This window comes from Eublepharis macularius, chromosome 17 (genome assembly GCF_028583425.1).
Source record: "Eublepharis macularius isolate TG4126 chromosome 17, MPM_Emac_v1.0, whole genome shotgun sequence".
Classification (NCBI taxonomy): Eukaryota; Metazoa; Chordata; class Lepidosauria; order Squamata; family Eublepharidae; genus Eublepharis; species Eublepharis macularius.
The window spans coordinates 27828726-28054295 of NC_072806.1; the positions used below are offsets into that span (position 1 = coordinate 27828726).

General features: G+C 47.4%; 7 protein-coding genes across 8 annotated transcripts; 4 read left to right on the forward strand and 3 right to left on the reverse strand.

The window, feature by feature from the left end:
* Nucleotides 1–74036: 74036 nt before the first annotated feature.
* On the forward strand, nt 74037–80104 carry TMEM199 (transmembrane protein 199). Its single transcript, XM_055001843.1, has 6 exons — nt 74037–74256; nt 75432–75505; nt 75740–75829; nt 76429–76471; nt 79054–79166; nt 79486–80104. The coding sequence occupies exons 1-6, from the start codon at nt 74037–74039 to the stop codon at nt 79579–79581; spliced, it is 636 nt and encodes a 211-aa protein (XP_054857818.1). The 3' UTR covers nt 79582–80104.
* A 2118-nt stretch (nt 80105–82222) lies between these two features.
* Nucleotides 82223–83125, reverse strand: SEBOX (SEBOX homeobox). The gene is made up of 3 exons (XM_055001980.1): nt 83041–83125; nt 82757–82944; nt 82223–82666 (listed from the first exon to the last, which is right to left on the reverse strand). Exons 1-3 carry the CDS (start codon nt 83123–83125, stop codon nt 82298–82300), a joined length of 642 nt encoding a protein of 213 aa, XP_054857955.1. The 3' UTR covers nt 82223–82297.
* A 2394-nt stretch (nt 83126–85519) lies between these two features.
* VTN (vitronectin) lies at nt 85520–92605 on the reverse strand. The gene is made up of 8 exons (XM_055002072.1): nt 92471–92605; nt 91711–91830; nt 90211–90495; nt 89584–89723; nt 88782–88938; nt 87630–87782; nt 86872–87168; nt 85520–85698 (listed from the first exon to the last, which is right to left on the reverse strand). The coding sequence occupies exons 1-8, from the start codon at nt 92529–92531 to the stop codon at nt 85583–85585; spliced, it is 1329 nt and encodes a 442-aa protein (XP_054858047.1). The 5' UTR covers nt 92532–92605; the 3' UTR covers nt 85520–85582.
* Nucleotides 92606–95820: 3215 nt separating this feature from the next.
* Nucleotides 95821–118060, forward strand: SARM1 (sterile alpha and TIR motif containing 1). Its single transcript, XM_055002071.1, has 9 exons — nt 95821–96260; nt 105035–105653; nt 107578–107790; nt 109804–109895; nt 111022–111257; nt 114333–114435; nt 114793–114982; nt 116991–117112; nt 117931–118060. Exons 1-9 carry the CDS (start codon nt 95821–95823, stop codon nt 118058–118060), a joined length of 2145 nt encoding a protein of 714 aa, XP_054858046.1.
* A 2847-nt stretch (nt 118061–120907) lies between these two features.
* On the reverse strand, nt 120908–128197 carry SLC46A1 (solute carrier family 46 member 1). Of its 2 annotated transcripts, XM_055001903.1 has the most exons (5): nt 127929–128197; nt 125410–126262; nt 123744–123827; nt 122962–123118; nt 121841–122035 (listed from the first exon to the last, which is right to left on the reverse strand). In XM_055001903.1, the coding sequence occupies exons 1-5, from the start codon at nt 128178–128180 to the stop codon at nt 121954–121956; spliced, it is 1428 nt and encodes a 475-aa protein (XP_054857878.1). In that variant the 5' UTR covers nt 128181–128197; the 3' UTR covers nt 121841–121953. The 2 variants fall into 2 exon arrangements, with proteins under 2 accessions (XP_054857877.1, XP_054857878.1); XM_055001902.1 differs by lacking the exon at nt 122962–123118 and having other exon boundaries at nt 120908–122035.
* Nucleotides 128198–138601: 10404 nt separating this feature from the next.
* Nucleotides 138602–158089, forward strand: SLC13A2 (solute carrier family 13 member 2). Its single transcript, XM_055001293.1, has 12 exons — nt 138602–138755; nt 143246–143374; nt 144139–144275; nt 148057–148265; nt 149898–150081; nt 150580–150702; nt 151029–151247; nt 153495–153598; nt 153773–153894; nt 154420–154581; nt 155080–155217; nt 157431–158089. Exons 1-12 carry the CDS (start codon nt 138654–138656, stop codon nt 157563–157565), a joined length of 1764 nt encoding a protein of 587 aa, XP_054857268.1. The 5' UTR covers nt 138602–138653; the 3' UTR covers nt 157566–158089.
* Nucleotides 158090–174662: 16573 nt separating this feature from the next.
* On the forward strand, nt 174663–225184 carry FOXN1 (forkhead box N1). Its single transcript, XM_055001625.1, has 9 exons — nt 174663–174712; nt 194730–194870; nt 196568–197059; nt 197938–198045; nt 202170–202297; nt 206136–206232; nt 214350–214557; nt 216120–216623; nt 223932–225184. The coding sequence occupies exons 2-9, from the start codon at nt 194751–194753 to the stop codon at nt 224180–224182; spliced, it is 1908 nt and encodes a 635-aa protein (XP_054857600.1). The 5' UTR covers nt 174663–174712; nt 194730–194750; the 3' UTR covers nt 224183–225184.
* Nucleotides 225185–225570: the final 386 nt, after the last annotated feature.

Below are 225570 nucleotides of genomic sequence, written 5' to 3' on the forward strand. Positions count from 1 at the left end.
GGAGGGCTGAGAGCCAGGTGAGGTGTGGAGGGGAAAGGCAGGTAGGGAGGCAATGGGGTTTTCGGGAGGGGTCAGAGGCAGGTGGGGTGTGGAAAGGAAAGGCAGGGAGGGAGGCAATGGGGGTTTGGATCGGAGAGCGGAGTGCCGTGGCTCCAGAGGCTTTGCAGGGCGGTGGCACTCCACTCACGCCGCCTTTCCCCGGGCCCAAGGAGAGTGGAAAACTGCTGCCCTGCGAGGCCCCAGGAACCGTGTGCACTGCTCTCCTCGAACCCGGGTCGAGACACCACAAGAGGAGCACCGCAGCCATGCAAGGCCCTGGGTCTTTGCAGAGTGGCGTGTCCGGCTCCGGCAGGGCTGACATGGCAGCGGGTGCTTTGCCCTCGTCCTGTCCCTGCCGAAAGCAGCGCGGCGCGGTTCTGGCAGGGGTCAGAGGGCAGCAGGCTTTTCTCCTGCCACAGCTCCCCTGAGGCTTTCTGACACGCCGCCCTTGCTGCCCTTCCTGCGCCACCGCAGGAAGGGCTGAGAGGGGCACCGCTGTGGTGCAAGGGCTGAGCAGAGTGCTGCTGCCGTGCAAAGCCCTGGATCTTTGCAGAGTGGCACACCTGGCTCCGGCAGGGCTGACGTGGCAGCGAGCACTTCGCCCTCGCCCTGTCACCCCGTCCCTTCCAAAAGCGGTGCGGCTTGGCTCCAGCATGGATCAAAGGGTGGCGGGCTTCTCTCCGGCCGTTGCTCCCCCAGGGCTTGCCGACGCGCCGCCCTTCCCGTGCCGCTGCCACCGCCCTCCAAACGGGCTACGAAACCTGCGGCATCGAGCGGCACCCTCCAGAAGCGGCCTGCCTGGTGCACTTACTGGTGCATCGGAAACCTGCTAAGGGAATTATAAAGTAGGACTAGCAACAAAGCCCGTTGTGGGGGGAAAAAACCAACAGGCTCTAGAAAGGGCAGGGCAGGCGGGGCAGGCATTTCCTCTTCCGCCCTGTGCTGCGCCCCCTTCGCAGTCGCACGGTGCCCGCTCAGAGTTCAACAAGGGGAGATTCTGCGCATGGATTTGGAGCGACGCGCGTTCTCGGCCTGGGGCAGCGCAGGCAGCAAGAGCTTCGAAGTGGGCGGGACAGGGTAACAGCCGGAACGAGACGGAACAGGCCGGAACGGGCACAAAAGAAATGCCAGTGCCACAAAAAAGAGGGGGATGTGTTAGAGACACTCCAGAACAATATTTTAGAAATGAAAACTCCGGACTGCCCCGCTTTTATTAACCCGTTCCATGCCAAAAAGCTCCCGGAACAGTACAAAACAGCCCGGAACGGGCACTAACGAAATGCCAATGCCACAAAAAACAGTGGGATGTGTTAGAGACACTCCAGAACAATATTTTAGAAATGAAAACTCTAGACTGGCACCCTTTAATTAACCCATTCCATGCCAAAAAGCTCCCAGAACAGCACAAAACAGCCCGGAACGGGCACTAAAGAAATGCCAGTGCCACAAAAAACAGTGGGATATGTTAGAGACACTCCAGAGCAATATTTTAGAAATGAAAACTTTGGACTGGCACCCTTCAATTAACCCTTTCCATGACAAAAAGCTCCCGGAACAGCACAAAACAGCCCGGAACGGGCACTAAAGAAATGCCAGTGCCACAAAAACCAGTGGGATGTGTTAGAGACACTCCAGAGCAATATTTTAGAAATGAAAACTCTAGACTAGCACCCTTCAATTAACCCTTTCCATGCCAAAAAGCTCCCGGAACAGCACAAAACAGCCCGGAACGGGCACTGAAGAAACGCCAGTGCTACAAAAAACAGTGGGATGTGTTAGAGACACTCCAGAACATCATCTTCAAGGCCTGTCCATTATCTTCAAGGCCTCCTGGAGGACTGGGGATGTGCCACAAGATTGGAGAAGAGCGAATGTTATCCCAATCTTTAAGAAAGGGAGGAAGGATGACCCGGGAAACTACAGGCCAGTCAGTCTGACTTCTGTTGCTGGGAAGATATTAGAACAGATTTTAAGGGGATCAATCTGTAAGCATCTGAAGGACCGCTCAGTGATCCAGGGAAGTCAGCATGGTTTTGTTCCTAACAGATCCTGCCAGACCAACCTGGTTTCCTTCTTTGATCGAGTGACCAGCTTGCTGGATCGGGGGAACTCTGTTGATGTGATTTATCTGGATTTCAGTAAAGCTTTTGATAAGGTCCCCCATGACATTCTGATGGGCAAACTGGAAGACTGTGGAGTAGACTATAGGACAGTTCGGTGGATAGGGAACTGGTTGGAGGACCGCACTCAAAGAGTGGTGGTCAACGGCGTTTCATCAGATTGGAGGGAGGTGTCGAGTGGGGTGCCACAGGGCTCGGTTTTGGGCCCGGTACTTTTCAATATTTTTATCAATGATCTGGATGAAGGAGTGGAAGGGCTGCTCATTAAATTTGCTGATGACACCAAAGTGGGAGGGGTAGCAAACACCCAAGAAGATAGAATTAAAATTCAACAAGACCTGAATACTCTGGAGAAGTGGGCAGCTGTGAATAGGATGCAATTCAACAAAGACAAGTGCACAGTATTACATCTGGGCCACAAAAATGAGAAGCACAAATACTGGATGGGGGATACACTTCTGGGCAGTAGTATATGTGAAAGGGATCTTGGGGTAAGAGTGGACTGTAAACTGAATATGAGCAGTCAGTGTGATGCGGTGGCAAAAAAGGCTAATTCAATCCTGGGTTGTATCAAAGGGGCCATAGCATCGAAATCGCAGGAGGTCATAGCCCCTCTCTATACTGCCTTGGTCAGGCCGCACCTGGAGTACTGTGTGCAGTTCTGGAGGCCTCACTTCAAAAAGGATGTGGACAAAATCGAGGGGGTGCAGAGGAGAGTGATGAGGGTGATCAGGGGTCCGGAGACTGAGCCCTAAGAGGAAAGGCTGAGGGCCTTGGGAATGTTTAGTTTGGAGAAAAGGAGGTTGAGGGGGGACATGACTGCTCTCTTTAAATATTTGAAAGGCTGTCATTTGGAGGAGGGCAGGGAGCTGTTCCAGTTGGCAGCAGAGGGTAGGACGCGAAGCAATGGGCTAAAACTACAAAGGTACCAACTGGATATTAGGAAAAACTTTTTCACCATCAGAGTAGTTCAAAAGTGGAATCAGCTGCCTAGGGAGGTGGTGAGCTCCCCCTCACTGGCAGTTTTCAAGAAGAGGCTGGATGAATACTTGTCAAAGATGCTTTAGGCTGATCCTGCACTGGGCAGAGGGTTGGACTAGATGGTCTGTATGGCCCCTTCCAACTCTATGATTCTATGATTCTATGAGAAATGAAAACTCTGGACTGCCCTGCTTTTATTAACCCGTTCCATGCCAAAAAGCTCCTGGAACAGCACAAAACAGCCCGGAACGGGCACTAAAGAAACGCCAGTGCCACAAAAAAACAGTGGGATGTGTTAGAGACACTCCAGAACAATATTTTAGAAATGAAAACTCTGGACTGCCCCGCTTTTATTAACCCGTTCCATGCCAAAAAGCTCCTGGAACAGCACAAAACAGCCCGGAACGGGCACTAAAGAAACGCCAGTGCCACAAAAAACAGTGGGATGTGTTAGAGACAGTCCAGAACAATATTTTAGAAATGAAAACTCTGGACTGCCCCGCTTTTATTAACCCGTTACATGCCAAAAAGCTCCCGGAACAGCACAAAACAGCCTGGAACGGGCACTAAAGAAACACCAGTGCCACAAAAAACAGTGGGATGTGTTAGAGACACTCCAGAACAATATTTTAGAAATGAAAACTCTGGACTGGCACCCTTCAATTAACCCTTTTTATGCCAATATGCTCACGGAACAACACAAAACAGACTGCAGTTTTCTGCAGACTCGGGACTGAAAGCACACCCAGACCATGTTTTTCGCTTCCCTCCACCCCAACAATTATCTGTTGGTAGCCTGGGACTTAGCCTCAGGTGAAGAGGAGTTACCTGGCTGGATGCTCCAAGTAACAATAAAAAAATATGTCCTATTTTTTCAGTTATTTATTTGTTTATTTATTTGAAAAAAAAATTAAGAGATGTCCGATTAATATATATAATAAACCAAAAAAAGGAATCCACTTTAAGGATTGCTTCCCATAGACCAATTCAGTTAGAGGGTCAAAATGAAGGTGAGTGCAAAAATGATGCGAAGGGTGTGTGTGTTTGTACAGTGAACAGTGGATTAATGTGAACAAAATCAGTGATGCAAAAATTCGTGACAGCTTGGTTGGAAAGCTGCATGAAGTATTGGTATCTGAAGAGGGTTTTGACTAAAGCGTCAGCAGGTGCTTGGAGAGACGGTTCAAGCATACAGGAGGGAACAGCAGAGCTGATTTGAAGAGAAGGAGACTGGGTAAGGTTGCAACCTCCAGATAGAGCCTGGAGTTCTCCTGGAATTACAGCTGATCTCCAGATAAGAGAGATCAACTCCCCTGGAATAGCTGCTTTGGAGGGACGACTCTATGACATTATATGCCACCGAGGTTCCTTTCCTTCCTAAACCACACCATCCTCTGATATTACCCCTAAATCTGCTGGCACAAGCAGGAGTCAGCAACTGAGGCTGAGTATGGTGAAGCAGCAAATATCATACTCTAGAATGTAACAGATAAAGGGCTTCTAAGCAAGATCAGGTTTGCCATTATGGCCTCTAGGAGAAAATTTCCTATAGGATGGTGGTCTGGGGAACCACTTGTCTGCACACAACACACACACGTCATGCCCACCCGCTCCCAATCTTGAGTAATGAACTCAGTAGCATAATGCACAGCTAGGGTATGTTATAGTAGGAACTATGGTCTCTAGCCATGGCTGAGCTAGAAGAGTGAGTGTGTAGCTCTTTGTCTGGGATGCACATGCCGGGTCTACTATCCCACACAGCACATACACAACATGCACGTCAGTGCCCAGGCAGCCAGGAGGGCCAATAAGGCTGGCTAGGCAAGAATCAGCCAGTGGTCTAGTGGTGGAGAAAAGCCTGGTGCTGCAGATGCTGCCTATCCTCCTCACTTGGCTTGCCTTTGCCTCAGTTGCCCCATCAGTGATCCCTCTTGATCAGAGACACCAGCCACAGATGACCAATGATGAGGCAAGTGAGGCAAAGACGAGCCGAGGGAGACAGGCAGCAATAGTCCTTGGCTTCACTGTGGTGCTGCCTCCTGCTTGTACTTGCATATTAGCCCATTATCTGTTGGATCTCCTCCAGATGAGGCAGTGTTGATGGAAGAGGGATGGGACCAATGGTGAAGAACCATTTTCCATGGATTCTTTGGCAACCCTGTCCACCCCTGTTGCCACGTGATAAAGATGATCCATTTCAGTCTGATTGTTGCCCTCATCATGGCAGACTAAGATCATTTGTTGCCCTGATGAATGCCCTACACTGATCCTCTTATTTGGAAACTGCATCCTTGTTTGTTTTCCTGTACTTCTTAGTGCCTTTTGATATCGTTGACAATGCCATCCTGTGACAGCACAGCATTCATATTTGCTAATGCTGTGACCTGGAACCAGGTATTTGGGACACAGGGAAGTTTATATCCCAAACATCTGTCTGCCATGCAGCCACAAAGAGGTAGGTAGATAACATGCACAAATGATGTCTTCTTCACCCACTGGTTTGTAAAGTGTGGGTTGGTGAACCCCAAAAAATGGAGCCAGGGCATCCATTGTAGATGTCAGCACTCAAAAGGCAAGGATTGGTGGGGGGGGTTTACCTCCCCCTGTCACATATGTGGAAGAGAACAGCTTCTCACATATGTGAAGGACAAAGGCTTTACATTCAGTAGACAAATGGCAGCTTTCTCCCTCCCTCCTCGACGGTATCTGAAGACAGCCCTGATCAGGTGAGCAAAGCTGCTGTGGTGGAACATAGAGGAAGAGGTTGTCCTACCAATATGCCAGGCCAAGGCCATCTCACAGTCAAGACTTTGAACTGAGTTTGATAACTGATGGCGGAGGCGGGGGGCGTCGGGGGGAGCGGTGCAGCCGCAACCCCCGGGGACCCGGCTGTCCTCGTCCTGGGCATGGGCATGGGCATGGGCATGGGCATGGGCAATTTTATTTTTGGCAACCTCTTCTACATGCAAAACTTTTTTGGTACAAAGTTGTAATGTTATAAAATGGTAAAAATTTCATAAAATTGTAATTTTACTAACAATCCAACTCAAATAAGTTTATAGACAATTCAAACAGTATTGCTTTTATAATCATATTAGGCATAAATATTAAACATAACTTTTAAACATTAAGTAAAAAGTATTAAACACTCAGTAGAGATGGGTTGAAGGTTTTATCTTAAATCCTGAGCAGCTTGAAACCTTCAAGTGAGAACTGAAAACATGTTTCTCTGTTTTAGAGAAACTGCTTTTCAGTACAAAATAAACGGGATGTATGTTTTTGTTGCACTCTCCCAACCAGGAGACAGACTCCTCCTAAGAGTTTAATGGCTTCTTTCATTAACAAACGCTAGTCGTTTTCATTACGTGAGGTATCAAAATATAAATGTTTATTTAAATAAAACAGAAAAATAGAACAGATGAACGCAACAAGAATTAAGTTTCCCAACATTTCTTAATGAAATCTAACTCAGTCAGATTAACGATGAAATGCGTTCAAGTTACCGTAGCACATATTACAAGGGTAAGTTTCCTGCCTAGATCTTCATGAGATTTCTTTTGGCCAAAACCCTGATCTGCTATTTGGATTACCATTTTTATATATTATCTTATGCAGAAATCTAAGATCTTTTCATATGATAACAAAGATAAATATCAAACCAATCATAATTTAATTCTTTTTTACTATTTCCAATCATGTGACATTTTACCTAGCCAAAAGTACCACTATGCCCAGCTGTAAGATAAGAGATATGGACAGTAAAAGTGACAAGAAAAGTTACATGACCAGATCATCCTTGGTCTCTGCTAACAATTACAGAACATGTATCTGATACTGTTCACTATTTTTAATTGGCTGTCAAAGATAAAGAAGCACCAGTTATACACCATACTAGAAAAAGAACTACAGTGATGTTCATACAGTGTTATTTAGAATGCATATGTTTCACTAAGTATGTGTTCTAAACCATAATCAGCAGTCTACTGGTTTGAATCCCACTACTGACATGAGTTCAGTAGGTGGCCTTGGGACAGCCACTCCTCTCAGCCCCAGCTCCATTGTGGGGATAAGAATAACACTAACTTGTTCACTGCTCTGGGTGAGGCACTAATATGTGTAGAAGAGCGGTATATAAGCACGGTTATTATTATTATTTATATTTCCATGACACCATCCCTTGACATGTGAAATTAAGTATTTTGATAAATATGAAAGTGATACCAAATATAAATGCATTGCATAATGTGTGAGTGTACATATACAAACTTTAAAAATTGTATTGGATAATACCGCAAAGCATGATTACTGAGAAAGCTGCTTTCACTGCTTTCAGTGTGGAGAGCTGCTTGTAGATCAAAACAACCTGACGAGCTGTCTTCATGCAGAGTGTGCTTGATTCTCTTGGCTTTCAATTCTGCTTTCGTTCAACATGGGTAAATCGATGTGTCAGCAGTAAACATTTGTATCACTCCTCTCTGAATGACCTTTTAAATTTTACTGCCTATCGTGTCAAAGCAATTAAAATTAACAATACAGTTACTAAGCTGCTAAGATCAATTAATGGCTCTTAGGCTTTATCTATTGATCTAGTGACATCTTCAAAACCCACTGGTAACAGACTATACATACTTCTCTTCTATCCACAATATATACACAAGGATTAATTACATATTCTTATCTTCTAAATTACATATTTAAATGACATTCTTATCTCCTAAATTAATTAGTCCAACTCTTACATCAAGGATGGGTGACAAGTTGTGGACAGGCTACGCTTGGACCGAATGTACACTGAGAATAAATGACATCAAACAAATTGGAAACTAAATAAATCACTTTTATTTAACAAATAAATTTCTTCTGAAGTCTCTTTAGAAATTAAACAATAGAAACAAACTATGTGGCATTCCTCAAATCCACGTGTAGGATGCTATGGAAGTGGTACTTAGAGGGAAATTAATCTCCGTTGCCTCCTGTCATGAAGAGCAAAAAGAAAACATTAGAAATGAAATGATATCTAGAATAAGAAAACTAGAAGATGAACACAAAAAAGGCCACCCAATCTATAAACTTGCTTGCATGAAAATTAGAGGAAAAAACCTCCTCACATTCTATACAAGCTATTAAAGGCACCCAGGAAAAACTCAAACTAATTCTGTAAAATTAGCCGATGTATTTGCTGAATACTACCAAACCATTTGTACATCAGACAATCCTGACACTAATCATATTTTAAATTATTTATCATCACAGGAAATTTGGAAAAAAACCTCACAAGAACATAAACAATATCTGGACCAACCAGTCACAACAGAAGATGTTACAGTCACTAACAAATCCTTGAAAAAAATAACAAAGCTTCAGACAGGGATGGATTCCCTGCCAATTTTTTACAAAAAAATACATTCACCTACTTTCAACTCCACTAACTGCCACGTGCAACTCTGTTATGTTAGGAGGTAGCATCCCTCTATCTTGGTCAGAGGCTGAAATAGTAGTTACTCCAAAAAAGGACAACCATATTACAAATACTAAATCTTCTCAACCAATACCCTTCCTGAATGAAGACCAAAAGATCTTTACAAGCATATTTGCCAAAACATTGTCTAAATTTAAATAACCAACTACATTCACCTTGACCAGACAATACACGTAACACTTTAACTATAATTAATTTCTGTGAAGCATACAAAGCCCCTGCATTACTTCTGGCCTTTGATATAGAGAAGGCGTTTGATTAAGTGGAAATACCATATCTAAAACTTTTACTTCAAAAAATGGGTTTTGGTGACCAATTTTAAAATGCCATTAATGCTCTTTATCTTTCTCCAAAAGCTACAGTTAGGACTAACAATGTACATTCAATAGATATACATATAGCAAGGGGAACTAGACAAGGCTGTCCCCTTTCCCCATTTCTGTTTGCCATAACTATAGACAGGGCCAATGCTACCATTAGACCAACTAGGCAGCCGCCTTGGGCACAGACCTCAAGAGGGGCATAGTTTTAAACAGATTACTTTCTTGAAAAAAATGCAACTGAGAAAACCTATTGAGCACCCCCTAAATGGTCCTGTCCACAGACATCAAGCAGCTCAAAAGCTCACCGTAACTTTTTTAATTATTTATTTATTTGATGTATACCCTGCCCTCCCCACAGATGGGCTAACGGTGGCTAACAACATTAAAAAATACATTAAAATCACAGAAACATAAAATCAATATATTGTCGAAGGCTTTCACGGCCGGAGAACGATGGTTGTTGCGGGTTTTCCGGGCTGTATTGCCGTGGTCTTAGTATTGTAGTTCCTGATGTTTCGCCAGCAGCTGTGGCTGGCATCTTCAGAGGTGTAGCACCAAAAGACAGAGATCTCTCAGTGAGACGTCAGGAACTACAATACCAAGACCACGGCAATACAGCCCGGAAAACCCACAACAACCATAAAATCAATAATTTTTTATAAAAAATAATTAAAATGGTCCAGGAGCAGGCTATTTAAACAAATATTGGGAGTCCGTATACAGGCATGGCAGATGGCTGAGGGCAGCTCCGGAAGAAATGGTGGTCTTAGATGGAAGAAGAAGGACACTCGCTGGCACTCAGCCAAAGGCCCAGCAGAACATCTCTGTTTTACAAGCCCTGCAAAACTGTAACAGGTCCCACAGGGCCCAGATCTCCAGCAGGAGAGCATTCCACCAGGCCAGGGCCAGGGCAGAAAAAGCCCTCGCCCTGGTTGAGGCCAGATGGATGTCCTTTGGGCCAGGGACCACCAGGAGTTGCTTGTCTGCAGAGTGCAACACCCTGCAGGGGACGTAATGGAAGAGGCAGTTCGGCAGGTATGAAGGTCCCAGTCCATGAAGGGCTTTAAATACCAAGGTTAACACCTTGAACCAGATCTGGAATTCCACTGGAAGCCAGTGCAGCTGGCACAGCACATGATGAATGTGTGCTTGGATGGGCGTTCCGGTAAGGATGCGTGCCGCTGCATTCTGGATCAGCTGTAACTTCTGGGTCAGACCCAAGGGCAGTCCAGGATAGAGTGAGTTGCAGTAGTCTAGCCTGGAGGTGACCGTTGCATGGATTACTGTGGCCAGGTCCTGTGGTGAAAGATAGGGCGCCAGTTGCCTGCCCTGTCGAAGATGAAAAAAGGCAGACCTGGCAACAGTCATGACCTGGGCCTCCATTGAAAGTGTAGCATCCAAGGTCACACCCAGACTCCTCACCATCAGGGAAGGTTTCAATTGTACTCGATCAACAGCTGGGAGCTGGTTCCCAGCTCGATTGCCCCATGATCCAGACACAGAACCTCTGTCTTCAGGGGATTCAATTTCAGGCGACTCTGATGTAACCATACCGTCACAGCCTTAAGACCCTTGACCAAGGAATCCAAAGCAAGATCGGACTGGCCATCTGTAATGATTCCAAGTAAATGTGTGCACGTATCTTTAAATGCTTGGTGAGATAGGTGAAGAGTGGGGGGTGAAGGAGATGGATGAGTGAGTGATATGAGTCAGGCTATGGCATTCCATACTTGATAGTCTGTTTCACTCCCTTCTGCAAGAAGACGAGGTCTTTTGATTTCAAAAGGTTTATTGTGAAAGACAGCATTCAAGCCCAGATGTGCATATTCCAGGATTAGAGATCCTGGCCGAGCAAATCGTTGCTAGGAATGAATCATAGAGCAAAGGTTGTTACATTTCACACTCCCGGAGCCCAGCCTCCCCCCCCCCCAAGTTCATACAGCAAAACTTCTCAGTGGTGCGCTGAGCTGGCCAAGGTCGAAACAGCAGATAAGACAGGATCCTTTCCCATGGAATCGGCTCCTTGCTGGTGTTGCCTGGAGGGAAAGAAGTCTAAACACTACACGATTAAATATGGCGTTACTTAGGTTAAAACAGTTTCTGACAATATGATTGGTTGAGGACTGAGAGGGTGGGTGGAGTGAATGCAGTTTGAGACGGAGAGTAGAGAGAAAATTTTTAGTCAGAAGAAAGCAGGCTGCGTGCTGCCTGAATATGTTGAAGTGTTTATGAGAGAAATATAACCTGTGTGGAACCTGAACTGAGCATGTTTGTGAAAGGACACTCAGTCAGGGAAAGAGAGGAGAAAAAAGAGGGGAACGGTCCAAAACAGCAAAAAAAAGAGACGTAAAAAACGAGTCAACAGACCGTATAGAACAGCTTCAATTGTATTTGTGATAGAGGCACAAACAGCCTTGGGCAAAGAAAACGAAGGGAGAGTGCCCGGATGTTCACGGCTGCTCTCAACAGCAATTAAGCGAGGACAAAACAACAAAGGGAGAGTACTCAAATTTCTCAGCTACTCCCAAATAAAGCGCCCCGACTTGGCGGCTGCTTTCAACAGGAATTAGGTAAGGAGAACAGAAACAAAGGGAGAGCACTGGGGTTTCTCGGCTACTCCCGACGGGAAAATGGCAATGGGCTTGCCAGGCTATACTTTATCCCGTTTCGCACAAAATTAAGCTTCTTCAGCAGCCAAAATCATAAATTCCTGAAAACACACAAAAAACACAATGCTTTACATAGTGAGCCTCAATTAAACAGTAAGAATATAACAACATCTTGAAATTATTTTGTGTACATATTTACCATTACAGCATGTGATTCTACATAACAAATAAAAGTTGCTGGCCGGCAGACAGGAAATAAACGTTTCTTCTCAGTTTCAAAACAGCTGTAGTTTCTCCCATCCATCTGCAAGCCCTAGTACGTGGGTGTAACTTAAATAGAACGCCCAGCATACCTAATAGAGACAGCCCCAACAAATTAAAGGGCACATAGCACCAATGCACAAAACTTAATGAAGAAGTTGGACAGGAACCAAAAATCAACAAAGCCAGTGAAAGGTCCCATCATGCCAAAAATGGAGAAAAATCTATCTCCTGATTGAGACCACTGGGTGCCACAGTCCTAAGATTAAAAATCCATTTGGCTTCCAAACGAAGGAGAGTTTTACGATCTACATTGCTCCTGGGGTTCTTTGGGAGATAGTGGCATTTGGAGATCAGTTGTAATTTGTGGGGATCTCCAGGAGGGTTGACAACCACAGAGTCATCAAGCCAGGCAGCCTTAGCATGGACCTGCCTGCTGCCAGAACTGCCACTGTCTCCCAAAGAACCCCAGGAGCAGCGAAGGCTGAGGGTAAGGGCAGAGTCATGGGCCAAGCACAGGAGCGCATGCCTGGCAGCCCACAGCCTTCCCCCTGCTAAGGAAATGTCAGGAGAGCCAGTACAGGATCTGATCTACTCCTCCTGAGTAGCAGAGATAAGCCAGCTTGGAGAAAGAAGCTTAATGAACCCAGCCTCACCTGTAGGAGAAACTCCCTTTATAAGGCCGCAGCTAGCATGGGATTAGCTAGTCAGAATTGTGGCATTCTCGACTTGGCTGTTGGTGAGCTCTTAGGCTCTGGCTGCCTGAGCCTTGGTGGGTCACAGTCTTTGATTTTGGAATCTGTTACTTGACCATGGAGTTTGACCTGAGAATCTTTGTTGTTGGCCCTGGTGTCGTCAGAACTTGCCTCCAACCTAGTGAGCATGATATTTTTAATCCGTTTCTATTTGTTGGTCTCCATTATACTCTTAGATTATGTTGCTGCTGTTTCTTTGGGTTTGTCATGAAAATATGGTTTAGAGCAAATTATACTAAGTGATACATGTGTATTCTAATGAACTTTGTTTTAGAATTTCATTAGGCTGTCTTGTTTTTGGGCATAAATTGAGCCAAATGTGTAAGTTTGGTTTTCTATAGTGCCTTTAATAAATATGAATCTGCCTTTTGGATCTCTTAGTGTATTTTTACATTGGAAGGGTAAATACTTTTACTTTACCCTTTCAACATAAATTTTAAATTTCCGGCATGGGAGAGATGGAGCTCTTTCAATGTGCTATCATTCTCTTCAACACTGACACCACACCCTCCGCTTTTCTCCATTTCTCAGCTTCTTCTGGTGGTAGCTAGGATATTTCACCCCATGAAGTAGGCTCAGGTATTTCTGCTGTTCTTAGTGCAGAGGTAGTCAAGTCAAGTTTATTATTACAGTCTGCGACCAGTACATATAAAACCATTTGCAAATCAGTTTAAAAGCCGTTGAGACTGGAAACCGGGGAAGAACGATGAATAAATGTAAGAGTAAAAAAATAAGATCATCACAAATTAGTTGTTTAAGCTGCCTTATGTGATTTACGTTGCTTGTAGACCTGGGCACAGAATCTTGCTACTTGACATGGTGTCTGGTGATTCTGATCAGACAAAAGATAATCAAGTTTGATTTTATTTGAACTTCCAGGGAATCTTTCTACTAATAGACTAATGGTTTCCGCTCTAATTTTACTATGACTTGGGCAGTTGAAGAAGATGTGCTTCATTGAGTCAGTTTCTCTTAGGGGATAGGAGCAAAGCCTAAGAGAGTAATGGACAGCTTTAAACTTTCCTTCCAGAACGGCAGAGGGTAGAGTTGAACTTCTAGCTAAAGCAAATGCCCTTCTGGAGTTACTGGATTCAAGAAAGTAAAAATAGGCTGCAGGAGCGGCAATATATTTAGTAGTATCTGAAGAAATAAAACCTGGTGCTCTAAGAAAATGTTTGTCTTTCAGTGTCTGTCACTCTCTGCTTAATGAGTGATTTTTCTCGGTCTAACCCCATGACTAGCAAACTTTGAGGGGAAAGACCCAATTTTCCCAGGGATTTCAGAGTTGTCTTTTGCCAATTAGATTGAAATTTGTCTTGGAATAACAGAGGGAGCAGACGTTGCGGGTTTAGACACCCTGACAGCCATTTGAAAATTGAAAGGATGGTGATTCTGGCCTCTACCCTTAACATTCCTGTTTCCAGTCTAACCCATGAGTTAGGCATGCATTTGGGCACTTGTAATAGGGCTCTAAGGAATTTGGACTGCACTCTCTCAAGTTGAGAGAAAGAGGAGGATGGCAGCCCTAAGAATGATCCGTATACTAATTGGGCCAATGGTTTGGCTTTAAACAATCTGAGCGCAGCCAGTACATACTGCCCCCCTTGTGATCGATAGAATTTCAGTATACCGTGTGCTGTTTTTTCTCCCACATCAGCAATGAAGCTGCTATGTGTTGTTTTGGTACCTGAGGCTTGCAAAACTATACCCAAATATTTGAAGCTGGTAAGTTGTTCTAACTGATGCCCCTGAAGCTCCCATCGTCTGGTCTTTGGATTTTTACCAAAAGCCAGGATCTTAGTTTTTTGGTGATTAGTTAGAAGGTGTTCAGTATCACAGAATTGGGAGAATTTTTTTAGGGCTCGTTTCAGCACTATGGGGGTCCTAGAAAGTAATACAGCATCATCTGCATAGAGCAGTATGTGAATGTGCCTATTTGCTAATTTGGGAGGATGCAATCCAGGGGCATTCAAACGGTTTACCAAATTGTTGATGTAGAAGATAAACAGAAAGGGGGCTAGAAGGCACACCTGCCTGTATGTTTGAATGGGGTCAGTCAAATGCCCAATTCGGCTGCACCTTACTCAAGGCAGTTTGCTTGTGCATAGCCCCCAAAAGGGACATCAGTTGCCTATCAATAGAGGAGGCCTGCAGTTTCCTCCAAAGTCTATTTCTAGAGACTGTGTCAAAAGCTGCTTTTAAATCAACAAATGCCCGGTAAAGTGATGCTTGGTTTTCTGTAGCGTATTTCTCTACAAGGTGTTGCATTACTAGGCAGTGATCTATTGTTGACCTGCCAGCTCTAAACCCAGCTTGCTCATCAGCAATTATTGCCTCCTGTTCTAGCCAGATTTCTTCAGCAGATGTTTTGTAGACAACTTGCTTACAATGCTTAGTAAGCTGATTGGTCTATAATTGGATGGATCCTCCTTCTTTCCCTTCTTATGGAAGGGGACTACTATAGCCATTCCCCAATCATTGGGGATGTAGCCGGTTTCATCAATATAAGTAAATGGGGAGGCTAGGAAAGTTTCCCACCAGTCCTTATTTGTTTTTAGTAATTCTGGAGATATTCCATCAAGCCCAGGGGCTTTTGCATTCTTTAACTGGCTAATATAAGCTTTTACCTCTTCGGCATGAACTGGGGGGCATTTGGCCAGATTTTCTATTGTTAGGGCAGGAGGGGGTTGAATAGGATCATCATACATTTTTTGGAAAAAAGAAGTCCATTTATCTGGGGGGGATAGAGGAAGCCAAGGGGGAGGCGGCTGTGGAGGCGCGGTTTGACACTAGTTTCCAGAACACCACTGTTTTTTTGCTCGTAGCTGCTTCAATTATATTGGCCCACAGTTTTCTGGTACGTTCTTTCTTATAGCGGGCAACCAGTGATTTATATTTCTTTTTAAAAAATGAAAGAGAACGATATGCATCTTGTCTGGTCTTTTCATCAGCTCTCAGTGCTAACTTATAGGCATAGATTAAAGCATTTTTAGCACAAATACAGCTCTGATCAAACCCAGGTTTAGATGACAAATTGGTCTTGACCAGTTTTCCCTCTCGAGCACCTACCAAAAGTGGCCTTAAGGATTGGATGAGGTCATCATAACTCTTTAAAGGATTTTCAGATTTTGAGGAAACCTTAAAAGCTTGGCGATATAGTTGTAGGTTCTAGTGCAGAGGTATTTTTCCCTGCACTTGTTCCTCTGCAGCAAGTATGCTCTGCGCGTTGCTACAGCAGAATTTCCCTACTTTCCTCCCTTTTATTGCAGCCATGAAGCTGACTTTCTGCCCATTTCTTTCCAGACACAGCAGAATAGTTGTGAAGATTTTAGTGTTTTCCACTCTGCCTCTTCTCTTGGTGTTGCTGGGATAGAGTTTGCTCTATGAAGTGGTTTTTTTCTTAGCTCTGGAGGCAGTTTCCCACCTTTTCCCTTTTGTTTTCCTTCTCACTTCTTGCTTGGCTTCCTCAAGTTGCTGAAAAGTTTCTTTTTGTAGCATTGGTGTAGCAGGGTTCAGTGTTCCCAAGAATTGAGACTAGACAGAATCTTCAGGAAGGAATGATGTTTATTGCCGGCAGAGCTCAGCATGACTAGTGCCACAAAGAACTGAGCTCCCGATTCATTCACAGTTCCTCATTTTATACATACAGCATATAGACACATCACATGGTGTTGGTGTCAGGTAAGCTAAGCTCATTTTAGCTAGAATGTATCTGTTTTCCCATCTAACCGCGAGGCACTTCAACTGACATTTTAGATGAACATGTCTACATTGCTTCCGCTTTTACTTTGAATGCAGGCTATTTTAGAGGGGTAGCATTGGAGGGGTTTCTTGGTCTACCCCCAGCTCCCCTTACTTGCTCTTCTACAGGCCCTTCCACTCTCTCTCCTCCTCTAGGCAGTGAGGGAGCATATGGTGGTGCGGGCACCTCTTCTTCTTGGGTTTGTTGAACAGGCTTAGACTTCGGCTGGAGCCTAGCTTCTAGAGGGGCAGTGGGGCAGGCAGTATCTCGCTTTACTGGCACCACCGGGTAGATGCCTCCCTTTGGTGGTTGCCTTCTTGACTATGGATTCATCCTCCTTCCTTTCCCTAGGGCCATAAGCTGCACCTCCTTCTTCCTAGCCCGGTACCCCGGCCAGTTCTTAACCCAGGGAGGGGGATTCAAACAAGTATCAAACCATGACTGTGCATATATAATCTGATCATCATGTTACTTAAGAGTAAAGTGATAAACATTTAGGGCAGTTGTTTCGTCAAAAGTCCCTTCCTTTGGCCAGCCTAAATCAAATGTAGGCCAGAAAATTTCCAACAGCTCAGGGGTTGGATTCTCCCCTGACTGGACCCATCCTCCATACACCTCCTGGAAATGTTTCAACATCAATTTCAAGGGGGTTGTTTCTGGGGATGAGCATGAACCACCCATTATCAACACAGAGCCCAGACAAGACAAGACAGTCTAGGGATTAATAACAGTGAGAAAGCAGTAAGGGGTCTGCTTCTCACGAGGCCCTACGCACTCGCTTCTCGTCTTTGACAACCTGACGAAGTCGCCCAGCCAGGAAATGCGTCTCGGATATTCACACACCAATCGCCCTAGGCATTCCATCCATGTCATTCACATGACAAGTTTCCATCCCAGTTCCTACAAGCACCAGCGGGTTCAGTTGAGTCCCTCTGACTCACTTACTTGGGCTGTGCTAGGGGGTGATCAAGCCCCTCTTCGCTCCAAAGTGGAACGGTAACCCCAATTACTCCATACTCATATGTCCCGGGACTTTCCTGGATCACTCGTTCCTGATTCCGTCACCGGGTCGTTGACGCCCCAGTGGCGCACCGCTGACACCCGAGGAAGGCAGGGCCTGCTCCTGAAAAACTCAGGGGGCGCCCACAGGTCCACTACCAGTCTAGAACCAGCAGCCACGGACTGGGGGTCAAGGGGGTACCCCAAGGGTCCCTTCAATCCCGGAAGAACGAGCCCCCCAAAATGTAGCAGGGTTCAGTGTTCCCAAGAATTGAGACTAGACAGAATCTTCAGGAAGGAATGATGTTTATTGCCGGCAGAGCTCAGCATGACTAGTGCCACAAAGAACTGAGCTCCCGATTCATTCACAGTTCCTCATTTTATACATACAGCATATAGACACATCACATGGTGTTGGTGTCAGGTAAGCTAAGCTCATTTTAGCTAGAATGTACCTGTTTTCCCATCTAACCGCGAGGCACTTCAACTGACATTTTAGATGAACATGTCTACATTGCTTCCGCTTTTACTTTGAATGCAGGCTATTTTAGATAAGCATGTCTACATAGCTTCCTCTTTCACTTTGAATGCAGGCTACTGTAAAATGTGAGAACAAAGTTTATTTTTCATTATAATCATTCAGTATTAATGGCACTCAGCATTTGCAATCTATTAGTAATTAAACAATTGGTATTTCCTTCAGCTACATTGGAAGCTATTTCTCCACCTTTTTCCTAGCTGGCACAACAGACTGTCTTCCACTCCCACCCCCTTCTCATGTTTGCTGTGAGACAATGAGAGAGAGAATTATGTTGTACTTGAAAAGGAGATACTTTTGTCTGCAGTTACTTAGTTAGTTTGCTGTCTTCTTTTTAGCTGGCTCTCTGGAGAGCTAAAAAGGAGTAGTTTCAGTAAGGATTGTTCCTCTCAAGTTGACTGAGACTTCTGAGATAATTTTGAGTCTCCTAGACTATTTTGAGATGCAGCAATGACTGGCAGTGTTATCTGAAAGCAGGATGATATAACTCATAAGGTTTGCCTTTTTTGAGAGTTAATGATCTCATATTGCCTATACAAAGCCATACCATACTGCTGTTATTCAAAGAACAATATACACGAATCGCTAGCATCTTTTTCACCTTAATAATTACTTCAACCGGTCCACTTTGTTGGGGGAAAAGGTTAAAAAATAGCTTTTCTTCAGAGGTGCAATGGATCTTGAATCAATAGAGAGTCAGCACACGAGTTTAGCTTTTAAAATCATTTACTTCTAAAGGAAAAAAGGTTAACAGGATTGCCTACCAAATAACAAATGCCTAGAGCTACATTCTCACTACTGGTTACAAACAAAGAGCTGGGATAACTGAATGGAGAATCTTCTTCTCCCTCTGTCTTCTTGACCCTGAAAGAAAATCACCTGACCTGTTGACCAATAACAGTTTACAAACACTCAAGTTTTCTGGGCTTGCAGATTATTGGCTTTGAGCCAGGTTCCCCTTCCAGGTCAATCTAAACAATAGCATGGTAGGTAAACACATTAACCCCATAATGAGTGAATCTCAGACCTTGCAACACACATATATTCCAACACATTTATGGTACAGGTTTCTCATATTTGTTTTACATATTGGGAAATGTCTTGTTGAGGTAGTGGTGCTCATTCGAGTCTTTCTCCATCAGGCTGCTCCCTTTGCCAAAGATTGCTGGCATTGATTGTGTGGGCCTGGTGTGGGATGCCGAGGAGAGTATAGCCATCTGTCTGGTGTACCGATTGCCCAGCGCACCAGCAGATGCTGTGCCTGGCCTGTTAGAGGCGGTGGCTGGCTGGGCCTTGGAGTACCCCAGGCTTCTGGTCTTAGGGGACATCAGTGTCCATGCTGATGATGCTACCTTCTCACAGGCCATGGACATGATAGCCTCCATGGCAGCATTAGGACTCTCCCAGTTTGTATCAATGCCCACACATCGAGCAAGACACACACAGGATTTGATCTTTGGGTTCGGGATACAGGTGGATCTGGATGAAGCTATAGCAGTGCCATGGTCAGACCACCTCATCCTGAGGGCTTGTCTGGGCACCATGACCCCCTCCTGCTTGGGCGATGAGCTGATTTATGCTCACCCGTGGAGTCAAATGGATCCAATTGAATTGCAGAACGCTCTGCAGGATCCGATGCCCCCTGGTGGCTCATTGGATGAGCTGATAGAGGACTGGAATGTCCGTTTCTCTGAAGCTATTGATGAGATCGCTCCCCATCACTCTCTCCGCCCCCGAACTAGAGTAGCTCCTTGGTATACTGATGAGCTACGACAAATCAAATGGGAGCTGAGATGGCTAGAGCGAGTGTGGCGGCGACTCCATGATGAAATGACAAGAACATCTTATAGGACGTTTATGAAGGCCTATGAGATGGCACTGAAAGCTGCAAAGAGAGACTACTATGCAGCTTCCACTGCGTCCACTAGTTCTTGCCCAGCACAACTTTCCAGAGTGATTTGGTCTTTAACGTCCCTCACACATGGGACAAATAAAAATGTAAATTCGGTAATAAGCTGTGAGGCTTTTGGAGACTATTTTGCGAATAATATCTTGTCACTCCGCTGGGATCTGTCCACCACAGTTGATGCAGTATGTGTACTGGAAGGCCCGTTGGTCGTCCTCAGGGTTGATATTAGATCAGTTCAGGCCACTCTCCCAGGAGGAGGTGGGCAGGGTCCTTCATGCTGTGAAACCTACCATGAGCTCACTGGACCCATGCCCATCATGGCTGGTGAAAAGTGGTGGTGATGGGATTTGGGCACCGTTAGCTGACATCATTAATCTTTCTCTGAGTTATGGGTTTTTTACAGACTCACTGAAAGAGGCAGTGGTGCGGTCCTTCTTAAAGAAACCATCAGTGGATCCTGCTGATCCAGCCAATTATCGCCCAGTTTCGAATATTCTGTTCCTGGGTAAGGTAATTGAGAGGGCGGTAGCGGAACAGCTGCAGGTATACCTGGGTGATGCCTCTATCCTGGATCCATTCCAGTCCAGCTTCAGGCCTGGCCATGGTACAGAGACGGCTCTGGTTGCCCTCACAGATGATCTGCGGCGACACCTGGACCAGAGTGGGTCGGCACTGCTGATACTTTTAGATCTTACAGCAGCATTTGACATGGTCAGTCATAATCTTCTGACCCATTCCCTTGCCAATGTGGGGATTCGTGGAACAGCCCTGCAGTGGCTGAACTCCTTCCTTCACAATCTAGGACAGAGGGTGGCACTCAGGGAACAGATGTCTGCTTACCATTCTTTGGTATGTGGCATCCCTCAGGGGGCGATTCTTTCCCCGATGCTATTTAACATCTACATGTGCCCCCTTGCCCCGTTAGCCCACAGCTTTGGGCTAGGTTGTCACTGGTATGCGGATGACACTCAGCTCTATCTGCTGATGGATGGTGTTATGACCTTTACTTTCTTTAGGGTATATTTTTCTTTTAATCTATCCCTTAACCCTCTGGGTAGTCTGCTGCCACCCGGAATATTTTATTCCAAGATATTTTATTTAAATTTTCCCTTTGGTAACGTTCCTAAGCATCAGGCTCCTTCATGGTTCTATGTGGTCCTGACGATAAGAATGGGATATAGCAATGACAGCTACATTGGGATATAGCAAAACAAAAATAAACTTTTATTTAGTCGAGAAGCGTATCGGTTTCATAAACGTAGTTCTCGGTTCTTAAAGTTACTTCATTTACTCTCATTCACAGAGCTGGCCTCTTTCCCTGACTGAGTGTCCTTTCACAAACATGCTCAGTTCAGGTTCCACACAGGTTATATTTCTCTCATAAACACTTCAACATATTCAGGCAGCACGCAGCCTGCTTTCTTCTGACTAAAAATTTTCTCTCTACTCTCCGTCTCAAACTGCATTCACTCCACCCACCCTCTCAGTCCTCAACCAATCATATTGTCAGAAACTGTTTTAACCTAAGTAACGCCATATTTAATCGTGTAGTGTTTAGACTTCTTTCCCTCCAGGCAACACCTGCAAGGAGCTGATTCCATGGGAAAGGATCCTGTCTTATCTGCTGTTTCGACCTTGGCCAGCTCAGTGTACCTCTGAGAGTGTTTTGCTGTATGAACTTGGTGGGGGAGGCTGGGCTCCGGGAGTGTGAAATGTAACAACCTTTGCTCTATGATTCATTCCTAGCAACGATTTGCTCGGCCAGGATCTCTAATCCTGGAATATGCACGTCTGGGCTTGAATGCTATCTTTCACAATAAACCTTTTGAAATCAAAAGACCTTGTCTTCTTGCAGAAGGGAGTGAAACAGACTATCAAGTATGGAATGCCATAGCCTGACACATATCACTCACTCATCCCTCTCCTTCACCCCCCACTCTTCACCTATCTCATCAAGCATTTAAAGATACATGCACACATTTACTTGGAATCGTTACAGATGGCCAGTCTGATCTTGCTTTGGATACCTTGGTCAAGGGTCTTGAGGCTGTGACGGTATGGTTACATCAGAGTCACCTGAAATTGAATCCCCTGAAGACAGAGGTTCTGTGTCTGGATCATAGGGCAATCGAGCTGGGAACCGGCTCCCAGCTGTTGATGGGGTACAATTGAAACCTTCCCTGTTGGTGAGGAGTCTGGGTGTGACCTTGGATGCTACACTTTCAATGGAGGCCCAGGTCATGACTGTTGCCAGGTCTGCCTTTTTTCATCTTCGACGGGGCAGGCAACTGGCGCCCTATCTTTCACCACAGGACCTGGCCACAGTAATCCATGCAATGGTCACCTCCCGGCTAGACTATTGCAACTCACTCTATCCTGGACTGCCCTTGGGTCTGACCCGGAAGTTACAGCTGATCTAGAATGCAGCGGCATGTGTCCTTACTGGAACGCCCATCCAAGCGCACATTCATCATGTGCTGTGCCAGCTGCACTGGGTTCCAGTGGAGTTCCAGATCCGGTTCAAGGTGCTAACCTTGGTATTTAAAGCCCTTCATGGACTGGGACCTCCATACCTGCAGGACCGCCTCTTCCATTACGTCCCCTGCAGGGTGTTGCACTCTGCAGACAAGCAACTCCTGGTGGTCCCTGGCCCAAAGGACATCCATCTGGCCTCAATCAGGGCGAGGGCTTTTTCTGCCCTGGCCCTGGCCTGGTGGAATGCTCTCCCGCTGGAGATCTGGGCCCTGTGGGACCTGTTACAGTTTTGCAGGGCTTGTAAAACGGAGATGTACTGCTGGGCCTTTGGCTGAGTGCCAGCGAGTGTCCTTCTTCTTCCATCTAAGACCACCATTTCTTCCGGAGCTGCCCTCAGCCATCTGCCATGCCTGTATACGGACTCCCAATATTTGTTTAAATAGCCTGCTCCTGAACCATTCTAATCATTTTTAAATAAATATTTATTTTATGTTTCTGTGATTTTAATGTATTTTTTAATGTTGTTAGCCACCCTTAGCCCATCTGTGGGGAGGGCAGGGTATACATCAAATAAATAAATAATTAAAAAAGTTACGGTGAGCTTTTGAGCTGCTTGATGTCTGTGGACAGGACCATTTAGGGGGTGCTCAATAGGTTTTCTTAGTTGCATTTTTTTCAAGAAAGTAATCTGTATAAAACTATGCCCCTCTTGAGGTCTGTGCCCAAGGCGGCTGCCTAGTTGGTCTAATGGTAGCACCGGCCCTGTCTATAGTTATGGCAAACAGAAATGGGGAAAGGGGACAGCCTTGTCTAGTTCCCCTTGCTATATGTATATCTATTGAATGTATATTGTTAGTCCTAACTGTAGCTTTTGGAGAAAGATAAAGAGCATTAATGGCATTTTAGAATTGGTCGCGAAAACCCATTTTTTGAAGTAAAAGTTTTAGATATGGTATTTCCACTTAACCAAATGCCTTCTCTATATCAAAGGCCAGAAGTAATGCAGGGGTTTTGTATGCTTCACAGAAATTAATTATAGTTAAAGTGTTACGTGTATTGTCTGGTCAAGGTGAATGTAGTTGGTTATTTAAATTTAGACAATGTTTTGGCAAATATGCTTGTAATGATCTTTTGGTCTTCATTCAGGAAGGGTATTGGTTGAGAAGATTTAGTATTTGTAATATGGTTGTCCTTTTTTGGAGTAACTACTATTTCAGCCTCTGACCAAGATAGAGGGATGCTACCTCCTAACATAACAGAGTTGCACGTGGCAGTTAGTGGAGTTGAAAGTAGGTGAATGTATTTTTTTGTAAAAATTTGACAGGGAATCCATCCCTGTCTGAAGCTTTGTTATTTTTTTCAAGGATTTGATAGTGACTGTAACATCTTCTGTTGTGACTGGTTGGTCCAGATATTGTTTATGTTCTTGTGAGGTTTTTTCCAAATTTCCTGTGATGATAAATAATTTAAAATATGATTAGTGTCAGGATTGTCTGATGTACAAATGGTTTGGTAGTATTCAGCAAACACATCGGCTAATTTTACAGAATTAGTTTGAGTTTTTCCTGGGTGCCTTTAATAGCTTGTATAGAATGTGAGGAGGTTTTTTCCTCTAATTTTCATGCAAGCAAGTTTATAGATTGGGTGGCCTTTTTTGTGTTCATCTTCTAGTTTTCTTATTCTAGATATCATTTCATTTCTAATGTTTTCTTTTTGCTCTTCATGACAGGAGGCAACGGAGATTAATTTCCCTCTAAGTACCACTTCCATAGCATCCTACACGTGGATTTGAGGAATGCCACATAGTTTGTTTCTATTGTTTAATTTCTAAAGAGACTTCAGAAGAAATTTATTTGTTAAATAAAAGTGATTTATTTAGTTTCCAATTTGTTTGATGTCATTTATTCTCAGTGTACATTCTGTCCAAGCATAGACTGTCCACAACTTGTCACCCATCCTTGATGTAAGAGTTTGACTAATTCATTTAGGAGATAAGAATATGTCATTTAAATATGTAATTTAGAAGATAAGAATATGTAATCAATCCTTGTGTATATATTGTGGATAGAAGAGAAGTATGTATAGCCTGTTACCAGTGGGTTTTGAAGATGTCACTAGATCAATAGATAAAGCCTAAGAGCCATTAATTGATCTTAGCAGCTTAGTAACTGTATTGTTAATTTTAATTGCTTTGACACGATAGGCAGTAAAATTTAAAAGGTCATTCAGAGGGGGGCGGAGCGATCCTGCTGAAAATGGCAGGCGCTCCCTTCTAGAGCTCCAAGCCCGACCCCCACACACAGCGATTATACAGCCTCTCAAACTCCCCAAAAAACATGGGAAAAACAGGGGTGGGCAAAACAACCCCCCCCCCTATCACAATCTGCTTCTGTTAAAAGCTACTTTACAGCAGAAGACTCAAAAACAGCCGAAGAAACTTCAGCCGGTAAGGACAATAAAATGGCGGACGCGAGGCACGAGTACCTAACGAAGCAAGACCTTTCCACTTCATTAAAAACCCTAGAAAACAACATTACCTCGGCAATTTCAGCGACCCTGGCTGAAAAAGTAAACAATAGCCTTGAACCCATCTCTAAGCAACTTAAAGAAATCCAGGACTCAATCTTAGCAGTAACACAGACTGCTGAGAAAGCTATGGAACTAGGGCTGTCTCTCCAAGAAGAAACAAAACAGATGTTAATAGTGGAGGACCTACTTTCTGCAAAAATATTGGATCTTGAAACGAAACTGAAAGTGAAGAATTTGAAGATTAGGGGTCTCCCTGAAAAGGAAGAAGCTAATGTGGACCTTGCTATTTTTATTTCTACGTGGCTGGCAGAAATACTTCAGCTTGAGGACGGAGTGACACCAAGCATTGATTTAGCATACAGAATGGGCTCATATGCTTCAGCCAAAGATCGACCTCCCAGAGACATTCTAGTTACTTTTAGAGACTTTAGAACTAAGGAAAGAATTCTGCAGGAGACCCGCAGAAAAGGACACCTGCCTTATAAGAATGGAGAAATTCAAATATTTCAAGATTTACCAGCTGAAATATTAAAGATGCGCCGGGATATGAAACCAGTCACAAGTGCCCTGTCAAAAGCCAATATTCGCTATAGATGGGCAGGTCCCACAGCCAAACTCTCTGTGCTCCACAATGGAACTGTCATCTATGCTAAAGACACAGAAGAAGGCCAAATCCTACTGGAAACGATGAACTTAACAGCTGCATCTGAGCCCAGCATTAAACCACAAGCAAAGGATACGAAAATCCCTAAAATAATGAACAGATGGCAGAGAATTCCTAAGAAGACATGAGAGAAAAATATGGAAGTTAACCCCTCCTTATTGACTTTAAGAAGGGGGGTACTATCACTTTATACTTTGATCAGTCGTTGTTGTGTGGTGGGCTGTGAGTCTAAGGAGCTCAGAAGACCCCTACTGTTTGGTGTCACCCTCCAGGCATAGAGGTTATGCCCTCTACTTGTTCATCCTTTAGTGAAGGGGTGAATCCAGGAGGACAAGTATTTTATTGTCAACAATGTTATATTTTCTTTCTTCTTATTACTATTTATTTTCTATCTTTCCTAGATATGTCTAACAGCAACCCTTTACTCTTCAAGGGTGACACAAATTGAGAAGATAGTCGTAGGGAAAGGAAAGAGATAGGTGAAATGGAAAAAAGAAGTAACTGTGTAAATAGTTTTGCTTTAGTGGTAAAAGGAAGTTATGGTAGATGGATAGCAGTTTTTGGGAGTTGGGTTACTTATATGTTGTTCTTTGCCAGGTCGTCACACTCTCCGAATAGACTCTCTATGATTGGGACAAAAATTGAAGAACTTTCTTTAGGTTTTGAAAGGCATTATCTTATTAGTATTCCTGAAACCCTCTTATGCAGTTTTGTCTGTAAAGGCTCTATTATACTAACACTGCATGTTATACACCCAATGTGACAATGGCGCAACAAAATTATAAAATTATTTCAGTTAACTGCAGGGGGCTTAATAATAAGATAAAAGCCAAAAGAGTAGCTTCAGCTATGACTAAGTTGAGACCTTCTATTCTTTTTCTGCAAGAAACACATCTAAGAGAATCAGCCTCACCTGCATTGTATTCACGTTGGTTTGACCAACAATATCAAGCATGTGGCTCTTCTAAGTCACGAGGAGTGGCAATTTTGTTTTCTAAAAATGTACCATTTATTTTATCCGACACCCTAAGAGACCCTTTGGGTAGATTTCTATTTTTAAAAGGCCAGCTAGACCAAAAAATAATGACATTGGCAGTGGTATATGCACCAAACCAAAATCAGGTTTCATTTATAGAAAATACTCTAACTAACCTACAATCTTTTGCAGAAGGTGAAACGATTTTAGCTGGAGACTTTAATTATGTCATGGATTATGATACTGGCAAAACTCAAAAGAAGTGTGGGCATTATAAACAGAAAAAGGACCTTCTGACTTATCACAGCTAATGACTAGATTGGGATTTGTAGATATTTGGCGTCTTCACAATCCACAGGTAAGGGATTATACATATTTTTCTTCTATACACAATACTTATACAAGAATTGACTACATTTTTCTTTCCCCAAATTTGGTTAATCAGGCTATTTCACCCAGCATAGGTGATAAGGTGTGGACAGATCACGCATGGACAGAATGCATTCTTTCATTAGACAGTAATAAGCAGACAAGACTAAATTGGAAATTGAACACAACACTTTTATTCAATAAACAAATTTCTTTGGAAGTATCTTCAGAAATTAAGCAATATTTTGAAATAAATTCAAACTGTGAGGCCTCCCAGGTCCATATATGGGATGCTATGAAGGCAGTACTCTGGGGGAAAATTATATCCATAGCTACATACCACAAAAAACAAAAAGAGAAATTTAAAACTGAAACATTAACTAAAATTAAGAGATTAGAAGAGAGGCATAAAAAAACCTGCAGTAAACAAACATATAAACAATTGCAATTAGAAAGGAAAGTCCTGGAAAATTTAGAACTATCTCAAATTCAAAAACAGTTATTATTTACCAAGCAAAAGTACTGGGTAAGGTCTCCAAAATCTACAAAATTATTAGTGCAGAAAGTGAAAGAAAGAAATTTGTCCCACTTAATAAAAGCTATAAAGGACAAAAATGGAGACTATCACACCAAATCAGAAACTATCGCAAATATTTTTGCAGATTTCTACCAAACCCTTTACACTTCTGACAACCCCAAGTATAATGAGATCTTAAATTACTTGTCACGTAAAGATATTACTCAAAAAATCTCACAAGAGCATCAGTCAATTATGGAACAGCCTATCACATTACAAGAAGTCAAAAAGGTTATTCCCATCTCTTAAAAACAACAAGACTCCAGGCAAAGACGGCTTTCCAGCCGAATTCTATAAAAAATATATAGACTTGCTTTCAGCCCCGTTGGTAGATACATGTAATTGGGTTATGATGTCTGGCGCACTACCACCTTCCTGGAATGAAGCAGAAATTACAGTTATTCCCAAGAAAAATAAAGATCCATCAGACACCAAGTCATACAGGCCAATTTCCTTGCTAAATCAAGATCATAAAATTTTCACTTCCATTTTAGCTAACAGACTAGCCAGTTTCATTACCTCATATATTCATTCTGACCAGGCTGGCTTTATGCCATCTAGAAACCTGTTTGACAACATACGAAAAACTTTGAACCTAATAAATTTCTGTGATCAAAATAAAACTTCCGCCTTGCTCTTAGCTTTAGACATAGAGAAAGCCTTTGACAAAGTGGAAGTGTTATACCTTACGACTCTGCTGCACAAAATGGGCTTTGGAGAGCGTTTTTTACAAACTATTAAAGCACTCTACCTTTCACCTACAGCTACAATTAGAACTAACAATATACACTCACCTGCAATCCAGATATCAAGGGGGACTAGGCAAGGATGTCCACTTTCACCTATCTTATTTGCCGTTGCCATGGAACCCTTGGCTTTGGCTATAAGGACAAACTCAGAAATAAAAGGTATAACAATTGATAGTCAGGAATACAAGATCAGCTTATTTGCAGATGATTTAGTTTTGTATCTATCCAACCCCCAACAATCTTTATCAGCCATAGAAGCAAGTTTAGCTGAATTTAGACAGGTCTCAGGCCTTTCTGTAAATCAATCTAAGTCAGAGTTATTCCCTTTAAATTTACAACAGGAAGATATAGCATATATTAAACACAATCATAAATATAAATGGGTTAAAAAATCCTGGAGTTACTTAGGTATCAAGGTTCCTACAAAACTAAGTGAAATTTGGAGTCAAAACTTTGAAGAACTCTATGCTTCTATATCTAAAACTATGGCAAATTGGAGAAGAATTAATTTAACCTGGCTAGAAAAAATTAATCTAACCAAGGCTATAATCCTTCCCAAGATTCTATTTTTCTTTGGAGCCCTGCCAATCTATATCAAGCCTAAAGCTTTGGAAACCTGGCAAAAATTAATTAACTCATTCATTTGGGAAGGAAAAAAGCCTAGAATTAGACATTCTGTAATGTGAAGCCACACTTCACACGGGGGTCTGGGAGTGCCCGACATCAAATTGTACTATGATGCAACACATCTTACTTTTATATCACTTATGCTGGATCAAAATTTTCATTCAGATTGGAAAACCATAGAACATTCATTCACAACTCCCAAAAATTTACAAGAAACTATTTGGAACAAAGCAAACGAACGTCCACTGACTATCAAAAAAAATTTTTTTTACAAGCCACCCTGAAAGTCTGGGACAGAAATAGAACCAAATTAGCTCCCGCCATATCCCCCCTCTCTTGTTTCATGGGACAAAGCTGGTTTGAACCGGCTAGATCCCCAGAAACCTTTAACATCTGGAAAGTAGGCTCTCTGACCAGGCTGACAGACATATCAAAGAATGGAACACTTTTTTCCAAACATTCAATTGAAATGAAGCTCCAGAACAAGATACCATGGTTCCAATATTTTCAAATTAATCATTTATTTACTCAGCCTTTCATGAAAGAACCACTGAAACGCAAGAATACTGACTTTGAAAAATTTTTAATGCTTAGGAAAAATAACCATAAGGGGCTTCTTTCTAAAATTTACAAAATCTTACTTTCAATCTCCAGATTAAAACCATTTCCCTACCAAACAGCCTGGGAAAAAGATTGTAACATTAAATTTTCAGACCTACACTGGTCTAAAATCTGGAAAGCCTCGGTTATTAAGTCCAGGTCTATTAATATCAGGACACAAGCTATCAAACTTATAACGAGATGGTATATTACTCCGCAGAAACTTAATTTTTGCAACAAAAACATTCCTTCACAATGTTGGAAGCAGTGTGGTGGGGTTGGTTCTTTCTTTCACTGCTGGTGGACATGTAAAGCTATCCAAAAGTTCTGGAAAGAGGTGGTAGACAGTATTAAACAAATTACAGGACATGAAGTTCCACTTAAGCCTGAATTAATTTTATTAGATCTTTGGACAGATTGTGACATTCCAACAAGTTTGAAGGATCTTATTGCAGCTTTGCTATGTATAGCCAAAACAGCTATAGCCACTAAGTGGAAGAATCCTCAGCCTCCTTTACTTGCAACCTGGCACAGTAAAATATGGGATCACTTTTTTATGGAAAAAATATCCCACCAACTAAAACAAGCTGAATCGATTACAATGCAATCCAACTTTTGGGAGGAATGGCAACCAGTTTTGGAATATATGATAATGCATGAGATATACCCTGGTAAAAACTATCCCGTGGATTTTTTTAGTTTTTAACCAAACAAAGTTGGAATACTGTACAGAGCTTATATATGAGCACCTTGTCTTCAATAAGTGCCTGATAGACCAAGCAAAGGGCGGAAGGATATTATTAATTCACAATGAGTTGTAGTGACCTTGTTATTATTGTTACTATTGTTGTTGTTTCTGTTATTTCTTATTAGTGTTGTTTAATTGTTGTAAAAATTAAAAATTCTAAAAAATAAAAAGTTAAAAGGTCATTCAGAGAGGAGTGATACAAATGTTTACTGCTGATACATCGATTTACCCATGTTGAATGAAAGCAGAATTGAAAGCCAAGAGAATCAAGCACACTCTGCATGAAGACAGCTCGTCAGGTTGTTTTGATCTACAAGCAGCTCTCCACACTGAAAGCAGTGAAAGCAGCTTTCTCAGTAATCATGCTTTGCGGTATTATCCAATACAATTTTTAAAGTTTGTATATGTACACTCACACATTATGCAATGCATTTATATTTGGTATCACTTTCATATTTATCAAAATACATAATTTCACATGTCAAGGGATGGTGTCATGGAAATATAAATAATAATAATAACTATGCTTATATACCGCTCTTCTACACATATTAGTGCCTCACCCAGAGCAGTGAACAAGTTAGTGTTATTCTTATCCCCACAATTGAGCTGGGGCTGAGAGGAGTGGCTGACCCAAGGCCACCTACTGAGCTCATGTCAGTAGTGGGATTCAAACCAGTAGACTGCTTATTATGGTTTAGAACACATACTTAGTGAAACATATGCATTCTAAATAATGCTGTATGAACTTCACTGTAGTTCTTTTTCTAGTACGGTGTATAACTGATGCTTCTTTATCTTTGACAGCCAATTAAAAATAGTGAACAGTATCAGATAAATGTTCTGTAATTGTTAGCAGAGACCAAGGATGACCTGGTCATGTAACTTTTCCTGTCATTTTTACTATCCATATCTCTTACCTTGCAGCTGGGCATAGTGGTACTTTTGGCTAGGTAGAATGTCACATGATTGGAAATAGTAAAAAATAATTAAATTATGATTGGATATTTATCTATGTTATCATATGAAAAGATCTTAGATTTCCGCATAAGATAATATATAAAAATGGTAATCCAAATAGCAGATCAGGGTTTTGGCCAAAAGAAATCTCATGAAGATCTAGGCAGGAAACTTATCCTTGTAATATGTGCTACGGTAACTTGAATGCATTTCATCGTTTATCTGATTGAGTTAGATTTCATTAAAAAAATGTTAGGAAACTTAATTCTTGTGTTCATCTGTTCTATTTTTCTATGTTTTATTTAAATAATCATTTATATTTTGATACCTCACTTAATGAAAAAGACTAGCGTTTGTTAATGAAAGAAGCCATTAAACTCTTAGGAGAAGTCTGTCTCCTGGTTGGGAGAGTGTAACAAAAACATCCATCCTGTTTATTTTGTACTGACAAATAGTTTCTCTAAAACAGAGAAACGTGTTTTCAGTTCTCACTTGAAGGTTTCAAGCTGCACAAGATGTAAGATAAAACTACTGAGTATTTAATACTTTTTATTTAATGATTAAAAGTTATGTTTAATATTTATGCCTAATATGATTATAGAAGCAATACTGTTTGAATTATATATATACTTATTTGAGTTGGATTGTTAGTAAAATTACAATTTTATGAAATTTTTACCTTTTTATAACGTTACAACATTGTACCACAAAAGTTTTAAGTTTTGCATGAAGAGGTTGCCAAAAATAAACATCCCCATCCCCATCCCCATCCCCATCCCCATCCCCATCCCCATCCCCATCCCCATCCCCATCCCCATCCCCATCCCCAGGCGGGCGGCGGGCGGCGGGCGGCGGGCGGCGGGCGGCGGGCGGCGGGCGGCGGGCGGCGGGCGGCGGGCGGCGGGCGGCGGGCGGCGGGCGGCGGGCGGCGGGCGGCGGGCGGCGGGCGGCGGGCGGCGGGCGGCGGGCGGCGGGCGGCGGGCGGCGGGCGGCGGGCGGCGGGCGGCGGGCGGCGGGCGGCGGGCGGCGGGCGGCGGGCGGCGGGCGGCGGGCGGCGGGCGGCGGGCGGCGGGCGGCGGGCGGCGGGCGGCGGGCGGCGGGCGGCGGGCGGCGGGCGGCGGGCGGCGGGCGGCGGGCGGCGGGCGGCGGGCGGCGGGCGGCGAAGGCGAAGGCGAAGGCGAAGGCGAAGGCGAAGGCGAAGGCGAAGGCGAAGGCGAAGGCGAAGGCGAAGGCGAAGGCGAAGGCGAAGGCGAAGGCGAAGGCGAAGGCGAAGGCGAAGGCGAAGGCGAAGGCGAAGGCGAAGGCGAAGGCGAAGGCGAAGGCGAAGGCGAAGGCGAAGGCGAAGGCGAAGGCGAAGGCGAAGGCGAAGGCGAAGGCGAAGGCGAAGGCGAAGGCGAAGGCGAAGACGAAGACGAAGACGAAGACGAAGACGAAGACGAAGACGAAGACGAAGACGAAGACGAAGACGAAGACGAAGACGAAGACGAAGACGAAGACGAAGACGAAGACGAAGACGAAGACGAAGACGAAGACGAAGACGAAGACGAAGACGAAGACAAAGACAAAGACAAAGACAAAGACAAAGACAAAGACAAAGACAAAGACAAAGACAAAGACAAAGACAAAGACAAAGACAAAGACAAAGACAAAGACAAAGACAAAGACAAAGACAAAGACAAAGACAAAGACAAAGACAAAGACAAAGACAAAGACAAAGACAAAGACAAAGACAAAGACAAAGACAAAGACAAAGACAAAGACAAAGACAAAGACAAAGACAAAGACAAAGACAAAGACAAAGACAAAGACAAAGACAAAGACAAAGACAAAGACAAAGACAAAGACAAAGACAAAGACAAAGACAAAGACAAAGACAAAGACAAAGACAAAGACAAAGACAAAGACAAAGACAAAGACAAAGACAAAGACAAAGACAAAGACAAAGACAAAGACAAAGACAAAGACAAAGACAAAGACAAAGACAAAGACAAAGACAAAGACAAAGACAAAGACAAAGACAAAGACAAAGACAAAGACAAAGACAAAGACAAAGACAAAGACAAAGACAAAGACAAAGACAAAGACAAAGACAAAGACAAAGACAAAGACAAAGACAAAGACAAAGACAAAGACAAAGACAAAGACAAAGACAAAGACAAAGACAAAGACAAAGACAAAGACAAAGACAAAGACAAAGACAAAGACAAAGACAAAGACAAAGACAAAGACAAAGACAAAGACAAAGACAAAGACAAAGACAAAGACAAAGACAAAGACAAAGACAAAGACAAAGACAAAGACAAAGACAAAGACAAAGACAAAGACAAAGACAAAGACAAAGACAAAGACAAAGACAAAGACAAAGACAAAGACAAAGACAAAGACAAAGACAAAGACAAAGACAAAGACAAAGACAAAGACAAAGACAAAGACAAAGACAAAGACAAAGACAAAGACAAAGACAAAGACAAAGACAAAGACAAAGACAACCGGGCCCCCGGGGGTCGCGGCTGCGCCGCTCCCCCCGACGCCCCCCGCCCCGCCTGCGGCGGGCCGGGGGCCCCCGGGGGTCGCGGCTGCGCCGCTCCCCCCGACGCCCCCCGCCCCGCCTGCGGCGGGCCGGGGGCCCCCGGGGGTCGCGGCTGCGCCGCTCCCCCCGACGCCCCCCGCCCCGCCTGCGGCGGGCCGGGGGCCCCCGGGGGTCGCGGCTGCGCCGCTCCCCCCGACGCCCCCCGCCCCGCCTGCGGCGGGCCGGGGGCCCCCGGGGGTCGCGGCTGCGCCGCTCCCCCCGACGCCCCCCGCCCCGCCTGCGGCGGGCCGGGGGCCCCCGGGGGTCGCGGCTGCGCCGCTCCCCCCGACGCCCCCCGCCCCGCCTGCGGCGGGCCGGGGGCCCCCGGGGGTCGCGGCTGCGCCGCTCCCCCCGACGCCCCCCGCCCCGCCTGCGGCGGGCCGGGGGCCCCCGGGGGTCGCGGCTGCGCCGCTCCCCCCGACGCCCCCCGCCCCGCCTGCGGCGGGCCGGGGGCCCCCGGGGGTCGCGGCTGCGCCGCTCCCCCCGACGCCCCCCGCCCCGCCTGCGGCGGGCCGGGGGCCCCCGGGGGTCGCGGCTGCGCCGCTCCCCCCGACGCCCCCCGCCCCGCCTGCGGCGGGCCGGGGGCCCCCGGGGGTCGCGGCTCCCTGTTATTCCAGTCCCAGAGCCCTTCTGTCACACCCAGGGGCCGTCATTCCAGCATGGGTCCTGTCATTCCCGTCCCAGGGCCCTTCTGGCACACCCAGGGCCCGTCATTCCAGTCAGGGGCCTGTCATTCCAGTCTCCGAGCCCTTCTGGCACACCCAGGGCCCTTCATTCCAGCCAGGGGCCTGTCATTCCAGTCCCGGAGCCCTTCTGGCACACCCAGGGCCCTTCATTCCAGTCAGGGGCCTGTCATTCCAGTCCCGGAGCCCTTCTGGCATACCCAGGGCCCGTCATTCCAGGCAGGGGCCTGTCATTCCAGTCCCCGAGCCCTTCTGGCCCACCAAGGGGCCGTCCTTCCAGTCAGGGGCCTGTTATTCCAGTCCCAGAGCCGTTCTGGCCCACCCAGGGTCAGTCATTTCAGCACAGAGCCTGTCATTCCAGTCCCCGAGCCCTTCTGGCATACCCAGGGCCCGTCATTCCAGGCAGGGGCCTGTCATTCCAGTCCCCGAGCCCTTCTGGCACACCCAGGGGCCGTCATTCCAGCATGGGGCCTGTCATTCCAGTCCCAGGGCCCTTCTGGCACACCCAGGGCCCGTCATTCCAGTCAGGGGCCTGTCATTCCAGTCTCCGAGCCCTTCTGGCACACCCAGGGCCCTTCATTCCAGCCAGGGGCCTGTCATTCCAGTCCCGGAGCCCTTCTGGCACACCCAGGGCCCTTCATTCCAGTCAGGGGCCTGTCATTCCAGTCCCGGAGCCCTTCTGGCATACCCAGGGGTTGTCATTCCAGCATGGGGCCTGTCAATCCAGTCCCCAAGCCCTTCTGGCACACCCAGGTGTCGTCATTCCAGTCTGGGGCCTGTCATTCCAGTCCCAGAGCCCTTCTGGCACACCGAGGTCCCGTCATTCCAGTCAGGGGCCTGTCATTCCAGTCCCCGAGCCCTTCTGGCACACCCAGGGCCCGTCATTCCATTCAGGGGCCTGTCATTCCAGTCCCCGAGCCCTTCTGGCATACCCAGGGGCCGTCATTCCAGTCAGGGGCCTGTCATTCCAGTCCCCGAGCCCTTCTGGCACACCCAGGGGCCGTCATTCCAGCATGGGGCCTGTCATTCCAGTCCCAGGGCCCTTCTGGCACACCCAGGGCCCGTCATTCCAGTCAGGGGCCTGTCATTCCAGTCCCCGAGCCCTTCTGGCACACCCAGGGCCCTTCATTCCAGCCAGGGGCCTGTCATTTCAGTCCCGGAGCCCTTCTGGCACACCCAGGGCCCTTCATTCCAGTCAGGGGCCTGTCATTCCAGTCCCGGAGCCTTTCTGGCATACCCAGGGGTTTTCATTCCAGCATGGGGCCTGTCAATCCAGTCCCCAAGCCCTTCTGGCACACCCAGGTGTCGTCATTCCAGTCTGGGGCCTGTCATTCCAGTCCCAGAGCCCTTCTGGCACACCGAGGTCCCGTCATTCCAGTCAGGGGCCTGTCATTCCAGTCCCCGAGCCCTTCTGGCACACCCAGGGCCCGTCATTCCATTCAGGGGCCTGTCATTCCAGTCCCCGAGCCCTTCTGTCACACCCAGGGGCCGTTATTCCAGTCAGGGGCCTGTCATTCCAGTCTCAACACCCTTCTGGCACACCCAGGGGCCTTTATTCCAGTCAGGGGCCTGTCATTCCAGTCCCCGAGCCCTTCTGGCACACCCAGGGCCTGTCATTCCAGTCAGGCACCTATCATTCCAGTCTCAGCGCCCTTCTCGCACACCCAGGGGCCTTTATTCCAGTCAGGGCCTGTCATTCCAGTCCCAGAGCCCTTCTGGCACACCCAGGGGCCGTCATTCTAGCATGGGGCCTGTCAATCCAGTCCCCAATCCCTTCTGTCACACCCAGGGACCATCATTCCAGTCAGGGGCCTGTCATTCCAGTCTCAGAGCCCTTCTGGCACACCCAGGGGCCGTCATTCCAGTCAGGGGCCTGTCATTCCAGTCCCAGAGCCCTTCTGTCACACCCAGGGCCCGTCATTCCAGTCAGGGGCCTGTCATTCCAGTCCCAGAGCCCTTCCGGCACCCCCAGAGGCCGTCATTCCAGCATGCGGCCTGTCATTCCAGTCCCCGAGCCCTTCTGTCACACCCAGGGGCCGTCATTCCAGTAAGGGGCCTGTCATTCCAGTCCCAGAGCCCTTCTGGCACACCCACGGGCCGTCATTCCAGCATAGAGCCTGTCATTCCAGTCCCAGAGCCCATCTGTCACACTCAGGGATCGTCATTCCAGTCAGGGGCCTGTCATTCCAGTTCCAGAGCCCTTCTGGCCCACCCAGGGGCCGTCATTCCAGTCAGGGGCCTGTCATTCCAGTCCCCGAGCCCTTCTGTCACACCCAGGGCCCGTCATTTCTGTCACCGGCCTGTCATTCCAGTCCCTGAGCCCTTCTGTCACACCCAGGGGCCGTCATTCCAGCACAGAGCCTGTCATTCCAGTCCCAGAGCCCTTCTGGCACACCCAGGGGTTGTCATTCCAGCATGGGGCCTGTCATTCCAGTCCCAGAGCCCTTCTGGCACACCCAGGGCCCGTCATTCCAGTCTGGGGCCTGTCATTCCAGTCCCAGAGCCCTTCTGGCACACCCAGGGGCCGTTATTCCAGTCAGGGGCCTGTCATTCCAGTCCCAGAGCCCTTCTGGCACACCCAGGGGCCGTCATTCCAGCATGGGGCCTGTCAATCCCGTCCCAGAACAGGTTATCTGAGCCCAGATACTTTCCTTCAAAATCCATTCCACGTTTTCTTTGCACCTCTTTTTTTGCTCTAATGTGTTTCAATGGAGCCCATGCAAGTCAATGGGCATTCCAGTTTCCCATTATTTCCTATGGGCATTCAAGCCTCTCCCATTATTTCCTTTTTTTTTAATAATTTTTTTATTGGATTAGAATCATTTGATTTCACATTACAATCAATTCCCCCATTTCCCAATTTCTAACCCCCTCCCTTTCCCCCCCCCCTTTTTGTAGACTTCCAACAGTTTTCCAACCCTTTGTCCCTTTTCCCTTACTCATTTTAAATTCATCTATCTAACAAACATATACTTTCCCTTTGTTCTAAGCAATAATTCTTTAACTATTTTTAATACTCTGTACCCTATCTTTAAGTCCCTTCTTCCATATTAGACAAACAATTTGTCCCATTTTTCATAACTTCAAATATTTCTATAAACCATAAACCATATAAACCATACATTCATATAAGTCAACCAATTTAACTTATACTCTATATGTTACTTTTTCTGCATATCTTATCTTCATTCTACTTTAGTTATATTTAATTATATTATTATTATTATATTATTATTTTTGTTCTACTTTGATTATACCTCTATATAACTATCATCAAAAGTTATCAATCAATTTAACCCATATATATCTTCAGGTAGACTTATTCAATTTAGTACATTATACACTTTTTACCAAAAGTAATATTAGTTAGTCAGTCCTTATAATTAGTTATTTTTTATCAATATTCTATGTATTATTCTATATATAATAATCTAACAAAGTCACTGCTTAGAAATTCTCGTTTGCCTCTCCACCCCCCGGTAAAGTCACCCCCCCTCTGCATTTTATTATGTTTCAATAGTTCTCAAACTGCCACAGTTCTCCTCCCACCTCCCATTTCTTCACCAAATATTGTTTCAGCTTCTCCCAGTCTATGTTGAACTGTCCTGGGTCAAGGTTTCTCAATTTTCTTGTCATTTTGTCCATTTCCGCCATATACAGCAATTTGTAAATCCAATCCTCAATAGTTGGCACTTCTTGTACTTTCCATTTTTGCGCATACAAAAGTCTAGCCGCTGCTGTCATGTAAAATAACAATGTCCTGTGTTGAGCTGGAATGTCCTCCATTCCCAAGTTCAGTAGCAGGAGTTCTGGGTTCTTATTAATTTGAAATTGTAAAATCTCATCTATTACTCTTATTATTTCCCCCCAGTACTGCCTAGCTACCTCACACGTCCACCACATATGATACAGGGAACCCTCATGTTTTTTACATTTCCAGCATTTGTTAGAAGTATTCAAATTCCCTAGCGCAATCTTCTTTGGTGTCATGTACCAACGATAAATCATTTTGTAAATGTTCTCTTTAATATTAGTACACGTCGTAGTCTTCATTGTATTCTTCCACAAGTATTCCCATGCCTCCATTGTTATTTCTTTGTTGAAATTTATGGCCCACTTCACCATTTGTACTTTAACTATTTCATCTTCAGTATACCATTTCAGCAGTACTTGGTATACCTTGGAAAATTCCTTCTTGTCCTCTTTTAAAAGTGTCTGCTCTAGTTCCGAATTCTCTGTTCTTATGCCTCCCTTTGCACAGTCCGAATTGTAGAGATCTCTGATCTGTCCGTACTGAAACCAATCATAGTTTGGTGATAACTCGTCCTGTGTCTTTATTTTAAGTTTAGAAGATTCTATTTGGGTTATCTCCTTATACGTTAAACACTGTTGCTCAGTATCGACAGCTCTCGGATCTATTACCTCATATGGAACCACCCATAGGGGGGTTCCTTCTTGTAAATAGTCTCTGTACTTCTTCCAGGTTGCATATAGGCTTCTCCGTATGTAATGATGTAAAAACATAGAGTTCGCTTTTATTTTATCATACCATAGGTATGCATGCCATCCAAATATTTTTTTATATCCCTCTAGGGCCAATAATTTCTTATTCTTCAGCATCATCCAGTCTTTCAACCACACTAGGCAGATTGCATCGTAGTAAAGTCTTAGATTGGGCAGTTGCATTCCGCCTCTTTCCTTTGCATCTTGTAAAACTTTCATTTTCACTCGAGGCTTCTTGCCTGCCCAAACAAAATCTGATATTTTCCTCTGCCATTTTTCAAACTGCTTAGAGTCTCGGATAATTGGTATTGTCTGTAGCAAAAACATTACTCTTGGTAACACATTCATCTTAACTGCTGCAATCCTTCCCAACCATGACAAATTCAGTCTATTCCATTTAATCAGATCTTGCTCTATCTGAGTCCATAGTTTTTCATAATTATTTTTGAATAGATCTATGTTCTTTGCAGTCAGTTCAATTCCCAAATATTTCACTTTACTTATTACTTCACAGTCTGTTATTTCCATTAACAATTGTTGTTTTTGCTTAGTCATATTTTTACATAATATCTTTGACTTCTTTTTGTTAATATAAAAACCTGCCAAATCTCCAAACTCCTTAATCTTCTCTATCACTTTTGGCATGTTCTCCGTTGGGTCTTCTACAATTAACATTATATCGTCCGCAAATGCTCTGACCTTATAAGAAAAGTCCTTTATTTTTATTCCATGTGTCAGACTTGTGGATTATCTTGTTGGAAATTGATGTAGCAACGAAGGAATTGCTCTAGTATTTGATTAGTTTTTTCCGACTGCCTGTCAGTTTGCGGGTGGTGGCTTGAACTGATTCCTTGCTCAATATTCAACATCTGTAAAAGCTCCCGCCAGAAGTTGGCAACGAATTGTCCGCCGCGATCCGAAATCACCTTGGATGGAAAAGAATGTAATTTTACAATGTGTTTCAGGAAAAGATCTGCCAGTTTTCGAGCAGTGGGTATAGTGGTGCATGGAATAAAATGGGCTTGTTTAGAAAACAGATCCACCACCACTAAAATGCAATTATGTCCCTTGGATACTGGTAAATCAGTGATAAAGTCCATGGATATTATCTCCCAAGGTTTACTTGGCGTTTCTAAGGGTTGCAACAGACCCGGAGGTTTTCCCTTGCGGGTTTTGGCGCTGAGGCAAATGGGGCAGGAGGCTACGTATTGGGAAATGTCTTTGCGCATGCCCGGCCACCAGAATTGCCGTTGTATTAAATGTAGCGTTTTCAAATAACCATAGTGTCCTGCGGTGGGGGCATCATGACACCGCTGCAAAACCTCCTTCCGTAAACTGTCAGGTACATAAAAGCGGTTTCCTGATAACCAATCCCCCTGCGGGGATTGATTCAGTTTGTTTTTGGGCACTTTATCCCCCTCCTTTTCCACCTCAGCCTTAAGTTTCGATTTCCACTCTTGGTTGTGCGGAAGGGGCTGGGTTGTGCGGCTGCGTGTAGTTACCACACCTCCCAATTGCGTAGGTGAGAAGACTGTATCTATAGTCTCCTCCCGTTTGCTCTTATGTTGGGGCATGCGCGAAAGGGCGTCTGCAAGAAAGTTAGTTTTGCCCGGGAGGTAATTCAAAGTGAAATTGAATTTGGAGAAAAATTCGGCCCACCGCAACTGTTTGGCATTTAATCGGCGGGGACTTCGTAGGGCTTCCAAATTCTTGTGGTCTGTCCAAACTTCGAATGGGTGGTGCGCCCCCTCCAACCAATGCCGCCAATTCGTGAGGGCTGCCTTTACTGCAAAGGCTTCCTTCTCCCACACATTCCAATTTCTTTCTGCATCAGAAAATTTTCTCGATTGGAATGCACAAGGTCGAAGCTTCCCGTCCTCCCCCTTCTGCAATAACACTCCTCCAATCGCAGTATCGCTGGCGTCGACCTGCACTATGAAGGGGTAATTTTCATCGGGGTGGCGGAGAATGGGTTCTGTTATGAACTGCATTTTTAAGCGTTCAAAAGCTATTTGGCAATCGGGTGTCCATAGTAATTTGGAGCTGGGCTTTTTTGCTTGATCCCCTTTGTCTTTGGTTTTTAATAGTTCCGTCAGGGGAAGCGCGATCTCCGTGAAATTTGCAATGAATTCCCAGTAAAAGTTGGCAAATCCCAGGAAAGATTGCAGTTCTTTACGGGTAGTGGGAGTCTGCCATTCTTGGATCGCCTGTATTTTGGCGGGGTCCATTTTCAAACCATCTTGGGATATACAGTAACCAAGGTAGGTGAGTTCAGTTTTATGGAATTCACATTTAGACAGTTTAATAGGCAGTTTGTTAGTCATTAGGGTTGCCAGGACCTTTTTGACCAAATTTACATGGTCTTCCTCAGATTCTGAGTAAATTAACACATCATCAAGATACACCACCACTCCTTTATAAAGAAATTCATGTAGCACTTCATTTATCATGGACATGAATACAGACGGGGCTCCAGTTAATCCAAAAGGCATAACTAGGTATTCATATTGCCCGAGGGGTGTATTAAAAGCGGTTTTCCACTCGTCCCCGGCCCTGATACGAACATGGAAGTAAGCATCTTTCAGATCTAATTTTGTGAAGATCTTACCTTGGGCCACGACGTTGAGAAGATCTCGGACGAGTGGGATGGGGTAAGCGTTGTTGGTTGATACAGCATTAAGTCCTCTAAAGACTGTGCATAGTCGGAGTCCTCCGTCTTTTTTCTTTACAAAAAGTACTGGTGCCGCATGGGGACTATTGGCTGGAAGAATGAACCCTCTCTGGAGATTGATGTCAATGAATTTTCGGAGTTCTTCTCTCTCATGGAGACTCATGGGGTAGAGTCGGCCCTTTGGTAGTGAGGCTCCGGGTAAAATCTCCACCGCACAATCGGTCCGTCTGTGCGGAGGTAGGGTGTCGGCTTCCTTCTCGGAGAAGGCTGGGAGGTAAGTCCAATAACGCTCAGGTATCTGATTAATTTCCTCCTGGGTAAGGAGGGCTTTTTCGGTGTGAATCGGGTTGGCACCCCAATTTTGATTCCACCGATGGTTTTCGCAACTGGCGTGACTGAACGTGACGCTTCCTTCTGCCCAATTTATGTAGGGGTTGTGATTGCATAGCCACTTACTGCCCAGAATTAACGGGTATTTGGCTGTGGCACTGATGACAAAGGATCTCTTTTCCCAGTGTTGGCCCATACCCGTCACCACCGGGATTGTTTCAGTGGTGACGGGGTTCATATTGGTGCCATCCATTTGCTCGAAGATGACTGGGTTTATTAATTCCCGTACTGGTAATACCAGTCCATTAACTAGGGCTGGAGCAATGATATCTCTAGAGCAGCCTGAGTCAATCAGAGCTTGTACACGGACATGCATCTTTCTTTCAGAGTTTAACAAAGTCACTGGCATAAACAGTATGGACCCTTGTGGCCGGTCCCTCGTTGGGACGGACCGAGGGTGGATCTGCCGTTTGGGTCCCTTTACGACAGATCCATTTCGTTTCCTGACTGGGGACTCTCCGGATTCTCCTCTCCGGTTAAAGCTGTAGGGTCGTAGTCCATGAGTTCTTCCACCTCTAACCCTCTGTCGGGGACATTTCTTTGGGAAGTGCCACGACCCCTGCCCAATCTGGGAGCCGGTGTTGGGCGTTGCGGTGTGGGAAACGGAGCAGGGGTTGGACGCCTTAATTGGAGCGGAGGTCTTTGCACAGGCCGGTATGGACATTGCGCTGCGAAGTGACCACCTTGCCCACATTGCAAGCACAAACCTTGTTGCCATCTAGCATCTCTCGCTCCCCGGGTGGCGTATCCAGTTCCCCGTCCTCCCTTCTGCAAAGTTAGGGGCCGTCTCTGTCCTGATAGTTGTTGTTGTTCAACTAATCGGACTTCTAATATACGATTCTCCACTTCACAGGTTAGTTGAATCCACCCTAACAGCGTAGGGGGATTGTCTTGCATGAGAGCCCTGTCCAAATGTTTCGGGTTTAACCCCTGTTTGAACAGTATTATTTTAGTGGATTCTTCACATCTGGGGCATTTGGCGGCCAGCTGTCGGAATTTTGTAACATAGTCTCTGGCCGACATGCCGCCTTGCTTAATAGCTTGCAATTCAGTCCTGGCTCGGGTTTCCTCTAACGGGTCTTCGTATTGCGCCCGTAGAGCATCCACTAACACGTGTAAGGTATTAAGTTCTGGAGCCCCGACATTATACAGACCTACGTACCAGTCTGCCGCTCGACCTTGCAGCCTTGATCCAAGATGTTCAATCTGGCTGGCCTCGCTTCCGAACAGATGTCCCCATCGATTGAAAAACTGTACCACTTGTACAAGAAAAAATCCCAACTTGGAGGGGTCTCCGTCAAAAGTGGCTTCCAGCTTTACCCAGCCCATTGGGAGGTCCTGTCTCGGGGCTGGGGTGGCTGTGGGGTAATAATCCATCGGAATGGTCAGCTGCGTTTGCGGTGTGATAGGTGGCTGCTGGGGGGGGGTGGAGGTAGTTGGGGCCAAGGTTGTGGTTGCGGTAATGGTTGCCCGGGCCCCCCCGGCTGCGGCGGCAGTTGTGGAGCCGGTTGAACTGGCGGTGGTCTGATCGGTTGGGCTGGTGGAGGTATCACCGGTTGAGCTGGCGGTGGCCTTACCGGTTGGGTTGGGGGTGGCCGAACAGGATGGACTGGAGGTGGTCGCTGGGGTGCGGGTCGGAGCGGTCGAAGTGGGGGTGGCCTTACCAGTTGGCCTGGAGGTGGTATCACGGGTTGAGCTGGAGGCGGCCTTATCGGCTGGGTCGGTGGTAGCTGAGGTCGGAGCGGAGGGGGCCGCTGCGGTGTGGATCTGATCGGCGATGGACCGCGCGGGCTTGCCCCCCCCAGGTGTGGAAGTAGTCCTTGGGGTACAGGTTGTAGGGGTTGATTCCCCCCCCCGGGAGGTTGCCGCTCTGGAGTTTGTGTAGGTGCTTGTTGGGGAGTCTCCCCCCTTGGAGGAGCCGGCTGTTCCTCTTGCTGATCAGGTTGAATCCCTACCGGGGAGGTTGGAGGAGGAATTGCCGGAGTAGTTGATCCCGGTGGGCTTGGTGGCTCTCCTCCTCCTGTTCCTGGGACATCTACTGGAGCAACATCAGGGCAGGATTCCTCCTCCGAATCTGATGTGGACCCCTCGGAATCGTCTGGGCACAGGTCTTCAGATTTCCCCTCATCGCCTGTCCCATGTTCGTCCGCAGGTGTAGGTTGAATGGGGGCGGGCTCCCCCGGGTTGGAGATAACGCTTTGAAGGGTAGCTATTTGACGAGCCACTTCTTCGGGTGGTGGGCGATCTCCATTCCCCGCTACAAGTACTGAAAGTAGGTGTATGGCATGAGCTAGGCTTTCTTCCATATCTGCTAACCTAGCTTCTAGTAGCCGAACTCTACTTGGACCTTGCTGGTCCGTTAGTCTCTCACTCTGCGCCGACGAGTCTCCTGCAGTGGTTTCCACCGGGGTGCTCGGCCTCCAGGGTGGAGGGTCTCCTTGTTCGTCTTGCGACCTTGCTGCTAGAATTCCTTTGGCTAATCCAGTAACTGCGGAAATGCCGGAATCCACAGCCAATGTGCAACTTTGCACTTGGGCCCAACGTTGTTCGGTAATCTCTGGTTGCCCCGTCCACGGGGTGACTTCTGAGTAGTCCCAGCTTAGGACGCCACGACGGGACGTCTCCCATTCCATCTGTTCGGTCGTCCTGTTCCAAAATAGCCACGGTTGGCTGCTGGCTTGCTCAGGAACTGTTTCTAGGCTTCGCCGTCCGTCCATGGGTAACGGATGAAGCATCCCGCTAACCCTGCGTTCTCTCGTTTCCCGGGGTCTGGGTCCCCACTCTGAGGGTGTGGGTACTGAGAACAGTGGAACGGTGGCGGCCTTAGGCTTCTTACCCCCGCTGTCGAGATCAATGAGAGGGGGGGTGGTAGTTGAAGCTCCGTTCCCTGGCAGTGCAGGGCCTTGAGGTTGCAACTGTTGATCGCCGGGAGAAGCATACGGATCAAACAAAGGATCCCTGTCCGGGACTGCTTTGGATTCCGATGAGCCCGACGTAGACATGATTGGTAACAAAATGTCAGACTTGTGGCTAAATAATGTCTCTATTCCAGTAGTTCCTCTACAAGCAAACAAGAGTCCATTGTTTGAATAAGGAATCTTTACTGTAAATATAGTTCATTATAGTCCACTGGCCTGAATACAATATTCAGGCTGGTACAAGAGCATTGTTACCAATGAAGAGAAAAGCATAAGGTACAAAGTAACAGTTCCCAGCTGAACCAGCCTCCCCCCACAGTTCTCAAAACAACATCTTTCAGACTTGGGAAGCTGGAATCTCTCAAGGCCAATCTTGGGTGGAACGTTGTTAGACAAAACAATCTCTTTCGGTGAGAAGTCTGCTTGGGAACTTGGGCACCTGTGGAGAAAGCACTTAAACACTAGAAGCATTAGAAAATGGAGTCAGTACAGCTCATATACACACTGAACCTGACACCACGAATTTCTTCATCTTGTCGTATTTGTATCATCAGAATCTCCAATACCAAAATGAATAACAGCGGAGACAACGGGCAACCTTGTCTTGTTCCTTTACTTATAGTCAGTTTCTTAGTAGCCTCGTCATTCACCACAATTGCTGCATTCTGGTCTCTATAGATTTCTTTAATTGCTCTTGTGAATCTTTCTCCCATTTGTAGCTTTTCCATAGTGGCAAACATAAAGTCCCAGTTCAGGTTGTCAAATGCTTTTTCAGCATCAACAAAGAAGAAACCAACCTCTTTATCACAACGCTTATCATAATATTCAATAGCATTAATCACTGTCCTTAGATTATCTCTGATTTGTCTATCTGGCAAGAAGCCTGCTTGTTCCTCCTCAATAACTTCCGAAAGCCAGTAACTTCACTCTCTCCGCCAGTATCTTCGCAAAGATTTTATAGTCATTGTTAAGTAACGATATAGGTCTGTAATTTTTCACATTGGTCAGATCTTGGCCCTCTTTGGGGATCAATGATATGTTAGCTTCATTCCAGGTGTCTGGAATCCGTTGATCCTTTAAGACTCCATTGATCACCTCTTTTAGGAATGGTGCCAGTTCATTGGCCATTACCTTATAAAATTTAGCTGTAAGTCCATCTGGCCCTGGCGCCTTTCCCAGATTTGTTGACTGTATTGCCTTTCTTATTTCCTCATCCGTTACTTCGTTATTCAATCTATCTCTCCAAGCTTCCGAAATTACTGGGAGCCTCATTTTCTCCAAATATGTCGCTATTGATTCTTTGTTCACCTCTTTCTTATTATACAATTTAGCATAGAATTTATAAAAGGCTCTACTAATGGCTGTCTGTTCCAAATACGTTTTGTTATCTTCACAAATTTTATTTATTGTTTTCTTTTCCTTTCTCTTTTTCAGTTGCCATGCCAAATATTTCCCAGGTTTGTTTGCACCTTCAAACGTTTTTTGGTTCAATCTTTTAAGATTCCACTCCAATTCTTTGTTATTCATTGCTGTCAGCTGTTCTTGAAGTATTTTAATGTCTTGATAAATTTTCTTTTTCCCTGGTCTCTTCTTTAACTGTATTTCTTTGGCTTTTATTTTCTCCATAATCTCCTGTCTCTTCTCTTCTTTCTTTTTTCTGGCTCTACCATTTAAGTCCATTAGTATGCCCCTAATTACCGCCTTGTAGGTGTCCCAAACCTTGTTGGTTGGTACTTCTTTATTCATGTTGTATTGTATGAAGAACTTTGTCTCTCTTCTCAGCATCTCCATGTTCTCTCTCTCTTGTAACAAGTCCTCATTTATTCTCCATCCCTTCTTTTTGCTCCTTCTCCCCAATTTCCACATAATTGGATTATGATCCGAGCCTACCATCGGCATTATTTCCACCTCCTTAGTCCATAACGCTAAGTCTTTTGAGGCCCAGATCATGTCAATTCTCGATAGTGTAGAATGTCTTGCGGAGAAGAACGTGAATTGTCTACTTTTAGGGTTTTGTCTTCTCCATACATCTTCTAAGGTTTCCTGTTGTATCAATTCAAAAAAGAGCTTTGGTAACAGTCCTCTTTTCTTTTGTGCAGTTGGTGATTTTTTATCTAAGTCCAAATTTGTCACTCCATTGAAATCTCCAGCAAGAATTATCTGGTCATATGAAAGTTCATCTAGTTGCTTCCTCAAATCCTCAAAGAAGCTTTCTTTTGCTCCATTAGGTGCATAAATTCCGACTACCAGCACTCTCTTTAAATTCCATATACATTCCACTGCTATGAATCTGGCTTCCACATCTTTCATTACAAACTTTGGCTGCAGCTCCTCTTTTATATACAGCACCACTCCTCTTTTTTTCTTATTAGAGGCCGCTGCAAAATCATTACCCAATTTTTTCGATTTTAAATATTTTACGTCCTGTTTTCGAATATGGGTCTCTTGCAAACATATAATATCACATTTTTGTTTTAATAGCCAGTGGAAAATACTTTTTCTTTTATTCGGTGAATTAAGTCCATTTACATTCCAAGATAAGACTTTACACTCCATAATCATAATCTTGTTGCTGGTAAGTCCTTTTCATTGTCCCTTAAAAATCGCTCCATCTCTCGCTCAGATCTGATACACTTTTTGGCCCCTCCAAATTCAAAGGACACTCCTTCTGGTAATTCCCATCTATACCTGATTTTCATGTCCTTCAGAATCTGAATTAGCGCTTTGTATTTTTTCCTATCTAGTAACACCGATCTGGGTAATTCCTTCATAATGATAATCGTCTTGCCATCAATCTCCAATGGATCTTGAAACTGTTTAGTCACAATCTTCTCTTTCATATTTCGAGTTGTGAACTGCACAATCACGTCTCTTGGTAATTTCCTCTGGGTCGCAATTCTTGAATTTACACGATATACCACGTCCAGGATAGCCACAACTTCCTCCTCCTCCTTTCCCAGGTATTCAGCTAACACCTCAGTAATCTGTTCTTGCGCTGTCTTTCCTTCCACTTCCGGCAAGCCGCGAAATCTCAGCTGCTTCTCCATATGTTTACTTTCCGCAACCGCCATTCTTCCCCTCATCAGTCTCATCTCTGTTTGTTGCGTATCAGCTAGATTCTCCACCGCGCCTTCCACTACTTTGACTCTCTGCTGTGTTCCTTGCAATTCATTTTGCATTGTTTCCATACCTTTCTTCACTTCTGACAGCTCAGTTTTCACTGTCTGTTTAACCTCTTTGATCAGCTTCGGTTTCATGTCCTTAAGTTCTTTAATCACTTCTAAGAGTTTTTTGTCTAGATTTTCTATTGCCGATTGCCACTCTTTTTTCGACATCGTGGGGCTTGCTTTGGCTCGCTCCCACGAGTCCGCTCTCTTCCTTAACTCCATGGCGTAAAATTTAATGTCTTTTTAATTTAAATGTCCCGGTCTTCTTGCAAAAAAAAACTTTTAAAAAGTCCAAAATGTCGGGCGTCTTTTCTCTATGGTTCTTCTATGATCTTTGTAATCCAAAATGGCTTACTTCCACTTCCGCTGAAGCCGCGACTCTTCCCCTTTCAAAGATGGCGATTCCCTTCTTCCTGCCCTCCGGCAGGGGCCGCTTCTCTCCCCAACTCTATTGTTATTACGTACTTCCTGTTTCCCGACTTCCCACAGTAGCTCTCGCGATGGTAAAATTTTCTCACAGCTCCATAACCGCAAGTATTCAAAACAATAGTCCAATTTCTTTAATAACTTCTTTAAACTTAGTCTTTTTTCTAATACAACTCTTGCCGAGTCTTCCCCTCCTTGTAATTAGCCTGTTGCAGTTTGAAAATCTACTTTTATTCTTCTTTACTTTTAACAATCTGTCCCATATCAGAAGATAGTGATCTTTACCTTCTCATTCACTTTCCTTGGGTTGTAATCACTGTTTCAATCTTAGTTTCTCCTCTACTCTTCTTTCCCCTATTGAAGCTTGGGTACGTAGGTCTTATGCCAACCGCATTGGCCCCGAAACTGCCGCAGAGATCGTAGCCGACCTGTCACAGGGTGGGACCTCAAGGGTCGGGAGAGGGTCCGTTGCGCAGAACCCCCCCTCGCCCGAGATCGACGCGCCCTGAGGTCTTGAGCGTTCTTTGCCTGCTCTCCGCCTGAGAGCAGTCGGCTGCGGGCTGAATTGCCCCCGCCGGCCGCTTAAAACGGCAGTCCGGTCAGCTCCGCAAGTGGAGCTGCGTCAGACCTCCATAAATCCCAAACCGGAAGTCTCCCTCTCCCATTATTTCCAATGGGCAATCCTGTCATTCGTTTTAGTACATCCCTATATATGTACTATTTTGTATATTGATATTTATTACTTGCATATATTTATGTAGCACTTTGCACTTTGTGATGTATTTGAAACATATATATACACACACATTCTAGAATTTTTTGTTATTGTTCCCTTCTGCATTTTTGCTTTTGTGGTTCATCTGTTTTGAGGGTTGCTCTGGTTTCTAGGTAACAGTCTTTATGCTCTAGCTATTGATTATATTGTATTCACTTGCCTTGTGTAATCCCCCTTGGGCCTCAGTGAGAAAGATGAAATGATAATAATAATGACAACAATGCATCTTTAAAAGCATTTATCCCCTACAACATTGTCATGGGCTTCTAGCCTACTTCTGACCCCAATTTAAAGTACTGTATTTTACCTTTAACTGAACAAGTTTTGGGGCCCCTGGGGGGCATTTTATTGTAGGGGTAACAACATTCACCCGGCAGACATGTGGACTGTTTTTTTTTTTTTGAAAAATTTTTATTGGGTTAGAATCCATTATTTCCACATTTACATTCAATTTTCCCCAATTTTTTCATCTCTAACCCCCTCCCTTTCCCCCCCTTTTTGTTGACTTCCAACAGCTTTCCTACCCTTTGTCCCCTTTCCCTTACTTTTATTAGCTTCCTCTATCTAAAACAAATATATATTCTCCATTATTCTAAGCAGTACATCCTTAACTATTTTTAACATTGTATGCCCAAACTGTAAGTCTTTGTTTCCATCTTAGATAAACAATTTATCCCAATTTTTCAATTTCAGATATTTCTATATATATATCATAAACCATATAGATCATACATTCATTTATATCAAACAATTTGACTTATTCTCTATATATTACTCATTCTATCTTTTTATAATAGTTCTATATATCTCTCCTCACGTAGTCACTCAATTTGACCCATCTATATCTTCAGACATTCAGTTTGGTACAAAACTTATCAGAAAGAAAGAAAATATTGTTAGTTAATCAATCCTTATATTTAGTCCTTATAGTTAATTATTTTCTCTATGTTCTGTTTGTTAACCTATATATATCTATATATATGTCAATCTGTTAATCTGACTGTTTATTAATTCACATTTATCTCTTCTCCCCCCGGTAAAGTCTCCCCCCTCTACTTCAGTACTTCAGTAGTTCTCAAACTGCCACAGTTTTCCTCCCACCTCCCATTTCTTCTCCAGGTATTGTTTCAGCTTCTCCCAGTCTGTGTTGAACTGCCCTGAGTCCAGATCTCTCAGTTTTCTTGTCATCTTGTCCATTTCAGCCATATACAGCAATTTGTAAGTCCAATCTTCAATCGTTGGCACTTCTTGTACTTTCCATTTTTGCGCATACAAAAGTCTAGCTGCTGCTGTCATATAAAATATCAACGTCCTATGTTGGGCTGGAATTCCCTCCATTCCCAAGTTCAGTAGCAGGAGTTCTGGGTTCTTATTAATTTGAAATGGTAGAATTTCACTCATTTCTCTTATTATTTCCCCCCAGTACTGCCTAGCTACCTCACACGACCACCACATATGATAGAGGGAGCCCTCATGCTTCTTACATTTCCAGCATTTATTAGAAGTATTCAAATTCCCTAGCACAATCTTCTTTGGTGTCATGTACCAACGATAGATCATTTTGTAAATGTTCTCTTTGATATTAGTACATGTCGTTGTCTTCATTGTAGTTTTCCACAAGTATTCCCATGCCTCCATTGTTATTTCTTTATTAAAGTTTATAGCCCATTTCACCATTTGTGTTTTAACTATCTCATCCTCGGTATACCACTTCAACAGTACTTGGTATACCTTGGATATTCTTTTCTTATCTTCTTTAAGAAGGGTCTGCTCTAGTTCCGAATTCTCTATTCGTATACCTCCCTTTACAGAGTCCGAATTATATAAGTCTCTGATCTGTCTATACTGGAACCAGTCGTAGTTAGGTGATAGTTCCTCTTGTGTCTTTATTCTGAGTTTGGATGCTTCAGTTTTAGTTATTTCTTTGTACGTTAAACATTGTTGTTCATTGTCAACAGCTCTCGGGTCTATCACCTCATATGGAACCACCCACAAAGGGGTTCCTTCTTGTAGATAAATTCTGTACTTCTTCCAGATTATATATAGACTTCTCCGAACAAAGTGATGCAGGAACATCGAGTTGACCTTTACTTTGTCATGCCATAAATATGCATGCCATCCAAATATTTTTTTATATCCCTCTAGGGCTAATAGTTTCTTATTCTTTAATGTCATCCATTCTTTCAACCAAACTAGGCAGATTGCATCATGATAAAGTCTCAGATTGGGCAGTTGCATTCCGCCTCTTTCCTTTGCATCTTGTAAAACTTTCACTTTCACTCGAGGCTTCTTGCCTGCCCAAACAAAATCTGATATTTTCCTCTGCCATTTTTCAAATTGTTTGGAGTCTCTGATGATTGGTATTGTCTGTAGCAAAAACATTACTCTTGGTAACACATTCATCTTAACTGCTGCAATCCTGCCCAACCATGACAAATTCAATCTATTCCATTTAATCAAGTCTCTTTCTATCTGAGTCCATAGTTTTTCATAATTGTTTTTGAATAGATCTATGTTCTTTGCAGTTAATTCGACTCCCAAATATTTCACTTTACTTGTTACTTCACAATCCGTTGTTTCCATTAACAATTGTTGTTTCTGCTTAGTCATATTTTTGCATAATATCTTTGACTTCTTTTTGTTAATGAAGAAACCTGCCAAGTCTCCAAACTCCTTGATCTTATCTATCACTCTTGGCATGTTCTCCAATGGGTCTTCTACAATTAACATTATGTCATCCGCAAATGCTCTGACCTTATATGAATAGTCCTTTATTTTTATTCCACGAATTTCGTCATCTTGACGTATTTGTATCATCAGAATCTCCAATACTAAAATGAACAACAATGGAGATAACGGGCAACCTTGTCTTGTTCCTTTACTTATCGTCAATTTCTTAGTCAATTCATCATTCACCACGATTGCTGCAGTCTGGTCTCTATAAATTTCCTTAATTGCTCTGATGAATCTTTCTCCCAATTGTAGCTTTTCCATAGTGGCAAACATAAAGTCCCAGTTTAAATTGTCAAACGCTTTTTCAGCGTCTACAAAGAAGAAACCAACCTCTTTGTCACAACGCTTGTCATAATATTCAATAGCATTGATCACTGTCCTTAAATTATCTCTTATTTGTCTGTCTGGCAAAAAGCCTGCTTGTTCCTCCTCTATGACTTCCGAGAGCCACCCCTTCAATCTCTCCGCCAATATCTTCGCAAAAATTTTATAGTCATTATTGAGTAGCGATATAGGTCTATAGTTTTTCACATTAGTCAGGTCTTGGCCCTCTTTTGGGATCAATGATATATTCGCTTCACTCCAGGAATCTGGAATCCTTTGATCCCTTAAAACCCCATTCATCACCTCTTTTAGGAATGGTGCCAGTTCATTAGCCATTGTCTTATAGAATTTAGCCGTAAGTCCATCTGGCCCTGGCGCCTTTCCTAGATTTGCAGATTGTATTGCCTTACTTATTTCCTCGTCGGTTACTTCACTATTCAACTTATTTCTCCAAGCTTCCGAGATTTCTGGAAGTTTGGTTTTCTCCAAATATGACGCTATTGATTCTTTATTTACTTCTTTTTTATTATACAGCTTAGCGTAGAATTTATAAAAGGCTCTACTAATGGTAGTCTGCTCCAAATAAGTTTTGTTATCTTCGCAAATTTTATTTATTATTTTCTTTTCCCTTTTCTTCTTCAATTGCCATGCCAGGTACTTCCCAGGTTTATTAGCACCCTCAAACGCTTTTTGATTCAGTCTTTTAAGATTCCACTCCAATTCTTTGTTGCTCATTGCTGTTAGCTGTTCTTGAAGTATTTTAATTTCCTGGTATACCTTCTTTTTCCCTGGTCTCTTTTTTAGCTGTATTTCTTTGGCTTTTATTTTCTCCTCAATCTCTTGTCTTTTCTCCTCTTTCTTCTTTCTTGCTCTACCATTTAAGTCCATTAGTATGCCCCTTACAACCGCCTTGTAAGCATCCCAAACTTTATTGGTTGGTACTTCTTTGTTCACGTTGTATTGTATAAAAAACTTTGTCTCTCTTCTCAATATTTCCATATTCTCACTTTCCTGTAACAAGTCCTCATTTATTCTCCATGCTTTCCTTTTTCTCCTTTTTCCAAATTTCCACATAATTGGGTTGTGATCTGAGCCTACCATCGGCATTATTTCTACCTCCTTAGTCCATAATGCTAAGTCTTTTGAGGCCCAGATCATGTCAATTCTTGATAATGTAGAATGCCTTGCAGAATAGAAAGTAAACTGTCTGCTTTTAGGATATTCTCTCCTCCATACATCTTCAAGAGTCTCTTGTTGAATCAACTCAAAAAAAAGCTTTGGTAATAGTCCTCTTTTCTTTTGTGCCGTTGTAGTCTTTTTGTCTAGTTCCAAGTCTGTCACTCCATTGAAGTCTCCAGCAAGAATTATCTGGTCATATGCAAGATCATCTAAATGCTTCCTTAAATCCTCAAAGAAGCTTTCTTTTGCACCGTTAGGTGCATAAAGTCCGACTACCAACACTCTCTTTAAATTCCAAATACATTCCACTGCTACAAATCTAGCTTCCACATCTCTCATAACAAATTTTGGCTGTAGCTCCTCTTTTATGTACAACACCACTCCTCTTTTTTTCCTGTTGGAGGCCGCTACAAATTCTTTGCCCAGTTTTCCAGATTTTAAATATTTTACATTCTGTTTTCTAATATGGGTCTCTTGCAAACAAACAATGTCACATTTTTGTTTTAGTAGCCAGTGAAAAATATTTTTCCTCTTATTCGGTGAGTTTAGTCCATTTACATTCCAAGATAATACTTTACACTCCATACTCATGATCTTGTTGGTAAGTCTTTTTCATTGTCCTTAATAAATCGCTCCATCTCCCGCTCAGATCTGATGCGTTTTTTGGCCCCTCCAAACTCAAAGGACACTCCTTCCGGTAACTCCCATCTGTACCTGATTTTCATGTCCTTCAAAATCTGAATTAGCACTTTATATTTTTTCCGGTCCAGTAACACTGATCTGGGCAGTTCCTTCATTATAATAATCGTCTTGCCATCAATCTCCAATGGATCTTGAAACTGTTTTGTCACAATCCTCTCCTTCATATTTCGTGTTGTAAACTGCACAATCACATCTCTTGGTAGTTTCCTCTGGGTTGCTATTCTCGAATTCACACGGTATGCCACATCTAGGATAGCCACAACTTCCTCCTCCTCCTTCCCCAGGTACTCAGCCAACACCTCAGTCATCTGTTCTTGCGCTGACTTTCCTTCCACTTCTGGCAGGCCACGAAAACGTAGCTGCTTCTCCATATGTTTAGTTTCTGCAACTGACATTCTCCCCTTCACCAATCTCATCTCTGTTTGTTGCATGTCTGCTAAATTCTCCATCGCGTCTTCTACTGTTTTAACTCTCTGCTGCGTTCCTTGTAGTTCACTTCGTATTGTTTCCATACCTTTTTTCACTTCTGACAGCTCCGATTTTACTGTCTGTGTAACCTCTTTAACCTCTTTTATCAGCTCCAATTTCGTGTCCTTAAGTTCTTTAATCATATCTAAAAGTTTTTTGTCCAGGTTTTTATCCAGGTTTTCTATTGCCGATTGCCAATCTTTTTTTGACATCGTGGGGCTTGCTTTAGCTCGCTCCCACGAATCCGCTCTCTTCCTTAACTCCGTGGCGTAAAATTTAACGTTTTTCTATTTTAAATGTCCCGGTCTTCTTGTGAAAATTAAATTTTAAAGAGTCCAAAATGTCGGGCGTCTTTTCTCTATGGTTTCTCTATGATTTTGTAATCCAAGATGGCGTACTTCCTCTTCCGCTGAAGCCGCGACCCTTCCCCTTTCAAAAATGGCGATTCCCTACTTCCTGCCCTCCGGCAAGGGCCGCTTCTCTCCAGCCACTCTATTGTTATTACGCACTTCCTGTCTCCCGTCTTCCCACAGCAGATCTCGCGATGGTGTCTTTTTCTCACAGCTCCAAAGCCACAGGTATTCAAAACAATAGTCCAATTTCTTTAATAACTTCTTTAAACTTAGTCTCTTTTCAAATACAATTCCTGCCGAGTCTTCCCCTCCTTTTCACTAATCTGTTGCAGTTTAAAAATCTACTTTTTTTCCTCTCTGTTTTTATCAATCTGTCCCGTCTCAGAAGATAATGATCTTTACCTTCTCTTCACTTTTCTCGGGTTGTAATCGCTGTTTCGATTTTAAGTTCTCCTCTCAGCTTCTTCCCCCAATCGAAGCTTGGGTATGTAGGTCTTATGCCAGCCGCATTGGCCCCAAAACTGCCGCAGAGATTATAGCCGACCCGTCGCAAGGTGGGACCTCAAGGATCGGGAGGGGACCCGTTGTGTAGAGCCCCCCCTCGTCCGAGATCTAACTCACCCTAGGGTCTTGAGCGTTCTTTGCCTGCTCCCCGCCTGAGAGCAGTCGGCCGCGGGCTATTTTCACCCCGCCGGCCGGTTAAAACGGCAGTCCGGTCAGCTCCGCAAGTGGAGCTGCGTTAGACCTCCATGAATCCCAAACCGGAAGTCCCGACATGTGGATAGATATGTGACTGGAATTGAGTGCTGGGAACCCTGAGTGATTGGGAGTCGGGACCACAGCACTCGTGAACAGAGGGTGTTTAATACCCCCCAAAAAGAATTCTGGGAGTTGCTATTTGTCCTACTGTGGAAACTTACTTTTAACCCATCAGCACCCAGTGGAGCAAACTGTAAATCTCCAGGGTTATTCCAGCTCAGCAAAATGCACCTGTTCCAAATTGGGCCCCCACACTCCCGGGAATTGAGTTCCTGGCATAGAACTACAGGTGCACAGCTAATCCAAAGTGCTGTTGATACCCCTCCTGCTGCTACAAGGACTATTGCAAACTGTGAATTGACTCTTAAGAGGATGTGTGCTACAAGGCTCACTACCGTTACCAACTCTGTGTTGGGAAATTCCTGGAGTCCTGAGGGTGGATCCTCAGGAAGTTGGCTTTGTCAATTACTGTCTACTATTTTTTTTCATTTTCTTCCTGCCTTATAAGGGGCCTGTGTGTCTCATTTAACCCTAGAGAGATTTCATTAACTGCTGTCTTTCCTATTTACAAAGGGAGAATAGCATTCCCCCCTTCTCTTGATCTGAGCAACTTGGTACAACTTAAAATCCTGTTTTGCCCACAACACCATCTAAATTATTCCAATTTAGAGAACAGCCCTCTTAGTCCACCAGATTCTATTATAAGGTATTCTTAAACTTCTGTCAGGTAGTCGAGATCAATTGTGATTACAGGAGGACTTCGCGCGCGCCCCCATGGCAAGCTTTGGGGGGGTGCTAAAGTTTCTCCCTGTTACTGCTCTTTAGTTCAGGTGGATGGAGAAAATAGCTGCAGGACAGGTTTGAAACCCAGAAAATGGAAAGCAAAACAAATTTTGCCCAACCGCTTGGTTGTTCAGTTTGTGCGCATGCAAATGGCACACTCAACTTCCCCTCTGTGTGTGTTTGTGTACACACACACATACACACACACACACACACACACACAAAACATGTCTTTTCACACAGGTCATATTGTGAAAAGCAGACACACATTCCCAGTATTGGTTGTGTGATGTAAAAAACCCAAATAAAAAAATTTGTATCTGTTAAGGGGTTTTGTTTAGACATGGAGTTTTAGCCATGTTGGGTTCTTCTGAGGTGCATTATGGGAATGAGTCTCAGCTGCCTCTATCCCATTTGCCCTTTTACCTACTTTCTATTTCAATGTTCTTGTCTGGAAATTGCAGCGTAGGTAAAAGAGAAGTGAGACAAAGGAGTGTTATGAATTCAGAACACGACATGGCTCTGAAAATGCTTAGGCTATGACCTTGCCTTATCAGCTTTCCTTTTATCATCCTACAAATTGCCCCCCTCTGATCTTCCAAGAGATAACAAGAAGTACCAAGGAAGTGTTAAATGCCCTCCTTATGGTTTATGTGCCTTGCCAACTTTGTAGAAATTACTGACTTAAGCTTGTTTGTCTTTTGTAAACTATCCTGCTACTATAAACAATTTTGTTTGTATAAAAATGGATTCCTGCCTTGCAAGGTATGCACTTTGCCGGTTTTGTCTGAAGTGCGTCAGCTTGAGTTTTCTCTAATAAACTTTCTTCTTACTTTGGCCAGTTAGTTCTGCCTTGGTTTGATTGAGGTCCAGAGTCCTGATTGGGGCCTCCTTCTATTGGGACACTGGTGAGAATCCCCTCATAGTATCACATCCGTATATCTGCTGGTATGAAGCGCTGCGGTATCCACAAGATCACTCCCGCTTCTGTGGAGAGGGGTACCACAGATTTGCTTGCCTTGCAGCGTTGTTTTTCTGTGTGGCAATTTCTGCTTGCTCGAACTCCCCATGAGCAATCAGAGCAGCACAAATGCAGATAACATCAGTGTCGGGTATAAATATACTATGTGCAGTGCAAACACCAATATGCGCTGCCTGTGGTAGATTTATACATAACATTGACATGTTATCTACATTTGTGCTATATTCTCTACTTCAAACGCCTGTTTGATCAGAGGCGTCAATGGGACAAAATATGTATGTGTGTACTGTGGGAAGTGATACCTCTCAAACCATTTTGTTTTCTAAGACACCCCCCCATACACTCACACACCAGTATTTCCCTTGAATTCTGAAAGTATTTATTCTTTCTTCGTACAGCCTGAAGTTCTGAACACAGAACAGTGAATATTTACCTAGATTCTTTGTGCAGGGCATTTTAAGGGGGAAACGGGAACTGCACAGTAGTATGTGATTGTGTAATTTGCTTAGATGTGATTGTAATTTGCTCAGCTGTGCAGTCTGCAGAGATGTTCTTGGCAGAGGAAGGAGCCCAAATGACTCCCTTTACTTTTCATGTTGTTAACACTTTTTTATCAGCAAACATGATACAACTTCTGCATGACAAATTCTTGAACTGTACAAATGTTCTTTTAGAACTGCACATTTTGTCTTGCTGCATGACAGAAAAAACAAATAAAAGCCCTGTCTCTGTGCAACACAACTGGTATAGATCCCTGCCTAAATGATCTCTCTCTATACATTAAAATCTGGTCATGTTGCCTGGGGTGTCTGGATTCCTATGCAAGCAAAATAAATGAGGATCATTTCAACAGAAACATCAAATTGGATAGCAGCGAAAAGATAGCTGGAAATGCCACCACACCGACTCAGATCACTTCCACTGTGCTTCGACTTCCTTTCAGCCCTTTTATTACTGACTTCATTTATACTCTGCTTTTCTCAATGACCATGGCCCCATTCCCTTAATAAAAACAACTTGGGGGAGTCTTTAACACACTGTGAATATGCTTTGAGAAGGTACCTTCAGTTTTCCTTTGCATAAACCGTATTTCATGCTTTCTGAAACGTAACAGTGGAGTTTGGGACAGAAGGTCCAGTTTCAAATAACTGTTCATCCTGCAAGCCCTGTTGCCAAGTAGGCCCCCTCCCCTGCTTTAAAGCCTGCCATGAACTGTGTTAAAGTTTCCTGCGTTGCTGTTTTACTGCTGCACCAAAGACTGCCCTGCACTTGTGTGTTCTGGTACACGTGTCAGTTTCCTGCCTGCGTGTTAATTACCTTGCTGCTACAATAGACTGTGTAGTTCACTGACTCCATGTTTGGTTAACTGCACAAAGGACTCTTTTTCTGGGCAGCCCTGCCCTGACCTGTATCTGGACTTCCCAGTGTGTGTTTGGACTGTGTTACAAGTGTGCCCCGTGCCTGCATTGCCATCTGCCACGGACCGTGCCTGTTCCCTGCCTTGGACTGTGTTTTAAAGTGTTGTTCCCCCTGCCTCCATGGAAGCCTGCCTCATATGGGCCCAAGCCGCTGCTAGCAGCCGGGCGCCTGCCGGGGAAACCTCCAGCGAGCCTGGCTAGGCGCTCCCTGGTCAGTTCCCGCCTGGAGCCTCCCGCGGGTCGGTCCCCGAGCTTGCCCTCGCTACCGGGCAGCCTGCTATCCAGCCCCAGCTATGCCCAGCCGGCATCCATGTTCTCAGGCAGCAAGAAGACCCAGAGGAAAAGACTGCTTTGGGAAGCCATTTCGGTGAAGCGGGCACACCACATCCGCAGCGAGAGTACCTCGCCCCGCTCTGCATATCTTAGGAGCCGCCCAGGAGAAGGAACTAAGTGCCGACCATCCCAAGCACTTAGAGAATGCATCTCAAAGAAACCTCCGCATTCCAGAGTTGATGACATCAGGACAAGCCCTGTCCGCTGGAACATCCTTTCAGCCCACTTGGATTTCCCCCTCCCTCTTTTGTCCCCTCTTCCTGAGGTGTCACTTATCGCAATCAGATTACCAAAGTGGCCCATCCAAGCCATTCAGTAACCCATTAGAACCTTTGTTTTAAACTGTGAGAACCACCAAGTACAGCACCAGCCCCAGGGTACGTTTTGGGGTATTTAAGCTGGTCTCTCAGACCACTCGGTGCTTAGGCCATTCCCATCCCGAACCCCTCGCTGTCTGTGGCTTAGGCCATTCCCATCCCGAACCCCTCGCTGTCTGTGGCTTAGGCCATCCTATCCAGAATCCCTTGCTGTCCGTCTGTGGTCCCAGTGCTGGCATTGGGCCACCTCGCTGTTGTGTCTCTGCTTCGCTTCAGGATAAGTGAGTATTCCCCACCATCATTGGGAACCAGCTAATGCGAAAGTCTCTGTATTTCCTACTCTGTATTTCTTAGACCTTGTATGCTTTCTTGTGTGTATGTGCAAGTTCAGGCTTACGCCACACTAAATGCACGTGTTTGGAACTTATTTGTAGTCTGCCTCTTTTTCACTAGAGTGTCTGGAATCGGGACCTCCGTAGACATAGGTTAAGATCCGCGCTTATTTTAGTTACAGACTGCTAAAGCTAATTTCCCCCATTAATAAGAGCAGTTCTGGTAACAGTTTACTGGTGGAGAATATGCGGGCATGACCCAGTTCGTGCGAATCCACGTGAGTCGACACGCGTGTTTTCAGCGAACTGACGTAGAAGAAAATTTTCCAGACCTCAGTGTAAGGAGCGCAATTTAGCTCAGGGAATTAAAAGTGCGAGTGTGTGTGGCTCTAGCGAGCATTTCTATCTTGTGGGTTGGCTTTTCCCCCATTTCCTCCTTCAGCCAGCTTTGGACTACTTGCCTTTTGTGGTGCACTGCGAGGCCCTCCAGCCATTATAACCGGTGTACTGTGGGTGAGGACCTCTGAACTGGTGAAGTTCCTGGCCACCTTACGGGCCGCCTAAACGCGTCTATGTGGGTGGGATCCCAGAAGTAGGCTCTATATATATACTTCCTGAAGCAGCACATATAAAACTCTCTTCCGCCCTCCCCCGTCTCTCCTAAGTCCGTCCAAACCCCGTTCCTGCCAGCACTTAGGCTTCAATCCCCACTCCGGAGGAAACGTGAAGGGATCGATAGTCCGTTCGTTCAGTTTAGCTTTGGGAATCTAAAGCCAGGTTCCTGGAGCCCCACGGCAGCCGGCCGCACCGTGCTTGAGAGTTTTAAGGTAGACTCTTGAGTGCTTTTTGCTTGAGAGCTAGTAGGACTCTTGGGTGCACCTCGCTTGGGAGTTAGTAGAACTCTTGAGCGCTTTCCGCTTGGGAGTACCGTAGTTTTACTCCTGGGCACTTTTGCTTGGGGACTTGCAGAGGCAGTCCTTGAGCGCTTTAGTCTTTTGGTCGAGGCTTGGAGACAGTTTAACCGCTTGTCTCTGAGCACGAGGCCTGGGGACTTTTTGGAGTTTAGTTCTTGGGCAGAGAGCTTGAGAGCATTTGTAGCTTCAGAGCAGAGGCTTAGGAGCATTTCAGTTTCTGAGCAGAGGCTTGGGAGACCCCCTTAATTGCAGTTTCCGAGCAGAGGCTTGGGAACACCTTTTGGTTTTCTGAGCACATAGGCTCGGGAGACCCCTGAGCTTTGGTTTTCCGAATATAGGCTTGGGAGACCCCTGAGCTTTGGCTTCTGAGCAGAGGCTTGGGAGCACTGAGCGTTTTTGGTTCTTGGGCTTAGAGAGCTTGAGAGCACCTTCTGAGCCAGTAATCTTTCCTGGTCCCGTAGCTTGTAGGCAAGCTTGAAACGGGAATAGGAATCTTCCCTTCTCCGGTGGAGAGGAATTGAGTGTAGGACCCTTAAAATACCCTTGTGAACCTAAAAGTAGGACCTTTAAAACCACCCCTGATAAAAACCTGTGTAGAACCCAGTTTAAAAATCCTTGAGAACTGGAGGGAAGGATAAACCTCCCAAAGGAACATAGAGAGGAAAAGTTGTTAAAACCCCTGAATATCCAGTGTAAGAGTCCCCGAGGACCCGAAGGAAAATAACCTCCGAACGGCCCCTAGACGGGAAAACTTATAGGGAGCTTTAATCGCCCCACCCTTGGTGTCGCTGATCTACTCTTTAACCTCCCCCGAGATCAGCTCTAAACAAAAGTAAAATGTACCGGGCAGCCCCCACCGTACCCCGCCTGGAGAAGTGGCTAGTTAAGAAGGGAGATTGCCCTTGGGAAGCCGGTTCCTTCAAGGGACCCGACCCGCTCCAGATAGTTAGAAGCGCCTTCCAGGACTTCTGTGACAAAGAGAAACCTAGATCGAGCAAAAAGGACAGATATGGAGCTTGGGCACTCTTCACCGCCCTACAGGACAGCGTGTCCCTAATTAATAAGCTACAGGCAGCTCAGGAAGAACAGGAGCAGGAGATAGAAAAGCTAAGAAAGGAAAAGAAAGAGTATGAGGAAAAAGCAGCCGAGTGGCGTTCAGAACGCGTTAATTTCATGCTGGAGAAGCAGGGACTAACCACTGCCCTCCAAGACGCCCAACACAAGGCTGAAGTAGCCACCGCTCGTGCCGATATGGCTGAGCAAGCAGTAATTGAAGGACAGGAGAAGATTGCAAAATTAACCCATGCTGCCCAGTTCATGGCAGAGCAGAAAGTTGCAAAGATAGCCGCAGCAGACCACTCCGCTTGTAAGAGGGAGCTAGAGGCCTTAAAGCACCACCTGGGAATGCAGCAGGCCGTAATCTCCGCCGTGCATCCCGCCGCCCTCTTGGCCCTCCCCGAAGATAGTACCGACAGCTGGTCATCCCCTTCGTCCCAGCCCGAGGAAGCCCCGCAGCCCCTCCACCCGATAGCTACCAAGGAGATCGTTTCCACAGACGAGGATGGCAGAAAGACAGACCGGATAGTTAAAGAGACCCGCAATTGGAGGCCCGATGAGCTCCAAGCCATAGCGGACCGCATGGGACCCCTGAACTGGGACTCAGCTATACAATGGTTCGCCCACGTGACCATGTCCCAGCCCTCTGCCAGTGGCTCCGATGTAGCTCAGCTGGCGCACCACTGCGCCAGCCCCGAAATAGTCACCTCTCTTAATGCATATATTTCCAACCGGAGACTAGCCACCCGCAGTCAGTATGGTGCCATGAAGGAATTGTGCGCCTTCCTCTGGCCTACCAAGAGCTTGAAAGCCTTATACATAGCAGAATCTCAAAAACCCGGAGAGGACCCAGAGGCATATTTAGCCAGAAAGCAGCTCCTAGCCGAACTAGCAGACGAGGTAGATTTAGACTTGAGTGACATGCCTGACTTCGATGACTTAGAATTTAGGAGAGCAGTCATAGATGGGCTCAACAGCACCACTCGCCTGGCCCTGGCAGGAGTCGAACCCGGGAGCATTACATGGGGAGAGCTGGAATCCCGCATCAGGAGCATTGCTGGCCTGTTGCGAGAGACCGGAGCGATCCGCCATGTGAAGTCCCCGGCCCCCCATAGGAATGAGAGTGAGCCCATCAACACAGTCTCGTATGCCAACCATGGTCCCCACTCCCAATATCGGCCTCAAGGGCATAGCTCATACTCAGAGCCTAGAGGTCGCATCTTGCGTGGGAGAAGTGGTAGCTTCACTCGGGGCCGCAGCCAGAGGGACTCCCGTCCAGGAGTAACCTTTGTGCCCACCCCCAGTCACTACCCTTCCTCCCCACAGGTACCCTCTGAGCCCTGGAGACCTGCGCTGCCCTCGGCACCCCTGCCCCCTCGGGCACCTCACCCCTACAATCACCAGGTCTACCCTCCCCCAAGTCAGGCTGACTCCTGGAGACTGCGGCCAAAGGACCATGAGGAGCCCTCTGACCTAGCAGAGCCGCCACCAGCTGGGAACCCCTTTTTCCAATAGGGATGCCTGGGGGTCACACATTATTCTCCCCACTTAACTGCCCGTGGGAGAAAACCAAAGGTTGAGGCTAGCCTTCGACCTCCGGGAACTAAAAATAGCTTGGAACTTAAAAGAGAGAAGGAAAGATTGCAAAGGGTGATTTGCACCCAGAACCCAGCACCAACTTTGCCAGACACCTCTGAAAGAAACCTGGCAGAGCTGCTAAATAAAATCCATGAACTCATAAGTGTAAACAGGGAACAGAAGTTAAAAATAAATTATCTTAATAAAGAGAATGAGGAATTAAAAGAAAAATTAAAAGCTTGCACAATAGAGAAAGAGCAGCTCCACAATAAATTCCTTAACATGCAGACTTTACTGGAGGACCAGAATAATGAAACTGCCACTTTAAAAACCCTGATGCAAAATCTCCTGGAATCCCAGAGACTCACTGAGGCCAGATTAAAGACTTTAGAGGAACAATCAGTGATTGAATCAGCACCCCGCCCCGCCAAAGGCAGTGAAACAGGTAGTCAGTCACCTTTGCCTCCAATTCCTGCCTCAGCCCTCATGCCCAAGAAGCCAGAATTCACTTTAGCCTCTGAGCATGTGCAGAGTTTAAGAGTCATTCCCCAAGAAATTGTCTTGGCTCCCATAGACTGCCCCCAGCCAAGCTATACACAGCCCACCGTGACTGTGCCCTCTTGCAATGATCCTGAAGAACAGGTAAACAAAAGTAAAAATGCAGTTCCTTTAAAAGAATTAAATTGCTTTGAGAATCCAGTGCTTGCAACTACACACCAAATAGCTTTCTCTCAGCCTTCCCTGACTAACACCCCTGAAGAAAACCTTACGTTGTGCCTGTGTGGTTTAGTAGTGCTTGAGCTAATTCAGAGATATTTGTGCAGCTGTTTCCTCATTTTAAAATGCTCAAGCCCAAAACTTAGTGAAAAGGTAGAGCCTCCAGCAGTAAGTGCAGTCAGGAATGTAATCAAATTCCAGAAAGAATCCCAGTTGCTAGCAGCGTCTAAAACAGACTGTTCCCACTCAGCGTTGCACCCCCACCCCTCATTGAAATGGAAAAACTGGCCAGACCAGGATTCTGACCTCCTCCCCATTCTTCCTTTTGTCCTCTCCCAGGCTGAAGTAAGCCCAAATAAATGTGATCACTGGTTCCCTGTCAGAATTTGGAAGGGATTGGAACCAGGAGTGGAAAAGCCACCTTAAGGAGACTTGAGTTCAAGTCCCCGCAGCCCCCGTCCCTTTTCATTGTGCAGTCTTAACTTTATGTGTGTGTGAACCTGAAGCCCAATTCCCTTTTGAAATTAGATGTAAAAAGCCAACTTGGCTTCATATAATCATTTAGTGTTTTTGTTATTTCTTGTCAGTTCTATTCTTTAACTTCACTAGGCGGGCCCCACAGTTGGGACCCTGAGTATAGGGGGAACACGGCAACCAAAGCCAAATAGGACCACCAGCGAAGGTGATTCTTAATTGGAGGTGTAAGCCGCATGTTCTGAAAAAATTGCACAGGCAAAAGAGATTTGCTGTGTGTGAAAGTGTTTGGAGAGGCTTTAGCCCAAAGGTGCATACATTCTGTCGAACATAGTGGAACCACCAAAAAAGGTGATCCCTGTATTCGAAAATATATCACCCGCCGTGCTGGTGAAGATCCCGCATCTACGTAGATTCGGGGTCTCACCTGCCAGACCCACGCTTTCGCATGATGGTCGGCTTTGGCTTTGAGGGCCGTGCCTCCCCTGAAGGAAACCCCCATCAAGCCCGTCAACCCCCTCTTTTACTAATGCCCATATTCGTCATGGTGAGTTGCTATACGGCGCCACCATCTAGTACGCTTTAGTGCAAAGGTAAAAGACCCGCCAGTATTTTGTAAATATGTGCCCTCTGGAATGTGTTATTGAGGTGCGTTCGCTACGCACAAGGAGCAGCGTGCCTCATTTACATAGCCAGGATCCCCCGCACCAAGATGACCCCCGAATAACCCAGACCCAGTGGCGCCGAAAGATTTCCGACGCCTCCGCCGCTCTTAGACAAGCGCTGCCGAGCACCTTCGGCTACACTCTGCCCTTTCCGCCAGTAGCCGCCAACCCCGCCTAATGTTATCTTTTCCCTTGCCCGTCCCGTATAAGGGAAAAGAAGGGGGGGGGAGACATATTGAAGATATAATGAAGCCCTGCCAGGCCCTCCAAGGGAGGACAGCCTTAAAAGTACCCCGCACCCATGTGTTTTGCTTTATGTTTTTCTTTCTTTTAACATGTAATTGGGGCCTCCCGAGGGAGTCCCTCCAAAAATTGGTGTTGTCCTGCCCTGCAAGAAAAAAAATAATTTCAAGAAAATAAAACGAAGGCCTCCTTAAGCAGCAACCCTTATAGTTGCTGGATACCGCTCTCTAGTTTTTTTTTTTCCTTTTAAAGCGGCAAGGCCAGGCCAAGCCGGACCGATAACTCTCAGCCTGCAAAATAAAAGCAGCCCGCCACCGAGCAAGGGGCACCTGGAGGCCACATAGTCTAGGCACCCAGGGACCCCTGGGGCGAGTTTGCATAACCCCGCCCAACGTACAGCCGACCCTTGCCCGACGCAAAGACGTCCCCCCTGAAATATACATGCTTTAGGAAGAAGCCTCCGCACAGGAGTTCCCCAGTGCAACAAGCTGGAAGGCTCGCTTAGTGCTCTGGGACTTCTCGTTCGAACCCCGCCTAATAGACAGTGCTGGCAGAAAAACTCCCCTCCTTTTCCCCCGCTTCACTTCATTTATTTTGCTGCAACAAACTCAGGGAACCTGTACTTATATCCGCAGGTCTCCCCAGGATATTTTCGCCACAGAAAGGAAAGGAAGGCCAGGAGATGAGGCACCTGGCTACTCTGTGTTTGCTCGTGCTGGCAGGCACCCTAATAGAGGGACGCCCGTCCAAATTAATGCCCTACCCCCACTGGAGATGTATTAATACCCTAGCAGGGAATGAAATGATGGTCTGCAAGGTTGTGCAGCAGAGTAATATGACCACCCCTACGGATCGCACTAACTTCCGCAGTTGCGAAGAGCAGTGGATCCGACCCCCAGAGCTTGTTATTTTATGTGTGGGAGTAAAAACTATGTCCCAGGAGCTAGTATGTTACTCGCCCACCGATACCGTTTCACCACTTGCTCCGATTCCATGTATGTTCCTTCCCCGTATCAGGCCAGCCCCCACCACAGTCCCGGTGGTAGACAAATATACCACCCCTGCCAACTTCGAAACCTCGCCAGTTGTCACTGAGGCTTTCGGACCATACTGTGAAGTTATCTTAGTGTCGGCCGCGGTATGGAAGGCAGGAGACCCCTTTAGAATGACCATCCTACTAGGCACTACTGCCACTGAAACTGCCTCAGTCACCATCACGCCTCCTTCAGGCGCAGCCCTCTCCTTTGCTATAGAGCGCTGGGAGAACCTGACCTGGATTGTAAAAGAGGAAGACCTAGCCAAACACGGCCCACCCGATTGGATACTGGTTCAACAGACGCCCGAATGCCAAACCAAGCCCCTAGTAGAGAAATTTCACCGGCTTGGGCTGCTCTTTGTAAACTTGACTCATGAACCAGGCAATTACTCCCTGCTGATCCGGACCCAGGAGACCCACACCATCCAAATTGACCCTTTGATTGTTAGCAATGAACAATTAAGCCAAGGCGGCACGCATATAGTGGGCTCCCATGTTTTGAAAACTGACATTCGAGAGAGAGTTCTAGTCCGCCCGCAAATGTCTTTGAAAGAGATCCGCATAGACTTAGCTGAGCTAAATGTAACCCAGAGGCTGCCGCAGTGCGCTCCCTATCTGGAGGCCGGTAGCAAGGGTTGGAATGCATGGCTACAACTGTGGATCGATCCCCCTCCCTCTCTCTCGCGTGCCAGACGAAGCATTGCTGACTGGACTGCTCCCGCAGCCGGAGGCTTAGCAATCATGGATTCGGTCAATATTGAGACTCTCGCTAATAAGTTTGCCCATGTCACGACTAGCATCTCCGACTTAGGTAAACCGGTGGTGCAGTCCCTAAATTCCATTTCAAATGGGCAACACGAGATCAGCTCCATTTTAGTTAACTGGGAGAGTCAAATTGAAAGAGATTTTTCTCTACTGCTCAAAGGAACACAGTCTTTTGAACGCAACGTGTCAATAGCCATGGCATGTATGCAAGCCCAACAATTAAACCAGGCTGTGGCCATGGGGCTGATTCGGCAAGCCATGGACGGGCACTTGCCCCTGGAAATTAAAAGATTGATTATGCCCAAATTGTCACCCATCGAACTGGAGCTTGAATCCTGGTGGTCTCTTATAAATTCCTCATTCTCACCGACCACCCAGGAGCTTAAATTATTTTTATTAACGGCCAGTGCGCACAAGTCATTCCATGTGTATCCAGTTGTGCCTCTGGGACTCCAAGTCAGCGACACCGAAGTCCTCTACGCCCGCCACCCCGACCATTGGGCCCGCTTCACCCCGACCGGATGGCAGCTCGTCAGCCTCCAAGGGTGCCAGCATCGAGACCAGACCGGCTTCATTTGCCAAGACCGAGCCTTTGCACCACATCACCCCTGTGTAGCTCCACAAGTTGACGCCCTCAACGAGTGCCCTTTTGAGGTCGTCCGGGAGAACAGCTCCACTGTGGTCTACCTTGGGAAAGGATGTGCCTGCGTGCGAACGGCCTGCGACTCCGTGATCCTGAACTCGTTCCAGCTCAAGCCCGTGATCCCGGGAGTCAACCGCTGCTTCTGCAACCTGTCTTCGGTGGCAGCCTGTGACTTCACCTACATGGTACCGGTCTGGACCCAAGAAGAGATCCTGGTGGCGCCCTCCATCTATCGTTATGTGAAGCCCATCTCCCTTGGCATCAGTCTAGAGCTAATCCACGAGCTCCTGACCCATCCCCAGCTCCACCGCACCCTCCAGAGCATCCAGAGGGACGGGGACACTACTGCTTTGGTTGTGTCCCACAACGGCAAGGAAATTTTGGACCTTGCCCAGCGGATTAAGACCACCGGTGAGCATTCGTGGTGGGAGACCCTCTTTGGCTGGAGCCCCACTGCCACTGGAATTTACAATTTGGCTTTGCACCCGATCATCGTTATTTTGGCTTTCCAAGTTTTGTTGTGTGCCTCACTACTTTATTTGGGCTGTTGGAGCCGCCGACAGCTCCAGCAACTCCAGCTGTCTTACCGCTTGGATCACTATAACCCCGACCTTCTTCTGCCTTAAGGGTTGTTCTTGGCGCCCCGTTTTTAGCCCTTGTTTATTTTATTGCTTGTGCTGGTATGAACTATGCTTGTATTTTATTATGTGTACGGATCCTGAACCAGCCCCATGGACGCTTTGCTGCCGGACACCGCTCCGAGGCCCTCTTGTGGACTAGGGGGGGGACATATTTTCCTGCCCCCCAGCCCACGGCCTGCCCACGAACGACCGCCACCGGCACTTCCTCCATGAGGACTAGAACTGTGTGCCTGAAGCCCTTCTCGCCGCCTGCCAACCCTGCTCTGCGGATTGACGCAGACAGCAAGGGGGGGTGGAAGTGTGTTTTGGAACACATGGACTAAGTTTGCTTGCTCCTGTATATATATGCAACCCAGTCCAGCAGCTGTACTGCGGACTGAGCCGTCTGTGATCTTTGCCACTTTATTGTTTTAAGCTCTCTATGAATTTCTTTCCATTGCCTTCCATGAATTTCACCCCTATGAATTTAGCCCCGAAGTAATCCCTCACTCTATCTATTGCAAGTGCGCCCATGATCTTCCCATGAACTGGGATCTTTTAATCATCCCCTATCAATTTTTCTTTCCTATGAATTTGTTTTTAACCTTATGAATTGCCTTTCTAACCTGACTCCCTCCGCCGAAGTGATTTTAGCCTATTTATCGTTCTATGAATTTGGTTTTAACCGGGACCACTCCTGAATGGTCTCTTTTAAAGGTTATTTTATTCCTGATTTTAAACTCTATGAATTTGGTTTTAATCTGGCCGCATGAGTTAGCCTTTTAATTGCGAAGTTTATTTTTCTGCCCCCTATGAGCCCTTCCGCCGCCTCCCCTCATGAATTGTTTCCACGCACTTGTTTTTACTATTGCTGCTTTTATCTATTGGTTTTAACTTCCTGGTCCAGTGCTTTTAAATATATATATATGTATTTATGGTTTTAGTCACCTATGAATTGTTCCACCCTTGATGAATTGGTCTATGCCTTGCTTGCACATTTCGCTTTCATCCTGTATGAATTGCTTTTATTCTTGCATTCATGAACGTACCCATGAATTACCTTTGCTTTTAATCCTATGCCTATGAATTAATCCATGTATATGAAGTGCTCCTGGTTTTTAGTGCTTTTAACCCATCATGAGTTACGTATGAAGTATTCCCATGTATGAATTGATCAATGTACACAAACATGAATTATTGCTGTTTATATGCATGAATTGCTCATTGCTGCCTATGAATTGCTGCTTATGTTGACTGTAGCACTTAGCACACCCCCTGGTGTGAACCCAGAGACCTGCAGCCCATTGGCTGATCTAAATTGCACTTATTCGGTTAGGTGGTTCTCCAAACTAAATTTTTGAGTGACGCCTCCTCCCCCTTCCCTTCCCACTCCTTCTTCGCTCGAAGCTCGACCACCGGACATTGCCGACCACCTCGCCTTTGAAGTCAAGTTCGGAGACCCACGCGCCTGATGTCACGTGGTCTCCGAGGGGGGGAATTGTTGCCAAGTAGGCCCCCTCCCCTGCTTTAAAGCCTGCCATGAACTGTGTTAAAGTTTCCTGCGTTGCTGTTTTACTGCTGCACCAAAGACTGCCCTGCACTTGTGTGTTCTGGTACACGTGTCAGTTTCCTGCCTGCATGTTAATTACCTTGCTGCTACAATAGACTGTGTAGTTCACTGACTCCATGTTTGGTTAACTGCACAAAGGACTCTTTTTCTGGGCAGCCCTGCCCTGACCTGTATCTGGACTTCCCAGTGTGTGTTTGGACTGTGTTACAAGTGTGCTCCGTGCCTGCATTGCCATCTGCCACGGACCGTGCCTGTTCCCTGCCTTGGACTGTGTTTTAAAGTGTTGTTCCCCCTGCCTCCATGGAAGCCTGCCTCATATGGGCCCAAGCCGCTGCTAGCAGCCGGGCGCCTGCCGGGGAAACCTCCAGCGAGCCTGGCTAGGCGCTCCCTGGTCAGTTCCCGCCTGGAGCCTCCCGCGGGTCGGTCCCCGAGCTTGCCCTCGCTACCGGGCAGCCTGCTATCCAGCCCCAGCTATGCCCAGCCGGCATCCATGTTCTCAGGCAGCAAGAAGACCCAGAGGAAAAGACTGCTTTGGGAAGCCATTTCGGTGAAGCGGGCACACCACATCCGCAGCGAGAGTACCTCGCCCCGCTCTGCATATCTTAGGAGCCGCCCAGGAGAAGGAACTAAGTGCCGACCATCCCAAGCACTTAGAGAATGCATCTCAAAGAAACCTCCGCATTCCAGAGTTGATGACATCAGGACAAGCCCTGTCCGCTGGAACATCCTTTCAGCCCACTTGGATTTCCCCCTCCCTCTTTTGTCCCCTCTTCCTGAGGTGTCACTTATCGCAATCAGATTACCAAAGTGGCCCATCCAAGCCATTCAGTAACCCATTAGAACCTTTGTTTTAAACTGTGAGAACCACCAAGTACAGCACCAGCCCCAGGGTACGTTTTGGGGTATTTAAGCTGGTCTCTCAGACCACTCGGTGCTTAGGCCATTCCCATCCCGAACCCCTCGCTGTCTGTGGCTTAGGCCATTCCCATCCCGAACCCCTCGCTGTCTGTGGCTTAGGCCATTCCCATCCCGAACCCCTCGCTGTCTGTGGCTTAGGCCATCCTATCCAGAATCCCTTGCTGTCCGTCTGTGGTCCCAGTGCTGGCATTGGGCCACCTCGCTGTTGTGTCTCTGCTTCGCTTCAGGATAAGTGAGTATTCCCCACCATCATTGGGAACCAGCTAATGCGAAAGTCTCTGTATTTCCTACTCTGTATTTCTTAGACCTTGTATGCTTTCTTGTGTGTATGTGCAAGTTCAGGCTTATGCCACACTAAGTGCACGTGTTTGGAACTTATTTGTAGTCTGCCTCTTTTTCACTAGTGTGTCTGGAATCGGGACCTCCGTAGACATAGGTTAAGATCCGCGCTTATTTTAGTTACAGACTGCTAAAGCTAATTTCCCCCATTAATAAGAGCAGTTCTGGTAACAGCCCACAGGATGGGAGCGGAGTCCTGCCACTTTTGCCCTGTATAACTGACAGTGCAATCCTAAGTGAAGTTACTCCAGTGTAATCTCATTGATTTCAATGGGCTTAGGCTGGAGTAACTCTGCTTAGGATTGTACTGTAACCTTGTACAGTTGCCGTCCAAATGTGAAGCTGCTGTCAGCTTCCCTGGGCCTATAAGGAAGGGTCGTTAAGAGCCCAGTTCATCATATGCATGAAACAGCTTGAAAGATAGATAAGGTGAAGTGGGCATCAGGATGCAGTCCATAGCAGTCTACGACCCTCCAGTTCAAAGCATGCTGGAGAGCGAGGCCCAGCACCAAAAGGAAAAGCTCCCAGAAAAAACCAGCATGACAATGCCATTCTGGTCTTATTGCCAAGGTCTTCTGCAAGGCTTGTTTCCAGTGGGAAATCCCTGGCCACCAGTGCCTCACACCTCATTTTGTAGCACCCAGGGGATTTCAGCAGAAGGAAACCCTCACAGCTTGGCTAGAGGCCTCTGCTCAATCCCTAGGAAAGAGAGGTCCAGATTGAGCAGCTTCTGTGCTGTCATTCACAGTTCTCACATTAGCTATTTTTAGCTATTACTGGAGAGAAATGACTCTTCCATATGGAACATCTTTCTGAACACAAATAAAGCTATTTTAGAAAACAAAAGCTGCCAGGAAGAGTCAGCCCTAGAGAGCAAAGATTAACACTTGGACTCCCAGACAAGCCAAAGAGGGCACTGGACTGCAAGAGAAGCCATTCAGGAAACGCCAGCAAAAGAAAGACACCAGTCTGCTTCCAGTGGAGCTGAGGGGAGCAGAGTAAACTTTCAAGGTGCTGGGGGGTTTTTGTCTTACATCTTTCAGCCTGTTATTGTAAAAAAAATACTCATTAATTAAAATATGTATTTTCATCCCTTCCTGTAAGACCAGAGGCAGTTAAAGCACATTCCCTCACTTGTATGCGAAGCGGAAATCAAAAACCGTCTCAAAGCAAAAGACTTTGAAGCATGTTGTGTTCCATCTAACTTCAGTCACCACCACCCCCGTTCCTGCAAGTGATATCTTCATCTCCTTCATTCATCCTTCCTCATGCTGAACTATTTCTATTTCCTTCATTCTTTCCCATTGTCTCTGCTTTATTCTTTTCAGAACAAGCCACTCAAAGAAGGTACAAGCTCCAACACTAGACTGCTGAGGAAAGGAAGAAGTCCTTATAATGCAGAGCCTTCCTGTGTGTAGATAATGTCAAGAGCAAGACATACAAAAATGTCCAGCTAATGCTTACGTGTTATCCCAGAAGAGCCCTCATCTCTGTCCCTTGCAAAGCATGTCTTTTATTACATAAGGAGAGAGGGAGAGAGAGAGAGAGAATTTGATTGCATGCAAAAGAAAGAAGCAGGTCACAGCTTTGAGGTTATTCTCTTTATTGCGTTGGGAAGGATGAACACAGTAAATGAAAGGAAGGAGTGATTCACCGTCTAACTGGCAAGCAGGCATTTTAGCCCAACAAGATGCACTCTGGCGCCTGCTCAAGTACACTCCCAATGACTGCACTCAGATTATTTTTTAAAAATTGATCCTTCCAGCCTCTCTCCCTATCCCTGCTTCCTTCTATGGGGCAGATTTCATTTCAGCTGTGGCTCTTGTGCTTTTTACCCCACAAGGTCAAAATCTGACACCATGCTTGCCTCAGGACAGTACTGTATATTCTCAGTGGAGTGTTAGATGAAGCAAGGAGGGTGTTATCTGAATTTCATGGTCTCAGAATCCCAACCCATCCAGATAGGTGAGTAGCCGTGTTGGTCTGCAGTAGAAGAGCAAACTTTGAGCCCAGTACCATCTTAAAGACCAACAAGATGTCGAGGGTATAAACCTTCAAGAAACTAGCATCAATACCTGACAAAGGGAACTTTGACTCTCGAAATCCTGGGAATCTTGTTGCTACTGGACTCAAATCTTGCTCAGTCCAGCCAGGTCCAGGATCTAACCAAGGTCTCAGGCAACAGCTTCTCCCAGCCCCAAGATCCCAGGTTTAAATTAGGCACGCCAGTCACTGCTGTGGTTCCTCTGGGGACAGCTACTTGGCCTCGAGCTATTAGGGTTGCCATCTCCAGGTTGGGAAATTCCTGAAGATTTGTGAGTTGGAGTCTAAAGAGGGCTGGGAGGAGAGGGACCTCAGCAGGGTATAATGCCACAGACTCCACCTTCCAAAGCAGCCCTTTTCTCCAGAGGAACTGATCTCTGTGTCCTGGAGATCAGTTGTAATTCCGGGAGATCTCCAGCCACCTCCGGGAGTTTGGCAACTGGATAGTGAACCAATCCCCAACGGCACCCCCAGCTGAAGGAAGAAACTCGGCGCAGATGAACGTGAGGGATCCCGCAGAGAGCCGCTCCCCGATGGAAGAGGAGGTCGCTGCCTTAGTTAGGGCTCCTCGGACCGGGACCTCTCTCCATTTAGCTCGCTTGCGACCCGGAAACGGCGCTATCTAGGCCGCAGCCGTCTCCATGGCAACGCCCTTTCCTCCCGGCCAAGCGTGGTCATGTGACTTGCGAGCCAAGATGGCGGCCTCCCTGCGGGCTGGGGAGCGGCTGCGGCGGGTGGCCGCGGACCCCGAGCTGATACGGCTGGCTCCAGAGCTGCGGGCAGAACTCGAGGCGGCCTCGGCTGAGCGCGGCCTGCCCTTTGCACTCGTCCGGAGGCTTCACCGAGCGCTGCGAGAGGCGGGTGAGTCCTGCGGTGGTTCTTGACCTTGAAGGCAACGAGAGATCTCTGACCGCAGTTTGGGGGGGGGGGGGGGTCCTCAAGGTAGGCAACCCCGGGTGAGGGAACGCTTCACCATTCTTTGCATGGAGATGAATTGGAACTGCTTGCCCTGTCTGTGGGGCCATTGCCCTCGCCTGTATCTGGGAGGAAGCTGATCTCTGTTGCCTGAAGATCAATTGTGATTCCGGGAGATCTCCAGCCACCACCTGCTGGTTGGCAACCCTGTGTTTACTCTCGGGTAAGCGTGTTCTGTCCAACGGGAGGAAGCCCCGCTGAAAGCTAATGAGGTATCCATAACTGAGCTCGGTAACATAAATATAATTATTTAATAAATTAGAAAGAACACATTGTTAACTTGGGTAACTCACTGTGGCAGAATTTCCTGATAACTTTGAAGGCTTTACCGGAGGATTCAGCACATTTGCAGGGGGGAGGGGTATAAATGAGGCAATGTGGTGTATCGGTGTGTTGTCCTGGGATCAAGAGACCCAGATTTCAATTCCTCCTCTGCTGTGGTAGCTGGCTGGGTGATCTTAAGCCAGTCCCCCACTCTCAGACTAATCTATCTCACAGGTTCTTGTGAGGATAAAATGGAGGAGAGGAAAAATGATGTAAGCCACTTCAGGTTTACAGTGAGGAATAAATGAAGCAATTAAGTGAGTAAATAAATTGTCATGTTGTCTGAATGGAACTGCTGTGTTCCCTGGTAATGTGTATCTGAATGCCAGTTGCTGAGGAGGGGTGCAGCAGCAGTGAAAACTTTGGCCTGTATGCTTCTTCTTGTGAGCCTCTTATCTGTCTTGCTGTTGCTTGAAATAGGATGCTGGACTAGTTGGAACCCCCTTGAGCTATTCCTGAAGAACTGTTCTTATGGTTTTAAGGTTTCTGATTCCATGTCTCACCATACAGTTGCAAAATTAGCATGACAGGCGTTTCCATGATGGAAGGTAATCGCTTTACCCAGCACGGATAATATTGGCAGCCCCCCCCCCCATTTTTCTGTTCACATTTCCAGTCTCTGCTTTCCTGCCTCCTAGAGTTCACTGCATCCTTGCTTGGCCACTAACATCTCTGGCAATCAGCAGACTCTGATCCTTCAGAGGCTTTTGTTTTAATCTTACCGATTTGATTTCTAGGTTCTCAAGTGTATCTTCATGAACTTCTCGAAGGCAGTGAGGTCTTACTTCCTGAAGTGAAAAAAGCTCCCAGGGTTTGTATTAATGACTATTTTCTGTGTTCAGAGTGGCTGGAAACTGAGTGCTTTTTGAACTCCTTGTTGTAAAGGCCTTGCTCAAAGGACTTGTTTCCCCCTTTTAGAGTATATCAGTTTCCATCTCAACATATCCCATGAAAGGGATTTTTAAAAGTTTAGTAAAAGTCAAAAACATTAGGAAAAGAATGGCATGGCATTTTCACTATCGGACTGCCTTTGTGCCTGTTTCAGAACCCAGAGTTAGTGGCCCGGCTGAAGACGCTCAAGGCTAAGCTAGCCAATGAGGAGTACAAGAGGATGACAAGAAATGTCAACAGCCAGGTAAGGAGAAAATGCATGGCAGGTGTGAAACTGAGCTGGCCCTGACATTTGCTGGGATGTGCTTTATCTCATTAAGCCAACAATAAATATTGAGGTGGTATGATTCTTGCTTTGAGGGATTCCCAGTGATAGGCTTACATGCACAGAAGATCCCAGTTCTAACACCCCAGCACATTGCCAGAGTCACTAGTTGGCATGCTGTGCCTGTTTCTGCTGATGAGAAGTAAGTGATAGAAACAAGGTGTAGAGAACGTAGCAGTTGCATTGGTGTCCATAACAAACCTGCCACAAGCTAACAATCACAGCAGAATGCTGTAAATGAATTACAGCAACTGAGAACTGAATGCTTAGTTCTGTGGTGAAAAAGAGTAAAGCTGTTTCTTCTCTGTAGGACTAAGCAGACATGCTGTAATGTATGTAGCATGAACCCAGTTCTTTTGCGGCTAGTAAGCAGGGTTGATACTTAAAGTTGGATCCCATTTCATATATTACAGTAAGTAAATAAGAGTGGAGAATTTCTGTTAATCTTGGGATTGAAGCAGCAGGAGAGAGGGTTGAACTGTACAAAGCTACCCTATTTCTCTCTTTTTCTCTTACAGGAACTGAATCGATATGGCACTCTGGCTGACATCGGAAGGCAAGGTTTGTTACTATCATGCGAACTGAGTTGTCAGGTAGGCTGAGCCTAGTAAGCAGGAGAGGAGCCACAGTTCAGTGTGTTAAAGCCCAGCTTCAGTTTGTGGAATCTCTAGTTAAAGGATCCCTGATAACCAGCATTGAGACTAAAATGAACTAGTTAGACCAATAGTCTAGTTCTCTATAAGGCAGTATCATAAATAAGATGCAATTATAAGGGCATTCATGAAAATTGGATGAAGTTATCAGGCAAAGAGTCTCCTCTTAGTGGAAATGAAGGGCATCTCAAAGCCAGGACTACAGTGCTGCTAGTCTCTCTCCTTTGCCCACTGTGCAGAGGGGAGACAAACGCAAGAAAGAAGTGAAAGAAATGCCTCTCTTCCAAGCACAGAGAGCATTGTGATTATACCAGAGTCCACCCCTCCCTGTTGTCATCCATCAAACATGCAATGGCAACCATATAGCAGAGCACCACACCAGTCCCTGCAGCTGTTGATTTGCATAGGCTGATCAGAAGGTTGGCATGGTACTGGACGTGGAGTCCTTCCTGACCTCTCCTCCTGTCCAAAGGGGCACAAAGTGTGTACAGAGTAATGTTCTGCAGTAACAGTATAGAGCAAATAGGCTTCAAAGGTCTACATATGAGTCTTACAGAGTCTGCAGGTTCATCCCCCCGTTTTGGGGGTTGCCATAAGGTGGGCTACCCCAGTAGAGTGTAGTATAACCATTGAGGCAACTTACCATTCCTTGTATAGGGTTGAATTGGAACTGCTTGTCCTGTCTGCTGGGACTCCACCATGAAGGAGTCTACCAGGACATTCCATCAAGGACTTAAAGGTCACCATTGTTCAACAAAATCATTTCAAAAACACCTGCATCTGACAAAGAGAGCTGTAGCTCTCGAAAGCTTATGCTACATAAAGTTGGTTAGTCTTAAAGGTTCTGCTGGACTTTTTACTATTTCAAAAACAGATTCCAACGGGAAGCTGCTGAATTGGAATTAATATGTAGATTTGACTCAGTCAGACTTGGATTGAATAGAGATTATGAATGGTTATCTCATTACCAGAAGTAACTGCCTTCAGGCATTCCATTCAGTTTCGGCTATGGGGGGGAGGGGTCACACCCAGCCTGGATTGTGCACTCCACCTCTTTCATGACTTTTTGGAACTGATTTACATTTACATGACCCTCACTTCCTGCACCCTCGCCCTCCTCCCCTCAGCACCTATATATCTCTGGCTAGTTTCTTCATACCCTCCATGCATCTGACGAAGAGAGCTGTGGTTCTTGAAAGCTTATGCTACAAATAAGTTGATTAGTCTTAAAGGTGCTACTGGACTCTCTACTATTTTGCAACTACAGATTAACACAGCTAACTCCTCTGAATCTATCACCATGGAGCTGAGAGCCTCCAGAGCAACAGGCATCACAGGTGTTTGATCAGCAGTAGAACAAGTTAGAGTTGAGTGGCTGGTAGCCAATCTGGACTGTAGTTGTGCTTCTTGCGTCCTCCACTAGCAGGAGATGGGATTACACCAGCATGATACTTAGACGATAGTGCATTTGCTGCCACACCCCTCCCCTTAGCACTCAACATACTTGCTGCTGACAACTATTGTGAGAGTCCAGGTTCTTGGGATAATACCTGGAGTAAGGGGGGGGGGGGACAAACAGTTGCACCAGTCTCCATTTGAGGCAAGGACTCCCTCTCCAGGCCATACTTAACTGTGTTGGGCACATTGCCCTTGCATCCCCCGTTGGGGGAGTTGGTGTGCCCTGGGTACCTGCACCAGTTCTGGTGGTTGTTATCTCAAAAATATATATTGTAAAGCTGGGGAAAGTGCAGAAGGGCAGCCAGAATGGTTAGGGAGGTGAGCACCACTCCTGCTAAAGAAAGGCTAAGGACTCTGGGGGGAACAGGCAAATAAAGGAGGACATGATAGAATTTTATAAAATGAGAAAGTGGGGGCTGAGAAAGTGGATAGAGAGAACTTTTTCTCCCGTTCCCATAACACCAGAACTCAGGAGTGAAGTGTTTGAGAAGTCGGTACAGGTCAGACAGAAGGAAATACTTCTTTACTCAACAAGTAATTAAACTCTGGAATTCACTGCCAGTGGATGTAGCAATGGCCATGAGCTTAGATGGGTTTAAAAGGGGGTTAGACAGTCGCTCAGTGACTGCTAGCCATGATATACAAAGGCACCAAGCCCTGTGAAGCCCAGGGCTAGGAAGCCACATGGGGAAGACCTTGGCCTCTCTGGCCTGTTTTTGGCCTGTTTGTTGGCCACTGTGTAAAAAAGAATGCTGACCCTGCTGACTGGCGAGATCCAGCAGAGCTGCTCTTACGGAAGCAGGCAGTCCTGCAGAAACCTTGATCCCCAGCACAATTAGGGCTTTAAACATAAACGCTTGTACTTGGAATTGCAACAAGTTGGCTAGCTGCAGTGGCAGTAAAAGGCAAAATATCTTGATACTTATTTACAGCTTGGCATTTTTCTTTTGAGAGAGAAAGGTGTTGCTCCTTTAGGATTTCCCGAAGAGACGCTGGGCTGGTAGGCTCCCATCCTCTGTCTCCCTTTCTCAGTTAGGTCTACCAAAGTCTTGGTCGTCACCATATTCAACTTTCTTATCACCATGGGAGCTGCATTTGCCTGCACATACCTGGGCAGTCAGTACATCTTTGCAGAAATGGCAGCGGTGAGTGATGATTGTGCCGGGCAGGGTGGTGGTGGCAGCTGGAGTGAGTTTGAGTTTTGCACAAGCTCCTTTTTACTACCAGCAATTTCTACCCATGAAGCTCAAAAATTCTGTAATTTGCCTGCCAAGTCTTCTTTCATGTAAATAAAAGAGCAACTAACGTAGATGCTGAACAGTGGGGAATGTTCCTCTTTGATGCTAATACTAGATGCAGAAGCCAGGCGTACAGGCAGTGCCTGGTAAGATCCTAAGCTGCGGTTGTGGCTTACTCAGTGAAAATGCATGAGGCAGAACTAATGTATTCCCTCTTTCCCTTTAGCGGGTGTTGTCAGCTGTGATTGTGGCCTCCGTGGTGGGTTTGGCAGAGCTGTATGTGATGGTGAGGACTCTGGAAGGGGAACTGGGAGAGCTGTAACCTGATTGGGCTCCCGAAGTCTTTCTGGCCCCGTTTCTTCAGCATATCAGACCCACCTGAAAACAGCCAGAGCTCACGGGCATATCACAGAAAGGGCCACCTCTGTATCTTCGCCTCCAGCAGGTGCTGGCTCTGAACAAGCAAGTCTTTTGCAGTCTGAAGCAAAAACCTACCTGAGGTCCCTTGCGTGCCCTCTCCTTTTTTTTGTTCCTTGGAACAAGCTTGCTTCTGCTCTCCGCTCCTTCCTTCAAGCAAGCGCTGTCCTTCGCAGCTGTCTGGAGTGTGGCCGGGCCTGGCCTGCAGATGCTGACTAGAAAAGCTGTTTCCTGCCAACACTGGAAGATCTGTAGTTGTTCCGTGGACCCTGACACTTCAACGGGCAGGGTCAGAGGGGCTTGTCTTTTCACTGTTGTAATAGACCTATGGAATGCCTGATTTCTGGCTAAAAAAAGTTCTGTAAGATGACGTCTTGCCTTGTTTAGAAGTGAATTTTCTACTATGTGCAATAAACTTACTAACAAAAGCAGTTCACAAGTTATGTGTCAGCTCCAGGAGTTGGGGCTGAATCTGCATTTCTCATGAACTGGGGCTCCCTCCCACTTCTCTGGCCTCTCTTTGCCTTGTTCCTAGAAAGGGGGTGGGGTGGGGGTCTCCTCATGAGTATTCTTTCTTGGTTTTCATTTAACTACAGCTAAGTTGTTTTCCTTCAAGCAATTGGCCTCTGAGCTTTGTTTTTGGATGGAAACTGTAAAATTCTCTCTAGAACATTGAAAAAAAGGCTTTGATTTGTAAGAAAATTTAAGCATTTCTAACATGGAGGGGATTCTTTTCCCTGAAGTGGCCTCATGCCTGCCTTTTTTTCCACCAGATTCTGCTTTGCTTATCCTCTTGTTCCCATGTCTGATGTTGCTCACAGCAGTCAGGCAGGTGCCCCAGGAAAGCTCATCAAAATGAGCAGTTTGGGAATGAGAGGTAGGATTCGTAGGAACACGGAGGCACCACTAGGCTAGTCTGTGTCTTAACTGTTGATTAGCCTGCACTTCTGGGAATTTGGCTAATCCGTCGAAAAAGCTGTGTGCAGCCTATGTGATATGACCTCATCATGTGTGAAATTAATTCCACAAGGGGTGGCACGAAGATGTGTTACATCCTGAACCTGCTTCTCATCGGTTGCACTTGAAGGTAGTCTTCCGTTCCGTGCTTAGGGAATGTCATTTTCCTTATTCTTTCCAGCTCGTATTTCTGCACATAAGTTCTTGGCCAACATACTGGAGTTAATAGGGGAAGCATCTCTAAAGTGAAGAGGACCTTTTTCCTGCAGTGGCCACATGCCTGCTTCTGAGTTTAAACCTCTTCTTGGCTCTAATGCTCCCTGGGTGACTTTGGGCTTCTCTTTTTCCACCTAACCTGCCACACAGAGTTGTTGTGAGAGTGAAACGGGACATTCTCATGCGCACTGCCCTGATCTCCAGAGCTGAAACCAATCTACCTCATCCCCTGTCATGCCTAGTTGCTAGCAAAAGGGATATTAACCTGGAGGGGCAGTTAGCCTGGAAGCCCCATGGACAGGCTGCTTCTCAGAAAAGGGTAGGGAAGAGGGTCAACTGTCTGCTCTGCATGTGAGCACTGTCAGGGGCATCGTTGTGGGTCATGCCAGAGTCTTGTCTTGGCCTGTGTGCCTCAGGGGTCAGCAGGACTCGCCCAGAAGGGCTCCATGCAGAGACCACAGCCTGCCTCTGCTGCCCTCCACCCCCAAACAACAACTAACATTCACTCTGAGTGTGGAAGCTCCATGTAGCCAATAGTATGCCTCTCCTTCATGGATTTGTCCATCCAAGCAAGCGGCTGCTGCACCCTTTGCCGGTGAGTTCCACAAGTTAATTATGCGCTATGTGCTTTTTGTGTTGTACTCAATCTATTGCCCACCCACTTCATTGGTTTCTAACATGTAGACCAAGGAAGAAAAAGTTCTTTCTCCACACCATACAAAATTTTGGAAACCTCTTATCAGTTCCCTTCACCACCCCTTACATTTTTTCCTAAATTTCTTAGCCTAGCAAGGAAAGTGCTCCAACAGCATCACCCCTCTATGACTTTTGTTACACTTTTTGGCACTTTTCTGGACATCTTTTTGAGATGGGCAGAACTGTACATATTGGGGGGGGGCGGTATTCTGAGGCTTGCCCACATTTGCCCTCCGGCTTCAAGGGGTTAAGCTGCCAAGCACCATTCCTGGGCCCTCAGAAATGTTGATTAAGGTTCTGATGTCGGCTAAGCCCCCCCTGGCAATATTAATATAGCTGCTACGTGCAAATCCGGCGGTGAAACCCTGAACCTGCCGCCGGGAAAGGATTAGAGGATGTCGTTCAATCATCCGCGGATCCCCCAAGAGATTAAGGTATTTTTTCGGGCAGATTAGGGGGCATTACCAGCGATTGCGGGACGCGCGCCCTCCTGCATTTCAGGATATTGAAGAGGTGGGGGTCACACACACCCTGTACAAATCCGAAATGAAAGCGACCCGGCTAAACTGGAAGGGCACCACAGCTCCTTTATTGAGTTTACAGGGGGAGGGGGGATTAATTTGGAAAGGTGTGTCGGGGTGGGGTGTGTGATAGGTATAGTTTAATCCTCCGTCTCCCGCCAGAGTTTCTGCCTCCCTGCTCTGCTGCAGTACTGGCCCCAGCTGGCCCCTTCCTGGACGGGGCGAGCGACCCTACAGCTCCCCCAGGTTGGCCACGAGCGCGGCACTGTAGATGAGGTCGGAGATGGAGCCCAGGGAGGTTGGCGGCCCTGGGAAGGCATCCCAGCAGCTCGACAGCGCTGTCCAGACGGCCGCGCCTTCCTCCTCCTCCTCCTCCTCCTGGACGGGCCATCGAGGGGCCGGACTCAGTGCGTCCTCCCCGCCGAGGAAGCCCGAGGAGCCGCCGGCTAGCGGAGAGACCCGGGCTTGCTGCTTGCAGTGCTGGGGGGAGACGCCCAGACGGGGCTGCTTACTGCCGGCCAGGGTGGCTCGAGGGCAGGCGGGCGGCTCCGCAGCCGGGCTGGTCTTGATCCTCCGGGCACGCCGGTTCTGGAACCAGACCTGGGCCGGGAGAGGAGAAGGGAGGGGCCGGTGAGAGGGCGGGGCGGGCGGGCGGCGGCGGCGGGGCGCGCCCCCTTCCCCGGAGCTCACCTGGATCTTGGCTTCGGGCAGCTGCGTGAGCTCGGCCAGGCGCTCCCGGGTGCCGATGTCCGGGTAGGGCAGGGCGGCGAAGACACGCTCCAGCTGGCTCAGCTGGCCCCGGCTGAACGTGGTCCGTTTCCTCTTCCTGGGCCCGCCAGCCCAGCCGCCTCGTTCTGTTCTGGGGCACGAGAGGCTCCCTGCGGGAAGACAGAGGGGACGGGCAGCGCTCACCTTGGCTGGGCGACCCGCCCCCGGACCCCCCCCCTCCCGAGTGGGAAGCCCTCCGCGCTCACCCCCTCCATGCTCCGCCGCCAGCTCACCGGCCGCCCCGTCGGGGAAGGCGAAGGGCAGGAAGCGAGGCGCCTCGGCTGTACCCATCCTGGCTGTCACCTCCCTGCTGCCCATCCAGCTTTTATCTCTTCCCATCAGGGACCGCCTCCTACCTCCCCCCCAACCCATCTGGGGCCAGCTGTCCCGTCATCCCTCTAGTCCTCCTAACCCGACAGCACCAACTCCTTTCTCACCCTTGCGGAGGGTCTCTGTTCTGAGTCTGGCATGGAAATGTCACAATCCAAAGCCTTCCTGTCCTGTGTCCCACATCCCCTGTCCCCTATTCATATCTGCTGGCTGAAAATTCGAGTCATGCATCTGGGGCTGGGGTCCAGCCTAGGAAAGCTTCTGACTCAATAAATCTGTCCAGCCTTTTGGATGCCACACATCACTCATTTTCATCCTAGCCCTGAGATGGTGGGCAAAGTCTCAGACACCAAGGGAACTGTCCTTGGTGCTGATGGGGCACATCAACATAAGCTTGCTGCCCTCTTCATGGAGAGGGGCAACCCCTCGTCTCCATGCCCAGCTGGACAGGTGTAGGAACTACAAATCCAAACTACCTCCTCTCCCAGACAGAAGCCCTTGATTCCTTATAGCACTTGGGCTCAATTGTACTTACTGCTTTCACATATGTAGGATAATGCTCTTTCAATGCACTGGGGCAAGTGGTTTTTCCTGTGTCACATGATTGTTAAATGTGTTGCAAACGACTGCTAAAGAGCACTCTCTGACTTGTGTGAAAGCTGTAGAAGGAGAGCATTCTATATGTGTTCAGTCATAGTATGGTTAACTTCTCGTGGCCCAAGACTGATTATTGCCATTCTCTTACTGCTGTTGAACTGTCTCCCCTCTCTATGCAAACTCTCTCACACACACACCTGCACCCCACTTGTTAATTCTGGGTTGGGTTAGATCTCACACAGCCTACCTCTGAATGGCTTCATTTGGTTCAGGGAGAAGCTTAGATGGAGAGGAGATAAAGGGGCTTTCACAGCAGGAAGGGGGAAAGTGCTAGGGCAGTGAGAGGCTCAGGAATGACAAAGGTTGTTGAGTTCCAAGCAGGAAACATTCCCTCTGACCCTCTGCACCCAACTTGTGTTGCCAGGGCCTTCCTCCCACTAGCTTCTCAAAGGGCACCAGAGGAGGGTGGGGGGAGCAGAGATCCTGGAACTCTTTGAACCTTTGACAAAAATACCAGAGAGAAATCCAGCCCCGGAGGCCAGATAGGTCCTCTTTCTTTTCCATCCCTCCAGGTCCTGGGGAACTGGCTGTGAAAGCCTGGCTGGGCCCTGGGGGCTCTCAACCACAGGAGCGTGCTCTAGGGATGATCATGTGAACATGATCTTTGCACTACATGCCAGTTTTTCTCTTTGGAGCTTTTCTCTAAGGAGAAACACCACCAGTTCTTGCCTTGTCACTGCTGGCACATTGCAACAGCAGGGAATGAGTAAGTTTGAATAGGCACAACAAAAAGTTTCTAGTGGGGGGCACATCTGTGAGAGTATCTGAATCTTCTAGCATGCTTTGCATAAGTGACCGCAATGGGATCACCAGAGGAATGCACAGTGCCCAGGAAAGAGGATCCTCTGGCTATGATGATCAGGCCTAGCTTGCATTGTTTGCAGTTAATGAGACAGTGGGCTGGGGTGGGAATCAATAGGGGTCACAGCGTCTCTTACTGTTTTAAGTAAAAGTGATTTTGCTTACAGAAGCCTGAGGAATATTTCAAACCCTTGACATAAATCAGTTTCTTCTTGTTATATTTGCCATGCCATTCTCCTGCCACCATTTCAATCAGCCTGAGAAAGAGTTCTGTGCAACTCACAAGCTTGCTGTCATGGCATCCTTAGTCAGTCCAAGCAGACAAGAGCTGTTGCTTTGAGCAAATGCAGACTCCAAAACCACTAGGAGAGACTGCATCATTTGTGAGTGTGCGTTGGGGTGGCAGTGGAGAGAAAGGTCCAGCAGGCAAGCAGGAGCCAAGGGAAGGCCTTCCTTTCTGCTATGTAGTGCCGACTTTATTCCGGAGCCATGAAAAGGGATGAGCTTCCATGTTCTTCATCTATCACCCCATCCCCATGATAACCCTCTTTTTGGACAGGGCGCTGGGTGGATTTGTGCCTGCAACTGTCCCAGATTGCAAGCAGATTCTTGCCCCCTCCCCTGCCCCAGGACCACGCTGGCAGGTGCTCATCAGATCCTGAGATGGACCCTGATCCTAACTGCTAAGCAAGGCAGAACTTCACAACACCCAAATCCCAGCAGGGAAGCTGAATCAGGTCTGCTGCAGTGAAACCCAAAATGGGCTTTGTGGCATTTTGTCAATAAGCTGATTCCAGTAACCCATCATGGCACTGCTGCCTAATCTCCAAGGTGCCCCGAGGTCCCATTTGTGTTTCCCACCCACCCCCATCTGGTCCCCAGAGTCAAAGACATGGAAAGGCAGGAATGGAATGCTTTATTTGGCTGCTGGTATAAGTTTGAAGATGGCTATGGCCGCAGTTAGGCCTGATCTGCATCGGACGGGCAGCCCAGCCAGTACTTGGCTATGTTGCGCGGATATCTAGGGTACACGAAGTCCACACGTCGTGTGCGCAGGTTAAGTCGATAGTACTGGTCTGAGAGAGGGAGAGATACACGGACGCAAATGTCACTGTGGATCGAGCCCCTCCAGGCTTGCACCCTCAAAGCTATTCAACCCACCCACCCTCAGTTCCTGGGTTCTCTGCTGCTCTGTCAATATATATACATTATTTATTTATTAAAAATGGAGAGCTGGAAGTGTCTTAAAATATCCCTCTCACACACACACACACAGAGTAGTGAGAGCACAGGGACATTTTGCAAGGACAAATTTCTGGAATGCACCCACCCCCTGCAAATTTTTTGTTTTGCCCCATTTTCACCTCTTTCTCCGCTCCCCCGCCCCCATTCCTAGCCAGCCTTAGGAACAAAAAATGGCATTGTGGAATTCAGCAACCTCTTCCCAAGAGTGGCCAGCCAGATATGTCTGGGGAGCCCCAACCAGGGCTTTTTTTCATCTGGAACATGGTGGAATGCTGAGGCACAGATGGCTATCTAAACTCCCCTCTGTCTGGAGATCAGGGGGCGGGGCCACCGGCCATGTGACCATTTTTGCCGAGGGCAATCGACGCTTTAAAAAACTCCCCCCTTGTTCCAGCTGACCCAACGTGACGTCATTGTGCGGTCCTGAACTCCACCACCTCTTTTCCCAGAAAAAAAGCCCTGGCCCCAACCATCCATTCTTGGTTGCTGGTCACCAGCAGCCAGTACATAGAGCTATACTGACTCAGAATGTGGCAGCTCCATTAAGCATACTGCAAATGGACCATGATGCTGTATTCGTTTGTCTGTTCATTTTAAAATGAATATCCAGTGGCAAGGGATTCCGTAGGATAAATACTGGTTGCATATAGATATCCTGCCTGAGCTGAAGCTGGTTCCCAGTTTTTCATTCCTAGTTCTGGATTCCTTATTCCCCAATCCAACCAAAAAGATTGTTGACACTTAAACATATGTAAACAGTCCAGCACCCCAACATAAATATTGGATAACCCTCCCCCCCATCATATATGCCTCAGGGACTGTTCTGCAATGGGGCATAATATATTCTCAAATCTAAAGCTTTGGTTTAGTGCTAAGTCCTCCAACCCACCCCCCTCAACAATTGTAACTATTCTTTTTGTAGCACTCTGTCCCAGCCAGCCTGTGTCACTGGGGAGAGCAGGTCTAAAGGGTTAATGGGCTAAAGGACCCTCCACTAAACCCACCGTCCACGAAGAAATAGACACTCTGGAAGGGCTGGCAGGATGTGGGTCTACCCAGGATCCAGTCCAGGTCTGCAGACTCTGAGCTGCTGTCCCCTGGCCAATCCCAGGCTCTTGATTTCCAGCGGCCCCAGCGACGGCGGCTGCGATACTTCTTGCGTTGCCGGCGTGATGACTTCTTCTTTGAGCGACGTTTTGATGGGCTTGGCGCCACATAGATTCGGCCGACCATGGCAGCATCTAGCCGGTTGGGTACCCCTCGCCAGTCCTGGCTGATGTAGCGTGGCCTGCTGGCCCCACCTGGCAAGGGAGAAAAAGAGTGACTCAGGGCCTTGAGCTAGCCAGAGGTTCCAAGAGGCTTCTTTCCTCTGCCATGGACCCAGTGGGGCAGATGCCATGTCTGAAGGCTCAGTTCTGGCCCCCACAGAAGGGTAGCACACCACAGAAGCCCTTCTGGATGGTCTTCCTAGTCTAACATCCACCATCACCTGCTTGGTCTACAGCAGGAAAGCAGATTCCAAAACTGTTATTGCTTACCAGAAACTGCAATTTACAGGTACACTGCCTCTTAACATGGAAGTGCCTTTTAGCCATGAAGTATAATAACCTCCTCTGTAAATACGGCTAATCCCCCTTGAAAGCCATCTCAGTTCATGGCCCATGACTACAACATGTAGCAGTGAGATTCACAACTTAATTGTGTGAAGAAGTTCCCAGAGGGTGGGCTTCACCCTAGCCGCCCATCCCATGGCCCCACTCACTCCGCCGTGAGCCCCCAAAGAGCTCCAAAAAGATCTCCTCCCAGCTATCGTCCACCAAGTGAGCAAAGTGGTCAAAGACGAGAGATGGAGATGTCTCCTCGCAGTCCTCGCGGCTCGGCTGATTGGCGAAGTCGTAACTCCAGTAATGCTTCCCTGCCAGGGAGAGGGAGGGAGGGAGGCAACAGATGTCAGGCAAGCCTCTGGCATGGCCGTTCGTTGGCTTTGGGGGCATCCTATCAGCACAGTGCATTGACTGGAGGTGTCTCTGTCAAATATACTCCCCTCTTCTCCAAGAGCGAGTATATATGGCACTGAAGACATTTTATTCTCACAACAACCCTGTGAGGTAGGCCAGGAACAGAGAGGACCAAGTGTGAATATAATGGTTGAAGGGGGATTCAAATCCAGGGCTTGGATCCAGCCAGCTTTTTTACTCCACCTCACCCAGTTCTAATACATTTTTTCTATAGAACCTGTCCCACATAGCTTTTATCTATAGCAAGACAAAAAACTGGCTGGATCCAGCCCCAGGTCTTCCAAGTCCAACATTCTGTCCGTGGCACTGATCTTCTAGAGAGGAATAATTAGCAAATGGAAAAGGAAAATGGTAACCTAACGCTCCCCCCCCCTCCAAAACCTCAGGCTGCTCTTGGAGAGCAAGGGTTGGTCTTTCTATCTCCCCTTCTACCCCTCCAACCACTACAGAAGGAACTGCAGAATCTCTCTAGACCTTGGAAAAGCAGGAAAGGACAGCCCTAGAGAGGGAACAGTGCTTAGGAAGTGGAGACCGCAATCAGTAAGGAGCATAGGGGGCAGAAGACTATGACCCATTTTGGCTGCAGGTTTTCTCCCCAAACCATGTGATGGACTATCACAGGCTTGGCAAACACCTCCAGCTGGCCACTGTCTCTTGGTTGGCTCATGCACCAGAATGCTTGAGTCACAGCACAATATGCGAACTGTGCACTGGATTTGGTGAGATATTACGTTCTCTCTGGGGCACAAGATCTGTGATGATTCAATTTCCCATACACAAGTCACCGGTCCTCAAGGAAGGACAGATGTCTGTAGGCAAACTAGCCCCAGGTCTCCCTTTGCCATATCTGCAAGGAGCCGAACTGCAAAGGGAAAGGGATGGTTGGTCTGGGTCACCTTTGAAGAAGTAGACCCTCTCACTGGCAAAGTAGTTCTGAGCGGGCAGTGCAAAAGCAGCGTCAATATCATCGGGGATCCCTTCAAAGCCATCTGAGATGTTGCGGGGAAACTCTGGGTCCAGGGCTCCATCCTCAAAGCGCCAGTACTGGCTCCCCTGCAGAAGAGAGAGAAATGTTCTGAGGGGGGGGGAGTGAGTAGACTCAGAGCCAAGCTACAAGTGACGCCTGACACCGGTTGGACACTTGTCAGCTTCCCTCAAGTTTTGATGGGAAATGTAGGCATCCTGGTCTTGCAGCTGTAATGGAGAGCCAAGCTGTAAAACCAGGACGCCTACATTTCCCATCAAAACTTGAGGGAAGCTGACAAGTGTCCAACCTGGGTAAGGCATCACTTGTAGCTTGGCTCCCAAGCTGCCCAAGTCTCCACCAGTGGCTAATTGTCCAAAAACAACAGATGCAGAGGCTCAACCCTGTCTGTAAAGCACATGCTCTGTCCCTGGCTGTGCTCCCTCACTGCTTTTTGGAGGCCCCTTCCTTAGCCCTGCTTCCACAGCAGAAGACTTTCAGGCTAACTAATTTCTTCCAAACATCAGTACTCTCTCCCACCACAGCCCCGCCTTGCCCAGCACTGTGATCTTCATATGTTACAATTTGTTCTCTTCTCACCCTTTGCTCTCTTCATGCTCTGTAACATCACAGAGCAATGGAGTGCAAGCTGAGCTGTCCCTGCACTCAGGACCTAAGGGTGCAGAACTTCCGTGTGTCCTGGTGTGAGCTTTCCCGCCAGTATCACAACCCACCTTGAAGACGTAGGTCTTGCCCTGGCAGTTGATGCGGGTGAAGGCTGCATCTATGGGTCCCTCGATACCCCACAGTTCCTGGATAAGTTTGGGGTACCCAGGCCTCACACTTGTCTCATCGAGTTCATAGAAATATTTCCCTGGATTGAGAAGAGAGAAGGGCAAATATTCTGTTTGTGTCTTTTCTGGGACACAGTTCCACCTGGGAGGGGTATTGCTTGTTCCCTCAGGGAGTCAGACTGTGTGCTTCTTCCCCAGAAGAGCAAGTATATCTGGTCAGTCCTTGGACTCCACTTGAAATGGAGAGCCATATCACATGCTAATTTGCCTGGCTGTCAGGATGCTTTGGGTTGCACAATCCTGTACTTCTCAGCCAAGGGTCTGCATTTCTTTGGTTTGCAATTAGCACAAGACCCTCTTGCAAGGTGACAGAGAGAGATGCAGCCCAAATCTCAGAAGGCTGCTTGTCAAAAAGTATCACTACCCCAAGAGAGTATTTGGACATTCAGGCCAGCAGGCAATACCCATAGCCCTGGGTGCATTTTTTTGTATCTGTTGTGGGCTGGTGGGGATCTTGCATGCTCCCCAAGAGGAAAAGAATTCAATCCCTCTCCCTCCTGGTCATACCACGGAAGGCATAGATGGAGCCATTTTTCAGGGCTGTGAAAGCATCAAAGGGTTTCCCGCTGCACAAGAACTCGTCTTCTGCTTCTTGAGTGGTTCCCTCTGGCTCAAACAAGAAGGTTGGATCAGTGAGTGCCACGGGTTCTTCTGTTGGCAAGAAGTCCTGCGGGTCACTGCTTATGGGCTCCAAGGAAGGGTCAGTGGGTACAGTGGCTGTAAAATTGGCAAGATCTTCATCATAATCCAGGTACTCATCCTCTGGCTGAAAAAAGACGTCCCCGCGGGTCACTGCAGAGACAGAAACACCACACAAAAGGTTAGCCTTTTGGGGACACCCGCAGCCTGCCCATTTAATCTGAGCCTGGTGCCACTGCCTTTTGGCTCCCAAACCATTTTTGATTCCTTGCCTTAGACCCGGAACACTGAGTGTAAACAATCAGTGTGCCTCTGAGCATGTGTGAAGTGCCTTTTCTTCATTGCTTTGTAACCAGGAACATCTTTCCTCTGGGATTAAGAATGAAGTTTCCACCTTTTCTTATCTGGCCTGCGTGCCTTTAGCATCTTTCTTAAGTGAAATTTTGCCTAGCATGGCCATAGAAGCTTCAGCAAGTGGAGAAGGGTATTAGTATAAAAGTAATGAGGCTATATGATAATGGAATGGTTCGGGAAGGCGCTTTTATATGTCGACTCTCCCACCATGTATAGAATGTATGATCTGTTTGCTATATGTATTATCTTGATCACACTGCATTGTTTTCAACTTACATAATACTATTTTCTGCATTGTTTAATACATCATGTCTAATGATTTATGGTTTGCTTCAGATTTCATGCCTCATCCTATTGGTTGGATTCTTAGACTGTATAATCCATCTTGAGTCTCCCATCTCTGTGTTTTTGGGGGTCAGTTGCCATAGGGTTGCCAGCTCTGACCTGGGAAATTCCTGAGATTTTTGAGCTGGAACTTTAAGAAGACACAGTTTTAGGAAAGGGGGATTAGTGGGGATTTGATTCCAAAAAGTCCCTCGAAAGCTGCCCTTTTCTCCAGAGAAACCGATTGATGTAGAATCATAGAGTTGGAAGGGGTCTCCAGGGTCATCGAGTCCAACTCCTGTAATTTGGAGAGCAATTGTAATTCCAGGAGAACTCCAGGCCTGACCTGAGGGTTGGTAACTCTAGTTGGTAACCCAATCGTTTAGGATCCCTGGGCTCTAGATTTGTTCCCACCTCGCTAGCCACTGCGGTGATGCCACCTTCTACAGCAAACCCGTTCCAGGCACCCTACACTCTCTGTCTTTCTTCTCTCTCCACCCAACCTTGGGGCTCCCCAGCAATGCTGTAAGGGCATCGTCTGCACTCTTCTGGATTTGTGGGTCTGAACCTGACTCCCTTTGGACTAGCCAGGACCAAAGGAGGACGCTGGGAAAGGGTTTGTGCAAGGCTAGGCTAGAGCACCTGCTGGGAAGCTGGCAGGAGCCCCACCACCCTCAGAGGAGTAAATACCTTTGGGTTTGCAAACTGTGAAGTAATCATTGCAGCAACTCTGGTAGTACATGCAGAGGTCATCGCACTGACATTTCTTCTGATCATCAAAGCCCTTGTCACAGCGCCCCTCGCAGGATTCTGCAAAAGACAGACCTCAAGCCAGTCACCGGGAGGGAGATGGGCTGAGCAGTAGATCAGCCATCTTGCCACCAGAGCTATTCGACAGTTCCCCTCCCTCTGCTTGGGGTTTGCCAGGCAGGCAGCTTGCTGGGCTGGAACGGACTGAAAGACCATCGCAATCCACATCTTGTGTTCGATAGCGGCCAGTCAGAAGCCTCTGGGCTTCAGCTCACATGCAACACATGAAGCAAACAGCCCACTCCACATCTTCTGTGTGATATTATGGGATAGTCCGCCTCTGCCTCTTAACATGGAGGCTCCACTTTGTTATCATGGTGGCAGACTCATCCTCCATGAATGTATCACAAACCTTACAAACCACAACAATAACCTAAGCTAATAGCTGCCACCGCAGCAGCAGTGGATCTCCACGGTTAATTCTGTGTGGAGAAGTACAATGGGCCCGGATCTTCTGCCAGTCAATTTAATTGGGGTGATTGAGTTCTAGTATTAGGAGACCGAGAGAGAGGAAGCCTCACTGCACCCGTGCCCTGCCTCCTCTCCCAAGATCACACGGGTCCCAGTTTCCCTCAGGGCTCCCAAGTCAACAACCAAAATGGGGTGAGAACAGGGAGGGGGGAGGGGGGACTGCACTCACCCTCAGCCGCGAAGGCCCCACACAGAAAGCTCAGCAGCAGTGCCCCGAGCAGGAGCCGCATAGTGCACCACACTCCCTCCGCCGGAGTCTGGCTGGCTCTCCCCAGGAGGCTGGTGGCTCGGCCAGATTGGGAACAAACAAGGGCAAGGGGGGGTCAGTGGCCTGGGCAGGCCCAGCTCCTCCCCCTCTGGGGCTGGCCGTGAAGAGAACTGACCATGACCCTCTCGCTGCCTCCAACCTTTTGTGTACTTTCAGGGCCAGCGATTGTTTAGCTGTCTCAGGACTGTGGGCACGGCTCTCCCCTCCTTCATGTTATCCTCCCAACGACCATGTGAGGAAGCTTAAGCTGAGAGAAAGTGACGGGCCCAAGGCTGCTCAGAAAGCTTTCAGGGCTGAGTCAGGCACTCTCACATCAACCCACACTGGCCATTTGGCCCCAGTGGGCTCCTTGCCCCCTTCCTCTCACATTTCGGCACAAAGGGGCGGAGCTGCAGCCATGGCTGTGGGGACAGGCCTTGGCCTCTCCTCAAAGCGGCCTTCTGGCAGGTCAAAAACTTCCAAGCAGTCAGGCAGGATGGGCAAGGTCAGCTGCACCAGCACCAGCCAACCAGCCGGATTATAGCAGAAGGTTTTTTTGCAAGAACTTTTCTTATTCTCGTGGCTCATTGTGAATGGGCCATCACCGCAAACACTTCGGAATTGCCGGATTCTGAGCTGAATGAAAACCAAAGGTTTCCAGTATCTTATTTAGCCTTGGCGATGGATGGGATGAGTTCTAATCTTTTATGAATGCGGTCAGAAAGGACTTATTTATTTTTATTATTTGCCACATTTATACCCCACATTTCTCCCCAATCGGGACCCAAAGCTTCTTGCATCGTTCCCCTCTCTTCCATTTTATTCTCACAACAACCCTGAGAGGGTGGGACTGGCCCAAGGTCGCCCTACAAGCTTCCATGGCAGAGTGAGGAATATGAACCTGGGTCGCCCAGATTCTAGCCTTTCAGTTTAATCTCTACACCACACTGGTTCTCGAAGCATACTGATTTAACCAGCGGAATGTGGGGCACTGCTTTATCATTTCACCGTGAACTATCTGTGGCCAAGGCCAGAGCCAAAATTTACTTTCTGATGTTCTGTACCAGCAGCAATGCTGGGAAAATGGTCTGGGGCAGGTCAGAGTAGTTCAGGGAGCTTAGCGGGGAAGTGCTGCCGTAGAGTCAGTCCTCCAAAGCTGTGCCCTTTCCTCCAAAAGAACTGATCCTGGTAGTTTGGAGATCAATTATTAATCCAGGAAAACTCTGGGCCCCAGCTCGAAGTTGGTAACCCTATCCCAGGCCCCTGCTCCTCAATGGAAGGAGTGGGGGTAGCCAGCCCCCCTCCCCAGCATCCAGCGGTGGAGTTTGCTCCTTGCAGATCAATTCCCCTCAGTTACTAATTAATACGAACTCCTGACCTCCCTTCCAGCTCCTGCCTTCCTCTCTCCCCTCCCTCCCCTCTTAGGAGTGGACAGAGAGCTGATAAAGCCAGCTTGGCTTGCATCATGGCAACTGCTAGGCCTAAAGGATAAAATGGGCCAAGTAACTGAACAGTCTTTCAAACAGTGCCCGTTCCAAAATGAAGAGCACCTTTTCAGAGCTTATTTTTTCCAGATTAAAAAGAAGAAGAAGCAAGTTTCTAGACCTCAGCATTCCAGAAAACATGATAACAAAAATTAAAAACAGGCTTGCAAACTTTCATTGGTTTGATGAGTAGAGCTTAACTCTTGCTACCCTTGTAGCCGTAGGAAAAAAAAGCGTCCAGTAGCACCTATAAGACTAACAAAATTTGTGGTAGGGTATGAGCTTTTGTGAGTCGCAGCTCACTTCTTCTTGCTGCCCTTGCTGGTCTAGCAGAAGTTGCTTCTGGGTGAAACCCATTTCCTGTCCCACCTCCAAACTTTGAAGCCCAGAGTTGCCAGAGGGAGGGGAGGAGTGTTTTTAAGGGCAAGCAAAAATCTAATTCCCAGCATTAGAGGGCATTAGAGGCAGCAACCAAGGGAAGGCTGAGTGGGTTGCCACACCACACTTGTGAAGGGCAGGCTGTGAAAATCAATCATAGGTGCTGCTAAATGAGCAAGGGATGTCCCATGTTTTGCTTCCATTATGCCCTTCCTGTTACCTTGAGCGTTGAGAAGTTTGGCAATGCCGAAGGGTTTGATTTCCTCTGGACAAGAGGGTTACAGAGGTGTAGGCTGTTTCTACAGGGATATTTTGCTCCCCTTTGGCTTCCTGCTCCATTTTGGGGAGCATCAACCTGACGTTGCCCTCTATTTCCCCTGCTTCCAAGTTTCCCCCACTTTGCTGTGATCTTTCCCAAATCTGATTTGGTACAGTCTTTCTGGAAAGATCACAATTGATGTGCCTTTGGAAGCTGTGCGAATGGGAAGGTACAGGGATGCTGGTCATTTCCCTGCCCCTGCCATTTGCCCTTTCCCTATCAGAGGGCTTTTAAAAAATCTGGAATTACTAAATTGCTACAGCATTATAATATTATGCTGATCTCTCTTGCCATGATGTCTTAAATGTAGCTGATGGGAAACTAGTGGCTTCCTGGGGTCATTTCAGATAAGGAAAAAGGGGGAGGAGGGAGGCTTAAACTCCACTTCCCCATGTGCTGTCCCAGGCAAAATCCTCCCTACCTGAAAGTTTAGTTTTAAAAATAATTCCTCCCATCTTCCTGAAATACCTTTCTTCCCTCCCCCCCCCTTTTGTTTTTGTGCTGAACATCTAGCCTGATGAAGAATTCTGGAAACTTGCACTCTTGCCTATTTTGTGATAATTTTGGTTTCATTGTGTTAGAAAAGGTATCACACATCCCCTCCTCCCGCCTTTGGCCCAATGGAGCTATCTATAATTTCAAGACTGTTTCAGGGAAGAGTGGGAAAGGATGCTGATGTTGCCATGGTGACAGGCCCTCCTTTCAGGGGCGGTTCCTGGGATCACTGACATCATCACCCGGGTGAAAGGGAGGAGCAGGGATGGTTTGGAAGCTGCTGTTCCCCTTCCCACGGAGATCTCTGCATCCCAAGCTGGCAGCAAGAGTCGAAGACCCCAACTTGATACCGACTGACCATTGGTACCCAACACCCCCTCTTCCCTGCATCTTTTCCTCTCCATCCCCCATCCCTGCACTCCCTCCTGCACCTCTTCCTCTCTCGATCCTCCTTGCCTCCCTTTCTTCTCTTCTCCTTCTCCACCCTCTTTGTGAAGCCCCAGTACCGTCTTGACCGTTTGCCTCCAAGTGAGCCTTTGGTGCCCCAGATCAGGGAGGCGGTTTTAGAGTAGACCCCTTCACTGACCCACCCCTCCATGGTGCTCACTCTCCTTGTTTCTGCATACAAACTGTGCCGCTTAGCTATGGCTAACCCTGAGACCTTGGCAGCAGTACCTACCTATGAGTGCTGGTGGGCACAAAGTCCTATGCCATACCAGGAGGTCTCCCCTGGGGTGAGCAGCGACATCCAAGCTGCTCTGAACAGGATTCTGCCTGACCTGCACCAAGCCATTTCTGCCATCAAGCAGGCTGCTGGCCCCAAAGACCTCCAGGTGGGCATGGCTGAGATTCTGACCCTGGTGGAAGAGGCCTGGGTGATGCCCACGGTGGGCAGGGAGGTTGCCAAGGGTCTGTGCGATGGGATACGCCTGGAAGGAGGCCTGGACTTGCTGCTCTCCTTCCTTCAGTCGACGGATTTGGAGACCAAGTGCCAAGCCGGCAAACTGTTGGAGCAGATCCTAGTGGCTGAAAATCGGTGAGTTCAGAAGGGGGAAGGGGGGGCTGGGGGCTGGATGGGGGTGGGTGGCACACTTTGCTCTGCACACCCACCACACAGATGGGGTCAGGGCCCCAAATACTGATTCACAAAGATAACTTGCTCTCCTCACTTGCTATGTGATGCTCAAATTATTATAGCTGTTACAATTATTACAGCTGTTGAGAGCTGGCATGGCTAGTGAACAGAGTGTCCCACCAGGATCCTAGGAGACCTGGATTTGAATTCCTACTTCTCCTATAGAAACTGCTGGGTGACATTGGGCCAGTCACAGGCTCTCGGCCTTGCCTACCTCACAAGGTCGTTGTGACAAAATGGAAGAGGGAAGAATGATGTTCTAAGTCCCAGCTCGGGGAGGGAAAGGGGCTATAAATAACTAAATACCAAAAAAAAAGCATGTTCTTTAGCATAAGTTTGTTGTAGGAGTGTCAGTTGTGACAGAGTTCTGATTCTAACCAATGCTCCAAACATGTTCAATGTTCTACATTAGTTTTGCCCCCAAACCCTGAGATTAATACTTAGGGCAGCCAGGATTTCAACCCAGGCCCCAATTCTCTCCTCTGGGCAATTCTCCTGTCTTCCTTTGGTACTCTGGCATCTGAACTGCCTTGCTAGTCTATATTGCATATTTTGGGAGTGACACTGAAATGCCACATGAGGGAAGAGCACACAGTTTTGTGATAAATGACAGAGTGGTATTGCGTAGCTGCACATCTGAGGTCATCAGAGCTTTTTGTGCAAGATGTTCTCTGAGTTAGGAACTAATGTTCTGTGCTTGTGAAGCTGGCACAAATAGCACCCCCTCATACACTCCCAAGACTGAGTGGGGTGGATGGAGGTAAAAGAAGACAGCAGAGATCCTGTGGTTTTCATTGTGGCTTAAGGGTGTAAGTTGTGGTGCACAGTGAGAAAAGCTAGACTTGCAAACATTCTCTCTTCTCCCCAATTGTTAAATTTCTGTTATTTCTTATTTATTTATTGCAGCACAGTAACTGTTATCTTGCATTAGTGTGCTTCAGTCAACTTTGGGAATTGTCCTTAAGATGCAGGACTGACTGTATGGAGGGTGCTGCCAGGGGAATGGAGTCATGTTTGAACTTCTCACGTGAGAATTGCTTAGAAAGAACCACCCCTGGGTATCTGGCAGGCACTCTGCCCACACAAGGAGTCTGTAAGAGAGGCCTCTTCTGTTCTCTTAGAATGACCCCCACACCCCTGAGCCAGGTTCACATCTACTGCTGGCTCCACCTGCTAGCTCCAGGCTAAATGTAAACCATTACTGTGGTCTTATTTATTCCTGAGAGAGGTCAAGGGGCAACAGCTAATGGCAAGCTGTATCCTCTGATGCTATGCATCAAATGTCCTCAGTATGAACATCTGGCATTGAAATTCTACATCCTGAGAGCACCAAGTTCCTTTTACAAAAGGAGCAGGTTTCTAGGGCCTCTTGTTGCCTGGAAACCTTAGAAATAGGTGTGAGAAGTGAGGTGGCTGGCCATTTCCTTCTCTGGTAAGTGGCTACAGGTGGAGAGAGGGGACGTTACCTGGGCCCTGCTGACTGGCTTGGGCCTGCCTTGAGTCATTTTGGAATTTCTTCCTCCCCGTCCTAGATGGTGGGGTTCATGACTTGAATCCCGTGGTGGTGAGTTGCAGATTGTATGTGAACACTTTTTTCCAAATCAAATTCGACATCAAAGCCAATAGACAGAATTCTTGTAGCAGAATCCATCCCACAGAACAGCCTGATGCCTTTAAGAACATCAACATTCAATTTATATACCACTCTTCAGGACAACTTGACACCCACTCAGAGCAGTTTACAAAATATGTTATTATTATCCCCACCACAATCACCCTGTGAGGTGGGTGGGGCTGAGAGAGCTCCGAGAGAGCTGTGGCTGACCCAAGGTCACCCAACTGGCTTCAAGTGGAGGAGTGGGGAATCAAACCTGGCTCTCCAGATTACAGTCCTGCCGCTCTTAACCACTACACTCTGTGTGAGCCTATCTATCCATTTTTTTTAACCAACGGGTTTTTGTCCCACTTTCATGCAGCTTACTCAAGAAAGTGGCAACTGCTGCCTTCATACCCTGGACTTACAAACATATTATTTTCTTTTGACAAAAACTGACCTGTGCTAATTACTTACATTTTATATCTAGAGAGAGAATAGTGGGTTAAACTTTCCACCCCTGTCAAGACATCTGTCCAACCCTGGTTCTTCCTGCTGTTATTTCCAAGTTCCATAATCCCAGCCATGCAAGTTCTTCTGCTTTAATTACTTCCCACAGAGCAGGAAAATGTGCTCAGAAAAGCAGCCCAGGGGATCAAGGGGGTTAAGGCTCCTGCCTGAGGAAGAAAGGTAAAATATTTGGGGTCTTTTTCATTTAGAGACAGGAGACCTCAGCAGGGGCACCACAGAAGTTTATAAGGTTATGCAAGGGCTGGTGAAAGTGGACCGAGATAACTTTTTCTTCCTCTCCCATAATACTAAAATTGGGAGGGGGGCCGTGAAGGCAATAGAGCCAGGACAGACAAAAGGAAATATGTCTTTACTCAGTAATTAAGTTGTGGAATTCACTGCTAGTGGACATAGTGATGGCTTTAAAAGAGAAATTGATGGAGAAGAGGTCCCTCGATGGCTAGTAGCCCTGGTTGCTATACTGAACCCCTGTGGTCAGAACCAATATCTCTGAAGAGAAGAGAGGCTTTGGCCTCTGGGCCTTCTAGAGGCATCTGGTTGGTCACTATGGGAAACGGACTGCTGGACTAGATGGACCACTGGTCTGACCCAGCTGGGGTCCCATCCCACTGCAGACTGTCTCCAGTATCTGGAGCACCTCTCTACCTTCCCTTTAATAGGGACTGAGCTGTTCTCAAACCTCGTGTATTTTTCAAATGATGCAGATTTGGAGAGGTGCTAGAGTGCACCCCTGTTCATGCAGGCATCTGGTCAGAATATGCGGAACGAAGTGTAAATGCCAGAAACCCACACCCAAGGCTGCCTTGCAACTCTTCGTTTTAGAGTCAGGCAGAAGTGGTGAGCGACCTGTTCTTCAGAGACAATTGATCATCATAAATGATCCACCTGATTTGGGGGCAGGCAGCAAAGGTCGTACTGCATCTCTCTGTGTGAGTTATGTGCCAGCAAGTTGCTTCCGACTTATGGCGACCCTATGAATGAAAGACTTCCAAAACGTCCTATCATTAGCAGACTTACTCAGATCTTGCAAGACACTCTCATTCGATTTGGGAAGGCCTCATCCAAACGCTCATCAGAGAGGTCCATCCAGTGACCCAGGGAGAGGACCTCTCATTGGGGACAGAAGTTTCTCCAAAGCTTTTAAGACTCTCTGTCGTGAGGCTTTTTTATGTCTTTTACTTCCTGTCTGCATATGAAAGATGCAGTCAAATTATTAAATATTTTCCAGCTGCAAAACAGCCATCTTTTGTTTGTTTGTAAGAGTTCTTCCGTTCTTTGAAAGTTTTTTTTTCTCTTTTGGATTTTGTATGGAGCTTGTGCCCTGACTGGGATGGCCCAGGCTAGTAGGATCTCGTTAGATCTTGCAAGCTAAACAGGGTTGGTCCTGGTTAGTACTTGGATGGGAGACCACCAAGCAAGTATCTAAGGTTGCTATGCAGAGTCAGGCAATGACAAGCCACCTTTTAATGTCTCTTGCTTTGAAAACACCTCGAGGTGTTGCCATAAGTCAGCTGTAACCTGATAGCACTTTCCACCACCACAGGACTTGTATGCCATTTCTTGTTGTCTGTGCAGCAAAGTGCACTTTAAAGGGGAACACTACATCCCCTTCCCCAGGTTCAGGGGATGAGAGGACGGGCGGGTACCCATCCTTTCCAGGAGACTTCTGGTTTGTTCTCTCCCTCAACAAAACACATTTTCACCATAAGCCACACAAGAGCTGGAGCTGGCCCTTGAACTAGCCATGGGGCAGGCTGGGTGTGCCAGCGAGAGAGATGCACTTGTCCTGGGCTGGTGTCATGTGGGAAGGGCTGGCTTGGCCCCTTCCCTATGCCAGGTGTACTTTGAGGAGCCTGCTGGGGAGACTAATTGGGAAAATGCATTACACTCACTTTAATGGAGAGAAAACCACACCCTGGAGAGTGTTTGGATCCATCAGGTTGCTTCCTGGAACCAGGATGTGAGCGTTGGCCTCTGTGTGCCTCTGGAAAAAAAAATAACACACCCCTCCGTCTTCCCAGGGTGGGCTGCAGAAGCAGGTTGGGGAGCCACTTTGTTCCGGGAACAGCCTGTACTGCTGCATGCCAGTTGCTCATCTCTGCCCTTGAGAACGACTGGCTTGCAGTTGTGCCAAGTGATGCCAGCTCCAAGGGCAGAAGGCACAGGAATCAAAGACCATGTAGAGATCATCCTGGTGGGAACATGGCAGGGAAGGAGGCTTGATCCCCAAACTCACCAGCCAGACTATATCCTACTGATAAGCGCCCCCCCTCAGGTTTTTCAGGACCCCTTTCCCTTACTCTCCAGTATGCCAGGGAGTCTACCATACACCATGGAGGAAGGAGTGCACACCTGGTACCAGGCTAGCCCTTGTCCCTGGTTAGGAATGCCAACTCTAGGCTGAGAAATTCCTCCTCATCCTCATCCGCATCCTGTGCTGCTTGCTGCATCGGTTGTGATGCCTATTGGCTGTGCCTGGCTTTGCCATGTGCATGCGATAGAAGAGGACAGTGTTGTTTTAGTGGAAGCACACCCTCCAGCTAGAAACATGTTGGCCCCTAAAGCTGGACCTGCAGTTGTTGTCATGCAGGGATGAGGGACATGCACTCTGCACATGTTCAGAGGTACCCTTGTGGCACAATCCTGGCTCATGCTGACATGTGTCCCTTACTTGAGAGTTGTGCAGGAATGGCTTGTGAGCAGAAGGAGTACACATGAATTGCCTTGAGGCAGAAAGTGGGGCCGTGGTTGGGGGGTGCCATGGAAGAGGCACCATCATATAGGACCAAGGAACTTGGCCTTGGCTGAGGCACAAAGCTCAGATCTGGGGAATTGTCACAGAATGATAAGGCCTTTGCCTGGATGGAGGTGGGAGGAGGACTGCATGCCACCAGAAAGAGACTTTCAGACAGGCTCCCATTTCCAGGAAGAGGGTAAGACAAACCTTTCCAGAAATCTTGTGTTCCCTCTGTGTGCGGCTGATATTGACCTTGCTGTAAATTTGGCAGCAAAGCAGCAATAGGCAATGGGCAGCTGCCCAGTTCCTCCCATCCCTGAGGCTAGATCCAGAGCTTGATCCTGTCTGGCCCACCACTGCAGTCCCAAGCGCTGCCTGAGTCACCGATCAAGGATAGGATTGTCATGCAGATATTTAACCCCAGACTGTTGCACCACCCCACCCTTCTGGCACCGCTTCTTTGTCACTAGAGACAGTAGCACAGCAGAGAAGAAAAGGCTTTCTTAGAACATGTATGAACTCTTTGCTGGATGAGACCGAAGGTCCACCAGGGCCAGCATTCTGCTTCCCACCAACGCCCTGGAAGGTCCACAAGCAGAGATCCAGAGGACAAACATTTCCCTGCTGCTGTTGATTCCCATGTCCAGCAACTTGTAGTCAGAGGTTCACTGCCTCTGACCATGGAGGTTCCCTTTTACCCCTAGCAACCTTTAATGGACATCTGTCTCCATGAATTTGTCTAATCCCCCTTGAAAGTCACCGAAGTTAGTGGCTCTCATCACATCCTGTGGCAGTGAGTTCTACAAGTTAATTAGTGAGCAGCACATCTCTGTACCATGAAGAGATACTGCCACTGGATCCTGACCCTATCCGCAAGCATGAGTCAAGCAGTGGGGAGATATCTGTGAGCCAGGGGACCCCTGGGGGTGACCTAGGGTGGACAACTCTGAGTTGGGAAATTCCTGGAGATCTGAAGACGGAGCCTGGGGAGGGCGGAGCCTGGGGAGGGCGGAGTTTGGGGAGGGAAGGGTGCTCAGCAGAGATGTGATTCCATAGTGTCCACCCTCTGAAGCTAGCATTTTCTCCAGGGGAACTGATAACTTGTAATACAGTTTGTAATTTCAGGAGAACAGCTCCCTACCTGGAGGGTAACCCTAAGGCTTCCTCTCCCCTGAACCAGACCCTCCTGAAGAGCCAGCCCCACCCGCCTCCTGATCCCCTGGCTCTGCTCACCTGCCAAATACCTTGCAAGAGCTCCTGGAATACAGTGCAGTGCAGTGGCCAAGAGGAGCAGCAATGATGCATGAGGTCCATGAGGTCTCTAGTTCGAATCTTGCCTCTGCTAGGTAGCCTGAGCAAGCCACTCTCTCAGAATATCTCTACATGAGACACCTGGGTGCACCTCCCAGAGCCCCTGAGGATGGGCGGTATATAAATTGAAATATAAAATAAATGTTCATCAAATGTAGAAAGACGCAATGTTAGCCCGGAAGCATAGTTTTAAAAGATAGAGCCAGTGGAAATTGCTCCTCAGAGGGTTTGTTAATTTCGTCTTAGCCTCCAGGAAGGCTCTGTCAATTTCACCTCTCCAGTCTAAAACTGTGTGGGATTGCAACCAGAGGGCAGCAAGGAATGAAAATGGGCTGGAGCTGCTTTTCAGAGCCAGATTTGGACCTGGAGAGGTTATAATGGCTGAAGTTTCCCTTCTGGCACTTCACAGCCCCTTCACACAGCTTCCAGTATGTAGCAAAGCCTTTGCCCTGCCACTAGCTCTTTCTTTTTAAACTACCCTTCCCAGCTACCGTTGTATCTCCTGACACGTGTTCTTCACATGTCAAATGTCTCGTGTAGAGAGAGACTCAGCCTCACTACAAGGATACTCACCTACCTCCCAGCACCGTTGTAAAAACAACAGCACAATAATGTGTGTAAAACACTTTGAAAGAGCTCTGTGCTGTGGCTGCTCTTCATAGCTTGATGGAGCCTCCACCCTGACTCTCAGAACCAGACCCTGCCCCCAGACTCCTTGGGGGGTGGGGAAAGGATGGGGAGGAGGCATTCACTGTTTCCCCATGTCTTCCCCTACTTTCAGACTGTGAAGCTCCACATGAGCAGAAGTTGGCCCTGTGTTGTGGCTTCCCTCCATCTCTGCAGGACCAAACAGAAACCCTTCATGGCTTTGTAATCCTGACTGGCCTTTGGACAGGGAAGGGGGCTTGTCGAAGTCTGACTGAGTGTCCTCGGCTCCCATGTGCTTTCAATAGCATATAGACAGCCATCACTTCAGTGCCCTGCTGACGTGGAGTATTATCCCTCAGGCAGGGCAAGCATTACTTTCAAAACAGACACATGGAAACCAGGAGTCTCATTTGTCTGTTCTAAAGCATGCATCAACTACTAAACCACAGGGTTGTACTGAGATGACTATTCTCTCTTATGGCCAGTCTCACAGCCCTCTGATTGAAGAGAGGTCAGCAGGTGTCAAGTGAAAACCTCGTTTTCCAGCCAAAGATCCCTCAATGCTATCTTTTCCTATTTTATTTTTTTTAATCTAATCACTCCTGAAATGGTTAAATACAAAAGAATCATAATGACACAAATAACATGCATGTGTCAATGAAATCAGATACAGGAAAAGCCATACAAGCAGGGCTTTTTTTCTGGGAAAAGAGCTGGTGGAACTCAGAGGGGGACCACAAGTGACGCCTGACACAGGTTGGACACTTGCCAGCTTCCCTCAAGTTTTGATGGGAAATGTAGGCAGCTTGGCGGAATGTTGGACAACTGACAGTTGAAAAGTCCATTGGACAGCAGTCAGAGAGTCAAGCTGCAAGACCAGGATGCCTACATTTCCCATCAAAACTTGAGGGAAACTGACTAGTGTCCAACCTGTGTCAGGCGTCACTTGTGGTCCCGCTCTCAGTGGTGGAACTCAGGACCGCACAATGACATCACTTTGGGTCAGCTGGAACAAGGGGGGGAGGTTTTTTAAAGTTTAAATCACCCTTGGCAAAAATGGTCACATGGCCGGTGGCCTCTCCCCCTGATCTCCAGACAGAGGGGAGTTTAGATTGCCCTCCACGCCGCAGCCACGGAGGGCAATCTAAACTCCCCTCTGTCTGGAGATCAGGGAGCGGGGCCACCGGCCATGTGACCATTTTCGAGAGGTGCTGGAACTCCGTTCCACCACATTCCAGCTTAAAAAAAGCCCTGCATACAAGTCATATCTTACCCTATCATAAATTGAAAAGATAAAATACAGTTCCTAAGGTTATCACCAAAGTACTTTCATACAACCCAGATCTGAGAGACTCCAGGCATTTTAGGTTGTGGCTACCTTATGTATATCCAGTTAAGTGAACCCTACACAACTGTATTAAAACCATCAAATTTGTTTCCGCTGAAGGTGTGATATAGACATCTCTGAACCTCTGAAGAATAGTTGTTTCAAAACTGTGTTCAATTCAGCCCACTTTTTATGATATTCACAGTGCAATCCTAAGAAGAATTACTCCATTCTAAGCCCATTGATTTCAATAGGCTTAGAATGGAGTAACGCATCTAAGGATTGCACTGTTAGTCTGGGCATGAAGCCATCTATTCATAACCTATCTTTCTCAAGAAAGGGACAGTGAGCCACGCTGACGCAGCAAGAAACAAATATATGGTTACTGAAATTCTCAGGCCTGGTGTCCTTTATCTATACAATTAGCTATCAGAGTCCATGACAGTTCTGTATTTCTGTCACTTGTGGACAACAGGCCTGTCCTTATGCTTTGCGGTCTAGATCCTGACCACTCCCTTTGTTGCCAGGGACCGAATTACTCGGATCGGCCTAGGGGTGATTCTTAATCTCTCCAAAGAGCGGGACAGCCCTCTGCTGGCCCAAAGCACCTCCGGCATCCTAGAGCACATGTTCAAACACTCGGAGGAGACCTGCTTCCAACTGATCTCTGACGGTGGTCTTGATGCCATCCTCTACTGGTGCCGCTGGAGTGACCCCGTGGTATTGCGCCACTGTGCCACAGCCCTGGCCAACTGTGCCATGTATGGGGGACATGCCAACCAGCGGCTGATGGTTGAGAAGAGGGCTGCAGAGTGGCTCTTTCCCCTGGCCTTCACCCAGGATGACCCGCTCATCCGGTTCCACGCCTGCCTTGCCATCGCCGTTCTGGTCACCAACAAGGAGATTGAGAAGGAGGTGGAGCGCTCAGGGACTCTCGCTTTGGTGGAGCCCTTCATTGCCACTCTGGACCCAGGGCAATTTGCTCAGACCCTGCTGGGCAGCAGCGACAACAGCCAGGGAAGGACGGCTGATGACTTGCAGCGCCTGGTGCCCCTGCTCGACAGCTCCCGCCTGGAGGCCCAATGCATTGCTGTCTTCTATCTTTGCGTCGAGGCAGCCATCAAAGCCTGCCAGATGAAAACAAAGGTAAGGTTTAAAAGAGGAGGGAGGGGGTCTAACTGTATAAGTGTCCTTGGAAGGCTTGGAGGGATCCCTACAAGAACATAAGAGCAGCTCCTGGTCAACCAGGCTGCAAAGATCCATTGAGTCCATCATCCTGGGAAGTCATACATAATTCCCTGTTGTTCGTCTTTAGCATCAGGTAAGCAAAGGTGGACTGCCTCTTAACGTGGAGGCTCCATTTGGACATCATTGGTAATAGATACTGAAAGATGCCTCTCTTGTGAATTTTGTTTTGCTTTGAATGCTATTTCATATGATAGGAGTAGGCTTAGTTTGAATTCCTCTTTATCCTAGACTGTGTTTATAGCTCTTGAAACCTCAGTTTTTATTGGGTTGTTTCAAGTACAGATTAACAGCATCAGCTGTGAGCTGTTGAAGACCCAAACTACTATGCTCTTGGCCTCATTATTTTGAGGATAACAACTGGCATACCTTACCAAGTGGATTAAAATATGTAAAATATTTATATCCTGCCTTTTGCTGAAGTCCTAAAGCATCTATTTAACAGCATACTTAACATTTCAACATGAATAAACAATGAAAGTCACCGAACACCTAAGTGTACACAGCCAAACAATATAAAGAAGCAGCTCCAGCAGAGGATAGTTAAAAAAACAACTTTCAACCAGAAAGCCAGGCAGACACTATGAAGCGATGAGACTCACCTGCAGCTAAAACGCAAACCAAACACTGTCTGAAAGAGAATGGAGTCCATCGGCTGTCTAAAAGTCACCACTGGAGGCGCTAGGTAGTCTTTCCCAGTGGAATGGAGTTCCATAATTTTGGTGGTGCTGCTGGAAAGGTTCCATGATGCATAACTGCCCTGTAGGAAACCTCAGCCCGGCAGTCGTCCACTGGAGCCTAATTTGGCTAAGTGCCTTCCATTGGCATAAAAAAAAGAGGGGCAAATATCAGATATCATCCTAATCCACCTCCTCTCCCTTAGTTCCAGTCTTTGGAGCTGGGAATCAGAGTTGGTCTTGCTCTTGGGCTCCTTTCTCAAGCCTTTTGAAGACCTTAGCCAGGCTTTCTGCATGCCCAGTGGCTTCTCTCTATGCAGAAGCCTTATGCGGGCATAGACCAATCTGGGAGAGATCAATAGTGCCTCCTGAGCAATTTCTGCCTCCTTACTCCCCTTCCCTGACCCCAGGGTGGAGCTTTCCAACAGCTGATTGTCAGACAGCTGGCTGTCAAGGGGCCAACAGCCAGTGGTTGCCTGACTCTTAAAGGGCCAGCTGCCATTTATCAGCTGCTTGGTGTACAGCTCTTTATAAGGCATCTCAGCCAATCTGCTGGACCTGGTGGCTGCCAGGCTTGACTGGTGTGTGCGTGCTGAAAATGAGAGAGGCGTGGTGTGGTCTCCAACGCCCTCTGAGCATCCGATGCCCCCTCAGAAACGAGAGCACAGGCATCAGGCTTCTGAGGAAGGACTTGGCCTCTGCGCAGGTTCCTATTTCTAGAAGGCAGCCCTTAATGTATTCTGGACGCCATAACCATTTAGGACTTCAAATGTCAAAAGGAGCACTTTGGATTGGGGACAATTTTGAATTTTTCATCCCTACTGGGGTGATTTAAAAAACCCATTTCACTGTTTCTGGCGCAAATTGAATTTGTGAGTCTTTATTTTGTACTCTTTTCTGTTTCCTAGTGTCAGATTTTTCCCCTTAGATGTATTCATTTGTAATCTGAGTTATTTCAGGTACATAAAGGAAGTACAACCCATGCTGAAGACACCAGCCATTTGGGAACTCTGGCAATGAAAGGGAAAGCCCTATGCCAATTCTGGGCCGGATGGGCTCAGGGCCTGGCTTGGTAGAAAGGCCGGCTGGCAAGGCTAATCTTCCCAGCACTGCCTTGCAGGCTAACCTTTCCCTCTCTTGCCGCCCAGATTTTTACTGAGATCGGGGCCATCCAGAGCCTGAAGAGGATCGTTTGCTACTCTCCCAACGGCACCACCTCCTCGTTGGCCAAGAAGGCCCTCCGCGCCATGGGGGAGGAGGTGCCCCAGCGCCTCCTGCCCACTGTGCCCAACTGGAAACCCCTGGAGGTGCAGAAGTGGCTCCAGCAGATAGGCTTCCTCAAATACTGCCCGCATTTCTTGGTGAGGCTTGTGGGGTCGTGGCGGGTGGCAGGATCTTGGGAGGCTGGGCCAGTTTGGGCGGTTCTGCTGTGAAGGTGACAGGCTAGTTGGGAAACCCATGACAGGAGCAATGCATTTGAAAATTAGAGTTATAAGGTTGGCAGCAAATGATAGGCTGAAGTATGGGGGATAAAAATGCAGATATCTTTGCAGTAAAGTTATATATTTAGTTAAGATATGGGTAATATGGAAGAGTTATTGATTAAGTAATGAGCTTAAAGAAATTCTGTAAAATGTCTAAATGGTATGTCTCCCTCTATGTTTTCATGTATTAGTTTGTTTTCTGTTTCTGTGTTTTTGTTTTTCTATGTGAACAAGTCAGTGTAGTATCGCAGCCTTAAACATCTCAAAATCTCTCAGCAACACAGAGAAATATTGCATCTAAGAGTTTATCTGCACAAAGAGTTGAAAAACTGGCTACAAAACCTGCATTTGTTCTCTTAGCCCATAATCTCAGCCAGTTAACTGAGCCTTAAGAGGGGCTTCTCCACACTCCATGCCAACAGCAGTCTGTTCCGCTGCTTTCTCTCCACCCAGAAGATACTTTTAATTGTTTGGCATGCCCTCAATCCAAGCATGTGCTGAATATCAGCATCTGGAAGGTCATCAGGCCATGGAAATAAGACTCTTTCTTCAGAGTATAAAACTCAAAGAAAGAGAATCCTACCTGTGCAAAAGGTCAATTGGAACCTCTGGATTTTTATGAAGAGTTCAGAGAGATACAAAATCCTGTCCTGACCCCCCCCCCAAAAAAAGTTTGAAACTGGGCTGTGTAAAAACAAAATAATTACAAACCAATCACTTTTCACTTTAGGCAAGCCAGATTCTTTCCAACAAAGATCAGTATCAATCTTGCAATATATACATTAATCATAAAAGAAATGTACTCTCTTACCCAGCACACATTGAGCCTACAAGTCTAGGATGAATTGCATTCTCTCCATCAGTTTTTTTTAACATTCTAGCGCACCACTTAATATTCTTTCCCCTTAGCCTTACTGATAGAAGTGAGAAAGGGATTGGTAAGCACCACCCTGGAATATTTTTAAAGAGAGATGAAACTTTTCTTACAGTACTGATGTTTTTTTGGAAGAATTTGAAGGACATGAGATACATCTCCTTAAAATGATTGACCTTTAAAAGCTAAAGAAGATACTTTAAAAAAAACAACAACCCAAAACCACACACAGGTAGCCATCCTTGTCAATCATGGCCGTAACTTCCCTCATTGGCTAGAACAAAGGGAAGACGGTGTGTGTGACTTCTCCATAAATTAAGCAGAAAACTTTTTTAGGCCGCTTGAGTCTTGCTTTTGTTTTCCTCACTGAAACCTGGGGATCTGGGCCAGCTAATGGGCTGCGTGGGCACTGAGAGCTGAACTACAAGAGACAAGGGAGTGCTGGCTCTGTAGAGAGGGGAAATTGACAAAACCTTCTGATCTCTTTTAAAGCTCAGCTTCCCAGCTAACATTGCGACTCCCTTCATGTGCACGTCCTCATGTAATCTGTCTCTTGTAACTCGGCTCTGAGTGAGAGGCCTAGATTCTGAATAAAACCCAGCCTACCAGATAATGTATGCAACCCCTTTTCTCCCCTCCCTCCCAGAAGCCTGTGCAAGGATGTCTTTTGCATAGCTATTGCTTATTGGCATTCCCTTTCCCCAGTCTTGGCCCCCAAAGGGAAAGGAGATGAAGCCATCCATGGCTCTCATCAAGGCAGCATTTCAGTGGCTTAAACTCCAACTGCTGTCCAGCAGTTTCTTCCATGAATCCCATCCCAAGGATTCCAGCATCCTGGGCCCTTCCGCATTCCTACTGCTTCAGGTGATCTCTCTAGCTAGGATCTCTAGCCAACCCAAATTTGCCTAGGCTAAGATAAATCAGCCTGCCTGCCCCCTCCAAGCCCTTCCCATTTCCGGAATCCTTGGACGTTTCAGCATCCCATGTGAAATTAGCCCTTGTTCTTCCGTTGGCAGGAGCGCCAGATAGATGGGGACCTGCTGCTGCGGCTGACAGAAGAGGACTTGCAGGTAGACCTTGGCATGGATTCCAGCATCACTCGCAAGCGGTAAGAAGGCACTACCTGGACCAGCCGTGCCCTGCAGATCCCTTTGTATATTGTCTGAATGCCACTACAGGGGGCTGGGAGTGATTATGGGTGGATTTAAGGGCTCCTGGGGGGCGGGGCGGCGGGAACATTTTAAAGGACCAAAATGTGACACTCAACAGAACCGCCATGAATGTTTACTTTTTGCAGTGGTTTTTTGAAAAATTGCCATTCAGATCAAAATCCCAAATCAATGCAAACTCACTTCATTAACACTTCCTATGAGGAAAATCAAAAAGAGTCCAGTAGCACCTTTAAGACTAACCAATTTTATTATAGCATAAGCTTTCGAGAATCAAGTTCTCTTCATCAGATGCCTGATCAAAACTGGGCAGATACAGAAGAGGAGGGGGAAAGAGAGAGAAAAGGAAGGGGGCATAAATCACAAGAAGACAGAATGCAATTAGCATAGAGGCAATCAAAACATTCCCTTGCTTGGAAATGTAAACATCTCCTTTTGGTGTGCAGTCAGTTTGTAGCAGTGAAGGTATTCAATTCCTATGTAGTATAAGCCTTTGGTAACCACAGCTCTCCCTGCCAGTTGCATCTGACAAAGAGAACTGTGGTCCAGCCGACAGGAGAAAACATCCAGACCTGCTCTGAAGTCTTTAATAGCCATGTGATCTGCTGGAATCAGCAGCTGAAGATTTTAACTGCTTGGTGACATAGGCATCACCCTCTCCTTATAACATTTTCACATCAAGGTGTGTTAAAGGCATAGAAGTTGGCAGCCAGAGGGAGGTGAATGTTGCAAACCTCTGCCCTGCTTGGTGAGGGGCTGTTGCTTTGAAGTAAATGCAGCCCCCACAACTGCTAGGCAAGGCTGCCTTATTGAAGAGTGTCAGGAGCAGAAGGGTCCAGAATGCAAGCAGGAGTCGAGGGAAGGCCTTCCTTTCTCCCTTGCAGGATAGATCCTGGCTGGTCTGGCAGTAACATGCCACACTTGAAGGAGAGTGCTCCAAAGGCCCTCCTCGGTCTTACTGGAGTCCCTGGTTGTGGGGATGCCACTGGGCTGCAGCCCTAAAGCTAAAGGCACTCTAGAACCCAAAGCTAGTGTTGTTCCAGAGCTCACCTCCTGCCTCCCCAGGTTTTTCCGTGAACTGACCGAGCTGAAGACTTATGCCAATTACTCCACCTGTGACCGGAGCAATCTGGCCGACTGGCTGGGCAGCGTGGACCCCAAGTTCCGCCAGTACACCTACAACCTGGTGACCTGCGGCATTGACAGGAACTTCCTCCACCGGGTCACTGAGCAGCAGCTGCAGGAAGACTGCCAGGTCGACATCGGTTTCCATCGGGTCCGCATCCTCAATGCTGCACGTGGTGAGTAGGGGAGGGATGTGCTGCCTGGCTTTGCCCCAGGCACCCGGACCTTCCCAAGAAACCAAACAACCACAAGGGAGGGCTCCGTGTTCCTCTTGACCCAACCCTAAATTTACCCCCAACAGAGCCGTCTTTCCCATGAGAGCAAGATCTGAGTCCAGTAGCACCTTAAAGACCAACAAGATTGACAGGGTATAAGCTTTTGAAAGTCAAGCTTCCTTTGTCAGATACAAGTAGGAATGACAAAGGGAGCTTGACTCTCAAAAGCTGATACTCTGGAAATCTTGTTGGTCTTTAAGGTGCTAATGGACTCAGATCTTGCTCTTATACTGCAGACCAAAGTGGCTACCCACTTGAAACTTTCCTAGGAAGCCTCACATCAACACAATCCCACAGTGACTCCCAGTGTCAGCTGGTCTTTGAAATGCACTCTTGCAATGATGCCTTTGCAAATAAGTCTACAAAAGTCCTAAGTCCCCCATCCTCCATTCCTTTGTTGAGGTCTAGTAGAAAGAGAGGGGCCCCTTAGGGTGAGTTCTGTGCCTGGAGGAGATCTTTCCTCTCTTGTCCCAGACAGTCAGGCAAGTGGTTTTTACAAGTCTGATTTAATCAAAATGCTTAGTTATACCAACATCAATCCATATAATATCCATTATCGACGTCCTTTCTTGCTCAGTTGCCATAGAGAATTCACGCAATGTTGCTGCTGAGCCATCACCTGCCAGAGCTTTTCCAGTGAACCCCCGGATGAGTTTCTGACCCGCTTGTCCATGAGACAGTGAGCAGTGTGGGCTGGGGGATCCCTTCACACCAGTCCCTATTTGTCTCCTCTGCAGTGCTATCTGCTTTGTGTTTAGAGTTGCCAACCTCCAGGTGGGACCTGGCATCCCCCTGGAATTACAATTGGTCTCCAAACTTCAGAGATCAGTTCCCCTGGAGGAAGCGGCTGTTTTGGAGGATGGACTCTATAGTATACCATAGATTCTAGGTGAAACCCTTCTCCAAATTCTCCCCTCCACAGGCACCTCTCCAAATCTCCAGGAATTTCTGAGGCCAGAGTTGGCAACCCTATTCCTTTGTTATGCCTTCCTACCTTCAAGGCGCTCAGGGCGACACCCCTCTCCATTTTATCCTCACAATAGTCCTGTGAGGTTGAGCTGAGATTGTGTGACTGGTCATGATTTGAACTAGAGTCTCTTGGACCCTACTTTGACACACTACCCATTTCTCCATGCCAACTTCTGCTGGCGCTGGACTTTCCTGTGTATCTCCTCTGCCTCCATTACATATAAGCAGCCAGAATCTTGTCTTGTGATTTTCCAGTTCTGTTTTAGGGCAAAAGCCGCCCACCCCATACATGTGCTGTGCCTTGTGCCTGCTGCTACCGAGCCCCTCTGTGCTTTTCCTTGGGGAGAAGAGATTCCTTATCATTTCCCATTTCACTAAGAACTATAAAACGAAAGAGGAAGGAAATCGTGGGATAAGTAATTAAAAGGCTGGATGCCACTTCGGGAAACAATTAATTAAAGGCCTGAATTCGATAATGCAGGAGCTGCTTTAAGCCACTGAAATGCTGGTGGAGACTTTTATTGGTTGACACAAACCCCATGGGATCAAAAGGGAAAGATGCTAAGGATTTTGCTGTAAGGCACTGCCCAATCTTGCCTTTGCCATTGCAGTGGGAATATATAAAACAATACCCTGCTGAACCATTGCTTTGGCTTCGAGCTGACTGCAGCTGAGCGTGGCAGTGGAATTGCTAGTGTGGGAAGTGAAAGCAGCCAGCTGATGCCAGTCTTCCTCACCAATGGCGTAGCATGGTCGTGGAGCTCCTGGGGCAGGAGGTGGCGACCCTTGCCCCGTCATCGTGCAGGAGCGTCCCTCCTCACCTGAGGTGGGTGGCAGCGGCGAAGGGACAGAGAGGCCTCCCCGCTTGCCTTCTCGCTCGCTGCCGCACCACCGGAGCACTCAGCTCGTTGGGGGCTGAGGCAGGTGGCAGTGGCAAAGGGGTGCTGCAGGGGGGGGGCGTGGAAGTGGTGACCCCTCAAAATTTTGCACCCGGGGCAGTCGCCCCCAGCCCCCCCATGCTATGCCTCTGTTCTCAGCTGTGGCTTTTCCCCTTCTAGCAACTGAAATGACAAGCATTCATACCAGCTAATCAATTGCTGTTATAGCCAGTCATCTACATCACCTCCGACCTATGTTTTTGACAGGCTATTCAGCATGGTTAGAGCATTGGACTAGGATCTGGGTGCCCCAAGTTCAAATCCCCACTCTGCCATGGGAGTTCACTGGGTGACCTTGGGCCGGTCTCACTCTCTCTCAGCCTAACCTACCTCACAGGATTGTTTTGAGGATAAGAAAATTAAGTAAGCCACCTTGGGTCCCTATTGGAGAGAAATAGGTGAAGTAAATAAAATATTGTTTTTTAAGAGAATCACAAACACGCACACGTTCTCTATTCTTTTAACACTATTTTACTTTACAAATTTTAAAAGCGCACATACTCTGAGGGAGGGGTGGGAAGCAGGACAGGTTTCTTGGTGACATTGCTAGGGCTAGCCAATCAGCGCTGCTTCTGTTTTGAACTTTCCCCTCCCAGAGAAGAAGAAAATGCAGAGCTGGATGGCAGGCAGAGAGGGCGTTTCCAGAGCAGATCCACTGTTCTAGAAAGGTTCCATTGGTTTTTGCCTCTGTTGAATTCTTGCCTTGCCTCTTTGCGTAGAAATCTCTGTGATGGAAAGGATCAGTAGAGGACAGGCAGGGGAAAAATGTTTCTCTAGGGCATGTTTCTCCATGCCCTGCCAAAAGCAAGCAGGCCTTGAGGCAGCGAAGAACCACAAATGCTGCCCAGGACTTCCTGCAGCCACTTGGCTGAGCCGAGCTGTATCAACTCTGGTTTGCTTGGGAAGTTCTGGCATTGCGTTCCATACCATTCCTGCAGCTGGCTTCTTGTGTTCTCTCTGAGGTCCTCTTAAAGGCTTGAATACCCTTCCCAATATCTCAAAGGGCTGACTGGTCAGTGCCTGTGACCTCAACTGAGCCATGCACCCTGTTTGCTCCTCTCTTCCGCAGAGATGCTCCATTCCCCTTTGCCATGCAGCAGTGGCAAGTCCACCTCGGAGGGGACAGATGTGTTCATCAGCTACCGAAGAAGCACGGGATCCCAGCTGGCCAGGTGAGAGCATTGCCAGGCACATACATTTTCTAAATACATAAAATACCACTTGATGCCAGGTGCTGGGGACGGGGGGGGGGACTGCAGCAAGGGGGGGCTTTGCTGGTAAGTCTGCTGTGGCATCTGGTGGGCCTCTGTGGGGAGGATGACGCTGCAGGACATTTTGACCATAACAGTTCGAACCTCCATGTTCAGAGGCAATCTGCCCTAGAATGCTAAGCCATGTGGGATGCTTCACAGCCTGCTTGCCTAGGGTTCTCTCTCTCTCTCCATTGCTGGAGAAAGATTGCAGGGCTAGAATTGCTTTTGGCCAGAGCGGATTCTTCCCTTTTGACACCCCCTCCTTCTCTTCCTCAGCCTCTTGAAAGTCCACCTCCAGCTGCACGGATTCAGCGTCTTCCTAGATGTGGAAAAACTGGAGGCTGGGAAGTTTGAGGACAAGCTGGTCCAGAGCGTCATGAGCGCTCGCAACTTTGTGCTGGTCCTTTCCCCCCATTCCCTGGATAAGTGCATGGAAGACACTGAGTGCAAAGACTGGGTGCACAAGGCAAGTGCATCATCCCAGGGAAGGCAGGAGGGCAAAAGACCAAACTCTCTGCAGTCCTAGGTGGGCTCTCCCCCCTCCTCCCAAGCTGGCAGGTGCAATGCGGAAAGACACCGGCAAAGCCAATTGCTTGAGAGGCCCTTTCCCCTCAAGTGGCACGAGAGCACAGTGGTGGGCATTCTGCATTCTCTTTGTGCAAGTGCCTTGGGTATAGATCTAAGCCCTCTGGTGCTCTCTGCTTTGGTGTCTCTTAATTTTCCAGCAAAGCTTTGTGGGCAATTCCAGATGAACTTCCAAAAGGTGGAGGGGAGCTAAGCAGACATTTCAGAGCTCAGGGAATGAGGCCACCTCAGTGTCCCTTGCAGTTTTTTAGCTGTTCCTGGAGCTAAGTATTCAATTTGGAAAATTAGCAAAGCGAAGACGGTGCAAGTCACATAAGCCAGCATTCCTTGGAGCAAAAATGGTAGGGACAGAATTGAACCATGGAAGATAACCTATAATTCTGCAAGCTGAGACATACCTTTTTCTGACCTGAAAGGAGAGGCAAGCATCAGTCTTCCAGCCCTAGGGTTTCCTTTTAGTGTCTGTAAACATTTCTGTGTGAGTCAATAGCCCAGATATGCCTTCCCACTGAAAGAAAGCAACCCCAAGAGACATTTCCACATGGGTTACTTATCCCGGGTTCAATGCCATTGGGAAGTGGATTTTTTTCTTGCTTCCGCATAGCATTGTGGTGCATTTGTGCACTTGCCCAAGTTTCTCCATTTCCCCCCTGATCTTTCTCAAACCTGCTTTGCTTCAAAGTTTTGGGAAAGATTGCAGAAATGCCTAATTTTGTGCCATGTAGGTGGAAGAGTTCAGATTTTCTTGCCCTCATAGCAGCCATGTCCTCACGATGGCCATTTCCTTCCACCTGTAATTATAGGGGGCTGCTCTTGGCTGCCAAGAGATGCTCATTGTGAAACTCAGGGGTTCCTAGTGTGGTGCCCGTAGGCACCATGGCATCCGCTAAAACCTTTCTAGGGGCCTGCCAAGCATTTTTAGTGGGTACGGTTGGGTAGGGCTTTTGCCCAGCAAGGCTTCTGATTGGCCACTGGAGATTTGATTGGTTGCGCAGGTTTTTATTTTAAATGTTGCTTTGGCAGCAGCTGCCACTACAACACTTTGTGACTAAAGGAATGCTGTGGTAGCTGTTTTCTGGCTATGCCCACCACGCTGTATCAGAATTCCGAAGATGCCTGCAGGCTCTAAAAGGTTGGAGATCCCAGTATAAATGGATTCATTTCTTATGGCATGGGGGTGGCCTTTCCAAAGGGTTCAAAGCATATTCCTTGCACACAGCAGGTCCCAGGATCTGTCTCCAGCGAGAAGCCCCTCAGAGGGCAGAAATGGGTGCTGCCAGTCAAAGGAGTTGGGATGAGCTAGATGTGCCAGTTGTCTGGATCGGACAGCTTTGCATGAGTGGTTTGCACAGATCTTGAGGTTTTTTTAGAAAGATCTGGCTTGCAGATTAGATGAACTGGGAACCTTCTTGCTTGCTTCATTCAAGGGCTCTCCAAGACTTTCTTGATTCCCTCCACTGCAATTGCTGGCCAGTATTTCCTGGGGAACATTCATTCCTGTGAAGAAACCCTGTGCTGAGAGCCAAGCTACAAGTGACGAATGACACAGGTTGGACACTCGTCAGCTTCCCTCAAGTTTTGATGGGAAATGTAGGCATCCTGGTCTTGCAGCTTGGCTCTCTGACTGCTGTCCAATGGACTTTTCAACTGCCACTTGTCCAACATTCCGCCAAGCTGCCTACATTTCCCATCAAAACTTGAGGGAAGCTGACAAGTGTCCAACCTGTGTCGTTCGTCACTTTGTAGTTTGGCTCTGAGTCTGTCACGGAGAAGGTGCCTATCCAGGCACCTTCTCCATGACAGCCAGTGCTTACTCTATAGCCACAGCTGTTTTTTATATGCTACAAAAAAAAGATTGGGGGAAAATACTTCCTTTTTCTTTCCAACAGGAAATTGCCACAGCCTTGAGCTGCGGAAAAAATGTCATCCCCGTGACAGACCATTTCGAATGGCCTGACCCTGAGACACTCCCCTCAGACATGCGAGCCGTCCTGAAATTCAACGGTATCAAGTGAGTGGGCAGAGGAGATCCTCTCACTGATAGTCTAGGGGCAGAGGGCATGAACGGGGCCTCAGGACAACAGATGCCGCCACAAGCTCTTTGTAGAGCCAATAAAGATGGAGAGTGTATTGGGGAAATGTTCTTTGCTCTGGGGTGGGGGTGGGGAGCTGGAAACTGGCCTGTGGTTTTCCCCTGAAGAGAAGGCTGTGAGGAGAAAAACAGAGTGGGCCTCTTTGCTTTTAACAGCTGCTCGGTCTGCAGAAGACAGCCGCACCCATTTGCACTTCACAACCCAGCTAGCAGAGGCCTGCTGAACACTGGGCAACCTGTGCTGCATTTCAGGGACTGGTGCGATGCTCTGCGTGTGGGAAGGTCTCTGGAGACAAGAGGGAAGGTCTCTGAGAGCTGCCACCAGCCCCAGCGGACCATTCCGTGCCTGCTCAGTCTGAACTTGAATTGAGAAAGGAAGTTGAAAAAGCAGCGCTAGAGTGCTCTGCCTCGTCTGCCTCTTCATTGCCACAATATCCTGCCTGCCTTCCAACATGGAAGGCTTGCAACCTGGTCCAAGGGGAGGGAGGAGGTTTTCCCTAGCCATCTCCCCTCCAGGCCTTGCCTGGCCCCAGATCTGCTGCGTGTACCACCTTTGGACCAACCCTGGAACTGGATTTGATGCATCCTCTCCCCTCTGAATCAGCCGTGCGGTTGGGTGTGTGTGCTTTCCCTGCCCCTCCAAGCCAGGCAGCAATGCCTAGTGCTTAAGGAGGCCTTCAGGCCATGTGCCACAGGCCAGATTCGTCCTCAACTGGACTTGTTTCTTTGCCATGCAGGTGGTCCCATGAATACCAAGAGGCCACGATCGAGAAAATCATCCGGTTCCTGCAGGGCCGTTCATCCCGGGATTCTTCTGCTGGATCGGAGAACAGCCTGGAGTGTGGCCCCCCAATGGGACAAACCTAGAACTGGCAGGAGCTGCCCCAACTGCTTTCTGCAAGGTGGACCAAGAGGCTAGGGCAGGTGCTCCTGTCCTTTCATCACCTGCAGCACTTGGTAGCAAAGAGTGGCCTTAACCCCCCACCCACCCCCCACACCTTTAGCAAGCTCTGTAGCCACAGTCTGCTTGCCCTGGGCTGCTCCCTCTTTGGCACGTGCCCGTTTGGAGGTTGCATGAAAGTCGGAGGGTGCCCGTCAGTCTGGATGGACCTTGGCCCCAGCTTCCTATTCGTGATTTTTCAGCCGAGGCTCTTAATCCTTTGGAACTTCTCTGATCAGGTATCATCCTCTTCCTGCTTAGGGGTCCTTGTAATAGGCTCTTCTATAAAAATGTATCAGCTTCTTGGTTGTCCTTTCCCTATGCAAAAAGGCTCTTGCATTGCAGGCCTTTCAGATCAGCAAAAAAAGACATAACTGGGAGAACAAGACATGAGAGATGGTTCAAAACGCATGGTATGCGAAGATTTTCTCCTTTTCTTTCAGCATTAAAAAGTGGAGCCTCCTAATGAAAACGATAGGCAATTGATTCAAGATGAACTAAAGGACTTTTTCATACAACACAGTTTAATTTGTGGAACTCACTACCACAGGATGGGATGGCAGCTGGCTTGGATAGCTTTTGAAAGGGCTTTGCACACATCCAAGCAGGACAGTGGCCATTAGCCACGATGGCTAAACAGAACATCCATATCCAAAGGCAGTGTGCTGCTCCGTTCCAGTAGCAGGGAGAGGACAGAAGGGGCTGACCCTTGCCTTCCATGCTGGGGGGAGGGCTTCCCTCCATAACATTAGCTGATCTCTGCTGGATGGAAACAGGGTGTTGGACCAGTTGAACTGACCTGGGTCTGAGCCAGCAAGCCAGTTCCCCTATTCTGAACAAGTTTAAATGCTGATACAGCTCCCTTCTCTGAATGCAAGATTGCCAAGTACTTCAGACCTCTCCCTTTTTGCACCATCTGCATTTATCAAATAAGAAGCAATTTTAATTTTTGTCACCTTGGGAAAGAGATAAAGCTGGTCCCTGTTCAGGAAGTGGTTGGGGTTGGTTCCCCAGCTTTGCACACCCACGAGGAAGAACTGGGCTGAGCCAACCCCTCCCTGCAAGCAAAAGAGGTGAAGTGCATTTTTTCTCTTTAAAAGTATTTCTCTAGCACATAAGAGGGGGTGTGGTTAGTAACAAGGACCTATTTCCAGCTTCCCATAACCTCCCCCCGCCTCACAATCCTGCCATTCTGTATGGAGCTCCAGAGTTAGGCCCTTTCTTGTACCTCGCTGTCTGTGTGTGCCCTCATTCCCTCCCCAGGAAAGACTGCTCTGTTTTTTAAAAACAGCAGCAGGGCAAAGAAATGGCCTCTGGGTGGCAAGGACACTGCCACATGGGCAGGAAAATCTGAACACCCACCCACAGGACAGTCACACAGGCTTTACTGTCATCTTGCCCAAAACTGCAGCAAAGTGAGCCTGGGAAAACTTGCTTTGCACAAACTCAAAAGAAAAACTGGGGAAAACCCTGAAGGTGCACGAATGCACCATAACGCTGCAAGGAAACAGTAAAAAGTGACTCCCGACGTTGAACTTGGGGCAAATAATCTATATGGAAATTACCAGTAGGCAGAACACTTAAGTGTTGTGGAACAGGGTCGGGAATGAATGCCCTGCACTGTGCCAAGACCTCACAGCAGCCAGCCTGCGGAGAATGTGAAGGTACATCCAAAGCACCACAAGAGCCCTGCTACATCCAATTGGCAGGCTGACTAGTCCTGCATCCCACTTCCCACAGTGGCCAACTGAATGCCCAAAAGCAGGGATGCATAGGCTAAAGTGCGTACTCTGTATTGTTGCCCACCAGCAACAGCTACGCAGTACACTGCCTCTGAGCATGGAGGCTCCATTTGGTCATCATGGGTAATATTCTTTAGCTGGATTCCTCCATTAATTCATTTAGTACCCCTTTTAAAGCCTTCTAAACTAGGGGTCCTCACTCCATCCTGTGGCAGTGAATTCCACCAGTTAATTGGGTGTTGTGTGACGCACTGCATACCGCTGAATACCAGATGCTGGGTGAAATGCTTTTTCGACGCATAAACCCAACGAGCCTTTGGCCTGCTCATAATCCAAGTGTTTTCAATTGAGGGTCAGTCGGACCTGGCAATAAACCAGTTTGGTTTTATTCATTCCCTTTATTTCTTAGCCACCACTCCAGAAATGGCTGTTTTGCAGGTGCCAGTTTGGACTTCTAGATGTTGCACTAATCAAGTACAGTATCAAGACAAGTTTGTGCCTCCATCCCAGGCAAACATGAAAAAGATGCTCCTAAGGGCAGAATTCTGGGAGCTGCAGCTATTCCGTAGTCTTTCAAAGCGAGTCCCTAGCCTTCATCATTGCACCAGTGGGCTTAAGGGCATATAGGCTCTTTCTGGTAAAAATCTCAAAAGCTATGGACTGGGCAAGAGTTCTGGCCAGGGCTGGGGAGCTGAGTCTCTGTGTCCTAGATTCTCCCCACCCCAACAGATGATAATTTAGCAAACCAAATTAATTGGAATGATTTATCGTACTTGGCTGAGTTGCTTTATCATGGTTCAGAAATTTGTTTTTTAGAGCACAGAAGAGCAAACTATAAGAAGCAGGGGGCCAGAACACAGCCAGCCCTGGTGGCCTGCCTGGAGATGCTTCAGCGTTTCCTCCACTATGAGCCAAGCTACAAGAGATGAATGACACTTGAACGGCAAGTGAACAGACTCACATGTATTCCTCTCTGTTCACTTGTGCTCCACTTGATCACGTAGTGGAGCACAAGTGGAGCGCAAGTGAACAGGGAGGAATACACGTGAGCCTGTTCACTTGCCGTTCAAGTGTCATTCCTCACTTGTAGCTTGGCCCTACATCAGTTGTCAGGAGCAGACAAAAGGGAGTGGCGCACAGCTGGTTCACCCAGACTGCTCTGGCAGGGTCCCACACTGTGGAAGCTGGGCCTCTTACTGTTGTCTTAGGTGAACTACCACATAATTCAAGGGAACATGGAGCACATGGTTGAGGCCCAAATAAGGAGCCCAGTCCCAGCAAACATCTCTCCACCCCCACTTGAATGCTACATTGTCCGGGCTGAGAAGAAGAGCCATTTGGCAGGAGAATGGGAGTCTCCCAGCAAATAGAGAATTGCAAGTTGGGGCAATGAGCAAGCACCTGGACAGTTAACTGGCATCCAGATGGAGCACTTTCCCTATCTGCAGCCCTACCTGTCCAGTAACCTGCGCCACTCCCTCTCCTGGGGACAAGGCCCATCACTGTATCCTACAGGTATCCTCAAAGCTTGTCCTATGAAATTCCAGGCCGAGAAGGGCTTTGGCTGTCCACATGAAAAATGCATCTGACAGCAGAGGTGCCTCTTCCAGTACTAGTGTCTAATTTCTACCTCTGGTTTCCCACTCATTAGGGCGAGGTCTTCCTCTTGCCCTTTGGAAACTCCTGCTTGGAAGGCACAGATTGCCCACACAAGCCAAGGTATGATGGCCAAGCTCCCCCTTCTCAGCTCCATGTAGCTTTTTTCATCTGAAATTCAGACAGTGCCTTTGACTAGAGATCACCTTTGCAGAAGCGGTCTCCCTTACTCCAGACTTCCACCTATGTGCCTTAAAGGAAATGGCTGTTACCCTGCAGATTGTTCGAAAGCGTGACTTCTCAGCCCTTATCTCGAGTCCTTCTGGTCCTTTGCACACTTGCCCAGCAAGACAGGGCCATAAAATGCCTGCCTTTCCCCCAGTTCTGGCTCCACCACGGTCAGATTTGGCAAAACCATGTCGGCACTTTCAAATCCACATAGACACACACGCAAGTTGGGGCCAATTCTGGATTGATAGCCATCAGTCTGCTGCTTCCTGGATTGGGCTAGGCAAATCTTCAAAGTGGCTGTACTCAGGTTTTGAATCCTGGATTTCAATCCACCTGGGTTAGGGAGGAAAAGAGAAAACGGGCAGCGTTAGACTCTCAAGGGAACCGGAGCGGTGTCGTGCAGCAACTAGAGCTGGGTTCACTCAGATCCCCACTCCACCATGACGTTCATCTGGTTATTAGCCAGCTAGTTAAATGACCAGAGGTAGCCTTGCCTATATCCTAGGAAGGAAAGGACTGATGTAGCCGTGCCCTGTTGGTTGGTCATCCAAGGACATCTTGCAGGCCACTGATAGAGACAATTTACAGGGGTCTTATTCAGGTCTTTCTGGTGGTCTTGAACAGAAGGGGCATTTGACCCTCCTGGGAGAGCCATCTGTTCAGCACCAGATCTGCTAATTTTATGGTGCTAGGCTAAAGCTATTTCCCCCCACCCAGACTTGTGCTTGGGGTTGGCCCATTTGTTTTAGTTTTGTATGTGTATGTGTGTTACTGTTTGGTGGATTTTTATTTACTGCAAGCCATTTTTACTTCTTTTGTGCTGCTGGATTGATTTTTTTTCTTTTAATGCAGATGAAATTTAATTGTTGTGCTTTTAAATGTATATATAATTTTCACCACCACTGCTTGAGACAACTGGCAGCATTCTAGGGTGTCACAAAACCAGGGGTGAGAATCGCTGCGCTGTGCTTACTGTTTTCAGGGCAGTTGAGTTGTCAACATTAATTTTTTAAAAATACCTCAAATAACATTGGTGAGGCAACATAAAAACCATTTAAAACTAAAATTTTAAAACGTAAACAAATTAAAGAAGCAGTGAGATCCCAAATCAGCAGGTGAAGCTCAGGAAGGAAGGTGGCACCCAGGCAACTCCCCTTGCCCCGAACTTGATTTGGAGTCCAAGCCCACTAGCCCTCCAACCGTGGGAAAGAGCCTGAGAAGGGGACCTGCCCCAGTGGAAGAAACACGACAAGGATTACCCAAGAATGGCTGCTGGAAAAAGGAGGACGACGGCCCCAAAGAGGAACGGGAAGCCCTTCATGAAGTGCAGGCTTGCTGGGAAAAGGGAGTTGAACACACCTGTGGCCACGAGTGAGCACAGCCCTTCAGTGCAGGCCACTGCTGCAAAGAGGGCCCCTGGAGGAGAGAGAGTTTACACGGAGGTACCACACCTGTAAAAACAACTGGGGGAAACTGAAAGAAAGGGCCCTTCTCAGACCTCATCCCATAGCTGGCTAATCACAGCCAGTACTTTGAACTTGCTCTCTGCTCCTGGGAGTGTCTGTTCCAAGAATCCTGTGTATATGGGGGATGGGGGACAGGATACAGGGACAAGTCCCAAGGCCTAACCTTAAGCCCTGTGGCAAGGCCTTTGAACACCCAAAATCTGTCTCTGAAAAGCAGAATTGAGCAAAATTCATCCTGCAACACCTGTTCTTCTGCATGGTCTATTTCTTTTCTACCAGAGAACAGACAAGGAGCTTCACTGGGCCTCCAATTCCTGGAAGCCCCCCCCCTTTTTTTAAAAACTTTTTATTTTGGAAATTTTTGTTCTGAAACCCTTTTTCAGCTGCCCCTTGGGAGGGGTCCTGATCTCTTCACCGATAATGAGCACTTTCAGTTGCATCAAGGAGGACTAGAAGTTTGCTCTTTTTAAAAAAAATAATTCTCAAGAGGCTGCATCCTGCATTACATATACCATGGACCGTACACAATTCATTTACTGCTTGGTTGTGAGTTGCAGACCCATTGTTTCCCTTACCCTGTTCTGTCTCGTCAACCAATTTAGACAGCTTGGAGCGGATCACAGGAGTGGCAGTAATCGAAAGGAAGAGGAGCCCATAACCTGGGCAAAAGCAAAAACAGGTTATGAAGTAGAATACGCGACTAAAAAAGGAGCCACCAATGTGGCCCACAGAACTTTGCTAGCCACTATCCCACACTGCACACACACACACACACACCCCAGCTGCACTTTGGTTGAGCTCAGAGAAGATTTCTGTGAATATGTCTTTTAGCATCCTGGCAGCAAGGGACAAATTCATCCAGATACATTACTGAGCAGGTGAAAAACCATGATAGCTACAAGGAACCTCCATGTTCGGAGGCAGCATACCTTTGAATGACAGCTGCTGGGGGCCAACGACAAGGAATAAGCAGAGGAAGCCGTCTGGCCTCTGCGCCCCTGCTGTGGACCTTCCAGGGCAACGGGTGAGGCCAAACTTGGAAAAGGATGCTGGGCTAGAAGGACCACTGGTCTGATCCAGTGGGGCTCTTCGGATATTCTTAATTAGCACAGGCAATTTGTGGGGCCACTTCACACTTGCAAGTCATGACGTCACGTTCTCACCAAAGGAGAAATGTTCAGGCCTGAACTGCCCTGCATCTGACATAGAAACCATTGCCGACAAAAGCTGAAAGCTGCACAGCCAGCTATGTGGCTGTCCTGTCAGGGAGTGCAGGGTCCCAAGCTATAAAGCCAACTTTTCCCTCTTCTGTCCCTCTGTGGCCTGTCACGGGGCCAGGACAAGTGGCAAAGCCCCCTGTGGAGACAGGCAGTCCCCTTGCTCCCAGAATGCTTCACCTTCTGACAGGCCACAGCGACAGATCACACGACAATATCCCACACCCTTTTGGTCTTCTATACACAGAGGTCTGCCCTGACCTGGATAGCCCAGGTGAGCCTGATCTCATCAGATCTCAGAAGCTAAGTAGGGTCAGCCTTGGTTAGTAATTGGATAGGAGACCTCCAGCAAAGACCAGGGTTGCAGAGGCAGGCAGTGGTAAACCACCTCTGTTAGTGTCTTGCCAAGAAAACCCCACCAGGGGGTCGCCATAAGTCAGCTATGACTTGAGGGCACCCTCCTCCACCACCACACAGAGGTCTATTCCATGTTAAGAAATTTAAACCATTTGCAACCTAATTTCCTAACCAGAATCTGTAAACAAGGACCTCGAATGAGAAATGCACGTCACTTTTGAGAAAGTTCCACCCCCAGGAGTCTTGGGGAGCAAAGCCTTAGAATTCCATCTGACCCACCCAGACAACCAATGTGCAGCGGCTCCAGTGCCCTGTGGATGAGGAAGCTCAGGACCACGAATAAAGGACGGGCACAGAAAGCAGCCCCGTGTGGACCATCCATTGCCCATGCATTCACAGCAGCAATGCGAGTGACACACTGGATCACCACCAGGTACAGACAGCCAAAGAGACCAAAATCAACAGCTATGAGGCACCAGAGCGATCCCTTTGGAAAACAGAATGCCAGACTAAATGGACTTGAGTGTCTTTGCAAAGCCACCCTTTTGTGCTTCTGACGAAGACCCAAGGAGCAGTCGGGGCCCGTCAATCATCCTGATGCTTTGCTGAATAGTTTGGAGACACAAAATGGCCATTCCACTCTGGACAGAGCGAAAGCCAAGATTACCTGTGAACATCAGGGGAGTGGTGGCTGCAAGGGCAATCACCCCAAGCCCCAGAATGTTGGAAAGCAGCCCCAATTCTGCCACCCAAGTGTCCTCCATGCACTTCTGGAGCAGCCAGAGCCCTGCTAAGCTGGTGAGGTAAGTCAGGTAGTGGGCTGCCGAGCCATAGCCAATCAGATCTGAGCCCCAACAGAGCGGAGAGCTCAGCTCGTACAGGATCAAGATGTCTCGAGTTCCAAAATGCACAGTGATCACCAGAAAGAAGGCAAGAGAATAGAGGGCGAGCTTCTTCCAGGTCCTGCCCCGGCTAGGGGCTGTGTAAAGGCGGTACACGGCCATGTAATGGCGGAGAGTGAAGAGTCTTCCCTGCTGTCTCTGCAGCACTGACTCCTGGAGGCAGAAGGCTGCATAGAGCGCAGCGCAGAGGCCGGCAGCAAAGACCAGCCAGAACGGCGCGAGGTACCCTTCAGCCTTGCGCCACTGGCCCCCAATGATGCTGGCCGCCATTCCTGCCAGGCCAAGGCACGCCTCCAAGATGGCTACCCGGAAGGTGCGTGCTCGCCTGTCACTAACGTCAGCAACATAGGCAAAACACCCCGCCAAAATCAGGTTGTAATCACCCGACAAACCGCTCAGGATGCGGCCAAGTAGGAGGTAAGGAACTGGCAACTGGAGGTACATAACCAGTAGGTAGGTGGCTGCCTGCAGTGCCATGCCCACCGCTGGCAGGATAAGGACCGGACGGCGGCCCGCATGGTCACTCCAGGGCCCAAACAAGGTCACTGAAAAGAGGCCCACGAAAAAGCCGGCCAGGTTGATGTAGAGGTTCCAGTGGGCAACCGAGGCCTCCAGATCCTGGGAGAGAAAGAAACAAAGGTGAAGCCAAGAGAGGTGAAGACCCAGGGGGAAAAAAACAGGAAAAAAGGGGGGGAGGGAAGGACTGCTTTTCAATTTATCCAATATTAGAAAAATTGAGGGAGCACTGAAAAAAAATTCTATGAAACATTTTCTCTTTTAGAATGAGAAAAAATGCTTCTTAAGGCAAGTTTTTTTACACTCAAATGTGTAGCCCAAAAGGACTTTAAAAATGTTTCCAGTGGAAGTATTGGGATATTTGGGGGAACCGCTGAATCAAAAAGTACTCATAATGTACACCTATACAATTTCATGAATTGTTTTGTTTAAATGTAAATAATGTTGATAACATTAATTCATTTATTCAAAGAAGTCTACATAGTTAATAGGCTTTTAGACAAAATAATACAAAATAGAATAGACATGGTTCAAAATTAATAGAAAATTCCCAAATTTAAGAAATTTATATTTAAAATAACCGATTAATAGATTTTGGTAATATACTATAATGTCATTATTAAATAGTTCAGTTTTCAATGTTAGTTTTGTGTGATATCCACATATGCTGGTAGTCTTACCTATTTTAATTCTAGGAAAGTGTCTCCATTCAAATAATAACTTTCTTTTGTTTGCTACAGAGTTGGTTTTATACCTTCACTTTTTTTTTCTCTCTCTCAGATGTCAAAATTTAAAGATAAATATTCTATGGTAGCACACGGTGCTGCAGTTTACAACTCTTTCTCAAGTATTTATTTTATTTTACTTCATTTATTCTCCACTTTTCTCCCCATTGGAGACCCAAGGAGGCATATATCATTCTCCTCTACTCGATGTTATCCTCACAACAATATATTTGTATTTTAATCTAGGGTATTTAAATGTTTTATGGTTTTAATTGTGAAATGTGATTTTTAAATTCTGGTGTAATCCGCCCTGAGCCTGCTGAGGTGGGGAGGGCGGAATATAAACGGAATATAAATAAATAAATAAAACCCTGTGAGGTAGGTTAAACTGAGACCCTGTGATGGCCCAAAGTCATCCAGGAAGCTTCCATGGCAGAGGGGAGATTTGAACCCGAGTCTCCCAGATCCTAGTCTGATCCTTTAACCACTATGCAACACTGGCTCTCAAGTACTGGGTATCCTTACATTTTTGCCTTATAGAAAATGAAATTTATACTTTAAAAATCCATAAAGGTGAGAGAGAGAACAATTTCATATTCTGACTAAATTATAAATGACACATTTAATGACATTCAATTGGTAAAAACTTTAGGTTTGATGGGAAAGTAAGTATGGCACAGGCAGGCAATGGAAAAACTACGAGTTTGTCTCTTGCCTTGAAAACCTTGTGTGTGTGTGGGGGGGGGGGTCGCCATAAATTGGCTGTGTCTTGATGTCCCTTTCCTCTACCAAGTGTATGTCTGTCTAAGCCCCTCTGAAGCTAGGCAAGTGCCAGTTATTCTCTGCCTGCGCCTTAGATCTTGAAGGGCCATGCCCTTGTTTAGCCTCAGTGGACCGAAGGATCTGTTCCGGGGGAGGACACCAGACGGTCCGGAGTCCAGCCAGCCGCCGGCAAGGAGCGCGTCCGACCCCCGCCTGCCTGCCTCCCAGCTGCCGGCGCAACGCCGTCGAGTCCTGGGCTGGGCGGACAGGCTCGTACGCACCTCTTGCCCGGCGGGGGCCCCCGAGCCGCTCCCGTTGCCGCCGCAGCCGCCGCCTCCTTCGCCTCCGGCGGTGCCGTTGTCCAGGCGGGCCCAGAGGTACTGGGTAAGGAGCGGGTTCTGCACGCCCAGCGCCAGCGTGGCCAGCAGCAACACCGGCTCCACGGCCCGCAGCCGAGCGCACCGGGGCGCGGAGGGCGACCTCGGGCCGCCCCCCTCGGGCTCGGACGAGCCGCCCGGAGGTGACTCGTCCATGGCGGGCGGCGGCGAGCCTGAACGCGGCGGCTAGGGGCGGTCCTCGGCCCTGGAGAGGCGGGACGGGGCGGGCAGAAGGCCTTGCGAGTTCCCTGGCGCGCCGGATCGGCTCGCAGCCTCTAACAGGTCCTTCTTGGAGGAGTTCTCCAGCGAGCCGGGCAGACACCCAGCACCTCGGGCATTGGCTTCCATTTAAAGGGAAAAAACAGCATGCAAATAGGCTCCGAAAGCTGCCGCTGGGGGAGGGAAAGCGCCTGCCTTTCTCGCAAGCCTTTTCCCCCGATTCAAAAACAGTGTGCACTGGACGGAGACGTTTCCCCCTTTCTGCTGGGTATTGTGTGCAGGTGCGGTAGCAGAAAGGGGGAAACTCTCCCACCCCCGCACGGGAAAAAAACTCGGGAGAAAGGCAGGAGCGCTTCCTCCCCTGGCAACAGCTTTCCCAGCCCATTTACACTCCCGTTGATAGAAGCCCGATGTGTGTCCGTGCAGAGCACAGGTGGGCTGAAGAGAGCCTGCTGGATGTTCGAGGTACCAAAAGTCGGGACGGGCAGGAAAGGGAGGGAAAAGAGGGTTCAGAGCATGGAGAGAAAGGCCAAAGGAGGTCGCTGGGGCCCTCCTTGAAATAGAGGCCTCGAAGCCGTCAGGTAATCCTAAACAGAGTTTCGCCCTCCCAAGTCCGCTGAAGTCCATGGCTGGCTCTGCTTCGATGGCGCCGCCGGTGGGTTCCACAGTGCTGGAGGCCAAGCAGGTTTCAAGATGCAAAAGCTACTGGGACACACACACACCCCAGAATGGCGTTTGCTGCTGGAGACAGGCATGTAATTTAATTGATTGGATTTATACTCCGCCCTCCCCACATCAGCGGGCTCAGGGCGGATAACAACACAATTTAAAACATATTTAACTATCATTTAAATTATAAAAATACTACATCTTATCATTAAAATTACATTTATATAAATATAATATAATATAATATAGACACACACACACACATAGAGCAAAGAAACAAGGCAGCACATAATTTGATTTGGACATGGCAAAAGGGCTTTCCTATGACAGATTTCCCCAGCACCACCAGGGCTTTTTCAGCTAAAAAAAATATTGACAATTGAATATTGTTATATCAGTATAATTCTGTTATCGATGCATGTAACAGGTTCTCTGAATTTCCACCTTTCATATTTCTGCAGCCAAAGGTCTAGGGACTTACTTTTTTAAAAAAACGGAACTGCGAGGAACTAGCAGATATGGAAATTGTTTGTTACAATAATATTGCCCTAATACGGTCTAGCAATTACCATTTCCCCAACGCAGAAAAACGCCCTCTGGTGGTGCTATGAGGAATGGCTGAGGTCTTAAAAAATGCGCTCCTTTCCGTTCGCATGGCGTGGAGAGACAGTTTGATAGTTCTGAAAATATTGACACTTGGCCAGCCAGGCTTTCCACCACGTCCAGTACCGGAGTCCTGTTCCTCTGCTCTCTCTCCTTTTGGGTTCGGCTTAAGAGTCGCCTGATAAAGAGTTCCAAAGAATGCCCAAGCTGGCTCACTGCTTTGTGGTATCTTAAGGAAGTTGTAACAGGCAATGTCCCATTCTGTCTGCTGGAGCTATGTAGTAGAGATGTCCCATCAGCCACTGGGGGGGGGATTGAGTCAGAGATCATCTGCAAACATGAAAAGGTCTCAAAACAGTGCCATGGTAGCTAGTCCACAGTGAGGATCCTGAAGCATGCCCTTAGCATACACCTCTCCTGCCCATAAACGATCAGCCATGCCTTGCTGCCTCCTCTGCGCCATTTTGTATAGCTTTTGGAGATCAAATCTGCCACACTTCAAGATGTTGGATGCTGGGATATGCCAACTAGGCCTTTCCTGAATCTGGTTGCTTTTCCCAGTTTGGACCAACCTTCCAAGTGGCCTAGTGGGGGGTGGGTTAGACACACCAATACCGTGCTGCAACACCCCCCCCCCCAACAAGATGAACATTCCCCCTTCCAAATGCTTATGTTAAAGGATATTCTTGTAAGGGCATAACATTAATTGCTAATCCCCTATAAGTTTAATCATTTGGCTAGACCATGTTAAAAGCGGGGGGGGGGGGGGGTTTCCCAGCAGGATCTCCCAGGATCTGAGATCTGGCACCTCTAAAAAAAAATCACATGACTGGTGGTCCTCCCCCCCCCCCCCGCCTGGCACCAAAAGACCCACGGGCCGTCTCCCTGGGTGAAGCTTCTCCCAGGCCGCCTGCTTCCCTGGCCTCTTCCCCAACCTTTCCCTTCCTCCCTCCCTCTCTCCTCCTTTCCTTGCTTCCTTCTTTCTTTCCTGTGTTAGTCTGTAGTTGCAAAAGCCCAGAAGCACCTTTAAGACTAACCAGCTGTACTGAGGCATAAGCTTTTAAGAACCACATGCATAAGTGGGTGTAATCAAAAGATTGATGGCACCCAATACCAATGCCTCAGACAATCTAATTCAAAAGTATTTTAATCAAATGGATTCTGGTTTTGGAAAAGGCGTGACCTAACTTGCAATTTGCTGCTCAGAAAGTAGATTTCTGGCTCACAACACTGTACCACACAGAGCAAACAGGAGATTCAACGGTAGCTGGGTAGTTTAAAAAGACAGAGCCAGCGGCAGGCAAAGGCTTTGCTATACCCTGGAGCTGTGTAAAGGGGCTGTGAAATGCCAGAAGGGAAACTTCCATCCATGATAACCTCTCCAGGTCCAAGCCCGGCTCTGGAAGGCAGCATTTCCATTCCTTGCTGCCCTTGGGTTGCGATCCCACACAGTTTTAGACTGGAGAGGTGAAATTGACAGAGCCTTTGGGGAAACGGATATGAAATTAACAAACCCTCTAAGGAGCAATCTCTACCAGCTCTGTCTTTTTAAACTACGCTTCCTGGCTAATATTGCATCTCCCTACACTTGATGAACACACACTGAGGCATCTTGTGTAGAGAGACTCTCATAGTCCAGTCTCAATGTGACCATGTCAGTCCTGTTCCTGACAAGATCCAAGAAAGGTGGTGCTGGACTGCAGGGCCTTATGCCTGCCTTCAATCTCCTCCCACCAGCTGAACAACACGCCCACCACCTTGGCCTTCATGATTCAACTGTGTGAGGGCCCCCATTGAGGAAAAGTGTTCACAGCAATTTTTTTTTAATCTCGCTCAAGTCTACCATTAAAGGTTGAATCCTTGCCAAGGACTCCAGTTCGATGCTCCTTTGTGATGAGTTTATGATGCTGTTGTCAGCCAAAAGTCATGAACGGAAGGCAAATACCTGTCTGTTCCAGCTTAAAAGGCCTGAGCTGCAGCTGTCCCTGACATATTGCAATTAGGGATTCTCTAAGGGCTTGTGGCGGGGGTAGGGGGGATTGACAGCTCAGTAGGGGTGGTGGAAAGGGCCATCAAGTCATAGCTGACTTATGGTGACACACACACAAACCCTGCCGGGGTTTTCAAAGCAAGAGACTAACAGAGGTGGTTTGCAATTGCCTGCCTCTACATAGCATCCCTGGTCTTCTCTGAAAGTCTCCCATCCAATTACTAACCAAGGCTGACCCTACTTAGCGTCTGAGATCTGACGAGATCAGGCTTGTCTGGGCTATCCAGGTCAGGGCTGGGAGCTCAGTGATCTGCCACAAAGTGATCATTTCAGGCAGGTTCAGGTGCAGAGCCATGTTGGTCTGCAGTAGAACAGCAGGATCTGAGTCCAGTAGCGCCTTAGAAACCGACGAGGTTTTCCGAGTGTAAGCTTTTAAGAGTCAAAGCTCCCTTCTTCTACCTTTATATCCTGACATCTTCCTTTGCTACACCCCCACCTCCATCTAATCAAGCTGCATCGTACCATCTTGATGCCATCCCTTGTAACACCCCACCCACCTTTGGTTGGGATAGAAAGGTTCAGGGATCTCCCTTCCTACTTGTTTCTGAAGAAGGGAGCTCTGACTCTCGAACGCTTACGCTTGGAAATATCAGTTCTGGATCCAACTCTATTTTGTATCCAGTTATATCAAATATCTGGTTTAATACTTCTTTCCAAAATTCTTCTATATACCAACATTTCCACTAACAGTGGGCAAAGGTACTAAGTTCATTGCAGCCTTTCCAGCAAAGAGAAGATTTTGCAAATGAAATAGAGCAGGGTGCACTTTAAGCCAAGCCTTCCATGGGAGGACCACTCCCAAACAGCAAACCTGCAGCAATTGGCTGTCATCTAGCATGAAAGATGCTGGGGATTGGATCTGGGACCTTTTGGTGTGGAAGGTAGGAAGGAGCCCTATGGAAAACTCCTGGAGAAGAACATCTTTCAGCACTACCTTCTAGGACTTAGCTTGGAAGGGTTGAAGCCACAGCTAAGCAGTGTTCCATGTACCCCTTTCTACCAGATGCCCTCCAAGAGAATGAGCAGGCTCACTCTGATGTTCTCCTTCCCCCAGCCAACCTGTTTGTGCTTATGCAGACTTTGGGGTCAGGGTGGAGTAGGGAGTGCCGCTGCCTCTCCAGGGCCTCTGAGACAGCCCTGTTTATCAGGTTGACTTGAAGCAAAGTGCAGCTGTGGACTCAGGTCGTTGCCCGGGGAGGAGGGACCGAACTCTTGCAGATGTGTTCTGGGGGCCAGCAGACAGGTGCTTCTTGTTCTTCGGGGCTCTTGGCACAGAGTCAGCAAAACCAAGGCTGGTAGCTGGCTGAGAGGAATGTCTTTCCCGCAAAACCCACACCCCTGGTTTGACCAATGAATGCAGCCTGGTACTTTATGATGAGCCTTGTAAATTGCAAGCCAATAGTATTGCCAGTAAATGTCATTGCTGTTATCAGTTGTTATCAGAGAAGAACAAACAGCTGATCAGCTGATAAGAGCTTGTATGGCCCTGTTCCTTTCTCCAAGTAAAACTGAATAGTTGCTGTTTCTTCTTTGCTCCCAATCCATCTCTTCGTAAAGTAGCATCAATGTTCTGAGAGCATCTAAACATGAGTCATCCCGTTGGTTTAAAAGGCACTTTGCATGTTTCACAATCAGAGACTTGGGCAAGGACTGAAAAAAACTGCACAACTAGTTCTGCAGGGTCACAGGGGCAGAAAGTTGTTTTGGAAACTATGAATTCAGGAAGACATCAAGAGGACACGAACTGGAAGACATAGTCAATGCTGACAGCACCCGTCCTTTCCAATGAGCAAATTGGCAACTGGTTGGAGAGATCTCTGTCCCATAGTGATAAAACTAACGGCCACAAGAAGATGTGCTAGCCCTCATTTAGGTGTCTTGAGGAAAGTCTTAGCTTTTTAATTTACTTTATTTAGTTAGCCTTTCTTGGAGATTACAAGGTGGATGACGAAATACAAAAGCAATGCAATAAAGGACCATCTCCTCCTGTATTGTCCAGCCAGTTTGGTGTAGTGGTTAGGAGCGGCATGAATCTAAGCTGGAGAACCGAGTTTGATTCCCCACCCCTCCGCTTGAAGCCAGCTGGGTGACTTTGGGTCAGCCACTGCTCTCTTAGAGCTCTCTCAGCCCCGCCCACCTCACAGGGTGATTGTTGTGGGGATAATAATAACATATTTTGTAAACTGCTCTAAGTGGGTGTTAAGTTGTCCTCAAGGGCAGTAAATAAACCAAATGTTGTTGTTGGTGGTGTTAGATATTTAAGATCTTCATCACAAGCTCTATTCTGTGTGCCTCTGCCTTCAGAGGTGAGGTGGGCGGAGACCAGAAACAGCGCTTTTCCAGTGCTGGCTCCATCCCTGTGGAATACCTTTCCTCTTGTGCTCACCTGGCCAGAATGTTTCTTTTTACCCAGGTTGCTCTTTTAACATCATTTTAACAGTCCGTAAAGCCCTGGTGGCTCAAAGGAAAGGGATGACTGCAGCTGGGAGATTGGGGCAGGGAAACTGTAGAGAAACTTGGCATGTGGAAGTTGCATTGTTGCTGCACTTTATCTGCAGCCACACCAACAACAGGGAACCCACAGAATCCTGTCCCCATGTGCGAGACACCTACATCTCTGTTCCCATGGTAAAAAAAGCCCTCCTGAACATTTTCATTTTACACATTCAGTGGAATGCAGGGCTTTTTTTCTGGGAGAAGAGGTGGTGGAACTCAGTGGGTGGCCTTCGGAGAAAATGGTCACATGGTTGGTGGCCCCGCCCCCTGATCTCCAGACAGAGGGGAGTTGAGATTGCCCTCCGCTGGAGGGCAATCTCAACTCCCCTCTGTCTGGAGATCAGGGGGCGGGGCCACCAGCCATGTGACCATTTTCAAGAGGTTCCGGAACTCCGTTCCCCCGCGTTGCTGCTGAAAAAAAGCCCTGGTGGAATGATAGAAGTGTGGGAGGCTTCCTTATCTTCTCGGGAAAGGAACTCCTGCAGGTGGGCGCCACCACAGAGAAAGCTCAGGTACAGGCAACTGTACCCTTTTTCAGGGTGACGCCTCCAGAAGATTCAGCTCGGATGAGCAAATATGCCGCAGTGCCGCTTATCAGGAGAGGCAGTCGTGGAGATACGTGGGCCCCAACCCATGCAGGGCTTTGTAGATAATAACAGCACCTTGAACTTAACACAGAAAATAGTTGACAGCCAATGGAGCGACTGCAAAGTGTTTGTTTATTTGGTTACTTTGTTCATAGCCTGCCTTTCTTGCTAAGACTCAAGGTGGATTACATAGTGTAACACAATACAATCGAATGGCATGATGTTTAATGTATAGAAACTTACCTGCAGTTGCACGATATTGGTAGGTAGTGCTTTGCTTTCATCACATGAGACATCCAAGAAACAACGCAAGAGGACAAGGATGACCCAAATGAAAAACAATGCAAAAATAGAACTACAGAAGTAGAAAATGATGTAGTAAGAGCAGGGCTTTTTTTCAGCTGGAACACGGTGGGACGGAGTTCCGGAACCTCTTGAAAATGGTCACATGGCTGGTGGCCCCGCCCCCTGATCTCCAGACAGAGGGGAATTGAGATTGCCAGACCGAGGGGAGTTTAGAGGGCAATCTCAACTCCCCTCTGTCTGGAGATCGGGGGGCGGGGCCACCAGCCATGTGACCGTTTTCTCCAAGGGCAACCCACTGAGTTCCACCACCTCTTTTCCCAGAAAAAAGCCCTGCGTAAGAGCAGAGTGAGTTGTGCAGAATACTATGATCCTACACCCTTTATAAAAGCGCCCTCCTGAACCATTCGTGTATACCACAGCTTTTATAGAAATGCCCTCCTGACCCATTCTATTTTTCACAGTTTGCAGAGTGATAGAAGTGTGGGGGCTTTCCGGGCGTAACATGCATATTCTGCCTGGCTTCCTGTAGTAACTGAGTTGCAGCATTCTCTTCTAACTGGAGTTTCCAGTTGTCTTCAAGAGTGTATACTTGTAGAAAATCTACATGCAAAGGGGTTGAAAGTGCATTGAAAGTGCATTATCCAATGTGCATGAAAACTGTGGCCTTGGACCAGTCCATACCTTGCATCCTTCACCAGGAACCCTCGGAGAAAGGTTTTAGCTGCAGGGGAGAAATAGATCTGGGCTTCGCAACTGACTGGAGGAAGCAGCAGCAGCGGGGGGAAGAGAATGTCTTCAGCCTTAATGTTATCTCAGTAATGCTAAGGACAGTTTTATTAACTTCATATGGAGAGAGGGAGCCTAAGGAAGATGTCAGATTTGCAGGAGAGAGGGATCTCCATGAATCCTAGCACCTTCTTCTCGCTGCACACTAGATCTGTGAACAGAAATCAACCCCCCTTCCCACTTAAGACCTTTCCTTTCTCTTGCTCTCTCTCATCCTAAAGGATACTTTAGCACTCCTCTTTGAACTACGTGCCATTTGGAAGCATGTGCCATGTGAGACGACATGCAAGGTGAAACAGCAGCTCATGGCTGCCTCCTTACCTAACACCAGGGCTTTTTTTCAGCTGGAACGTAGTGGAACGGAGTTCCGGCACCTCTTGAAAATGGTCACATGGCCGGGAGATCAGGGGGCGGGGCCACCAGCCATATGACCATTTTCAACAGAGAAGGGAAAAGGTTAGTGATTGGGCAGTGGCTCCCCTCTCATGCTGTCCCTTGCCTGCATCTTTGGCCACCTGTGTCAAGTGATGCTTTATTCAGCTGTTACAGTCATAGGGAGGATTCATTCTGAGCACAATGAAGCCCCTCCATGTTCCCTTGTAAAGAACTAGGGTTTTTTTCAGCTGGAACACGGTGGAATGGAGTTCCGGCACCTCTTGAAAATGGTCACATGGCTGGTGGCCCCACCCCCTGATCTCCAGACAGAGGGGAGTTTAGATTGCCCTCCGCACCGCCGAGTGGCGCGGAGGGCAATCTAAACTCCCCTCTGTCTGGAGATCAGGGGGCAGGGCCAACGGCCATGTGACCATTTTCACCAAGGGCGATTTAAACTTTAAAAAACTCCCCCTTGTTCCAGCTGACCCAAAGTGATGTCATTGTGCATTCCTGAGTTCCGCCACTGAGTTCCACCACCTCTTTTCCCAGAAAAAAAGCCCTGCCTAACACACACTATCCAGGTAGCAACACACCCAGTTGCACAGGGGTTGGGGAGGTAGCAAATGAGCGGGTGGGTGGAAGGTTAGCAGCAGCAGATCCTGGGCCTGGGTAGCTGCCCTGCCTTGCATGTGGTGCTGGGATGGCCAAGCAAGCAGACCTGCCCGAGGCTGAAGCCCTGAGAAGGAGGTGAGGCCCTTGTCACGAATCCGGAACTTCCTCATGTTCTAAAGTGGAGGAAACCTCCCCCCAGCCCAGCCATGGCCTTGAACACTATCCAGCTTCCTGCACATCTTCTAGTTTCCAATTGTGAAGGATTCCCCCCACCCCTCCAAATGCTTCCGTAAAGATATCTGTGCCAGGCTCTCTGGAAGGCCAAGCACAGCCAAATGGAACAGAATAATGAGAGTCGGCCCCCCACTTTCCGGATTAATTATTACAGATTTTTATGGTTTTATGACCTTATGTAATGTGTGTGCTTCACATAATCTCCCAATAATCAGCAGATAACGGCTCCAAATGAGAGCCGTTTAGTGAGTCCCTTCTTGCAGCCTGCTGCACAGAACCATTTCAAGCAGCCGCCTGGTGCTGGATTGGATCTTGCACGTTTAACAACTGGAATTAAGCAAGTAAAACCTTCCTTAGCATGGAGACAGTGAGGAGAAAAGCTCCCTTTCTGCATGCCAAAGAGGCAGAATTAGAACTGGCCCAGGAGGCAAGTGCCACAAGCCCAGTCGGGTCTAGCTGTTCGTGCCGGCTCTGTGCTTTCCCCTTCTGGCATGCAAACCAATAGCACCCATGTACCACAAATGACCCAGGAATTCAGAGCGGGTCTTGAGCAGATCTATTCTGACAGCGCCTCTCCCTTTGGAAAGTGACTCTCCCCGGTTTGGCGTGTGAGGCCGTTGGACTTTGAGCGAGGGAACGACTTGCGCAACCAACTCAGAATGAAGTTTGGAGGTGGCCTGCCTACAATGTTGATAATGGAAAAGGCTGGCTGGAGCAGACCATGGTGGGTCCATCTGGCCCGTACTGTGATCAACCAAATGCACCTTAAACGCCCATAAGCAGAGGCCCAGAGGCCGAAGATCTCCAGGAAGTGGTAATCAGAACTGGACTGCCTCTGAGCATGGAGGTCCCATTGAGGTATGATGCCTAATAGCCGCTGAGAGATCTCCCCTCCTTCATGCATTTGACTATCCACACCTAAGCTATGGTCTTCACTACAGCCTGTGTCAATGAGTACCACAAGTTATATTATGTGTTGTATGAAGAAGCCTCCCCCGCTCCACGTTGACTGGAAACTGTGTGCACACGAAAAGGGTGAGAATGTGGGACGCAAAGTGTAATGAAAACGAATGACTCTTCTGTGCTGATTTGGGCTTTCCTGCTGCAGAAAATGCAACCCAAAATTGATTTCCGTGCCACATATCAGCACAGCCCAAGATCTCCTGATGGGACATGGGAAGAAGTGAGCAGTCTGTGCTGCGCTCGCGTCGCGACATGGTTAAAGCATTGAATCTAACGGGAGCATAAAGCCCTTTCAAGTCTGTCCTCGCAAAGGACAAAACCCACTGTGTCCTTTGACACAAGCATCTGCAGAAAGTTTCTGGCCTGTAGTATCACTGGAACAGGAAGCAGGCTGGCTGGCCAGCTTAACCTGGGGAATAAGAAGCTTAATTCTGTGTCCCTTGGAGGGGAGTAACTGGTGATGTAGGAAGCTGCCAAAAGAGTTAATTCTCCAGTTGCTGAGAAGGCTTTGTCCTGGGCAGAAAAGGCTTCTGGTTTGCCCTGCCAGCTCATACCCCACTCCACGCCCCTGGCACAGGTTCTTCATTCTCCAGCATCAATAATAGTTTTGGCAGTGGCAGCCACCAAGGTGCCAAGGTCCACTCTCTGCACTCCAGAGCCTTTATATAGTCTTTGCAAGCAGGATTTGGATCTTTCAAGCTTTGGGCTGGCTAAAGTATCATCTCTGCCATGTGGACCATGTTGAGAGTGATCATCGCCTACAGGAACTACCTGATAGCCTGGCTCACACCCCTCCTGTTTCTTGCCCTGCCTCTGGCTGTCCCCAGCAAGGTAAGGCCATTTTTAAGTGTTGTGCTCAAGGAGATGATGGGGAATGTCTCTCCTCTAACCACACTACTTCTAATAGAGAGGGTATCGAAACTCGGTACACCAGCCCTGCTAGCCTGCTTTGACCCATTAAGGAAGGTTGTTGTGCTAAGGATTTAAGTTTCAGAGATTCACAGAACTAGTTTCAAGAATCATAGAAGAGCAACAATGCTTCAGGTGTATGCAGAACAGAAGTCCATGGTGTTCCTTTAGACCACAGTGGAAACCCACACGGGAGACAATATGCTGAATATTATTTATTTATTTATATGTCATTTATAGTCTGCCTTTCTTACTGAGACTCAAGGCAGATTACATAGTGTGAAATTAGTACAGTCAATATCAAGGACAGGCCTCACTTCAAAAAGGATGTGGACAAAATCAAGAGGGTGCAGAGGAGAGCGACGAGGATGATCAGGGGTCTGGAGACTGAGCCCTACGAGGAAAGGCGGAGGGCCTTGGGAATGTTTAGTTTGGAGAAGAGGAGATTGAGGGGGGACATGATTGCTCTCTTTAAGTATTTGAAAGGCTGTCATTTGGAGGAGGGCAAGGAGCTGTTCCAGTTGGCAGCAGAGGGTAGGACCTGAAGCAATGGGCTTAAATTACATGCACAAAGGTACCGGCTGGATATTAGGAAGAACTTTTTCACAGTCAGAGTAGTTCAAAAGTGGAATCAGCTGCCTAGGGAGGTGGTGAGCTCCCCTTCACTGGCAGTTTTCAAGAAGAGGCTGGATGAGTATTTGTCAGAGATGCTTTAGGCTGATCCTGCACAGGGCAGGGGTTTGGACTAGATGGTCTGTATGGCCCCATCCAACTCTATGATTCTATGACATTTCAATAAACAATGCCATAGGGTAAATAAATGCAAGTTTACAAAGACATGGCATTAGCAAAAACCCAATACAGAGCTGAAGAAATGCTGAAACAGAGCATAAGCCATTCTAGGTTTTCTGCTACCTTCTGAAGGGGCAGCCAAGTTTTCAGTTTAAAAGGGAAAACAGTTCAACTTTAATGAAAACCGCATAGAAAGACCACCTGTATTGCATAGTCCCCGCACCTCCGCATGGTGTCCGCAGAGGACAAGTGGAACTGATGGCATTTTTAATGTGGAATCCTTCCAAGCATCCTCCAATGTAATGCAGTGGACTAGAAAGAAGAAACTTGCAAGAAGAAAATGTTCAGAAGCTTCTGCATGCAGCCACAGGTGGAAGCCACCCATGGGGGAGCTTTCTGCTTTTCCAGTTCTGGAGGCAGCATGCAGTTCAAGCAACGGGTGCCTACAGGGCTGTGGCGGTGGCAGCGGCTGCTCAACTCCTAGCAGCAGGCAAAGTTCAGCCAACAGCATGAGAAGAGCAGGGCAAGGCTTTGTGCCTTGCAGAATCCCAGCTGTGAGGCTGGACTCCCCGAAGCGTTGCAGCAGCGCGCCTCACTTGTGGAATTGTGTGGCCCCCCCCCCCACTTTTGAAATTGCTTCCTGGATAACTGGAAAGTCAGTAACCATCAGAATCCCACAAGCGAGTTGCCAGGAATAAAAGAAAAACACAACAGCCTCCCTCAGAGCCCCTGGCAAGGGACACCAGCAATGCACACACTCTGGGGCTCTCCTGGCAGCCAGCAGCAGCCTGAAAGTCTTCTGGGTATGGCCAGGAAGGGAGGCTAAAGAAAGATGTGCCAGATGTGAAGGGGAGGAGCATCTGGGGTTCCCCACTGACTTGAGCTGCCTGTTTTGCAGGTGACCTTTTGAGTGCTCTAGGGCACGGGGGCAGAGCAAGCTAGGGTCTGTGTTCCCTTGCTGGCACCCTATATATCCCGGGTGCTGTGTTGGGCCTCTGAGTTAGGTAGAACTCTCTCTTCCACTGTGGCAGAGTGAAGGGGAGGGTCATCTGGCAGGTATCCATTACATTGGTTAAAGGCATATCACTATTGCTTAAAATTGGTAATTGGCCATAGTGTAACAGTATAACCATGTGTCAATTACTGATTTTTTTAAAGTCCCCAAAGCCCTTCATCAACAAGGGTCAGAGAGTGAAACAGTGGGCTGGGGCAAGGAAAATACCTAGTAGGTGGGACCTGCAAAAAGGTGTACCTTCCCATTCACACTGGGTGCAAGGGTACTTGGACAATATCCCCCCCCCATGTAAAAGTCAGGGGTCTTTTCACATAGAGGTTTTCCTGGGGATTGGGAGCTGGCCTGCAGCGGGCTTTCTCCAAGCGTCTTCGGGTCCTCTTTCTTCCATTCGTTTTCCTTCTGTGATTTCTTCCTTGTTCCTCTGTGCTGAAATCGGATCAACAGTGGCTTGAAAAAGCACAGAAAGTGACTGGTACAACATACCAAGACATCAAAGGGAAACGGAGATGCCGCTGGCCAGCACCCAGCCTGCAGGAAAACCTCTGCGGAAAAAGAGCCCAGGCCAGGGGAAGATTGTAGCAAAGTGGAGGAAGCACTGAAAGTGGAAGATTAGGAACTGACCTGGTGTGCATGCCCTCCCCCAAGAATCCCTGCTTCAATTTAGCCAAGTAAATAGAGCACCTGCTTGGAAGCCATCGGAAGCAACTGCAGCATTTGTTTGAAAGAGAGGCATATAAAGCTGGCCCAGGGCCCGTGGGGCTCTGCTTTTGTGGCTTTAACATCTGCTCAATGGTTCTGCATCTGCTCATTTAGAAGTTCTCATGCAGGGGTTTCAGGTTGGTTTTCTCCCAAATCTCAAGACTGAAACACTGAACACAGACACACAAGGCTCGCAATTGCTCTCAGTCCACACCCCCAGCCAGTGAACTGAACCCCAGGAAGGGCTTCCACAGGCTCTGTGCCATCTGCAGGCCGTCGGTCCTGCTGCTCCGTCCCCCCCCCCCCGAAGACACTCTCCATTTATTGGCATGCTCTCAATCCAGGTATGCGCTGAACATGAGCATGCGAAAGACAATCAGGCCTTGGAAATAAGACACTTCCTTCAGAGTATAAAAGGCAGAGAGGCATACTGTGCAAAAGGTCAGCCAGGACCTCCGTGCTTTTGTGAGCATTTGGAGTGAGACAGAATCCTGGCCGTTGGAGGAAGTCCTGTTCGCAGTAATTGTGGCTTATCTTATTTCCAATACTTGCAAATGAGGATTTCTTGATAGCCAAATTACGAAAGATGGAAATCCTTAGGAAAATGACGCAGTTAAGATAATGGCTATCAGGAGATGGATTTTGTTTCCTTTCCAAGATATGCCATGAAACGGTGTATCAAATAAGAACTTTGTGTTAAAACAACAAAAGGTACTAGGGTATGTTATTAACCCAACGGCTTGGATGTTTTAACATCCTTAGGTTCGTAATTTCTGACAGTCTTATATTTCATGAGAACATTCTAAAGCTGCTAAGTCAATGGCACCTTTCTCTGTGGAATTTAGCTATGATCTGTAAAAAATCTTGTTCGTTTTATAATTTTTTGAAATGTTGGTTTTGTAATTCAATCAATAAATAATTCAGATAAGGCTAATTTTCTAAATATGTGGTGGTTTTACATACATACTTGGTATTGCTTGAAGATGGTTTTGTCTGTATTATCAGCAGCACCTGATCTGGAAATAAAGCCTGCTCCCGACTTGGCTTTGTTAAAGGATGATCAGTGAAATCCTAAAAAGAGTTACTCCAGTCTAACCCCTTTGAAATCAATGGGCCTAGACTGGAGTACCTCTGCTTCGGATATCCTGGACGTTTTGGTTGCCAAAAGCAAGCTAGCAATTGCTTTGAATATCTTAACAGCTGCAAGATTAGTCTGTGCAAAATTATGGAAACAAACAAACAAAAATCCTTCCAAACAAGTAAAAGTGATTAGAAAAGGTAGAAGAAATGTATAAGTTGTTTTTGAACACCTCTACAAAGATCTCAAGATTTAAAGAAATTAGATTTGCAATGGAATGTGGAGGGGGAATTCAGTAGATGGAATTATGCTCGATAGCAGTCTGACGAACATTTAGTTACGTGAGATGTGAAGTATGCCTTTTAATTTTATTCCTTCAAATGAATTGTGTGTGATTTTGTATGATAGATCATAAATATCTTCTTGATTTGTGTACATTTTGTAAAATTCATAAGAAAAAGAACACCAGTAGCTCCACCTACAAGCAGAATTACCAATCAATGTACTACAGTGTTGTTCACTTAACTCTTGTGCCCTAATTGGATTTGGGGGAATAACAAGGAATCCCCTTGCCACTGGTTGCCAGCTTGGCCCTTCAAGTCCTTTGCATGAATCACGTACAAGCTGTGGAGAGAAAACTCTAATTCTTTTTTGCAGGCAAGAACCCTTGGCCAAGGAGGGATTCTATCTAGTCTGCCCAGTGTTTGACCACTGGGGAAAATGCAGTCTCCTACCTGAACCCCATTCAGGATTTCCCAGTCCATGACACACAATCTCTGTTGATAGTGCACAACACAAAACGTTTGCCCTTGTGTGCCCCCTTTCCAGGAAGCACAATGTGGCTACACTATCATCCTGATGGCGCTCCTTTGGTGCACAGAAGCGCTGCCGCTGGCAGTCACAGGTCTTCTCCCAGTCATGCTCTTCCCACTCATGGGCATTATGGACTCCACAAAGGTAAGAGACAGCGAGCAAATCAGTTGGCAGCAGGGAGGACCAGTGTGTGTGCGTGCGTGCGCGTGTGTGCGCATGTGCATGCAGAACCAGCCTCCCAGACTGTAAGAAGGTGTTGCTGCACCCATTTCCCTGCTTTGGCATCTGAGCTGGGCTGGGCTATGGGCAGTCATACCCAAATTAGACCTATTTCTGGAGAGAGCTAGCGGTTGGAGGCTGGAAGCAAAGCCAGGGCCTCAGGCTGAAATGGGAGAAGGGGTCCCATAGCTGAAGACCAGGCTCCAGCCTTGATTCTGCACCTGGCCAATCACAGGGGATGGCATTGCTCAGCCCTCTTCCCTTCAGTACTTGAAGACAGTCCACACCAGGAACCTCATTGGGTCAGGCCTCAGCCTTGAGGCGTGAGGAAATTGGCTCAGCCCAGAAGGCCCCCTGCCTGGTTCTACTGTCCATTTTTCTCACCCAGGTTCATGGTGTTTCATGATACCTCCCATTTCTGCACCTGCTCTGTCTGCTCTCTGTTTCCAGCCAGCTGGACTCCCTCTGCTACCACCACCACCCGCTGCCCTGATCAGAGATTGGGGATGGCATCCCAGGCCTGGGACAGCTCTGCTCGGGTGCACCCAGGGCCATTGTTCTGACGTGCACGTTCTACCAATTTCTTCCCTACTTCCCCAATAGACATGCCTCCTTCCAAGGGAGTGACCTGCCCTTCCTCTGTCTCAAGTTCTCAGACCCAACCATGCCCCCTCTTTCTTTCCCGGCAGGTGTGCATGGAGTATCTGAAGGACACCAACATGCTGTTTATTGGGGGTCTGCTAGTGGCCATTGCTGTCGAGCGCTGGAATCTGCACAAGCGCATTGCCTTGAGGGTCCTTTTGATAATCGGAGTCAGGCCTGCCTTGTGAGTACCCCCAGAGACAAGGAGAGAGAAGGAGGGGAGAGACCACTTTTGATGTAAGAAGGTTTCTTTGCATTCGGTCCTCCCTCCAGAACATCTCCGGGCAGAAGACATGAGAATACATGAAGCTGTCTTATACTGAATCGGACCCTAGGTCCACCAAGGTCCGCATTTTCTACTCAGACTGGCAGCTGCTCTCCAGGGTCTCAGGTGGGAGTCTTTCACATCACCTGCTGCCTGGTTCTTTCAACTGGAGATACCGGCAGGGCTCATTTTGAGGGGGAACGCACTGGAACACGGTTCCAGCAGTTCCCCAAAGAGGTCACATGTCAGGTGGCCCCACCCACCTGACTCTCGGCCATTTTGGGCCCGTTTTGGCCTGGATTGGGGCCGAAATGGCCCAGATTGGGCTCTGACAGGTGGTGGATCACTCTCCTGCTCAGCAGCGGCCCGATCCTGACCATTTTGGGCCCCTTTTCAGCCCCTTTTTGCCGTTTTGGGCCCCATTTCGGCCCTGAATGGCCAGGATTGGGTCCAAAACAGCCAGGATAGGTGATGTCAGGGGGTGTGGCATATGCAAATCAGTTATGCTAATGACACACTGCCAGTGGTGGCAAGGGCATATGCTAATGAGTTATGCTAATGAGTTGTGCTAATGAGTTCCTCCAGCTCTTTTTCTATGAAATGACCCCTGAATACTGGGGACTGAACCCAGGACCTCCTGCATGCCAAGCAAATGCTCTACCACTGAGCCACAAAGTCAAATGGTTTGTCCCCCCACCAAATCTGATCATTCTGCCGAAATGAAAGAGCTTCAGAGCAGAATAAAGCACCTGCTTTGTAAAACTCGGATCTTCTCCTTCAGCACCGGGCTAACTGGCTAAAAACGTCTCCCTTTCTTATATGAGAACATTGAGAGTCCCCCAAGTAAGCCAAACAGCTGTAGTTTCACAGGGCATACTTCATACTTGAAATTAGTTTAAAGGACACGTTACCAGATGTGTGGAAACGTCTCCTACTTTTTTTTTAAAAAAAGGGATTTGGCAAATTCATAGGAAGAGAAAAGGCCTATTGATAGCCATTAGCCATGAATGTGAAATTGTCTCTCTGCGTTCAGAAGTAGTGTACCTTTGAATACTAGGTAAGGATAAACAAGGAAGGTTCCAGTGAAATTGGCTGGTTGCTGGTTGGATATTGTAGATTGACTTTTGGAGTAAATTGGAGTAGATCGGGGGGGGGGGTCAGCAAGAACTCGGTGGAAAGGAGTTCTGGCACCTCTTAAAATGGTCACATGACCAGTGGCCCTGCCCCCTGATCTCCAGACGGGGGAGTTTAGATTGCCCTCCGCGCCGCCGAGGGCAATTTAAACTTTAAAAAACTCCCCCCTTGTTCCAGCTGACCCAAAGTGACATCATTGTGTGGTCTTGAGTTCCACCACCTCTTTTCCCAGAAAAAAAGCCCTGGAGTAGGTTGACTTTTATCCCGATCCAACTATTTAACACCCTTGAAGAATGGAGCAGGGTATGGGAGAGCTCCTTCCAATTTGAGTAAACAGAAGTCCTCAGGCACTTTAAAGACTGACAGCATTTATTCCAGCATAAGATTTTGTGAGTAAAAACTGACGATGTGCACAACCATAAAAAATATTTTTGTACCTGGTGTTACATGCCACAGAAAAGTTGGAGTGGAGAAATACAATAAAGACAGGCCGGTTTGACTAATCAATAACTAATCAAAGAGAAATCAATCTATTCAGAGTGGGTGAAGACCTGTTGAAGATGGGCAGAGCAGGATTAACATAAAATCAGATCTTATCATCTCACTTCCCTAGATTAAAAGAACTAATTGAAATCTGTTAGGGGTGGGTCATGCTGAGCACCAATAGTGAGTGAGGAAATCCAAGTTCAAGCCCTGGGGTGAGTGTTGAGCCTCTTCATGAATCCTTATTCAGCACTTTCCCGTTGCATCCTCCCTTTACAATTATTTTGCAGAACAGCAACCTTTAGATCTGTGGAGTAATGCCCCCCACCTTAGAATTCACCCTGCTAATCCAACCATTGGGTTACACTACATCCCTGTCACAGGACCTGCTCTGAAAATATGTGGCTGGCAGGAGCAAGGAGCACCAGGAATGATGGGTCCATAGCCCAAGCACAGACCACTCAAGCTCTTAGTTACGCAAATGGTGGGTCAGAGTAAAACAAAGGGTTTGTCATCTTGCACCTTGCCGAAATTTCATTCCTTGGGGACAGAGTTGGACACAGCCAAAAGCCTAGAAGTTTTTGTTCCTCTTGCGGCAGGAAGATCAGGGTGACGTCAAGGGGAAATTATAAATTCCTAGGTCACAAGAAAGAAACTCTCTTCCATCTTACGGTTTCTAATCAGGTAGGAACATGCCAAGTCTTTATGTAGAGACTCCATCTTGCTCATGTGTCAAGGGATAATGAGACAAAATGCCAATTGTGAGAACAAAGCTAATGATGGACCTTTAAAGGATGCAACTTCAAGAAACAGTCACCTGTCCTAATTAAACATTGTTTAGAATAAGTACCAAGTGTACGGTGATAGGATTGTGTGTTTTCAGCTTTTCTTTGTATCCTTGCTCAACCCAATGCATGAGCAAATGGTGTGTGCTCTATTTTTGTTTATGAAACTTCCTTATATTTTGAGCGCTCAAAGCCTGATCTTTGCAAACCCTCTGACTGCCATGCATGCCTACACACTTCCAGTTTCCACCTAGAGCATATAAAACTATCCATTGGCCACAGCCAAGCACAATGTCACAATTGCATTTACTCCAGTCCTTCTGACAAGGATTCCCACCTGAAGGATTTGCAACAGGTATTCTTAGGATTACCCACCCAGTGGAGTAAAGAGGCTGATCAACAAAGCTCATAATAGCCTGCTACAAGACAAGTCCAAAGGGAATAGCAATAGATCATTGCTGGCTATCACCTGCATCTCTCAGTAGAAACCATTGCAACACATTATCAACAACCTTCAGCCTCTACCGGATAAGGATATTTTTCTTACACCTGGTTATAGGAGGTAGGCCTTTCCTCCCTTACAGACATTCACCACAACCTAAAATACATTCTCACCCGCGACAAGAGGCCATCAATCAAAGACATAAACCCAGGTAGCAAACCCTGCAACAAACCCAGCTGACAATTTTGTCTCCGTAATCCATTATGCAATACCATTACAAGACCTAATAACAAGATTCAAGTCCAGTAGCACCTTAACTACCAACAAAATTTCCAGGGTGTAAACTTTTGAGAGTCAAGCTCCCTTTGTAAAATATCTGACGAGGACAGCTTTACTCTTGAAAGCTTATACCCTGGAAACGTTGTTGGTCTTTAAGGTGCAACTGGACTTGAATCTTGCTCTTCTTCAGCTACCCACCTGAAACTATGCTCATGAAAAGACCAAATAAAATCAGCTGTATCCTGTGCCAACAATGTCCTTCTGTTCTCTACATTGGGCAAACAGGAGAGCCCCTGCACCATAGACTAACCTGTTTGGTCTTGCTGTGCAAAGAGTGGCAAAGGGGAGGAACAGAGGATGAATTCACCATCCTTGAATGCAATCACTCAAAATTGTGAAAGCGTGATCAGCTTTCCCTGCACAGGTACGTGCCATTTATGTATCCATTGCATAGTTGCACAGTGGTGTCCAGAAAAGGTAACTATTGTGTGGGCTGGTTCATCTTTCGGCTGATGGCGGGGTGATAAGACCTGAGACCTCTCCCTGCTCTCTCAGTTGTGGTTTCCACTCACTGCAGGCTAATGATGGGCTTCATGGGAGTCACCGCCTTCCTCTCCATGTGGATCAGCAACACAGCCACCACTGCCATGATGGTGCCAATTGCACATGCTGTCCTGCAGCAGCTGCACAAGTCAGAGCAGGAGATGATCACTGCGGAACAAGCATCTGTCGAGAGTGGGAAGGTCAATGGAGGATTTGAGCTGCAGGAAACGGCTCATCCATCAGGTAGGTAGCTGCGCAAAGCCATCTTCCTGACTCCCTCTCCAAAAGCCATCTCTCCTCCTCACTGTCCAAGCCAATTGGTTTGCAGACCACATATTCTAGGAAATTCTGGGAATCGCCAGTCTGCAAAGCAGGGCTAATATTTGACTGATATGCCCCTGGCTTTCATATAGGGCCAAGCTACAAGTGACAAATGACACTTGAATGGCACATGGTGATCAAGTGGATCAAGTGAACAGGGAGGAATACACATGAGTCTGTTCACTTGCCATTCAAGTGTCATTCATCACTTGTAGCTTGGCTCATAGTTTGCCTTAAGGAGGGTGGCGATGAGCCACTGTTTCCTCTGCCCTGCTGAGGATGGCAAGATCTAAGGGCCCAAGGTCTCTAAGAGCGGAACTACAAGTGACAAAAGGCACAGGTTGGACACTTGTCAGCTTCCCTCAAGTTTTGATGGGAAATGTAGGCAGCGTGGCGGAATGTTGGACAAGTGACAGTTGAAAAGTCCATTGGATAGCAGTCAGAGAGCCAAGCTGCAAGACTAGGATGCCTACATTTCCCATCAAAACTTGAGGGAAGCTGACAAGTGTCCAACCTGTGCCTTTTGTCACTTGTAGTTCCGCTCTATGGGGAGCACAAAGAGGTACCTTCTGACTTCCTAAGAGGCTTAGGAAACCTCTGGATGGATTGGTTTGGGAAGAGAGTCTCTTCAACTCCCTTTCAGCTCTATCAGCCAATGAGGTTACGGGTATCCATCTATGTAAGGGAGGCACAGCTTCCCTGCAAATCTCTCAATCATGTGCCTGTTTACAGAGAAGCAAATCCCAGCATGCCAGTGGGGTTTGCTGCTCGAGGAAATGCACGGAGGGTGTTTGAAGTGGCCTTTTCAAGTAAGGGCTTCGTATGTAGTTCCTTAAATAATCCCTCGTGCACAAAAAACTGCCTGCTATTACATCAGACCATTGGTCGACCGAGGTCAGTCTTATCTGCTCAGACTGGCAATGGGTCTCCAGGGTCCCAGGCAGAGGTCTTTCACATCACCTGCCCAGCTGATGATTTTAGCTGGAGGTGCCAGGAAGAGAACGTGGGACCTCCTACGTGCAAAGCAGAGGCTCTTCCACTGAGCTATAGTCCTCCTTCCTTAAGTTCCTTCAAAGTGCTCAGCTCACCATTCCAGGTAAAAGGTAAAGGTAGTCCCCGGTGCAAGCACCGGGTCATTATTGATCCATGGGGGGGACATCACATCATGACGTTTTCTTGGCAGACTTTTTATGGGGTGGCCTTCCCCAGTCATCTACCCTTTACCCCCAGGAAACTGGGTACTCATTTTACCGACCTCAGAAGGATGGAAGGCCAACCTTGAGCCAGCTACTTGAATCTGGTTTCCGCCAGGATCGAACTCAGATCGTGAGCGGAGCTTGGGCTGCAGTACTGCTGCTTACCACTCTGCACCACGGAGCTCTAGGAGTTTTCCCATTTTATCCCCACAGCCATCCTGCAAGAGCAGGCTGGATCGAGAGAGAGGGGCTTGACCCAGTGCCACAGAAGGTCCCTCCTCTCCCACCTACCAAAGGGCCAGCCCTCTGCTCCCATCCCATGCTGGCCTCGCTAATCTTCTGCCTGGATCCCCCACAGCTAATGGAACCGTGGTGACCATGGAGAAAGAGAAGAAGCTGGTCATCCTGCAGGAACTTGAACAGAAGTATCAGACTTTTTGCAAAGGAATCAGCCTTGCGGTGTGTTACTCGTCTAGCATTGGTGGGATTGCAACCCTGACAGGCACCACTCCGAACCTGGTGTTGAAGGGCCAGATGGATGAGTGAGTATTCAAGGTGCTGGAGAAAGGTCTGGCTCCCCAAGTTGGGAGCTGAGTGAAACCACAACCAGGGGCATGGTTGATGCCACACTCCCCTCACCTTTCTACCCAAATCTGGGTTGAGCCATCGAAAAGCACACTCAGTTCCACCTGCAGCCATCGCCACCCTGATTTGGGTTCTGCAATGCATGCATGGGCTCGACACATGTGTTTGCAAACCTAAATCTATTGTTCCCAACCATTACATTCTCAATAAAACATCTTAGGTTTGCACCTGAAAAATCGTAATGTGTGGATTGGCCCTTTTCCATCAGAAAGGGATGCTTCTTGGCTCAGGAAATCAGTGGCCCAGACAACAGGTATCGGGAACAGATGATCCAAGGGTACAGAATGGTATCAAGCTCCGGTTCCGGTGTTCACCCAAATCCATAAAGCAATGACTGAAAACTGGGATGTTTCCATGACCCCCCTGGTGACGGGAGTTGTTTTTTTTCTTGCTAGGCTGTTTCCTTACAATGGCAACGTGGTAAACTTTGCCTCCTGGTTCAGTTTTGCTTTCCCAACCATGATTGTGCTGCTGGTGCTTTCCTGGCTGTGGCTGCTCTTTATGTTCCTGGGCTTTGAGTGAGTTGATGCTCCCTGCAGCGCTGCCCTGGGGTGGGAATGGGATGGGGGGGGTCCTTTCAAATGCAGGTTCTCCCTGCATGCATGTTTGGGTGTATTTGGGGAAAGGCACTCCCTAGGAAAAGAGAATCTGGTGTTTCTCAAAGCCTGCTCGGCTTAGTGGCACCTTCCGCTGCATACAGCATCCTACACAGGCCTTTGGGGGCAGGTTGCAGAGCATTCTGGGGGACACTGGACTGAATGCACCTCGGCCATTCTGACACCAGCTCAAGCAAGAGTTCAGTGGATAATCTGCATCACATCTGATGCTCTTTTGCTCTTCCCAGCTTCAGGAAGAATTTTGGCTGTGGCTCCACTGAGTCAGAGAAATCGAAGTCGAAAGTGGCCTACGACATCATTAGGAACGAGCACCGGGGTCTGGGCCCCATGAAATGCTCTGAGATCACCATCCTCGCCCTTTTCATAATTCTGGTGCTACTTTGGTTTACCAGGGAACCTGGTTTCATGCCAGGCTGGGCAACTCTCTTCAACAGAGATGGGAAAAGGTTAGTGATTGGGCAGTGGCTCCCCTCTCTCATGCTGTCCCTTGCCTGCATTTTTGGCCACCTGTGTCAAGTGATGCTTTGTTCAGCTGTTACAGTCATAGGGAGGATTCATTCTGAGCACAATGAAGCCCCTCCATGTTCCCTTGTAAAGAACCAGGGCTTTTTTTCTGCTGGAACACGGTGGAACGGAGTTCTGGCACCTCTTGAAAATGGTCACATGGCCAGTGGCCCCGCCCCCTGTTCTCCAGACAGAGGGGAGTTTAGATTGCCCTCCGCACCATGTGGCACAGAGGGCAATCTAAACTCCCTTCTGTCTGGAGATCAGGGGGCAGGGCCACCGGCCATGTGACCATTTTCACCAAGGGCGATTTAAACTTTAAAAAACTCCTCCTTGTTCCAGCTGACCCAAAGTGATGTCATTGTGTGGTCCCGAGTTCCACCACTGAGTTCCGCCACCTCTTTTTCCAGAAAAAAGCCCGGCAAAGAACCATTTGATCAGAAATGCAGGAGACATTTCTTTCTCATTCTTGGGGTGGGGTGGGGTGGGGGGGCACCAGGGCACACTAGAGCGTGCTCAAGCATCTTCTTCATGAACCTGACAGTCAGGAATGTTATGGAACAATATCTCTATTGGGTGAGTATCATTACTTTTAAAACAAACACATGGAAACAAGAGTGTCTTTGACTCCTTTAGAGGAACAACCTCACATCTAAAGCACAGAGCTGTATTTAAGATAGCTGTTCTCTCCTGCAGCTTACCTCTTACAGGTAAACAGCCTTCTGACTGAGAGGGTCAGGAGTTTATTCCAAGTGTAAAGTGAAAACTGTGTTTCCAGCCAATAGTCATGAAGAATTGTCTTTAAGACTTTTATTTAAAATCAACCTTATCAATCTTGAAACAGTCAAATATATATGGATCACAAATATACCTAGTACTATATGTAAAAGATAACAAGACACGCCTACATATAATCCCATATCCTATATATCTTGGACCTAAAAGATAAAATGCAAATTTAAGAATCTCACCAAAGCATTCTCTGAAAGATTAGATAGTCTCACTCAACTCAAGTCTGAGATATTCAAGGGTCTTTTGGATGTGGTTATCTAACACAGACTTACAGTGCAATCCTAAACAGAGTTACTCCAGTCTAAGCCCATTGATTTAAATGGGCTTAGACTGGAGTAACTCTACTTAAGATTGCACTGTTCATGAGGTGAAACCCATATGACTATACTTATTTTATTGATTTGTTTGTTTGTTTTCTTCAATTTATATTCCACCCTCCCCACACCAGCAGTCTCAGGGCAGATTACGCTGCATAAACATTTCAATAAAACAATTATATTTCAATAGATTTAAAACTACAAATAGATACAATATAAACATTAAAAGTTACAGATTTACAAAATTACAAAATTTCAACAGCAGCACAGAAAGCCATCCCGTCTCTCACCCAACTGTCCCTTAAATGCTTAAAGAAATAAACAAACAAGTAGATAAAAACACAGTCTGGTGGTGGACATTCCTGAAAGGGAGGGCCACGATCTTCTCCAAATCGGCCGGTGAGGGCCAGCTCAGCCCTGACCGTATGCCTGGTGGAATAGCTCCATCTTACAGGCCCGGTGGAAAGATAGATCCTGCCAGGTCCTGGTCTCGTCCTCATACTGACATCCTCTGATTTACCACTGCCAGAGAGTTTCTTTCCGAGCTTAAGCAAATCTTTCTCATGGAATACGTGTTAAAAAACCTTTGTCCTTGTCCAGAACAAGCTGATGAGATTAGTCTGGGCATCCTTTCAACCACTGTATCTTATCTTACTGAAAGATGAACAGCTAGTGCTGCGTAGGGGAAAAAAACATGCAAATTTGAAAATAAAATAGTCATCCGTTCTACTTCCTCCTTGTTCAATCAATACCTTATTGCCAAGTCTGAGACAGGGAAGCAAGTGGCACAAGGCCACTTGACCTCCTTGTGACTGTCCTCTATGCCAAGTACATAAATGGTACCTTGTGCTAGGATATGCAGAAGGCAGGGGTTGCAGTCCAGAAGAAAGAGGGCCTTCAAGAAATAAGAGGGCGCATCATCAGTCTTAAGCAGCAAAGCCAAGCGCACTTCTTTGGGCTGTGCTTGTGCTGTGCTATGCAGATGCTGGTTATCACCCCCCCCCCCAGTTTGCTTGCTGGACCCCTGGCTGCGTCTCCTTCATCCCCACTTAGCAGCTTCCACCCCCCCTTTTTGCACAGCTACGTCACAGATGCGACTGTAGTCATCTTCATCGGCTTGCTGCTGTTCTTGATTCCCTCCGAGATGCCCCGCTGTTGCTTCCGAGGGAGAGCCCAGCAAGGAGGTAAGGCAGCTGTGCAGCAGGGACTGGGGCGGGCTGGTATCGTGTGTGAGGTGGGATTCCTGCAAAGAGCACAGGGCTCCTTTCCTGGGGAACATCCTCCTGCTCTCCAGGCTGGGTACTGCAGTGGGGCCAAGTGCCTCTCCCGGCCCTCAGAGGCAGCATTTTTCATTTCAGGCAGGGCAGCGCAGATCCAGGCTCCCGAAGCCCTCCTGGACTGGCAAACGGTGAACCGGAAGATGCCCTGGAACATCGTCCTCCTCTTGGGAGGAGGCTTTGCCTTGGCCAAAGGCAGTGAGGTTGGGCACATTTGCTTGGGGGGAAAAACCCTTTCCCTTGTTCAGAACTGGTGCTTCTCCCTTTCTCTCCCATTCCCAAGGAAAGAGGGGAGAGGAGCGTGTGGTTGGGGCCGCTGGGCTGTTTCGTTCCTGGCCTAGGTGCATCAGCAATGACACTAGCCTAGCACAAGGGGGTAGCCAAGCAGCACGGCAGGAGCACCAGCACAGGCTGGAGACAGCCAAGCGGGTTTGGAGAGAATAATAATAAAGTTGCTACAATAAAGTTGGTTAGTCTTAAAGGTGCTACTGGACTCTTTTTGATTGGAGAGAAGGGAAGGGATGGAAGAGGCTGTGCGGGCCATTCCTCTGCTTTGAGTCAGAGCCCTTCCTTTCTCTTGAGCTGATTATAGGTGCATCGCAGGGAAGAACTGCTTCCCATTGAGTCTAGGTTGTAGACCCAAGGTACCAGACCTGGCCATTGAACGTCCCTCTGCCTTTGCTGGGCGGTTGCTGCACTGGAGCCTTCTCCACTTCTTTTTTTTTCAGGCTTCTGGTCTATCCAAATGGTTGGGGAGCAAGTTGACCCCACTGCAGTCCATCCCTTACCCAGCCATCACTTTCCTCATATGCCTCTTGATTGCTGTCTTCACCGAGTGTACCAGCAATGTCGCCACCACCACCCTCTTTCTTCCCATCCTGGCTTCCTTGGTAGGCGCAATGCAAGCTCCAAGCTCCGTTGCTGTCCCTTCCCCACCCTGCCAGAGCCTCTGGGGGAGCTTTCACATCCAGACTTTTGCCTCGCTCTTGGATCACTAGAAGCACTTCTGTGTTAAGGGCATCTTCTTGCACTCTCGCTTTGGTGCCGACAACAGTGTGCAAAACAGGACCAAGAAGGCACTGAGCACAGCCACGTATGCAGCTCAAGCCACAACCCTGTGCTAAGCACAGCCCCCTGACACCCACTGACTTGGAGATCCCAGCCAATAGTTTCCCCTGGCTGGTAGGCCCGTGGGCATGAAGTTGCCCACCTGCAGCCTTTGGATTGTGCAGTCTGCTTGCCCAAGTGTGTCTCTCAAGAGAGCATTGCACAACCACAGCCCCAGCCGTCAAGCCTTCTATTTTGGCTGTTTCCACTTGGGGGTTTGGGGAGTGAGTGAGACAGAGTCTGGTGGAAATCGATCAAGGATCATTCTCTTCTTCCCCCAGTCGCAGGCAATCTGCCTCAACCCCTTGTATGTAATGCTGCCCTGCACACTCTCTTCGTCCTTGGCATTCATGCTTCCTGTGGCGACCCCTCCTAATGCCATTGTCTTCTCCTATGGACAACTCAAAGTCATCGACATGGTGAGAATTCTCTTGGCTTTGCTGGGTCTAAGAAACAGAACAGTCCGTTGCTTCCGCAGGGAGCTTGGGCTCGCCTGCCACCAAACAGCAGCTCCTTTTCTTTTTTCTTTTTTCTTTTCTGGCTTCTGTACTTGTCCATCTTCTTCCCCTGGCTTTACGGCATGTTTCCCCAAATTTGTTTTGATACAATCCTTCCTGAAATAATGTACTCTGAGAGAATTTTTCACCATGTGGACTGGAAGGTGCAGAGTTTTGGGGGGCCCACCTGTCACACACATCTGACATCATTTCTTCTCTCTGTCTCCAAGTGATCCCCCACACACATACACACGACTGATGGGATTTTTGCTAGCTTTTAAAAAACTGGTAGTTCCTATAACACTTTGCAAATACACTTGCTATTTTTTTTAAGCCAGAAAACAGCATTTGTGCTGAGAGTGCAGACAGGTGGACATGAGGGGGGATGCCACAGAATTCCATCGCCCTGTGTAGAGGCACTTCGTTCACAGTGAGAATGAAAAGCACCATGAGGAATGAACCCTCAGCAGTTGAAGGTTTTGGTGGCCACAGCCTGCTCAGAATGCTTTTGCCCACTCCACGCTTCTGGCAACATGGGCCCACGGTCTTAAAAGTGCAAGTCTCCTTGAAGCTCTACTCTGGATCACAAACAGGATCCATTACTCTCATTGGTAGCTAGAAGGAGGGAGGGGTGATCTCTGGGCACTTTTCTTTCCCTAGGACAGCATTGGCCTTGGTTTTTCCATGCCTCTGTTTTGCTGCTGGCTTTTCTTTTCTTCTTTCTTTCTTTCTTTCTTTCTTTCTTTCTTTCTTTCTTTCTTTCTTTCTTTCTTTCTTTCTTTCTTTCTTTCTTTCTTTCTTTCTTTCTTTCTTCCTTCCTTCCTTCCTTCCTTCCTTCCTTCCTTCCTTCCTTCCTTCCCTTCCCCCTCCCTCTGCCTCTCCCTCCCCCCTCTCCCCTCCCCCCTCTCCCCTTTCTCAGTGAGACTCAAGGTGGATTACATAGTATGAGATTAGTACTGTCAATATCCAGGACATTTCAATAAACAATGCCACAGGGTGAACAAATGCAAGTTTACAAAGACATAACATTAGCAAAAATCCGAAACAGAGTTGAAGAAAAGCTGAAACAGACCATAAGCAATTCTAGGACTGATATTAGACAACAGAACTACCCAGTGAGGTTATACTTAAAGCACAGGTAGTACATAGGAGCACATACTTAAAGCAACAAGCAATAGATAGTGCATAAGGCAACATAGTGGTGAAGTCTATGATCCCGAACTTGTTAGTGAAGTATCTTTTTGAGACCACCTCTCTATAATACAGCCCTCCTGTCTAAGTAAAAATCCCTTTGGAATAATTCAAGTTTTGCATCGTTTGTGGAAGGCCAGGAAAGTGGGGGCTCTCCTGACCTCCTCAGGCAGGCTGTTCCATAGGGCAGGGGCCACCACAAAGAATGCACGTGTACAGGCAACTGTTAATTTCACCCATGTGCAGGGTGCCCTCTTTATATTGTTTAATAAAAGGGAACAGGAAATGATCAACAAGAAAGATTCCAGGGCTGGCTTGGCTGAACCCCTAGACTAAGGGGGGAGCCCTATGGAGGAAGGATGGGAGAAAATCAGCAACAATAATGAATGGCTTGTGGCTGCCTGTCTGGCCTTTCAGGTTGTGTTTGGCTTACTTCTTGAGGGATCAGGAGCGTTTTCCTCAGGGGCCTGCAGCTCTCTGCCAGCTCTCCAGTTAGGGGGTAGCTTGGCAGACCAGCCTCCTGCCTCCAAGGAGGGAGGTGTCCTCTTGATTGTAAGATCGTAGGAGCTGGCTAGGTTGGATCAGGTCCAAAGTGCATCAGGCCCAGGGCCTAGGGTTGTCAGCTCCAGGTTGGGAAATTCCTGGAGATTTTGGGAGTGGAGCCTGGAGGGAGTGGAGTCTGAGGCGAGGCTTATAATGTCATGGAGTCCAGCCTCCAAAGCAGCCGTTTTCTCCAGGGAATCTGATCTCTATGGCCTGGAGATCAGTTGTAATTCCAGGAGATCTCCTGTCACCACCTGGAGGTTGGTAACCCTAACCAGTGCTCAGTGCCAGGAGTCCCCAGCATCTGACAATCTGAGGTAGACTGCTGCTGGACATGGAGGATTTTGTTATCTACCAAGGCCATCTGCAGGTTCCTTAAAGCTCTTTCTTCCCACCCTCAGGTCAAGGCGGGCTGCATGCTGAATTTGTTGGGAGTACTGAGCATTACTCTCGCCATCAACACCTGGGCCTTCCCCTTGTTTGACCTGAGCAACTTCCCGGTCTGGGCGAACAGCACCTCAAGCGCTCACTGTTGATTCCTGGAAGGCATCCTTTTGACCCAGAGCTGCAACTCTGGAGCCCTGGATGCCATCAACGCCTCTGTAGCTCACTTCTGGGGAAGTGGATCCACAAGTGGGCAGCCTCAGCCTTCAGGCACGGGCACCGCTACCCACATCCCCAGCCTCCGTCTCTCTTGAGGAGTGGCTGGAAACTCTCTCCTGTGGCAAGTGCATAGATGTGCCTGCAAAATCCAGGAAAAGCATACCTCCGGTCTGTGCAGGAGAGTGAAAGAACAGCTTTCCTGGCTGTAGAGGGCAGGAACAGCCGATGCTCCTGCCATGTCCTCATCTGGCCCAGGTGACATAAGCCCCATTGCAAGCCCAGCTCTCATCCTGTGTGGGTGTGCCTTTGAGGCATGCGCTGTTGCAGAGGAAAAAGGTGTGTAGCAGGGCACTCCATGACCATCGAAGCCAGGGCTGCTTGGACCGCTGCCGTGGTGCTACCTGTGCTTTTTCTTAAAGAAGCAAATGTTTGTTTTTGTCCAAGTAAACCTTGTTTTGGACCAATCTTGCTTTCTGAGTTATGTCAGGGGTGCACTGCACAGTTGAGGGAAACTGTGGAGGAAATACACAACATTTTTTTACCTCAGGTGGGTGTGGGTGTGCCTATTGTTGAAGTGACAGAGAGTGACTGGATCCCTCACCGCTCCCATTAAGTCTGAAAACAGGGGACCCCCCCCGACAGACAAGAGAGCTCAGAAAAAGTCTCTTTCCCACAATGTCTAGCCTGAATGAGGGGGCAGAGCCCACCTGCCCACTTGCGCATCTCTTCGTCTTTGCACACTGCCACAGTCCTCAGTTTGGTCTGCCTTGTTTTCTCTGTGGTCGAGGGCAATTATTTTATTTCTTTCTTTTGTGCTGTTGATGCAAAAACAACACCGGAGAAAATATCTTGATTTTAATGGGCAGAAATTCAGCAAGAGGAAAGAGAAACAGGTTGTTTCTCATAGGGGAGGCATGATATCCAAATAGAGACATTGGGTTAGAGGAGACAGCTTCCACATTTCTGTCTCCTGAAAAATTGTCAGGCGGGTAGGCCACAAGGCAAAGAGCAACGGGTTAGTCCACGGCCCTTTTAAAAAGCCATTGAAGCTGGTGGCTACCACCACATCTTTGGCCACTTTTTCCAACTTGATGACGGGATCCTTTCTGAAATCACGAGCCACACCCAATCTTTCAGGAAGAAGGAAGCCACCGCTCTTGCTTGACCCCCTTCACGCCACTCCGCATTGCTGAAGCAATGATACCCCCTCCAAGTGTTTTGTCACATGGAAAGATCCAGAGGAGTTAGCCGTGTTAGTTATTGTAGCATAAGCTACAATAAAGTTGGTTAGTCTTAAAGGTGCTACTGGACTCTTTACTATTATGTCACATGGAATAGGCTCCAGCCCCTTATCAGTTGAGGGAGCTGCCCTTTTCTGCACCTCTGTACAGTATCCTGTGCAGTATCTGGCACTTTTTAAACGGCCACATTCTTCTCTAAAATGGCATCAATAGCCACAGGTTGGACCCGCGGCTGCTGTAACATCTCATTTTGCCCCAGGAGGGGGCCCCCCAGCCCAGTACGCAGCCTTCTACCTGGGGCCATGCCATAGCTCTAGACAGGGCTCATTTCCAGGGGGAACGCGCAGGAACGCAGTTCCGGCAGTTCCCCCAACAGTCAGGTGGCCCTGCCCACCTGACTTTTGGACATTTGGGGCCATTTTGGCCTCGATTGGAGCTGAAACAGCCTGGATTGGGTCCGAAACGGCCCAGATCGGGTCAGTGCTGGGTGGGGAAACCCTCTCCAGCTCGGCACCAACCTGATCCCAGCTGTTTTGGCCCCGACCTGGGCCAAAATTGGCCCAAAATGGTCATTTTTGGGCCACTGCCAGGTGGGGAAACACTCCCCCGTCTGGCAGCAGCCAAATCCCTGCCATTTTGGCCAATCAAGGGGCGTGGCATATGCTAATGATTTATGCTAATGAATTCCTGAAGCTCTTTTTCTACAAAATAACCCCTGGCTCTAGACAAGGGTATTGTGCTATCAGACGTGTGGTTTGGAATACCTTTCCTATGTTTCTGGTTAAGAGCAGTGACTGCCCCATTAGAGAAGTAGCACAACCGCGCCGACTTAAGGCTTGACACACCCCTCGCACATTTCTGCTCCGGCCCTGGCCTCGACCATGACCAGATTCACTGGAAGAAAGGGAAGTCAGAATACCAAAGCCCAGTGGGTAGTTTGGCTGCCAAAAGCAGAGCATGTCAGGGCAGAGTTCAGGCTCCCCTGTTTCAGGCTCACAGTTCACTCCCCAGAGGATTTGCATAACATTCCCTTTGCTGGGAGTACCTGTGCCAAGCAACTCTGAATCCTTTGGGCACCTTCCCTTTCTCCTGCCCCTCCAGGCTCGATCCCAATCACACAGCTGGTAGAACAAGTACCAATTTGGCAATAGAAGTGTGTGCCAAAGGGGGGGAAGCAGGTGCCTACCAAACCCCAGGCATGTCTGGAAGTCCTCTTTCCCGTTAGAAGACAGACAGATATTGAATTCAAGTAGCAATCCTAGTGGGATGAAAGCTGTAGGACAGGAGATACACTAGGGAGTCCTCTGGGGCGCCCAGTGACAACTTGGCAGCTCTCTTTCAGGGTCTCAAAGCCCTGCTAATTTAGGACACATGGCAGTTTGGAATGGGGGGGGGATATTGTGGATTTGGCACCATTAGCTCCCTAGCCCTGTCCTGCCTGCTCCAAGCGTTGACTTTCCACCAGCTCATAAGGTAAAAGATGGTCCTTTTCAGGGGTTATTTCGTAGAAAAAGAGCTGGAGGAACTCATTAGCATAACTCATTAGCATAAGCCACGCCCCTTGCCAGCACCGGAAGTGTGTCATTAGCATAACTGATTTGCATATGCCACACCCCCTGACATCACCTATTCTGGCTGTTTTGGACCCAATATTGGCTATTCAGGGTCAAAACTGGGCCCAAAATGGCAAAAAGGGGCTGAAAATGGCCAAAAAGGGGCCCAAAATGGTCAGGATCGAGCCGCTGCTGAGTGGGAGAGTGATCCACCACCCATCAGAGGCCTGATCCGGGCCATTTCGGCCCCAATCCAGGCTGAAACGGGCCCAAAATGGCCGAGAGTCAGGTGGTCAGGGACACCTGTCATGTGACCTGTTTGGGGAACTGCCAGAACTGCGTTCCTGCGCATTCCCCCTCAAAATGAGCCCTGGTCCTTTTATACTGCAGCGTTCAAGTGGGGACGGGAACTTTGCATGGCAGGCCCTCATTGTATGAAAGGAGCATGGAGAGCATAAATACATCAGCAGGGGCCTACAGGGTCAGATCAAAGATCCATCTAGGCTACCATGTGGTTTCCCACAGCGGCGAACCAGATGGCCTTGGGAGGCCCACAAGCAAGGGCACAGAGACTCAAGCCCTCCCATTAATGCCTCTCAGCAACTGGCAGAGGTAGGCTGTCTTTGAACATGGAGGCTTTATTTTTCCATTATGGCAAATAGCCATTGAAGGAGGACCTCTTTGACACCATTGAAGGGTTTTGCTTTCTCTCCTTTAAAAGCCAGCTACACTACCTTCCTGGAGCAGTGCATTCCACAAGGGCCACTCGGGGTCCACAAGAGAAGTGGGTCTAGGACTCAAGTCCCATTGAAGGAGAATACAGACAGCCAACATTTAGCCTGGCAACCTGATCATCCCATATGCATCACAGTCACTCAGTAACCTGAAGTTCTGCCAAGGGTTGCCAAATCCATGTTGGGAAATTCCTGGAGATTTTGGGTGTGGAGCCTGGAGAGGGTAAGATTTGGGGAGGTGAGGGATCTCCATGAGATATAATGCCAGAGAGTCCACCCTCCAAAGCAGCCATTTTCTACAGGTGAACTGAGAGAGCCAGTTTGGTGTAGTGGTTAAGAGTGCGGGACTCTAATCTGGAGAGCTGGGTTTGATTCCCCGTTCCTCCACTTGAAGCCAGCTGGGTGACCTTGGGCTAGTCACAGCTCTTTCAGAGCTCTCTCAACACCACCCACCTTACAGGGCGATTGTTATGAGGATAATAATAACATACTTTGTAAACCGCTCTGAGTGGGCATTAAGTTGTCCTGAGGGGCGGTATATAAATCGAATGTTGATGTTGTTGTTGTTGTTGTTATCTCTGTCATTTGGAGATGAGTTCCAGGAGATCCCCAGCCCCTGCTCAGAGGTGGCCAACCCTCTGCCAAAACTTAAGATGCTTTCCATTCCCTCAGGCTTCTGTAGATTTCTGATGGGTGCAGATGTCTACTTGGTAAAATGTTACTGACATTTTGTTCAACAACAACAATAATAATAACTGCGCTTATATACTACTTTTCTAGACAGATTAGTGCCTCACCCAGAGCAGTGAACATGTTAGTGTTATTACTATCCCCACAATACAGCTGGGGAGCTGGGGCTGAGAGGAGCAGCTGACGCAAGGCCACCTACTGAGCTCATGGCAGTAGTGGGAGTCGAACCAGTAGAGTGCTGATTCGCAGCCAAACCACTTAACCACTGTGCTACAGTCACTCTCAGAAGGTTGCATGTCCAGAAGCCTGTGGATACCTAGCAAAAGTGTCACAACCGCCGTTGCATTGGCAGCCATCTGTAGTACTTCCTGCAGAAGCATCTGGGGCAAGGTGCTGTAATTCTCCCCCACGAATCGACCCTGGGGGTGGGAAAGGCATCTTGAGTCTTGAATGGGGCAGTGAATGGGCGGCCTGCAGGGGAAGACCAGAGGGCAGGGCTAGGCCAGCAACGTGGGCAGAAGACCAGGCTGCTGAGACCAACTGGAGCCCGAGGCAAAGCCTGTTCTGTATCCCCCCATTTCCTTGCAGCTGAGACCCAAGCTACAAGTGAGGCCTGACATAGGTTGGACAGTTGTCAGTTTCCCTCAAGGTTTGATGGGAAATGTAGGCGTCCTGGTCTTGCAGCTTGGCTCTCCATTTAACTGAAGTTTACAGAGCGGCAGTCTATGGGAGGGAGAACATGCAGTCAGGAGGGGAATGCAGGCATTGGGCTCTTGCCGGGCGCCCCCCTTCCCCTCCGCTGGGTGTGTGTGGGGGTGGTTTCTGTAAACTTCTGTTAAACGGAGAGCCAAGCTGTAAGACCAGGATGCCTACATTTCCCATCAAAACTTGAGGTAAGCTGACAAGTGTCCAGCCAGTGTCAGGCATCACTTGTAGCTTGGCTCTGAGGCACATGGTATGCCTGTAGCATGACCCTCTGCTCTGCATGCAGCAGGCTCCAGTTTAGCTGCTGTTGTGGCCATAAAGCTTGTGTTTGTGAGCTGCCAAGGAAAAGACCCCGATTAAGCCTGAAGAAACTGTGGTCTGACCCGTCTGAAGACAGCCTCAGACCACAACTGTGGTGAGGGGCTTGGGATTCCAGGACGGAGAAATGGCAGCCTCCAAACCTTCCCTAGACCAAGAAGTGCCCCGAAAGCATAATCTCATCCTTACTACGGCAAGCATGACACCAGAGCAGTGGTTTATGGCCTGATTCATGTAGCTTTATAAGGGGCGAAGGTGCCAAGAGAGGCAGGAAGGTGCTCGGCATGACAGAACAGGTGCCAGGTGACCAAGGCAACCTGACTCCCTCTGAACACGCACCAGGGCTTTTTTTCAGTGGGAATGCGGTGGAATGGAGTTCTGGCACCTCTTGAAAATGGTCACATGGCCGGTGGCCCCGCCCCCTGATCTCCAGGCAGAGGGGAGTTTAGATTGCCCTCTGTGCCGCTCCCCTCTGCCTGGAGATCAGGGGGCGGGGCCACCGGCCATGTGACCATTTTTGCCAAGGGTGATTTAAACTTGAAAAAACTCCCGCCTTGTTCCAGCTAACCCAAAGCGACATCATTGTGTGGTCCTGAGTTCCACCACTGAGTTCCACCACCTCTTTCCCCAGAAAAAAAGCCCTGACAAGCACTAGTCACTGCTGCCAGAGGTGGTCTCTGCTAAGCATCATCCCGAGTCCAGAGAGAGCAGATTTTTGCACCAGCCGAGTTCAGCTGCTGGCCAGGCGCTGGTCAGAAGAGAGAGAATCCTGGGCGGTTGATGCCTCCCTGTTTCTTCCTGGGGCTCCCTTGGCTGAAGGATTGGCAAGAGCAACAGCAAATGCCAATTCTTCTGTGATCAACTCTCGCGAGGAGCTTCCAAGACATCTTGCAAGACGCATCAACTGATTACCATTTTTGAACCTTCCTGGAATTTTAGGCACCTTGGACTATGGTAGACCCCTTTTCACATCCCTAGGTGGTAAAACTAGCCAGTATCAGTGAGAGCATAGCAGTCCTCCAGGCTTAAGAGAGGGTCTGGTTTAAATGAGATCTTTGGAGAAGCCCTTCCCTTGCTGTGTGCCACCCTTTGCCAACTCATTCATTCCAGGAATTCAGACAATGTTGTTTTCAAGCTGTTTATTTCCTACATCAGTGGTGGGCAACTTTTTGTTTTAGCCCAAGTGGTGAAACAACTTTGATTGCAGTGTCTACCCATGAGGAAGTTGGTGTGTGGGCAAAGAAAATGGGGAGGGGGCAACAAGAGTTGCCCTTGGCAAGATATGCTAGGGGCAAGAGGTCTCAGCTGTGCTGATGGCATCTCAGAGACAGATTTGCTTTGGACTCAGTTGGGGGCTCTGGAGCTCTGAGAGGCAAGGACAGGCATAAGCCATGCCTCCCCCAAGCCCCTGGCCCCAGCAGCGCTGCGAGCACCTTGGTTGCTTGACCCTGGGAGCTAAGCAAAATAGTCTGGTGTGCTGCTTGCTGGAGGAGGAGGGCCACCTACTTTTGTCCTGTATTTTCCCTCTAATTCTTTCACTGTTTCAAGTGCTTATTTTTTCTCTTTTTCTGATGAATGCATAAAGAACAGCCGAGTACAGACAATGTTTTGGTGACTGATGCTTCATCCATGAGTGGGAATGGCCCGTGCACAACATGCACACAGGTAGGGGAGAAAATTAATATACTGAGAAATCCAAGCGCTAGAAGAAATGCAAGACAGTCATCTCTCCCCCACCCCCCCTAGAGAATCCTGGGAACTGTAGTTCAGGGGAGGGGGGGTAGAAATCACAAACAATTCTCCATAAACTACAATTTCCTAAGGTGCTTTGGGGAAACATGAAATCCAAAATGGCATAATACTAAGTTTGCCAAGATCCAAACTGGTCACCAGTTCCAGGTCTTTGTAAAGCTCAGAGCCAAGCTACAAGTGACGAATTACACTTGCCTGGCAAGTGAACAGACTCACGTGTATTTCTCCCTGTTCACTTGCCATTCACTTGCTCTCCACTTGCTCAATACACGTGAGTCCGTTCACTTGCCAGGCAAGTGTAATTCGTCACTTGTAGCTTGGCTCTCTGTTGTATTCTGAAAAGGTGATATACAGATTTCCTTTCCAGGCAAGGTAGGGGTCAGAAAAGGCTCCTTGTTGGAAAAAGGATACTTTTGTTTGCCTCTGTTAAGCTAGTGCTGGCAACGTCAGTCACACCGGGGCAAGTATTACAGGAGCCTCCCTGCAATTCCTGCTGGAGCAGAGAGGAAAAAAAGCCTCAACATTCTCTGCCCTCCCCCCCCCCCCCGCCTCTGCTTCAGGGTTATCCTGATGAGACTTGCCAGAAAATGCGGGGGGAGATGCTCTCTCTGCAGGGCGGCTGCATCCCCCAGAGCAAATCCCACTGTTACTCACTGCTGTCCCTTTGGCAGTATCACTCCTGCCACGTGAAATATGCATTCATAAATCATTCATCTGGGTGGGAAGCAAATCACTCCCCCCCGTTCCTGTTCTCACACCTGGGCTCTCCCTTTCCTTCCTCTTCCCGGAGCCCAACATGGAGAAGGGCATTGGTGGGTGACTCAAGCATCACCCCAGGACGTTTTGGCAGGTAATTCCCAAACCTCTCTCTCACTCCAAGGAAGCCAGGCTTGATGAAAACACATTTCTAGCAAAAAAAATGCCACTGTGCTTTGGAGCATCTTCCAGTTTCAAAGAATTCCTCCCACTGGGGATTAAGAAAGTGGCTGCAGAATCTGCAGTATGAATTTGAGCACACTAAAGAGCCAAGGGGCCAAAAAGTTATAGCACCCATGATAGAGTCATTGTAGAGCTGAAAAACTGTCTGCGTTGTTGATAACGCTCTCTTGGTTTACAAGCTGCTTATACGTTGAGAGGGGAGAAAGAATGCAGCTGATCCAAACAGCTCCTCAACATTTGCAATAACAGGAGAATTCAGAAAGTCTGCACATCAGGCAGAAAAGATGAGGACTCACTTGGGAGATTCCACACAACCCTCCCAGCCACGTCCCCAAAACTGCTGCACTTTCTGTGACATCAGAACACCGAAGCAGCAGTGAAGTGGGAGACCAGAGCATGGAATTCCTCAAGCCCAGGCTCCAGGTGCTTCTGGGAAGCCCACAAGGAGGAGAAAGAATCAATCGAGCCCACCCTACAAGTCTGCAGACCAGATGCAGAGCTCCTTCCTTCACCATGGAATCAGTAACTGTCAATCATAAGAACACGATAACTGCCTTGACAGATCAGACAAATGTCCATGGAAGACACACAGGCCATGTTGCACCTGTTTTGTCTCCAATGTTGCGCCTGGTTTTGCTCCACTTTCCAAAGCCCTGTTTTGGAGCATGTTTCTGTGACAAACCGGATGGTATTAACCCATCTGTGTTTGTGTGTGTAATATGCCATCAAGTTCCTTCCAGCTTAAGGTGGCCCATGTATTAAGATCTCCATGTATTAAGATCTCCAAAACAGGGCTTTGGAAAGTGGAGGTTCCACTTCGTTATCGCTAATAATAGCAAATAGTCCAACCATTCCAGTTGCCTGTCTGCCAAGGCAGGGCCAAGCCCCAGACCTGTCTTTTGAGGAATTCACTGGTAACAGGAGATTACAGACGGGACCTCACTCTGCACAGATCAAAGGCAGCCAAAACCGTCTCGGGAAAGCAGTTTTGTTGCCTGATCTTGTAGTGGGACCAGCCATTCAGCAGCCCTGTGCTGGCATCTCGGAAGGGGGAGGGAGGGCATCCTTTGTTGTGGAGAGAATGTCACTTGCCACACCAAAAAGAGGGAGCAGGCATGGCACCGCCCACACGGCATTAATCACAATAATTAGAAAGGTAATAAAAAGTGCTTACTGAGAAGGCAACAAATTGTCTGATCCTTTGAAAGTGACGTTGACTGGAGGCGCAACACACCACCCTGTCCCTCCATGGCTGTTCCCAAAGAAAAGTGCCCAGCTTCCATACCTCGTTCACTGCCCAGGAGACAGGAAAGTTCTGCTCTGTTTCCTCCTGCCGTACAGAGTTTGTGTCCAGAATCTCTACTCTGTGTCCTAATAGTTCAGTGTGTGTTGCGGGTTCTCCTCTGCTCTCACAAATGGAGAGCCCAATTCAGCCGGCAACTGTAGGCACAGAAGGGGCTTCATTCTCCCCCCCCTCTCCATGCCATTGTCTTAACCTGAAACAGTCTGGGTGGGGGAGATATTTGGCCCATGGGGGAAAAAAAACATGATGAGTATGCAAGAGGATTGCCTTACAAGGCCAAGCAAATGAGCATACAGTGGAGCAGCTTCTTTCCAGGAATGGCCAGGCACCTCCAGCTCCCTCTCCTCAGGTTAAACTCTCCTGGAACACAGTCTCTCTCTACACAAGATGCCTGGACGCGGGTTTGTCAAGTGTAGGGAGAAGCAATGTTAGCCGGGAAGCATAGTTTAAAAAGACAGAGCCAGCAGAGATCAGTCCTCAGAGGGTTTGTTAATTTAATCTTTGTCTCCCTGAAGGCTATGTCAATACCACTTCTCCAGTCTAAAACTGTGTGGCAATTCAAAGGCAGCGAGGAATGGAAATGGGCTGGAGCTGCCTTCCAGAGCTGAGCTTGGACCTGGAGAGGTTATAATGGGATGAAGTTTCCCTTCTGGCGTTTCACAGGCCCATCACACAGCTCCAGGGTAGAGCAAAGCCTTTGCCCTACCGCCAGCTCTGTCTTTTTAAACTGCCCTTCCTGGCTAACATTGCATCTCCAGACATTATTCTTCACATGTCAGATGTCTCATATAGAGAGACTCTCAGAGGCTTTATTTAGCTATCCTGGCCTTTGATATAAATGAGTCAGATCCTTTAAAAAATCCATATCAACTACTGAGTGTTGCCCCCGTTCATGGCACCCGGCCAGTTGTGAAAATGGGCAGGAATTAGTGGCAGAGCGGAAAAATAGGGATGAGGCCAGGTGCATAGCCAGGAATATTATGGTATGGAAACACTTGGCGGGGGGTCCCCATTCATCCCCACCTGGTTGGGTGGGGTCTGATGATGTCACATGGAAAAGTGGCATTTATTGTGGTACTTCCACACACCACTGGGTATGTACCCCCTGGAATAAACCCAGAAGTTTTTAATTTTGCACCAATTTCTCTTTCCTTGTGTTGAATTTCTCCCATAAAGACATATGCTTTTTCCTGTGTTATTTCTGTATTATTTGCATTTAAATAACAAAAAAGAAAAAAGACTTTTCAACGAGGACACCACAAATGAGGTACACCGAAGGCCCAACAGAGTGTGGAATTGAAAAGGGCCAAACAGTCTCCTCTCAACACAATTAAGAAAAGAGTAAAGCTCAAAGGAGTACCAGCAGCCCTTTTCCAAAGCCTGAGGCCTTCTCAGTCCAGGGACCAACCTGGGAAATGGAAAGCCTCAAAACCATCTGTCAGGCAGCCAAAGAATAGCAAATGGCAGAAAAGAAGGATGCAGAACTCTTTCCGTTGGGGTAATCTGGCTTTAGGAGGACTCCAGACACCTTGGCTCGTCGACCAACCAAGTTTATTAACTGATAGGTTAAAAAGGTGCTCCGGATTTTGCTGAATTCGTAATCGTTTTTAATGTAAGCAGTTGCAGATTTCTCCTCCTCCTTTCTTGGGGTGTGGCCCTGGGGGGAATTGCAGCTTCAGAGATGAGGCCCAACTGGGACATCTAAAATAAACAGAAATTATGGGTCCTGCCCCCCCGCAGAACAATTTTGTTCACATGCGAATGTATGCAGATTTAATCCATTCCATCCATCAGTTAAGCAATTAAAACACGTGTTGTTACTCAAGTTCAGTTTCTTTACTTGAGGATCGGCCCTGACAAAGCTGCCTGTCTCTCACTGAGGTTACTGCTGTTCCTCAGGTCTGGCTCAGGTGAGCTCCCCCCCCTGCCACAGCCCCCCTTTTCTTTGTTCTTCCTCAGGCAAGACATCTGAGGAATTTATTTTGATTCATCAAGATGAGTGAAATATCTCAGGAAAGTGTGTGTGTGTGTGTGTGTGTGTGTGTGTGTGTGTGAAATCACACGCAACACTTTTCCTGCACCATGTGGTTTGGCCTGTGGGTCTAATTGGCGGGCAGGGGGGTGTGAGGACGAATGTGGGTTGGTCTAGGTCAGCAGTCCCCAGTGTGGAATCTGCCCATGTGTTTGCTGGTACCCGTTTGCTTCTTGAGTTTTAGGGATAAAGCCCAAGGGGGATAGGGAGCTTTGGGACGTTCCTTATCAATGGAGAGACTGGCAAATGCTGAGCTTCTCCCAGGGGGTCCTTCACACCTGTGTGCCCTTGGCTTTGCCATAGGCCCAGACTGTGTGCCCTCTAGGTTTGGCACACTCTTTCTGCAACCATGCAAGGAGACAACTCTCCCTTTCATTTGGAAACTGAAAATAAATGACATCTCTTCCCCAAAACAGCCTTCTTTTGAAGCGGAAGCCGTATCGCAGCACCTACATGGCAGTTTTCCATGAACTTGTCTTGCCACAGCCCCTGCAGCCCTTCAATAATGATGGGGGGGCAGTAATTCCCCCTCATGCACCACTGAAGGGCTGTTTTAATCAAGCAGTTGACATATAGCTGTAATGTTACATCAGCATCGTATTTTATCTTCTAGTTCCTTTGAACCTCCCCCCCCCCATTTTCTTTTTAAAAAATCAAGTTCCTAGCCCCTTTAGTTACAGAGAGATACAGGAAAAGGCATTATCTCCATTATGTAAATGTCAAGAGACTTCTTTTATTTTATGTGCTGCAGAAGCGAGCACAAGAGACTTCTTTTAAACAATACCTGGGAATTTAAAGGATCTAGAGGATAAACGTTATGATACTGTACTAATATGTCAACTGCTATTTTTTTAAGCCTGAAAAGGCCTTCCCAATAGCAAGGGGAAATGGTGTTTGTGGGGGGGGGGGCGGTGGCGCTGAGGCAAGGAAAATGGGACCTGCAAAAATGCCTACCTCCCTATCCACTTTGACGGCGATCTTTCCCAAAAGATTGTGTCAAACAAGGTTTGGGAAAGATCACAGCAAAACAAAGGAAAATGTGGCATGTGGGTGATGCTTTTATGTATATACCCGACACCATATTGGGCACCGAGCTGGATCCAAACCTCCGCATGGAAGTGGCCTTGATGTGGTTTGGCTTCTCATCTCTCAACTGGAGGAACCAGCAGCAGCGCAGACAGCACTTAGCGCCACCGTCAGGCCTGGGCTCTTGCCCAGGCATCTTGCACACCGCTGCTGCTTGTGTCACGTGGTACACCATGCTCCAGGTTGACTATGAAGTCTGTTTTCAGATAAGTAGATCCACAAGCAGAGCCAACTTCCCACAGATCAATTCCTTCTCCACTAGTTTTGGAACTTCCTCTGGATCCTTCCAGATTCACTTGGACCCTCCTGGCTTCTCGCTTTAAAGAATGCACCTCAATGGGGACCCGCAAAGATATCCCCACACTGGAGAGCGGCTGCAGGGATGAGTGACCGAGACCTGGCACCTTGTCAGGGTCCTTCCTCTCCCACTTGACAGAAGGTTGGCTTTGCCAGTAAGCCTGCACTTTCCTAAGGGACCGAATGGCTGTTGTGTATGTAGCAACTGAAGGTGTGTTCTCCCTAAGGATATCACACGGGAGATAAAGAGCAAGCCCCGACTGCTATTTCAAGGCAGAGCAGTAGACGGTTAAGTTACGCCCAGGTGTGTCTTCCCGGAGGGGATCCCAGGAGAGAGATCCCAGGCCGCTTTTCCTATTTGAAGGTGGCAGACACCTTTCCCTTTGAACATTTCAGAGCCACACTGGTCTAAACATGAGGAAGATGCAAAGTCTGCCTTTTTAAAAAATGGAAAAATTACCTTCTCAAGACCAGGAGAAAAATGACTGAAAAGGTTGCATGAAGATGCTGTTAGTAAATTCTTTTTCCTTCTTGTGGTCACGAGCCTTTTTGTGCACTCCATCGTTGTTACTAGCGTTCCTGAGTTGTGATTCCTTTTACACCCTTTTTATGCCATTAGCAAAAACATAAGAATGAAAAATGGGTTAACCTTAGCAGGAAAAATTGGTCACAAGGGAACAAGAAAATGGCATGCAAATAAAAACTTTGCAGGTTCAATTTGCCCAAGGGAGAAGCAGATTCGAAATGGGCATGTTTTAATCAAGCCAGGAGGACTCAGAAATTCAACTGCATTCCTACAGTGGAAAAAACTATCATACTGAGTAGGGGCACTTGCTCAGCTACAAAGCTCACAGGGTGACTTTTGACTCTCTTTTTTCCTGAGTCTACTTACCTTCTGGAGTATGCAAAGTCAAAACTACTTGGAATAAGGCCAGGAGATAAGTATAAATAAAGAATAAGCTTTCAAGTAAAGAGGTAAATCACTTTAGGAACTCAGATGTCACATAAAGGAAAGCTAGCTAAACTGAACCTCCATGAGCAGATGCAGTCTACCACTAGTTACCACTACCAAATACTGGGGGCAAACAACAAGAAAGTGGACTCCGCCTTCACTTCCACAGGCTACAAGTTGGCTGTTGTGGGAGACAGAATTATGGTCTGGATGGATCTTTGCATTCTGGTATTAGCGATTCTTATGTTTACATAGTCACAATGCCAGGAATCTAATATGCTCTTCTTCACTCTTGCATCATCTTCACTCCTGGCACACCGTTTGCATCAAGCACTTCTTTGGGAAGTATCTGAATTTTGTTCCCTTTCTTGCCCTCAGTGCAATGAGAGAATAACAGCAGGCCTATAAGGAAGATATACTTGGTCTCTGTGACATGGCACCCATTCTAGCATTCAGCAGTTAGACGGGGAATGTTCTTCTTCAATTGTCTTAATTACCTTCCATATATTATTGCAAAAGGTGTAGTCAGGTCTTGTGGGTAGCTGTAAGGCTGGCCTGGCAGAAAGTACAAATGCACTGTATTCAGAAACCCAGTGGCTGGATTAACAGCATTTCGTCAAATTTTCAGGGGTTTTGGCTTATGCAAAATGTAAAGATAACAGGATATTTTCAAATTTTCAAAGCATTGCAGAGTAAAGCAAATAGTTTGTGCAAAGTAAGCAAGACAAGCCACAGGTAATGGAGAAAAGAGCAGTCCAGTGGTGAGACCTGGCTGCATCCATGTGGATATTTTTCTCTATTTTGACTTCCAAATGGAAGCTTGCTTGCTTGCTTTCACTTCCATATAACGTTGTGCTGTAATTGTCTTCTTTCCAGGTTTTGCCTTGTCTTCAACATGTTCTTTCCCTAAACATGCTTTACTCTTAATCTTTTTAGAAAAAACACTATCCAAGTGTGCAATGACAATGTCTGGAGAGAATGGTGAACATTTTCCTGCCATGCAAAGGTCCTACCCATATTGGTGCCATATTCGGAGCCCATCACAGGCACTTATTTTCCTGCCTTCAACATAACAAGATGGCTTTTTTGCAGGTCTTTTAAAAACTGGTAATTTCTCTTGCCACTCATGTATTCCATTTCAAAGTTTAGTTCGTTTGAATTTCCAGTTTTATTTTTTAAATTATGTCTTCAGCCCTTTTCATTGCAGATATATAATGGGGAAAGTGCAGGCAGTTTTTCCTCCAGCTTGCCTGGAAAGGAATAGGGAGGGAAACTGCAAAACAGCTGGAGAGGGGCTAGAATTCACTGCTTAACTGATTGTTTCCAACTCTACTGCACAGTGATTTCCCCATGTACCAGGTAAATAAAATTACAGGGAAGCATTTTAGGTGGACGGGCATTACTTGTATGTTGATACTGTGCAACAGCACATGCATGAAAAAGAAATCAAAAAAGTGATGCATTGTCACAGCCACTGTGATGAACATGCCCCGCCCCGCAGCTAGAGGCTCCCTTGCCAACATGCATCCCTCTGAATTCTTAGCGACAATGAAAGCAAAGCAGAGAACCCTTGCCGTGTAGAAGCAGCTACTGTGAATATGTCTCAGGTGTCAGGCGGAGTGCAAATCCCTTGCCAACTGCAAATGTGGAAATCATGTCCCTGCACTTAAAGAGTATCACGGCATGTGGCTCTTCTTTTCATGACACCCTATCCTTAATGGCTGCATTCCAAGGTTGGCAATCTGGAAGCAAGACAGGCTTTCTGCCAGGGCAATCTGAGAGAATCTTCCTCCATTCAAGCCCTTCCAGCTGAAGGGACCAATAGAGTTTTCCCTGGCCAGCCTCAGGCTTTCTAGGGCTAGGGGAAACTCTACTGGCCCCTTGCAGCCCAGACAACTTCAGTACGAGTGGTTTCCTCTGTGGTGCAGACAGCTCTTTGGGCCTGGGGGGCTGAGACCCGGGTTCAAGGTCCCTGACCCCTCGCACTGCACTCTCATAAGTGTGAGGGGAGCCCTTCCAGGCACCAGAGGGCTAACGCTCAGTGAGGCACCCAAATGCCTTTGCTGACTATGAGCCAAGCTACAAGTGATGAATGACACTTGAATGGCAAGTGAACAATCTCACGTGTATTCCTCCGTTCACTTGTGCTCCACTTGATCACATAGTGATCAAGTGAACAGGGAGGAATACACGTGAGTTTGTTCACTTGCCGTTCAAGTGTCATTCGTCGTCCATGTAGTGATCAAGTGGAGTGCAAGTGGAGCGCAAGAGAACAGGGAGGAATACACGTGAGTCTGTTCACTTGCAGTTCAAGTGTCATTCGTCGTCCATGTAGTGATCAAGTGGAGCGCAAGTGAACAGGGAGGAATACACATGAGTCTGTTCACTTGCCGTTCAAGTGTCATTCGTCATCCACGTAGTGATCAAGCAGGGCTGGACCTATGGTTGCCGGCACCAGGGCAACCAAAGACCGGCCACTTGTACGCGTGCTCCCAGGGCTGGCCGCTGTGCTCGGCGCCCCCCTCTTTGGTGGTGCCTGGGGCAGACTACCCTCCCTGCCCCCTCCCCCTGTCAAGTCGGCCCTGTGATCAAGTGGAGCACAAGTGAACAGGGAGGAATACATGAGTCTGTTCACTTGCCATTCGTCACTTGTAGCTTGGCCCTATGTTTCACTTGGCTCTGCTTTTGTCTCTGCCACAGCCTTCCCTTGAGCTCTCGAGGTGCAGCGTTCGCGAAGTGACTCTCTGTGGCTATAAGGGGATCTAAAAACGCTACCTGTTGGAACCGGAAAGGCTCATTCACAGGCGCCGGTCCTCTCCGAAGGCTGCAAGGCACGACCTGGAACTATCCTTTCCCTCTAGCTGGTGGCAAGGGAAGGTCCCCTGAACGAGCAGCAGCGGGTTAGCCCATCCCCAGCCCACATGCGAACCCGCGCACTGTGTAATCCGCCTTGAGTCTCAGCAGGAAAGGCGGCCTAGAAGGAAAGAAGTGCGCTTCTGCGCCGGGGGGACGTGAGACGGAGCCAAGGGGCGCGGCCACACGCCCGGGACGGCCGGGGTCAAACGCGGGCCGGGGGCTGCCCCGACGGTCCGCCCGCGAATCTTTCCAGCCGCGCCGCAAGAGCGGAGGAGCCGCCTTCCCCCCGCCGCGCTCCGGCTGGCCCGAGGCGAAGAGGCGCTGATCTCCTAATTACGGGCTTGCCTGGCCGGCTGCCTGCCTCCCCGCTCACATGATGCGCCTCCTGGGGCTCGGCTCCGGCACTCTCCGCGTGGAGCGGCAGCGGCAGGGCGGGCGGCAGGGCGGGCAGGAAGCCTCTCGTCAACTCGCCGGCTTCCAACTTGGCCCCGCGAGCCCAGCCGAGGGGAGGGGAGAGGAGAGGGGCTGGCGGGGCGCCCCTTCTTAACCTGCCCTGCCGGCTCCCCTGGAGGCTGACCCAGCGCGCCTCCCCACAGGGCTGCCCGCCGTGCCAGGACGCCCGGTAAGCGCGCCGCCGCTGGGGGCGAGGGCAGGGGGTGGGGTGGGTGGATAGGGTGGGCCGGCAGGCCCCTACTTCGGGGCAACTCAGAAGGAACGAGGGCGTGAGAAGGGGGCCTGGCCCCGGGCTGCTTGGCTGGTGGGACTCGGTGGGACCTTTCGTGGCCGGGGCCCCCGTCGCTCCTTTGCAGCCGGCCCTTGGCATTGGCTTCAGCGCTTCAGCAATTGGCTGCTGGCGCCCGCGAAGATGCTCGGGAGGAGTTCAGAAGCCGCGGCGGGCGCTTCTTTTGGACCCGCTGGGACGGAGGAGTCGCTTCCAAAGGCGACGAGGCTCACAGCGGCGCAAAGAAGCCCCTTCTAGGGGGATTCACTTGTTCCCCCTTGGGGTGTCTGAGCGAACACAGGACTTGGTAAAACGCGCTGGTTTGGAAAGGGGGCTGATTGGGGGGGCGAGTGGGCAATAAGACCTCGACTTCTCTCGGTTGTTTCTCTGACAGCAAAATGTCCACTGGAAAATCTGCAACCCCCGCCCCCCCCCCCCCAAAAGTCCTCTTGCTTTGGCCTCTCACTGATGGTTTCCTTCTGCATTGGCTTCCTCAGCTCCAGGCTGAAATGGGACCCAGCTAGCAATGGGGGTCCACGAAGCCAGGAATCCCACCCCAGCCCCACCACCCTCCAGAACCTCCCCTTGGGCCATCTAAGTCGGCGCTCCCTAAGTTGCCACTACTTGGGGACCCTGGGCCAACAATAGAAAGTAATACTGACAATAACAGCCAAAATGTTGGAAGGGCTTCGTAGATGAATTATCTACCAGAGACCCTCACTTTTGATGTTGGTCAGCCTTATTATTCCCTCTCGGCAGACAGATGACCAAAGTGGAGGGGACGGGGGTGGCTTGCTGTATCGCCTCCTTTGCTAGCTTTCTTTTCAAGGCTTCTTTCCTGCTTGAACAGTGCTAGAGCATCGGTGGGCTTGGCCTCGCCGTCCCGCTACATCTCCGGTGTCCAGAAGCTCCTCCAAGGCAGGGCAAGGACCTAAACCCCCCACTTGCTGCAGTGGCAGGGAGAGGCTCGCTCTGGGGTGAGGGAGGAAGGCTACCTACATCTTGCTTTGGAGCATTTGATGCCGTGGAGTGGAAATGGGCAGCCTAATCTGATGCACCTTGCTCTCCACCCGGGGCCTTGCCATGCTGACAGGTGCTCCAAGAGGCAGGGGAGCCCAGCCACACCCCCTCTCCATTTGTTCTTCATCCTTAAAGGAGGGCAGGCCTGGACAGGTGTTGGCAACATGCTCTATGCAGAGCACCGGTGTGAAGGAACAGAATGGGCTGTGCCTGGGAACCTAGAAGCAGAGCCGTACTTACGAGAGGTATTGTAGTTCATGAGGAAAGTGGGTGTACAAACCGAGAATTTCCAAACAATTCCCACTTTCATTTTTTTCCTCCGTATTTTAATAGTAAGTCTCTAGACCCCTTTGGAACACAGCTCCATGACCTGCTGTCCCTTGAATTCTCCCTTATCTTGCCGAACATTTAGCAAAACAATGTCATTCACCCAATGGATGAGTATATATAAAACCAGAGCTTTTTTCCAGCTGGAACGCGGTGGAACGGAGTTCTGGCACCTCTCGAAAATGGTCACATGGTGCAGAGGACGATCTAAAGTCCCCTCTGTCTGGAGATCAGGGGGCAGGGCCACTGGCCATGTGGCCATTTTCGCCGAGGGCGATTTAAACTTTAAAAAGCTCCCCCCATGTTCCAGCTGTCCCAATGACCATGTCATTGTGTGGTCCTGAGTTCCACTACCTCTTTTCCCAGAAAAAAAGCCCTGCAGGTCCCCATGTTTGGCAAGTCCCCACTGGGTGCCTCCACAGGTGACCTGAGTTCCACCACTGAATTCCACCACCACTTTTCCCAGAAAAAAAGCCCTGTATAAAACTAATTTATGCAATCTCTTGAATTTACATTAAGAAAGGGGTAAGGAGGGATGGAGATGGTTCAGCATATGCATTGCTGAAAACAAGCTGTGAAAACCTTTGGCAGCATCAAAGAAGCGGTCGTGGAGGTTACCTTAAACAGCAACGTCAATGTTTGCTGCAGCTTATAACTCAGGTTGATAACTCAGATTTGTAATATTCCTGTTCTGCTGGGTCTAGAGAGCTATAAAACCTCAACGCTTGCGGAATATCCTACCATCACCACCACGTTTGGTATGGCACAAAGTATCTTTGTATTCACTTTGTGTCCCACCGCATACTAAACATAATTTGCTTTGTGGTCCAGTAGATGCCCTGGGAAGCCCTCAAGGCATCAGCCCCTGGCCTTCAGATTTTTGCTACTTCTGAACAGGGGTGATCCATTTAGATCTCATGGTTAATAGCCATTAAGGAACATTACATTCTCTATGAATTGGTCAGCTCTCCTTTTCAAGCCGCCTAAGCCAGCAGCCATCACCACATTTTGTGGTTGTGAGTTCCACAATTTTATTACTCATTGTATGTGATGAAGTACAATTCCATCCATTTCACTGAAAAGTAGGATTGGCCTCCCAGCTGGCCCCCTGTGCTCGTGGATTAAAGATTCCTCCCAGGTAGCTGTGTCAGAAGTCCGAGCTTTCCCCCCTCCTAAATGATAGAGTTTGGGAACAGAGGAGTACAGAAGGGCAAAGCTGGGTGTTGTCCATTGCAGCTGGAGCAAAGGATATGCAGCTGGGGTCCAAAGCCAAGGCGGCTGCCCTTGTGCCGTTTCACCCTGCAGATGTCAAAATCAGGAATGCTCTTCTGCATGACAAATGCTCTGCTCTCCTGTTCTCTGTTTATGCAAAGAGCCATTGCAGGCAGAAGCACAGAGATGCCTTAAGCCTGATGCATGGAAAGTCACCTTGGTTCACAACAGGGCTGAAATGCACATTTTGTCTTCCTCCACCTTGCCAGTGAGAGAGAATTAACTGGGAGAACAAGGAGATTAATTTCAAAGATTGTGCCGATGAAATTAGTGGCAGAAAAGGAGGCGGCCCTGGCTTTGATACACCTTCCCCTGGGTACAGCAAGGGCCAGGTCTTTCCCAGGCCTAAGTTCAAAACTGTGCAACCCCCCCCCTCTTTCCAGAGGCAAGCAGGAGGGGAGGGGGCACCTCAGCCAGAACAAGTGTTAAAAACTCATCACCAAGACCTTCGGCTGTCAGTGTGTAAGGAACAGGAAGAGAGGGTGAGGTCCTTTGGGTTACAGTTTTGCTTGTGAAGTGGGTATAGCATTGTGGCAAAAGTTCCCATCTCCCCCCAGTCCCGAATTCACAGGTGGCCAGAATCAGGCAGTCGTCTCAGTACTGCTCTGTGCAGTAGGAAAGAGCAGGAGTCCAGTAGCACCTAGAAGACTAACAACATTTGTAGTAGGATATGAGTTTTCGTGAGCCACAGCTCACTTCTTCAGATACAATGTGGGACTGAGTGCGGGACTGAGAGGCCCGTTGAGAATACAGATGAATGTGTGGTGCGAATGCTAAGCATCAGGAGGGCAAGATCCAGCAAAGGCTCATTCTTGAAGGCAGTGAAGAGGGGACTTTTAAAAAGCAGCATTGCTTGTTGTGACTGAGGGCCAAGCTACAAGTGACGAATGACACTTGGCTGGCAAGCGAACAGACTCACGTGTATTCCTCCCTGTTCACTTGCCATTCACTTGCGCTCCACTTGATCAAGTGGAGTGCAAGTGAATGGCAAGTGAACAGGGAGGAATACACGTGAGTCTGTTCGCTTGCCAGCCAAGTGTCATTCGTCACTTGTAGCTTGACCCTGAACCTTCTAGGCGCTCTGTAATTCTGTCCACTGTGACTGGTTCCCCACATTGCCCTCCCCCCCAGACACACACTGGCTCTCTCCTAGAGCTTTTGCCATGTGGCCTTGGACTAGTGGGGCTACGTTGCTTTTGGCAGGCAGACTTCTGCTTCTGGGGCTTGTCCTTCCAGCCACCATCTTCCTCTGCACTATTGCACTCTGTCACAATTTGTTGATTTGTTTACTTGTTTAAAGTCTGCCTTTCTCGCTGAGACTCAAGGCGGATTATGTAGCGTGAGATTAGTACAATCAGTAGCAAGGACATTTCCATACAGTGTCAAGGACATTTCCATAAATAATGTCATAGGTTAAATGAATACAAGTTTACAAAGACATAGCATTAGCAAGGTCCCAATAACGAGTTGAAGAATTGCTGAAACAGAACATAATCAATTCTAGGACTGACATTAGACAACGTGAAGCACAAGTAGTATATAGGAGTACATATTTAAAGCAATGGATAATATGTAAGGCAACATAATGGTGAAGTCTGTGGTTCCATCCTAACTCAATCTGCTTCTCACCCCCTTTTGCATCCTTTGTCTCTCTGGTTCTGTGAAATGCACCACTCCAGCCAGCCCTGCATGTGTTTGGGGCACACATGATGGAAAGACACACACACACACCCATGCAAAAATGGATGTCAGGCAGGCAACAGGCCTGGCTCAGCATTATGCCTCGAATGACACCTTTGGGGGCAACGCTCTGAGCCTGGCAAGGGACTCCTGGGTGTGCATGGAGCAGGGCCCCCAATTCCCAGTTCCTTGAAGCATATAGCATAGCTAAGTCAGAGAGGAGGAGCCAGGGAGATCAGGCAGCAATGAGACTCCCGAGTGGATGTTTGGGGTCATCCTGTGAAAGAGGTTCTGTTGCCTCCTCTGCCCCCCCCCCCTTACTGGGGAAATTGCACCATCATTTTCCTTTGGAGGGGCTTCAGCAAACCAGCCTGGTGGTGGTGAAATTGGCGTCAGAGTGCTTGCCTATGCATATGCCTATGGCATTTCCCCCTGCGGTGTTGCCCAGCACCATTGTGGTCTGCCCTGGAAACCATCAATTGGGTCACAGATGCCTTGACCTCCTTGGCCACCCCTGCAGGGTTGCTTCCAGGCAGCATGAACAGGGGACGTGAACAGGGAGGAATACACGTGAGTCGGTTCCCTTGCCAGGCAAGTGTCATTCGTCACTTGTAGCTTGACCCTTAGAGGTCCCCTCACCACAGCTCCAGCAGTGCAGTGGCTCCATCCCTTCTCTCTGCCTTCACCATCAGCCAGCCTGCCTTACATCCCCTAGCCAGTGGGCCTCCTTCCCTCCAGAGACCCCCCCTGGAGATGGCTTTCTCCTCCGTTGCTTTGCTTCTGCAGTGGGCTGGGGATTCTGCCCTTTGGTGGCTGCCAGTTCATCAGGCCTGCTGAGGCAGGTCTTGGTAACTCGGGCAAATGGTAGGAAGCCAGAAAGTGAGGCTGGAACCTGTTCTCCCAGTCCCTCGGTGAAGGAACTTTCCTAGTCAAGATGGCTACCTGCCTTCTGGACAACTCAAGATCCGAACAGCTATTTAGGTGCACCCAGCAAGTTCCTCGGCCTGTTAAGAAAACCTGGCAGACTCCCCAGCCACCTCCCAAACGGCATCTGAAACTCAGGAAAGGGTTTCTTACACAGTTGTGCAAAACACCCTTTGCAATTGTGGATAGGGCACTGGGTGAAAGTGCATGGCGCGCTCCTTCTGCAGACACTCTACTGGTAACTGATCAGTTACTGGGTCCAGTTGCAAGGTTCTGGTTATCACCTTCCAAGTCCTTAATGGCCTTGGATGCACATACCTGCAGGACCACTTCTGCTTATGCTCTACCATGACAGCTTTGCTCATCTGATCAAACCCTTCTGATGGTGCCAGCCTGCAAATGGGTAAAATTGCCAACTGCTCGTTCGCTTGCATTCTCCATTGTGGCTCCCACCTTGTGGAACCACCTGCCTGGAGAGATCAGGAAGGCCCCACGCTCCTGTCGTTCTACAGAAGGTGCAAAACAAACGTTCAGGAGGGCATTTCTGTAAGAGGTTTATGGCTGTAGTAGAACAGAAAGCTCAGGAGGATGCTTTTGGAAGGGAATAAGGTGCTACTGTCTTGCAATGTTTATTGTATTGTCATCTTGCTTTTACGGCAATGTTTTCTGCCTTTGTAATCAACTTTTTGCATTGGGGGATGTCAAGCCTCAGACAGTTTTTTTCTGCCTTAGACGGTTTTTTGTTTGCATTGTTTTCCAATTCCATAATCCTACTGGAAGTCTTTGCTGTTTGTTTGACTTGGTTTTTGTATTTTGTAAACTGCATTGAGCCTCAGCGAGAAAGGTGGACTATTGATGATGATGATGATGATGATGATGATGATGATGATGATAAAAAAGGCTGGATTCTACAGGGCAGAATTAATCAGGGCCAACAGACCTGTTGGAGGGTTGCGTTTTTTAATCACACTGAGCTTTGCTTCTAAACATGTTCCCAAACTCCTTCTGTGGGAACTGCATGGCGTGTCCTACACGGCGACTCTTTCTTTGCTTCTCTTGTGGCTGTTTTCCACTTGGTGACTGGAGTGGAAAGTGTGGAGAGGGAGTTGAAAGGGCTCCTTTGCAAACCCAAAGCCCCACAATATGGCAGACATCAAGGGGCTGGGGCCAGGTATGTGAACCCACAGCCCATAAAGCGTCCTGGAAAGCTATGTGCAAACCAGAAGCAGTTTTGCAAATGCTTTGAAATCCTGTAGTTTGGTTCTGAAATGTCACCCATTTACAACGGTTGATGTAAACAAACAAACAAACCTAGGGTCACATTAAAAAAAACACCCTAAAACACGTTTTTGTACATTTTATGGAGTAAATTGTGTTAAGCAAATATATTGAAGTATTAATTTATTTGAATAATTATTTGATCTCTGAGTGCAGAGGCAAGGAGGTTTGAATAAACTCCCTCCTACCTATGCCACAAGACTTATTGTGCAACAGTTCTGTGCCCCTAATCCAGGGCTGATTTGTAGATGACATGCAGCCCCCTTTGGGTATTTGGCAAGTGCCATTCTTTAGAATAGAACCCCAGCCTGTTCCCACAAAACAGACTGAGCAGAGCTTCCCTCCAAAGCAAAGCCAAAGGCTGTGGTTTTCCAACATGCCCACCTGTGCCCCAATACCGCTCTTGCTTGCAGTGCTGCGCCGCCATGAGCCTGCTCCTTAGAACCTGTCGAAGGCAAGCGGCAAACACACACACTCTGCAGGCTGCTCCGTGGAGGGAAGCACAGCCAGGCCTCCTCAACCCCCAAAAGAGCAGACTCCACACTTCTGATGATTGCTCTGGGCTGCTTATTAAGAGAGCTGAGTGGCAGGGAGAGGGGAGTTCTTTCATTCATCAAAAAGCGAGGAAAAAAGCTCCCACTTGAAACGAGCCACGTTCCCTACCCCTGCCTGGAGCAAGTCTCTGGAGGGATGTTGCTGGTGCTTACTCACCTGATGAGCCTCTCTCAGAGGCTCTTTCCCAGATGATTTTCCTTTCCCAGAAGAGGCTAAATCCAGAGCTAAGATGAGAAAGAGAGGCCGCAGATCCCATGAGCAATTAGAACAGCCCAGGGCTGAGCAACGTCTCTGGGCCGGCCTTTGCCTGAAGCCCCTTTGTGCAGGCAGAGAGACCGGAGTTGTCCACAGCAGAAATGGAACCCAGGTCTGAGTTCAGCATGCAGAGGCACCTTCTTCTGTATGGAAGCTCCAAGGGAGCAGGGCACACAGATGAAGCTACCTTATACTGACTCAGCCTATCAGTGTCCGTATTGTCCACTCAGACTGTCAGTGGTTTCACGGACTCCCAGGTAGACCTCTTTCACACCACTTGCTACCTGATCCATAACGGGAGATGCTGAGGATTGGACCTGGAGCCTTCGACACGCCAAGCAGAGGCTCTCCCTCTGAGCCACAGCTCTTCCAGCCTCTGCGCTTCATCGTTCCTTGTCCGCATCTATGCAGTCTTCTTTTTTCGGCAGGCGCAAGAACATCAGAAATGGGATGATTTGCAAGAAGCCTTTCCAAATGTCTGAAGGATGGGGATCCACTGTGTTTCTTCAGTGGCGAGGGAAATACACTCTGCATACGCTTAAAGACACCATTATTACTTCACACCTCCCAAGACTGAGGTGCTCCTGTAGAAAACAGCATTCATTCGCACCGATGAGTTAATTTTAACATCCTTTACAAAAATCACCTGCCTTTCCTTTGCAATGAGCCTGGTAATATTTATTTACATCATTTATAGTCCGCCTTTCTCACTGAGACTCAAGGCTGATTACATAATATTCATATCATCCTCCTCCTGTCCCCCCATTTTGCAACAAGGTAGAGGGAGGCTGAATTGAGCTTCAAATGAGCCTCAGCCGCTCTGCTTCCCAAGTCCTGCCCTAGCCGTGTGTCTTAGCAAGTGCTCTCTGCATATGCTCAGGTGTCCCAAGACTGAGGAAAGAGAGACCCAGCATACCTTTCTATCCTGCTACCGGGGGCTGCTGTCTAACTGCAGACTTGTAGATATACGGGGAGTTTGCCACATGGCAAGGACAGGTGGACGGGGTGCATGGATGTAGTAAGGTAGCCACTGAGGATGTGGTAGAGGAGGGACTGGCGCTGAGGAACAGGCAGGCCAGCTGCAGGAGCAAGCCATGTGCTTTGAAGGCTGCGCCTTGCAGGTTGGTTGCCTGAAGTGGAACAGGATGCTGGAGAAGTTGGTGGTGGAGAGTGCCCTCAAGTCATAGCTGACTTATGGCGACCCCTGGTGGGATTTTCATGGCAAGCGACTAACAGAGGTGGTCTGTCATTGCCTGCACCTGCAACCCTGGTCTTCGTTGGAGGTCTCCCACCCAATTACTAACCAAGGCTGACCCTGCTTAGCCTCTGAGATCTCGCTCACCTGGACTATCCAGGTCAGGGTGCTGGAGAAGTTATGAGACCTCCAATTTCTCCCTCCTTGAATAACGCCCTCCATGGGAAGTCTCAGGGACTGGAGCTGGAGTCTCTGCTCCCGGCCTGACAGGTATGGGTTGCATTTTGCTTTCTGGAGAGTACAGGCCACTGGTGTGCTCCAAAACCTCTAACGGTCTCCCTGAACAGCACCTGATCTCTGCTTGTTGCACATGGAGATTTGGGGTGCAGAGGGAGATCTGGTGATGTGTGTGTTGAACCACTGAATGGGCCTTTGAGTCTTTTGCAAGGGTGTTGATCAGCAAGTTGTCATGGGACAGGGCAGGGCTTTTTTTCAGCTGGAACGCAGTGGAACGGGGTTCTGGCACCTCTTGAAAATGGTCACATGGCCAGTGGCCCCGCCCCCCCTGATCTCCAGACAGAGGGGAGTTTAGATTGCCCTCCACGCCATGGTGCGGAGGGCGATCTAAAGTCCCCTCTGTCTGGAGATCAGGGGGCAGGGCCACCGGCCATGTGGCCATTTTCGCCGAGGGCGATTTAAACTTTAAAAAGCTCCCCCCATGTTCCAGCTGTCCCAATGACCATGTCATTGTGTGGTCCTGAGTTCCACTACCTCTTTTTCCAGAAAAAAAGCCCTGCAGGTCCCCATGTTTGGCAAGTCCCCACTGGGTGCCTCCACAGGTGACCTTAGTTGTGTTCTGCTATCTTGCCTGAATGATAAAGGCCAGCTTAGTGAAGCAAAAGCATAAGACACCAGCCCTGCCTGGCCTTCCGAATGCTGCTGTGTCTGAACAGGGAGGATCCATTTAGCCCTGGTGGCTAAAAGCCATCAAGGGACATCACGTCCTCTGAGAATTGGTCCTCTCCCCTTTTCAAGCCATCTAAGCCAGCAGCCATCACCACATCTTGTGGCAGTGAGTTCCACAATTTTATTATGCATTGGATGATGAAGTGCATTCCCAACAATTTCCAAGGCTCCAGCCTGTCTTTCTGTCCTTTCCTCATTCAGATGGAAAAGAAGAAAGGCTCTTTGCCCTCCACTCCCTGCTTCAAAGCTCATGGCCACCAATTCCTGAGCCTAGCGCTTCAGCCTATTTGTCCCCTGTCCACCATGCTTCCGGGCTGGACACCATGACCACAGCATCATAAGTGATTCTTAGCATTGTTTTCATACTGGCATATTCTCCCATTCAGAGAAGGGTCCAATGTCAAGCTCCTCCAAGATTAAGTAAAAAAGAATATCTCTCTCTCTCTCTCTCTCTCTCTCTCTCTCTCTCATTTCTTGGCCACTCTCTCTGCCTGAAGGACCCAATTTGTAAATATGCTAGGAAAGGTTTTTTTTTTAAAAACCCACTCTCCTTTCCAAGGAGTTCACAGTGCCCTGGATGGTTCTTCACCCTTTCTTCTTTTATCCTCACAAGCACCCTGTGGCATAGATTAAGGACAGTGCCTGGCTCAAGGTCCCCCCCCCCCCCGTGAGCTTCATGGCCCATGAGTTTTAGATGGGTAGCCATCAACATGGTCTGCAGTAGAACGGCAGGATTTGAGCCCAGTGGCACCTTAGAGATCAACAAGATTTTCAAGGGGTGAGCTTTCGAGTGTCAAAGCTCCCTTCTCTGACTCTTGGAAGCTTAGCCCCTGAAAATCTGAACTCTCCGATCACAGTCCAGCCCACTACAATAACTTTCCTGGCTTCACTCAAATGATCTCTTTTGGAAAACTAAACTATTTAAAGAACACACCCATGCTTTTGGGGGGGGGGGTCTGCAGGTCTACTGAAGAACTGTGCTAATTTTTGAGAAGAGTGTGCTAAAACTTCTCAAAAGGGAATCGATTCCATTACACTTTGTAACAGAATCTATTCCCCTGAGCCTTGCAGAGGTTGAGGCTGCTTTCCCCATAATTCATGGTGAGGTGCAGGGTTCTCTGTGCATGCTTAGTAGCATCCTTTCCTTTTGCTAGCGAAGCCAACTGCAAAACACCACCTGGGACTGAGCCCTGGCACCTGACGGTCTGGCCCCTTGGCTCAGTCCTCCTGCCAGTTTGGCAGGAGTTGTCTTGATTCCGCCTGTCTGGGTTTCCTCCAGACTCAGCTCACTGCCATGCAGGTAAAATTCCCAAATCCATCCCGCAGATCAAATAAAGGTAATTACCAAGATTATTGTGGGCGATTCCCAGTGGGAGGGTGGGAGTGGCCACAGGTGGGGCTGCAAGGTGGATGCAGTCGAGGCAAAGAGGAGCAAAGAGGAGCACGCCACACCCAACATAAAACAAGCTGCCACAGCCAGGAACAGAAAGCATCAGGGTGGGTCAGCTAACACACCTTCCTCATAAAAGGAGCAGCAGGGCACGGCCCCGGGATGAGCTCACAGAAGGGCATGAGGAACAGGGCACCCGCTGCAGCAGTGCGAGGAGGAGCCAGCCGGGAATCTCCTCCTTCACACACGCCCCTTCTCCAAGTGCTTTGCCAAGAGGCCGAGATCCCAGACTATGATCTTCCTGCCCTGTTTTGGGGTGGGTGTAGATTGTGCTGCAGAGTATCAGGGACACTGCTGCTGCTAGTCCTTTTCATGTTTATCTCACTGCTGTTCTCCCTTCAATGGGACAACACCTTGCATTAAAAAAAATACTTTCGTTTGGCAAACTTTATTGCACGAAACCCATAACAGCCCTGTGAGGTAGGTCACTGGCAGCCACTTTTTAAGGAGGAGGGAATACAGCTTTGCCCAAGAGCACAGTACAGGTACGTTGCATGGATGGCACGCTTACAAACCTCCCCGATCAATGCTATCACCAGACCAGAAGTTACCCAATATGAGAGTATCACGAAGCCACACAATAGCAGAAGGAATTTGTGAAAACTAACTAATACCACAAAAAGTTAACACAGTATTATACCACAATTATACGACAATTTTTTGCAATGTATCCAAAGTTATTACTTATATTTCACTATACAAGCAGACACGCACAGCAAAACCTCGGCAGCCTAAACAATTATACAATTCATTAGCAAGGACTGCTTTTGCTACATCTCACCATCTTTGAAAAAGAATCGAAACGGCTTCTTGTATAGGAACCGGTCTGTCCGTCAGATGGCTTCTACTTGATTGGACCACTCCTTCTTGTTGTAACACCATGCATATCCGGCACCAGGACTGTTCTTGGACTTTTATGTAGGAATATTATGTTTGAATGAATAGTGACCCTGCTTAAGCACGTTGCACTTGAGTGTATGGCTTTTGCACATGTTAATGTAGCGATTGTTGATTTTTGACTTGTATGGATATAGGCTTAAGCACACAGCACTTTAAATGAAGTCTCACAGTCCTTGTTAATGAATTGTATAATTGTTTAGGCTGCCGAGGTTTTTTTGTGCATGTCGGCTTGTATAGTGAAATATAAGTAATAACTTTGGATAAATTGCACAAAATTGTCTTATAATTGTGGTATAATATTGTGTTAACTTTTTGTGGTATTAGTTTTCACGAATTCCTTCTACCAGAGGTGGCAAGGCAGCCTGCCTGCCTGCCTGCCTGCCTGCCTTCCTCCCTTCCCATTATTAATAGGCCACCTTTCTCACTAGTTAGACTAAAGGCAGATTACATAGCATAAGTCAATAAGAACAATGGCTGGGACATCCAATAAATGAAATAGGATTTGGATTGCAGAAATCTGACAGCAAGCTACTTCTGAATAATAATAATGAATAATGAAGTATACACCAAGTTACTAAACACCAGGGCTTTTTTTCAGGGGGAACACAGGGGACGGAGTTCCGGCACCTCTTGAAAACACTCGGCAATAGTGCTTGAAAATAATATGATTTCAAAGAATCCTGTGTATTTCTTTCTCATTTCCCTCTTGAGAGTTCCGCCACCTCTTTTCCCAGAAAAAAACCCCCTGCTAAACACACACACACTGTGTGTGTATTTTCCCTGTTAATACACAAAATCTGCTTCTCACCCTGCCCCCTGCTAGCTACCAAGTGTTGTTCTGTTGTGAAGCAGCACAGAAAAAAACCCTATGAAATAAGAGCAGGATTTCCATGAAAACCCAGAGTAACATGCTGCAGCACTTTGCTAAGAGAAAGGAAGAAGTAAATACCCCCATGCCATGGTAAAACCACTGCTAAAGTTCAAAGAGAGGCCATTGCAAAGACTGTTTTAAAGCAAAGAGTTTCAGGTGGATAGCTGACTTGGTCTGCAGTAGAAGAGCAAGATTAGAGTCCAGTAGCAACTTAAAAACCAACAAGATTTCCAGGGTATAAACTTACAAAAGTCAAAGCTCCCTTTGTCAGATGAAGGGACGGTTGACTCTTGACAGCTTATACCCCAGAAATCTGGTTGGTTTTTCAGGTGCTCCTGTACTCTTGTGAAAAAGGTAAAAACAATGGATCACCATCACAGATGACCCTGCAACCTCTCTTATTTAACTGACCTATCTACGTAGTGAGCCACGGACATCTCCCCCTCCACACTATTTTGCTCGCTGCCAGTAGACATAGCAATGGCCATGAGCATAGATGGCTTAAAGGGAGGGGATTAGACAGATTTGTGGAGTAGAGGTCCATCAGTGGCTACTAGCCATGGTGAGTAAAGGGGACTGTCACGTCGAGAGGCAATAAATCTCTGGGTGCCTGTGTGGGGAGGCAACATCTACTGGCAGTGAGTTCCATAGTTTAACTCCATGTTGAGTGAAGAATGTTGCACTGTCAGGCAAATATACTGTTTTGGCTAATAAGGGCTTTCTAGGTAACAGTGTTGCTAATTAGACTGAACTAGTTTTAATAGAAATGTCACTATTGCTGGCTTTCATAAACAGAATGGGGGTGGAGGGGTTGCTACATGTTGCTTTGAGTATTTGAATTGCTGAACAGTAAATTATTCGTGTTCTGTAAATGAATACCTCTCTACTAGGCAAGGGTATGAAGACAGGGGAGCATCTGGGTCAGGGGTCTTTATGCCCTGTTTGTTGGCCATTCCAGGCCACTAATTGGCCACTGTGAGGCAGGACGCTGGCACAGATAGACCACTGATCTGACCCAGCAGGGCTCTTTTTACGGACAAAACTCTTGCAGGGAGGGAAAGCTTGCTAGCAGGGAAGGCATTAGCTTGGCAAGACTCTGCTCTGTGCTTTAACCACTGCAACATCTGTAAATGAGGGGTGGCAGAGCAAGGCTTCCTTTGAGGAACCAAGGAAGTACTGGGCAGAGGTTGCCCTTAAGGTGTCTCTCCAAGGTATGCTTTAGGGGTGGCCATCTGCTGAGAAGCAGCTGAAGTGATGGGATACTGAAGAGATGGGCAGGGTATCTCCTAGTTGCCTGCTACAGGAGGAGATGCGCTACTAGTCCCTTGTCCGGTAAAACAGGTGGTAACTCTGTTGGCTTTCTAGAAATCGCAGACTGTTGCTCGTTTCAAGAAATTCTAGCTGGATAACAACGTTTGTGACTTTTGGGGCACTGCCAAGTCCGATCTTCCCATCGGCAGCAGAAACCCACCCACTCTGCTTTCCCCTCACCTCTCGCAAAATGTCTGCATGCCTTCCTCATCACTGGTGGGCACAAGTTGGGAACTGACCCTTGAGATGGCTGATCTCCTGCCCTGAACGGCCTCAGCCAACCCTGCTCTTTCCGAGCAGATCAGGCCAGTTGCATTTCGTTTGGATTCCAGGCATTGCTGCCGTTGCTGGTTTCTCCCAGTTTTGTTGCCTTTGTTGGCTAATTAGTCTGGTTTCTTTTATGCCGTTGAGGGTGGGAAGCAGGATCAAAGAAGAGAAAACAGTGCAAAAATAAATCCAGCAGTAAGTTCAAATCCAGGCAGCCAGCTTGTAAAAAGACACTTTAGTTATCGAAGGCTTGTTTCTCCATCAGACTTCCTGTTAGGAAGGGAAATTGAGCATCTAGAAAGCCCTCTCCAGGTCCAGCATACATTATCTCTGGGGAAGGCATCTGCTTGTTGCCTGTTGCACAGATGATGTAGAAGGCAACTGAATTCCCCTGCTCTGAGACTCTCCAATCTCTCTTCTCTTCCGTGCCCTGCTAAGGACCGGCCCCGTGAAATGGTTCCTCACCGGAGCTGCTACATCCCAACCGACTGTAGTCTACAGCAGTCAATATATGAACCAGTAGCAGGTCCCAGTGGTGCCTCTGCTTGAAAGGACCTCTGGATTTCTCATAAGTCTACAGAGCAAGAGGGTGGTAGGTGGCATCTTCACCCTAATGCCACTCACTTCAGGCCACTCCGCAGGCCATGTCGCACCCATGTTATGCCAATGTTGTGCTAGCGTCATGGTCACACCAGTGTAAATGTGATGTTATGCTGGCATTGATTCTCTGCATCCATCCACTACTAATAAAACAATTGTCCCCAGGGCTTTTTTTCTGGGAAAAGTGGTGGTGGAACTCAGTGGATTGCCCTCGGAGAAAATGGTCACATGGGTGGTGGCCCCGCCCCCTGATCTCCAGACAGAGGGGAGTTTAGATTGCCCTCCACACCGGTTGGCGCGGAGGGCAATCTAAACTCCCCTCTGTCTGGAGATCAAGGGGCGGGGCCACCACCCATATGACCATTTTCAAGAGGTTCCAGAACTCCGTTCCACTGCGTTCCAGCTGAAAAAAAGCCCTGATAGTCCCTACAGAAAAATGATGTGGCCAATTATCTTCCAGTCTCTAACCAGCCTTGCTGGCAGAAGTGATTGAGAGACCAGTGACACACCAAGTACAAGCCTTCTCAGAGAAGTCATCTTCTCTGGACTCCTTTCCATCTGGTTTCAAGTCATGGTATGGGACAGTGTCCTCATGGCTTGAGTTTATGGCCTCTGTCTGAATGTACGCAAAGGTCATGCGTCTTTGTTGCTCCTAACGGATTTACACGCGGCCTTCGATGCAGTTACTATACCCTCTTGTTGAGATATTTAGAGGCATGAGTAGGTATCAGGGAATGTGCTTTGGACTGGTTTAAATATTTTCTTACAAATCAGTCTCAATGGGTTGCAGCTGGAATACAAGTTATCTTTACTGTGGGATTTGTCCCAGTAACAGTCTTATCCCTCATGCTATTCAATCAATATGTAAAGCCCTTAGGATAAAAACGTATGCAGTTTGGAAATGGGATGTTTTCAATATGCTGATGACACCCAGCTCTATCTTTTGATCCAAATCCTCTGATGATGAGGTAGAGACACTATCTGACTACTGTGATTAAATGGCCGAGAGTGAACAAGTTGAAACTGAAACCCGACAAGACAAAGAGAATGCTGTTTGAAGATTGAGGTCTTGAAGGACATTGTGCTATCCACTTTAGATGGCATTCAGCTGACCCTGGATGACTTGGTTAACTAAGTGTCTAGGAGTTATACTGGACCCAGCATTACTGCTAGAGAAGCAAGGTAATGCAGCTGTGAAAAGTGCTTTTTTCTGGCTTAATTTAGCCTGGAAGATGGCCCCTTACCTTTACTTGGCCTCAAGGCTAGTCTGTTGCAATGTACTCTACAAGTGTCTACACTTAAAGTCAACTCTAATTCGTACAAAATTCTGCAGCTCAGTTATTATCAGGAGCTAGGTAGAGTATGCATATGACACCCATTCTGCAGTTACCCCATTGACTGCCCAGTTACTGGGCTCAATTTAAGGTACAATTCAAGGTACACACAAAGCCCAGCATGGCCTTGGACCCTCATCTATGCAAGACCACATCTTCTGTGCTTCGCCACAACAGCTTCGCTCATCTCAAGTGTGACCCTGCAAATGGGCAGGATCAACTGCCCATATTCGCACATTGTCTGTCACAACCTCCAACTTGTAGAACGGCCTGCCTGAATAAACTGAACTGAATGCAAATATAGAACCCAGTTTGTAAGTTGTTGGTGTGTTCATTGCTTTGAGAAACAGCAGAACTGTGGACTCTGGCACTGCTTAGATAAAGCCCACAGCCAAGAGCCCAATGGAAACAAACGATTCTCAGTGCAATCCTAAGAAGAGATACGTCCTTCCAAGTCCATTTAAGACAATGGGTTTAGAATAACATAACTCTAGTGGTGGTAGTGGAAAGTGCAATCAAGTCATAGCTGACTTATGGCAACTCCTGCTGGGGTTTTCAAGATAAGAGACTAACAGAGGTGGTTTGCCATTTGCCTGCCTCTGCAACCCTGGTCTTCGTTGGAGGTCTCCCATCAAATTCATAACAAGGCTGAACCTGCTTAGCTTTTGAGATTTGGTGAGACTGTTTGCACTTGAGCTATCTGGGTCAGGATAATCAGGGCTTTTTTTCTGGAAAAAGAGGTGGTGAAACTCAGTGGGTTGCCAGCACAGAGGGCAACTCCTGGTGGGAAGTGGTGCCCCTGGTACCACATGTGCATGGCACAAAGTATGCACATGCTTCCGGGACAGTGCAATGATGTCACTTTGGGTCAGCTGGAACAAGGAGGGGGAGTTTTTTAGTTTAAACTGCCCTCAGTGAAAATGGTCACATGGCTGGTGGCCTTGCCCCCTGATCTCCAGACAGAGGGGAGTTTAGATCGTCCTCCGCGCCATGGCGCAGAGGGCAATCTGAACTCCCCTCTGTCTGGAGATCAGGGGGCGGGGCCACCAGCCATGTGACCATTTTCAAGAGGTTCCGGAACTCCGTTCTACCACGTTCCAGCTGAAAAAAGGCTCTGAGGGTAACTCTTCGTAGGATTGCACTGGGAATAAACCTTTTCATTTGTTTAAGTTCATGCAGGCATGGCTTGTGTAGGACCAATCACCCGTCCAATGGACAGATGGTTTTTCCCTGAGGCTTAAAATATGAGAGTTTTTTGGACACTTTGCTTAGTCAACATGACACCTCTGAACCAAATCAAGTGGTTTTGCTCAGGAAATCAAAAGCCATGGCCTTAGCTGCAAACTGCTCTTTAACCACAGCTGGTTGAGGTCAGATACCCCACTGTAGAAGTATTCAAAGAAGGTACCGTAGCACAGTGCCTTGTCTAATATCTGGCTAGAATCAAGATGCTCAGAGACTTTGCCAAGAGACTCAGAATCGGGCTTGCTGGCTCTCCCGCTGTTCAATGCTCTCATTTTAAAACTCTTCCTCTTTTTCTTTTCCCGAGAGGCATTCGAGTGAATCAAAGAAGGGCAAGAAAAGCTGATTTAGTGCTCTGGGGAAAGGGGTGGAGAAGAAAGGAGCAGATCACAAAAGCCCGTGTCAAACTGGGATCATCCAGCTCCTTGAGGCATATAGCACGGAGAATGAATTACGAATTGGTGATCATCCAAATACACCTTCCTCCAGTGAAAGTTGATCTCAGCCTTCAGGGATGCAGGAAGCATGTACAGTAGCCACACCTGGCTGTGCGTGGAGTGTTTGGGCAGCCTAGTGCCAGCACAGGACAAAGTGTGTCATCAGCAGAGAAAATCCAAGGCTGCTGTGGCTTGGGCTCTGCACCAAGGTCTGTCAGTCTCGCAAAGCTCACCAAGCGGCCCCCTCCCTCCACACACACCGTTACCTCCAAACACTCGGCTGAGGTTACAGTTTCTGGTCCTCCTTTTCTGACAAAATAGCGCTCGCTCGTATGGGGATCTGGGATTGTTCTGCCTCATTTCCAGAGAGCATCAGAGACACAGAGTTTGGGAGGAATGGCTTCCACCACACCTTAGATATCCGTTTTCTAGTCAAAGGATCATTGTTTGCCCTGATAAGTGAGGAGCTCATTCCCTCTGGCAAACTCAATGAGCCGTGGCGATCCTCTGACCGGAGCTGCCTGCCAAATCCGTATCTGTCAGGTGAAGCAATCCGAACGGTGTGCTCTGGCCTTTACTTTTGCTCTGTTGAACATCTGTGATGGAAAGTCTCGGGGTTCAGTCCCTGGCACCTCCAATGAAGAGAGATGGGTGGGAAATGCCTCCTTGGCGAGTCACTGCGAGAGAGAGCTCTGGGGCGCAGAGGTTCATATTGGCACATGCAGGGGCATACAGAGGCTTATCATTGTCACTTAACCATAATTAATTTGATTTATTTGATTTCTCATTTAATTAGCATGACAACAGGCAAACTAATTTTTATTCTAGCAGAAGCGTCCTTGGATCAGAGCCCATTTTTATAAGTGCATTGAAAAGAAAAGCAGTGCCATAGAGGCCATGGTGCAAAAGTGACTGCAGATACCATAATTGTGTAGAATTCCATCCAAGATCCAGTGTCCTGTTTCTGACAGTGGTCAGCCAAATGATTACAGATTGCCTTCAACTGCTTGATACCTACTGTGAAAATATAGAAGGAAAAGGCTAATCCGGGGGTGGGGTGGGTGGGGAGCATTTCAGTTTGGTATTCTTACATGGAGAACCAAGTTGGACTAGCCTGCCCAAACAGGGCAATTTTCCTGCTTTCGAGTGTCTTCTGCTAATCTCCTGGAGGTTTCATTCTGGGTTTCCATTCTTCAGTCTCTTTTTATCCCCTTGGGCAATGAACATTTCAGCTGTCCTACTCATCATAAAACATCAGTTCCCCCCCCCTGCTCTGAACTACAAAAGAAACGGTGTGTTTGCAACTAGACATTCTTTGCTGCATCAAAATCTGATAAATGGTCACGGAACTTCCACAGTGTAACTCTTTGGGTGCAGCGTTGAGGGGGTTGGGCTGGCAAGTAAATGCTCCGGTAAACAACACCTGGCTGTTTGGGGCAGTGGCTCCACCCTTGCTAAGGAGAGCTGCTTCCTTCCCGCTTCTGAATGCTCCAGCAACGGTATATTGGCTAGTCTTTGTGGGATCCCTACCATCAGGGCTTTTTTTATGGGAAAAGGGGTGGTGGAACTCAGTGGGTTGCCCTCAGAGAAAATGGTCACATGGCTGGTGGCCCCGCCCCCTGATCTCCAGACAGAGGGGAGTCGCGATTGCCCTCTGTGCCACTGAGCGGCGCGGAGGGCAATCTAAACTCCCCTCTGTCTGGAGATCAGGGGGTGGGACCACCAGCCATGTGACCATTTTCAAGAGGTTCCGGAACTCTGTTCCCCCCACGTTCCCCCTGAAAAAAAGCCCTGCCTACCACCCCATTTCCCAAAAGGAATCTGACTTTCATCCGACAGGAAAAGGCTACATGTGTTCCAATGAAGTCAACTGAATAGATTTCTCCTATCCGTTTCAGCTGAATATGGCTCGGCTGGATTGAGACCCAAGACTATCTTGGGCCATGATGGGAAACCAAAAAGTTGTCCTTATTAGGAGGCCTCTTTTCACACGTATATCATTTTGACTTTAATTTTTGCTATCTGTTGCAACAGAATTCCCAGTTGGATTTGGTGATGGTTTCACTGCTCCAGGATCAATCCGATATTAAATTTTCTTCTTCGGACACTCTGGAGAGCGACCAACACGGCAATCTCATGCAGACACATGAGGATTCCAGCTCGCCAGTGCAACAAGTAAGTTGCATTTTTCTTCTTTTCTCAGTTAGCACAAATATAGACAGAATGGATTGGCTGCAGGGCCAAGGCAAAACAACAGAAGCATCCCTCCCTACAGCACCTAACTGACCAAGGGCAAGCCAGTATGGCCAACTGCTGAGCTAGAGGATGTTGCAATGGCCAGGAGTACATGGCTGAGATCTTTTAGAACATCAGAGATGCTTTGCCGGGAGAACCCAGGCACCCTCTCATTCAGCTTTCTCTTTGCACCAATGCTCAGCCCCGGGAAAATTCACCAGCAGCTGCTTGTACCAGTCACCGGGTACTGGATGGTATCTTGCCTCCAAATGTGCAGGTTTCATTCAATTGTACGTCTGTTGATAGAGTTATCAATGAGTTTGCTAAATGGCAGCCACGGTGCAAAGTGGTAAATTCAGTGCTTTTGTCTGTAAAATAGCTACTGCTTGTCCTGCACCTAATATCTTCACTGGCGACTTAATTTCTAGAATTATATTTTTTTTTAAAAAAAGACTAACTGACTGAACGTTCTCTGCGTAATGTCAATCATTCATCATTTTTTCTAATTCTGAACAGGGCCAAAATGTAAATAGAAAAATAGACCAATCAAGGCCATGTGCAAGGAAATGAGATTTTGGTCTAAACCTGGGCCGTTTCCAGACGGCTTACCGGCCCCCGGAACGTCGTGCGACGGTGCGGGGAAAACGCGAAATATCGCGTTTTCTCGCGTGAGTTTTGCGTGACGTTGCGCAATGTTGCGCAAAACTCGCGCAAGAAAACACGATATTTTGCGTTTTCCCTGCACCGTGGCGTAACGTTCCGGGGGCCGGTAAGCCGTCTGGAAATGGCCCTGAGCGAACCCCCAGGTTTGCAGAAAAATCTGAAACATGAAAAAGAATAGTGTCGAGTTTTAAAAGCCTGTAACATCATACCTGCTTCTTTAAGAAAACAATGTGCCAAAGATCTCATGAGATAACAGAGTGATATCTCAGTGACCATGGAGGGGAGGGGGGCGTTTGCCAGGGGGAGGGACAGACTTTAAAATGGTAAGAGACAGGAGGGAGGAAAGGTAACGCTGGAGGAGGGAAGTACAGAAAGGACAAAAGGGAAAACGGAGGGCAGGGGAGGGAACAGAGGCTGCCAGAGAAAGAGAAAATGGCAGGTAGGTTGGTTGGTAGGAGTGAAGGAAAAGGGAGAGGCTGTAGCTACTGCTGGAGAGGCGCAAAAAAGAAAAGCAACAGGCGGAGAAGGAGTAGGGAAATTAGATTCCCTCACCCCATAAGAACTCACAGGTCTACCTCTCACTTGTAACATTTCAATGGGACCCTGTTAGTGGCTGCTGGGGAGATAATCTTCATTGTCTTCTCATGAGCTTCCAAGAGTTGCTGAATCACTGAATTTGCTCAGCAAATTGAAAGATTCAGAATACAACCCCAATAACATACCTGTTTCTGGAAACTCAGGGCCAAGCTAGAAGTGATGCCTTACACAGGTTGGACACTTGTCAGCTTCCCTCAAGTTTTGGTGGGAAATGTAGGCGTCCTGGTTTTACAGCTTGGCTCTCCATTACAGCTGCGAGACCAGGATGCCTACATTTCCCATCAAAACTTGAGGGAAGCTGACACGTGTCCAACCTGTGTCAGGCGTCACTTTTAGTTTGGCTCTCACAGTCTTTCAATGTGTATGTTGGCTTTCAGGAGAATCCTGGATTCCGTTGCCAGCCATATGATGGAGAAAACAGGACGGAGAGGACCAATTCAGATTCTTCTCAGAGCCCCAGCCCTTCTTCCTCACCTTCTGATCAGATCTACAGGAGAGGCATTCATGGTGACAAGGATGTATTCAGAGTCCCTTCAGCGGCTGAGAAATTCAGGCGATACGGCTATGAGGAAACCACCACGGGAGGCTGTGGCAGGTTCCTCAAAAATAACATCCGGAATCCCTTCCACCCGTACAAAAGGCAGTTCACAGAAGAACCCTTCCAAGAGAGCCACCAGACCCTTCCAGTGGACAAACACCCCTTCAAACTGGCAATTATGGATGGTTTTGAAGAGATGGCAGGGCCTACTGTTACCGGAGAAGCTGAGGTGTACATCACACATGTTCCTAACCTCTCCTCAGAGCCACCGTGGTGTAACACTCAACAGTTTAACCATCCAGGGCAAGAGCACCACTCCTCACAAGTGATGGTGAGTTCCTAGATTATGAAGGAGATCCAAAGGGAAGAAAAGAATACCTCTTAATGGGCCCAAATGAGTCCTTAGGCACCATCCGGGGGAACTCCCTCACTGCACAACAGGCAGTCATGGACTGCCTCACATGTCCCTCAGATATATTAACATTAATTTAAAACGTAATTGCTGATACCCCACAGTAGCAGATCTCCAGTGTACCCATGAAAGGAGAGAAGGAAATCCCACAAATCTAGGCAAAATGTGGGAAATAAACTATTTCAGATTCCAGTAGATCGCGAATGTCCAGAAATGGTAACATCGTCACCACGCTGTTTAATTTCAGTAGTGAGGGTCTGTGCTTCCAACACCATCTTCCTGGAAGATTGTACTAAAAAGTCATGTATTCATGCATGTGTGCATACACGCACACACCCCTCATCTAGTGTTTCTATTTAATTATCTAACACTTTGAAGACTGAGGGCAGGGGAAGGATATACACCCACGTTAATTGACAGTAAAGCACTTTTTGCCTTGACCAGAGGTCTGAGCAACACAGTCAGTGCTGCATACTGGTTAACATATTGGACTCGGAGGGGCAACATCCAAGTTCAAATCCCCGCTCTGCTAGGATGACCTTGGACCACTCGCTGTCATTCAACCTAACTGGATTGTTGAGAGGGTAAAATGGAAGCAGGGAGAACAATGTTGTTTGCACTGAATTCCTGGGAGGAATAAGTTTGTTTTCTTAATAATGTTGTGGTACTATTAAAATAGCAGCAAGGGGCCTTCATCCCCTTGCGTTTTCCTTGCAAGAGACTGCATGCTTGCATGTGTGTGTGTTCTAACCGGACTCACATTCCCCTTGTGTTATTCTTCCTCTATCATCCAACAGGATCCAGAGGTCAAATTGAAGACGCCCCCACTGGAGGGGCAGCCAAACCTGTACAGCTACCAACCTCAGTTGCCACAAATGTATTGCCCTTCACACCCTTTCCCTCAGGTAAGCACCACTTGCACCCACCTGAATTTGATTCCTGGCCCTCGATCTGAATTCATCCTGAATTTGGCCTTGCTTGTCAAGCAGAAGGCCCTGTCTAGTCCCGCTCTCTTCCAACATAGGCTAACCTGATGTCATGGAGAAGGCCACAGGAGGTCCCCAGTATCTTGGGCTCAGAGACAGAAGATTTCTGAACTGGGCAGGGAGTCCATTCTCAGCAATTACAGCCAATGTCTTCCCTGATAGAAAGTAATTTGCAAAGCTGTTTTGGGACAGTGTTTTTTCTAGCATCAATTGGCAATGAGTTCTATGCAAGTCAAGGAGGGTATGCAAAGGTATTGCCTTGCACCCTTCAAAAGGATCTCTCTGATTTGCAATTTTCGAGGCAAAATGGCTCTTTTCTGCCTTCCAGTTACTCCTCATTTGCTAAACCTCTATCTTTCCTCCCCTGGGCTTTTTTCTACATCTCTTCTATTAGCCCTGCCTCTTCAGTGGTTTAATTGGCCCCCTTTACTGTCCCAGGGCCAAACTAGAAGTGATGAAGCGCAAATGGAGCACAAGTGAACAGGGAGGAATACATGTGCGTCTGTTCACTCGCCATTCAATTGTAATTTGTCACTTCTAGCTTGGCCCCCAGTTCTTATTTCTAGTATGCCTGACTCTTTTCACATTTCAGTATGAAAACTACACATTGCCTATGAGAGACAGGTTGAACGTGGTGGAATGGAGTTCCGGCACCTCTTGAAAATGGTCACATGACTGGTGGCTCTGCCCCCTCATCTCTAGACAGTGGGTAGTTTAGATTGCCCTCCACGCCGCTGGCAGCGTGGAGGGCAATCTAAACTCCCCTCTGTCTGGAGATCAGGGGGCAGGGCCACCAACCATGTGACCATTTTTGCCGAGGGCGATATAAACTTTAAAAAACTCCACCTTTGTTTCAGCTGACCAAAGTGATGTCATTGTGCGGTCCCAGGAACGTGCACGCACTTTGTGCATGCGCACGTGGTACCAGAGGCACCACCTCCCGCCAGGAGTTGCCCCCTATGCTGGCAACCCACTGAGTTCCACCATCTCTTTTCCAAGAAAAAAAGCCCTGGAAGCTACATAGGATTCTCTGGTCCTCCAGATCTGCTGAGAAGGTCAGCTTCCTTTTGCCCACGATGAAAAATGGATGCAGCCAGCATGTTACTGGGCAAGGGGAGATGACTCAGAAGGAAACCATCTCCCTGCTGACCTGCCAAGCCACCGTCACCTGCCCATCTGCCACAGAACAATGGCCTCTTTTATGCCCGCCCTGCCATTGTAAAACTGGCAACACCCAGCTCCCCAATCAGACCCTCCCCAACCTTCATTTCCCTGAAACCAATAAAATAGAAATAGCTTTAAAACGACACTTCAGCCTGTTCCTGCCCCAACTTCCAAGGAGACACTGAAACCAATAAAGTCGAAATTACTCGGCCACACCAATCCTTTTTTGCCTGACCTGGTAACCACAGGTGGGCAGGGCAGGAGAATTCCTTCAGGGCATCCTCCAGGACTGCAGTTAAGTCATCAAAGCGAGGTATGCCAGTGGGCCCAGCATGGAATTCCCGCACCCCTCACAACTTGGTCCACTGGCTGTGTAATCGTCAGAGGCTCTGACATCACCTTCCTGAGCAGCCACACCAATCAGGGCATCACTCACTCATTTAAGAAACAACAAGCCCTTTGCAAGGACATCTATGATGGGGCCTGGGAAGTGAACACTCCTAGCAGCGCAATCCTAAACAAAGTTACTCCTAAACCCATTAATTTCAATGGGCTTAGACTAGAGTAACTGTGCTTAGGATGGCACTTAAAGTCCTCTATCCCCACGCCAGCTAGGAATGTTTGCTCCCTTATGTGGTCCTGGCCCCTCCAGTCAGGATCTACCAATCAAAACTTTCCCTTTGGACTATTGCGGTGTTTGATGTGGGGTCTGAAAACAATGCAGAAAAGGATAAGCAAGATTATGAAGGGGTTGGGGCAGCTCCCTACAAAGAAAGGCAGCTGCTGTTTTTTTTTTCATTAGAGAAAAGATGAGGGGTGTGTGTGTGTGTGAAAGAGGTTTATAAAATGACAAGCAAGGGATCCTCAAGGGCGCATCTTGTTTTCCCCTGCATCCTCTCCTCCACTATTTCTTCTTTTCCTTCCCTGGCAGCTCCTGTAGCCGCTCCCCTTTTCCTACCTGCTTCTCTCCTTCCCACCCACCAGCTCTCCTTTATCTGCCTCCCCCTTTCCATTTTCTTTCCTAGCCTCCACCTGGGAAAATTCTGGACAAGTTACATGGCAGTTGCTGGCAGCCTAGCCAAGTTGTATATATAGTAAGCCTTTGGTGGTTACTGCCAGGCCTATGCCCAGATAGTTCTCCTTCATCAGGGGGCACCACAGAGAAGGGGAATGGGATCTTTTCCAGGTCTGTTTTGACCTCTGAGTTCACCCCTGCCTTTATAGAAACCAAGGCTTGGAAAGCACAACAATGTTGTTGTTGTTTAGGTAGACCTGCAGGTCTTCTGTGGCCTGAGAGATCTCCCACTCGCAGCCTGGTGCCCCTGTTGTTGCTTGATGGGGTAACTGGGGGCACTGGGGAGAAGGGGGAATGGCATCCCCCTATGCCAGGACGCCAACACACCAGGGTTATGTTTTAGCCCTTGCTCAAAACTCTGCGGTAAACCACAGAATTCCGGCCCAGCAACCCCTAAAATATCCCTGAGATTTCAGAATGTAATCTCAGTGAGTATTTTCTTAAAACAACAAGAGTTGTTCCTATTATTTGGAGGAGTTTTAATCCCCAATGTATTGTTATTTTTATTTTTAGATTTCAGATTTTTCTTCAGGGTTGTAGAGAAATCTCCTGTCTGTCCCTGGCTCCATTTTATGGGGGTTTTTGGATCCGTGCTCTATGGCCCAATTTGGAAGTAGATATATGATGTATGAGGAGGAGGGAGAGGCAAAAGAGAGGAGCAAAAGGCAGAAGATATAGGACAGATTTCAAAAATGTATTCCTTCACAATGCGTAATGAATGTGTGGAACATGGCCTTGAGAAGTGACACTGGTCACTAGATGGTTTTAAAAGGTGGAGTTGTGGAAAAGAGCTATGATCACTAGGGTTGCCAGCCTCCAGGTGGTAGCTGGAGATCTCCCGGAATTATTACTGATCTCCAGGCCATAGAGCTCAGTTGCTCTGGAGAAAATGGCTGCTTTGGAGGGTGGGCGGTATGACACTATACCCTGCTGAGGTCCCTCCCCTCCCAATCCCCTGCCTTCTCCAGGCTCCACTCCCAAAATCTCCAGGAATTTCTCAAGATGGACCTGATCACTAAAAGGAACCTTCATGTTAAGAGGCAGTGTACTACTGAATGCGTTGCTGGGGGCAGGGGGCAACCACACAGGGAGTCTTTCACCTGACTGTGCCCCTGCTTGTGGGGTTTCCAGGGGGCATCTCATTAGTCTCCGTGAGAAATGGGATGCTTGGCTAGATGGACCCACTTTGGCTCTCACCTGGTAGCCTTGCGGTCACGTTCCTCTGGCAAAATGCAGACGCCCATCTCCTGCCATGGGTCAGAGATGTGCCATCCAGGTTCTTTTGCTTCTGGGCTCCAAGAGGCAGCCCTGCAGTCCTCTCCGCAGAAACTCTTCTGCAGTCCCTCAGCTCAGCATAGCTGGAATGCAGCAGGTGCCTTCGGTACTGATCTGGGCACCTTGAAGGGCCTGGAACGGCCTCTCAACCCTGAGGGCAAGGCCTCTTGTTTTTATTTTTCATTTAAGGTACTGGCATTTTTAAAGCTATCTTGCTATTTTTTTTTTAAAGAGTGTTTTCTGAGTCTGTTTTAGAATTATTATCTGTATTTTCAAAAACTCAGGAAATGACCCAGACACTTTATAAGTAAAGTGAAAAGCAAATAAATATTCCAAAATGTCCCTTTTAGTGGGGGCTTGGGGCTACTGCCCCCTTGAAACTCGGGGACTTTTCTGCCTCGCTGATGATGGAGAAAAGACTCGAAAGGTTCAGACTTGGCCTGCTGAAAGAGCCTCACGCTCTTGGCCTTGCCGTCTCCTTCTGCCCGTAGTCTAAACTGCTTTGCATTGCTTTCCCTTGTCTTACCAGTACCCCCCTGGAGGCAGTTATCCGGTGACCTATATCTCTGCATCTCATTATCCGTACCAAAGAATAGCCCCTCAAAGCAGCCAGGAACACCAACAGCCACTCTTTCCAAAGCCCATCTACTCATACAGGTAAGCCGTCATCAGCCCTTTCATCCGTATTTTCATTTTTTTTAGGGCCTCTCTCTGCCACTTCATAATATTTTGGTTTCTCAACCAGCAGGATTTATCCTGTCAAGCAACCCCCACCCAGGTTGCCAGCTCTGGGTTGGGATTGGGAAATATCTGGAGATTTGGGGGCAAGAGCCAAGGGAGGGTGGGGCCTTAGCATGGTATAATGCCATATAGTCTACCTTCCCCAGGGGCCATTTTCTCTAGGGGAACTGATCTCTGTAGTCTGAAGATTAGTTGTAATTCCAGGAAATCTCTAGGCCCTACCTGGAGGCTGGCAACCTTACCCCTCAAAAACACTAGGGAGACGCAACAAACCCACTACGCTGGCCAAGGAAGGGCTCAGCAACCTCTCCATCAGAGAGTGAATGGGGAGACTTCAGTCCAAAGGTCACCCCCCCCCCCATTCCACCTCCTGCAGGAGTAACTTGAGTTGGAATGAGAAGCCGTGGCGTTTACAGATATGGCTCCAGCACTCTGGAGTGCTCCTTCAAGAGAAGAGAAGAGCAGCAGGTCAATGCTCACTGGTGTCACCTGTTCGGAAGCAGGCCAAAACTATTGTGTTTGGACAAGCTTTTGCACACACACACCCCGCATGCGAGCGTTTTGAGCTGGCGTCCTTGTACGCATGGAAGCATTCTGGGCTCTACACAGGCTGAAGCCTGCACGCGGGGCGGGGGGGGGGTGGTGGTCAGGAGGCCCCAGGCAGCCCTGGCTAGGCCAGAGTTTGCAGAGAGGTACCTAGTGGGCCATGGGTTTTAGGGAAAGATGCACAGAGATCTGGCTGAGGCTTGTATGGGGCTTGGTTGGCTCTTCCAAATTATGTTCCAGTTTTACTGATTTGTTTTGTTTTAATGCAACAAAACCAGCATTACTTAGTAAGAAGGGTGTCCGTGATGTTGCTTTTGTTAGAAGTATTGGGTATATGTTTTGCTTGAAATCTTGAGATTTGTAGAGAATGGTGGGAGACACTTGAATGGCACACAATACTGCTGGAACGAAGCTGTGTTGGGTCTTAAAGAGTTGCCAACCAGCAGGTGAGGCCTGGGTATCTCCTGGAATGGTCGGTGAAGATGATGGAGCTTGCAGAGATGGCCAAACCTACTTCTTTGATTAGGGGAAAAAAACATTATCTGCATTTAATGTTACCTAGAAACCCCTTATAGCCTTTTTGCGGGAAATGGAAAGAAATGAACTGATGATTTGTGCTTTTGAAGATTAAGAGGGAAAAAATGTTCAGGGGGGAAGGAGAAGTATTTGTTTTGTTTATAGTAATTTTGGAGTGGTGTTTAGGTATTATGTAATACCTGTCTTTCACAGAGAAAACTGGAGATTATTCCTATATTTTTCTTTATATTAGTGTTCTTTTTCTGTTTGCTTTTTCCTTTTAAGTTTTCTTTTTTATATCCTGTTTAAAAATCCTTAATAAAAATTCATTTTTTAAAAAAAGAACCTCGATGGGAGAAGCCTGCCTTCCCAGCCCCATGCACGCGGCCTTGAGCTCCATACTGGGAGCAAAGCAAGCAAAAATGCAAGAAATAAACCAGTACAGATATTTTAAATAAATAAGGTACCTTTTTATCTTATTTAAACCACCTCCCAAAAGGGCTCCCACAAGGGTCTGGTGGCGCAGAGTGGTAAGCTGCAGTACTGCAGTCTAAGCTTTGCTCATGACCTGAGTTCGATCCCGGCAGAAGCCAAGTTCAAGTAGCCGGCTCAAGGTTGACTCAGCCTTCCATCCTTCTGAGGTCGGTAAAATGAGTACCCAGTTTCCTGGGGGTAAAGTGTAGAAGACTGGGGAAAGCAATGGCAAACCACCCCGTAAAAAGTCTGCCAAGAAAACATCGGGATGCGACTCCCCCCACCCCATGGGTCAGTAATGACTCAGTGCTTGCACAGGGGACTACCTTTACCTTTACCTAAACCAGCTAGGCATTATAGTAGGGTCAGCTCCCCTACCTCCTCTGGCCCCCTCTGAGACCGCCCAGATCCAAAATTTACACCCTGAGATCTGGCAACTTTTATTAAGAAGAATTGGCAATGATACAACTATTGCCTGCCCTGGCCATTCCTTATATGGAAAGAGACACAGTACCTGGGGGATTGGGGCCTGGGTGTCTCCCTGGCACAAACTAGGAAATGCTCCTTTAGATGTTGTTTTGAGCCTCAGGTGGGGGAAAAACAGGCCCGGAAGCAATTCACTTCTGATCAGGGAATGCCATGATGGTTGGGAGAGTTAACTACCACACTGTTCTGAAGAGTCCTGATCCATGTCGGTTGATCCATTACAGATTTTTCGCAGCTCAGTTACATGTCTGGAGACAGGGCCTGCTTTCAGAGGGAGCTCTGCCACCTCCAATCCCAAACTGCAGCGGTTCTCCGGGGGGGGGGGGTTCTGCAAAGCACCCTCATACGGCCGTCCCCCTTCTGGGTTTTCATACCCTATCTCCGCTGCATGGATTTCCCCAAGCCTGCTTTGGTATGATTTTCCATGAAAGACTGCATCCAAAGCAAGTTTTTGGGGGGGGGGGGGGGGGACATAGAGGAGAGGAATGGATTTCCACCCCTCCCCCACTGCTAGTGGGCTTTTTACCAGCTATTTTTTTATTTATCTGTACTTGCTATATTCTTATAGCATCCTAACACAATATCTCCAGTCCCATTAAAAAAATGGTATTGGAGCCCACCTAAAATGAGGGCCAGAAATGGAGGCATCACATGTAGTTTGGCCTTGAGAGCAGAAGAAAGGTCTAGGAAATAGAGCCTTTTTGTGCTGAAACTCAATAGTTGGAGGGGAAGAGGCTGCAATTTCCTTTGCATCTACGTGGCAACATTCTTAGCACAATGAATAATCTAAATCCCAGACCAGAGCAGTGGAACATTCAATTTGCAAATAAACCTAACTTGTTTCATCATTTAGGGCTCCCAACTCTGGATTAGGAAATTCTTGAAAAATTGGGGGGTGAGGGTGAAGCCTAGACAGGATGGGGTTTGGGTGGGAGTTAGGTGGAGATATGATGCCATTGGATCCCTCCTGTAAAGCAGCCATTTTCTCCAGGGGAACTGATCTCTGTAGTCCGGAGATCAGCCATAATTCCAGCTCTCCAGACCCCACGTGGAAGGTGGCAACCCTATATCATACTATGTCCTTGTATTGATATTGGCTAATTTTCTTAAACTTCAGAGTCCTGCCTCCTGGTCAGTTGTGTTTATCCTACATCATTAATTTATTTGTATCCCAAGAGAGGCTCTCTCTATTTCAGTTCCTTAAACAGAGAATTACACTTGAACGGTTTGTGACACCAGCCCTCATTGCTCCTTCCTCACTCCTGTAATTCCTAAATGATTTCCTTTCCACATATCTGAAGAAATGAGCTCTGACTCACAAAAGCTCATATTGAAATCAATCTTGTTCGTCTTTAAGGTGCCCTGGACTTCTGTTTCGCTACAACATACTAACATGCCCCCCTTTCTATAATCCTAGTCCATGTTCTTGGGAGTCTTTTGAGGGTCCATTTGGTGTAGTGGTGGTAGGACTCTAATCTGGAGAGCCGGGTTCGATTCCCCACTCCTCCGCTTAAAGCCAGCTGGGTGACCTTGGGTCAGTCACAGCTCTCTCAGAGCTCTCTCAGCCCCACCCACCTCACAGGGTGATTGTTGTGAGGATAATAATAACATATTTTGTAAACCGCTCTGAGCGGGTGTTAAGTTGTCCTGAAGTGTGGTATATAAATTGAATGTTGTTGTCGTTGTTGTTGATGTTTGGCCCGTGCTAACGGCCCTTTTCCTGTCTCTCAAGCATTCTCATCTTCATGGCACTAAAGAACAGCAAGACCGGAAGCCTTCCCGTCAGCGAGATTTACAATTTCATGACGGAGCACTTCCCTTACTTCAAGGTGAGCTGCTTGACGCTTCTTCTCGCTCTTACAGTGTTGATACCTTCAGGTGAGGCAGGCCTGAAGGCTAAATGTGCTTCAGTCAAAACCCCTGATCGACAGGACACTTTGGGTTTTAGGAAGTAGGCCAGGCCATTCTTGTTTAGACAGGCCTTTTGGTTTGGGGGCGGGGGGGGGGATAATTTGTAACAGTTTACTGGGCGTCCCTCTATGAAACCACTTGGCCTCAAATGCACTGCACACAACTGGAAGCATGCCAAGTCTTTGCACAGGCTGAATCGCGCAGGCCGCACGTTGGGGCCACACTGCTCTGCTTATACCAGCTAGTCAAAATTCTTTGGTTATTTACTTCCTTCATATATATTCTGCATTTCTTGCAGAACCTAGGGCAATTTTGTCCACATCCACACAAGTTATTTGTCCCGGGTTCAATGCCGTTGGGAAGCAGGTATTTTTCCTACTGTGCTGCAGCAGCGTGGTGCATTCGTGCACGTCGGGGTTTCCCTAGCTCTCCCTGATCTTTCCTAAACCGGCTTTGCTGGGGTTTGGGGAACGACTGTAGCAAAGTCTTGGTGGCTGCCGTGTGGGCAGGAAAGTTTGTGTTTTCCTGATCCTGTCCACATCTGCCTTTCCTCCTCTCACCACTGTGGGATGTTTTTTGTTTTTGTTTTTAAGAGGCAACTGACTATAATGATATAACCATATACGTAAGAGGTTGTCTGCATTCACAGCTTTCATTTGAAGAAACAATGAAGTTGTATACGAGGTGAAAGGCGATGAAAGGGACTATGCAAAACTATGCAAAAATGTTGCAAAACTGAATTATTCCAAAAGGCTTTTTACTCAAATGGGAGGGCTGTATTGAAGGGAGGGGGACTCAGGGCCAAGCTACACATGACGAATGACACTTGAACGGCAAGTGGATTGAGTGGAGGGCAAGTGAACAGGGAGAAATACACTTGCTGTTCAAGTGTCATTCGTCATGTGTAGCTTGGCCCTCAGATGCTGCGCTAATGAGTTAGGGACCATAGACTTCACCACTATGTCACCTTACATATTATCTGTTGCTTTAAATAGGTACTCCTACATATTACCTGTGCTTTATTTTATTTATTTATTTATTATATTAGATTTTTAGTCTGCCCTCCCTGCCAAGTGGGCTGAGGGCAAAGTACAACATTCCAGTTTACATAAAACACAATTTAAAACAGATAAAACATTACAGTAAAATTAAAACAATTGTATACAATAAAACCTCCTCAAGATGGTGATGGTAAAATACTGCTTTTCAGGCACGGCTCATATGTATATAGGGTGGTGGACAGATCTTTTCAGTATGGCTGGCGGGTGCCCAGCCTAACCTCCGCCATATGCCTGGTGGAACATCTCTGTCTTACAGGCCCAGTGGAAAGATAATAAATCCCGCCGGGCCCTGGTTTCATCAGACAGAGAGTTCCACCAGGCTGGTGCCAGGACCGAAAAAGCCCTGGCTCTGGTCAAGGCCAGGCAAGCCTCCCTTGGGCCAGGGACCACCAAAAGTTGTTGATTTGTAGAACGAAGTGTGCTCTGAGGTACATATAGGGAGAGGCGGTCTTGCAGAAATGCTGGGCCCAGTCTGCATAGGGCTTTATAGGTCAACACCAAAACCTTGAGCCAGACCCGGTACTCAATTGGTAACCAATGCAGCTGGCGTAATATAGGTATTATATGTTCCCCAGTCAGGACTCTTGCAATCACTTGCACAGCTGCATTTTGAACCAGCTGTAGCCTCCGGATCAGACCCAGGGGAAGCCCTGCGTAGAGCGAGTTGCAGTAGTCTAATCTAGAGGTGACCATTGCTTGGATCATTGCCGTTAAGTCATGGGTCGACAGGTAGAGGACAGGCTGCTGGGCTTGTCTTAGATAGAAAAATGAGGACCAGGCAACCGCTGCGACCTGTGCCTCCATGGTCGGGGAGGCATCCATGATCACTCCCAGGTTCCTAACTCTCGAAAGTGGTGTAAGTGGCGCTCCATCAAAAGCGGACCCCCGACCCACATGCAGGACCTCTCTCTTTGTGGGATTTAGTTTCAACCGACTCTGCTTCAACCACCCAGTCACAGCTTCGAAGGCATGCTCCAAGACATCTGGGGCAGAGTCTGGCCAGCTGTCCATCATCAGATATATGTTTGCTTTATGTTGTCTAATGTCAATCCTAGAAGTGATTATGTTCTGTTTCAGTATTTTCTTCTACTTCGTATAGGATTCTTGCTAACACTATGTTTTTAAAACCTGTATCTATTTTCCCTATGGCATTGTTTATGGAAATGTTCTTGATACGAATTGTACTAATCTCATACTGTGTAATCCACCTTGAGTCTCAGTGAGAAAGGCGGACCATAAATGACACATACCTACCTACCTACCTACCTACCTACCTACCTACATACATACAACTAGAGCCTTTTTTCAAAAAATGAAAGCTAGAAATTCACAGCTAAACTACATGAGACAAATTACACAAGGGGTGTTCCCCACACGGCTTACCTGAACCCGGAACGCTGCGCAGCATGCCGAAAAAAACGCGGAAGATCGCGTTTTCTCTCTCGAGTTTTGCGCGATGTTGCGCAGCATCGCGCAAAACTCGCGAGAGAAAACGCGATCTTCCGCGTTTTTTTCGGCATGCTGCACAGCGTTCCGGGTTCAGGTAAGCCGTGTGGGAACGGCCAAGGACACTCAAGTGAAGGGAGATACGATGTTAGCCGGGAAGAGTAGTTTGAATTTCAGCTCTCTCTACAGAGCCAGCAAAGATTGCTCCTCAGGGGGTTTGTTAATAATTGACAGAGCCTTTCAGGAGGCAAAGAGGAAACTAACAAACCCTCTGAGGAGTGATCTTTGCTGGCTCTATAGAGAGAGGTGAAATTCAAACTAGGCTTCCCAGCTAATATTGCATCTCCCTTCACCTGAGCATCCTCATGTAGTTTGTCTCATGTAGTTTAGCTCTCAGAAAAACTTAGTACACAGATGGTTATAACATTATATCCATATAACAGTATTCAGTTGCCAATAGTTAATAAAAGATGAAAAAGCTCTGGGGGTGCAGGAGGAGGGGAGAAATTGAGAGAAATTGAGCATCTAAACTGTTTCGTAGCTCAGAGGGGCATAATCCTGCCCCCTGGGCCCCGGTCACGTAATGTATGCCAGTGGAATTAGGCCTGCCCAGAAGGTCAAATGTCAGAGAAGCAAGAATTTAGAGCAGGGACTTCTGGGTTAGGAATGCTGCCCTGCCAACGACTTCCACTCTGGCACCTTTCAGAAAATCTACATTTAATGGGGCTGTTTTCCTGATTAACCTTTTTTCCTATGAGCTACTTACATTTTTTTCATGTTCAAAGATGCAGAGGAGTTAGCCGTGTTAGTCTGTAGTAGCAAAATCAGAAAGAGTCCAGTAGCACCTTTAAGACTAACCAATTTTATTGTAGCATAAGCTTTCGAGAACTTGATTCTCGAAAGCTTATGCTACAATAAAATTGGTTAGTCTTAAAGGTGCTACTGGACTCTTTCTGATTTTACATTTCTTTGAGTATGTTGGGAATCTTTTTAAAAATTATATCATAAAATAAGACTCGGTTGATCCTTCAAAGTAGGCAGTTCCCATAGGCTGTTCTCTTGCACGTTTACATTCAGTACCTTGTGAAACCAAGCCTTGCGAATTTCTTGAGGAATAAAGGAAAGATACCCAGTTGCTCCCAGAGTGCAGAGCCCAGGGGTGGGGCGGCAATTAGTTTGGGATGACAGAGTGCAACCACCACACAGGCTGTGAAAACAGCGATGACACAACTACTGTCCAATTCACCTTTGGGTGCACGGCCCTTGCAACTTAGGGTGATGCAACCGGCTCCTTTCTAGTTGAAACACAACAATCCAACTCCCACGTCCATGAAAAAAAGAAAAGAAATAGACACCGCTCCACCGGAACGGCTCTTTGAAGTACCTCTCCCTTCTATGTAGAGCCAGCTTTAAAAGAAAAGGATTGTGCAAGATTCTATAACTTTCTGAAGATCAAGAGGGTGCCAGGCTCAAAGAGAAGGTACTCTGGGGAATAAAAATTAGTTATGGGGTTTAGCTCCCTTTTCTGCTTATAACGTGGTTTCTATACAGGGACTGACTTGGCTGTTTTCCCCATTGCTCGTGCGACTGTTGATACAGCTCAGCAGCAATGGGGTTTCCCCAGTTTCCTCACCGTGGTTTCCAGAAGCAGCCACCGCACTCTGGACCACTGGGGCTTTTTCATATTTTAAAAAAATTGACAACTGAATGTCATTATATCGAAGCAGGTTATAACTTTATGATGCTTGGAAGAAGCTTGGAGGATCATTGAGTTGGATTTTAGTCCATCTGATTCTAGAAACAGAGAGAGTTCTCTGGACAGCTGCTTCAGGAAGGATGCTAATTTTGCAATGCCACCATTTCAGTTTGAAAACCGCTATTTTGATCTCTCTTATCAAACCGTGGAAAGATTAAATTTTGTGCCATTTTTGGTTTCTTTGTGCTGATATTTTTTCCAGTCAATACCTGCAGCTTTAAATATTATTTTTCTCTGTGTCAATGGCAGAAAATGGGCATCAAAATGGCATAAAAGAAACAAACTATTCAGGAAAATGAGCAAAATGGCAACATACAACCCTCTAAAGAAACAGAAAATACCATTTCTGTACTTTCCTGTCTCTGAAGATAGTTTCCAGACATATAGTGATCCTTTGCAGAAACCCAATCGGCTTAAAAGGGCTTTTTAAAATGTACATAGGATTATAGGGAGATGATCTCAAAGATGCTTCACTAACAAGTTAGAGACCATCAACTTCATCACTGTGTTGCCTTATGTCCTATGTGTTGCTTTAAGTATGTGCTCCTATGTACTACCTGTTGCTTTAAGTATGACCCTGCTGGGTAGTTCCATGTTGTCTAATGTCAGTCCTAGAATTGCTTATGCTCCGTTTCAGCATTTCTTCAACTCTGTATTGGATTTTTTGCTAATGTTGTATCTTTGTAAACTTGCATTTATTTACCCTATGACATTGTTCATGGAAATGTCCTTGATATTGATTGTCCTAATTTCACATTATGTAATCCGCCTTGAGTCTCAGTGAGAAAGGCAGACTATAAATAACATAATCAAACAAACAAATAAATTCGTTGTAGGAAAGCGAGCCCATCAACGAAGGAAAAGCTGGAGAACCCCGGCAATTCCAGAGGATCCTCACAAACCAGAGGCAGGATTGTTCAGAGACTGTAGCATAGGCACACCTCTTGCTGCACACCTTTGATGATGGCACAAAATCGCACAACCGGCTATGCTGCTCTAAGCGTGGATTTCGAAAATTCTGTGTCTATGCATGGAATTTTTTTTCCAATTTTCCTTCCTAATCTTGCATCATTAAATGCTTTGTGAACTTCCCCTTAGGGGAGGGAGGGCCTGTTATTTATCTAATTAACCACAGAGAATATGAATTAAAAGGGATGGGGGGTGGTAGTCATGTATGCTATTTTATAAAGGTAATTGGAATGTATTATTTATTTACTTATATATTTTATTTATTCCCTGCCTTTCTCCCCATGGGACCCAAAGTGGCTTTTATCATTCTGTCCTCCATTTTATCCCTGTATTGTTCAGGCACAGTAACCTTCCTGTTTTGAGTCTGACCGATTTACTTTGAGTAGCCAAGGAAGATTGCGTTGGGCTCTGATCTGCTCAAAGAAGCTTTCTGTACTGTACAAAATGGCACCCTGCCTCCTGAGGGAATACGTGACATAAGCAATGGCTTTACCTTCGTGGTGGGCATGGGGCTGTCTCTGGATCTTCCAAGCACCGTTCAATGGGGTGGTCTGGATTTCCCAGGGTTGGTTATTTTGGCTGGTTTTGTTAATTTTCGCATTAGGGATTTTAGTGTGCATAGAAATTAATCTTGAGCTGTAGGACTTATAAAATGTAACCTACTTGGAGTCTTAGGGCCAAACTACAAGTGACGAATGACACAGGTTGGACACTTGCCAGCTTCCCTCAAGTTTTGATGGGAAATGTAGGCAGCTTGGCGGAATGTCGGACAAGTGACAGTTGAAAAGTCCATTGGGCAGCAGTCGGAGAGCCAAGCTGCAAGACCAAGATGCCTACGTTTCCCATCAAAACTTGAGGGAAGCTGACAAGTGTCCAACCTGCATCATTCGTCACTTGTAGCTTGGCCCTTAGTGATAGGACAGGCTGCTCTTTCATTGATGAGTAATCTTAGTTATGTAGAACTCACTCCTAAATGAGCTAGAGATGTCTTATTTACCCAAATAATCGTTCGCCTGGCAAGTTATAATTGCATGACTTCCCATCTGAGAATTCCATGTTCCCCAAGAATGGCTAATTTATTCCTATTTATAAACCCAACATAACTCATCGTACATGTCCTCTTCCTGAATCATCAAATAAATCGGGTCACTAGAGACAAGGCACAGCTCATTAGCATGGTACTTTAACTTGGTTATAGGTATTTTTTATGTTGCACCATATGCCGTCAATGCAATTGTGAGCTTCTCTTCTCTCTTCTGAAACATTCATCCCATGCCCCTCTGTGGCACAGGGGCACACTTTATCTAGGGATGTTTATTTTTTATTTATTTAACTTCATTTTTAATTCCACCTTTCTCCCCCATGGGGATCCAAAGCAGCTTACATCATTCTCCTCTCCTCCATTTTACCCTTACAACAACCCTGTGAGGTAGGTTAGACCAAGAGTCTACAACTGGCCCAAGATCAGCAAGCCAGATCACCCAGCAAGCTTCATGGCAGAGTGGAGAGTTGAACCTGGGTCTCCTAGATTTGAGTCCAGCAGTCCAATCACTACACAGCAGTGGCTCTCACAGTGGCTGTTACAAATTTTGTGGCCTCATCAAAGTTCTAGTTTCTGGCATGACTTCTCATGCTGAGGACCAAAAATTGCAGCAGTTATTTTTTTCTTTGACCAGACAAATGAAATTTGATAAACATATTATTGGTAAAATTGTGGTTTGTTTTGAACTCAGTTGCACAGGGCTTTTTTTCAGCCGGAACGCAGTGGAACGGAGTTCCAGCACCTCTTGAAAATAGTCACATGGCTGGTGGCCCCGCCCCCTGATCTCCAGACAGATCTCTGTCTGGAGATCAGGGGGCGGAGCCACCAGCCATGTGACCATTTTCTCCAAGGGCAACCCACTGAGTTCCACTGCCTATTTTCCCAGAAAAAAAGCCCTGATAAGCATCATAACACAAACAAATGAAAGAGAAACACCAGCCATAAAAACAGATGAGTCAAAAAGTTCACAACAACTGGGCACAAAAGCAAAACAAAGAACAAAAGAGCATCCCTCCCTGCTTTCAATAATAATCTGCCTGGTCTTCAAATAAATCTCTCATTTACCGATATCCATTTATAAGCTAGGAATAGGACTTCCAGTTGAAACCAATAGCCCAAAATCTCTGCTTCTGCCTCAGGTTTGGTGGATAGAAGTCCATAAGTCACTTCCTGAAGAAGACATAAGCAAGATGGGTCCTATTTAGAGAACAACAGATTCCTTCACTGCTGTCTCAGAGACTGGAGAACAATCCAACTAAATGTGCCCCAGAGCTTCCAGCGTTGGCCTTTCTCTTCTTACCATTAGTCCTGCAACCTTTCATGCAGACTAAGAAAGTTTTCAAGACTCCTGCAAACTAAAATCAAAATCTGGACCATGTCAGTCCCACTTTTGACACATCCAGTTCTCCTAACCTCGGACTCTTTCTACTTCTGTTCTCTGAACTCTTTCCAGCTTTTTAATATGACCAGAACGAAACATACTCCTCTCCAGAAAAGCCTTCCCCAGGTTGCAACTTTGCTAATCCTACTAAGACAACCCCTGGTGGCCTTTGCTCTAGTCTGTGATATGCATTGCTATTTATCTTACGATATCTGGGAATAAGAACTCAGTGGGCAGTGGGATGGGGGGGGGCGGAGCCTCTCTGAGCACTGACTGTTGTCTGGGAAAAGCAGCATTTCAGCATCAAAGCAAGGACCCCAAGGCCCAACGCAAACCTTTTTCTCCTGTCATTCACATCCGTTTCCGTTTGCTTTTCCTAGACGGCTCCTGATGGCTGGAAGAACTCCGTACGCCACAACTTATCCCTGAACAAGTGCTTTGAAAAAGTTGAAAACAAGTCCGGCAGCTCCTCTAGAAAAGGCTGCTTGTGGGCCCTGAATCCTGCCAAAATCGATAAAATGCAGGAGGAGCTGCAGAAATGGAAGAGGAAAGACCCAATGGCTGTGAGGAAAAGCATGGCCAAACCAGGTAGGCCAAGAGCACGTGTGCACTCTTCTCACAGCAGCCCACAGAACCTTTTCTTTCGGGGTTTTTTTGTTTTGTTTTGCAAGCTTGTAGCACGATCCTTGCTGGAGAAAAATGCCTGCCTGGGCATGGCGGCTGCCTTGAGGTGGAATCCATGGCTGCCAGGTTGCTGATTGGGGCCAACTGTGGACCTGGGATCCCATCAAAGAGAGGGAAGCAGGAAGGAGGCAAGGCAGGGGGGAGTTTCAGTGGGTTACCACTGCTGGGTCTACTCCAGCAAACATCCCCATTCCATTCTTGCTTCTCTGTTATAAACCCACAAAGTCTCTGGTTTTGCACCAGTTTCAGCTTCCTTGCATAAAATGCCTCTCCTCAAGTTTACACATTTTAATATTATTTGTGCATTATTATGGCATAGAAAGAGAAGGAAAGGGTGAAAGCAAAAGGGATGGACAAGGTAAGTCCACCTCTACCAATCAGAGGGTGGAGTCACCCCATCTTTCTCCCAGCCTCAAATGCTGTAAAAGGTTGGGCTTGTCCGGTAGGTAGGTAGATAGAGATAGGCAAAAGGGAGCCAATTCCAGCCCTTTGGAAATGTTCAAAGAGATTCCAGGCCAAAGGCTAAGGTTGCCAAGTCTGGATTGGGAAATTCCTGAAGATTTGGGGGTGGAGCCTGGGGGCGGTGGGGTCTGGGGAGTGGAGAGACCTTCAGCAAGGTGCCCCAGAGTCCACCCACCAGAACAGCCATCTTCTCCAGGGGAACTGATCTCGGTCATCTGGAGATCAGTTGTAATTTCTGGAGATTCCCCAGGCCCCACCGGGAAGTTGGCCACCCTTCCAGATGCTGCTCTGGGATTTTGAGGGGCGCTGAGCTCAGGCAGGCAGCAGATCCATTTTCTTCAGGGTCTAGCTAGCCTTCAGTTCCAAAAGATGGAGGCAGATGGAGTGTCTCCTATGTTTAAGTAAGATATCTCGGTCTTTTCTATTTCTTCAATGGGCAGGACTGAAGATATTAAACCTGTTAAGGGACAGGGGTTTGGGAGACTTACAGGTTCATAGCCTGGATCATTAAAGGGAGGAAGGAAAGGTGGAGCTCCAGCCCTGTCATTTGAAAGCAGAGCTCAGCTCCACCTCCCTCCCTTTGATCCTGCTCAAATGAGGGAGCCCCGCAAGTTGTGAGGACGACAACCTCACGTGGATGCTCCTCAAAACAGCAAGGCCAGCCTATGCGCAGCACAATTTACACTGAGTCAGACCCACATCTTGGTGTAGCTTTGGGAAAAAAACCCAGAAACCCAGCCCCTTTTGGGTAGCGTGTAGCTGTCGATGACAACCAGGGAGTTCTTGAGTAGCTCTTTGGAGTTTCTTCCCCTTGAAAAAAACCACCTACTCTTCAGCCTCTTTTGGAAGGGATATAAGTTTCAAGTCTGGGCCAACTCAGGAACGTCAAATAGAGCCAGTTTTATCTAGTGTGGTTAATTGTGCTACTCTTGGGGCTTGCTACAAGTCCAAAGACACAAGCCAAAAAAAGTCTGATTTGCCTTTGGTTCCAATTTTATTTGCAGAAGAACTGGACACGCTGATAGGAGGCAGGACTGAAAAGCTGAGATCTTCCCTGCCAGGTTGTAGCCCGACTCCCTCAGTTCCTGGCCACATGCCTCTCCAACATCCCTCTCTGTGTGAGCCACCCATCTCTGCAGCACAGCCTGTCCATGCACTTCCCAAACAAGGACCACCACCAGTCAAGAACCCGCTGCCAAACGTTCTCCGGGGTCAACAGACTTCCTGCTACAGGGCAGCACCAGGCTTCGCTCCGCTCTCTCCCACTTTTGTACAGCAGTTACCTGACAGCCCTCAAGCACTCGTCCCATCAGCTGAGGCACAAGATGAACACCGAGTGCTGTCCAGTACAACGCACGAGCCCCCCTTGCCTGCTCCACCGCCTCTGGGACGTGCCATGAAAGAGCACGGAGCTGCTCGGACTGTGCAGGACCTCTTCATGCCAGAAGGAGACCTCAGCAACGACGTTGATGCCCTCAATCCTTCCCTCACTGATTTCGACCTCCAAGGTAAATTCCCAGGACCATTCGTCAACTCAGCATCTGTCGAGAAGATTTTATTTTACCTATTTGGAATCTGATGCTATCTGATAGGGAAACTTTTAAAATAGTACTCTGTGGCCAATTATAAGATTCCCTTCTACCACTTATCCAAATATAATCCAAGACACCGTCCACAGTGATACAGAGAAATATGAGTTTTATTGTTACACAAAACTCAGAGCCGAGCTACAAGTGAGGAATTACACTTGAATGGCAAGTGAACAGGGAGGAATACACGTGAGTCTGTTCACTTGCCATGCAAGTGTAATTCCTCACTTGTAGCTTGGCTCTCAGACACATGAGGTTCCCGGGGCCTGATGTGTACTGAGCTACCTTATCCTTATGCTTAAATACTTTAATGCTAAATTGTTTACAGAACAAATTGAATCAAAAGACCCAAAAGGTTAATACAAACATCTCTTTAGAATTACATTTCCCAGAATACATGGCACCATACAAGCTTGAGTGACAGGTCAGTCATGTCTCACTATAATACAAACAGATCCAGAGGATGGTTGTTGGGGGTTTTCCGGGCTGTATTGCCGTGGTCTTGGCATTGTAGTTCCTGACGTTTCGCCAGCAGCTGTGGCTGGCATCTTCAGAGGTGTAGCACCAAAAGACAGAGATCTCTCAGTGTAGCACCAAAAGACAGAGATCTCTCACACTGAGAGATCTCTGTCTTTTGGTGCTACACCTCTGAAGATGCCAGCCACAGCTGCTGGCGAAACGTCAGGAACTACAATGCCAAGACCACGGCAATACAGCCCGGAAAACCCCCAACAACCATCGTTCTCCGGCCGTGAAAGCCTTCGACAATACATAGATCCAGAGGAGTTAGCCGTGTTAGTCTGTAGTAGCAAAATCAAAAAGAGTCCAGTAGCACCTTTAAGACTAACCAATTTTATTGTAGCATAAGCTTTCGAGAATCACAGTTCTCTTCGTCAGATACATGGAGGGCATCTGATGAAAAGAACTGTGATTCTCGAAAGCTTATGCTACAATAAAATTGGTTAGTCTTAAAGGTGCTACTGGACTCTTTATAATACAAACACCTCAAATGCTGGAGCTATATTTTTGTTATGAGTTTGAAACACTTCTGGGAAGTAACACTTCCAAGGCGGAAATCTTAGTTACGAAATGGGAGCGGGGAGGATGTTTACAATTACTGGAAACTCTCTTGCTTGTTATGCGTTTACGCTGAACCACAGCTAAATCTCACCAATGAAGCAGAAGAAATTTGCCACTGAGGCAAACTTGCCTTCTGTGTCTTTGCTTGAATGAATGCTCACACATGATTATAGAAGAGGGGTCCCTAAAAAAATCCCTTAACATTGTCAGAAATTTAAATCGGCCTCCAGTTTGGGTTCTACTCAGGAATAGTGCGGAAAAAACGGAAGTTTTGCTCTAGATTTTGGAAAGCCCAGTGGTGTTTTCTCTCCTGGGGAAGATGTCAAAGTAGGTTATATAAATGGGGGCAAACCTTACAGCAGGGTTGTGGATCCACCATACAGCCTCAGAGCCAAGCTACAAGTGACGCCTGACACAGGTTGGACACATGTCAGCTTCCCTCAAGTTTTGATGGGAAATGTAGACGTCCTGGTTTTACAGCTTGGCTCTCCATTACAGCTGCAAGACCAGGACGCCTACATTTCCCATCAAAACTTGAGGGAAGCTGACAAGTGTCCAACCTGTGTCAGGCGTCACTTGTAGCTTGGCTCTCAGAAAAGATTCCGTTCCTCCTCCCATTCAAAAGAACACATACGGGATATTTAATTAGAAGAGAGGTGCTGCTATTCTCTGCCAGCAGACCCTTGCCCCTGGAATTTCATATCCCTACCCCACCCCCATCTCATAAGGAGAGCCCAGCTGGATCAAGCCAGGGTTTCATCTAGTCTAACATCATGTTGCACAAAGTGGCTAACAAAGTGGAGGCAAATAAACAGGGTATAGAGGGCGAGGCCTTCTGCTGTTGCCTGTTATTCAGAGTTTTACTGCCTCCAAATGTGGAGATTCCTTTTAATCACCACCGTGGCTAGCAGCCATTGATAGACCACTCCTCCGTGAATCTGTCTAACCTCCTTTTAAAGCCAGGTATGCTAATGGCTGTCACTCCCTCCATTGGCAGTGAATTCCACAGGTTAATTACACCATGAGTCAAGAAGTATTTCTTTTTGTTTGTCCTGAATCTACCACTCATCAGCTTCATTGGATGCCCCCAAGTTCTAGAATTTTGGGGGAAAGTCCTCTCTGCCCACTCTCTCTATCCTGTGCATTATTTTAGAAACTTCTATCATGTCCCCCTTAGTTATCTCTTTGAAAAGGTCCAGACTCTTCAACCTTTTCTCCCAGGAAAGCTGCTCTTACCCCTTAATCATCTTGGTCGTCCTCTTCTGAACTTTTTCCAGGTCTGCAATATCCTTTTTAAAATATGGCAACAAGAACTCTATGCTGTGTTTCCAAATGAAGCCACAACATAACTTTTTACAAGGGAATTACAATATTGATCACTGAAGTTTGTCTTTTTCACTACTACCACACACTGATCCATTTTCAGCAAGCAATCCACTGTAATCCCAACATCTCTTTCCCTCTCAGGACCAAACTAAACAATATGGTATTCCCAGAGAGATCCCTTACCTAAAGACTCCTAAGTAAACTTAGCAGTTATGGAGTAAGAGAATGAGTTCTCTTAAACTATACAAAACTGAATTATTTGAGAGGGCTTTTTGCACAGAAAATATGGCTGTATTTTAACAAAATGATTCTGAATGAAGCTTGGAGAAAAAGTTTAGGGACTATATTGTATATAGAGCATACTGTCTGTTGCTGTAAGTAAGTTGTTGCTATGTACTTTTTCCATCATTTCTCATGTGTTGTTTTAAAAGTTATGCTTCCCTTCACCAAGTTTCTGATTCCTGGTTGATTCCAGATTTCTACAAGTCAAATTCTATTGCATTGCCTTTTGGATGTCCCTTCCTGTTGGTTGTTTTGTCATATTCTGTGTAATCCATCTTGAGTCCCAGCAAGAAAGGCAGGCTATAAATAATATAAAGAAATAAAGATTAAAAAACTGGTTAAACATGAAACAGAAGCAAGGATACATTTTTTACTTTTTTAAAAAATTAATTTTATTTACATTATTTATAGTCTGCCTTTCTCACTGAGATTTAACGTGGCGTCCCACTCTAGAGATAGCTGGTCTCCAAAAGCAACCCTTTGAGTCCATTCCATGAGGAATGGTTTGAACCAGTCCAGAAGGCATATCCCTGGATACCCACTTCTGCCTCCAAACGCCTCGCCAAGATGTCATGGTCTACTGATCAAACACTGCAGATAGATCCAGGAGCAACAATGAAGCATAGCCTTTCTCAGGGCTCATTTCGAGGGGGAACGCGCCGGAACACAGTTCCGGCAGTTCCCCAGAGAGGTCACATGTCAGGTGGTCCCGCCCACCTGACTCTTGGCCATTTTGGGCCCATTTCAGCCTGGATTGGGGCCGAAACATCCCGGATCGGGCCTCTGATGGGTGGTGGATCTCTCTCTCACTCAGCAGCGGCCTGATCCTGACCATTTTGGGCCCCTTTTCGGCCATTTTCAGCCCCTTTTTGCCATTTTGGGCCCAATTTCAGCCCTGAATGGCCAGGATTGGGTCCAAAACAGCCAGAGTAGGTGATGTCAGGGGGTGTGGCATATGCAAATCAGTTATGCTGACACACTTCCTGTGATAGCAAGGGCGTGGCGTATGCTAATGAGGTATGCTAATGAGTTCCTCAGCTCTTTTTCTACAAAATGACCCCTGGCCTTTTTACATTCAGGTAGAGATCAACAACTTGAGCCATCAGAGCCCTCTCTGTCCCATAGCTTGGCCTGAATACAGACTGAAATGAGTCCAAAGCACCAGAGTTATCTAAGAAGACCTGGAGTTGGTCTGCTACTGTCCTTTCAATCACTTTGCCCAGAAAGGGCAGACTAGAGATGGGGGGGATAACTGGCCACATCATTTTGTCTAGAGATGTTTTTTCAATCAGAGGGCTGATGACTGCATGTTTGTGTGGCCAAGGGAAGGTGCTCAGAGTAGTAACTACTTTATGGACATACCTCACCATGAAGTTATTTGCTCCTAATTCTTCTTCCTGCACTGGGATGATCCTGACCAGAAGTGAGCCTTCACGGCACAATTTAAAGGATTTCCTGGCTGGGAACTTGGCTTCCTCAAAAACTTGGCTAGTTTTCAGTCTCAGCCAGTTCAGACCCCATCAACATATGTTGAAAGTTCGGATTTCTTGTTCCAATGTGCATCTCCTTACACTTACCAACACTGAATCTCATTTGGCATGTTGCTGTCCACTTACCCAATTTAGAGAGATACTCTTGTAGCCTTGGGTTTCACCAACCTGAATAATTTATCCTCTGCCAATATGGACCCCACGATAATCATCCCCAATTCCGGACCATTTATAAACAAAGAACACCAGTCCTAATACCAAGCCATGTAGGACCCCACTGCACACCTCCCTCCATTGCGAGGAATGTCCATGTATTCCTACTTTCTATTTCCAGTTTTTTAAACCGCTTTTTAATCCCTAAGAGAACCTGTCCTCTTATCCCATGACTGCTAACTTTACTCAGGAGTCTTCAGGTGAGGGACCTTGTCAAAAGCTTTTTGGAAGTCCAGGTGTATCATGTTTATTGAATTACCTGTGTCCACCTGCTCCTTCCCTTTCTCAAAGAACTCAAAAAATTTCAGCAGCCTGGAGACTGGGACTGCAAAGCAAAACTGGATGCGTTCGAATTTGTCTGACCAGTCCTTAATGAATGGGGAAGCCAGTGATTTCCTCCTCCCGCATCATACAGAATGTTGTTGCCCAGTCCAAGGGTCTCTGTAGTTTAGTGCCTACACATTGTTAGAAGTGTCTGTGTCGAAGAAGAGAGCTTGTATTCAAGCGCAGAAACTCAACACCTTCCTTAAATAAATGATAACTTCCTTCAGGCTATCCTTTGCCCGGCTGACATTCACAGGAGTTCAAGAGAAGGAGTTATTTTATTTATGTCATCTATAGTCCGCCTTTCTCACTGAGACTCAAGGCAGATTACATAGTGTGAGATTACTACAGTCAATATCCAGGACATTTCGATAAACAGTGGCATAGGGTAAATAAATGCAAGTTTACAAAGACATAGCATTAGCAGAAATCCAATATAGAGTTGAAGAAATGCTGACACAGAGCATAAACAATTCTAGGACTGATATTAGACAATATAGAACTATGCAGTAGGGTCATATTTAAAGCAACAGGTAGTACATAGGAGCATATGCTTAAAGCAATAGATAGGACATAAGGCAACATAGTGGTGAAATCTGTGGTCCCTAACTCATTAATGAAGCTTCTCTTTGAGACCACCTCCCATCTGAGTAAAAAGCCCTTTTGAATAATTTGCATTGTTTGCAAAAAGCCAGGAGAGTGGGGGCTCTCCTGACCTCCTCCAGGGTTATACTGGATCCAGCGCTACTACTAGAAAAAGGCAGCTACAAAAACTGCTTTCTACAACCTCGCTCTATTCTGGAAGATGGCTTCCTACCTCGACATGGGCAATCTGGCTACCTGGATCCATGCTATAGTAACATCAAGATTCGACAATTGTAATACACTATACATAGGTCTCCTATCTTAGTTAACTAGGAGACTCCAGTTGGTACAAAATGCTGCAGCTTGGCTGTTATCAGGAGCGAGCAGGAGCATGAATATCACTCCCATCCTGCAGTCACTCCATTGGCTACCTATCAGTTACCGTGCTTGAAGTTCAAGGTATTAGGTAGCACAGACAAGACTCTTCACAGCCTTGGTCCCGCAAAGCTACAGGAGTGCCTCTCTCCCTATGTTCCTCATAGTGTAACGAGACAGTTCCCGTGTCTAAAACCAAGTTTCAACTTGCCAAGAGAAAGATGGATCTCTCTCCGGGGAAGCCGAAAGCAGTTAGTCTTTAGACCTGTTAAACAGATAAGTTCTTTGAACCAGCTGTTTATCAGTACATTTATTTATATAGGGTTCAATATTGCTTTGCAACTCCTTATCAAACACACAGACACCAATCTAGAGTTTATTTCACTTTATTGAAAATACACCCTAGTTTTTTAATGAAGCAAGCAATCAAAATATAAATGGCTATTAATATAAATCCTATAACAATAGAACATAGAAAGGCAATAAGAAATAAGTTCACTAACATTTCTCAATAAATCCTAAGTTCAACATTGCTCAAAGTTTCTATGAAATACATAGGTAGAAATGGTTTCTCACCTAGATTCTCCCAAGAGATCTCTTCCATCAGTACCCTGCTTATTTTTCTGTGTTTACAATTATATACCTAATCATATGTAAATATTTAGGGTCTATTCACATGATAGCACAAACAAATATTGATTGGTTTGACACTTCACTGAATATTCATAATTTCATAGTACAGCCTTCCAATTAGTTAAAAAATTATGTCATAATCTGTACTGCAGGAAAATACTATAAATCTCTGACAAGTGTCAAGAAAAGTTAAGTTGGACGATCACCATTGGTTGAATCTCTGATAGAGGAACATCAATCTCAGTAGAGTCCACTATTTTAATTAATTGTCAAAGGATGAAAGCACACCTGTTGAATTACCTTATACATAGAAAAAATACACTGAAAGTTCATGCAAAGTTTAAAAGTTCATCTAGAGTATAGAAGCTAGGCCTAGTATTGTTCAGTATTGATTATTGGCATATGATCTTAATCTATATTGGCATAACAATAGGGAGCTTCACGCATCTGAACAGGGTCTCCTGCAGGTGCCACCCTGCACATGGGTGAAATCAACAGCTGCCCATGCATGTCCACCCTATGGAACAGCCTGCCCAAGGAGGTGAGGACAGCCCCCACTCTCCTGGCTTTCTGCAAACGATGCAAAACTGAATTATTCAAAAGTGCTATTTTACTCAGATAGGAGGGCTGTATTGTAGGGAGGGGGTCTCAACCAGAAGTTCTAGTAGTCTAAGAACAAGTTCTCTTTCTTAAAGCTGTAATGTCAAAAAATTAACATTTTTCTAAAAAAAACCCAAAATGTTAGGTAAGGCAATGATGCTCCAGGAGAGGCATTGCAACGACGAGCCCCAGCCTGGCTACAGCCCTGAGACACGCTCTGTAACAAAATTCAGGCTGGGTCAGGATCATGAAGGGGGGGGGGGCGCATATCCAGCACAAATACATTGACCACATGACATTTTTGTTCTTATGGCTGCAGGAAACCTTTGGGAGGAGCTGAAAGACGACAGCTTGGCCGCCGACCCCCTTGTCCTTGTTTCGTCAGCCCCATGCTTTGCTTCTCAGGGCCCGATGGACAGCAGCAGCTTCGACAGCCACAGCGGGATGCCACACCAGAGTTTGCCTGACGTGCACCTTACCACTCTTTACTCTGCTTTCATGGAGTTGGACACAGGATCTCCTTCTTCCTACCTAAATAACCCCGGATCCAAGGCTGTTGCTCTGGTCTAAGACACAAGATAGTCACTTCTGTGCCGATGGGGATTCAATTCCAGCACAAGGTCAGCAACAGCCCCTGAAATCAATGAAGAACCGTCAGAACAAAATGAATGTCTTCCAGATTCAAAAGCCTTTTTGAAGCATTGTAAAACACAGACCGACAGACTAGGGCTGGCCACTCTATTTAAAAGGCAAGATGATGTTTACCACACAGCCATTAAGCCACACCATCCCACTGGTCTTCAACAGAGAAGTTGCAGGAAGTGACTGTATAGGGATATGAGCTATGAGCTGATCCCTTTAAGTTACTCTAAATATTTCCATGGAAGTCACTATTAATCACTGCATTTTGCAATACACTTTCAAAAGTAAGTTTGACAAACAGGGAAGTGCGAAACAACCCTGCACCGAAAACAGAGGGCAAGGGTGTACACAGCCCAAAATACCCATAGTAGCATCGTTTCCAGTCATTTGCATATTTTCCCAGTTTTCACATGTTTAAGAAAATGGGGCTGGTCAATTATAGAACAGAGCATACCAGTAAAATCAAATCTTGCAGATAGCAAAATTCCTCTACTCATTGTTGTCATTTACCCCAATGATTAAGAAAAACATGGGAGACAACCTTAGATTCAAGATGCTGGAGGAGAACACGGGCAGAACGTTCAAAAAGCACCTAGTGACTGGATAAATTGATTGAAATGTTGATTGGAGCACAAATTATTGAAATAATTAAAAACGCTCTTTGAAGACCAGACCTGTAAAATGTTAACCTCTGTCCTTCTGGAAATGAACCTAGCCCACCGTGCCTTCTCCTTCAGGAACGAGATTTCATAGGGTCGTAACGATCAGTTGACTCCTCTTACGCCCTCTGAATTCAAACACAGCGCTTAGTGTGTTCTTGCAGCAATTTGTGAAAAGCTTCATTTTCATACATAGTAAGAATACCTTTATATAGTAGGAATGTGACAATTTTATTTTCTTCCAAACATTAAAGTGTTCCAAGCAAAGTGTTCCAAGACAGATTTTGTGTGTCTTTGCCTCAAGCGGCTTCCCTCCACAATGCTTGCAGCTCACAGTGGAAGGTGCAGATTTTGCTTGGAAAGGGGCTTCGTGTGCACATACCCCCAGAGGCTCCCTCCAAAGGCATCACATACACATTGGAGAAGGAAAACTATCCTCCCTCTTATTTACTCTCAAAAATCCCCCATTCCATTCCGCTCCCTTCCAGTGTGGACCAAATATCTTGGACTTCACTTTGGCATGAATTATCTGTTCTCTCACCGTACAATTTCCCTGTTAAATGAATTTACTCAATATAAATGGCACAACAAAACCAAACAAAACAGGAATACCAAACAGTGAAAATGGGCAAAGTGAAAAGGCTCATGCTGCCCGCA

Bases quoted from the DNA above. Each gene is read 5' to 3' on its own strand.
- TMEM199 (XM_055001843.1), top strand. From the start codon at position 74,037: ATGGCAACGCCCTTTCCTCCCGGCCAAGCGTGGTCATGTGACTTGCGA. The intron at 75,506-75,739 runs GTTTGTATTAAT...TGCCTGTTTCAG, and splicing joins AAGTGAAAAAAGCTCCCAGG to AACCCAGAGTTAGTGGCCCG. The intron at 75,830-76,428 runs GTAAGGAGAAAA...TTTCTCTTACAG, and splicing joins CAAGAAATGTCAACAGCCAG to GAACTGAATCGATATGGCAC.
- SEBOX (XM_055001980.1), bottom strand. From the start codon at position 83,125: ATGGGTACAGCCGAGGCGCCTCGCTTCCTGCCCTTCGCCTTCCCCGAC. The intron at 82,945-83,040 runs GTGAGCGCGGAG...GTCTTCCCGCAG, and splicing joins GGCGGCGGAGCATGGAGGGG to GGAGCCTCTCGTGCCCCAGA. The intron at 82,667-82,756 runs GTGAGCTCCGGG...CTCCCGGCCCAG, and splicing joins TGCCCGAAGCCAAGATCCAG to GTCTGGTTCCAGAACCGGCG.
- VTN (XM_055002072.1), bottom strand. From the start codon at position 92,531: ATGCGGCTCCTGCTCGGGGCACTGCTGCTGAGCTTTCTGTGTGGGGCC. The intron at 90,496-91,710 runs GTATTTACTCCT...CTGTCTCTGCAG, and splicing joins CACAGTTTGCAAACCCAAAG to TGACCCGCGGGGACGTCTTT. The intron at 87,169-87,629 runs GTGAGTGGGGCC...CTCCCTTGCCAG, and splicing joins CTTTGGGGGCTCACGGCGGA to GTGGGGCCAGCAGGCCACGC.
- SARM1 (XM_055002071.1), top strand. From the start codon at position 95,821: ATGGTGCTCACTCTCCTTGTTTCTGCATACAAACTGTGCCGCTTAGCT. The intron at 111,258-114,332 runs GTGAGTAGGGGA...TCTCTTCCGCAG, and splicing joins CATCCTCAATGCTGCACGTG to AGATGCTCCATTCCCCTTTG. The intron at 117,113-117,930 runs GTGAGTGGGCAG...TTTGCCATGCAG, and splicing joins CTGAAATTCAACGGTATCAA to GTGGTCCCATGAATACCAAG.
- SLC46A1 (XM_055001902.1), bottom strand. From the start codon at position 128,180: ATGGACGAGTCACCTCCGGGCGGCTCGTCCGAGCCCGAGGGGGGCGGC. The intron at 126,263-127,928 runs GTGCGTACGAGC...TTTCTCTCCCAG, and splicing joins GGGCCCCCGCCGGGCAAGAG to GATCTGGAGGCCTCGGTTGC. The intron at 122,036-123,743 runs GTAAGGGAAACA...TCCCTAACCCAG, and splicing joins GGTTGACGAGACAGAACAGG to GTGGATTGAAATCCAGGATT.
- SLC13A2 (XM_055001293.1), top strand. From the start codon at position 138,654: ATGTGGACCATGTTGAGAGTGATCATCGCCTACAGGAACTACCTGATA. The intron at 150,082-150,579 runs GTGAGTATTCAA...TTTTCTTGCTAG, and splicing joins TTGAAGGGCCAGATGGATGA to GCTGTTTCCTTACAATGGCA. The intron at 155,218-157,430 runs GTGAGAATTCTC...TCCCACCCTCAG, and splicing joins AACTCAAAGTCATCGACATG to GTCAAGGCGGGCTGCATGCT.
- FOXN1 (XM_055001625.1), top strand. From the start codon at position 194,751: ATGGTTTCACTGCTCCAGGATCAATCCGATATTAAATTTTCTTCTTCG. The intron at 206,233-214,349 runs GTGAGCTGCTTG...TGCTTTTCCTAG, and splicing joins AGCACTTCCCTTACTTCAAG to ACGGCTCCTGATGGCTGGAA. The intron at 216,624-223,931 runs GTAAATTCCCAG...TTATGGCTGCAG, and splicing joins CACTGATTTCGACCTCCAAG to GAAACCTTTGGGAGGAGCTG.